At 39.4% G+C, this 266,376-nt stretch overlaps 3 protein-coding genes across 5 annotated transcripts; 1 reads left to right on the top strand and 2 right to left on the bottom strand.

The window, feature by feature from the left end:
* The first annotated feature begins 35,595 nt into the window (after window positions 1-35,595).
* Window positions 35,596-168,845, top strand: REV3L (REV3 like, DNA directed polymerase zeta catalytic subunit). Of its 3 annotated transcripts, XM_086745892.1 has the most exons (32): window positions 35,596-35,866; window positions 86,896-87,085; window positions 89,581-89,655; window positions 91,101-91,261; window positions 94,993-95,089; window positions 105,269-105,363; window positions 105,920-106,024; window positions 107,003-107,087; window positions 107,173-107,321; window positions 107,618-107,743; window positions 110,357-110,594; window positions 114,376-114,515; window positions 117,487-121,693; window positions 122,072-123,042; window positions 123,614-123,696; window positions 124,727-124,852; window positions 126,416-126,608; window positions 128,983-129,094; window positions 139,336-139,451; window positions 145,331-145,449; window positions 146,067-146,185; window positions 147,331-147,472; window positions 150,578-150,822; window positions 151,824-151,932; window positions 152,817-153,023; window positions 153,682-153,791; window positions 154,856-154,970; window positions 157,221-157,358; window positions 158,936-159,126; window positions 159,875-160,121; window positions 160,637-160,846; window positions 164,982-168,845. In XM_086745892.1, the coding sequence occupies exons 1-32, from the start codon at window positions 35,728-35,730 to the stop codon at window positions 165,120-165,122; spliced, it is 9,501 nt and encodes a 3,166-aa protein (XP_086602018.1). In that variant the 5' UTR covers window positions 35,596-35,727; the 3' UTR covers window positions 165,123-168,845. The 3 variants fall into 3 exon arrangements, with proteins under 3 accessions (XP_086602018.1, XP_086602020.1, XP_086602019.1); XM_086745894.1 differs by lacking the exons at window positions 35,596-35,866; window positions 86,896-87,085; window positions 89,581-89,655; window positions 91,101-91,261; window positions 94,993-95,089 and having other exon boundaries at window positions 105,271-105,363; window positions 107,190-107,321; XM_086745893.1 differs by lacking the exons at window positions 35,596-35,866; window positions 86,896-87,085; window positions 89,581-89,655; ... (1 more) ...; window positions 94,993-95,089; window positions 105,269-105,363 and having other exon boundaries at window positions 105,780-106,024; window positions 107,190-107,321.
* Window positions 166,383-176,965, bottom strand: SLC60A2 (solute carrier family 60 member 2). Its single transcript, XM_086745895.1, has 5 exons — window positions 176,756-176,965; window positions 176,459-176,627; window positions 173,685-173,801; window positions 170,239-171,483; window positions 166,383-167,576 (listed from the first exon to the last, which is right to left on the bottom strand). Exons 1-4 carry the CDS (start codon window positions 176,963-176,965, stop codon window positions 170,240-170,242), a joined length of 1,740 nt encoding a protein of 579 aa, XP_086602021.1. The 3' UTR covers window positions 166,383-167,576; window position 170,239.
* Window positions 176,966-183,107: 6,142 nt separating this feature from the next.
* On the bottom strand, window positions 183,108-250,810 carry SLC16A10 (solute carrier family 16 member 10). Its single transcript, XM_086745901.1, has 6 exons — window positions 250,303-250,810; window positions 211,076-211,220; window positions 209,254-209,692; window positions 189,062-189,205; window positions 186,154-186,382; window positions 183,108-184,903 (listed from the first exon to the last, which is right to left on the bottom strand). The coding sequence occupies exons 1-6, from the start codon at window positions 250,682-250,684 to the stop codon at window positions 184,668-184,670; spliced, it is 1,575 nt and encodes a 524-aa protein (XP_086602027.1). The 5' UTR covers window positions 250,685-250,810; the 3' UTR covers window positions 183,108-184,667.
* Window positions 250,811-266,376: the final 15,566 nt, after the last annotated feature.

Genomic DNA, 266,376 nt, shown 5'->3' with positions numbered 1-266,376 from the left:
GAGTCCAAAAAGTGAATTAGCTCAGAAGTTGACACTCCCTTTACATCACCCAAATTATTTAAATAGCTTTCCATGAAGGTGGTGCCAGTGTGTTGTGCTGATACAGGACGTGCTTTGTGGTGCTCATGAGAAACAACATATACTCAGAGATATACTCAGATTTTCCTCTAGCAGGCCTTTGCATAAAGAGCTGCAGCCATTTAAGAAAACTCCGAGACGGGTGTATTCAGTGTTGTCAACTCTTATAATTTTGATTGTGGTATTTCCTGTGCTTCTGACAACTCCGGTTTCTAAAGGGAAGCTCAACAACCGAAACAGGCTAATACCTGCCATGCCGGCAGCTTCCTGACAAGGCGCAATAAAATTGTGTTAGGTAGCGGTACTTCTTGTTACCTACTTGCGTGTGGGGAGGGGAGGTCCATTTCCCATGTGGCAAAATGAAAAACTAGCTTCCAACTAAGAAAATAACTTTCTAGTGTATGGTGACAAACCTACAATCACGTCAGAAAGCTGCCTTAAAAGGTCAACAAAGTGAAGACAAGAGAGGTGGGATCTGGGTACCTAAACATTGACATTTAGGGTCACTTGGAGTGCCCCACAGCATTGAGCCCAGCCTCCAGGTTGTGCAAGTGTCCCCAAATGCTGTGATGTACCTGCCGACTCAATATGGCCGTCTCTGGTATTTTAAGATACCTGAAGTGTTTTAACACTGGGAGCTAGTCTGTCTCAAATCGCTTCTGAGCCCCTTGGCCGATTTCTACCACATTTAACAGGGAGAAGCTCAAAGACGTGAAGTGCCTACGAGTTTCATGGAAATAATTACCTGAGCAAAGAGCTAGCACCAAACCTGCCTGCTGCGGAGGGAGAGGCAGCGGGGAGGTTCAGGCCCGCGGAGGTCTCTTCCCAGAGGTGGGCAGCTGGCCAGCCAGCACTCACAGGAGTCACAGCTGGCCACCCTGCCCCTGGTCAGGGCTGGCAGGGGGCTGGGAGGCCTTTCGGGGTGCACAGTTTGGATAAAGCTGGAGGAGAGAAATCTGTAGGGAATGAGGCTGTCTCGATTATGCTCATTGCAAAGCAGCATACTAGGGAATGCAGTTAAGCATTCAAAATTATTAGCAAGGCTGGGTAGCAAATTCCTTTCATCATTTTGGCTGTCATCCTAAAATATGTGCTCTACATTTACCACAGATTTGCTTGGTTTGGGCCAGGGAATTTCATTAAGTAATTCCTGCACCATGTGATACACAAGGTTGCATTAAATGGTCCAGTGATCATTTTTATTCTCCTGTTTCAGCAATCCTTTTCTGAAAAACAATGCTAGCAGAGTGAGGAAGAAAAACTAAACATTGGTGTTTAGGAACTACAAAGAGCCCAATCTACTTAACTGCTGGGGCATTATTTTTTTTTTTTTAATTGAATAACAATTCCCAGGATTCATTGATCTTTACACTAGTTAGAGCATCCTACAAGGACAGAAACCATGATGGGGAGAGTGTGAGTAATGAGCTAGCAGCCTAGTGAATCATTTCCCCTAAAGCTTTGTATTTGTAGAGAGACAGATGGTGGGAGCTGTGAAGAGGGAGAGGGAGGAGAAAAGCTGGTTTTTTTGCAAACAACAAAAGTAGGGATAGAGGGCAGTGAAAAAAAAGAAATAATCAGCAGGTAAGGGAGAAGAAGAGGCTGAAAACACATAGGCTGTTTCAAAATTAACACGTTAATGTTAAAATGGATTAGAGTTACAGGAAAATATAGGAAGGAAATTACAGAAAACAAGAGCTTTGTGGCCGAGAGGGGAAAAATACACCAAGAGCAGCCCTAAAAACTGTATTTGTAGATTAACTGTTGAGTCAGTTATTAACTTTATGTGTAAATAATGGAGAAGTATCTGAAAGTATGCAAGCCCCCCTCCCACAGGCTGGCAGACACACACAGAGGCAAAAGACGGCGACAGTAGCACCGGGGGTTTCTCTCACAGCGCCTGTACCTTTGCAGGGAGTATGTGGGAGAGGCAACACACTGTCTCTAATGTGGAAAATAAGAAGCAAAGGAAGAGAGTTACTTACTTAATGCTGGGATGAATGTGGCATTAAGACAGAGATAGAGATCACTGAGAAAGAGCCTACTTTGTGGGCCCGCCAGAGCTCAGATGACACTAATGCATGTAAAGATTTTTTTATGCAAGTCACCGATGTGACAAAAATATGGTTGTAAAGTTTTTATCCCACAGTTAAGCTAGATCGGACTCTCCAGTGAGGAAAGGGTACGGCGGTTCTAGTACAAAGTTAATCCAATAAAACCTTGCAAGCAAGACATGAAATGCTGCCCTAAGAGCTCATTTTCTCCTGGTAGGTTCTTAACTGCCATAATTTGGTGCCATTTAAGAAAACAAAGCAGCGGACATCCCTACAGCCTCTCTGGGACCAGCAGCAAGGCAGGTAAGGAAGCTGGCTCATTAGAGCAGCCCCACCGAAGGGCACCTTGCTAGGAGTGTGCCCTTCCCTCGTCTCCAGTCCGTGACCGGGCTGCAGGTACTGGAGACTCAGGCATCTTCATAACAGTCTGGGCAGCAGACTTTGGTGGTGTGCTCAGGGAAGCTCCACGACAAGAGGTACTGATGGAGGAAAAGGAGCAATTGTCACCATTTTGTCACGCTTCTGGGCTGTCGGATTGGAGTTGCTAGTAAAGCTGAGGAAGATACCTGGTCTTAAAAGGTAATGGAGGGGGAGAAGGGGGAGCTATGTGGCCTCACAGTGCAAAAGGTCTACCGTGGTAATAAAGGAAAACACGTCACAGAGAGTTTCCTCACCCTCAGCGTGCAGAACAGGTGCACGTTATCTTCCAAAGCAAACATCTTTCTTGTTATGCTTTGGCTTTAATTTAACAGGTTCCCCCATGCGCACACCTGCAGTAGTCGGCCACTGTTTAACACGCGTTTGGGAAACAGATCCTGCCTGGACGGTCACGGCTTTCAGCAGCTCCCCCTCCACCACCCTTTATCATGACGTTGCTGCAGCCAAGCGCTCCCTTAATATCGGTTGTGCAGTACTGATGGGCTGGAGCTGCTTCTTCTCCCCAGTCCCTGATGGGTCTTCTGAAGTTCAAGGCTGGCACACAGCAAATCGGTATCATTAAGAAATCTCCACTGTGTCATTCCTGCTTGAGCTGTGCCAACAGCCGCTCAGGCGGGTCGCCGCAGCCAGCACAAACCGCACGGACATCTCACAAAAGAGACGCCATCCCGCAGGAGGAGGCAGCGGAGTAGCAGCCTCTCCAATGCCAGCCCTAAATTAAGCCAAGAGTAAGCTGGAAGAGCTCGGCCCCTCTCCAGCCTCCGCAGGCTCGGAGCCCTGCCTCAGCCTGATCACGAAGCCATATACAGACCACCAGCTGTGTGTCCCTGTCTGAGGCCAAGATCACGTGTAAACAAACAAAAAAAACATCCACAACTAAGTTTCCCAGCCTGACCAGATCTGACAGCTAGGCTACATTTCAAGGGCTTGCTGGTGTAGATGGGACCAGACAAATATCCTCCATCATGGCTCTGGGCACTGCACACCATTGCGCAGATCTGTTAATGGACGGATCCAGGGAATCTCAGGTGAAATATGGATACACCCAGTAGGTGTAAATCTCTGCAGGACTGGTTGTTGTGGAGGAGGGAAAGGGGTGGCCCAAATCCTGCTGGGGAGCAGGTGACTCCCCAGCACCTAGTTTGCAGGCTGGGCAGATGAAGTCCTCTCTAAGGGGAGGGGAAATGCCTGCTGTGGGAAAACTCCAGAGAACCACAGAAGTGTGGGTTTTCTGGGGCTGCAGAAAAAGGTACTGTAATAGTAGACATCGGACAAAACCCAATGATTAAAATAGTTCATAATTAAAATTGATTTTAAACAATCATGACCAGCAGCACTGGCAGTGACGTCATTCTGGCTGAATTTCATTCTTTGGATTTTCCATTTTTTTTTTCTAAAGGAATGTATCCTGGAAATACTATCTTGGAGGCTTTCTTCAAAGCCACCTTCCTTTACTCGGGCTGACAGTCCTTACAACATGTCTGTTCTGGTTTTCATCAGCTACCTCCAGTGAAAATCTGCTAAATGTGATGCTTTGTGACTGGCACATTCGGCACTGCAATGCTCTTGTGTGCCGGCCTCGGGATTTCCAGCAAGCAGCAGGTGCTGCCGTCTGCTCTCAAAAAGCCTGCAGTCTTCAAAGGAAGCAGTTTAGTGAGAAAGACTTTCAAACAGATTACACTATTGGGGATTGAGCTGAACGGCTCAGGAGCAGCGAGTGCACTAAAGAGTCTTTCATCCCTAGGCATGGACAGAGAGTCGGGCCCGGCTTGGCACTGACCAAACCCAGTCAGGTTCATGTCCTGTAGCATCACTTCAGTTCTCAGCAGGCGTTGTGTGCATCTCACTCGCATGTGTGAATGCACGCAGCCAGATGCACACAACACCCAGCACAGTCTTCCCGGCACAGGTTGCTCAGAGAGGTGGTGGATGTCCCATCCCTGGAAACACTGAAGGCCAGGTTGGACAGAGCAACCTGATCTCGTTGGAGATGTCCCTGCTCCTGCAGGGGGGTTGGACTAGATGACCTTTAAAGGTCCCTTCCAACCCAGACTATTCTATGATTCTATTCTATGATTCCTCCCAGATCTTCCCTCCAAGCAGGTCATGCAGAGACACTGAGATCCAGCCTCAGCATTGGCACGGACACTGGCGGTTCCCGAACACCAAATTAACAGCACGCAACGGACAACTGACCATTTCTCTTCACTGCAGACTAAAGATATCCCTACCAACAATGATTTCAGATGCTCAGTACTGGCTTTCCCCATATACAGGGCCGTGGGTCCCCATATACAGGGCACTGAAAAGCCATTTGTAAAATAGAAGTTTTATTCTCCACTTTACTACTGCATTGCTGCAGACAGCATAAAGTTATCAACTCACTCTGCTCCAGTTTCCTTACCTAAGGAGCTGAGATGGTAGCAAACTGGCCACTTAGGTAAAGTTTTTGGACACTTACTGATTAAAGTGCTACGTGCATACAAACAATATTTATTTTTATGGGCCCATTCTCCTCCCAGCCTTACAAGACAGGCACTTTTTTTTCTGGAAGTACCAGCTGTGCAGAAGCTGAAACAGCAGAAAGTCAGCAGTAAGACTATCCCAAAAGAGAGATGAAGAAGCACAATAGAAATCGAGCAGACAGACATGGAATACGATAAAGAAGTGAGAAAGAGCAAAGGAACTATACTGTAATAGAACGGAATGAAGCAGCAAAACTAATAAGAGAGCATAGATTCATCTTTTTTGGCTTCATGTTTTACTTTAAAATAGGTAAAATAATTTAGCATTTACTATTTTTTAAAATGAAGAGGGAAAAGGCAGCAAACCAGTATTTTCCTCCAGGCTTTTGTGTCCTGTTTTAACTTATTAGTTGGAAACCAACCTTCTAAAGCAGCACAGTCCTTCCTGAGGGCACAGCCATACCGATGCCGATTTGGTGTATCAATGTATCAAAAGGCAGTCAAGAGACTGACAACTGCATCAAGACAAGACAGCCAGGTACAAATTACATGGAAAACAAAGAGGTTTTCTCTAACACAATGAATGAAAACTGCACATCTCAAGCCCTCACATCTGTTGATTGATGCAGTCCAGACTCCTTGCTCACTCCAGGCTGGAGTTAATTACTCCCAGGAGTAATTAACAGGTTGAATTTTAAAGCTCTGGGCTGGATGGACTTCAGCATTGGAGAGATAGGTTTCACCATCCCCTCAAAGCGTTTTTTTTTTTAATTTTGCTTGCCCTCATTTCTCAGTTTGTACACTTCCCTGTTTTTGATGTCTTACAGAGTAGCTTGTCTTGAACTGCCCAATGCTTCTTGTCCCAGTGGCAGTTTGCAGTACAAAAAAGGTACATCTGGAGACCCACATCAGGCTTAGCCTGTGCGTCGCTACACAAAATCAACGTTCGGTTTGGTGTGACCCTGTACTGCCTTCTCACGAGCCTGGGAGGTGAAAGAAGAGATGTACCCGAGCAGCACTACCATATGGAGACAGAGTGGTGCTTGGGAAAACTATCCAGGGCATTTGTACATTAAGGTTTCTCCAAGTCTGCATCTATGGCGGTACCCAAACTGGTCTTTAGCAGATAGCAAGAAGAAGGCAAGCCTTTACAGGATACCGCCTGGGAAACAGCATCAGTGAGAAAATCCAGTCAGTGCCAGAAAATCTGGCGTCACATTACTTGCGACAGAAGCTCAGTGAAACGAATGCCTTCAAGGAGGCAGAGCAGCCCTGCTCCCTACAACCAGAACAGTTCCCAGGTACATCACAGGGAAACGGATTTTATCCTACCAGACGTACAGTGTATAAACACAGGCTGCAAACAGCACGTCTGCGAGCTCCCAGCTTGTCAGACAAGTCTCAGTATCTCAAAGCCTAGCACATGCTGGGATTTAGCAGGCTTTCAAGGCATTTTGCATCAGCTCAGACAGCGGCTCTGCTACTATTATGCAGTATCTGTGCTATCACCCAGATAAAAGCAGGGTTTCAGGTCTGATTTCTCTTTTTTTCCACATGCTTCCATTAGTTAACCTCTAATCAAAAGAAGCAAACAATTTCTCCCCCGTCGTCTGTATTTTACAACACTAGAAGCAGCCATGTAGATAGCTGCTCTCCGCCTAACGCGGAAACCCAGAAGCCTGTTTTATGAGGAGCTTAGAGCCTGACTCTAGCTGGGATTTGAGCAGCTAACTAAAACCCTTTGCAAATTATCTGTCGCTTCTTTGTAAGCCCTGCTTCCTTTCTTTACGTCTGAATTCGGACTGGGGATAATGAACTTCCTGTATCACAGACCGAGACACAAGGAAACTCATTGTGCGTTCAGCAAAGAAGAGTATATCAGTAAGTAGCTTATAAGGCAGCTCTGAAGGGTCTTGTTAGAATGACTTATTCTCTGAGTTTCAGTGGTTTGATTAAGTGGACCATGTGATAAACACTTATAATGAACTTCTTCAGATGCTGCCAGGGGAAACCCAGCAGATAAAATGCTGAATCCCACGGCATTGCTCTCTGCATAACAAACTTATTAGAAAGATGGAAAAATCATGCAATTCACTGGCTCCTTCTCATACTAAGGACAGCACAACAGTGTTATACAATTTTCTCTCTGCTGCCCCAAATTAAAATATCCCTGCTACTAAATCCAGTTCAAACTAGTGCAATTTTCCTCCTACAGCTCACCAGGCAGATTACAGCTAAGTGTAACCACTGGCAAGCAAGTCTAGTCATGCTTCTGAGTAATTTCTTTCTTATTAAACAAAATAAAACAAAACAAAAAAAACTGCAACCAAAATAAACCTGGGCACAAACTCACCAGTAACATATGCTAGTTTGATTTGTTTAAAAAATAAAAATCTAAGTCAACCTGAACCACCACAAGGTAAGCCTCATTTCATTGGCAACAGTGAGAGAGGTCAAAGAGCAGGCCATGTTCAGGAGCATCCCTTGCAATTTTGGCCAACACGTGTAGGACCAGGGTAAGATGTCAGCATCTGCTATGCTCTCTCTTCACCCCCACTTAGCGGTTTGCTGTTTCTCCTTCTCAGCAGCACAGCCCTTCATCTTTATCCCCCAAGTTGTCCCCACAAAACAAGCTACAGTGCTCCTGCAAAAGGCGTCCTGGCTCAGGGACGAAGCAGGGGATGTACCTGTTCCTGCCCCATCAGTCGGCATAAACTACAGCGCTGCTTCTCTAAGGTCAGTGCTGGATCCCTGATTCATGTGTCAGCTGTAGCACATGTGACGGACGAGATGCCTTTAAGAAAGCCTTCTTCAGATCCTGGGACTGAAATGAGGGAAAGACCTCAATGGCCTCTGCTCCCTGAGCAGCAATACTCACGTGCTCCTGCTACGATGGGCAACAGCTGTTTGCACCAGGACACGCGTGTTGGGCTGGTCCAATACCTGATTAAAATACCTGTGAAGGCTCTGTTACGCAGAAAAGGGCTAGGAGCTCCGCTGGCACTTTCAGGTGTCGGGGTAGAGGGGGCAACCATTTCAGCTGGGTATGGTACTGCCGTCAGTGAGCATGTGGAGAGATACACAAGTGCTGGGCTCTAACTGGGGTAATTGGTTTTACTTGGAACTCCTAATTCAGCAAAGGGTTAGGGGGACATGGATGATGCCTCTCTTTTCAGCTACTTACTGACACTGGGTTTCCCTCAGTCCAGATCTCAGACCTTACAAAGCCGTAGCTGAACTGGCAGAAGCTGCAAAGCCAGCTCCCAGTAATGCTTGTCCTCAGGCTACCTCACTCCATATCATCCTACTGAGTAATCAGCTCTTCAGGGTCACAGGGTGAATCACCTTAAAGGAACTGCTTTGGGAGTCCGGATGTCAGGAGAAACAAGTAGGTAAAGGGTGGTACACAGCAAGTCACCTCAGCAGTTCTGTCCGGCACATCACCAGCAGGTCTGACATCTGTCAGTGATGTGCAGTGGAACCAAGCTGGCAGTGCTAATTCCTCCACCACACTTACAGCCCTTGCACTTCCAGCCTGCTCTGCAGCCATACTACGCAAAGCCTGGTACAGAAGAAGGGCAGTCACTTGTGCACCATCACTAGAAAGCCTGCATGGCCACAAGGCTGCTTTTGCCCAGCACTTTGGAGAACGATTGTGGTTACGGCTGGCATCTCACTGTGCTCCCCACTCCGTCTGCTTCTTGTGCACACGAGCAGCCCCACATTGCCTGTCTGTTGTACTGAGCAATGTGTTATACAATCTCAGCAACTACCAACCTCTTAAACCACTGCACAGATATGCAGACAACTTTGCAAGTGAGACCCTGTGCTTCCAGTTTGCGTGGACACTAGGGCTGGCCCAGAGGCAAGCCTAGGAGCATCCCTGAAGTACAGTACCAACACAGGAACAGGCTACACGGGCTGACAGGCTCATCACACCTAGCACAGCTGTTAAGAGACACCTAGCACCTGACAGGCTCATCACACCTAGCACAGCTGTAAAGAGACCTAGGGATGAAATATTTGCCAGATGAAGAACATATACATAAATATCAAAGGAATCGGAGCATTGGGGGGTGGGAGGGACATCCTGCTCCCTGGCTTGACCCATCAGAATGTTTACCCATCAGTTCTGATTTGAGGAACGGTCCAGTGGTTACGGCATCTCAGGGAAGCCTTAGGGGATGGTAAAAACTGTTTGTGTTTTTTTTCAAGCAGCCAACCTGTAAATACAACTGCAGTTTAAAATGTACACCAAGCTTTGTATATCAGCTTCCCTATGCACCATTACTAGCCATTCAGTTTCCCCAGGTCATGTTATTTTTCAATTAATGGGATTGCACAGGTGTAATCGAAGGTATAATAGGATACCAATAAGCTCTCATCAGTTGTGATGGCATGTGAGAAAGAGGGCCTTATTTTGATTTATTTTACAGCCAAAAGGAATTCATGCATCTAATAGTGAGGAAAAAGGTATCTTTAAAACATATTTTCTATGCAATCAGTAAGAATCAATAACTGCAAAATTGCAATCCTGCTATTAGATCAGTCATCAGAGAAAAATGGAATTTTAATTCTGTAAATCAAATGAAAATTTGCTATTTAAATTATTTTGTTTCCACTTGACAAGGAAGACTCCTGGAAACATTGGCCCATTGTCCTTAAGCACATTTTGATATTTTGAACTAAATATACTCCCCAAAAGCGTTCCCTTCAATTCTACTTACAAGTTTGGTATTTCAGATTAGGTATGGATGTTGGACATGAAAGGATCTTTCTCCCCCACTTCACACTTAAAACAACTCCGGTAAAAATCATTTAATTCTAGGAAGCAACTAAAAAAGAAAAAAGGTAGTATGGTTTTTATGTTAAATCTATGTGTCCCAAGCTCTGTGTGCCCAGTTTTAAGAAACTGAACCCCTCGAATTCCCCAAGAACTAAAGGAGACTTTTGAAAATGTGAGGCATGCTGAGGCTAGGTATTCCAAACAGAAAATCAGGCTATGGTACTTCATTTTTCACTCACCTACCACCACATAATCCTATTACAAAGGCCTATTGTAAGACTTTAATATTTAAATATTTAGCAGATAAAGAGCATCAGTGAGCATCAAGTAACATTTCTTTACGACTTACTAATCTTTACCATGTCTCTTCCTTCTATATGACAAAACGGATAAAGGTATTTGCGGTTTGAACCACGGATGCTAATCTAGCCATGATCTAGTCTGAAATTTCAAGTTAGATCAATTTGGAGTAATGTTCAGTAGCTGCTTTTTTACTACTCTCATACTCGTATGTATTAAATATTGTCCACAGATTTCCTGTGTAGGCCTGTCCCCAGGGACTGAAAACCTGGTGTACACAACTCATAAAGTTAGTGAGACATGAGCAAGAAAAAGCATAGCATACTTCTGGGAATCACTCCAGGAAAATAAATATGCAAGATGGCACATCACCCTACACAAAGCTGGCAAAGGTAAAATAACATTTGGGTTTGATCATTAAGGAAAATAAAATAATTCAGTGTTCATATGTACATGCTGGTCCTCCACTGAAACAAAAGGGCAAAGGTAAGACTGGAGTTTGACTCACAAGAAAACAAACCTGCTGGTAGCAGTTGTAGCTTATTTAACTAAATTGGGGGATCAAGTCTGAATTTGACCCCTGGCTTTCAGAAGGCCCATGAATTCTCTAGAAATGACCACTATTGTTTATTTCCTGTCTCTGCATTTCACAATTCTCTCTATGGCATAGGCTTGCTTTTAACAGCCTATTTACATTCTAGGTACACCTTTCCCTCAACAGTCCCAATGCATGACTCCATATAGGAGTAGTATTAAAACACAGTGAAGAACAGAAAAGGAACAATTGTCTTGCTTTCTTATAATGGGTTTGGATGAACACGCCCTCCTGTTTCCATCTGTGCTTTACTCTTTTTTTTTTCCCTTGAGAGTAGGATATTATATTTATTGGCATTGACTCTTTCCTCAGAGCTTATTCTTTCACTCCCCTTCTGCTCTGCTCTCATTTTCCCAGTCTTTTCTACTTTTTTATATAGTCTCCTGAATCCTTGTTTTCTTAACAGGCTTTGCAGTATTTAGTCCCCAGCTTTGTTTACTGTTGTTATTTATGAGACACTGAATAAGCTCAAGCCACTGGATATAAGGAATGACAACAAAATGATTGCACAGAAAGTACTTTTATTTAAGGGATGAATTGGCCGAAGAGATATCCTGCGACTATGCAGATTGTAGGCAGATGTCTACCTGTGTTTTGCTTGGCTGTTAATTTGGAAATGTACAGAATTCTTTGAGAACAAATGTGATGTTTTCTTGCCAATTCTTATTTTGTCGTGGATTGGTCCATATTTTTGCTTTTAGGGATGAAGGCTTACTATCATCTTATTACTGTTTGTCTGTTGATGTGTGTTATTAATTTTGCTTGGATTCTTAAATAATGTACATGACAGTAGAACTGCACACTTCCTGAGCAGATACAGCTTGAAAACAAGCTATTTATTAGGAATTAATTAGAAAGTTTTAAAATTTGGAGTTTAAGAATAATACCTGAAAAGTAGTAACTTACATTATTCCTAATGTGGTTTGTTCAGGTACTCTTACTGCTGCTTTGTGTGTGGGTTTTAAAACTGCCTTATCCTTTGTATGACTGAACATCCTTATGCTACCAGTTATCACCACACAAAGAACCTGCAGGAGAGCTTTTCATGCTTCTGATGAAAGGTTACTTATGATACAGCAACAGGAGTTCGATGAGAGGTACACACGCCTATCTGCTTGTGCTGCACATTTGCTTACGGGACTGTGGGGCCTGATGTACCTATACAGAACACTTAAGTCTTGAGGCCTCTTGAGACTTTAATTCTGGGCAATGGCACACTCAGTGCACCTTATGTGTATGAGAATCCCAAGTGCGCAGGAGTATAATGAAAAGAGAATGGGGGCTCTGTGGGATATGCACACATCTAGCATTGATCAGTTACTGAACTCATTTTCCGTTCTCCTCCTGGCAGTTATCTGTATGCAAGATACATCCGTATTTCCACCTCAGTGTGCTCAATAGCAATCATTAGTTTCTTCCACGGCATACTCAGATTCTTGGGAGATTGTGGCTGGAACAATGCTTTATATCGTATCGCATCAAGAGTTGTTCATATACTCCACATAACATCTGTTGAATTGGGAAGACAGACCTTCAGGTTGCTGCTCTGTAGATGTCTAAGATAAATAATTTTCTTGGTGAAATTGCCAGCACAGATGCTGCTCTGACAGTATATGATCTAACGGTTTACCTGGAATTGCCATAACAATCTTAAAACAGACTTGCAGTCTGGAATATAGCTAGGTAGGAAAAGTCAAGTGAATATCTTAAAACACTTCACTTTTTGTAGTTAACAGGGTACCTGTTACATTCCAAGTGTGGAGACATTACTCTGTCTCCAGGAGCATGTGGTTTGAGGGAAGAATACAGCAAGATGAATTTTCTAGTTCAGACAGAGCTCTGTAACATCACCGGCAGAAACTGGAGGATGCTGTGTAGCCCTTCAGAGGAGAGAGGTCAGCTGTACTTCTCCCTCACTCTTGTCACTGAAGTGACGGCTTCCAGGAGGTCATCCTAGCTGACAAAGGTCATCAAGGGCACAAAATAGGGACTCCTGGGAGCTGATAGATCCAGACACAGGTTCCAGTCTGATATGAGAGAACTTAGATCTTTACCTTGGCTGGACCCTTCAAGAACCACAATTCAGTGAGGTGGGAGAAGCCACTGAATATAGACTGCTGCAAGTTCAGCTTCTTTCAGCCATTCAGGAAAGGCCACTGCTCTAAAGCCAGAAGATAATTTAAAAAGTAATGTGGCAATTCCTCAAATGTATTCAAGATATTTTGTAGCTCTAGTAGGAAAATCTCATTTCCTTGGCCAATTAAATTTGCCTCAAAGAGGTCTTCTTACCATTGATCATGACTGAGTTAAAAGCAGCACTTCCTACTCTTAACAGTTATGCAGCATCCAGGCTAAGAGAGGGAACAACATTAAGTACAGATATCAAAACAATCCTTTGTACAGTGGCTTCCAATGCAGGAAAAGCCCATAAGTTCTGCAGATACGCTATTCAGGATACCTGGAAACCAGGACTCTTTTGGCAAGTGGAGATTAAAAAGGTTAATTTTGCTGAGTCTTACTTGATTTTGCCAAGTAATCTGGGAATTATAAGGACTGACAGGTAAGTACAAAAGGAAACAGCTTTCCTTGGAACATGGAAATCATCATCTTGTTGACTCGTGCTATGAGTTATCCATTCAGGATAACTCTATTTTGAGAAGACGCCTTCAAATGTTTTTGATTTCCCGTCTGTGCTTTGAAGGGAGTATCTGCTGCAGTCTTTTACCCAGCTAATCTGCAGACTAAGCACAACACAAAAAAAGAAGATTTTATGCAAGTGCCATAATTTAATTTCTTCCTGTCACAGAGAGTAATGCCACATTTTCACACTATTGACGTGAAGCCATATAAGATCGCTAACAATCCTGACGGCTTTTCTGGTTTAGATACTTGTCCACTGGAAACCAGTTTAAGAGTCTGACTTAACTGTAAAAGGTAATCCACAATCAGATGACAGTAACTTTCTGTCATGACTTGCGTAGTGTCAAGATCTAACCTATATCCTGTGAGTTACCCTACCGAATTTCCTACAGGAAATTAATCTTTGCTACTATCATACCACAGAACAGCAACCACCTATTCTGCACTAAAATATCTGTCTGCTTTCTAGTATTTCAGATTAGCAAGCATAATTTCCCTGAACTGATGGTATTTTTAGAGTAAAATGAGAGGTAAGGGTGTGTGGTTTGAGGAAGTCAAAGGGAAGTTCAATGTCTGATTCAAAAGCAAATTTCTCTGTGACAATGAGCAAATCGATGGGTTTCTGTAGCTCACTCTCTCCAACAAGAAAAAAATATTGAGGGATGAATTGATTTGTATTTGTGAAATACTCAGCTAATTTCTTGCTTGACTTATAAGAAACTGAGTGATATATTTCAGGTTTGTTTTTCAATCCTCAGTATTTGGAAACTCCTTCTCCCTGGGTAAATGAGACCACCATAGCTATGCCTACACTGTAATGGAACAAAAACTCTTCCAGACCAGAAGTAGGCACGGCATATTCTGTACCCCTTCTCCCCAGGCCCTATCCACTCCAGACACATTATGGCAGCAAGGACCACCAGCAGACTGCTTGTGAGCATTAGTACGTTAGTGCTACCCACCAAGTTCGCTCCGGTACCCAGATGCCAACATCCTCTGAAGAAAAGGCAATGTGCCCGTATCTGAGGTCAGTCCTGTATGCTTGCAGCATAAAATGTGGGTAAGTGTGATTTTCAGCAAGGTTGCAGGTCTGCTTTCGTTGGAGTACAGACGAAGGTCTTAAGTGATTATGTAAATGTAGTAATTATGTAAATCTAGAAGACTTGTGACAGTTGGAATTAAGGCTGAGAATGTAAATGTGGACCTTGCTATCTTGCATTTAGTGAGAGAAGTTTTATTTTTCTGAACAATGTAACACATGAAAATCTCAATTCCAAAACAAATCTTCTCTAACAAATCAGGTTGATGGGCAGTAGGATAAAGGTTAAGCATAATTTGTTATTTACAGTTTTCAAAGTAATATAAAAATCCCTGCGTTACGAATGCTAAACTCTTACGCCCCATACATATGTTGTTTGTTTTATTAGGCTACATGTGAACGAAAAGAACAGCTGTGACCTCCCCTTGTACTTTGAAAGGGCTCTGACAAAAAAGCAAACAAATCCTCTTTAAGAAAAAAAAATATTAATTTGAATTAATTCATTCTGCATGTGTAAGGACCCACAGAATTATTCCATGTTTTCATCAAATTAAAAGGCAGCTAAGGTAGAACTGCACATCTCTTCCTATTCAGTTTTGGAGTTATCTCCTAACATTTCAGTTACACTGCATAGTCCACCACCACTGTTTCCTAATCTAGGACCAGACTAATTGTAAACTGACGTGACGCTCATACAAGCCTCTGCCTGGGCTGAAACTGTGAGTTCAATGCCATTTCCTCTTTGTACAACCTCTGGTTACCCAAAATGTGTTATTAAAATGATTCTTCTCCTTCCATATATAATTTTAACAATTCTTTGTTGGATTGGGTGTGATTTTTTAAGCATAATGATTTACCTGAAACAAGTATTTAGTTTATTTTTAAAAATTCACCACAATTACTGTATCTGCGCTGCAGACTTACGTTTCTTTTCTTACACCAAATTATTTGTTTCAAATAGCTAAAGCTGTACAAAAACTGGGCTTGCATAGCCCATAGTGAAACTAATGCAAAGCCCTATATAGTCTTACAAAGATTTAGCGTAAGTCAGTAGATGAAATAATTAATCAGTGTAAGTTTTGAATGTGGCCAAAACATAATGATACACATATTTCACTGTTCAGCACTCACAGCAATTATCGATCACCATCCCTTCCCTATGCCTCCTGGGCCACATGCACTCCTTTTTTCCCCACAAACCACAGATCTTCAAATACAAGCACAAGCAATGAGAATACAACAACAACAGCAACAAAAGAAAAGTAAAAGGCCTCTGAACTCAGCTGGAGATGAAGGCTGCTGCCTCCTCATCAACAAGATGGTGTTGATCAGCTTGCCTTTCTATGAGGCAGCTGCCTGCAACTTCTGCTAAGCTGCGCGCTCAGTACGGGACGCTGGAAGAGAGGAGACACAGGTCCTGGGATAGGAGCCTGGAAACAGGGAATATTGTAGTTCATATTATAGTGGGGAGGGAGGTAAGGAAGGAAAATGCAACCAAACAATTGATATTGTCAATATTCACTGACACTGTATATTTTATTTGCCTTGTTCTTGGCCTGTGCAAGTTTGATGATCTGCCTTTTGGTTTTCTTCCACATACTCCCACTGCTGTCTAAGCTTTCCCATGTGTCAAATGACCCAAATGTTTCTCCTCCACTGACTGTCTTCCCATTTGACTGAGCTACTCCTGTAATTAATAGGCAAGAGGAACACTAACAGTGTGCATTTTCAGTAACAAATTCGGCAGCTCACTGAAAACTAAATATTAATAAAAATATTGTCAACATTTAGGCAGTAGAAGAGATTGATTTGGTGTCTACTAATTTTGTTAATTTTCATATCTAAATAAATTGAAATTATATGATGAATTATTGAAGCCTGTTACAGAATCTCTCATTTTAAAGACTGGAGTAACAGAGAATTTGTTCATGCTTGCTGTATTACTGCCGGAAGGGATACAGGAACAGGCAAAGAAAGCAAACAGAACATGGCCATAGCTGGCTGTGCTCATGTAATCCAAATATTTAATAGCCAAATGTTCCTAACAATAAATAAGCAATAATAATCTATTCTGTATCAAAGGACATATCTGAACTCCCTGCACAAGTTTTGGCTTATGCTTATGAGGCATGTGGTAGTTAAAAGGAAATATACAAACAAAAGATAAACATTTTCTGAATTATTTTACCAACAAAGGGGAGGGGAGGAGGCAGGAATGACCAACGCTGTTACGTACTTTGTTCCTGAAACAAGCAGAGCAACTTCCCTCCAAGCACACACTGTGTACCACACAGTCCATGACAAGCTACCAGCTATCAGCTCAGTGTGCCCACTTGCAGTCCCGTAATGTCAGCCGGCACATCAGCTTAGCGCTCAAAGGGGTGATAAGAATGTATTTATCCAGACATGAGGAAAGTGCAGTAAATCTCCGTGTCATTTTCCTCCATGTTCTTCAAATACAGTTACATAAACCGAACCCACATGTCCCTCTTACTGTGTGGCAAATATAATCCTCTCCCTAATGAAAAAAAAAAAAATCCAAATCCGAAATAACATGTTAAATAATTTGCAGGCATGATTAATAGTTCTGCTGTCTGGTAAAAATCTGGTTAGAGCAGCTAGGGTATGGTGGCTTTTTACTAGCAGGACAAAGTTTATTTGATTCTCTGTAACTGGGTGTCCTCAGTTGAACCTACCAGCCCTTTGCTGTGCGAGGATTATAACTCACGCTGCAGTTGGATCAGCCTCCATTTCTATTTTTAGTGCAGATCTTGCTCCTTATTTAGTCCTGATTGCATAGCCAGAACTGCATTCTCAGCAGCTCAGTGAAAAGCCTGCCTATTCCATTTTATAACTTTTCCAGACAAAAAGATGGGAAGCCCGTAGCTTTCCAAACAATCTTATTTTAGGAGCTTGCAATACGATAAAATCCAAAACCCAAAGGCCACATGAATCTCTGCTGAAATACTACTGACTTTCCTGGAGTTTTACACAGCAAGAATCTGCTTATAAGTTAACCAGGATATTTAAAAAAAAAAAAAAAATCCCCTCTAAAAAAACCAAAAAACCTTCCTTCAGCCTAAATACTTAAAATATATTTATTGAAACTGTAATATACATCTGGATCAAATTCTCCAGAAACCCTTTTATCCTCCTTAGATTCATAGTTTGTAATTTCAATTCATGGAGGCAAATAAAAAGTCAAAAAAGCCAAAAAAGAAACAAACAAGAAAAAATGGAAAATGTTGGTTTAAAAGAATCTCTTAGCAGGGATGACCACACAGAAGCAATTTTCTGCCACTCAATTAAAACCATAAGAACATTTCTGGTTTTGAACAGTTTTCCCACTACAGCAACGAGTTGCTGCAATTCTGTCAGAATCAGCTACGATGCTTCACCTTCACTTCTAGGATTTGTTTCTGGAATATCTCCTTAGTCATATATACTCAGTAAGTTGTATTTCCATATGTCGCATGTAAGTGCATGACTGAATACCAGGAGTTAGATGATGAAGGCCATTGTGAGGCTGTAAACACACAAAAGGTAACAAACCTACACTGATAATACATGTAAAACACATTTTTATCCACATGTACTGAAATACATAGTCAGTAATGGATCTTATTTCTATGCGTGAAGACACTTTGCATCTTACTACACATTGAAACTACACATAGCTCCTACACATAGGTCTTTTATTCCTAACCCAGGACAGAGAATCACACCCTCACATGCACAGGTCTCTTCTTTGATGTAATCCTAAACTCGTGCTCTCCCAATCTGCCATAAATTGCTAAGGAATTGTTATGCTGGTCAGGCAGTGATCACTGAATTCAGCCATCGTGATTGTATATATAAGGATACCCACCACTCCTCCTGCAGCAGGGAGATTGATTGCAGACGGAAATTTCCCTCGACTGCCTCTGTATTCAGGCCACTGACTACTTATGCCACACTGAGAACACAAAGGCAGATTTAAAAGAAAATTAACTGGAGCAGTAAAATAAATCAGTGAAGGAAAGGATGGACTAATATATTCTCATTGTAAATTCAGTAATTTAATTAGCCCTCAGTCAAACACCGGACAAATTACCAAGCCTATACAAAACAGAAGGGCCATAAAAATTATGTATTCAGCAGGTCTGAATTTGCATATTCTGTGTTCCCCAAATATCCTATTAATTCTGTGAAAATGGAGGGTATTCCAAATACATGAAGTCAAGTTCCATATCTTGATTTAAATGACACAGGCTTGAGAGACAGAATTTGAATGCCACAAGAACTACTCAAGATCACTATCTCAAAGGCAGGTTAGAAACTGAAGGGACTGGAAGTTATTAACTGAAAACAAAAGACTCAGCTACTTGAAAGCCTGTTCATCCTAGCTGCTAGGAGGAATATTATATCCCTTGTATCCTAAACGGAGACTACCGAAATTCGGGTATTTGGCATATGGAGTGTCTTGGCTGTGCTTCTTAACGTGGCACATAAAATTGAAATTCTAACACATTTAGAAAAATATAATAAAAAAAAACTTGCGCCGAGGTGCCAAAGCTTAAATCAGGGCAATGGAATCATGACGTGTGTGCCTATATAATAGGAACAAAAATTTAAGCATGACCATTCTGACACAAAGGTATTTAATAACAGAGCTTTATTCTTGAAGTGTCATGAAGGCCACAGATTTTTTTCAAAATTTCACTAAAAGGCACTGAATGGCACATGAAATCCTTCAGAAAATGCCTAAAAATGTAACAGAGCCAGAGACTATGGTAACTTCTTCTAAGCCCTTTTTAAGAAGGGGCTGAAGAAGGGGCAGAGGAGCCCAAGAAGCTGATTTTAAGCTGCAAAGGGCCAAGACGTAGTGTGGAAGACTCCATACCTTTAAAAGAATATGCCGTGTTCCAGGAAGGTTTGGAGAAATCTTCTACAAGCAGACTCTTCATCTAAGAATAAAACTTAGAGGAAACACCTTAAGGAATCATGACAAGATTTTCTCTGGCAAGCCCCTGGCATGGACTTTCTTACGAAACACCATAGTATAGTGCAAAAAGTATCAATTTGCCCACAACTACATTCTGGACATAATTTTTACTAATAAAAGTGACTGCTGAATCCATTTGGAAGAAATATTGATCTAAGTGTATATAGCTTTGTTTGTAATTCAACACTATAAAAAGCACCCTAACAAATGATGAGTATTTTGTGTCTGATGTAATAACTATTTTTGTATTTTCAGTTAGGAGTGACCAGTTCTCTGTTTTGAGTTAGGAAATGTGCACAACATTAAAATAAAATGATTCAAGTGCCATTTAAAATCAAGATGAAGTAGGTCACTTTGAAGTCAGCTTTGATGGACAGTTTTGTTGTTGGTTTTGGTTTTTTTTTTTTTTTTGAATGAGAGCATGAGTCTGTTCCCTCAGCAGCACTTAATCACTGGTAACTTTCATGAAGAGCAAACAAAAGGCCTCTTTTATTTATCCATTATGTTCCTAAGAGGTGAGAACAGCTTGATGCAAATGAAAATCATTAAAGCATCCTGCACTACCATTAACTGTCTGGATATCTGTCTATGCAAATACAGCACATAACACAGTGAAACTGCAGCCTCATGACCTTCTGCATTGAAAATCTAGGCCTTATGACTCTCTTAACAGTTAAAATACTCTCTATGACGTTCCTTTCTCTAAGTGCCTGGTTTGGACAGGCATGGAAATAGAGTGCAAGCCATTACACAGAAACATACTCCATTTCAGATACCCCTTCACCCTGCCTGGGCAAGGGGTAACATCACAGATGTCTGATTTGTAACAGTGCTACAGTATGAATAATAAGCTAAAATGTGATTGCCCAGATCTGATCTTGCATGCAATTACATCCATAACTTCACTCAAATGAGTAGTTCCGTTTAAGACACAATGAACATATAATAATGCAAAACCATAAGTGGTTTGTGGGATTCGAGGCCTAATTAGATATAAAACCTACTGACCTAATTCTTTAGAACTTTGTCCTTTGTGCAGCCATTTATGCCTATGCGAACGGTGTACAGAACACTGCTATTCTCACTAAGTAGCATTCTACCCAGCCGGAGAAGATGGGTGACTATGGAGCTAGAGAGTTCAGTCCTCCAACAGCAGTACCTAGCAACAGAAATGCACCAGAACTCCTGCGTTCTTAACAGTTTTAACCAGAGACAGACTTAGGGTAACTCAGACAGCAGGTTACAGAATGACATTTATTGCTGCTCCGTTTGTCTCTCTCTTTGGTGAAATTTAGGCCAGTCATCAGGCACAAATTTACATCTGCTGACTAAGAGCTCTTCTAGAACTACGTCTTGGCAGAGGTTAAGGATATCCTTTGGGACACAAACCTTTGTCACATACTCTTATGTAGCAGTGGAGTGGTTAGGACACTGCATTATCCAACAGCAGCTGAAGAGGCAACAGTAGATTGGATTCTAGGCTTTCCATTTCTTGAAGGACACCAAATCAGCCTCTCTTGTCTCCTACACCTATCAGCAGGTCGTTGCATGTGAAGTATTTCTTACCTCCAGCTTGGGTTTTTGCCAATCAGTGTTGAGGGATGGAAGACATGGAGACCACAAAGAAAACAAAAGCTTTAATCTCCAAGGTCTGCTTATGTTTTTCATTAATTATATGGCTTGCACACACAGTACTGAGTGCAGGGACTAAGGATTCTTAAGCAGGGGCCCTTATTACTCATTCATTTGGATGTCATGAAAAGTAGTTAACGTATTTGAAGCACTTAGAAAAGAAAGAAATCAGTGGAACTTAATATCCCTAAAGGTCTTGTTCTGAATTTGGCAAATTCGCACATTTTTAAAACCTTAACTGAGACACTGCTGCTCTGCCTACACTGTTTAGTAAAATGGTACCAAGGAACAAGCTTGAACACCAGGCTGCTGACCACCCACGCTGTTAAGCTGCCAGCGTGCTGTGTGGCAGTTTAGGCCCGTAACAACCAGTGCTACCTGAAACAGTGCTCCCACACTGCTCAGAGGACAGCATTTGGAGGCAGAGGGACACAGTGGTCTCTGTAGTCCTTTTTTATTTCACAGTATAGATGTAATATATATGATAAAGAATAATACAAAGAAGCAAACGAGGGAATTATGAATTCTACTGTCAGAGTACAATTCAGGCCAAATGATTTTTAATTTTTAAACGTTTGAAGTAGCAGTGCCAGTATTTTATATACAATTAAATTAAAATAAGCTTTTAAAGGTTTGGTTTTATTAGGGACATATGAATTAATTATGCTAACAACAATACAATATTTACAGAAACATTGTGCTTCTAACTTGCTCAGAGAAAGAGCAAGTAAGAAATAAAGGATGTTTCCAGGTAGTGCACTTTATCCCTTTAGGCAACTACTGCTGTATTTTCTCTTTATCTGAGCAAAATTTACTCCTAAACAGAAGTATTTAATTTTAAAAATGTTAATACTTTCAAAGTGTGATAAAAGATAAAGCTACTCTGGATAAGCCTGGAAAACATGGATGCTGCTGATTTCTTTTGTTTAAAATAAGCAATTTCTGAAGTACTCCAGGCAGAAAGCAGTTCTGTGCCAGTCAGGTAAAGAAGAAGAAATTAGGGAACCGACTAGTAATCTCATGCTGGAGCAATAGTGAGAAACTCAGGTTACTGGTAGTGAAATCTTTATCACAAAACAGGTTTTAGAAGTTGCAGCTAGAATATGTGGTCTTTAAATGTGTATTTTTTTCTCCAGTAACAACTAAGAAAACATGGAGATTTTTTGGTAAGAAATTCAATTTCCTTTTTAAACAAATAGATATTAAAAAAACCTCAAAACTTACAGTAATTTTAAAAGCTTATTGTTTACAGTACAAAAATACTGTCTGATTTTTAATGTGTACCTAGAGATTCACCAAGAATAGCCACCATAACAGCTAACTTCAGACAATGATGAAGAAAAACAATCAGAGGCTGCAGGAAAGGTATTGTTTAATTAAAGACATACCCATTTTTCTCAAAGTACAAGAGGTCCTGGCACTGACAATTCTTGTTTCAGACGTCCAGTCCTAATGCCTTATTTAAGAACGATATGGTTTTGCAGACAAGCCCACAACTACATTTGATTTACAGACTGATTCTCTTCTGTTTCCTTTTAAAGATAAAGAATGTGTTTAAAGCTGAATGTGAGAATGTGCTGACTTCTTGGAAGGCTCTCTTCCCTCTCTGAACAATCTGAGACTCTTTCAAAGTTACTTTTACAGCATAATCATTTCCTATTTCCCCTGTGAATTAGTACTTTCACTCAACAATCAATTTATTTGAAAAAAAAAATGGTCCTAATGCAAACACATTATTTAATTATTAGAAAGTAAAAAAAAAGGTCAAAACCCTAAGCCGTGTCCTCAGAAAAAAAGCTACACAAAATACTGTCTCCACAAAATAGCTTAAAAAGTAGCATAGGAAAAGGAAGGCGGAGGTGCAGTGCATGGGGAGACTGGAATATGGCACAGTACTTAATACTTTACAGATTTTGGGGGCAGTGTTATTTAATCTTATTAGCCAAGTCATCAAGTTCCTGCTTTTGGACGAAAACAAGTATCACTGATTTTCTAACTAAAGCAGCTGCAAGATTACTCAAGAGACAGCAGAAAACATGCACCATATTATACACAGAATCCAGTCTCAGTCACATAACCGCACAGCTTCCAGAGAGAATGTATTTGATTTCTGTACTTGACTAGGAGTCTATAAAGCAACACTCACAATTTTCCTCCCAAGAATCTGGAAACAGAACCATGGAGTCTTTTCTTCCAATCCTTCCTAATGTCAATTAACATATCACATTAGATTAGCAGATCTAATCTATAAATTTGTTTTCTTCCCAAATTTGTATCTCCAGTTGTACCTATCTCATGCTTTGAGATATAGAATGATCAATATACTTTATCAATAAAATAGCAATATATTTTCATACCATATATACAGTATGAAAATTAATTTCCTTTGCAAGACTCCAAAATCTTTGAGGTACATCTGTGTGCCGATGGTACCTGCATTTTCAGTGCCATCCTTTAGTAAGTACTACTAGAATTGGTGGGTAAGAAATAAGAATAATATTAACAATATAATCTCAATTAATAATAATAACATAATAATATCATCCCCTCAATGTGAGTACTGAGCAAAAAAGAACACTTGCAAAAAGTGCTCAGTAAGTGAACATTTTTGAAACAAGGGTTCAGCAGTCATAAAATTAGATTTTTAAACCTCTAAATAAGAGCACTGCCTTTGAAATTCTAAACCACACTAAACTTAATTTCAGGCCAAGCAAGTCTGAAAATGCTAGCCTTAAAGGACAACAGAATACTAGGCAATATTTGGAATCATAGAATCTTAAGGTTGGAAGAGACCTCCAAGATGATAAAGTCCAACCATCAACCTAACACCACCACCATGCCTACTAAATCATGTCCTGAAGTGCCACATCTACATGTTCTTTGAACACCTCCAGGGATGGTGACTCCACCACTTCCTTGGGCAGCCTGTTCCAGTGTCTGATCACTCTTTCAGTAAAGAAGTGTTTCCCAATATCCAACCTAAGCCTCTCCTTTAGCTTACAATAAAACAAACAGCAGCACTTTCCTCAAAAACTAGAACAAAATACAGTGTCCAAAGGAAATCTTTAGATATAATGTAATTCAATTTTAGGAAAGCATTCGGTACTCTCATGAAACCTCAAAAAACACTCAGAATATGTTGGACAGATTATAATGCTGAATGAGAGGTACAAAGACACAAGGACTGTTTAAAAATTATGAAGCTTAAGGAAAACACTGAATACTGTAGGGCTCAAGATAAAACTGTGAAAGCTGACAGCAAATAAAAGAATCCTAGGATAAAGGACAAGTAGCAATCTATCTACATGTGTGGTGCCACAGGAACTGTTGTGAGGCTCTGTTTTACTTGACATCTTCCTTAATCCCTGAGAGGCCACAACGTGGACAACTCTGAGGACATGGAGATACCTCAAAGTAACTTAGTGTGGCTAAAATGCAGTTAGGAAACAGTAAAACGAGACTGAGTACAAGAAAAAGCAAGCTACTACTATGGAAAAGACCGAGAGAAACATTCTGGAACAGATTCTGGAATAAATTCAATAGGATGGAAATACCCCAAAGGCATAATATTTGTAAAGGATCTAGGGATAACAAGCAAGCAGAAACTACAAATAAATTCGTAACAGAGTATCTGTAACTTGCATACTTGGAAGCACTGTGTCCCCGAACAGGAAGGTAACAGTTTCTCTGTACATAGCTGTAGGGCAAAGGGTAGAACACTTTATTTGTGGACAACCAATAAAGCCCCTCAAGCCTGTTGGTTGACCAAACATTAATACCCTCAAGTAATTAATTCCATCCTACACATGGAGGTCATATGAATGCTTGAATCAAAGCAAAGAAACTATCTATCTGGACAAAAAACACAAATTCTTCATCCATGCTCTTTACAACCATGCCTGGAATTCACCAATGAGTTCTAGGCATATTACGAGAAAGATCTTTGCAAATTGTATGGAATTCACATTAAAATAACATAAATTCTTTGGGAGCTGGAAAGACTCAAAACGAAATGTTACAAACCTAAACAAGTGTTACCTTACTTGCTCAAGCTAAGGAAAGAAGTCAAAAACGTTTTTTTTTCTTAAAATTCAGTTTGTTCTGGAAAATTATTTCAAAGGAACAAACCTCACTAAGAAAAAATAATTGTCTGAGGTGATAAAAGGTTATATATACATACTTAATAAGGAACAGAAACATTTAGACAATACAGGAAACATATAGTGAGTTTTCAACTATAGGTAATTGTCCTAATAGAAAAAAAATAGTAGGCATTTGAAACTGCAGCATAATATATACATTCATGTAACACAGGGACCAATACTGACAGAGATGGACAAAGTATTTAATGGAGTTCTGCTATCTCTAATCTAATCTTAAAAACATTTTAAGTTTATTCTTATGGCAACACTCCTCTCTCCTTTTGGATAACAGATGGCTGTTTGTGATCTCCACATTGGACTGAAGCTTCTTTCATTTTGTCTGATGCATGAATGAGGAATGCCTCCCATAAGTCAGACTACATGGCAGAAAAAAATATAGCATCTAAAATTAAATGGATCTCACCACTTACCATCCAGCTCTGTTCCTGTGATTCATTCACAGAAACACATTTCACATTTTAAAACAACAAAAATTCAAATAATAACCACATACTCATGTATATTTGGCTACAGAAGTTATAGGAGACTGATATAGCTTTCGGCAGTTATAGTACTTGAAAATTTTCCATTACAACATCTTTCTAATTACTTACTATTTGAACCATTTGGGCTAATTCTCTTCACACCAGACGTATTTCTCAATGGAGAGTTTCAACTAAATGCTTCAGCTGTTTATCAGAACTAGAATTATGTTTTGCTTGCCTGTTTAAAAACAATTCTTACAACCATTTACCTAAGCTGCATTGTATGCAATAGAAATTTCAGAGTTTGGTAGAGAAATCTACACACATAGATATGTGTACACATAAATTAAACACACTTTTAAAGTTAATAAACCCCACCCAGTCACATATGCTTTTGCCTGGGAAGATGATGGAAGGCTCAACCACATGCAGCTTCAACTGGCAGCTCTGTTGTAAAAATAAACCAACTACTTTTATTTTTACAACAAAAGCTATTTAAATGCTCAACCATTTTTCCCTTTATACTCCACTACTTGCCAGTAACTCTCACTATCGAACACACCATTGCCACAAACAGTACTAATGTTTAAACGTTATATGTCATTACACACAATGTCTTCTTTCAAGTCCATACTCAACTTTTATAGTTATTAGACCCAAGCACTAGACAGCAGTTTTTTAAATTGAGCTGATTCAGCAATGTCACTCATAAAAACAGCTTGAGCAGTATTCCTCAATTATCTAAGACTTAATCAGTTCATCTTAATCAAACTTCATCTACAAAATTCTCACTCATACATACAATTACTCAACTTCACTTATTGCTATATTGTTAACTGTTACTCAACAATGTGTGTGTGGTTGACACACTGGAGGGAAGGGATGCTCCAGAGGGACCTTGACAGGCTGGAGAGGTGGGTCCATGAGAACCCCATGAAGTTCAACAAGGCCAAGTGCAAGGTCCTGCACGTGGGTCAGAGCAAGCCCTGGTATCAATACAGGCTGGGTGGGGAATGGATCGAGAGCAGCCCAGAGGAGAAGGACTTGGAGGTGCTGGTTGATGAGAAGCTCAACATGAGCCAGCAATGTGTGCCTGCAGCCCAGAAAGCCAACTGCATCCCGGGCTGCATCAAAAGAAGCGTGGCCAGCAGGTCGAGGGAGGTGATTCTCCCCCTCTACTCTGCTCTCGTGAGACCCTACCTGGAGTACAGAATCTCACCTACTTATTTTGTAACAAGTGTTTTGACCCAGATCCACAGTCCACTAACTATCCAAGCTTAATTAATAACTTCTATAAGTTTGTTCAGACAAGAAGCCGAGCAAACTGTAGGCACATGAGTTTTCTTAGTAAAAGAAAAAGCTGTTTTGGAAAAAAGGCAAAACAGAGCAGATTCACTACTTCAAAGTACAAAAAAAAAAAGTAGATAAACAAATCAATTAGAAATTAAAATACACACACGCAAACAGATGAACCACATAAGAAAGGTTTCCAGTTAGCTCTCCCTCTTTTCTTTTGCTTAAGTATTTCCACAAATAAGACACAATTAATTCTCTACATCCATTTCGGGGTGTTAGTGGACAAGAAGCTCAACATGAGCCAGCAATGTGCGCCTGCAGCCCAAAAAGCCAACCGCATCCTGGACTGCCTCAAAAGAAGCGTGGCCAGCAGGTCGAGGGAGGTGATTCTGCCCCTCTACTCTGCCCTGGTAAGACACTGCCTGGAGTACTGTGTCCAGCTCTGGAGCCCCCAACATAAGGAGGACGTGGACCTGTCGGAGCAAGTCCAGAGGGGGGCCAAGAAGATGATCAGAGGGCTGGAGCACCTCTCCTATGAGGACAGGCTGAGACAGACTGAGTTGGGGCTGTTCAGCCTGGAGAAGAGAAGGCTCCAGGGAGACCTGATAGCAGCCTTCCAGTACCTAAAGGTGGCTTATAAGAAAGATGAGGACAAACTTTTTACCAGGACCTGTTGTGACGGGACAAGGGGTAACGGCTTTAAACTAAAACAGGGTAGATTCAGACTAGATGTAAGGAAGAAATTTTTTTACAATGAGAGTGCTGGAACACTGGAACAGGTTGCCCAGAGAGGTGGTGGATGTCCCATCCCTGGAAACATTCAAGGCCAGGCTGGATGGGGGCTCTGCGCATCCTGATCTAGTCAGGGATGTCCCTGCTCCTTGCAGCGGGGTTGGACTAGATGGCCTTTGAAGGTCCCTTCCAACCCAAACCATTCTATGATTCTATTTTTTTTTAATACTAAACTTAATTTCTTATGCAATCATAAATATTTTGCTCTTGACAACAGGTCATTCTCCAAGCACGGGAGGGAATCTCTATCTCTTCTTGACATGTAGAATTCTGTTAGCAAAGAACAGATCAGGAATCTCATCTTTAGAATTAAAATTATATGTTTACTGACTATTTTCTTACATTATGCATATGCTGCATCTCAATGAAATACACTTTCTCAATGTTTTTTAAAAGTGGTATAGTTCTACATTGTTACATGTGTAATTCTTTATTAATTTTCACATTTCAGTTTATATAATTTTCTTGAATATTTATGCATTTTCCTGTACACACATTCACTGATAGGTTTTTCTGATATGTGGCAATGGCAAGCCTGAAAACATTGGAAAAAATGTCTTACTTTCAAAACAAACAAAAAATTGAGTAACTTTCAATCAAAATCTCGGTTTGAAATGTAAGTTGCCAAATGCAAATAAAACCTCAGAAACAAAAATGGTCAGAGACAGCTCAGCATTTTCATACAAACATTATGTATGTGAATTTGTATACACAACTCACTCACAGCTATGAACATATACATAAGGCCACAATACATGTTCTAACAGGATTTCATTCTGTGCTACAGTCAAGGTTTTCTGACACAGAAAGCTATACCATGTCCATGGTATACAATGTGTTTTGTACAAAGATGATGAAAACTCATTTATCCTAATAGCAAAATTGTCTGCATTGATTAGAGGAACCCACTATTGAAATGTTTGGGGAACTACATGCAGTTCTTGTAGAATTTTGATCATCAGGTGCAGCCACATGCGATAACCAGCAAACATCATAAAACCCTTTTCATAATCTCATCAATCTCCATATTAAAATGTGCTAAAATGCTTGCTACTTTAACTGAGAAGTTCATTCCTCCATTGGTTAGAAACCTTCTTTTATGATAAGTTAACTTCCAGTTTATATCTAACCTTTCTGCACCAACACTGTTCTTTGGCTTAAATATTTTCTCTTCTTGCTTACTCCAAAGTTACAGATATACTTATGAAGTTCATTTACATTGTCTCGTCTTTTGTTTTTCTAGAGGAAGCCAATTGATTTTATCTTCTTGATAGAACAGGCTTTTAACATCTATGATCATTTTCAGAACCTCGCTCTGCACCTCTTCTGGTTTAAATCCACTCCTCCTGATGACTTAAAAAATAGTCCAAATAAGGTATGACGGAGATCTTGTATAATCACATTGATATATCTCTCGTTTTGACAGAAATGACTCACTTCATGCACTTCAGGATTGTACTTATCTTTTGGGATACATCATGGGTGTAGATTCATACTACTCTGACTCCCAGATCTTTTATTCTGTCATTTCTGACGTTCTAGTTCAGAGTAGAAAATTCTTAGCAATTTTGAAGTGCAAAATCTTGCCGTTCATATGCAAGATGTTATGACACTTCTATTATTCCAATCCAAACCACACAATTATTCCTATATGATATGTCTGTTCTCCTCCAAACTTAAGGCTACCAGTAACTTTTATTTATATGCTAAATAGGACTACGCTGAACACATTGAACAGGCAGACTCTAAGTGTAGCCAACTTCCAGTTTTATAGTCCTTCTTTCAACACAATCCACTGTCATTTCCCATTAGCAATTCTTTATGCTATATATTCTACTTAATTTCTCATATGGCATTATACTGAATCTTTTTATGAAGTACAGATTAAATCTACTTTACTTCCTTTGTCAATAAATTAATTATTTTATTAAAAAAAAAACCGAAACAGTTACCTGAACAAAATCTACCTTTACACCAAAGATTTTTTTTTTTTCGTTCTATGTCTTTGCTTATCCTATGATTTGTTTCCTATGTCCCATATACTGCAGCAGTTGCACATAACACTTCCTTGGTCTCTCTTCAAACACATTTCTTACTTTCCAATCACATGGCACCATTCTTGACCGGTTAGGTTTATTAAGAGCCTTTGCTAAAAGACTACTTTAATACTTTCAATATTTTCATAATTGAGATCTAGGTTAGTTTTCCTGTGAGGTTCCTAGTGGCAAGACATTGTTGGTATAAGGCCATTGATTAAATGTGTCACTGCCCTGGTTCTTACAGAACCTGACTGCATTACACTCCAGAGCCTATTGCGTAGTCTGTACCTGTTTGGTATCCACAAGTTTCTCAATTCCTTGCTGTTCACATGCTGTCCTTAGATTTTTATCTGGTAATATCCAGACAGTACTTGACTTTCCACTGGTATGATGGGCATGCACAATGCTGCCTCAAATTCTGGCACAAGTGGGCCTAACTACCTGGAGCATAAGCAAGGCCTGTCAGGACTCTCATATAAGGAATCCTACTGTGTACCTTGCCAATGATGTCCAGTCTAATAAGCATTGTTAAAACATAAAAGACCACCAGAAATTAGTGTTTCCTAATACTTTGCATAGGTGCACTAGTGCATCTATTAACCTATTGTTAAGGCACTCAGGCATGAAACGTAGATCTGTTTTAAAATCCTAGATCTGCTTGACTTGGAAGAAAGCTATCTTTCCCTGTTATTTTATCTCCCAAATAAGATAAAGGTTGTAATCACTTAGGTACCTAACTCTAGGAGAGGACTTCAAACCGAGAATCTTAAGAGAAGACTTCAGCCTTACTCCTCTGGGTATGGGAATATTCCGTTTGCACTTTCTCAGCATTTCTGATCAGCTTCTCATCCAGTGTACTCCCTTTTGTGAACTAAAAGGACTACTTCTTGCACTCAGTGTTTAGGGAGCCTTAGAGCCTAAAATGACTATGGATTCTCTGATGCAGTAAAGTAGGTACAGCTTTGGCAGTCCGAAATTACACAGCGTAGCACCAAATATTTTAATCTGAAAATTTAGACTTTCTTCATTCACCTAGACTGTGGGGCACATCGGGAAATAAACTTCCTGTGTAACGTAGATATTCTGACTGTCTCGGTCAGGACACCAACTGGGTGGGCCACATATTACTCCTGATTCATGTGCCTAGGTTCTCTCCCTGCAGAAATTACGTTTCTGTCACTTGAAATATCAACACATGAGAATATGTGGGCCACACTCAGCCCTCGTTCTGAAATACAGTTTGGATAAATACAGGGCATCCCCAGACTGAGAGAGCACTCCAAGACTTCAGACCATAGACCTCAGGAATACTGAACATCTCAGAAATCAATAGGAACTCAAACACAGATACGTCAGTCAGTTTTGAAATTAAGATGTACTGTTTGAAATTTCACCTTTGTGTTATAGTCTACATTTTTATTATCAAATTCTGTTGCATTCTGCTACTATAATTACATATTTGAAAAATGGGGCTTTTCCCTCGCCCCATCATATTTAGCCACTAGATGATTCCATGTCTGCTCATATTTGCATTTATAATTTTTTTGTGAACCGCAGATAGAATTTTGTCATCAGGTTTTTAAAGTCGGTACATAGTAAGGATTAAGAAAAAAAAAAACTGATGTGCCTTTTGTTAAAAAAAAACAACTATATTGATTTTACTCTGTAGAGAAATTCTAACTTTTAATACAGTCATCAGTTATGGTGATAACTAATACTACTAATACTCACATTTTTATTTTACAGCTGTTTAACCGTGCACGATTAGAAGCAGTTACATACTCAAGCTTAATTCTTTTCATGCAAATACATGGCTGGCTAATGGGGAGAACAGCTGCTGCTTAGCAACTGGAGGAACAGAGAAAAGGGGTGACTTGCTTTATAACAGAAAACTGGATGAAACCTTAGAGAGAGTACATACAGCGTTCTGAGATACCAGGGAAAACGGGTGGTAGTGACCTCTAACCGGGATGTTTCCTTTTGCAATTATTGACATCCTAGGATGGCAGCATTTTCAGGTAATAAACTACAAGAAAATTTATAAATAGTATATGCATACACACATGTGCATGAACAACAAATAAAACAAGTGCTAAAGGCAAACCCTGACACACAAGCCGAAATGTAGGCAATCCCAAAATAGGCTTTGTGTCCGTCATCTACTGTAAGGGTTAAACTGACTTTCAGACTTCAGCAACTTAAACTAGTGATCAGCCTAAGCTACCGTAAACCAAGAATGCCAGAAGAAGTGGTCTCCTTTTCTTCCCACTCCTCAAACTCAACTCCTGCACTAGCTCCTCCACTGTGCAAGCACACGTTTTCACACATCCGCATAATGAGGCAGATCATGGGCCTGATCTAGGTTAAAACAAACCCATATTTTTCAGTTGGACCACTTTTCCCTGGATCAGTTTCCAAACCTAGTTTGTTATGCAACTATTCAAATGCTTGCACTGACATAAGGAGGAGGGCAGGGGACCTCCTGTGACAGTGCTGACTCAGATCTTTTCTGAAAATATCTTCTTACCTACGTGTGACCCTGCAGACTAACTTCTTGATTTGACTGCAAGAAGAATATGAAAGCAGAAGTGTGCTCTAAGAAATGAAGGGGAACTGAAAGGGTACAGCTCAGAAAGCATGTGAGTTCCATACAAATGTCTGCATGGCTCTAAGACTACCACTTGGATCAAGCTATTTGCATCAAAAAAGGAATGTAACTTTTTTTTTTTTTCCTGAGAGTAACATTCAGTATTTTCAGAAATCAAATTAACACCTCATATAAACAGGAAACTGGCTCTAGCTTAGGTATCAGCTGTTCTTGTCTCAGTCCTGCTGTCTTGTGTTTGCGACAGTTATTCCTAATTCATAGCATGGTTCTCTCTGATTTCATAAATAACATAAAAAATTTTGTAATGAAATAGAAGTCTCTGAATGATCTGCTTCAGTGAATCCTGCTTCATGCTTCTAAAAAGTTAGTTATTCCAGCTACCTACACTATTCTGTTGCGGGCAATTGCTTTCTCTTCAGCAGGACGACCAGATATGAACTTGTGCCTACACCACATGCACCACACTCATTTAGAAGAAGAAAGAATCCTCCAGTAGCTTAAACGGAGGATTTATATACCAACCCAGCTGAGGTGTAGATACACATGTATACAAAAACAGAGTATAGTAGTGGATTGGTATCCCCTAGCACACAAGTGGACTGCTAATGTTGTGGTATCTTAAACTCATGCAGAAGGGGCACCAGAGCACATCTGCCAGCGTTCAAAGACATTAAGCCGTCAGTGAAATCAACAGCGGTGGGAAGATACAATGCTCAGGAAGCTAAGACGATCATGTGAACAGAAAGACAAGAGAGCACGGAATGCAGTAACACAAGAACAGAGCAGTGTCCCTACCAAAGTCCTATGGAAAATGAGGGAAATGTATTAGTTAAGTAGCAGTACGAAACATACTCAAATAACAAGAGTTAGAGGTGCTGTTTGTTAACATGCTTCACTAGTAACCTCCTAGTGATTTATTAGCCTTTGCGAAATTTAAGTATTCATGAGTATTCTTGCAGATCCAAAGGTTTTCCAAACATTAGCCTTGCAAATGTAAATAACCGTCAAAAATTTAAAGTTGTAGCTCGGTTATTCTTTAGATAAAATGACAATAGTTTGGGTTTCAACTCTATTTCAACTACTTACTTCTGTGACGCAAGATTTCTTGATGACTAGGTAGTTTGACTTTTTTTCTGTTTGCATAAAAATGAGTTTAAGGAGGAAAACAGATGTGAGCTAGAGAAAACAAACAGCTTACAAAGAAAGAGTAGGAAACCAGTTGCTCTCAAGCAGACAGGCAAGCTTCCTGCTCATTACAATGAAAAAATGAAGGGTAGCAACTGCCTGACCTGTCTTTTGTTCAAATCTAAAACCAAAACATATGTAAGCAAAATGTGAAACATATGTTTTACATATTGGACTTTTGTCAGATTTTATAGATTTGTACGTTTGCCTCATATCATCCAGTCTTGCACGCACATGTAACAATATCATTCTAAGTATATGTAAGAATACTTGGCCTTTTTATAGGCTTATCTTCCACATTGCCAACTCTTTCGGTATTTGGCGTGATTTTTTCCCCCAAATCTGCAGCTCTGAGACAAAGAGACTGCAACAGGAATCCCAGCTCAAGGTTTTTGTTATCATTTTAAATGAAAAGCTGCACGAGAGAGCTGGAAAACGCAAAATAAGCTTCCCTAAAGGACCAAATAGGAGAAACCTAAATCCTCGTAAATTTTACCCGAAGTATGGGTAGTAGGGAAGTATGCAGGCACCTAGCTCTCAGGACTCGCTTCCTCCCGATTAACGCAGGTCTCTCGCCCACTTCTGCTGGGGTTCAAGAAGCGGGGAGCCCGGCCTCAGCCTCGGGGCGCCCCTCCCCAGCCGGAGAGGGTCGGAGGCTTCGGCCTCAGTGCCGCGGGGCGAGAGGAGGCCGCTCCCTCAGCCCCGCCGGGTATCAGCGGGGGCAGCTCCCAGCCCGACCTTTATTCCCGGGTCGTAGGAGGATAACGGGCAACCATGGAGAGACGGGGCGGGGGAAAGAAATAAATGCGGCTGCCGTCAGGAGAGCCGGGGGGGGGAGGAGCGCGATGGCGGAGCACGCTGCGAAGAAGAGGGAGAGTGAGCGGCCGCGAGGAGCGGCGGGGAGCCTGCCAACAGGCCGCGGCCCAGCCCCCGCCGCTCCGCCGCAGCGCGCCCAGCCCGGCCCCGGCCCCGGCCCCGCCCCGCCGCCACCCGCGCGCTCGGCAACGGCACCAACCGCCGCCGCCCTTCTACAAGCCTCGCCCCTCCCCCGCAAGCCGCGCGCAGGGGCCGTTACAACCAAAGGGGGCGCCGGCTTCAGCGGCAACGCTACCTGAGCGGGGCCGCCACGCCCCCGCTCCCCCACCCACCCCGCGGCGCCGTGAGTAACGGCGGCTGGAGGCTTCCCCATCTTCCTCCTCAGCCCCGTTTTGTTTATTTTTTTAATTTTTTAATTTTTTTTAGCCCCCGCAGCGTGCGGAGACTCACCTTCCCGCAGCGAGGCGGCTTGGCATCCAAAATGGCGGCCGACCCAGCTTAACCCCATCGTGTCCCAGCAGCGCTCCCTCCCCGCCCCATCTGCGACTCGGGATTCCGCAGCCTCGCCCCAGCCCGCGCTGCCGATCGCCGAATCACCGAGGTCCCCCACCTCCGCCGCCACCGAGGGGAGGAGGAGAAGCATTGGAAAGCTTTCCCCTAGTTCCACGCACGCTCGCGCCCCGCCTGCTGAGCGCACCCGAAAAGACGGGAGGACGGGCGGGGTGGGGGTGGGGGTGTGTGTGTTGAGGACTGACACCTCCCCCGCTCCTTGTGTCCCCGCTGTGTCGTCCGTCCTTGTGTCTCCCCCCCCCCCCCGCAACACACGGCCCGTCCACCTCCCCGTTCCACTCTCCCCAATGGTTGCGTCCGTGACATCATCATCATGGCAACAACAGCTGCAGCCTGCAGCCGGGGAGCTGCCGCCGCCGCCGTGTCCGTGGTGCTGCGGGGGGACGGGCCCGCGCTCGCGCCGCCCGTGAGGCGCTCGCGGCCGGCCGGGCTCTAGGAGCCCGCGGGGCGCCCCGGTCGAGCGCGCGCCGCCGCGCACGCGCCCGGAGGAGTAGGAGGAGGAGGAGGAGGCGGCGGCGGCGGCAGGCGCAGAGCGCGAGCGAGCAGCGACAGACAGAGAAGGCGCGTGCGGGGGCGCGCGCACACACACACACACACACACACACACACACACACACACACACACACACACACACGCACGCACAGGCGCGCGCCGGCGGGCGGGCGAGGAGAGGCAGGCGGGGGGCTGCGCTCGCTGCGGCGGGGGGAGCCGTGCGGGCTCCGCGCTCGCTCGCTCCCTCCCCTCCCTCAGTGCGTGCCTCGGCGGCGGCGGCGGCGAACAACATGTTCTCAGTGCGGATCGTGACTGCCGACTACTACATGGGCAGCCCGCTGCCCGGCCTGGACCCCTGCCAGTCCCACTTCCGAGAGGCCCCGACCAGGCGGGTGCCCGTCGTCAGAGTCTTCGGCGCCACCCCTGCAGGTAAGGGACCCCCGCCGCCGCCCCTCGCAGCCGACGGCCGAGCGGGGACGGCCCCGCCGCCGGCCCCCCGCGGCACAGGCAGCGGCGGCTCCTGCTCTTTGTGGCTGGGTCGCGCCCCCCCACCCCCCCGCCGCTGCGGCGCGTCTCACCTGCCAGCGGCGGCTGCGACGGAGCGCGCCGGGCCCAGCCGGCCCCCGGCGAGGAGGGTACCGGTCACGGGTGTCCCCACGGGGGAGCCCAGCAGCCGCCGCCGCGGGCGGAGGTGTCGCGTCGCGTTTTGTCGCGCACCCCGCCCGTCCCACTCCCCACCCCCACCCCCCCCTCCGCCGCCCCAACCTCGGCCGGTGGCGGTGGGGAGCCGCGGGGCCGGGCCGCAGGTGCGGGCCGGGACGGAGGGAGGGCCCGCGGCCGCCGGGGCTTTGTGCGCGGCGCGGGGGCAGCTCCGCGCCCCCCTAAGGGGCAGGGTGACCGGGTGCGGGTGCGAGGGGTCAGGGCGGCACGGCGGGTAGCGAAAGGGTGCGCGTACAGGGGGGAAACCGCTGGACGTAGTCACGAGTGAGACTTCTGCAGCACTTACGGAGTGGGGGGTTTATGTTGATCTTACGCTAGCGTGGTACACATCGCGTAAAGCGGTGGGCATTGGTGCTGCACTGCAGAAGGGAACGTCCTAACCGCTGGCCACATGTTGCCCCCTGAGACTTCCTCTTGTCACATCCCGCTTCTTCATTGCCTCTTCCCTGTGGACTCGTGGTTGTAGTCTTCCCACATCTCTAGTGTGTTTCTGACCGTCAGAACAAATTTCTAACGCATTTAATATTTAGGAAAACTAATTTAATATTTATTGAAGTTTACCCATACATTAAAGATTAAGTTGGAAAAAAAAAACCCTGTTCTTTGAGGTGTTAGACATATTAAGTATTGTTGCTTGTGATCCCTTTATACTTATGTTGTATAACGCTGACCTTGGGAATTAAGATATTTCTGCATATTTTATTGATTTATACATGTTGAAAATTAGGTATTGGTATATACATTAAATGTTAGGAAAGACAAAAAGCACGTCATAAAAAAAGCACAGTAACAGTATCTTTCCCTTCGCCCAGTTATTATAGTTGAACAGATTGTTGGGTTTTTTTGGTTGGTGGTGGGTTTTTTTAATTATTTAAAATTATCTGTCTGCTCTCTCTTTAGGCACAGAGGAATGTGAGATATTAAAGCTGTTGTGATCTGATGCATCTACAGTTCCAAATTATTAAGTGGATGAGTGGGATTAATAGATACAATATTGAAATAGTGGGACCTATTTTATTGTAGCTCTAGTTTTGCATACAAAGGAGATATTATGTAATAATATTTATGTAATGGCATGAGTAAGTATTTCATTATTAAAAAATGTAGAGCCTGAGGTTGTCTGGCAGGTAGCAGGCTTTCTGTGCGTGCATGTGGTTAACTCATTAAGGCTTATTTTCTTTTAAGAAAATGTTTTGGCTATGCCATATCATGAATGTGGCATCCTAAAGTAAACAGTGAAGTAGTTTAGTTGTCCACCTATTAGGAACACAGTAGGAAATCCCTGGCTTCCCAAACCATAAACTTTAATGTTAGTTTGCATAATAGAAGCATTTCTAATTCGTCTTGGTTAGAGAAGATGCTTCATTCCAGTCTGCAAAGGAAGTGTGACTTGGCTATCTCCTGTTTAGTTCCTTGTTAAACTTTTTAATGGCTTTTTTCCTTTCTATACCTGTAGTAATGTTTGCTAATAAGCTTCAAGAACTACTTATTGCATCTCTGTGTTTTGTTTTGTTTTCAAAAAGGAGATAAATGTAATTCTGTCTCTCTTCAGAGGTGTTGGACCTGAGCAGTCATTGTCAGAAGTAATGCATGTGACTTCAGAGAGAGGGCTGTCCAACTTGAGAGTTGAAATATGAACTGAAATTAAGTATAATCACTTACATCTACATTGACATTTTCCTTGAGGAAGAAGAAATAGTAAACCCAACTTCTAATACACTATGTAAGACAATGGGGTGTACTTCTTGTTTGGCTTACAGGCAGTGTGAAGCTTATCTTCACTTGAGTTGGTCTGGATAGGAATAACCCTTTCTCACTGGGTTTAGTGTGTGTGTGTCTTGCCAGCGGGAATGGTGCTCAGTTGCCATGCTGCCTACGTGACAGCAAACCACGATGTCTGTGTAGGCTGCTTCACCTCCAGCATGATTAGCTCTGCATGGATCTTGGTATGTTTAAAGCTGTGTGTCCATGCTGTGCAGCTAATTGGGAGTCAGGTTCAGAACACACTCCAAATTTCACCTGCTGAGTGAAGGGGAATTGATCGGTATGTGGAAGAGGCTAATGCAGATGTTCAGAAAGTCAAACATCTAGCAGCACTGTATCTTGTGTCTAGTATCAGCTGTGGACGTTGGTTCTGAAGGCACCTACCTACTTTTTCTGTCTCTTCTTCTGGAGGTATTGTGCTCAGTGAGGTAAATGAATGACAAGGATTGCCAGTGTTCTTAGCTTTGAGGTCTTTTGTGTAATGTTATACTCAACAATTGATTTGTAAAGGTTTGCTGGTACAATCCGTAAAATTAAAATGGCTTGTGATATGGTGGTTAGGAGATGTGAAAAACAGACTTTTAATTAAAAATAATGGAAGGATGAACTCCTAGAGTGGACTGTGTTGGCAAAAATGTTTGACAACTTGTTTAGGTCTTTTGAAGAAGAGGAAATCTCATTGTATTTGCAAGATAATGTGAGTCATCTCTTGATGTCCTACGTCTTTGCGTAATAAAAGCTTGAAAGGCAAGGAGTCGAATTTTTTTTTTAAGCCCAAAGATCCACCTACTATTTTCTGTTCTTTTGTGAAATACAAAGAATGAAATTCTGATTACAATAGCAAAAGGTGAAGTAAAGCACTACTAGAATTTATATTTGAATGCACCTTAGCTGGTTGAGCCATTTTGTTCCATTTTAGCTATTTGGTGCTTGAAGCAGACTGGCATGCCTGTTGACATAGTGACTTGGACAAAAGTATAACTTCTGAAATGCTGCAGCACTGCCTTGATGGTAATACAGTGAAAAGCAGTGTTAAATCCATGCTTTGTTGTATAAGATCATAGATACTGTTTAATACAGTAGTCTTTGTATCCCTGAAGGAGTCTTGTAATATTGCTGTTTATATTTAAAAACAATAGACTAGGTAATGCTCAACTATGAAACAAAATTTCATTGTCTTAGGCAGTATTTCTTTTCTACGAGGTAGCAGTTTTTGTAAATGCTCTTTATAAAAAAAAAAAAAAAAAAGAAAAAACCTTTGAGAAATTGCAAGGCCTGTTTCTTAGAGTGAAATCATAATGAAAATTTAATTTTCTATTTACATATGGTCTTTTGTTTAGTTGATAATTCTTGAATTGTCAGTCTTGCTGCTAGGTTGTGGTGTATGGAGATATCAAAGTTTTTATTTATTCCTACTAGCTTTTGGCCACTTCAAGCTCTTCAGGTCTTTCCTCAAGTTTTCACTGACCGTTTCAAAATAAGTATGTGAATGCTTAGTTGGGTGTTTCTGTCAGGTGCTTATTCAACTGCAGGAAGACTGAACCAAACTGTAAATCCATCCATAAAGAAATTGGGGTGAGACTAGATGTCATGTTAGGAGAGACATTAGCAAACAAGCTGAGGCTGCTAAATTATCACTTTAATTAACAAGACTGAGTGCAAGTAGCTGGGGACACTAATAGTAAACTGCTTACAAGATACCTGTTGGTGTATGATAAAAAAATATTGTAAACCAGATAGTTGAAATATCTTTAAAAATCAGAATTCAGATTTCAGCTTGATTTGAGGCTCAAATGATGATAAATTTTACAGAAATAGGTACACATTTTAAACTTTCTCTTGAAGGGTGTTCAGCTGAGAAATATCTGTTCAATTGACAGGAGGGCCTTTGGAAAAGGCAGATTATGAATTTACCTAAGAAAAAACGATCTGTAATTTGAGGAATAATGTAACTCCGCTGTCCTCAACTGCCACTTTATGTATTTGTCTCTTTTTGAAGGTTTTATATTTTACATTATAAAATCACTGATCCAAGAATTAATCTTACGTCAGAGCAGCACAAAAACTCAACCAAAGAAGAATGTTTTTAAGTTACTCTTGCATGCTTTTGATGCCAAGTTTTTCTGAGGCTAGAGGTAATTTAGAGTAGGGGTTTACAGTCAGCAGAATCTGAATGCAGTTCAGGTAGACATCTAAATTTGGTGGCTTCACTTCTCCTTGCTTTTCTGAGAGGGGAAGAAAAATAGAGGGAAATGTTCCAGCTTCTATCTGGCTCCCTTCCAGCAGCAGTAGCTCTGGTATGACTCAGTGAAGGGGCCTGCTTATCTTCCTTCTTCTGTTCTTCCCTCCCCTTTCTCCCTTCTCTGACCTGGCTAGGCTGTATATCTGATCCCATACCAGTGTCTTTCTCTCCTCTGCTGCTCACTGTAGAAGGAGTGAGCTCATTGCAGGAATCTACTGCTTTCTACACTCAGCTTGTGTTTAACTTTTTTTCCTCCCCTCATTTTCACCACCATTTCAGACACTGTGTCGTGCATGGTCATTCACTGTAGCCGCCTTGGTTTGTTATCCCAACGTTCGCAGCCAAACATCATTCCAGTTCCTGCTACTTCCCATATTCCGTTTCTCAGAAGTGAGCGCTTCTCGTTAACAGTCTTCCAGGCCCTTCTGTGGCTTCATAGTGAGGGTATGAGGATGCAAAACAGGATACAGCCATTGTGGTGAGGCTGTGCCTCTGCCTTATATTTTCACACTCTCTCCCAAAATATATCAGTGTACAGCTCTTGATAGCAGGTTATCCTGTGGACTGCAGCATGGCCTAGAAGATTTTCAGCATCTCACAGTGTAGCTCCACTTCCAGCATACCATTTCTGCATCTTGCACTGGCTGGCTTCTCATACTTCTGAAGAGCTATTGGAAAAATAGCATTATGTCCATTTGTTTCTCTTTTCTCCAGAGGTTTATAGCTTCTGTGAGATGTGAACAAGGCTGGAGTAGGAATGAGGAATATGATATAATGTATTTATTCTGAGATTTTTTTCAATGCTTGAGTTTTGTCAATGATATGATTTGAAATCATTAACCAGTAACTTACCTGGTTCTTAAAAGGATGTATTTTCTAGGGTGTTGTGGGGTTTTGTGTTGAGTTTTTTTTTTTGTTTTGTTTTGTTTTTTTTAACCTTCTTTTTTTCGAGGCATTTGTTACATACTTTGTATAGATTGCCTGCTGAGTTGTTTGAGCAATGAGAGGCTGCCTGAATAAACTGTGAGATTCGGCTCCGCTGGCACGAAATTTGTTAAGTAGCAAATTTAGTACCCATGTATATATGGCTTGCTTTCATTCTGCTTCTTAAATAAACTTTAAAATTCTGTGACAAAATTGGTGTTCTAACTTGAATCCAGATATTGGTTTCTTAACCATTCTGTTTGCTGCTGTAGAGTACCTCTTGGTTAAGTCACTGAATATATTTGTGTTTTTGTAATTCAATCAAAAAAGCGCAATGTATAACTGACACTATGTGCTTAGAACTCCATCAGCTGCAAACTTCAAAGTGTTTCACAAGATAACTGCATCTATATTGGATCTAACATATAATTTGGGACCGGTTTTTAAGATCAATACCCCTGGAAGTAGACTAACAGCTTATATATCTCAGCTACAACTTCCAGTTCTGTTGCATACTTCTTAAGGGTGCTTTTTGGCTGCTTGTTGAGATATATTCTTTTTCAGTGTGTAAAATGAACCTCCTCAAAATAACACACTGGCCTGAAAATAGTTCTCTTATTTTTACCAGAGTAGTACATGCATATCACAGCTGAGGTTGGCAAGATTAGACAATGTGTAGACACTCAGTGGGAAACAGCTCCTGCTTAGTAATTTTTGCAGTCTGAGTAGACAAGATAAATCTATGGAAGAAGGAAACAGGTGCAGTAGCACCATGCTATCCATTTCTTCGTTCTTTCATTTCAGAGTTTTGGTATTGATCATTTAATACCGTGTTTTGCTAACTGTTGTCATTACCTTGTTTTTGTCCTTTATCCTTGATTGACTTGATTGACCTCTGTATGCAGTGGGCCTCTGAGAAGGATGATGATAGTGCAAATGTAACTGCTTGGAAAGAGGCAGCATTAACACTCACAGTAAAAGATTTACAGTGGATGTTTGTTCTCACAGGTGAAGCGCTTGAAATTTTTCAGAATGATTGGACAAGGTCACTGGAGATTCAGTCTCTTGATAAGGGAGATCTGCTGATCAAAATCTCAGGTCAATTAGCAGCCAACGGGGGTTTTTTTTTGTTGTTGTTTGTTTTGTTTTTTTTTAATTAAGTATTCTGTATCTCCAGCTATTCTAAAGCCAGCTTCTGAAAAGCCAGCATCTCATCCTCCTCCATCTGTCATCACTGGATGTTGACTTGACAACTGATGATCTTGCTTCTTCCTCTCTGTCCACCATGTCATATGTATTGTCCCCATGTGTTACAGTTGTATGTGTGTTTTAAGTTCCTGTATATGTCTCTTCCATATTACTGTTATTCTGTAAGGGAACACGGTGTCACTGTTGAATTGCTGTCTCACATTTCAGGAACGTGTTCGTGACAGACAGCAAGGTATACCTGGGTAAAGAAAAGAATGGATTTGCTTAGGAACTCACATAACATCAATAGCAGAACTGATAGTACAATGAAGAAGCTACTGTCTGCAAGCACTGTTATTTCTATGCTACTATCCTGCCCAATAATAAATTAATGTAAACAATAAAATAATGTTCCTTTATATGTTGACCAAAGCTGTAGTTGCGGTAACAGTTATAACATTAAGGCCTAGGCTTGATTAACAAGGTCTAGGGAGTGATTGCAAACATCTGCCATGAAATCTGTATAGTTAGATTGTAATTGCACTGTTGTTCTTGATACCTATATGTATTCTGGTGAAAACAATAATTTTGAGGAATGCAGTGGAATAATCACCTATATGAGCTTGCAAACGGGCAGTATTTTTCTACCTATGATACAGTTACTTTAAGACTGAGGATAGAGCCCAAAATATAAAAGAATCTAAACAAATACCAGAAAAGTTTGTACTAGATGTAGGGACTGACTGAAATGCCAGTTTTTGCATAGGCTTCATTCATGTGTGTTTGTTAGGGTTCTTTTCTTTCAAGAGCTGCTTTTTATTACAGAGAAGTTATAAGGAGTGTAGAAGTTTGTGGGTTTTTTGGCAGGGCGTTTAAATCAAACTTCACACTTGCTGGCTGGGGCGGGCCATATGGCTTATTAGGGAACCATTTGATGTCTGTATGCTCCAGCTTTTCTGTGATCAGCATGCAGACATCCATTTCGGATAACTTCTTCCTCCACTCGTCTATATGCAGTCTGTCATGTTGACTGGATGTTTATGAGTACATGTTATGTGACCTTGGTATACATGTGCGTGCCTTCTCAGATTCTCAGGTTGTGGAGTCATCATCCTTGGAGACATTCAAAAGCCATCTGGAGATGGTCCTGGGCAGCTGTGTCTAGGTGGCCCAGCTTGAGCAGTGGCTTTGGGCCAGGTGACCTCCAGAGATCCCTTCCAACCTCAACCATTCTGTGATTACTAAGATTACTCTTGTCAGCAGTGTGCCCAGGTTAACACAGTTGTATCCAAATGGTGTTGAAAGGTTGCCAGGTAGCTATCTTTGAGTTGATTATCCTACAGCTGTAAAAGTTACTGGAAGGTTTTGGTGGTGTTAGTGAAAACTGATTTGTATTTGGAAAGAAGAAGAAAAGAAAGAATATCCACTACAGAGACCATTACTAGGTTGGGTTTGTCCCTCAGTGACAAGTTCTTTTCCTAAGAAAAGTAGGAGCAGCCACTGCTTATTTACATTCAAGTTGTACCTCTGTACTGTTTGCTGACTAAACCAGTGTTTACTACAGCGAGGCTGTATGTCCTATTTTGGGTGCAATATCAACATGCGGTACTCAGGGCGAATATTGAAAGCGCTGCGGAATGTTGCACCTAATCTGTAATACTTGGCATTACTCCTCAGGGGAGGTTTACAACACAAGTTTTCTGAGTTTTGTATAATGAGTCTTTCATTTTGTGCTTCAAACTACCTAGATTGGTTTCTGTATAGTATAGATCTTATTAAACAGTGGGAATGGGAAACTGATTCAGCCGTCAATGCTGCAGATACTGCCTTCAGATCAGTAACGAACACATTTTTATTGCTGCCACCCCTGTTTATATTTATTATCCAAATGAGGAGGTTTTTTTCTGGAGTTCTGAATATAGCAGATTTTATATTTACCTATTTACCTATTTAACCTTAGCTAAAATGTTACAAAAGTCTTTCATTACAGATGAATCTTCCTTCATATTCTTTTAGGTTTTTATCCATTGGCCATTAAGCAAAATTATTTGAGGCATTCACGCTTGTAAGCAGTGAAACCTATTTTACTGTCTGTAGTTTCTTCTAATTTCCTACAGACAGTTTCTTACGTTGAGGTAAAATGAATCTATTCTTATAAATACTTAGTATCAAATATTTAAATTTTTCGGCTGTTTGAATTAGCTTTGTAGAACTGAGGCTTAACCATCTTTACTGTTAGACCTAAATAGTAGCAGTAAAACCAACCCTGTTCTGCTGTATTATCTTTTTGGCAATTTCCTACAGTAGAAGTGTATTTTTACCCTCAGATCAATGTTCAGCTTGGAAGGGAACTCTGGAGATGATCTAGTTAGTCCAAGCGCCCTGCCCAGAGCAGGGTTACCTAGACCAGCTCCAAGGATGGAAATGCCACAGCCTGTCTGGGTAAATTCCAGTGTTCAATCACCCTCACAGTAAAATAAAACAAACAACGAGGTGGGAGGGGTGGAACAACTAACAACAAAAAACACCAAAACCCACCCCAAATTTTAAGTTTCTTGTGTTTCAATTTGTGCCTATTGCTGTTCACGGAGCACCATTGAAGAGAGTAAGAGTTGCTCTTCTTTACTGCTTCCTGTCAGATATTTATACACATTGATAACATCCTTCCCCCCTGGCCCCCCAATCCTTCTCTTGAGGCTACAAAATTGTAGCTCATGCAGCCTTCCCTTGTATGTCTGATGCTCCAGGCATCTTCATGGCCTGGCTGCAGTGTGTCCATGTCTGTCTTGTACTGGAGAACTCAGACCTGGACCCCGCGCTCACCAGTGCATCTCACCAGTGCTGAGTAGAGGGAAAGGATCACACCCGTCAACCTGCTGGTGATATTCTTCTTCATGCAGCTCGGGACACTGTTGGACTTCTTTTTGGCTGAGGCACATTGCTGGCTTGTGTTCATCCAGGACCCCTGGGTCGTTTCTGCAAAGCTGTTTTCCAAACAGTCTACCTCCAGCCCATAGTGATGTATGGAGTTATTCCTCCCAGGTGAGGACTTTGCATTTCCCCGTGTAGGGCTTCATGAGATTCCTCTCTGCCCATTTATCCAGTCTGACAAGGTCCTGCTGAATGTCAGCACAACCCTCTGGTGTATAAGGCACTCCTCCAAATTGGATCATCTACAAACTTGCTGAGGGTGCACCTGTTCAATGTCCAGGTCATTAATGAAGATATTAAAGAATATTGGCCTCAATATTGAGTACACCCCAAATGACTGGCCTCCATGTTCCATTATTGCAAGGCTGCTTCTCTCCAGTGTGTGTGGTGGTGTTACCTCTTCCTTTTTCTGATGTGCCATCCTCTGAGGTGAAAGTATGCGTACTTCATTTCATTTATGATTACAGGAAGGTCTGTAGCATTTATAAAACTTCTATGTAGATATCTCAGGTATGGTAAGACTCTGTAAAAGTAACAAATGCTAGGTCTATATTTTCTGGGTTTTGGTGGTATATTTTACCTGAACAGAAAACGTAGGAAGAATGTGAAATAACTGAAAATAAGTCATGATTTGACTAAAAAAGATGTTCTGTATCAGAAATACAGCTTTAAATTCTCCCATGTTTTCCTTACTTCAGAAAAGTAGCGTATGTTTGCATAAAGTAATTTAACTTGCCATGGTAATTCAGGTCATTCTTTATTCTGTGGGGTTTTTTTATGTATGGTTTTTAAGGAATTTGTGCATTCACGTCTATGTTTGTAAACTTGTATTTCCCAAGGAGAGATGAATTCAGTATCTTTGCAGTCTAGATTCTTGTTTTGAGTCTGATGCATAAAACCTCCCCCCCCCCCCCCAACCCACTAACAAAACCCTGCACTTCAGGATAGATGGGAAGAATAGAAGAAAGTTCTGGTAAGCATTTACAGATTGTGCCAGCATGTCAGGTTTTGGTGAGCTTGTGTTCTTATGCCAGCAGTTGGAAACCTGATCAAGGAAATAAATAGTCATTTTTAACCACTGCAATATTAAAGATTAAAGACTTAAGAACAGAAACCAGTTGTTTCAGGCAGTGTGCAGATAATGGTGGGTAATCCTCACTCCAAAAAGAAATTATGTTCCCTATAAACGGAGCGTTAAAAGGTGTAGAAAGAGTGATACGTTATGAAAACAGATGGCATGGCAATATTGTTAGTCATTATTTTGAAGTGGAATTTTGTAGGAGGGATTGCCTGAATGGAAAAACAGGAGGAGGGGAGGAAGTGTTGAAAGGAAGGCTGGGAGTGGAAAGGAATATGTAGAGCATGTGAGGTGAGCTGGGGAGGAGGGGGAGCTGGAGAAAGGAGAGTGCTGAGAGCCAGGCCTGTGGAAAATATTGATGTTGGAGTTGCAACAACAGGGACCAGTTACCTAAGGCTGCTCCCTTTTGGTTTCACTTGCTTTGGCTCCTGGGGCTGATTCATCCCCTGGAATTTCTTATCTTCAGACTTGTGGCTGGAAGTAGATGAGGTGTTACATTGAGGTTTATTGCTCTGTGCAGTGGGAGAAGAGAGAAAGAAAACAAAGTCCCTCAACTGAGAACTGTCCAAGAGGTGTAGAACATAGCAGAGAACTACAATATTCTCATGACCTCTGTGCAGTTTGTGAGCGTGTCTTGTGTTGCCTGCTTCATGAAAACTTATATTATTGTTTTTAGATTAAGGGATGTGAAAATGTAAATCAAACAAATTCCAAATATTAGATGTTCATCTTTCCAGTGTATCAGTAGAAATAAACTAAAATTAGCCAAACTTCAAGCCTGACTCTGCGGTGTGATGCATGCACAAGAAAATACATCTTTTGCTGGGGGAGGAAGATAGGTGGGCCTGCATAATGTAGGTGTGTATGTGGCAGATTTAAAAAAAAAAACAGAACAATAACCAAACACAGTGAGAAACAGGTCACTCCATCAACTGATCATCTCTTCTTTAGTGTAAATGGGCTTTCTGTAGCCTGTTCGTTTGTCATGTTCTTCAGTTCCTTCCGTAAAAATCTTACTGATTTTGTGTAAGCTTGATTTGTTGAAAATTAGCAACATCTCATTTTTTCAAAGTTAGTCTTTGGCTTTTTCAGAATGTCATTCTCTTATGGAAACCACTAGCAATGCAATGTTTTAATTTTATTAATTTGGCTTCTGTAGCCATCTGACTCATAGTAAGCCATTTAATTTCACTGAATGTTTGAACTCTGTAGTTTTCAAAACATGATTTTTTACTTGTAGTACCCTCATGAACAGGGACTTAGTATTTTGATAGCAGAACACTGATGGTGAGAGGCTGAGGCTTACGCAGTTGACAAAGTTGTGGAGATAAAATGGTGATGGAAAAGTAACAGTAGATTAAAGTAGAATTGGTCAGAGAACATTTAGTAAGAAGTTGGTTTAGAAGAGAACCTAAGATGGCAGTGTAATGCTTTTACTATCTGAAGATACATAATTTGGTATGCAGAGGTCAGGAGAAGCACAAGTAATGTTTGAAACTGAGTAGTACAAAACTGGCTGTTTTTACAGCTGCTCTGCAGCCGTCAGTTGAAACTTAAAGCTTGATCATACAGTTAAATCTCTGCACATGCCTCTAAGATAGATTGATGAGTTTTCCAATCCAGTAGCTTGCATTTTTTTTCTTTTATATTTAGTTAGTGATTTTTAATGTTTTATGGTGTGCAGTATCGAGCAGGAGTTTCTTAGTCCAAGAGTTTGATGCGGTAAGTGTCAAATTGCATAAAGGTTGCTTTCTGAAGCCATGTCATTTTATTTGGTTTGTGTTTGGACACGTGGACAGTATGGTTATTTGTTAGTGCTTTTACACTAGGAAGTCACTTATAATTGCGAGGAAGAGGATGGGAAGGACTGATGCAATATATTTGCTGAGCTGAGGAGGCTTGGGGATGGGGTGTTTTTTTTTTTTTTTTATGGAGGTACGCTCTGTTATCCTCAAATAATTAGATTCTTCGTTAGCACAGTGTAATTGAGGTTTCAACTGTTCTAGAGCTGAAAAAACTTACTGTTTCAGAATATTTTGTGAGCTGCTTATTGATGCTGTAATGAATAACTAAAGAAGAGTAGATTATTTCATGCCAGTTGTGTGTTCTGAAATATTGTGCACGCTGAAACTCTGCAGAAGAATTCTGCTGTTTCAGTTCATTGAAACAGTAAAACAAGATACTGCTAGTGCTAGAGGCAATATGTTCATGTGAGGATTACAGGAAGAGATATATATGAAAAGAAGAAGAAAATAAAACTTGGGGAATTAGAAGTCCGTTCCATGTGCGTTCAGGAAGGAGTCTCAACGTTGTTCCATCTAAACATTATTAAAATGGTTTCTTAATTTCTTCAGATATGTAGTTATCTGTTATAGATACCAGCCATTCCTTGATGTAACTAGGCATGATGGAGTTAAATATGTTCTGCTGTTCTGAATGTAAGCCTGGCTCTTCAATATCTGTAAATTGTATATTTAAACATTTACCCAGAACCATAGTCTTTTTGACAGAATAGGAACTAGTATAGATGTTACAAATCTTATGATACAGTTTTCAACAAAATTTTCATAGAACGGTTAGGGTTGGAAGGGACCTTCAAAGGTCATCTAGTCCGACCCCACTGCAAGGAGCAGGGACATCCCGGACTAGATCAGGTTGCTCATTTTGGATGTTAAAATTTAATATAACTCTAATTTTTCACCCTTTTTTTTTTTTTTTTGCAATTGTCATAATTAGAAAATTCTGCAACTGTAGTATTGATGTTCTTTGTTTTATTTTAGTTTTTAAGAGAGGAGGAGTATGTGATAGGGAAAGATAGCCACTGAATCTTTGTCTCTGTCAATACCTGAATGACTGGGTATGCGTGCAGTCTCTTGTCATTATACTTTGAAGTCTATATTTCATTTGTTGGTATGGATTTGTTAGGGGAAAATAAAAGTGTTTGGGAAAATATTGTTTAAAAATCAGTTGATGGTGATTCACTATAATATGAAACTAGTAATTAAAGGTGACAGTGTTATCTATACAAAAGAAATGACTTCTAGCAAACATCTATAGAAGTGATGCCAGGTTTTTTTTTTGTGGTGTTTTTTGTTTTGTTTTGGTTTTTTTTTTTTTTCCAGTGTGAGTTTTCTAAATATTCTTTAAGATAGGTTATTGTCACTGGTGCCAGCCAGAATCTCTGTGTTGCTTTGTTACTTCTTGGGTGGATTTTTTCTATGAAACTTACAGTGCTGGTGAAGGGGATGGCACAATGTGGCTGTAATAGGGATAGTGAACTGGACCTTAATTGTAACTCCACAGATTCTTTAGAGTGTTCCACAAAGGAATAAACCATGAAATCCTAGTTGTGATTACTGTTAGAATACTAATAAATTATTTTTTAAAGTACGATTTTTTTTTTCTTTTCCCCTTGTTGTGTTTGTATTCTCTCCATTGTAAAAGAAATGTGAGAACTAAATGTAGTTCTATGTAATGTCTTTAAAAATCCCTTTATGAAAGAAAACAAGGTTACATTTCCTGAAGTACAGCAGCTGTTTTACAGCATCTGATTACAAGGATTGTTTTTTCCAAGGCACTGTATTTTATGTAGTCTATAATTTGAGTTTTTAATATATTATTAATACATAATATAAAGGAACTTTATATTCTGATATTGTTGTTTGCAAGCTAGGATCGGAATTGAAAGGAAAGAATACAAGTTTTTTGCATGTACGGAAGCATTTTCTTTTTTAACCTGTTGGGTTGGGTTTTTTTCTATTTTTGATTACTTTTTAGTTAACCAACAGAATTAATCACCATGATACATTACATACTTTACAAGGAGAAAAGCATTTTCTCATCAACCTGTGTTCTAGTAGCTACCAGCATTGAGAACAAGGAAATCTCCAAGTTGATATTGGAAGCTAGCCATGTAAAAGGATAAGGCGCCAACTGCATGAAGTGTTATTTTTCTGGCAAATAGCTTCTGTGTACACTCATCTCTAATTCAGAAGTAAATCTGATCTGAGGTAGTTTCTGCTTTTGTGAGTTAGTTTTAGCTCTGAATTCATGAAGCACAGGTCACATCTGTAGTGAAAGTTGTTGCTCTTTAACTGTTTTTATAGTTGCACAGTGAGGTCGAGAGCTCTTTTTTCCATTCAGGAACTTCAGTCACATTTTTAAAATAAGCTCAGCTGCAACTGGACGTTATTGTCTCTCATTGCCAAGCTGTATGTTGAACTATTTAGCTTTAAAAAGGCCTCTAAAAATCCTGTCTCATGAGGCTTAGTGGTATTTCTGCATAGGCCCAATCATAGACAAAAGGTTTTGTTCCAAGGAGAGTTTGTAATGGTTGGAATTGTTGTAGTGTTGTATTAAAATTTGCTTCAGTACTTAAGAATTTTGTTTAAAATAAAAATCAGGCATTTTCTACTGTTAGTAAAGAATGTGATGAAAATGGAGCAATCTTTTCCAAAAGTGAGAAATAAACTGATACAAAAGGAATTGTGGATACAATTAAAACTCATAATTTCCATTAAGTGAAAGGTGAAAAAAAGTGAGAAATGCAGTAGATGATGATTATTGTAATTAGTATTTGTTTGAAAATAGGTTGCACTTTTTCCAGTGGGGAGACAAATATTTTATATTCTGTAATTGTCTGTTAACAGAGATCTTGGTCCCTAGCTATTGAACAGTAGCAGCCACAATAACAGGATTAATGTGTCAAAAAATGTCACATTTAAAGATTTTTGTTAACTCGCTGTGGTTGTAGGAAATCATGTGTTAGATCTGTCTTTGTTTTAAGACAGTTTCTTAATATTTGAGACATTAATAAAATTTCAAGGGACAATTCTTTAGTTGGGTGGAAGGAAGTTTGTCAGTAGATGATCTGGCTAATGTGGTTCCACAACATCAAGGCTTGATAAAAGTATATAATATTCACAATTCCAATAAAATAAATGTATTTCTGGCTGCCTCCAGGAGTTCCACCGTTATAATAATTTTTTTAATAGAAGTGTGCTACAAATGTTTTTATTTAGAAACTATAATTGGAGTCCTGTGCTTTTTCTAATGCATAACTGTAAAGAGTAATTACTTATTTGTATGAGAGAATAAGCAGAACTCACAGTCCCATTTGTAATTTGCATATGAGGTTAAGTTTTTAGTTCTTTATTACTGTAATTTTAAAGTGATTAGTATTTTTCATGCAGTCATAAATTAAGGTTTTTGTCTCCCCCACAACTCCCCAGTTCGTATCCTAAATGGAATTTTATACATCAAGACCTGAAAACCTGATAATAGCAAGATAAATCAAAAGACTTGCCATATCAAACCACTGCCCTTTTAAGCGATATCTCTGTTGTTTGGTCATTACTTTATAACAAAACCACAACACTAATTAATTATTTTAAGTTGGATTAAACTCTTGTAAGAGAACGATTCGTTCAGGTTGACTTTTCAAGATTATGTTCAGATTGAAAAATGAGACTTAAGTGTGGAACCTTTGTGAAGACGTTTGACTTTTCTTTCTTTTAATTCTACTCTTGCAAATATTTTTTTGAGTGTTTATTTCATATATAGACTGCATGACTGCATCTCTGTTTGAATCCTATGTAGGCAGTTAGCAAATGATTTTGTGCTTTAAAATACTTAAGTAATTCTTAATTCAGTGTTATAGATGTAGAATCAAGACTGAGGGATTGAATGACATGTACAAGGTCATGAGGGGTCATCCTCTTTTTCTTGCCTTTAGGTATCTTAATCACAAGACCATCATTTAAGACAATGATCTGCACCAGTGCTTCTAAGAATTCCTCACAAGATATGTGCCTTTATGCTGTAATATGGAGTGCAGATTTGTACAGCTAAACTAATGGGCAATAGACTGGAAATAGAATCATAGAATGGTTAGAGTTGGAAGGGACCTTCAAAGGTCATCTAGTCCAACCCCCTTGCAAAGAGCAAGGACATCCCCAACCAGATCAGGTTGCTCAGAGCCTCATCCAGCCTGGCCTTGAATGTTTCCAGGGATGGGGCATCCACCACCTCTCTGGGCAACCTGTTCCAGTGTTCTACAACTCGCATTGTAAAAAATTTTTTCCTAATATCCAATCTAAATCTACCTTCCTCTGTTTTAAAATTGTTACCCCTAGTCCTGTCACAACAGGCCCTACTGAACAGTCTCTCCTCATCTTTCTTGTAGGCCCCCTTGAGGTACTGGAAGACCGCTGTAAGGTCTCCCTGGAGCCTCCTCTGCCTCAGGCTGAACAGCCCCAACTCTCTCAGCCTGTCCTCACAGGAAAGCTGCTCCAGCCCTCTTATCTTTGTGGCCTCCTCTGGACACTCTCCACTTGTCCATGTCCTTCTTACTATGTTGGGAGCTCCAGAACTGGATGCAGTACTCCAGGTGGGGTCTCACCAAAGCAGAGTAGAGGGGCAGAATCACCTCCGTCGACCTGCTTGTCACGTTCCTCTTGGTGCAGCCCAGGGATGTGGTCGGCCTTCTGGGCCAGACAGTGTAGAATAAGTACTGAAAAGTTATAAAACAAAAGGTGTTACTAAAAGTCGTATTTTGAGAGGAACTAAGATGGCTGTATTCATCAATTTCAGTTTATTTCATTAAATTTTATGCTTTTTTTTTCATCAGATGTTAAGAAAGATTTTGCATGTTCTGCACTGATAAATTATTTCAATGGCTCACAGCATAGCATTTTGTTTTCTGAAGATTAAAGTTTTGACTGTGCTATGTCTTCTAATGTTTTTGAACCATATTCAAATACAAGTCTGTGTATGTGCTAGTGCACTTCAACTTTCTGAAAGAATTGTTTGAAGGCTAGTCCCTGACATAGTTTGGCTCACACAGTTCCTTTCTTTAAAACAACCAACCAAAAAAACCCCGAACACAATCAACCAAAAAAAAAACCCCAAACAAAACCCAAACCTGCACAAGGAAACTTGGCAGACAGTCATATTGGAAAATAATAAACATACCTCTGCCAGAAGTGTTCGAATTTGTTACAGTCATCTGGTCTGGACTAGTAGCCGCTTAAGAGATCTATGAATAGCAACAGTAGAGGCAGAGGAGCAATTTTTCTACAGGCATATGGTTGAAATGACTATTATTTGGAAGTCTGCCTTTGTCATCAAAGAGTTAGAAACGTTGCGGGGGGTTGTCTCTCAAAGTTTTTTCTGAATAAATTAATAATGTGTAGTGATAAACAATTTAAAATTTGTTAGGACATTCATTTTAGAACAGGATGGTGTAGAAACACCCTGGTTACACTGATGAAGGATTTTTCTGACCAAAGCCAAGACAAAACTAAATAGCCTTACCTGTGTTTTTAGATCTCAAGGTCTTTTGGTGGTTTTGATGGCAATTTCTTTTTTGCTTTTCCTGGAAATAAAGGAATTCTTTGTCTCTTAAAGGGCTAGAGCCCTAGAGGTTTTAATAGTCAGCTTCTCTTTAGAGTTGCACAATATTTACTATTACTTTCTCTCAATACGAGGTTTTCAAGTTGTTTTCCCAGTCCACAGCTGTCACTATTAATACTATGATGTGGTCACCACATGTGTGAGAAGTTCCTGTTGGTCTGTGCTTTGCTCTCGATGCACTTTGTATTTATTTTACTTTTGAGATATTCAAGTTCATTGCCTAGGATTTGAAATAATCAGTTAACTGTTGGTCTTAACTATACAAAATACTTTTTAAGTACAGGTAGAATCATAGAATGGTTAGAGTTGGAAGGGACCTTCAAAGGTCATCTAGTCCAACCCCCCTGCAAGAAGCAAGGACATCCCTGACTAGATCAGGTTGCTCAGGGCCTCATCCAGCCTGGCCTTGAATGTTTCCAGGGATGGGGTTTCCATCACCTCTCTGAGCAACCTGTTCCAGTGTTCTACAACTCGCATTGTTAAAATTTTTTTCCTAATATCCAATCTAAATCTACCTCCCTCTATTTTAAAACCATTACCCCATGTCCTGTCACAACAGGCCCTACTGAACAGTCTCTCCTCATCTTTCTTGTAGGCCCCCTTGAGGTACTGGGAGACTGCTATCAGGTCTCCCCGGAGCCTCCTGTTCTCCAGGCTGAACAGCCCCAACTCTCTCAGCCTGTCCTCACAGGAAAGCTGCTCCAGCCCTCTGATCATCTTTGTGGCCCTCCTCTGGACCTTCTCCAGCTGGTCCATGTCCTTCTTGTGTTGGGGGCTCCAGAACTGGACACAGTACTCCAGGTGGGGTCTCACCAGGGCAGAGTAGAGGGGCAGAATCACCTCCCTCGACCTGCTGGCCACGTTCCTCTTGATGCAACTCAGGATGCGGTTGGCCTTCTGGGCCACAAGGGCGCATTGCCGGCTCATGTTAAGCTTCTCGTCCACCAGCACTCCCAAGTTCTTCTCCTCAGGGCTGCTCTCAATCCATTCTCCACCCAGCCTGTATTTGTGCCTGGGATTGCCATGACCCAGGTGCAGGACCTTGCACTTGGCCTGGTTGAACTTCATGAGGTTGGCACGGGCCCACCTCTCCAGCCTGTCAAGGTCCCTCTGGATGGCATCCCTCCCTTCCAGCGTGTCGATGGCACCACACAGCTTGGTGTCATCAGCAAACTTGCTGAGGGTGCACTCTATCCCACTGTCCATGTTGCCGACAAAGATATTGAACAGGACCGGGCCCAAAACGGACCCCTGAGGGACGCCACTCATGACCGGTCTCCACATGGACATTGAGCCGTTGACCACCACTCTCTGAGTGCGGCCATCCAGCCAACTCCTTATCCACCGAGTGGTCCGTCCATCAAACCCATGTCTCTCTAGTTTAGAGAGAAGGATGTTGTGTGGGACAGTGTCAAAAGCTTTGCACAATTCCAGGTTGATGATATCCGTTGCTCGTCCCTTGTCCACCGATGCCGTAACCCTGTCATAGAAGGCCACCAAATTGGTCAGGCATGATCTGCCCTTGGTGAAGCCATGTTGGCTGTCACCAACCACCTCCTTGCTCTCCATGTGCCTTAGCATGGTTTCCAGGAGAATCTGCTCCGTGACCTTGCCAGGCACAGAGGTGAGGCTGACCGGCCTGTAGTTGCTCGGGTCCTCCTTGTTCCCCTTTTTAAAAACTGGGGTTATGTTCCCTCTCTTCCAGTCATCGGGGACCTCACCAGACCACCATGACTTCTCAAATACAATGGCCAGCGGCTTGGCAACTTCATCCACCAGTTCCCTGAGGACCCACAGATGGATCTCATCAGGTCCCATGGACTTGTGCACCTTTAGGTTCCTCAGATGATCCCGAACCTGCTCTTCGAGTATGGTGGGCAGTTCTTCATCCTCGCAGTCCCTGCTTGCACCTTCCACAGCTTGAGTGGCAGGACAAGAGCCCTTATTGGTGAAGACTGAGGCAAAAAAAGTCATTGAGTACCTCAGCCTTCTCCATGTCCTGTGTAACCAGGACACCAGTTTCCTTCTGGAGGGGGCCTACATTTTCCCTGGACTTTCTTTTGTCGCCTACATACCTATAGAAGCTTTTCTTGTTGCTTTTTATATCCCTGGCCAGATTCAATTCCGTCAGGGCTTTGGCCTTCCTCACCCGATCCCTGGCCACTCGCACAGACTCTTTGTAGTCCTCCCAGGCTACCTGTCTCCGCTTCCACCCTCTATAGGGTATAGATATTTATTCCTGTTTATGGTCTGTTTCCTCCAGTTGGGCAAGTATTTGAATGTCCACTGGAAGAGTAAGTGTTGAAAAAAAACCTATGATTAGGGTATTAGGGTTCAGATTTTGTTTTTTCCATCAATTTCCTGTGAGGTTTTGGAAAATGCTTCTAGTATCTATAAAAATATAAAATAAAGTACAAGAAAAGTCTTAATTTATAAATTGGCGCATGTCGTGGTTTTGTTTAGTGGGGGGGGGGGCCTAAGGTGGTAGCTTCTGTAGGAAACTGCTAGAAGTTGCTCCCCTTTGTTCAGGGGACTTGGCCAGGCCTAGGGCGGACCCACTGCTGGCCAAGGCCAAGCCGATTGGTAGCAGAATGTCCCGTGATAACGCCTCTGCGATAACGTATTTAAGAAGGGGAAAACAGAAGAAAAAAAAAGACAGAGGAGAGAAGATATGAAGAAGCTGAGTAGGGGCAGAGGCGCAGAGGGGGAGGCGCAGGCCTCATGGGCCTTGCAGGCCTCACCCTCTGGCCTCTCGCCGCGCAGCCGACTGGGCCCGACTCGGTCCAGCCCAGCTGCAAGAAGTGGAGAGGAGATGAGAAGTGAATAAGATGTAAAAAAGATCCTGAGAGACATCTACCAGCCTGTTGTGAGGAATGGCTGCAGACGCCAAGGTCAGTTCAGAAGTGAGGGGGAGGAGTAACGCGGCTCCTGGCCAAGATTCCCCTGCAGCCTGTGGTGAAGACCATGGTGGAGCCTGTATTTGTGCCTGGGATTGCCATGACCCAGGTGCAGGACCTTGCACTTGGCCTGGTTGAACTTCATGAGGTTGGCACGGGCCCACCTCTCCAGCCTGTCAAGGTCCCTCTGGATGGCATCCCTCCCTTCCAGCGTGTCGACGGCACCACACAGCTTGGTGTCATCGGCGAACTTGCTGAGGGTGCACTCTATCCCACTGTGCTTCATTGTCACGGGAAGAACTCGTCACAGTCCTCCCCTGCTCCATCGTGGGGTCCCTCCCACGGGCCACAGTCCTTTGTGAAACTGCTCTGGTGTGGGTCATCTCTTCCACGGGGTGCAGTCCCTCCAGAACAGCTGCCCCAGCAGGACCTCCATGGGCCACAGCCTTCTTCAGGCCTCCACCTGCCCTGGTGTGGGGTCCTCCACGGGCTGCAGGTGGATCTCTGCTCCTCCATGGACCTCCCTGGGCTGCAGGGAGACAACCTGCTCCACCATGGTCTTCACCACAGGCTGCAGGGGAATCTTGGCCAGGAGCCGCATTACTCCTCCCCCTCCTTCTGAACTGACCTTGGTGTCTGCAGCCGTTCCTCTCACAAGAAAAATTCTTCACAACAGGCTGGCAGGTGCCTCTCAGGATCTTTTCACATCTCATCTCCTCTCTACTTCTTGCAGCTGGGCCGGGCCGAGTTGGGCCCAGTTGGCCGCCTGGTGGAAGGCCAGAGGGTGAGGGGTGCAAGGCCCATGAGGCTTGCACCTCCCCCTCTCTGCTTTCACTTCAGCTTCACATCTTCTCTTCCTTTTTTCCATTTTTTTTTTTTTTTCTCTGTTATCCCCTTCTTAAATACGTTATTGCAGAGGTGTTACCACAGAACATTCTGCTACCAGTTGGCCTTGGCCAGCAGCGGGTCCACCCTCGGCCTGGCCGAGTCCGCTGAACAAAGGGGAGCGACTTCTAGCAGTGTCCTACAGAAGCTACCACCTTAGGCCCCCCCTCACTAAAAGCAACCAGAACAGATGATTAGCGTGAAGTTGTTGCATGGCTTCATAAAGACAAGCCTTTCTTTTCAACTCTTGGAAATGTAAATAATTGCTTCTGATGAAGACTGTAAGTGCTCTTTTAAGGTGTATCTTCACTAAGCAATTAGCAGTAGTGCTTTTGCCCAAAAGTGTCTCGTACCATTTACATTAACAACCTGCAAGTGCTTTCAGATTTGGTCAAGTTTATTGGCTTTAGGGAAAGTCATAGTTTGGAATTCAAGCACATTTCTTACTCAAGCTTGCTATGATGAAGCAGGTAAAATTATTTGAGGGCCTGGAGTCCTGTTGTTCTCAAAGGGTGTGTAAACTGACATAATGTGCTGGTAAAAGCTTTTAGAGGATCTCAGTGTGAAAAGTAGATTATGCCACTAGAGGTACACGGATGAACAAAAACAGTATTGAAGATGCAGAATCACTGAATCATGTTTTACAAGGTTAACCTAGGTCTTCAGATTTGGTTGCTAATCTTTGAGTTCTCCATGGGGTAACCAGCTGCAAGAGTATCTAAAACCACATGTGAGTAAAGTAAGAGCTTTTTTCAAAGAGGTGCAGACAATCGCTTCTCTGATAATGAAAAGAAAAATATGTTCAGTAGCTTCTAGTTCTCTCTCTTTTTTTTTTTTTTTTTTTTTTTTTTTTTTTTTTGTGCTGGCTTCTACTATTCCAGTAGCTGGAGCATGGGAACACAATCGTTTGGGAAGATTACCATATGTGTATTCTGCCATCAGCTGTAAAAAAAGTACCTAATAAATGCTTGTTTCTGTAAGCCCTTCCTTGAGTAAAAAGCAATAAAGCCACTACAGAAAGCCAAATAGTGTGGAATAAACTGGTTTCAAATGTTTACTTTATAATAGTTTCATCAAAAGTTATATTCAGAATGCATAGTTACCTTTCATAGTTAATCTGTAATGTTATCCCCAAGTTTTACCTGTTACTTTGATAAGGAGACTTCATCCTGTTTACTTACAAAGTGTACAGTGTCCTGGGAGTTAAATGGATTATATTTTGTCCCCTCCCCATTGCTCCCTCTTTTAGCTAATATTAATCCTAAAACTCTCCAGCATGCTTTTTGGTTTTTTTTTTGGTTTTTTTTTTTTTTTCAGATCTGTACTACCTCCGCTTTTGTGCAGACATCCCTTAGTGCACATGGACCTTTGATTAATGCAGTGAGATGTCTGTATTTTGTTTGGATGTTGTTATTTCAGCTATCAGCTTGTAGTAAGGAGCTTAATGAAGTCCTGTGGGTATCTTAAATGTGGGATGTCCTCTATCCTGTTACTAAAATATGTAGCTTTTAAACAGATTACGACTTACTTTGATCCAACTAGATGATGATTATTATTATTTTCTCAGTGCATTGGAAATGCAAGTTCTCTTGCATTCTTCAAGCATTCCAGTTGCTTTCGATGATCCATTCATCTCAAAGGCTTAACAAAGTAGGATTTGAAGTAATTGTATTAAACTCGTACAGGTATTTGATTCCTTTTTCTAAACATGATAATCAGTAGACATAAATTTTCAAAACCTCAATCAGTAAAGTTCTGTTAGTGGAACTTTGTGTGCAGGCTTGTATAATATATGCTATTCCTTGCCATCTTCAGTTTAAGCAGGATTTTGTGAGAAGCTGAACTTAGAGTAATAGCAGCATCCCAGGGGACATAAAAGAAAGCATCTTGGGAACACAGGTAGACTTGTATTTTTTGATTTGTCATCTTAACTTTGTTTTCAAACGAGAACCAGTTCTGCAGTTGTTGTTGCAGGGAAACAGTCAACACCAAAACCAAGTCAATCCAATAAAATACTGCCTGCTTGAGGTGTCAGAAAACTTGAAACAATAGCTCTGAGCTATGAACTAACCCCTTCTTAAAACTATGCCAATCTGAGTGCCAGTAGTTACGTTCTGAAGTGTCAGAGTACTTTACTGTTTCACTATTCATTGAAGTCTAGAAAGTAGTACCATATTTATAAGCATCTTAATCACATTCTGAAAAATATAGAGCCCAAACAGGCTGATAGAGTCAATAAAATCAGTAAAAGAACATACGTACATGGATATTAAATTAAACAGTGGAAAACTCTTAGATTTGGAATTGCTTTTCTGAAATAAATACTGTAAGACTTTAGGCTTACTGATAAAATTACTATCAATTCAGGATGCTTTAGTCCTAGGGCATATGCATGTTAATTAGTGAAGTTTAATGATATTTATTTCCTTGAAGAACTACTATGTTCACTGCTTTCTCTTTTTTTTTCTCTTTATTGTTTGACTTAAGGTTAACTGTGTTTGGATGGCTTAAACATTTGTCAAAATACATTTGTGTAGAAACTGGAGTCAAATTAGAAAACCGAATGTCATAGTGTAGCCCCACTCGGGACCAAGCTACGCTCTCCCCCCCTCCCCGAGGGAATGGGGAGAGATAATATAACAAAAAGGCTTGAGGTTTGAGATAAGGACAGGGAGGTATCCTTAAAGTTACCGTTATGGGCAAAACAGACACGACCTGGGGAAAACTATTTATTTATTATTAAAACCAAAGCAGGATAATGTGTAATGAACAAAACAACTTTTCCCCACCCCTCCCTCTTCCTGGGCTTAACTTCATTTGAATTATCGCTACCTCCTTCCCCCCACCCCGAGCGGCACAGGGCGGAAGAGGGAATGGGGGTTACAGTCAGTTCATTACTTGTCGCTTTCTGCTTCTCCTTCCTCCTTGGCGGAAGAACTCCTCATGTTCCTCCCCTGCTCCATCGTGGGGTCCCTCCCACGGGCCACAGGCCTTCATTAACTGCTCTGATGTGGGTCATCTCTTCCACGGGCTGCAGTCCTTCCAGAACGGCTGCCGCAGCACAGGCCTTCCATGGGCCACAGCCGCCTTCAGGCCTCCACCTGCCCTGGTGTGGGGTCCTTCACAGGCTGCAGGTGGATCTCTGCCCCTCCGTGGACCTCCATGGGCTGCAGGGAGACAACCTGCTCCACCATGGGCTGAACCACGGGCTGCAGGGGAGTCTTGGCCAGGAGCCGCGTTTCTCCTCCCCCTCCTTCTGAACTGACCTTGGTGTCTGCAGCCGTTCCTCTCACAAGAAATTCTTCACAATCGGCAGGCAGACGCCTCTCCGGATTGTTTCACATCTCATTCACATCTCATCTCCTCTCTACTTCTTGCAGCCAGTGTGGGCCGAGTCGGGCCCAGCCGACCACCCGGCGGAAGGCCAGAGGGTGAGAGGGTCACAAGGCTCCCGCCTCCATCTCTCTGCTACCGCTCCAGCTTCTTCGTATTTTAATTGGGTTTTTTTAAATTATTTTTTCCCTTCTTAAATACGTTATCGCAGAGGCGTTATCACAGAACATTCTGCTACCAATTGGCTCAGCCTTGGCCGGCAGTGAGTCTGCCCTAGGCCCGGGCGAGTTCACTGGACAAAGGGGAAACTTCTAGCAGCTTTGTGCAAAAGCTGCAACTGTAGCCGTGCCCCTAAACAAAACCAACACACCAAATAAAATACTAAATGAGGTCACAGGCAACCTGCTTTAGGTGACCCTGCTTTGAGCGGGGAGGTTGGAGTAGGTGGCCTCCAGAGGTTCCTCACAACCTCAACTGTTCTGTCAATCTGTTATGTGACAGAAGAATTGCATTTAATGTACCTGCATTAAAATAGGTTTATCCAGGTAGTTTGTATTTCAGATTATTTTGTTCTTTGTTTTGTTTAAGAATTTTAATTCATTCTATTGTCTTCAATTAAAGGAAAGAATACCTAAGGAAGTTCTTTGTAGTATTTATTACTGGAATTTAAACTAAAAACAAGTTTTCAGCTCTTTCTCAGTTTTGAATGGGTATCATTGATCATTTTGAGAAAACTGAAGTGAAGATACTTGTTCTGCACCTGCTTGAGAGAGATGGTCTCTTTCACAAACTGGATTTAGAAAAACTATTTCTAGGTCACTTGCTTCTCCATTTCCCTGGTTTGATTTTCTTTTAAAATGTTTATGTTGGATATGGTTACTTTAACTTTTAAAAGCATTTAATTGAAATTATGTTAATAGCTTACAGCAAACATAAACCTCAGTATAAGCTGTTACACTTTCAAACTTAATCCTTCAAAGGTTTACTTTAAAAGGAAAGAGTTTGTTTGAAAGTTACCTAAATGGAAACAATTTGGGTTTATGAGTATCTCCTCCTAATATGACCCTATCAAAAAGTTTTAGTAGTTTTGTGGTATTTAGTTGCTGAGGGTTTTTTTTTGGTATCCATTTTGTGAGTCAAATGGTACTGCCCACCACTTATTTCAGTGATTTAAGGCCCAGGGCTGAGTTGATTGTATTTTAGTTTATATTTATCCATCTTTTCAGAAATGTGATTAATGAATAGCACTGACACATAATTTGTGACTCCCTAAAAATATAAGGGTGATAGTTAAAATTGTGGTCCTTTATCCAAATAGTTAACCAGGTAAAATTAAGGGAGAAATTCAGTACAGCTAACAGATGCGCTCTAGTTGCTTGTGCTGACATAACTGCAGCTGTCACACTCAAACATTACAGACTTCCAAGAACTATCTGATTTTGAGGAGAGACATAGTATTAAGTCAGTAAGTGATTAAATCTTCAATCATGGAACAAAGGCAAACAGCAAACACTTAGTAAAATTTGCATAGTTCAGATTAAGTTACATTTGATTGTTGGCATTTAACAGCTCGCTTAGTATGCATAATATCCCTTCTGCAGATTTACATTTGTCAGTTTTGGTGATTGCAATGACTACCAAAGAATTTTAAACTAGGAATACTTCAACAGAAGTGAAAAAGAAAATTAAAAAAAAAAAAAAGGAAGAAAAAAAAAATATCTGAGTTTGACAGTGCAAGTCAAAAAGTCTTTTAGTCCTGCAAGTAAAATTTTAGAATGCCGAGATCTGGAGTGCTCCTTATTTGAATGAACACACCCACATGCTGTAACGACTGTATAAATAGATAAAATGTACATAGCTGGAAATGTTATGGTTTTTAGTATGCAATGTATGTAGTCTTCAATTGGACTGCTTTTGAGCTCTGTGATAAAAATATTAATTCTTGCATTCTTTTGCACATATGTTTTTGGTATTATTATTGATGCGTTTTTTTTTTACATTTTTATTCTTTTACTGTTTGTTTTATTGCAGCTTTATTGTTCTTTAGCCACGTGCTGTGACGTATAAGCTCACTGGCCCGTTTTGGCCTGGTTAACAACAATATTCATTCTAACTGTAATAAAACTAATGAAAGTAATTTATTGAGAGTAGAGAACACCGAAGAGCTACTTGGAGTTGTTGTTGTTTCTGTTGGTGTTTTGGTTTGATTATTGGTTTTTGGTTTTTTTTGTACACTCACTGCAATGTACAGAATTCAAGGTAGAAGTTTTCTGGTAACTCAGAGCACGTCACCTGATACTGTATGCTTTCATTTGTTTTGAATTATTATATGTGGTTGCAGAGTAAGAGCTGGAGTTCAATTTTTAGAGAAGTTTAATAACTTTGGGGTTTTCGTCCCTTTAAGGGAGCATAAATACTTCACATGGGAAACCATTGGGTATATTTATTTATAATAAACTATTTTAGTGCAATTTTACTGTGTGATTAGTTTGTATCAATAATGTATAATGTCAATAGAATACAAGGAAGGCAAAGAATTGCAGGAAGTTAAATAGTGCAGCAGTCATAAATAGTTATGTAATTCACTTGATAGGGTGTTCAAAGAAAGTGGGATGCTGTATGTAAGAACAAAGAATGTAAGTGGTGTCTGTGGTACAGAAAACTGAAAAGAATTTCAGGTCATTGCAGACAAGCAGCTGAATGAATATCAGTGTGATGCTGAAAGAGCTAATATCATTTTTGGTTACGGTAATAACAGGAGAATGCCGAGAAGGTTGAATGCAGCATTTGTGAAACAGATGTGAGAAGCTGTGTGTCCAACTCCTGTGCCAGTGTATTTTAAATTATGTTGAAAAAATGTATAAGGCTCAGAAGAGAGCTCAAACATGTTTTTTCCTCCTCTAGAGGATATTAACATATATTTTTGTTAGATTGTATCAGAAGCTTGTGAAGAAATGATGAGAAGTTCTAGTCTAGTGAAGAAAAACCATGGAAACAACAAATATCTGAAATTTAAGCTAGGCAAATTCAAACAACAGCTCAAACAAATATTTAAGTGAGGAGTTTTAGAGAGGGGAGTTCAAGGGATTTTGAACTGCCTGTTAAAGGAGAGTGGTAGCCTCCTCTTCTCCTAAACCTAGACATGGATTTTTCTAGAATGACTGCTCTTGTCATGTGAGCTGCTGAACAACCAGGTTAATTTCTAGGGCTGTAATATCCTGGAAGGCAGATAAATTGACCAAATCTTCCCCTAAAACTTAAAAAAAAAAAACCCAAAAAAACCAAACATTAAATACCCATTCACTGCATCAATATGATTTAGACCTGTCACTGCAGACTTGTGTCTACGTGGGAAGTACTGCTTCTAGCTCAGCAGTGTGGAGTACTAACCATATGCTTGTGAAGTAGAAAGATTGAAGTACCAGTTCCCCGTTAGGCTCCTTGTGTTATGTCAGAGCTTACCTCAGCTGCATGTAAACAGCTGACCCCAGGTATTGGGCATTTAGATAAAATCTTTGGGTAGAATTGTGCTTTCTCTATCTTGGAGCTCATGAGAGAGCTCACTGCCTTTGCGGGACCTCTTGCTGTCTTACCCTGTAGTAACAGCTATGCAAACTATCATGGCAGGAGCAGCTGATACATTGTAAATTTATGTGCTAGTTCAACCTGCTGTAGCCTGTGCATGTGCTAATGCTTCCAGGGATGACAGGCAAAACATCACGCCTGTACTTTCAAAGCATTTGAGCAATCAGTTGTAGTGTCTCCACTATGGGCACTGTCACAGTGGAATCAGAATTTGAAGCTAAATGTATCTTTTCTATGAAATGTGTCCTTGAGTAATCAGGGTCTCTCTTTCTGCTATTATCTTACTATGAGGGAGGGAGGTTAGTGTGATAACAGCAGGGAAGCCTGTGTTGTCTTCCAAAGCGGCTGTTAAATGCACGATTTGAGTAAACTTTAGCTTGGTAAACCAATTTTTGAGATTGGCTTGTCCTTAGAAATGCGTCTGATTAATAATTCAGCATGTACAGGACTGGATTCTTCTGTCTGCTTGTAACCTAAGAGAAGAAGCCAGTGCTGTGAGTACTCTCACAACTTATAGCTCAGGGCATAAAGGGTAAGTGGTATCAACCCGCTGTCTGTTCTTTCTGGTTATAAGAGAGAATCCTACGATGAACGCATACCTTACTCTTAGTAAATAACTAATTCAGTTCTTAGCTTATAAAATAGATGTAACATGGATAGAATTTACTTGCCTCTTGATTCTTTTTCCCTTTCAGATAAGATAAGCAGTGTTTCCTTATGTGTAGTAGCATTTTGGCCAGGTGCAAAGCCAGAAATGTTTGGGTTGAATCATTCAGCTTTATTATGTATCCATTATTGCTAAATATTTCTGATGCTTATTGCATTTTGGCAGATATTATCTTTGTATCCTTTGTCTGAGGAAACCCTTATCCAAAAGCGTGTAAAAGACACGATATACCTTTTCAGGGAGTGTTTGATGTAGTTATATTTACAGAAAGATCAGACAAGTGTGTCAGCCTAATAAAGCCAGTATTTTAGTAAACAGAAATGCAGTTTGGCATATCCAGTCTATTTTTTTTTTCAAACCTCTTTTTGTTATATAAAAAAGTAACACTGTAAAAAGCAGCTTCAGGAGAGCACAGCATCAAGCCAGACTTGGTTTGATTCTGTGCTGTGTAAAATAGAAAGCCTCTGCTGTTCTTTTCTAAAGCAAGTGTGTGCTTGTTCCTGTTAATGTTGAGCAGTTCAGCATCAAGTGTACTAATCCAAAGTACAGCATCACAATATTCTTTGAAAATTACCTTTATTTCTAGACAGATTGATTTATTTACAGCAATACAACTGTTTCACTAATATTGCTCTGATTTGTGGCACTGAGACACCTTCCTGGCACTATCACTGCCCTTGCCTCTTTCTGGAAGTGTGAGGGGTCATTGCAAAATACTGGTCAGTACTGTTTTGGAAACGGATGTTTCCAAATAGTCAGGCCCATGTACTGAGAGAAGCTCACCCTTTGCCGTCAGAGACTTCTTACTCAGTCATACTTACACACCCCATGTTGATGAAATAAAAGTCAGAATGAATCACTGGAGAAATCTCAAGTGGAATGGAAAGATAATTGTGGTTATACAAGGAGTGGCTGACACAATCATGTTTACTCCAGTACCCACACCAATCGCAGGAGGACTGAGCCTCTTCTAGACAATTGGCTTCATTTATTGTCTCTAAAGTTACATGTCCTTCATTGAATATTCACTGAATTCAGTGTTACTCATTTATGTCCTTCATGGAGTATACACTCCAGCCTGAGTGAGTATTGTTCCTGGCTGAAACCCAACTCTTAAACACGGGAAGCTGATAAAGGAAGAAATTGTTTGCCAGAAGATCACTGCTTTCTGGCCAGTCCAGCCAGCAAAAATTTGCCTGTTGTTTTCCTTCTGACAGCAGTCTTCATCTGTCGATTTGAGGGTTCAGGCAACAGAAACTCTTAAGCTACAAAGCTATGCCAGATCTTCCTTTCTGAGGGAAAAAGGGAGGTCTGAAAAATGTGCTTAGTTTAGAGGACTTTATACTCTTTAGTGGCAAGCTATCAAGCTTTCTTCACAGTGTTCCTCGTAAAGCTTCACAGCATAGAATGACTATGATTTGCTTGGCAGTCTTTAAGTTGCATTTGATGTTTCTGATTAAACATTGCTGTGGCTTTGATTCTTTAAGCAGAATGTGCTCCTAAGAGGACTTTAAGAAGGCAGTGACCATTGATTATTGGTCTGCTTAAGGAAGACAGTGAAACTTCTAATTTAATTTAAAACTTCACAAAATCAGAGAATTTACTCTCTTTGTGCTTATGAAAACATCATTTTGAATGTTTTTTCTCCCCCCTCAGCTTCAAAGGGGGAGATGACAAAAAGTAGTGCTCAGTTTCTGGTTCCTGTAATATATTGGTTTCTGTTTCCTGTAATATATTGGTGTAAAGTTTTAGCTTGGGTGGTAATAGGAAGAAACCTGGTTTAGTATCATCTGTTAACTACAACACAGAGGTGGAAAGTAAGGCAACTTTAGAACATGGTGGAAAGTATTGGAAGTTTTTTAGAAAATGCATCTGGTGGAGACAACTTAAAATTTCACCCAGCTCCTCCAAATCCTTATGCATGTAAAATGTGGTTCCAAATTTACATGACAGGGAATCACTTTTCCATCTTCTATTGCTATTCTGCTTTCTAGCTATTTCTAGATATAACTGATCATGCCCCTGAAACACTGGAGAGGTGTTGTCTGTTCAATCACTGTCTTAAAGTGGGATGAATTACCTGTTGAAGGGGTCCATCTGCCCCTACTCCTCTTTGAATTAGAAGCAGCATAATGCTTAATTCACTAGACTGGATGAACCTCATGCTTAAAAGGAAAGGTAGGCCTCTGGACTAAGAAGAAAGCAACTTGATAGAGGTGCTGGTGCTATTCCTTCTAGTTTTTTTATGGTACTTCTCAACACTTTCCTTTTTCCCTGCAGGTCAAACTTCAGTGGTAGGAGTCCTTAGGCTTGTTTCAGTATTAGGTTAGTGTAAACAGTACAGTTCTGTTGACAATTAGACATGAAAATAAATGTACTCTTTTTTTTTTTTTTCTTCTTTTTTTTTTTCCCCCCAGGGGACAAGAGTAGAATCATAGAATAGTTAGAGTTGGAAGGGACCTTCAAAGGTCATCTCGTCCAAGCCTCCTGCAAGAAGCAGGGACATCCCCAACTAGATCAAGTTGCTCAGAGCCTCATCCAGCCTGGCCTTGAACGTTTCCAGGGATGGGGCTTCCACCACCTTTCTGGGCAACCTGTTCCAGTGTTCTACAACTTGCATTGTTAAAATTTTTTTCCTAATATCCAATCTAAATCTACTCGCCACTATTTTAAAACCTCTCGTCCTATTGCAACAGGCCCTACTGAACAGCCTCTCCCCATCTTTCTTGCAGGCCCCCTTGAGGTACTGGAAGGCCGCTATCAAGTCTCCCCAGAGCCTCCTCTTCTCCAGGCTGAACAGCCCCAACTCTCTCAGCCTGTCCTCATAGGAGAGGTGCTCCAGCCCTTTTATCATCTTTGTGGCCCTCCTCTGGACCTTCTCCAGCTGGTCCATGTCCTTCTTGTGTTGGGGACTCCAGAACTGGACACAGTACTCCAGGTGGGGTCTCACGAGGGCAGAGTAGAGGGGCAGAATCACCTCCCTTGACCTGCTGGCCACGCTTCTCTTGATGCAGCCCAGGATGCGGTTGGCCTTCTGGGCCGCAAGGGCGCATTGCTGGCTCATGTTAAGCTTCTCATCCACCAGCACTCCCAAGTCCTTCTCCTCAGGGCTGCTCTCAATCCATTCTCCACCCAGCCTGTATTTGTGCCTGGGATTGCCATGACCCAGGTGCAGGACCTTGCACTTGGCCTGGTTGGACTTCATGAGGTTGGCATGGGCCCACCTCTCCAGCCTGTCAAGGTCCCTCTGGATGGCATCCCTCCCTTCCAGCGTGTCGACGGCACCACACAGCTTGGTGTCATCGGCAAACTTGCTGAAGGTGCACTCTATCCCACTGTCCATGTCGCCAACAAAGATGTTGAACGGGGCCGGGCCCAGCACGGACCCCTGAGGGACACCGCTCATGACCGGTCTCCACTTGGACATTGAGCTGTTGACCACCACTCTCTGAGTGCGGCCATCCAGCCAACTCCTTATCCACCGAGTGGTCCGTCCATCAAACCCATGTCTCTCTAGTTTAGAGAGAAGGATGTCGTGCAGGACAGTGTCAAAAGCTTTGCACAAGTCCAGGTAGATGATATCTGTTGCTTGTCCCTTGTCCACCAATGCTGTCACCCCGTCATAGAAGGCCACCAAATTGGTCAGGCACGATCTGCCCTTGGTGAAGCCATGTTGGCTGTCACCAACCACCTCCTTGCTCTCCATGTGCCTTAGCATGGTTTCCAGGAGAATCTGCTCCATGACCTTGCCAGGCACAGAGGTGAGGCTGACCGGCCTGTAGTTGCTCGGGTCCTCCTTGTTCCCCTTTTTAAAAATTGGGGTTATGTTCCCTCTCTTCCAGTCATTGGGGACCTCACCAGACCGCCATAATTTCTCAAATATGATGGCCAGTGGCTTGGCAACTTCATCTGCCAGTTCCCTCAGGACCCGCGGATGGATCTTATCAGGTCCCATGGACTTGTGCACCTTTAGGTTCCTCAGATGATCCCGAACCTGCTCTTCGAGTACAATGGGCGGTTCTTCATCCTCGAGTACAGAAACATCTTTATGGAGTGAACAGTAGCACAAAATATGTGATACCAGTTTTGGATTCAAGTACACATAGTGAAATGAGCCAACATAGGGAATTGCAAATAAAGAGCCTCACACATGTAGAAAGGATGCATGGCCTCTAAAAGTGCAGGCAGGTAACTAGAGAGATCATGTCATTTATACATGGTGTGATAACTACATGAAGAGTAATTTTTTCAGTATATTGTCTTGTGTCTACTTATTTTTGCAGTGATTCCGCTTTTGCTGCATAATTGACTTCAAACTAGGAAAGTTTTTAAAAATATTTTGGCCAAATTATCTCCATTTGAAGTTAGACAATCCTTTATTAGATGTGTTCCCATTAGAAAAAGGAAAGTTATATTTATGCATGTTTATCATGTACACTGGGGGCTTGTCTGCACATTTTTTTATAAGCAATGAGCTGCAAATTAGACTTAAGCATTTTTTTTTTAACCTAGAATAAAGAGACTTTAGAAAATAGTGTGTTTTGTAATACACATCCCTAGAGCTATATGTCTTCCAGTTGAGTGCAGATGTTAATTACTAGTTGGTTAACCTCAAATTTCTCTAGAGGAAAAATGTAAGCCTGGTCACATGGCAGGCCACAATGTTGATTTCTATCATCAGTACTTCTTTAAAGTTTTCTTAACAATTGTCTTACTTTTTTTCTGAATGTTTAAGTAAATTGACATTCTTTTGCATGCCTAGCTACAGATTGTGGTGGGTGTGTCTTGAATTCTCTATTGGGGGTATTACAATTAGATTACTTTTGTTTCACTTTTAAAAAGTTATTTGATAAATCATAATTCTGACACAGTAACTAAAAAGTGTGCTGTACTATCCGTGAGGAGGCATTGCTTAATTTGTGCAGATATATTTGAATCTCCAGTGCTGAACCAATTTCTTGTGCTGTGGTTTCTTTGAGAACTTTAATGCATGTTTGTTCTCGTTGTATAGATCTTTCTTTATTAAAGACATTCCTAAAACTGGCATTGGTTCATTTTGGCCGGGGGGGGGGGGGGGGGCGGGGAACTTACTGTATGACATTTTTGTCATGTTTGTGTTCTTTTTAATTGTTTTAATCCGTTTGGGAGTCATAGCTGATTTCTGACCATTAGGTGTTCAGTAAATGTCTTAAAGCGGTGCACTTGAAGCTGTACTGGTTTTGTTCATTTCTGGTGTATTGTGATCCCGTGGCCTTAAAGTGCAAATACATGACTTTGCATTGGTTATTTATTCTGTCCGTTTATGTTGTCCAGTAAATAACTACTGAGTATATAAAGCTTTACTGGTACATTTCTTGATTATGAATAAAACCTCTTTTTAAAAATAAGGCAGAAATGTGAGTTTCCCCATTCAATAGCCACTGTCCTAACTCTGATTCAGTTATATTAGTATTGATATAATTGCTCTGCTTTTAGAAAGACTTAATTTGCTTTACAGTCTAGATTAATTAGTTCTTTTTCTCCACGTGAAACTGAAGTCTTGCTACATTGTTTACAAGTGATAAGAATAATAGGCTTTGTGTCTTGAAAATGTAGAATGAGTCCTTTTTTGTTTTATTAGTCTTTGGAAGTTACTTTTTTGTCAACCTAGTTTGCAAAAACTATTTTAAAATACTGGCTGGCCAGATTGCTTTAAAAGTAAGAAACATTTAGAGATCATTACTGTTTTTAAAACCACTTACAATACTTGTAAGAGTTTTCTGTTAGTAGCTAATGAAAGGCTGACCTCAAAAAAGACTGTTTGCTCAAATATTTTATAGCAGTTAGTTAACTGGCGTTCTAGTATTTCCTTGTATTTGCAGAAAATACTACTTCTTATCTCTCTTTAGTAAAATCGTGGACTGGGCCCAGCATAAAAGCTATATGGGTGTACATACTGTCTAACCATTCCTTCCGACTTTGAAGAATGTGGTAGTACAGAATTGTTTTCGTTTGCTTTTAAAGTAGGTAACATTTAGAATATAGTTTTGAATGCTGCTTATGCTATTAGCTGACATTGATACTGTACGAAGCGAGAACTGTACAGAACTACCTTGTGCAGCTTTGCCTCTGTGTGTCCTGGCACAGTTATGGTGAACTTGGGGAACTGATATATGTTAAAAGGGTAATATTTTTTGCAGGATGAATTTTTAGCCAGATCAGTGTTCGAGCTCGGTTCCTAGTGCAGGTGTCTGAGGTTTTGTATAGTCTCAACAGAGAAATGGAGAATAGGAGCAAGAGCAGAAGATTTAGGCAGCTTAGTTTTCATCTGATTTTGTCTCTACTGTACAGCCGAATTGCTTTTTCTAAAGAACAATCTTTCTATGTTATGTCTTCTCTCTGTGTGAACACCTGGAGTATATTTTTGTATTGAAACACTTGCAGCACAAAGTTGGGTTTGGGCTTGTGGTGGGTTTTTTCTTTCCTTATACTATATTTTACTTTTTTTTCCTTTTTAAAAGAAACTGAGGAGCATATATAGCAGATATAATACTTTGGTTTTGTATAGCTGTGTGTCGTTTCACTTCTTCTAAGTCATGTTAGTGTTAAAAGTGGATGGGGGGAAAGGAGAGGTAGTATCTTGAAATTGAGGTGTTTTCCATTCAATTCACTTTAATCTGAAAACTCAAATAGCAAACTGTTCGTGGAGATATATGCTAGGTTCAAATGATGCTTTAATCTCTTTTAAAAATATACTTTAAAAGGTAAAAACTTTAAACATGCTTATATTTCAGCAATAAGTCATGGGTCATATTTAAATGAATTTGATATTTTAATTTGGAAAAAAACAACCAGTAAGCAAGTACTTTACCTCTAACTCAAATGATTCTATATACCTTTATAACGTTGTCGTAGTTCAGCCCTGATCGGGACCAGACTGCACAGTCAGTCTCTCACTCCCCCCACCCTCCAAGAGAATAGGGAGAGATGATATAAGAAAAACAGCTCAAGGTTTGAGATAAGGACAGGGAGAAAATCCTTAAAGTTACCGTTACGGGCAAAACAGACTCGACTTGGGGAAAACTATTCGTTTATTACTACAAACAGCAGGATAATGAGACAGAGAACAAGATAAGCTTGGGAAGAGGGAGGGGTGGAGGGAGGTTAACATTATCTCTACTACCTTCTCCCCCCTGAGGGGCACAGGGGGGAAGAGGGAATAGGGGTTGTGGTCAGTTCATCACGTGTTGTTTCACGCCGCTGCTTCATGGTCGGGGGAAGAACTCCTCACATTCCTCCCCTGCTCTGTTGTGGGGTCCCACCCATACGCCACAGTCCTTCGTGGAACTGCTGTGGCGTGGGTCATCTCTTCCATGGGCTGCAGGGGGACAACCTGCTCCACCATGATCGTCACCACAGGCTGCAGGGGAATCTTGGCCAGGAGCCGCATTACTCCTCCCCCTCCTTCTGAACTGACCTTGGTGTCTGTAGCTGTTCCTCTCACAAGAAAAATTCTTCACAATTGGCAGGCAGACGCCTCTCAGGATGTCTTCACATCATCCAGCTCATCTCCTCTCCACTTCTTGCAGCCAGGCTGGGCCCAGTTGGCCCCCTGGCAAAAGGCCAGAGGGTGAGGCCTACAAGGCCCATGAGGCCTGCGCCTCCCCCTCTGCGCCTCTGCCCCCACTCAGCTTCTTCACATCTTCTTTTCTCTCTTCTTTTTCTGTTTTCCCCTTCTTAAATACGTTATCACAGAGGCGTTATCACGGGACATTCTGCTACCAATCGGCTCGGCCTTGGCCAGCAGCAGGTCTGCCCTAGGCCCAGCTGAGTCCACTGAACAAGGGGGAGCAACTTCTAGCAGTTTCCTACAGAAGCTACCACCTTAGGCCCCCTCTCACTAAACAAAACCACAACAAACGTGTAGCTTCTGATGTGCTGGTATAAGAAGTAAATCTTTAGCAATTCAGCTGTAGTATTTGCAACCAACTGCATTAATTGTTTCACCTTTTGATATGCTTGCTGAAATTGATGTGTGCAGATGGCTGAACACACAGTACTAAACTGGTTTTAGATTAAAGTTCATAAGAAATCTAGTAAATTATTCATTCCAGCCACAAGGTGACTCATGCTATTATGTTGCTCTTACAGGGCTGGAATTGTGTGAGAAAGTATAGGTTCATAATAAAGGACAACATACAGAAATAGCTGAACCAAATGCAGTTTGTAATATACCAGGTTCCCTCTTTTTGGCCTGGCCTGATCTCGATTGAGAAGATTAAATAGTGTGACAGATGTCAGTTGTTCTGAGGTTGAACTTAGTGTTGGTCAGTTTGCATTTGGTAGAAGTCTCAGAAGTGACTTGTAAGAGATGATGTCATTCTTACATTAGCAAAGTACATGTGTCATGATATCATTCGTGATTGCTTAGTTCTGTATGTTCTGGTAATATATTGCTGTTTCCTGTAGAAATTTTATGACTTGCCAGCAACCTTGGACATCAGTAAATTGATGCTTTCAGCTTGAACACATCTAGCTTTTGCCTGTCTCACTCTACCATTATTCAGAGTCTTACTGTTAATTAGCTTGCTTCTTTATACTGTTTATCAAAACATAGTCAATGATCAGAAGCTTAACCTGCAATACCAGTTACACCAGGTGATGAAGGAGAAATACAGGATTATGGACCCTTGGAAATACCAACAGAAATTTTTATGATAAAGACTTTAAGTCCTTTTGTGTCCTGAGGGAAGGAGCAAATTACTTTAGCTACTGATCTAGCTCAGCAAGGTCTGTCAAGTGACATCTACTGGCCAATTCAAATTGGTTTTGCACCTTCATAAAATCGTAGAATGCTTAGGGTTGGCAGGGACCTTTAAAGGTCATCTAGTCCAACCCCCCTGTAAGGAGCAGGGACATCTTCAGTCTTCAGAGTTGCCAAATTTTACCTGGCTCCCCTCCCATCTCATCTTTTCTTCATCTTCAGTAGGAGTTCTGCAGTCCCTGTTTATCAGTGTTGCATATAAATTCCTTGTTAAAAGAACGCCAGGGCTGCAGTAACTAAGAAGTGTGAAGGTATGCCAGAAATCTTTTCCCCTGTGTAAAAGCATCAGGATAATTTTCAATAATGTGATCAAATGCTATTTTTTCCACATTCTCTTTAGCAATTAGCACATGGTGCTTAGTGACTTTTTATCCAATTACTCAGCTGGTAGGCATAATCTTATTTATCATCCACAGTCAAAAACTTAACCCAAGTAAAAACATTCACTTTGAGAGTATTTTTTTTCCTGTACCATTGATGTATTTATATTTTTTGTGAAGTTATTTGCAAGTCAGAGCTGAGGCAATGATGTTACCTATATGAAAAATTGAGATTCAAAAATTAAGATGGGAGATTTTATATTTTTTGAACTTTTATGGAGTCTCAACCTGAAACTATTAGGGTTTAAGTTTTTATAACGTTACAGTGCTTAATTATTTAATTAAGCATAGAAATAGTTATCAGTTTTATAAATCATTTTTAGCTGTCTCTGTAAAAAAAGACTCCCTCTGCCTTTTTTATGTATGACTTAGCATCACAATAAAAATTCCAAGAGAAAGATGGAAATGATAATTCTGTTAGTTAGAATTATTCTTCTGCCTCGATGATTCATCTTTCTGCATGTGTTGATGTCTGCTTTGTTAGCACAAATTTCTAACTACTGTGACAAATGAGATTTGCATTATGCAGGTTACTCATTTGGCGTGTAGTTCTGATTTACTTGCAGATTCCAGGTCTTTCCTGTGTTTCGGGTGAAGCTAAGGTTCTATGAAAGAATCACTGTCAGTTGCACAGTTACACTTTTAGTACATACACCTGAGGACTTAATGGCTTAACTCGTACACTTAGGTCTGACACCTGTGAAGAGTTCTGTCAATAGATAGGCTGTTTGAGTTGCAAGTTGAATTCGGGTTGTTATCAGTGGTTATCTACCAGACTGCGCCATCTATTTTTTTTTTTCTGTCATTCTCAGATTCCTGCTTCCTGTTTTCTCCCTGCATTTCTTTATCTCTCTGTTTATCTTTTCACTTCTCTTCTGCATGGGTGGTTTGTTTTTTTTGGGTTGGGCTCTTTGGTTTTGGGGTTTTGGTGGGTTGGGTTTTTTTCTTCCATTTTTCTTTTTGTGCTTGCTCTGGATACCAGCAGTAGGGCTACTGAGAACCTAGGGAGGAGGAGGAGTCTTTGTGTTTGATTGCAGTTAGTCTGCTCTAGCTACACGCTTTATTAATGCTCTTAGACAAAACCACAGAAGAAATCCCCATTATTGCTCTGATTTTATTTTTATTTTTAATGAAAACTTGTGTGGTGTAGTATATCATTTAGTCACAAAGTATTAACTTCTCTTTTTTACTGGTTGGTCCTACAGTTATCCAGGCTTTTTCCTGTTAATTTTTCTCTGAACAAGGTGCTACATTAAAGAAAAATTAAATACCTGAAGAGTTTCCATATACAGACTACTTTAAAGTACCATGATCATCCACATAGTTTTTATTGTAAATATGTGGATACAGTTGACTGTCAATGATAACAGCAATAATAAGAATCTTTCAGTAGGTGTAGGTTGCATCTGTGCTATTAAGATTTGAGGATAGTTCTTAGTGAGCTGCCAGAGTAGTGAGTTAATTCCGCAGTGACTTTTCAAGAACATGAGCAATGCTGGTTATACCCAAAGTATGTATACTCATATCTTCTCTGCCTCTCTGACTTCGCTCTGCCATAGGCCAGTCAAAACACAGGATGAAGAGGGCTTTTAGAGCATAGTATCCTGACTCTTTAAAGAACAGGAAATCTGTTAAAGCATTAACATTCTTCTACATTTTAGAAAAAGCTGGGGACTGGTAGTGAAAATTAAACATCCTTTTTACAGCGCATTGGTGCAGGAAGGAGTTTGTCACATTTCTGTCACTTTTTGTAATGTTCTAGTCTTGATCTTAGAATTTTAAGGTCAAATGTGAGGAATAAATTTTTGAGAAGGCTGGTTAAAAAGTGTTAAAACATACTGCTTATGTATCACTGCTGTCATTGGTTTGGGAAAATGGGTAAATGAGGGGAGAGAGGATTCAGATTTGAACAGAGCAGGGGAGCGACTGGTATTAAGTACTCCCTCCAAGCATTTGTTGGATTAACTTAAAATATGAAGCTAGACTGGTAGCTGGTTTTTCTCCCTCGGTTCTTTTTAATGATATATGAGGGAGAGCTTTTGTTTTCAATGCAGCACAGAATTTCAACAACTTAAAATTTAATAACCAGTGAGATGACCTTGTAAAGTAGGAATATCTAGACTGGGTGATATTACATCAGTGGTAGATATTTCTGAGTGACACTTAAAAACATTTGTTAAAGAATGCAGACATTGCTATAAATACCTTGTCTTGGCAAGTAGAACATCCAGTCTATGCAGTCTTTACAGTCACTCTGAAGGTTATTGAGTAAATATGGGACAACCACGTGAAATGATCTGTACAAGGCAAGCAGTTTTGGATACATGCTTTCTGTAAAGAGCTCAAATGTTTGCTGCAGCTCGATTTTTTTGAGCACTGAGACAGAAAAAGATCTTGCAGTTCTAACTACGTGAAGAACTAAAACAGTGTGTATGTTATCAATTAATGACTGTGACAAGCCTCAGATAAGAGTGCTATGAAGTCTGGGCATTATTTGCAGAAAGAAAGGCTAGAGCAGGCAAAAAGCCATGAAAGCCTTCAAGTGCTGCCAAGAGACAGCAGACTTCACAGAAGATGAAAGAGGGGGATGGGTGCCTAATTCAAGATGAGGAAGTGAAGTAGCATGTCACGAAAGAAACCAAAATAGGAAGAAAGATACTTAATAGTATTGCAAAATGTGTAGAATACAATAGTAACACCAGCTGTGTTACTGCAAGAGCATTCACTTACATATTTTCTAATATATAAAAAAAAAAAACAGAAGAAGGCATTAAAAAGTCACACTTGAAGAGTGACAGGTGTTGTGCTTGGATTTAGCACCTATTGACTTTGTTTACCTGCGGGGGGGGGGGGGGGGGGGAACCCTGCTTGTTAGTAGGGTGTGGCAGAGATCTGAGGACTATATTCAGAGTAGAAGACAAAGCTAAAATATAGATTATTTTGAAAAAAAAAAAGTAGATGCATCTGTGGGAAAAGAAAAAGCCTAAAAAGAGGTAGTTTCAGTTACTTTTGGTTTCAAGGACTTTTTTTCCTGTATGAGACTCTTACCCTCCCTTTTGACAAGCAAGTAGGCTATCTAATATTTTGGCAAGCAAAACAAAAATAGATAAATGCTATTACTGTAGTATGATTTGTAGCTATTGTACTGTAAAGGAGGAGAAGATCTTTCATCAGAATAAAAAAAATTACTGAAAAATACTATAATCTGAATTTAATTTTTCTAATGCTGCTATTGTTTCTACTGTTTAAAACAGCTATTTTTGCACTCACACAGTACCTCTCAAGAGTTAATCCTGAATAGCTGTTGAAGATAATTATTGAACAACTCTTATACTGGAGTGAAGAGGTTAAAAATGATCTGAGGGAAAAGGAGGTGGTAAGATTCTTTTTGTGTGTGTGTTTGTGTTCATGTGTGATACAAACTATAGTATTGCTCAGGATTTACAATCTGTTAGATAATTCAAGATTCAGACCACCGGCCTTCAAGAAAAGCTTCTGTAAATCATCTGTGGAACTGCTCCCTCTTTAACAGCTCTATAGAATTGAATTTGGCTGGGGATCGGTTCATAGCAAACCAAAAGCTGCTACATCAGCTGAAAATCACTTCCCCTGTGTAGCTAGCTGAAAAGTCCTGTCATGAGAATCCTTAGGAAAAACTTTGAATAAGGGTTTGAGGTATGTGCAATCTCAATTTATAGCATTTTTTAAAAAACTTCAGTGGATTAGAGCATTTTATCACCCTGTCTAATTGCTATAGCTTCTTTTTCCCCTACTTAGAAATGTCTTGAACATTCTGGACCTTCATGTGTAGCCTTTATTGGAAGACTCATAAACAGGCATATCTTTCACTAATATATTCTCAAATAGGTTTCTTGTAAAGGATAATACTTTCTCCTACATTATTTAATTATTATATTAGTACAACAAACGGACAATGTTTATACCATTACATTATTTAATGTAAGTTATGGTAATTTGACTAATTTATGGAAAGTTTGTGGTTAAATATGTTAACATTGCGTTGAAAGATTTTATTACTTTGGGAATTGGGGCTGTGTGTTGTTTTTTATGAAGTTAATAGAGGTAGGCTGAAAATTCTACTCTGAGTAAAGGTTTGAAGCAGAGACTTGCAGCTGTAGCACCCTCTGAAATCTTCTAGGGAAGTTACAGATCACAAGATAGCAGATGTAAGCAGGTGTAAGTCTACTAAGACTTGCTTTACTTTGTTACCTTTTTCAAACCTTCTGAAATGGTTTGTAGGCTCTAGAGGTCAACATTCAGGGGATGATTTCTGTTAACCAGTGTGTGCCAGGTGAGACTTGGCTGACAGACAAATTCCCACTCAGCTGCTTGCTTGCACCACCCACCACCCCACACCCCTTAAATTTAAAATAGGAAAAACAGAAACAGTAAAACAATAGGTTGAGATAACAGCAGGGAAATTGCTTCCCAATTATGACTGCAGGCAAAACAGGCTCTACTTGGGAAAAATTAACTAATTTATCACCAATTAAAATCGATTCAGGTAGTGAGAAACAAACTGAAAGATTAAAACAGCACGTTTCCTCCCCCTCTCCCAGGCTCAGCTTCGTTCTTTCACTCCAGGTGCTCCAAACCATGTACCCTAGCGCTGCCCTGTAAGCTCACATGGAGGATGGCAGGGGGCTTGCAGTCAGTACATAGTGGTATCTCTCTGCCATTCCTTTCTCCTTCCATCTTTCCTGTGCTCTGGTGTGGGCTCTCCACAGGCTGCAGTTCCTTCAGGAATATCCTTGTGCTCTGCTGTGGGGGCCCTCCATGGGCTGCAGGGGATATCTGCTCTGATGTGGGCTCTTCCATGAGCTGCAGGGGATATCTGCTCTGCCGTGGAGCTGTTCCTCCTCCTCTTTTCTCTGACTTTGGTGTTTCCTTTCTTAAACGTGTTTTCCCAGAGGTGCCCTCAGCTTTGCTGAGAGGCTCAGCTGTGCTCTGCGGTGGGTCTGCTGGAGCTGGCTGTGTCCCACACGGGGCAGCCCCTGGCCTCTTCCCACAGTGGCCACCCCTGCAGCCCCCCCACCCCCAACAGCTTGCTACATAACCCCCTGAACACAGTTAGTAAGATATTAAGAACACAGTTTATCTTCTGGGTTGTGAAGTTTTGATCCCTGCTGTGGCTGTTGCACACCACATAGCCCTTTCAAAAGCTTATAGAGGAATTTAAAAGGTGTCTAAAGTAAGGAAGTACTCCCTACGTAACCTGTTGCTTGTCAAAAAATGGTAAGCTTAGAACATGCAAAAGATGTTAAGAACTTCTTAAATGAAATAAGGATATGTGTGATAAGGGGGTATCAAGTGTCACAAATTTGCCTATGGATATCCTAAGAACAGTGTTTGTTCCTGTGGAGCATGTCTTATGGCTTTCATCAGAGAGGAACAGCTGGCATGACAGTTACCTGTGAGTGGGAGATCATAATGCAAATACAAAAGAAAAGATAAATTCCAAGAAATATTAATAGAATTAGTCAGCACTGTTTGAAAAATAGAGGAAGAGAAAACAAACAGAATGTGGTGTCATTTACTTGTTAATGTAAGCTAATAGAGATATTTCTAATTTTAAATTACAGATTGAAAACTCAGCCCTTCTTCCTTTCTAAGGATCTCTACATCAAGGGTGAGGCACAATCTAGTTGTAACGAGTCACAGGCCCTCATTTTCCTAGTGGACAAGCTTTCTTTTCTTTTTTTCTCTTTTCATAAGAGTAGAGGTATTACATGTTACAAGAAACAGTTCCTGACTAAAGAGTTATAAATAACCAAATGCTCCATTTGGATTCCAGAAAATCTAATTAAAAATTTTCTTTTTTTCTGTCCTGTTTACAAATGTTCCTGAAATAAGTGTTTTCTCTCATCCCAGGGAAAAATTGAAAGCCTTGGCACAAATAATGTTATATATGAGATATGATCTTTGAGCTCTGCTCTTTGTTATGTTTTGAGGATATCTTGCTTCTGCAAGACCTTATTTTATTATTATTGTTTGTCTGGTATCCAGTATTTAACACTACAATGTGTGTAGTCCTCTCTTTTTTGCTTGCCCCATGGGGAAAAGCTGAGTTGATTCAGGACTCTGGGAGAAGGTTAGACAGTTTCAGTTAATCACTGAAGAAGTTACTTTAATGTAATATACTAATAAAGAACTCTTTGACATTAAAAGATTAAACTCTTTTATGTTTTTGGGTGATGCAGCAAACACTTCAAGAGGGAAAGGCTTTCCCGAGATTTGCTAAGGAAGGGATTTGTCTTCATCAAAGTATTACCTTACTTGTATCAGTCCATGTATGTGATTCATTTGCTTTCTGTGAGAGGTAAAGAATGGTAACTTGAATTTCACAGGCCATATTGACATTTTTGCTAATTGAGTCACGTCCACTTTCAGTAGCTCCATTCTGAGTGATGTTCAGTGACCAATATCTTGACAAGCCCACTCCAGTGAGTGACATAGTGCTTTAAATTTAACTATCTAAACTGTGCAGAAGATGCTCGTGTTGTGTCTACTTAGCAGGGTAGAGTAAGTACTCCTGTTACAAATTGATGTTGCTCGCTGAAGCCTATTCCTGGAGAAAGGGTGAGATTGCCGATGGTACGGTAACTATTGTGGGAAAGAAATTGGGTTTGAATTTGAAATTGGGTTCTGATATTTATCCCATTTACAAATTTTCTTCTTTAGAATTGTTTTACTAACAGGATTGTTACTTTTCCCACTCTCTGTAGTCATCGTTGTTCAGTTTGTTTTTCAAAATTTTAAAAATCTAGATGCTTCAACAGTTATTTGAAAGTACCTATTATATTTTAAAGATGGTAGTGTCATGTCTTTTTGTTTCTAATGACTTTGTGTTACTATTGCTGTTAAAGGAAGGAAATCCCTTATGACTGTCTAGCCTTTTCTGCATCCTACAGTGACATGCTTGATATGTTTGTGTGCATTCTTGTGCTAATACTGTCTTTAATTAGTCCTGCCACTTTACAAAACTTCACTTAAAGTACTTTTAATAGATGGCAAGTGTATAAAAAGCCTTTTGCCTTCCATCTTCTGGATCTTTTCTTTTAATCTCCAGCCAGAATTTCCCTAAAATCTTGGGATTTTGCCATGTGTGTAAGTGCTGCTGCATTCTCCTTTTTCTCCTACCCCATTGTATTTTACAGTGGTCTGAGAGAAATGGATCATAGTCCAGCAATTAAAATAATAGTTTCAGGGAGAGCTTCAACAAAACTGGTTGTTCATTTACATATAGGAGTGAGTTCCATGTAGTTGTTTCCCACAGCTCTGCTTAGCTTCTTATAACAGGATCAGCTTGTTGTGTCGCAGAAATGTCACCAAAAAAAAATGTTTGCATGTAGGCCAACATTGAACTCTTTTCTGAAGTAATATTTACCTAGATTTAGTTTTTGTTTTCTAAATACTAAATGAGATTGTTTATTCAAAATGTTTCCAGTATTTACTTCTGTTTTTGAGGATTCCGTAGTCAGTTCCTAAATTAAGAATTACAGGATAGGAGCTAAATGGCTTTGAGTATAGTTTATAAAAAGTTAGTGAAATTGTATCACAACTGTAGGACATGCTCTCATTCATTATTAGAAATCCCAGATGCAGGAGTTTTGTACTTTAAAATTGTCCTATCTAATGCATAAACAGTACTGCGACTGAAACACCCCTGAGCTGCGGTGTCAGGCTCTCATTCTTACTTAGAAATCTTGCATTCCTGTCTATGGTGGTACAAATTCAAGTCTGTAGGGCTTTGCCTGTAGCTTTGTCATTAGGTCAGTCTGATGTGAAAACATTTGATTTGACTGTTCATAGGCAGAAAAGATCCTAGAACCTAGTGTGTGGTTTCTTTGGCGTTCCTTGACCTCGGTATTGACTTAAAGGCTCAGTAGATTCCAGTGTACTTTAATATTCTAGGCTGTAAACTACATTGGTTTAAGATCATCTGCATGCTCTGTTCAGACAGTCCTCCAGTTAAAGTGGAAGTCTTCCAGAGGAGATAATTGGAGGCAATATCTGCATGAGCTCTCCTTTTGCTGGAATATGAGCCAGCAGGTAGTCGTGTATGTGTGGAATTACATCCAGAACAGATGGACTTCTGTCTTCTTCTCCTCAAATACATACACAGATTTTCTTGTGCTGTGCTGAATCCTTAGATGCTTCTTGTCTAACCTGTTTGCAAACTTTATTCTGAACTGGACAATACAGTAAGGTCCATTATTAATAATTTCACACTTTTCTTTTGTACAGAAATTTGTCCAATCTCAGCAGAAAGACATTTTTAGAAGTTTCAAGCAAAATCAAATCTTTCAAATGGTGAAAAGGCACTTCTCTGAGGACACTTGAATAATAAACCTCAGATTGTCTAGCTTGTTGTGCTGTGAAATTAGGTGTTCATATGCTTGGGCAGGCGGTGCCAGATGACCTCCAGATGTCCCTTCCAACCTCAACCATTCTGTGATTCTGTATAGATTGCATCTCGGTTTTATCCATACCAGATCATCCTGTATGGCTGAGCGTTCTGGTGGTCAGAAGACGTCAGTTCTTGCATCTTCTTGAGTACTTGTTGAGCAACTTTGTATTCCTTTGTTGTACTGGTTTCAGTTCTCTTCTAATGATATTGAAGTTTTCTGTCTTAGGGTTGCTACAGATTTTTCTTCTAATATTTTAAATAATACAGTAGCTCAAGGATTATGCTTGGTACGTGTTCCTAATAGTAATGCATATTGACAACCATCTTCAAAAGAAATAGGAGGCTGGCTTTCTTCATCTCTCTCTTGTGGGTTTCAAGTATGCAAAAGGCTGTATTTGGTTTTAAAACTTGAGTAACACTTATGCCACTTGCTTTTGCAAATGTGGGTTTGGGAGATGGGCTCACTTTATTTACTGCCTGAAAATATTGCATTTCTATTATTTTTGAAGTATTGATTCATTGTTATTCTGACTCTTCATCTGTATTGACATTTGGTTTGTAGTTTCTACTTTTCAGAGAAAATAGCTAGTTTGCTAGTTGAGTATCTCTATAATAACTCAAGGCTTTGTGTATTGCATCTTTTCTAGCAGCACTTTTTGTGTTCCTTCATTCACTGTTTCGTTCAGTGCCTGAAGAAGACTTGTGAGTAAGCCTCAGCTTTACTTCTAGTTTTCTATATGTTTACTAAGCAGCCCTCTTGAGTCATACACCGGGATGCTTGATCTGTGACCTGGAGATAATTCAACCAGTGCAGATCCCATTCTTTAAGAGAGCATGGGCCAGAGAAACTGTTGGGACAGCAGCCGTTTCCAGCCAATCAGCGAGGTAACCCACGATCACCACCAGTCCTAGCATTTAAGTACACATTTTGTTCATTTGTTAATAGAGATGTCATATGTACCACTTGTGTACAGAATCGTTGTGATGCACATGCACAGTAGGTCCATGATGAGGCCACACTATGGAAAATTGTAGTGGTCTGTCCATTCTGAAAACCGGAAGTCACTTCCAGGTGTCCAGTTTTGCATTGGAAAATTCTGAGGAGAGTGATTGTATACACTGTGTGACTTTTCTGCAGAATCTACTGTTGAGCACCACTTCCATTGATTCTACAAATCTAAAGAAACTGATGAATAGATGTGAAAATAACATATACTGGTCACTGTAAGGCATCGCTGTAGCAGTCGCTGCTGTTCTAGTGGGAAAAATGTACAAATTTGCTTCTGTTTGTATCTCTGAAAAGAAACAGAAACATAAGATTGACACATTTAAAGCATAAAACTTAACCTAATCCCAAACTATGTTTTTAATTTATGTTAATTGATGAGTCTGTGTGGCCTGAGATCCTCAGTGAGTAGATCTGTTTTCTCCTTGTGGCTCTATTGGAAAGAATCCACTAGGATTTGTAATGGCTTAGTGCAAACCGTGATTGCTATTAGTGGAATCTGGGCTTCAGACTCAACAACATGACATTGGTGCAATTTGTTGCTTTTACTTAAAATGATGGAAGCAAACGACTCTGTTCTTAACAGTAGCAGGGTAAGACTTGCAGTAATATGGATTGTAAATAAAAATAGCAGTATAACCAAATATCATGGTAAATGAGTCCATACTAACAAAGATCAAAGTGAGTAGCTGTATAAACCCATGTAACTTGACAGCTGCTGGCCTAATAGGAGTCTTAGATCAGCAGCAGCTTGTTTGCTTTCTTGGCAGAATCAAAAATGAGAAGCAGCTCAGTGTATATGTTTTATGAGATTTCCTTGGAGTGAGGTGGTAATTTGACTCTGGTCACTTGAAAGCTATAGTGTTTTTCATGGGGGTTTTTTGTACATAGAGGGAAGGGGACAGAAGGAAATAAAAGGAAGCTTTCTCCATACATGTTGTTTTTTAATTCAACAATAAAATGGCATTCCAGTTCAGCAAGAACTGTAAAATAACTGCAGTAGAAATTGGTGTATTATTTTTTAAATATAATTAATTTGAGTAATCAGGTGCTAGCTATAAAAGCAGCATTAATTGTCTTGCATAACTTGAAAGGAACCTGAATTTAAGTACAGTAAGTTTAGACTGCCTCCTTGTTCTGTTTATTCTGATGCTTTGCAATTTTGTTTTCTAGGGAAACATAAATTAACCTTAACTCAGAATCGTTGGGCAATCATGAAAACAGAGGTATTTTTTTAAGTGTTATCAAAGAAACGAACAAAGAGTTCACCCCTGTTAGTGTAGGGGGCGGGGGGAAATGTGCAGAACTGATTTTGACTGATCAAAGTGGTAGGTAGCAAACACCTGAATTCATAAATTTAATCAGGGGGACAGACCTATATATTTGCCAGAAATTCTCAATGTGTAGCTCCAATATCAAATTTAGTTTAAGGTGGATTGGTTTGTTCACCTGTTTTTTAAAAGCTTTGGTAGGCATTTGGACAAATAATATGTGTGAATGAATTTGAATTTCTCCCTGAATGTGATCTGGGCATACATTTTAAAAAAAACCACCCTCTTCCACCCCCTCTCTCTCCCCCTCAAAATCCCAAACACCTGCCCCAAAACAAACAAACAAGCAAAATTGAATGGAGGAACTGGAGAGGTTTAAACAACTATTAGTTTTTCTGTTAATTATGTCGGGGGAGTGGAAATCCCTTGTTTCAGAATCAGTCTTCAGTACAGCCATGAGTAAACGAGTAAACACTCAGGTTTGTTGGTGACTCAGTACAGCAAAAAAAAAGGTCTGCTACCACTGCACAGACCAATACTCTCTCGGCTCACATGCTGCTAATAAATGACTTCTCCCATGTTAGAGGGGAGTGTTTTCCTTGAACACTTCCAGGGAGGGAGCATCCAAACTTCTCTGGGCAACCTGTTCCAGTGCCTCACCACGCTCGTCATGAAGAATTTCTTCCTTAAGACTAATCTGAATTAGACTGGGGTTGATACTGGGACCAGCCCTGTTTAACATCTTTGTTGGCGACATGGACAGTGGGATAGAGTACACCCTCAGCAAGTTCGCCGACGACACGAAGCTGCAGTCAACACATGAGAGGGAAGGGATGCCATCCAGAGGGACCTTGACAGGCTGGAGAGGTGGGCCCATGCAAACCTCGTGAAGTTCAACCAGGCCAAGTGCAGGGTCCTGCACCTGGGTCATGGCAATCCCAGGCACAAATACAGGCTGAGCAGAGAATGGATTGAGAGCAGCCCCAGGAAGGATTTGGGTATGCTGGTGGACGAGAAACTCAACATGAGCCGGCACTGTGTGTGTGCCACCCAGAAAGCCAACCGCATCCTGGGCTGCATCAAGAGGAGCGTGGCCAGCAGGTCGAGGGAGGTGATTCTGCCCCTCTATTCCACTCTCGTGAGACCCCACCTGGAGTACTGCTCCAGAGCCCCCAACATAAGGAGGATGTGGACCAGTTGGAGCGAGTCCAGAGGAAGCCACGAAGATAATGGGGCTAGAGCACCTCTCCTGTGAGGACAGGCTGAGAGAGTTGGGGCTGTTCAGCCTGGAGAAGAGGAGGCTCTGGGGAGACCTTATGGGGGGGAGAATCACCTCCCCTGTGAATGCTAATACTGAGAAGTAAGCATATTGTTAGAAGGTTAGAGATCTGCATGTGCAGTAGAGACTTCTCGGATATCCATGGATTTAAAAAGTTGAAAATGACCTGTTTTTTTTTCTGTATCACGACTTATGCCTTAATCATTAGACTGTTGAATGGTCTTGTAGATGCTCTGGTCATTCTTTTTAATTTCTGAGAGGTGGTGTGCTCATCTCAGTGAGGAATGGGAAGAACTTTGATACTGCAAATTTTGCAAAGACTGAGCAACGATTAAGCATCCAACACTGAGTCAGTATGCAAAATTATTCTCAGAGAGGTGTTGTGTTATTACTGCAAAGAAAATAGTGGCAAATTCTGCTGTTATACAAGCATAATTCTGTGTATGTCATGTAACCACATCTGTTCTGTATTTCTTTTGTCAATTAGTCTAATGTTATAACTGCTCTAATTTGGTACCTTTTGTTACACCTGAACCTGTTTCATCAGTTTATCCTGTCTGCAGAACCTGAAAATAACCTGAAAAAATACATACTTAGGGACTACTTAAAAGAAAAAATATATATATTCATTAGAAAATAAATGCTTACCTTCTCTTTTTAGGTCAGAAGACTTGTCTGCACTTACATGGTATCTTTCCTTACCTCTATGTACCGTATGATGGTTTTGGACAGCATCCGGAATACTATCTTCGTCAAGTGGCATTCAGCATTGATAGAGCACTTAATATGGCTTTAGGCAATCCATCTTCTAATATTCAACATGTTTTCAAAGTGTCGTTAGTATCTGGAATGTAAGTATGACTTGTTAGAATTTTTGGTTATTTATTTTGAAATGGTTTTGCAGTTGTACTACATAGAAGGACTTACTATGGACCTGGGTGACTTCCGTGCTTTTCCTTTTTCTTTTCCCCAGTATGTGTCATCATAGAGGCCTGTACGACTACCAAATAACTCTTCTCACATGCTTTGACTTTAACATAATCAAAAGGTTTTCCCTGACTTGACACAACCATTTTTTCCTCAACTTGGATCTTAATGTCTATCATTTTTCCAAAACTGTTCTGTTTAGCTTTTTCTGTCTCTGCTATTACAGCAGTACTTTCCAGCAGCATTTTCTACCCGTCTGGGTTATTCTCGGTTCCCTGTGACCAGGTGTGTCTTGCAGGAGCCTGACTCTAGGTCTTCTTTTCTGTGTTCATCTAAGATGACCCCTTTAGGAAGCACATCACAGAGACTGTCAGGTCATATTTATCCATCTGATTGTGCCAGCAGCACAGGCCGGGAAGTGGAGGCTCTTAAACATTAATTTACTTACCTGTCAAGCTGACTGTTGTGTTTCCTTTGGTGTAGCTTTCTACTACTGCGGGAACTATATGCTATTATTGAATGTTAATGTTTTAAGGATTCTCTTAATCAATTTTTATTTAACTTGCATAACCAGGGACTGAAAAATATGTCAGATCATAGTGAATAATAGGGAGCTGTCCTGGAGGAGCACAGTTAGTCTATACATGCATTGAATTTTTCATCTTCAAAACAATGTAAACGCTGATTTTCAGTGTGCAGCACTATCTTTTACTTTTTTTTTTTCATGCACTTCTGAAATATGTTCTTTCTAACTGTTAAGTTTAGGAAGATAATATTTCTATTCCCAGATAGTTTTAGGAATATCTTCTGCATATTGCTAGTAAAGTGGCTGCAATATCTTATTTTCATTTTTTAGTCAGAACTTTCTGATGTGTTTTTGCAGTAACAAGGACTGTAACCCACCAGATTTCTTATTTTTATTCTCTTTGTGAGAACTCTGTAAATTGTAATACAGCTGTTCGTCTCAGCAGTGAAAGCTGGGCAGAGTAAACTGTAAAGAGGTCCAGGCATAAAAAGGCAGAATATGCTGTCCTTGTGCGTTGTGAAGTTAAAGTAGGCATTCATAGCTAACCTTGGAAGTGTTGTAAATCTTGTTCTCCATGCTGCTGTCTCAATGTGAGTATGGATCACTTGCCATGCAAGTACTGACTTTTTTTTCTTTTGTAAAGTAGCTTTTCATTTACATGCCTACAGCACATTGAATCTTTATAACTCAATGTTTATAACCTGTCATTAGGTTTATTCTATTTTTCTCTAAGAAAGAGATTGATTCATTATACATTATTTCCTCCTTTTCAGCTTAACAGCTTTAAATTTGTTTGTTTTTTTTTTTTTCAATTTGTTTTAACATCATAAACATTTTTTTAAACAGTTCAGTCTAGCTTTTGGAGATATTAAATGTGTGCATACTTTACCATATTAAGGATAGCAGTTTTAATGCTCTAGTTGTGCAGTTCTGCTGAGTTTGCATTTAATTTAGGACTGAAATCCCCCTTACTACTGAACTTCATTTTTTTGACTTAGCAGGTAAGCATCCCAGTTGCATGTTTTATAGTACTTTTGATAAAGAGATTTTATTTTATTTTGTAGAGGTAACATTTAAATGTTTGTTTTCCTGAATTTCTGTTGACTTTGGTTGTGGTTACTGCAAACTGTAGACTTCATACATTCACCCATGTGTTGAATTATGGTCTGTTTCCTTAACATACTGTTTTACAAGCATGTTAGATTAGATTAGAATTCTAGATGCTGAAAGTCAGTAATTCAGTCCAGTAATCCTAGAATTAATGCTGCCTGTTCAACCTCAGTTTAGTCTTGACATATTCATTGTGCTATATATACCTTAATTGCATTCTCAAATCCTATTTTCTTCAGGATTCATGCCTAATTTAGTGCACGAGATTATTAGTAATCACTGAAAAGGGGCAGCTGTTCACTTTTAAGCTGTTCTCATTGTTCAGTTATTTATATTACGCAGCCAGTATTTACTCATTTACACCTGATCTGCAGAATTAATGTCCTTATAAGACTTCGTTACAGTATTTATCAGACAGCCTGAATGCTGGTTTTGAAGTAGTCTGGTACTAATATGTTTATTAAAAATACTGTTATGATGGTGTGCCATCAGTGTGTTTACACATGGGGAATGTGAGAAACAATGTTAAGCCAGACATGCCTTTTAATTATTTTTTTTCTTAAATACTTTGACATGCATAGGGCCTATTCTTTTTGTCTTTATATAGTAACATAGTGCTCCCCTTTGGCCTGACACGTGGGAATTTTCATTCTCGTAGACATGCGGTTTATCTTCTAATTTTTTTTTTCTCTGGATTTTAATACTCTTTACACAGTAAAATGCAGTTACATAAATGCCTCAGCATAACTGGCTAGCTTCCTGCTTTTACTTTTTCCTCTCCAGGCCTTTTTATGGTTACCATGAAAAGGAGAGACAGTTTATGAAGATCTATCTTTACAATCCTGCAATGGTAAAAAGGTAAGGATGTAGTGATATGACGTTCTGGCTGATTTCCTTATATCTTTAATTAAAAAGTCAATTTTGCAGCAAGATTCACCTATGTCTTAATAAAATAAAAGCAACAAAATTATTGTCCAGATTTTTCAAACACATAAGAAAGTTGCTGATTTTAACCGCACCAATGATCTTTTTAAAGCACAAGCATGATAGGAAAGTAAGACCAAAATGTACTTGCCTTTAGTTATCTTGTATTAACTGTAATTCTTGACCACTTGAACAAATTTGCATCAGGTTACTTTTCCTGTAACTCTTAAGGAGAACAATGTAGTACTCTTTCGTATGTTAATGAAGTAGATTTTGTTAATTTTTAAGTTTTTTTTAATTCCTGCACCCATTACTAAGTTTTAAATATACTTGAAAAACTGGATAGTTTTTGTTATTATACACTTTCTGTATTTCTCAGTGGGGTAATGTTCTGTTAAATGAAAGCACACTTGATCTCAATGTTACTGTCACAGTAGTTGCAGTAAATTTAGGAATAAATAAGGAGGAATTATTTCTCAAGAATAAACTGAAATACCTTGAGTGTGTAGTATGACTTGTGTGTAGTAACTTGATTTTTTTTTTTTTTAAGATCTAATACATGATCGTGAGATAGGATTGTCTGGTTTTTTTTCTAGGCTAGTAAAATTTTGCATTATTTTAGATTTCTATCTTAATGTAATCTGTACACATGTATGATATGACAGTTGTTTTGAACTTTGGAGCTTCTCATGTTTGAATTACTCCTGTCCAAATAAGGACTCACACTTCACTTAAATTATTCCTTTAATTTTTCTGTATGAAACTTTATTTTTTTTAACCCAGTTTGCTGCATTTAGAAATGATTAGTGCTTTTATTTGATTTATACATGTATTCTGTTACTTTGAGATAAATCTATGGCACCAATTTATAATTATCCAAGTACCCGCAGTTATTTTTTAATGTGCAGGTGTTTAAAAGAGCAGATCTGTCATGCTTCTAGGAAGCTGTTAAAATACTGCTTCTGTGTACACAGTATGTAACTTTTAAAACTATGCAGGACAGGAGAACTAGAGAGACTGTCAAAGTGATTACTGGTGTGTAGGCATACAGCTGCCACAGTTATTCTGTAGAAAGATTTCCGTGGGCTGTAGTGGCTTTGGATCACTTGCAAGAATGGTACATGGTAGGATGTTCTTTCAGAGATATTTTTTTTTCTTTTAAGCTGGAGGATTCACAACTCCTTTGTAATTAATGCCTAAATATTGAATCATTATTAGCAGAGATCATTTTTGTGAGTCTGTTGTGAAAACAAAATTCTTATGTTAAAAATGCAACTAAAGCAAAAGTTTAAGTATCTTTTATTTCCATAAAATCAGATATCAGTATTATTATACTGGGATAATTTTTTGTTTCTGTCCTACTTTGTGTTTAATTTTAGAGTATGTGAGCTTCTGCAAGGTGGAGCCATAATGAACAAATCTTACCAGCCTCATGAAGCCCATATTCCCTACCTCCTTCAACTCTTTATAGACTACAACCTATATGGAATGAATTTAATAAACCTGGCTGCTGTCAAATTCAGAAAGGCAAGGAGAAAAAGTAAGATGTTTATTTCTTAACATGAAATAATTGTTTTGAAGGCTAAAAACTACCATTTTGAACAAAATGTCACAAGCTGTCAGACCTTTGCCATAGTTTGCTGCTGAATGGGTATTGTGTTGTTTCCCTGTAGTTTGCTTTCTGTGTCAAAACAAAGTCTGTGTGTAGCTTTCTATAATTTTTCCTTTCTGTGGCTATGTTTTGGGACTGAGGAAGAGTCTGCTTCCTGAAATGAGATGCTGTATATCAAGAAACACATGTTCTGTCAGCAGTGCAGCTGTGGCCATTTTCACAAGCTGATCACACCTCTTTTCAAGTTAGAAAATTAAAAATAGTTGACATTTAGGTGAAGAATTTACATGAGAGATAGCATACTAATACTGTTGCTTTAATTTTTGATGTTTGTTTTTGATCCCTGTATCAATTATAATTCTTTTTTTTTTGCTTGCAGTAGTGTCGTTACGGAATTATGGCTAATAATTATGCTCTGCTGACAGATAATATTTTTAATTAAAATGCTTGTGTTTGTACTAAGGTCATTTGTCCTAAAGGTAAAATTTGAAATAAATGTCTGAGCAAAGGAGATATTTTAAATTTTCATTAAAAAAAAATCAGTTTGGCATTTTGAATGTACACACCTACATAAAAATGAAGTTTGGCAAGAACATCCATAATGTTATCTAAATATTTCAGTATAAAGGGGAGATAACAATAGGAAAACTATAGTGTCTTTGGTACTTAACATTTAGAAAAATAAGTATTGTTTACTTAAATCATAATTGTTCCTACAGCTAATGCAAGAGTTGAAAAGAATGGTAAAGTATCTTTCTGTAAAAACAGCAAGTAAGAATCATGCTGACTTTAATTTTATCCAATTATTTTTATGCATGTATATTCAGATAACAATAGATTAGTCTATGGGGTTTCATAACTGATTCTCATCTAAAGAAAAATAATCTTTTCATACTAAGCAATAGGCTACATTTTTTGCTGATGTTAAAACTGTAGGAAGACAAAAGCTCAGCCACGGACAGAGAATCCTGAGGATCTTCAGTTCTGAGGAAGTATAGTCACGCACCTTCAGTCTTCCAAACATCCAAAGTGGCCTTCTGGAGAAATGCAATGTGATTGTGTCAAATAGTTGCTCCCAAGAGCAACTCCCAATGCAGTCAAGAGGCCGGTCCTTGCAGAGCAGCCCTGAGAAGCGCCATCCTTTCTAAGCTCAGACCTATTGGAGTGGTGTAGAAGGCACAGCCTGTGCTTATGACTGACACACTTACCTGCTTGTTCCACAGCTTCTGTGTCTTGGGTGTGTGCATTCGTTTTAGTCAAGTGTAGTTTTTACCATGCAGGTCAGGCTGAACATGGTTTCTTGGAAGGCGGTAAAAGCCTTTGCCTGAAGACATGCAGCAAACACTAATTTTTCTTCCGTTGCGGATGATGATATAAAAATTGGTCTGGCAAGGAACAGAAAATTCAATAATAGATCCTAAACATAAGTAAGCAGCCTCAGGAGCCTGTTTCCAGTAGTATTTTTTTCACTGAGATAAGTAGACTGTTTTGAAGGCTGAGAGAGGTCAGCAGGCAAGTTTCTAGTAGCAAGAATACTCTGCCTTCATCAGCCTATATCCAGAAGATGCAGGAGTTCTTTTTTTTCAAGTTCTTCTCTTTACGGATAGTGAGGAAGAAGGCTGCAAATTTATTCATGTACTGCGTGCCACTAAAACTATTACAAATTATTTTCGGTAGTTGAATCTTGTTTTGTAATATGACTCTGAAAGACCTTGATGTGTCACTGCTACTGTCTTTAAAGATCTTCATGTCAAGAAAAGGAGAATATTGAGTGTCCTTAAATCTCTCTCTCTATGAGTAACTTCACTGAAGAAAAAAAACAGATACAGGAATTTGAGCCTCAGTCTTTAGAAGTATTTGAAGGTAGCGTTCATAGGGAATAAGAAAGAGGGTAATGTACTGAAACTGCTCTGGTGTGGTATTTGAAATGGATATGATTTTTTAAAATAATAGTATTTATTTACCAGTTGGCCTAAAATCTTTGATAGCTGCTGTGATTTATTTTCCTTTAAAATGTACAACTATTCAGTCCCTTTTCGTCAACTCAGAATAATCAAGTTGCAGGTGAAAAACGACAAGAGATGTTTCCATGCATAGTCAGATTGCATTTTAATACAGGGAATTAGCTGATATGCCACATACTAAAAACATGGCAGTACTTCTTCTTCCTGGACCAACTCTGCCCAGGGGCAAGTCATCACCTTTGAGCAGGAGAGACACTAAGCTATGCTAGATTTGAGCTGGATCTGTCAAAACAGGATCAGATATTTTGTGTTGTCTTTCTGGAGTCACCTGCTTAGGCATTGCAGTGCATAGACCATCTTAGTGAGGGCTGAATGTGAGCTAGCTCCTGCACAAACACAAGCATGTCTTTTCACCAGACTTGAGTACCACATTTCCCATGTGAGTTTAGTGTCCGTCTGCCATGTCAGTGCACGTAGGAGTCTGATGTAGGGGCAGGGTTTGCAGAAACTAGTCTGAGTGCAGTAAGGTTGGTCTGGAACATATTTAATTAAGCCTGCTGGATTTCAGTTGCTTCTATTTGTAGCTTCTAAGGCACTTCTGGCATAGTGTTTCTCAGTTGCTTCTGTAGTAACTATATTATTCAGGGCTTCTTGCTACATGAGATATCCTTCTTCCTGCTATTGCAAGTAGTGGAATTCACATTGGCAAGACTCTATTATGAAATGTACTTTATTAGAACAGGTATTTTTATTCTATAATTTTAAATATTTATTTACTGAAGGCCTCAGTTATTGTATCTTTAACAAATGCGAAAGTGTTTGCTGTCGCTGAAATGTAAATTTAAGACGAAAAAAAAAAAACCCTGTTAATGTGTGACACCAACATAGCTGAGGAAATTCAAGGTTGAAGCTGGTCTTTCACAAAGAAGCAGAAGACTGAGTAATTTTCAAGGTCTCCCATTTCATCTCCCCCCTAGCTCTATTCCTGGGCTTTTTTCTTTCTTTTGCCATATCCTGTGTATGTTGTCTTTCCTTCCTCTGAAGAATGAAGGTTCAGGAGGAGACCACAAGGGAGGTAGTGAATCTTCGGAGAGGACTTCTCTAGCATGACTTTGGAGCATGCTTCCTTACACTGAGACCTCTGAGCAAACTTCGATGGTGTTTTCTTTATTTGTAGGTCAGAAAACATCTGCCTTCATAGCAGGTTTCTACTTACTGCTACTATCACTGCATCTAGAATATATTGTGTATTCTCTTTCAATTTACATATTAGAGGAAAAGTGTGAAGTAGAATTTAGTGTTTTCTTTGGCTTCTGTTTTCCATTGGGATCTTACCTGAGGACCCAGACACTTGGGAATTCTGTTGTTTACATCAGATTCTGCATAGTTTACTTTGAAACTGTGCAAATAGGAAAAGATTGAACTTAGTTTAATATATGATTAGAACACAGCAAATGTAATTCTAGTAATGTCAGTGTGTTGAGAATATACTTATATATGTCTACATGTTAGAAAGAAAGTTAAGTAATTTAAGATAGCATAGTTACTTTTTGAACATGGTATCATGCAGTGCTGTTTGTTCTTTAGGAGCGTTTGGACTGGTAGTATTAAATAATAAACACAGTTATATAATGAAATATGCAAAAAATATTGCCACATAAGTGAATGCTTTTCTCATTCTAATTTTCTTTCTAGGTGATACATCAGGTATAATTAAGCATCATAGAATTCATTTGCCAGAAAATTCAAGTAACGCATCTTTCATTGAATGGGAAGAAGATGAAATACCAAGGTTAGCATGCCAGATTTTTTCATGTATGCTGTATTTTCTTAAACATATCAGCTTGTACATACTACAGGGTTCCAGTCTCTCATTTAAAGGATCCTTATATATTTTATATGTTTAAAAAAAAAAAAAGTCTTACTAGTGTGACACAGATGATCATTATTTCGTTTTGGTCATCTGACACTTTCTGGTGTATGATTGTAAAAATCTAACTGGGAGATAACAGTGGGAATATATGTGGCAAATTCAACTTTCTGGTTTTTGGAAGATATGTTTCTAGCTAATGACTTCTGATTAAAAGCTAGGCAAGTTCAATACTTACAAAGAATACTTACATCAGTTCACAGATTCTGTTTTTGTAATCACCCTTAACTAACATGAGTAATGCTGTCAGAGTTTTCCAATTTGTCCTTTTCAGACAGTAGCTACATAAGAATCTCAGCTTAGAATTTTCATGTCCACCTCCCATAGTCTTCCTTTTTTTCTAGACATTTCCTAGTCTATAGCTTGTAATTTGTAATAGCTTTACTTCTGTAAGAAAAGGAATGTATTTGACGTGTTGGGGTTTTTGGGGGCAGGGGGCGGAGAGGAGAAAGAGACAGTATCTGGTGTTGCCTCAATTTGTGTAGTTCGTCTTTAGCAAGTTCATTCTTTAAGCTACTTTACAATGTTTGACAGGTCCTGTAAATACTCTATCATCTAGTATTCTTCTAGATAGAATTTGCATAGTTCTTGTCATTCTTCTCTGAGTAGCTTATCAGGCTCAGTATGCCGCACTGCTTACTAGCGTTACGTACTGGGAGCATCCGCAGTAGAGAGTAAGTGCCTTAAACCATACTTAAGATTTTTCTTGTGTGCAAAACCTTGAGCTTGTGCAAGGTAGCATCTATTTCTTTGATTCTACTACACCTACCTTAAGGAGATTTTGAAACGACATTCATTTAATGGTTGTCTTGTGATTTTTAACTTGTGGTCAATTGTTGTTCTTGGGCTATTTCTTATCCTTTTTTGCTGCATACTTCATTCATAGTCCCTTTCAGCCTTTATTTGGCTTGGTTACCTTAAGCCAAGTTACTTAAGCTTTGGGGGACTGGGTATAAATTAGACTAGGATTATCTGATGTTACTTTATACAGATCTGGGGAAGGCAAATAAGAAAGCAAAGTAGCACTTCCTGGCTATCAAACACAGTGAGGGATGAGCCCAGCATAGTAGGAGCCAAGAGTATCTTGTCTGCAGGCACTCATCCTCATGGCTGTATTCACAAGCCTTCTTTCCTCCTCTTTCCACACTTTTAATATATACAGCCAGAGGCAGAGCACCTACCTTGTGCCATTCCTTCAGCTCTCACACACGTTCCAGCAGTGGGATGTTAGCAATAATGGGGCTAATACCAAGCCTGTCCATTCATTCTCTGTACTTTTGCCAGCAGAAATTTATTTCTTGAATGTAAAGCCTGGATACTACATAGTATACCAAACAAATTCTCTCTAGCGCTGTATGCAACGATACTGGTAGTTCTCTTCCTGATATGCTTTACAGTCTCATTTACCATATCACTTTGGCTTATAAACATTTTAAGATTTATTAGTACAAGATATTTCTCCTCTTCCTTTTTTTCCAAGTGATAATCTTCTGTAAGGAATTCCTTATAAATTCATATAGGGTCTTGTATTCCATTTTAAAATTTCATCCTGTTTCTATTATGCTACTTCTAAGTTATCCTGCTTTCATTTTATGATACTATGATCTGGTTATGTATCCAATATGTCTACCAGCTTGCCTTATCAGTATATTTCGTTAGTAGACTCCTGCATTTCCCGACAACAGTATTAATGAGATGTGAGGTAAACTCAGTCCTAGAAACTGGTCTATATTCAGTTCTATTAATTTTGTGTCAACCCTCAGCCTTTTTGTATAACCGATAGGAATTTCACCTTTAGCTAGCTCTTAAAATGCTTTAATAATTTAGGAACTCTTTTATGTCTCCTCCAACTGAAATTGTTTCCCAATTGATACTGTGTTAAACTTTTCTTTGTCTAGAAAATGAATTATTTTATTAAAGATATTCTAGCATGGCTGTCTTACACATTCTCTAGGATGTACATGCCACTGCAAAGTAACAAACCTAAAATCTTTTCCATTCCTGACTTTACTCTGTTCTGTCTCTTCACAAAATTAATTGCCTGTTATAATTTCTCCTGGATTATTTATGGGAGGCATTAACATAAAACAGCATTCTTGTAATCAAACCCATATTGCAGCTTGTCCCACTTTCAGATTACCTTCCTACTTTATTTCCTATAAAATTCCTAAAATTTGCATCTAGATTAGCTTAATGGACCAATAATTGTCATGTTCGACCTTGCAGAGGGTAAATCTGACCCAGATAGTATATGAGATATCAATCCGAGGAAACCCTTGTAACTGTTTCCTAAAATGATTGTGACTCAGATTTTTTACATACTGTTTTTATTCTTGCAGTCTACAGCATTTCTTGATATCTGTAAAGCTACCCTCCTTCCTTTGTTTCTCTTTCCTTAACTGTAGTCCAGACATTTTATTTCTGTGTATAGTTGTATCAACAGCTATATTGTTTTTCAGTTTGATATGCAATACCAGCACAGTCACCTCACTTTATTATCCACTCTTCTTGAGTTCAAGTTGAGATATTTAACTGTTTTGTGAATTGTTTACCAAAAAAAATTTATTTACTGTATTTCACCATTTGACTGCTATTTCCATCAGCATTTGGAGTTTCCCCTATGTGTCAGTACTGAACTTCTAAGTCTTTGCTTGTCCTTTATATCAGATACTAAGATCTCGTAAATCTTTCCCTGCCTTTCACCTGTACACTTAAGTTGTTAGTTGTTCTTTCAAGAACAATCAAAAGGGGAAAAGACAGTCAAATGTTGTTTAAGACTGCAAAATTTTTAGGACTGCCTTGTATTCTTAGTGATTGGGATGTCTGTTGAGACTCATTATCCTTAGTTTTGTGAACATAAAGAATACATTTTAGAGATAGTCCAATGTGTATCTGCCAAGTCCTTGCTGAAAGTGACAGTTGCCAAGTTCTCTGGTTTAACAAAGCAGTGCCAGTGATGTGTCATTTCTTGATTTTGGAGTACAGTATATCAAAGGGTTGAAATCCAATCCTGGATGCCAGGTAGATAATATGCAAGATATTATTTAAGTCTTATGTATGTAACATCAGCAGTATTTGCATGAGTAAATGCCAGTGGTGGTTCCTTATTTCAGAAAACATTTGAAAACTATGCAGAGTTTCTTAATGACTGAAGTAATTCTTCAGTACTAGGTAGCATGTCGCTACTCAGTCACTTCTCCAGAACAGTGTTTAAACCAGCCATGTCCTGTCTTGCTCCTGGCAAATCTCTGAATTACTAACTTGCTGCTATAATTAACATATTGTATTAACCCAGGGGGCAGTTCTTTTAATCTAATTCTAGAGTGATTCTGTTACGAAGTAGACAAATGTCCAAAGCCACTAGTGCCCAGGAATGCCTGATATTGTAAGGCTTTTAGGTGCAATACTTGCCAGCATAACCAGATGGGAACCTACAAAGCCCACCTTAAAATAGGCAGTAGTCACCTGAGCCTGGCAGTGCTATCCAGCAGTTTTGACAAGGGTTCTTCACCTGAGACACGCTTATGTAGTTCCTCAGGTAGCTGATAATAAATGATGAACCACTTCTATGAGTTCCAGTGAGAACTTTCTGGTAAAAACATCAGGCTTGAGGTAATCTGCTGGTCAATTCTACCACTTGGACATGATGTGTTAAAAACAGAATGACTGGTAGAATGCTTTTGAGAAACACTTTTGTTTTTAAATCCTATATTTGCTATTGAACACTAGTTTATATGGAAGTGGAGAGGTCTGACAAGTAACACAGTCTAGCAGTTATGTAACGTTACAGATTTCTACTAGTTTTGTGGCTGTCATAATTGATTTTCTCACTTGTCAGGCTGTCTGTGTTTTTATTTAGCCATTTGATTCTTAATAAAATGTGCGCGTTATTCAAGTCACTGGAACTTCCTGCAAACAAAGACATTTTTTCTTGCACAAACAGAATATCGAAAACTATTATGTCAAAGTTTAGAGTCCTTATCAGTGTAGTTGAGTGACACATTTCAGATTCTCTAGGGGGTTAATTTTTTATCTACTATCCTCAGTTTAACCTTACAAATACCTGAGATGTGGTCATCACAGAACTTGTTTCACTAGACTGTCATCAATCTTGGTGAATTAAGATACTGACCCTGATGTTCATTCTTTAGGGTTTTTGAGGCCTTTGATCTAGATAACTGTATGTAGTGGTCACTTTTTTAACTGTGTGTCCACTGTTGCTTTTAATTCATTGCCTCAGCATCTGAGGAACCAAACCTTGGTACTTTCTTTGAGCACAAGTTTCATCCTACATCATCATCATCATTATTGTTATTACACCAGTGAATAGTGCCAGTAAACTTATTTTCTTCAAAAATAGGGACCATTCTTTCTCGTCTGTTCTCAAAATAAATTATTTGGAGCTTTTTCTGCAAAGGCATGGTTGTTCTGTATTGCAGTTTTTCAGCATAGTGTGCAGATATAAAAAGTAATCTTAAATGAATTGGTTTGAGTATCTCAAGTAGCTTAGACATAGCAGCTCAATGTTGTGCAACTCTGATTTATGTTGCTTCTTAGGAGAGTAAAGTTTTGTTCTCTGGCAGCTGGATTGCTTCCATTCCTATGCCACCTCACTTAAACTTGCCTTTCATATATTTATATTACAACTTGTACCTTTGGAACAATTCTATCTATGTTTTCTTTTACAGAATGAAACCTAGATGCTATGAAAAGCTTGGCTGAGACTTGCTAAGTCTTCTTTTCTAACCTTGTTCTAATACAGATATTCTCAAGTCATGCTTTTGACATTACATAAAATTATCTTTTTCTTTGCAAAACTGATGCATGTGATGTGAGGCAGGTGTTTAGTCCATTGTACAGGGCAATCTGTGTCAAACAGATCACTTCTGAGTATCTTCCAAGGCGTAACAACTGTTAATGACCCGAAGTACTTCATATTTTCAACTGACTACAGATAGGAGACTGGACACATTCTGACTTCTTCATGCTGTCTTCTCACCTGCTAATTGCAGCACTGTAGCTGCTCAGGAAATGTAGCTTGATCTGGGAGAGTGGAAGATATAGTTTTGTGTATTTTCCTGATGTGTTGTGCATGTTTGTTTTAGGTGAGTAAAACCAGCAAACCTAACAGCTGACCAAGCTATTGACGGTACTCAGATGAAATAGTTGTCAAAGAAGCACATAATCATATTAAATAACTGTACTTCAGGACAGTTTGTACTCCTCCCTATCCTCCTGATATTTTTGTTTTAATTGGAGTACATCAAAATGTTAGAAGGGCCAATCAAAGCTGCTCTGCTTTCATATGCCCTTTGAGGTTTTTCCTAAGGTGGGAACAAATGACTCCTTGGCCTTTATGGCTTACCTGGGTGTTTCAGAAGCCTGTAGTGCTACTGCCCTGAATTTTGGTAGTGGAAGTGTCTAGCGACTCGCCTTGACAAGGACATTAAAATGCCAAATGAATGACCCAGATGTATTGAGAAGACATCTTTCAAGTCTGATGAAAGTCTTGCTGTATGTGTCAGTTGTCTTTATTAGCCTCCACATCAGTCTTTGAAACATGCAGATTGGGCTGCCAGCCCTGCCTTAATCCTGAAAACATTGATAAGAATTACGGTGATAAATGCTAAATTTGTTTTTAAAAAGGGCTCTTGTTAGCTCAGTGTTTTTAATTTTAATAATATGCCATGTTAATTGGAATACTGTAGTTTTTTGACAGAAAGATTCCTTATATCTGTTTGATTTAGAGCTTGGGCAAAATGAGTTTTTCTTTTTCTAATCGTCCAAATAATTTGATTCTCAGTGAGTTGCAGACAAAGAACATTATTATGGAAGAAGATTTAAGTTACGATGACAGCTACCAGTTTCTTTTGAATTCAACAATGTTGAATTTAGTGTTATTTTTGCAGGATAACTACATATTAGAATTTCTTATTTATAAGAAATTTGATTATTTAGAAAGCTCTTGGGCCGATTCTGTCTGTGGTATTGATCAGTTCCCAAGACAAATCACTGGACATACTCTTGATGGGGATGTGGAAAACCAAGATGTGGGGTTTTTTGACAAAATGTCCTAACTAGTTAAAGAGAAAAGAGTAGAAAGCTATCTTTTTGTCAGAGGAAAAGGAAATGTTTCAGTTAATGGTTTTAGTCATCAAACTCTTCAGAAATAGGTCACTAACACTAAAAATATTTTTTTTGTCTCAAACTTTTCAAGAATTTTCTTTCCTTCACTTTCTGTCTCCCTCCTCTTTTTTTTTTTTTTTAAGTTTATTTCTTTTTAAAGCGGAAAGTAGTGAAAGTAGAAAGCTCAGAGCTTTGCTGTTCTATCTACCCAACAAATCAAAGACTGATCTTGACCAGATTTATGGTAATTTACATGTGTCATTAAGCAAAGGAAAGTTTTAAAATCAGAAACTCTTCTCATATCAATGACCACTGTGTAAGGTAGTCCCTTTTCACTTGTTCCCAGAAACGCTTTGATTTCATGAAGGAAGCAGACAAAATTTTTGCAGCCTCCTCTCTCATTCTTGTTTCCCAGTGATCTTGCAGTTCTTTCTTATTATGCGATCAAAATGCAAGTTTCAGCTTGCCTGCAGTTCCTGTCGCCCACTGTGCAGGCAGGCTCTGTTAGAATGCTTTGATGAATACAAGCACCCAAAGTGCATGACGTGAAAAGTATGCATTTTGATCCTATTATGGACTTATTTCTCAGCTGACGGCAAAGCTGGGAATGGAGGGAAGTGATGGCGGGTTGTCCTTAAAGTGTGCATTAGGGCATTGTCGTAGTTCAGCCCTGATCAGGACCAGACTACGCAGTCTCTCTCTCACTCCCCCCACCCTCCAAGACAATAGGGAGAGATAATATAAGGAGAAACGGCTCGAGGTTTGAGATAAGGACAGGGAGAAATCCTTAAAGTTACCGTCACAGGCAAAACAAACTCGACTTGGGGAAAACTATTCATTTATTTCTAAAACTAGCAGGATAATGAGACAGAGAACAAGATAACCTCCCCCCACCCCTCCCTCTTCCCAACCTTAACGTTATCTCTACTACCCTCTGATAGAGACTGAAAAGGTTAATTAATGTCTCAACATCGCTAGACGATGGAAAGATATGAGATTTCGTTTGTTTGTTTGTTTGTTTTCTGGTTTTTGTTTTTGTTGGGTTTTTTTTCTTTGTTTTTTGGAACCTCCATGGGTCCACGGGATAATATAAAATTGACAGGAAATTTATAGTGTCATTGTTTATTGACTGTGCTCTGAGTTGGAGGCAGGGAAATCCATTTTCCTGCTGCGTATACAGACCCCAGTTCTGGTGGACCAGGATTGCACAGCCACAAGGTCCACGAGGACTTGGTCGCCAGCCTCACCAGAAAGCAAAAACTGAACTGTTTTGCCAAAGAAAGAAAAATGGTTGCAAAAATGAACAAAATGCTTAATATTTTCATGGTGCTTTATCTTGGGGCATTTATGATGATGTGCATTGCTATAGTTTTGTTGGTTTATCTTTGTTTACCTTGTGATTGTCCTTGTAAACAATTACTTGCTTCTTCTGATCCCCCAGAGCCATAAGCCTCAAACTTGGCCTGGGACAAATTTTCAGTTGTGTAAGAAAAATGTTGATATGTTAATTTTCTGGTTTTGTCATTTACTTAGATAAGATATTGTTAATTAAATTGAAGTATCTAGCATTTATATCTCTTTGTACACTAACTGATAAACAATAATGTTCAGAATTGTATATATCTTTTTTTTTCTTTCATTCTTCTTCTCTTTTTTATTATTTTCTTTCTCCTCTCCTCTATCATTTATGCCACCACGGAACTCCGTCCCTGAGACAACAATGTTGAGCCACGGGGTGGTGTAAAAGACTGTGTCAAAAATTTGTCTCAACATTGTTGAAACAACGGGATCCTCCCCTGCTCCATTGTGGGGTCCCACCCATAGGCCACAGCCCTTTGTGAAACTGCTCTGGTGTGGGTCATCTCTTCCATGGGGTGCAATCCCTCCAGAACAGCTGTCCCAGCGGGCCCTCCACGGGCCACAGCCTCCTTCAGGCCTCCACCTGCTCCGGTGTGGGGTCCTCCTTGGGCTGCAGGTGAATCTCTGCTCCTCCATGGGCCTCCATGGGCTGCAGGGGGACAACCTGCTTCACCATGGTCTTCACCACGGGCTGCAGGGGAATCTTGGCCAGGAGCTGTATTACTCCTCCCCCTCCTTCTGAACTGACGTTGGCGTCTGCAGCCATTCCTCACAACAGGCTGGCAGACGCCTCTCAGGATCTTTTTTACATCTTATTCACTTCTCATCTCCTCTCCACTTCTTGCGGCCGGGCTGGGCCGAGTTGGGCCCAGTCGGCTGCCCGGCGGGAGGCCGGAGGGTGAGGCCTGCAAGGCCCACAAGGCTCGCGCCTCCCCCTCTCTGCCCCCCGCTCAGCTTCTTCACATCTTCTCTTCGCTTTTTTTTTTTTTTCTGTTTTCCCCTTCTTAAATACGTTATCGCAGAGGCGTTATCACGGGACACTCTGCTACCAATTGGCTTGGCCTTGGCCAGCAGCGGGACCGCCCTAGGCCCGGCCGAGTCCACTGAACAAAGGGGAGCGACTTCTAGCAGTTTCCTACAGAAGCTGCCACCTTAGGGCCCCCCCTCACCTAGCAAAACCAGAACAGGCATGAGCAGTCTATTTCTGCTAAAAGGCTGAGCTGCATTGGTTAAGGAGTTCTGTGATCTATTCTCTTATTTCTCACAGTAACTCCAAAACAGTACTGCTGACTGGAGGATTAGTAATCATATATTAATGTATAGCATCTTACAGTCATTAATTAATTCTGTATTATAAGTGCTTCACAACTGCCAGACTACTTTTGGATGTTTAGAATAAAGAAATACCCTGCTCTATCTTCTTTTCCTGTAACCAAGTGAAACATACATTTGCGTACAGAGTGAAGAATACATTTAGTCTATTAATGCAGCCACAATGTGACATCACAAATTTTAAAAATATGACTGTCAAGAAATTATTCTGGAAACTTTGTTTTCTCTGCTTTTAAACTATGTGCTTTCAAAATGCTAGATGTCAGGCGGTTTCTAAAATGGACTTTCAGGATGCCTATTCCTTTTCTCTTATACTTCACTCCACTAAAAATCGAATTGTTGAGATTTCTAGTTAGTTAACCTAGACAAAGGGTCCTGAAGAATAGCATTATTGTGACCATGAGGAGCTTTGAGATTTTCTGTGTTTCCGTAAAATTTTTCAAAGGGTGAACAGACTTCCACATAAACTTGGGAGGTTTCTCTTTCTTAGCTTCCTCCATGGACTACTTAAAATTGGTTCACTGACAGCAACAGGTGGAAGGCCACTGACCTTAGCAGATCTGAAAAGGCACAGCAGGAAGATGATCAGATCATTATACAACAAGCTTGAATCTGTTTCTAGTATTTTAAATCTTTAGTAAGCCAGTTATCCTTAGTTCTGCTTGTGTTTGGGATGCTAATACTCTGTTTATATGTATCAGGCTACCCCTAAGCCTCTAAACAAATTTTTAAAATCTGAAAAATAAAACATTTTTTGTTTCACTTCCCTTAGTTGGAAATGTTAAACTGTTTTGCATTTCTCTAAGCTGTAAATGAGAGAGAAAAATTCTTGCCACTGTGTTTTCTAGGCTCAAGATCATACGAACACAGATGGTCCTATTGGCTGAGAGTTCTATAGGAATTTAATCTTGTATTTGAGGAGAACATTATTGTTAATTGCTGCAGTATTTAGAGTTGTTTACCACTTCTTTCTCTTCTCCCCGCAAAAGAAAAAGCTAATCCTTTAATTTGAAGAAAGAAATTTCTCATCCAATTAGATTTGAATACGACCATTAATTTAAGGACTTGCAGGTGAGGATGAGAATTGGTAATTCTGTATTCAGGTACTCACCGTCATTCCCCTTGAAATATTTTAGATGTCAGTCCAGTTAGAAAACAGTGATGAGGCATGTTTCAAAATAAAAATATTGATAAAATTAACCTGTGGTATTTATGTTGTGACAGCTCTTTAATGTTGAAAGGTGTTGAGCCACAAAGTACCTGTGAATTGGAGGTGGATGCTGTAGCTGCTGACATTTTAAATCAACTGGATATTGAAGGTAAAGTGTAAAATGTAAATCTTTTAGGACAGGAACTGTATTGTAATCTTTTTTTTTTTTAAGGCTCATCTTAGTTAAGCCACAATCCAGATCTCAGTGTTAGTGGAATGTTGATCTAAACATTTATAAAGTTTTGTTATGTTTTTTTTTTTTTAAAAAAGTGAACTCTGAAAGAAAACAGATTGTAAGAATAGCCTATTGTCAGAGCAATAGAAGGAGATTTTTTTGTTAATGCGTAACAAGTTTCAGACCTATAAGGAAAGTAAGTGAAGTATCAACATCCAGTATGTGTGTATGTGTGCATACATCTATACATACATATACACACTTATTTGGTGAGAAGACAAACAAAAGCCAAAGATATAGATAACAAATATGAGATCTAGAAAATAAATAAAGTTACACTTGAACTTTTACTAACACTGAATCCTAGAGTAAGGCAAGAACTGCAATTAAAAAATAACAGGTTGGAATGACAAAAGAGATGGAAAGTGTGAGAATCTAATCTGGGGGAAGAATGCTTCATCACGCTGACAGACTTCATGTGTTATTTCAGCCCAGATTGGCAGGAACCCTGGTTTACAAGCTATATGGGAAGATGAAAAGCAGCGGCGGAGACAGAAATGTGAATCTTCTCAGATTAAGCCACCTGAGTCACAAGGTAAAGAAAAAATGAAAAAAAAATATTTAGAAAGTGCAGCTATTTATCAAAAACTTTGAATGAGAAGCAAGCAGGAGGTAGAAGTTAAATTGATGCATCAAGTTTGAGAGCTTTTTAGATGTACTGTTTTTTTCTGTTCCAAGTTTACTGATTGCCCAGTATGTATATTCCAAATTTAAAATCAAGATACATAATCTTGCCTGAAAACATCATGATTCAGCTAGCTGCAAAGCATTCTAGGCAGAATGAATGGTAACAACGGTTAAGATTGCATGCTTTATGATGGAAAACATTTAAATCTTTAAATACTGGCAAAATTAGATCTCTTATCCTGAAGCTTTCCATGGTAGTTTATGCACAAGAGCAGTTCCTTTTGAATTTCTGTGGAATTATGGCTAAGGTGATGTTAGATGAAAATTCTAAAAGGATGGACAAATCCCTGTATTTTTATGTAAAAATCATAGCAAAGGGAAGACTCTGCTCTGCAAATTAATTGCATAATGAACAGAGCTATTCTCTGCAGAACCTAGACCATATTTCTTTTGAAATATGAATGATATTTGGCAAGTAAGCCAGAGGATTGTTAGAAGGAAAGAGGCAGGTTTCTGGCTAAGGCAGTGTGTTTTCTGACTGTGGTTTTTTTCCTGTGTTTCTGTGTAGTGTTATTCAGGTTGCATAAACCAGACTTTTCAAAATTGTGCACTGCTTGTTCTTTGCCTGGATGCTCACCTTGGTGTAATTGCAACATGATTTGTAAATGCTGTTGATGCTTGCAGTTGCAAATGAGATCAATGAGAGTTTGTGAAGTATTTTAAAGTATTTAAATGCATTTGAAAAATCAGCCCTCAAATTTGGCACTTAAAATTAGCAGACACTTAAACTTCAAGCCATCTCCTAATAGAGTGAGTAGTTTTAGCTGCTCTCTGTGTTGAGAGGTCAAAGAAAAACTCAATAACAAATATTTTTCAAATTTTAAAGACCGTGGATTTGTGCCAGCAACAGAGAGTGAAAAATTTTTTCAGAAGAGAATTAAAGAAATCCTCAAGCAAAATGACTTCTCTGTGTAAGTGTTTAGCCATTTGCCATAAAGTCTAATATTCTTTCCAAACTTTAAATATGCATTTAAAAATTGGTTTTCAATTAACTAGAACGTTGTCAGGATCAGTGGACTACAGTAATGGATCAGAGGAGTTCTCTGCTGAGCTAACACTACATTCTGAGGTACTTTCTCCTGAAGCCTATCCATGTACACCAGCTAATATGGTAGAGGTGCATAAAGATAAAAAGGTGAACAAAGGTGAGTATTTTTAATAGCATAATTGTTTAGGCATAAATTTGTGTCATATTTTGGCTGTTTATACTATTAGCAGAAGTAAGCCAAGGAAGATCTGATTCTCAGTTACGAAAGAATGAGGAGTAGTTTTGCTTTTATTTTCATCATTGTTAAAGTAAGCCTTTTTAAAATTACCATAGCAAATAATGGAAACATACTTGAATAGTAAAATCCATTTTAAAGTGGCTTGTTTTCATAGTGTATTGGTGTCTGTGACTCTTTGAAGTTTTATCCTTTCTCTTTTTGTTTTTCTTTTGAAGAATCCTATAGGATGAATGCTGCTAAAGAAGAAGCACTTATTAATGAAGAAGCAATTTTAAACATTGTGGAGAATAGTCAGAACTTTCAGCCTTTGTCTCAAAGACTGAATCAGACTGCAGTTTTTAGTGAGTATGACTGGAATGTCTTTTTTTTCCAGGCTGTTTTATTGTTCCACAGTCTTTGTAGTGTTCACTTATGTTACCAGTCATGAAAGAAAGTAAGTAGTTTAACTCAGGGAGTTTGTAAAGCAGATTGAGACTTCACACACAAACACACCCTACCACCACCACCACCAAAAAAACACCTTCTCTTTTCTAAAACTGTCACCAGGACTGTGTATTTGTAGAGGCTACTTACTGTGCTTTACTGGTTCACTAAGCCTGTCCTCTTGCCAGGTCAGTTCAATGCAGTCTCTTATGGGTCTCGCTCTTCCTTATGCTTCTAGGGTTATAGGACTAAAACTATCAGAATAAAAAGGATTTTGCCTCTTTATCCGTGATATTCTTGCATGTTTATTACAGTTTTGGTAGAGAACAGGCTCATGAACTATCTTCAGAAGCTCAGCTATCTGGATATATTGGGGATAGTAGGCTGATGATGACAGGCAAGTTGCAGCAGAGCATTTTCCAAAATTTATGAATACAAAAGAGTCGTCAAAGGCAAAGAAACAAAAAGTAAAACATTAAAGAGGGGGAAAAAAACCATGACAGCAAACAAATGTGAATGGCATGAGGGGGAAACAACAATAAAATAACACAACAAAGGACCTTGTATGAAAGCTAATTCAGGTGAAAATAGTTCAAATACTACAGAGAAGAGAAGCACATAGTGCATGCTATCTCTATATATACATTCTTATGTAAACATAAGGTATAATGTTAATATGCACTCAAGTTGATACTACAGAGTGCAAGGGAGGAAGGAAAATATCTAAAACCCGTAGCCTCCAGTGGTTTTGGTAGATATAGGGTGTGAGTATGTGTATGGGCAACAATATATGTCTATGAGTAATGTAATGTACAGTCTTTTCTTGCAAAGAAAGGAGGGGTGGATGGAGTGAGAATAAGAGTATTTCTTGTTACTGTATTATTTTGCAGAAAGTAGGGAAGATTTTGGTTATGGAAGTTTTATAGGCAAGGACTTGGGTTTACAGAGACAACTATAAGTAAAGGAGTTATTGGCAGCTGGTAAACGTGAGCATTGGGGTTTTTTGGTTGTGTTTTTTTTTTTTTTTCCTTTGGAGTGAGAAAGTTGTGCTGAGAGGATGAGAAATGGCTAAAATAGTATATAGGATACATCTTCTGACTGTGTTTGAATTGCTCGGTGAAATAGCAGTGTTGAAATGGTCTGTTTTTTCTAGTGGCTAAGGAATGAAATGGAGATTTTATGACTTTTTCTTCCTTTTTTTAACCTTTTTGTTGTTTTTTTTTGTTTTCTTCTTATTGTGGGAGCTACTCGTTGCTTGTGAGTAGCATGCTACATCTTTGGGTCTCTTACGCTCTTTTGTAGCATGTACTAGTCTTTACTATGACTTTCAGGAGTCATAGTGTCACAGGGGCTGTGAAGTGCACTACGTCTACTGCTGCTGGTGTGAAGTACACAAGGTTTATATTAATGGGAAGTAAAAGTTGGACTTTAATGATGTACCTCACAAAGAGCAAAGGAGTCAAGAACAGAAAATACAAATGAAAGAGGGTTAATTCAGAGCTCTGGCAAAGGGGATGGTTTCCATTCTAAGTGGTTGCATGGTGTCTTTTGAAGTCTTTGTAAAACATGGAAAATGCCTTCCTCACCAATGTTGAGACCTATTTTATATGATTCTCAGGATGATTGTAAATCATATGATATTTCCTGAGGAAGGAAAGTAGAGATTGTAGTTCTTCAGCCAGAGGAGAAGGAGAGAAGTAACAAAGATGCCTGGTAGACTGGAGATCATAAATTGGTTATGAGGTCAGATGAAAGGTAAGCAGGAGGAGAGTGAGAAAAAATTGTGACTTGAAAGGATGTTTAAGAAATTAAAGAATGAGAAGGCAAGTGCATGAGTTAGTGTAAGCTTGGGTGAAATAAAAAAGAAAAAATTTAAGGGAGGAATGAAATCAGGTAAACTTTCAGTGTTTAGAGGAACATAGGAAGATAACAGGTTATAGTGTAAAGAAGAGGGAGATGAAGTTAAGCATTATAGTAAAGGACAGAAGGAAAGAAGAACGGTTTGGACAAAATCAGTATCACCTTTCATGAGATGCAGTGACTGAAAGTCTTCCAAGTGATACAGAGAGAAGTGCCCACAAAGTTACTGCAGCTATTGAGATGGTGCAAGCAAGAGAAGGCAGTGATGCTTTAGAAGCTGATGCTCATGCTGAAATGAAAGGGGAGAGTGAGGCTTTACTAAATGTGAGGAGGTAATAGGAGGATGGAGAGAAAGAGAGAGAGAAATGCTTCCTCTAAATCTACTACAATCAGAAGAGGAATGCAGAAATTAAAAAAATAAGGTTGTCAAGATTCTAGATAAAGAGCTAGAAAAGATAACAAATCATAAAACTTGAAAAAAACAAGATAAGCAAAGAGCTTTGTTTCTGTAGCTTGCCTTGCTTTAGACAGTTACAAACTAGTAGATTTTCAAATGTTGAGAGGTTTTTCGGTTTTGTTTAGTTGATTTTGTTTTTTGCTGGTAGACTATTAACTAGTCATTTACAAGTAGAACAAAATATAGATTCTACTTGTATGGGCTTTTTCTGCAGTGGACAGTAGTGCTGATGAGGCCATGATTGATCTGTTGGCTGGATTGGAGAATGATGGATATCAGATGGGACATCACAAAACACACTCTCACCATCGTTCTCTTGGAAGCTGTCGAAATTCTCAGAACAGTGATGATGAAGAAAATGAGCCACAGTGCGAGAAAGAAGAAATGGAACTTAGCTTGTTAATGTCCCAAAGGTGGGACAGTAGCATTGAAGAGCCTGGGCCAAAAAGAAGGTATATATGTGATTTTCTTTTCTTAACCTGTTCTTTTCTGCCAGATCCTTCCTCCCTCCCAACCTGATTTCAAGTGTGCTATGAGCCCATTGAGCTGTAGAAAGGTCTCTGATGACAGCATTAGAAAAATCTGTGCAGGTCTTGGGATAGAATGCAGTTGTTCAGATAATGCTGTGAATTTTCAGTTTTATAGGGAAATAAAGAGTAAATGTTTTGGTTTGGCTAGACCTAAGCTTCTAATTTGCTGTTTGAAGAAAAATTGAGTAGATTTTTTTTGTCGTATGAGTCCAAATACAAAAAACTGTAGTTGTAACCTGCTTTTAAGGTCACACCTTGGATGTAGTACAAATGTCAATGTGTATCTTGTACATCTCATGTGCCTGTAACTTTTACTGAAGTAAATATATAAGAAGCATTCTTGTGAAGACTGACCCAGAAGCCTGAGAAAAACAGTCATTTGTTTCCATGCTCAAAGATTAAATCAAAACGTGAATGTTGCTCACTGTGCTGGACTGCTAAAGGTCAACAACTTGGATATTTTTAAGGCCAAGATTCTTGGAACACTTTCTCAGGTTGTAATGACCTTTATACACTCTGCACTGACAGACATTGGGAGAAGCTATATCAGTTTCTCTTTACTCTTGCTTTGGGCAGACCTTCTGGTATTTATAATTATATTTGAAAAATGAGAGACTTCATGTAACATTTTGATATTTGGTTTTTTTTTTTTTTTTACATCAAAAAGCATAATTATACTGTGATTCAGAGAGCAAGAGAGACATAGACATATTTTCTTTCCTGAAGATGTACAGGAAAGTTTAACAGAATCAGCAGTGTCCTAGTTCTAGAGATAGTTCATCTCTAAAGCTACTTTTCCTATCTGACCTTTGATTTTCTTGGGTTTTTTCCCCCTCACAGTAGTCTGAAAAGTTGAAATTTCCATCTAAAATACTTAAAGTTAATCTTCAGTTTAGTGGTAGTTTCTGTGCAAAACCAGCCTGTATCTTGCAGAATTTATTAGCTCAGGCACAGCCCTGTATAGGCATGATGGTTCAACTTCTGGTGTCAGGTAGGATCCTGAAGCATTTACCTGCTTTTATGCATTAGAATCCTATTTAAAAACTAATCAGACTTGATGAGCTGGCTCATGCTCATGTATGCCTACATCTTAATCCCAGACAGAAAGTACTGCTGAGAATGTAGATACCAGGTGCCTCCATCGGGAGTCAGCTCATGTTCAGAGGGACTTATAAGCTTTATTTCAGTCTGATCTCTGCAGAATTTGGACTGACTTCAGAAGAGAGCTTGGATATCTCTGCCCCTGTGTGATTTTGCTCATGCATAAAGAGCCAGTTTGAGTCTGACAATGGATCTAGCCTTATTCTGCTCAGACTCGTTCTATCTGTATGGCTTCCTAATGCATCCTACTGTATTTGTACTAACACTTTTCTGCTATTGAGTATTCACCAGTCTTCCATTATCTCAAAAAATTTATTGAGATAATGAGGAGTCACGACACTATATTGGCTGAATTAAATGGCTTTGATTTCTGCTGAACTGAAGAAAAAAGCCCATCAAGACCTAGACTGGTTAATGTATGGTGGTATCATGCTGTGTTACACAAATTTTCCAGGAATCTAAACTGATGGGCTTGAATGTGGAGAGATCCAAGTTATTAGATCTGCAGAAATTGTCTCCAGCCTGACTGGGTTTACTAAAGTTGACAAAGATTTGCTTCATGCACAGGATTATAGCATAATTCAGGTTGGAAGAAACATCTAAATGCTATGTACTCCAGTGCCCTGGTCAAAGTAGTTTTGGATAGATCAGTTGCTTGGGGCCTTGTCTGGTCAGGGTTTGAGTGTCTCCAAAGACAGGGATTGCATAGCGTATATGGGCAACGTGTTTCAGTGTTTAAACACCCTCATAACAGAGAATGTTTTCCTTGTCTATAACATTCCCTGAGACAGTCCTGTGCCCATTGCCCTTTCCATATTACCACACATCTCTGAATCTGGTTTCATCTTTTTTATACCCACCCATCGGAAACTTGACAAGTGCAATAGGATCTCCTTTTATTTTTTTCTCAAGACTGAATAAATGCTGTTCCCTTAGCCTCTCCTTATACATCACATGCTCTAGCCCCCAGTCACTCTGGTGCTGCTTAGCGGGATTTGCTCCAGTTTGTCAGTGTCTGTCTTGTAGTGGAATGCCCAAAACTGAGCACAATGCTCCAGATGCAGTGTCACAGCTATTGGAATTGGCTACAGTCTTGCAGTCATAGCCCAAGATGCAGCTGGCTTTCTTTACTGCAAAGGCACACTGTACACTGTCAGGTTCAACTAGTTGTCCACCAGAGGTTTTGCATCCTTTTCCACAAAGCCACTTCCTAGCCGGTTCTCTCCCTGCCTGTAGCAGTGCATGGAGTTATTTCATCCCATTTGTGGGACATTTGAATTTGTCTTTTTTGAAGTCCGTGAGGCTTCTGTCAGCTCATTCCACAGCCTACTGAGATCCTTCAGAAGAGCAGCCCTACTCTCCAGAGTATTGATTGCTCTCCCCAGTTTGATATTCATTTGACTATAGAGCTGAACATCTTTGCAATGGTTTGGGAACACAGAAGAGCAAACTAAGCTCACTTCGATCATGGCCACTGTATACCTAGCTGTGCTTGTTAGTTAGGTCTCTCTTCCAAGTCGTGCTGCTTCTAGTCTTGAGTTAGTCTGGAAATTATATAGCTATGTTTTAGCCTATTGTTCCTTGACTAATAAGCATGGCTTGATCTTAGTTGGCTCAGTGCTGAACACATTCAGCTGTCTGTGGTGTTAAGATACATACAATTCATGTTCTGGTCAAACTTCACAGATAAGAGTTCTTCAAAAGTAGACTATATTTAGGTTATTGTGGATTTTTCTTCCTGTAACTTCAAAACCTTTGTATTTATACCTTTAAGGTACTACACAATAATGTTTTGATATATCAAGCTGCTAGGGTAGATTATTATTGTCTTAAAAACAAAAAGCAAACAAACAAAAAACCAAAACAACCCGAACCTCAGTTCCTTAATATTTATCTGGGTTTCTCTCTTGTAGCCACAGAATAGCTTATTTCTGTGAAGAATTATGTCCATTTTGTGCTTTATTTTAAGAAGAAGAAATCAAATTCCTAAGTGCTTCTAGAGTTGTAATATACCAGAGGATTTTTTGGGAGGTTTTCTGTATTTTTTTTTCCTTTTTTTTTGGAGGATAAGGAGGGATGGAAACAAACATTGGTTTGGTGATTGTGCTTTATTTAAGCCTGCCAAGAGAGAGAATAGTTATAATACAGTAAGATTCCTTTTATTTTTTTTATTTTTTATTTTTTTTTTTACAAAAAGGCAAACATCTGTTTACTAAGAGCTAAAGTGAAATAATTTTGCATGGTTGGTTTAGTCATCAAATTTCAAGCACTTTCAAGCAATGAAATTAAATTCCAGTAAAATTGAAATAAAATTAAGCATCTAAATGCCTTCTCTTCAACTTCTTAAGCTAGTGAATCCTGCTGGTTTTGTCTGTAATTTTAAAATAGTTGGCTACCACTGTTGCCTCTTAAAATGGTAACATTGAATAATATTTTGAGTTTCTCAGTGAGAAATATAACAATTTTTTTGTTTGTTTCCCTTTGCTCCTCCAAATTACACAACCATATAGCACCACACCCCTTTGATTTTGAGGTTACTTGTGGCTATTGGTATTTTCTACAAGAAGTATTGCACATTAATTAGTTCCTTCATTTTCTCTAGGTCAGTTGGCAAAAGTGTGCATCGAAGTTCAACAGAAGAGGATTCATCTTCAGAGGAAGAAATGGAGTGGAGTGGTAACAATATGCTCCTAAGTAATCTCTCTATACCTCAGTTAGATGGGACTGCAGACGAAAATGGTGGTAAGTAAATAGAAAAACAGCTTTGAAAGTTGGATTATTACCTGGCTCATAATTTGTTTTTGGATCAACTTGCTACTTCACAAAATTACTAAGTGTTTTCAATTCTTGTTTCAATTGGAAGGAAATGCTCTCAACAGGTTGCAGAAGGAAGCCCATTACATCTTTCTTATAATTCAACAATATTTTAATCTAGCCACAATATTTTAATCCCAATGCCCTCTACAAATTACCAGAATTTGCTTTTCCTATTGTATTAGTGGTCCAAAAAAAGACATTGTTTATTTTTGTAGGAAAGATAGTTACTTTGTTGCAAGGGGTATTTTTCTATTATAATTTTTTACACAAATATGGTGTTAAAGTTAATGAATCTGTAGGATCATTTATCCTGCTAGGATTTCATTGTAAATACTAAATGTATTATTCAGTAAACTTTGATGGTTCTTTGCTTTGCAAATATTTTACCACACGTGCAAGTATTTTGCCTCACATGCGGTGAGCCTTTGCTTGAGCCTGTGTTACATTCAGCAAGTTGCGTGTTCACATCTTGGGATTGCATGAGTTAAAACTATGCAGTGGCAAAGCTGATGCAGAAGAAACTGTCTTTCAAAATCTGTAAAAAATTAAATTAATCTGTAGAGATATTTCTTGCCCTCTCTTTATAACCTGCTGTCTTTGACTAAATAAACTTGTTAATAGAATACACAGTTTGCGGTTAGGCAAATAGATAAATATTATTATGTGTTTTATTATACAATCTACATATTTTCACATTTATAAAATTCTATTGAGCAAGACAACGTAAAATGTATGGATCTTGTGGGGAGAATATATCTGTATCCAGGGTTTTCTCAGTATTAGGTTCACTTTTTTTCTTGATCTAATCAACAGTAGTTGTTCTTTGTTTAGAAATGTTGTATTAGTCATACTTCATTGCCTTTAAAATTTGAAATTTGTACAAAAGCTGCTTTCTTAACTCATAGTACAAACTGGTTAAGGTAAAAGCTTGTTTGTGCTCATGCATGTACGTAATTTCCTGTGACTGGATTTGCTCTTCAGAGCAATTTACAAAATTTCTGTATTAGTTCATGTCTCTTGAAGCTACTTGACAAAAATAACAAATATCGTATATTAGTATATAAAATACATATGTCTTGATATATCTATTAGCAATTCTGTATTAGAGGAAGTGAGCTATATGATCTTATTACATAGACAAGCACAGTTGTTCTTTTGTGTTCACTGTTTAAAGCATAGTTTACTTTTTCTTTTGCTTTTATACGTATAATGGTAGAGTTAATACACAACTTGATGTACTACTAGTATATTTTGGTTTTGCAAAATACAGAATTCTAATTTCCTTACTTGCAATACTTTGTAATTTAATGTAAAAAGGGATACTTCTGGCTAATGAGACTGTATCTTAAATCGTTGTTTACATTTTATAATATTTTAAGTATATGAAATATCACAAGCAGAAGAAAAATGTCAGCTTAGAATTAATGTATTGCTGTGAACTTTTACATCAGCTTGTTACAATAGGAGACACGGTAAATTCAGAACAGATCTCAGTCCAGTTCCTCTAAATTAGAAAATGCTTATCCACACATGAATCTGTGTCCATAACATCTGACTGATTGACAAGTACTTTTGTAATTTTTGTATCTGAATAGTCAGGTATCTTGCAAGTGTTTGTTGACACTTCACTAAACTCCCGTTTTCTCCGCTTTCAGTTAATCATTCTCATTCTTTGTGTGGACTCCTACCCTCAAAGAATCATAGGCAACCCCACCCAACTGTGTTTCACGGCTCAGGGACTCTGTGTGTGCATTAGAAAATGTTATTAGAAACAGATTGAGACTTCCTTTTATTTTTCTCACCTGGCAACAAATAAATTGCTAAGCTAAAGGCAACATGAAGCTAAGATAATCCCCAAATTAGTTGCGACTTATAGTAAAGGCCCAAAGGATCTCCCGTCTAATATAACAGTGTGCAGCACGCACTTCCAGGTTATACAGCATGTTTCATAACTCCTATCCCCCTTCAACATTTTAGCTGAATGTGTGGACACATGAAGAAATTGCTGTGTGCCAGGAGCTCTGTGGTAGCTGCCTCTTTGTAGAGGAATTCCTTCAAATTCCTTGGTGTTCATTGTGGTTATGAGCAAGCACACAGTTGCTGCAAAGCAGTTGTTGATTTGTTACTCACCACCTGGTGGTCCACACTTATTCTGCAGTAAATGTGGTGAAAGTATCAGCAAAAGAGAGAGATATCATACCGGGTATCATGTGATGAGTCTGCACAGGACAGTTGCCACAGCACATGCTGGTCGCAGGTCTGTGTGGAAATGTTAACGCGTGGATATGGATTCATGATCTGACTAAATGGTGCAAGCTCCTTGCATAAACACCTGAATGAGTGGTGGATTGCTCTGCTTTACAAAAGCACGGCAATCTACCTATGCTTAGCGCACAGGACAGTTAATGCAAAGCCTTTGCCGTGTTGTAATATAGTACTTTAGTTTTCTGTGCAATGGCTTTTCTATATGGGGAAAGTCGTCTAAGCAAGTTCTTTGTTTTTCAGAGCCAATGAGTATGCATACTTCTCAGGGTCAAAACAAGATATAAGCTTTTCTAGAAATCAATCCATTTGTATTTAGTTATCTGAAAGTGATTTTAGAAGCCTTCCTTCAGAAAACCAGCACGAAATCTTTGGCAGTTGTATGCAAGCCTACCATTTAGGAGTAACTGACAGAATGTCTGAGACACAAATGTACTGACAATGTGATTTTGATAAAGCAATTCATGTTCTCGGGGTCTGTAGCTGTCATGATCATAAATGCAATGTGATTTAGAAGAGTTTTGTTTCTTCTTTGAATGGAAGGGCTTTCATGAAAGTGTCATTAAAATGGTTAATGCCTTAGGTTATTTTCTAACAGGAAAACTAGAGTAAAATTGCTTGTCTTCCATTTCAGACAATCCTTTGAATAATGAAAGTTCTCGAACTCACTCCTCCGTCATTGCAACAAGCAAAATGTCTGTAAAGACCTCAATCTTTCACAAAGATGCTGCTACACTAGAACCCCCATCTTCTGCTAAAATTACTTTTCAGTGTAAACACACAAGTGCCCTTTCTAACCATGTTTTGAATAATGAAGATTTAGTAGAAGACCTCTCACAACCAAACGCAGAAACAAGACCTGAACTTTCAGTCCATTCACTTACGAAAGAAAGCACTTACTCAGCAAAGTACCCAACTCCATTCACCAATAGTACCCATGCAGAAAACTCTCACAAAGAGAGTAACAAGAAGGATACCATCCCAGTTCCCTCATGTGAAAATAATATTTTTGAGTATGAAGATGATATTTCATCAGTGAGCAGGCAGATACCTAGTAGGAAGTATACTAGCATCAGAAAAGCTGAAAAGGATGTCTCTTTTATGCATGTGGGCCGCCACATTGGTGACAGCATATTGAATAAAAACTTATTTAACTTTTCCGATTTGAGCCACTCCAGCCACTCCAAAGGTAAAATGTCCTCTGAAGTAAATGAAAAATCCAGCAGTGCAAGTATAAATAGTTTTTTTCCAGCAACAGTTACAGAAAATTGTGAATTGGTATCTTGTTCAGGAGGCAGTCGAACTGTGGTACATTCACTTGAAAATAACACTGATGAAGGTGGCCTTAATAAGCTTAAAATTAGGTATGAAGAATTTCAGGAGCATAAGGCAGAAAAGCCAAGCCTCAGTCAACAAGCAGCACATTATATGTTCTTTCCTAGTGTTGTTCTTTCTAATTGTCTCAGTCGACCACAGAAGTTAGCTCCCGTGACATATAAGCTACAGCAAGGCAACAAACAATCCAGGTTGAAGCTGAATAAAAAGAAACACAGTTTTATCAATCATCAGGAGCCTGCAAGTGTAAATGATGCTGCATCAGTGAAGGAAAGCTGCTATACACAAGGTAATGCTTGTAGTAACATTCCTGATAAGGACAGTGCTTTACCTAGTGACTTAGTTCAAGTTCCTCTTGAGGCATTTGAAAACAAAATGCCTACAAGTACTGCTAATTATACTGACTGCCAATTTGCAGATGGATCTCTTGAAACTGAGCAGTCATTTGGATTATGTGGGAATAAGTATACGCTCCGAACGAAACGGAAGGTAAATTATGAGACGGAAGACAGTGAATCAAGCTTTGTCGCACACAACTCAAAAATTAATCTACCTCAACCAGTAGAAAGTGTTGAAAGTTTGGATGGGTCTCAGAAGTCTCGAAAGCGTAGAAAACTTTCTAAAAAATTGCCACCTGTTATTATTAAATATATTATCATCAATAGATTTAGAGGGAGAAAAAACATGCTTGTTAAACTAGGGAAAGTAGATTCTAGTGAGGAAAGAGTAGTACTCACAGAGGAAAAGATGAACTTATATAAAAAGCTTGCACCTTTAAAGGACTTTTGGCCAAAAGTTCCTGACTCTCCTGCAACCAAATATCCTATTTATCCACTAACACCAAAGAAAAGTCACAAAAGGAAAGCAAAACATAAGTCAACCAAGAAAAAAGCTGGAAAGCCACAAAAAGCAGGTAGTAAAAATATGAAAAGAACTTTATCTTTCAGAAAAAGAACTCATACAATTCTTTCTCCTCCTTCACCATCCTACAATGCTGAAGCTGAAGACTGTGACTATAACTATAGTGATGTTATGTCCAAATTAGGTTTTCTTTCTGAGAGAAGCACAAGCCCAGTAAACACATCTCCACCTCGCTGCTGGTCTCCCACTGATCCAAAAGCAGAAGAAATTTTGACCAACCTGGACAGAGAAGCTTTATTTAGTAGGGGCCCCAATATGTACAACAGCAAGACTGTGAGTTCTAGTGTAGGAAAAAATAGTCGAGCAAAAACTCAGGTTAAGAAATGTAAAAAGAAATTTGCTAGCCCCACTGTGTCTACCAAGAAAAAAAAAAAGATTAATCAGGCTGATAAAACAGTGGATGGTGGAAAGAAGAAACGTAGAACAAAACAAAGACAAAAAACAACTGAAAAAGCATCCTCAAGAAAGCGCGTTGTATTTAAAGATGAGAAAGGAAATACGTGCTCCACTGCAGAAGTGAAGTTTGTGCTGAAACGTCAAGATCTGCCTGAGATTTCTTACAATTCTGTCAACTCGCAGGCACTCCATAACCGGAAAGACAGTCCTCTTCCTGGCTATTCAGCAGGATATCTACCATCAGCACAGCTCCCTTCAGCAGCTGATGCACAAGGTAATTCATCAGGCTGTTTTCATTCATCGATGGAAGTTGATAAGCCTGTAGATGTACAGTGTTCACCTGCTTCACGAGAAGACCCTCATTCATCTCTCTCATCTACTCCTGTGGCATCTGGAAGGGAAGTACCAAAAATGACCTCTCAAAGGCCCAGGACTCAAAGTGCTATATTTAGAATGAAGGATTCTGTTCTCATTCAAAACATATTTGATCCATCTAATCACTCAACTCAGGTAACACAGAATGTGCACATCTCTAAAGATAAGACTTCTGCAAAAGCAGAAGAGATAAAAAATTTGCAAAACAGATATTTACCACCAGCTGGGAAATTAAATGAAGCTCGTGAGTCTTTGGACACAGCAAAGATGGATCAGTTACATACCACTAACTATTTGCATTGTAAGGACAATAATCAACAGCAGATTTTTTGTTTACCAGAGGCATCCAAGCATTCTGATCCTTGTTCTTCTATTCTTAAGTCATCTGAGGAAAGCCCTGGGCCACTTCAGTTGCCTAAGAATTGTTTTGTAACATCTTTGAAGAGTCCAGTGAAACAGTTAAATTGGGATCAAAGCCAGAGAGGATTTATTTTTGATATGTCACATTTTAAACCTGAAACAGTAAAACAAAGGTCTCTGTCAGAAACAACCGTGCAACCAAAACCCATCTCCCAGTATAAAAACAGGAATATAGTGGCCCCATCAGCGTTCAGTGAAGGACAGTCTAGCCTAGCTGTTTTGAAAGAGCTGCTCCAGAAGAGACAGCAGAAAGCTCAGAATGCAAATGTTACGCAGGAACAATTACCGGCTAAAACACAGCTGAGCATGAATATACCATGCCCTGTTGAACAGAATAAAGCGATCAAAAGGTCACGGTCAGTCACATCGCCAAGAAAATCTCGTGCTCCCAGGAATACAAAACCTAAAGAAAAAACACGGAAACTTTCAAAAATTGAGTCTTTAAGCCAGCAGATCACTAGTCGCGTTGATCACTCTGTGTCTGACAGCCCCACTTTTTTTTCAGACCCTGGTTTTGAAAGTTGCTACTCTCTTGAAGACAGCTTGTCTCCAGACCACAATTACAACTTTGATATTAATACTATAGGTCAAACTGGATTTTGCAGTTTTTATTCTGCAAGCCAGTTTGTCCCAGCAGATCAAAATTTGCCCCAGAAATTCTTGAGTGATGCAGTTCAGGATCTTGGTTCTGGACAAACAACAGAAAATGACTTTCTGTGTCATAATGACCAAAAATCTGAGGAAGAAAAGCAGCATTCTTCAAGCACAAATAAATGGAAAAGGCCTGGTTCCCTGAGCCCTGAACTTTTTGAGAAAACCTCACTGGATAACAGTGAGAACCACTGCCATAGCCAATGGAGGAAAAATGTTCATCCTTCAACTTCTAGATCTAGTTCTGTCGATACCTCTTGTACGCAAGAGACTGAGGTCTGTTTAAATGAAAAATTCAAATTGAATAGAAGTACAGTAAATAAAGACATACTTCTTAACCTTCCTCAGCCAACCAGCACAGACTGGATTCAAAGCCACATTAGAAAAGAAACCACTTTTGAACCCTGTCAACCACTTGATTCAGTTAATACCTCTTTTACATCCATACTGTCTTCTCCTGATGGTGAACTTATAGATGCAGCTTCTGAGGATTTAGAATTATATGTTTCAAGAAACAATGAGGCATTAACTCCAACTCCAGATAGTTCACCAAGATCAACCAATTCTCCCTCACAATCAAAGAATGGAAGCTTTACACCTCGTACTGCTCACATTCTTAAGCCTCTCATGTCCCCACCTAGTCGTGAAGAAATCATGGCAACGTTGCTGGATCATGATCTCGCAGAAACAATTTATCAGGAGCCATTTTGCAGCAATCCTTCAGATGCTCCAGAAAAGCCAAGGTACTGTGTTAAATGCATTTCTGTTTACATATGCTTGTGATTATATTAAATTTAATTTATTCCTGTAAACAATTTTACGCTGTTAAGTGGCACAGATGCATGAAAGATCTCATCTGATATACATACGTACAACTTGAAGTTGAAAATTACCATAGTTCCAGTGTGAATACCCGTTGTCATTCATGACACTTTGGTTTTTTTATTGCTTGATATTATTGTAACAAGTGGGAATGTGCCTGTTTGGTTTCTAAAAGATATTATTCACAGGAATTGCATAGTGAGAAAACTAATTAGCAGGACTCTGCTTTTATATAATCTTGAGGACTTCCTGCAGTGCAGTTTAGAATAAAACAATAATTCAAACTATTTTCTTAACAGGGAAATTGGAGGACGGCTTCTCACAGTGGAAACTAGACTTCCAAATGACCTGCTTGAGTTTGAGGGGGACTTCTCATTAGAAGGTCTACGACTCTGGAAGACCGCGTTTTCAGCAATGACAGAAAGTCCTAGACCAGGGTCTCCTCCCCGTTGTGGTCATTCTACTGTTAATAAAAGAGAAAGTAATAGCCATAAAACTAATGAAGACAAAAAAATAGTCATAATGCCATGCAAGTGTGCTCCAAGCCAACAGCAAGTTCAGATATGGCTTCATGCCAAAGAAGAGTATGAACATTTCAAGAAATTGCCTAAGAATCATCCTGCTGAGCTGGCAAAGGCAACTGAGAATTTCAGCTCTGCAATATTGTCTGAAGAGAAATCTATAGAACTAGTAAAATCAGCTAAAGATTTAAATTTATCTAACCTCGAAGATGAAAGACGTGTTGTGCCTGCAAAGAATTCTCCTCCTTCTGTGGCAGAAACTACAAAAGCACAAACCAAGGAAACCTGTGATAAGTCTATAAGCACTATAGGAACTTCTGTAAATAATAAAAATGACATAGACTCTAAAAAAAATCCCTCTGAAAGCAGGACACCTACTGCTTCAATACTAGAACATGATAAGGAGGAGGAGGAGGAGGAAGATTATTATGTCAATTACAGTTCACCAGATTCTCCAGTACTTCCTCCTTGGCAGCAAGTAGTATCTCCAGATCCCAAGCAGTCCAATGTGGAAGATACAGAGTGGAAAAGTCAGGATATTGTTTTGTCTTCTGTTGAAGGAAATGATGTAGGAAGTGCACAAAACTCTCCATCCACCCAAGAGGACGTTAATACATCCTTTGACACGTCTCCATTTCCAGTGAATGAAGATCCTGGAAATTCTGAATCTGTTTGCCTACATAGTACACCCATTGTGCAGAGAAAAGATGGAGTACCTGAAGTTCTTGGTTTTACTCCTTTATCCACAGGTAAATCCATTAAGTGACTCTAATGATATGCAAAAAAAAATTCTGAATATGATAATATATTATATTTCTTTTGACATAATGAGAAAAGAATTGCATCGCCACAAAAATGCATTTAAAACTAGTTTTGGAAAGGAAAAGGCCTGTACATTATTGTTTAAGTAACTATTGAATTATGAAAAAAGTCTAGAAGCAGAACACCCTTTCACTTCCTGATTGTCTCTAGTATCTGAAGTGCTGGTTAAAAACTTAATTTAGAAGTATAGCTTATTTGGGGGATTTTGGAATCTTGTTGGTTATACTGCTTGTATTTTTCCAAACATAATCTAAATGTAGGGTTGGGTAACTTACTGGCCTTGTACTATACGTTCTTAAATGTCCATAAATACCAGATTGTAGTAGTTGCGCTTTGGATTGGACAGAGAATAAAGTTGCATTTGGTTTTATTTATATATATATATAATATGTTTGTTTATAATGTTAAGCAAATGGGTCTGGTTGTTTCCAGCATGTTGTTTAATACCTAGACAATATTACTGAGGCTAAGCAGTTTTGCACTCCTATATGTTTACAGAAACAAAAGCCCAGAAACTGAGCCACAAGAGAGGAAATAATACTGATGGTCTTCGAAGAGTACTTCTAACCACACAAATGAAGGTAAATTCAGATTTTATGTACAGATGTATTTTTATTACACCACACATACACATTTCCATTCTCTTTCTTCTGTGTTGTTTTTTTCTTTTGCTCTTAAGATCTTGAAATTACGTTTGAAATGATAGGGTACAATTGCTGTAGAATCAGTGTACACTCAAAGTTAGGAAGAAGAAATCGGTTTAGTTTGCTGAAGGGAAATAATTGGATATTGAGAGTATTTTCTATGTTTTAGGGTAGTGAGGTGCTAATGTAACACTAGAGACACCGTGTAAGGATGTTGTTTTGCTCTTTACTTACAACATTCTTTTTGAATTCTATTGCGATTTCCTTTCCCTTTTATATATATATATATATATTTCTATGTGTCTATATATATACACAGAGATGTGTATGAGTTTTCAGACAGTGTTCTAAGCATTTTCTGAAAACAGTGTAGCCAGCAAATGGCACTGGTATGCTGACAGAGTAAAAAGGGAATGGTTCACATAAAATGATCAAACTTGCGTGTTTTCCCTAAACAATGTTTTTGTTCCCCATGTTGGAAACAGAATGGTGTGTTTGAACGATATGGACCAATAGTCTTTTCTTTTGTACTTAAGTGTATGCTTAATTCAATGCCTTAAAAAGTGGTGACTGAAGCAGAGGGTTTTGATGAATTGTTACTCAAGAGAGAATAGAGATTTGCTGATTCTACTGTCATCAGGCTTCTAAGAAAGACAATACCTGTAGTTTTAGGGGGAGTTGTGTTTGGTTGGTTGTTTTTTGGGTTTGTTTTTTTTTTTTTTTTTACTTATTTCAAACTGCTTCTTGCTTTAATTTCATTAAAATTAATCTTACAAGTAGAAAGATACAACTGTTGTTTCCATGTTGAAAAATGACATGAGGAGATAGTGAAAGCTTTTTTTAGTAGTTGTAGTGTAGCATTTGCATTTTCATTGATGAATTTGTATTTAGTATTGCATATGCATTTAGCAACCTGTAGTTTTTTCAGTATTATACTGTGCTTTTTTTCTCCCCACCCCGCAATAAGAATCAATTTGCTGCCCTCGGTGCTCCAAAGAAAGAAACTTCTCAGATTGAAGGACCATCTTTAAATAACACTTACGGTTTTAAAGTCAGTGTGGAAAACCTGCAGGAAGCAAAATCTTTACATGAGGTAACTTACTGTTACATGTTATTTTATAATTTTTTTTTTTTTCCAGACCAGTTTTATAATGGCACAATTTAAAAATCTTTTCCTCCTTCATCCCTGCCTGACTTAAAATTAATCAGTGTGTGATGTCTGCAGCTTTAAGAAGTTGCTCTACTAGTTTCAACTTGATCTCCAAGTGCTTTTATTTAATAGTATTGAACTAAATGTCACAGTATTTTTGTTAAAGGAAGGTTTATCACTTTCTCAAAAAATAAAAATAAATAAAGGATCAGAAGGAAGAAACAGTAAGTTCTGTATAAAAACAGTACTGGAAAAACTAGTTGACTGTAACTTTTCATGGATTATTTGCTTAAGAAACAAGGCATCTGGCATCACTGAGTCAGGCCCTTCTAGTATCTACATTACCTTCTGAACCCGTTGAACAGTTTCTGCTATATTTAACAAAATGGTACATGTTTCAAAGAGTGCCTGTACATATTTCATGTACATCAGTGGTTGCTCTGGGAAGAGAGATCAAAATGGGTGCTGGAGAAAGGGATGCAATGTGAATACAGTACTACTGTGGCTGCTAACTGACCAGCCGGCATTTGTGTGCTCCCAGTCAGTCACCACTTTCGTGTCATGGAATAGCTGTTGACCAATGTACAGATAACATGGAGAAATAAAAGTTTTATGCACTGAGTAGATGACATAGGAGAAGCCACAAGAAGCTAATGATGTTGCAGGAAATGGAGATAGAGCTTGATAGTAAAATTTCATTTCAGTGGTGACTGTAGTGACTTAGGATGCAAATCTAGAGGAAATCGGCCTGCCCCAAGGGCAGCTTACATACTCAGAAATATTTGGAACTTTTCCCTTGTAATCTGTCCAACTTCCCTATTAGTCCACGCTAGCAGCTATATTGTGCAAGACAAAGCAACAACATAGCATTGAAACAGTATTAAATGCTACAGTATTTATTGTAGAGTCAAAACTGTACAGTATGTAAGGATTAGCATTCTCTTAATGCAGACCATTCTGCAAAAAGCTGTAGCAACATCATGTGGAAGTTCCATTAATGCAAGTGAAGGGAAAGTTAGGTATTCTCCATATCTTCTTTTAAGTGACTTAGTCTTCATGCTTGTTTGCGCTTCCTGGATGAGGGAGGGAAAGGAAAATAAAAGACCAACAGTGATTCTTTGTTCTTGATCAGTCTGGAAATTTAATTCAGTTCAATATGCAAAGCTGTTTGAAAACATTAGAGGAACTTACAGTTGTTGAAGTTGAGCATTTCTATTTGTTTGTATTTTCTGCTTTTGGTAGAAGATGATAGTACTCAGAAACAAATACTGAATTTTAATAATTTAGTATACAAATATATTACATGATTAATCTTTTTTTTGTGCAAAAAAAAAAGTGAGATCCAGAGATGCATGTTTAATCACTTCTGTTAATTTTGAGGTGTGACCTCTTAGTTACAATATAATATGACCGTGGAAATGTCTGCAGTGAGTTAATTTGCACTAATAATCTCCTCTTAAATTTTTTTAAGAAAGTTGCTAACTTACTGTATTTATTTGTTGGTAGGTCCAACACCTTACCCTCATCAGCATGGAGTTACATGCTCGAACCAGACGAGATTTGGAACCAGACCCAGAGTTTGATCCAATCTGTGCTTTATTCTATTGCATCTCATCAGACACAGCGCTGCCAAATACTGATAACAAAGAAATCACTGGTGCTGTAGTGATTGATAGAGACAGGACACTCTCAAGCCAAGGTTCCTATTTCTTTTTTCTTAATGTATTTTACAAAAATGCTTGTTTCATAGTAATCAAACAGTAGCAAACAAGATATAATCAAGTATCTGTATTAATATTTAGCTCATTTAATTTTGTCATGTTGACTGTTGGATGAATGGCCATATTAAACATGGAGAGTTTTCCTGCTTATATCTTCCAAAGAACTATTGCATGGGCTGTAAACCACAAATAGCATACACATGTGCAAAATATCTATGTTTGCGTACTTGTGGACAAGCTCCTGCAGTGTTCTAAAAGTATAAAGAGGAAAACCTGCCTTTAGTTTCCTACTTGAGTTGCTGGCTAGCTACAAGTAGAAAATGTTAAAAGCAAGACAGTATGTTTTATATTTTACTTAAGGGTAATTTTTGTGGTTTTATCTGATCCTTTTAGGATCTAAACAGGGGCCCTTATTCTATTGTACCTTTTTGGCTTTGTTTAGACCAGTGATACTCAACCTGTGGCTCTAGAGCCGGATGTGGCTCTTCATGGCCCTACAGGCGGCTCTCGCAATGTAGGCATCTGATCGGCGCTCCACTCTATCAGGCAGCGCGGGGAGCACTGAGCAAATGGACCAGCAGTGTGGGAGTCGCTGAAGTTCCCCCTCCCATAGGGGGAAAGAAAAGGAGCTGCTGGGATCCCCCCACAGGTAAGAGTAGAGATCACCTCCCACCCAGCAGCTGTGGGGCAGAATGGGGAAAAACTTGCCCTTTTGCCCCTTCCACCCCTCTACCCCACTCCTTCCTAGCAGTCAGAAGGAGTTGAAGACAGAATGCTGCTGGGAGAGAGGATACTGATGTGTCATGTCGTGATGTATCAATATGTGATGATGTTGAGGCAGCAGCATCACACATTGAAGTGTCATGATGGCAAAAAAAAAAAAAAAAAATCACACTGTTGATACTTGATTTTTATGGTGCTCTACAACTCCATTTAATAAAGAAGTGGCTCTCCAGCTGTTAAAGGTTGAGTACCACTGGTTTAGGCTAGTAAAAAAAAAAAACCCCAAACAAACAAAGTCCTCTTTCTTTCAGGGTTTCTTTGGCATTGTGAATGTATATTAAACCACAAAATACTGTCTAAAATTTAAGTGTGGACAAAAACCTACCAAAAATAAATTTAGCATTAAGGCAACAGCTCCTTCTTTTACCAGTTTATTTTTCGAAGTATTGTAGATATTATATCATGTTAAGCTAAGTTATTATTCTCAGTGAGGTTTAGTTTGGTATTATATGCTTGTTACTATCTTTAAAAAAAATGATCTCCATTACCTTACTAAGTGAGATTTTCCACAGTGTAGCCACTGCGGCTCCTTACGTGTGTGCCACTGATAAATTACCAAGAAAAAATTCTCTGTAAAGAAGTCCAATAATATTTTGAAAAAACAAAGATTCTGATCTAGTTTTGTTAGTGAAATACAATTACATGTTTAAATGTTATCGTGACATCCCTTTCTTTAACTGATGTGTGCTGTTAATATTTTCTTGGTTAGAACTTTCTGAGTTCCCTGTGGACTTGACATTGAGATACACCTTTTTTTCCCCCTTTTTGTATTACTATTGCTTTGCAAGTTAAAGTACTCATTTTAACATTTGTTTCTGAAAGCACACTTTTTAATTCTCGTGTTTCAAAGAATACCGTTTAAAAACTCCAGATTGTTGACTTAATCAGAGATATCACTATCTGTTCTATAGAGAAAATTAAAAGACAGAGTATGTGTTGCATATTATTCATTTAGAGGTTTTTTATATAGAAGGCATGTGCTAAGTTCCTGCATGCATTAGCTATTATTCACACATTATCAGTGTAGACACTCTTAACGTGCACTAAGTGAGCAGTTGCTCGTGTTTTTCTATTAGTAACTTAACAGTGTTTTTTAAGTGTACTGAAAAAAAAGCCATACTATGCTATGTAGCATTTTTGTTCTTCAGAGCATTTTGCAAAGCACTACTCTAAGCTAGCAATTAAAATACATATTTTGCATGAAAACACTGTGTGAATTGTCATTGTGCTTTAACATTTCTTATTCCAAAATAATTTTCTAATAGCTGGACTCTTGTACATGTAAAATGGGGAAATTTCTCTTCAATCAAATTATTTATATCTGAGAATTTATGCAAGATTATCACTATGGTAGAATTTTACAAATCTAAAAGAACAAACTTTTCTACTCAAGAGAAACAAAATATGTTAATGGAATTAATTGTGATAATAATTAGTGTTAAAGATAAAAACAGATTATATTCCACACTGCTTTTCAGTTGTATGTTCTATTTTAAAGCAATTTTGTTGACTGAAGTAACAGAATTTTTTCTAAATTGTAATTTTTTTTTTTTTTACTTTATTTTCTAGGGAGCAGAGACCAAGCCCCCTTGCTCACAAGATCTGGAGTTACAGGACTAGAAGTCAGTTATGCTACTGATGAAAGAACTCTTTTCCAGGAAGTAGTGAATATTGTAAAAAGGTAGCATATCTGTACGTTCTGCTTTTATTTTTCAGGCTTGGTACAGCACATTTAGTTCCTTCAGCCCTTGCCAGTCTCTCAAATACTGATTTTTGTTGTTATTGTTTCCCTCAAAGGCTTATTTCTAGAGTGGACAAGCATGGTGGTCTTTCAAATAAAAATACTTTTTGCTTTTCCTTTTTTCTGACAGCAGGAACGTTCAGATCCTCTTAAGCAGCTGAGTTGCAGTCTTGAAACTAATCAGCCATATAAGTAGTCTTCTTTAACATACAAACCTTCCTGTTAATCCCAGAATTCATTACACATCTCTCTGAAACTCTCAGAATAATAGATATTAACAGTGCTGAAACCTATAGAAAGGCAAGAATTTTTCTAGGGACTCTGAGGCAAGATGGAAAAATACCTACATGATACTGAACCTGTTATGGACAGATTCAAATAACTGGTAGTTGAAAAATCAGTTTCCTTCATTCATTTTGTCTTCTCTGAATGGAAATCCCCTGCTCCATCAGACTTGGAAAACTGCTGGTTTTCCCTGTCTCCACCAGGGCTGGGAAGCCTTTTTGGTAGCCCTCTCAGCTGGTGAGTAGGTGGAACCACAGATGTCTTTCCAAGCCCTACTGACAGAGGTGCAAAACTGTAAAACTGCAAGGAAAAATAAACAGATTTAAACTGTGAGTCACCCTGCTGGAATAGAGGCACAAGAAAAAAATGTGTACTAGGCAGAGTACATTTGCAATTCTTTCTCTCTCCAACCAGAAAACCTCTGATGAGAAACACATTGACCAACCCCATGAAGCCAGAATACAAAAAGAGTTGCTGAATGCAACCAACACAGGGTGGGTCCTGACAGATCAGCATATCCCTGTTCAGAGAAGACAAAATTCAGGTAAGGAACATAATTTTATTTTTCTCTTTCTTGGAAATCTAGTGCTCCATCAAACTTAGGAAAATTACTGAGAATGAGAAGCTGCCAGTAAATGAAGAGTTCTCCACCAGTCATGTGGAGGTTTAGAAAGTGATAGTACATAAAGAGTATAGGAGAGAGAACTCAGCAGTTACCGTATGTATTTATCACTGAAGAACAGAAGTCATCTACATCTTGAAGGCGTTACAGAATGAAAAGAAATTTGCAATTTGTGTAGCACTTCAAGATGGAATGTACCAATCACCAGATTGCTGACTGAGAAATCTCTTCTTGAGAGATCTTCTCTTTCAACACTATGCTAGCCTGCCTTTTTGACTCAACAACTTTATCTTCAAAGATTGGGTTAGTTAACTTATATTCCTGGAAGATAAAAGATTTTATCTTTTAATGGAGAGGCAGACTGCTTCCCCCCTCTATGCAGTATCACCTAAGGAATCAGACATCTGCTGAACTCTCGACAAATACATTTTTTAAACTTGGACCACATCTTCAGTTTGCAGCTCTTTTCCTCCTTTATTTTCTGTAGCCTAGGCAAAAGAGAATAAGAAATTTTCCTGGAGTAAATCTTTTATATTTCTTAAGCACAAAACAAGTGTCTAGGCCCAAGGTAGCTTTAACTGAAGGGAAAAGTATGGTAAAACTACTTGATTAAAAAGTAGTGGACTGCAGAAATCTTCCTCAATGGGAGGTGAACAAGCAAGCAGCTTTAAATGAAAACTTTCAGCATCAGGAATTATTTTTGAAACAATCTTCTGTTCCTGTTACTAGTGTTGTTTTTTCCAACACAATCTAGGTACTCTCATTGTTTTGGTAGGTGCACTTAATAAAAGATCTGATAGGTCAGAGAAAGAAAACAATCATGCCATGTTTAAGAAGCATTGCCATTTGGGGTTCATGGAACAAAACTCAAAATCATCTTAATTTATCAGCAGAGGACCATATCAGGATCTTATATGCTGATGTATATGCATCAGGCTAGAGGATAAGTTCTTGTGACCAAATAGCAGGCCCAGCATGACTGCAGCTTGCTTTTGGTTCATGTTCTCGGCCTCTTTGGCTGTTGGAGGCAAAGGTGGAAGAGGGAAATTCCAGATTTCTGGCACAGTGAATGGCAGAATATCTATTCAATCTTAATTGTCAATACCAGGAACAGATTTTATCAACTTGTTCATGCAGTGAACAGAGGGCCCCTCAGCTGTGGAAGGAGTTGTCTTATGCAGTCCAGTTGAAGAATTCTTGTTCTCATTTCTCATCATTCTTTTTAGTAGTTGGCCTAATTCTTGCTTTTATTTCATATATATGAAATTTTGGAACATACTCATTTGTTTCAAGTTCCAGCCTTCTTCTTCTCTGTTTAGGCCTTTTGTTTTTGTTCTGTTCTGGTTATTGAAAATAAAAAATGGTTGATCCTGTCACTTCTTGTCAATAGATGTAAACTCTAGGAGAGCACGGTAGAGAATTCTTGACTAGTGTTCCCAGCACACAGGTGAGGGAAAGGTGATTCTTGGGAAATGTATCACTTCCTGCAATACTCTCAGCTCATCAGTCTCTTTTTGCATCAGAAATCTGCAGCTGTTCTGTCTTCGAACAAATGACCCAGAGTATCTACACAAATAGTCTTTATAATGTGCCAGCTGATACTGAGAGACACAGATGCTGAAGCAAAGAGTGATAAATTAGTGAGGTTTTAGTACTTGCTGGAGTTTTATTCTTAGGCTGCACCACTAGCCTTTTGTCATTGAAGAGTGGTTCCTAAATCTGACTTTTTATAGCAGAGCTAAAGTTTCTCTGTTACATGTTCACTGAAGATGAATATTGCTCCAGAAAGTTCAATGTAATTGATGAGCTGAAGTTGGATTCAGTTATACCTTCACTGTGAAGTTGTTCAGTGTGTGCTAGATCTGAATGACCACAGTAAGATTAACATATATTTCCACCTAGACATCTGTAAATACCAGGTTAAATGTTCTTCTGTGAAATTTGTAGATGTTGTCTGATTAACACAGGGCAGTTGGCAAATGAAAATAAGTCATCTTGAGGCCTGTAGACCAGAAAAAGACTTGGTTGTTTCTATGGAATTGTGATTTGTGATTTCATCTATGCTGAAAACTAGCAGATTTGTCCAAATATTGAGGGGAATCAAGCACCTTTTTTTCTAGGAGATTATTACTGAGAGTGATTCAGCTGTGACATGGGAGTACTTAAAAGTGTGAGTACCAAAATCTATAGAGAAACAGCTAAAAGAAAGCACATCATTATAAAGGGAATTTGAGAATTCTCTTTAATTCTAAAAGGTATTGAAATCCTGAGCTGCTTGAGGATTGAGAGGCAAGGAACAGATTGAAAAGAAGAGCCATAGAGATGAGTCTGAAAGAGGGAGGGAAGAATAAACAGCATGGATTTGCAACAAAAAAAAACATAATTAAAGTGGTTCTTGGTACCCTAACAACCGTTCTAAAGTTTGAGAGGAAGCTTCACCTACATAGGTCCAATTTTTCCTTCTTTGGTAAGCTCTTCTCTGGCTGTAAACAAAAAAAAAAATAGAACTTCAGCTTAAAACTGGCATAAAGCAGTTGATAAACAACCTCCTTTCTATCCTGTGCAGCCAGTGTGGATGATCTACAAGCACAGAGAGCCAAGTTGTAGCCTCTTTGGAGTTGTCACAGGGGAAATTAATTTTTTTTCTTTAAATGGAGCATGTACCTGTATTGCTGTCCTAAAGGATTCTGTCATGCTGCCTGAACAGCCTTCTTGAATAGACCCTCTTTTTATCGTAAGGTGTCAGTTGCAGTGCGTTGGGAGAAAATTGGAAGACTCTGTCTGCTTGAAAAAGTAAAACAGAACCACTTCTCTGAACCTAAAGGCAGAAAAAAGAGTAAACACATTCACATAGCTCCATAAACCAGTCAGTACAAAATTCAGGAAAGGTGACTGACTGAGGAGGAGGAGGAAGAAGGGAATGCTATCAGAATGTTTGAGGTTTAAAAAATGCAGGAAAACTAGAGATGTCCAAGGCTGATGGAGCAGTGGATTCCCATGAAAGAGAAATGAAATGTCTGGGCCTCTCCTACACTTTTAAAGCAAATTGTGCTACTCTTCTCTAAATGCAGATATGACCAGATAGCAGAAAAGGGCCTGGTCCTGCAGACATGAGAGGAGCAAAATTTGGGGAGTTCATGTGGGAATGCACAGTCCCCATCTCTGTGACATGCAGAGGATGTGGAAACAGGATGGGCTTCAAAAAGAGCTACTTGAGACTCACCAGCCACCTATGGCTCTTTGTCCCCGTGGAAATAGTTTCTGATAAAAGTACAAAACCAGAGTATAAAGTTATAAGGTTTTTCTTAAGATTTGGGGGATGAAACATTTGTAAATTAATTAGTTGTTAATACTTAACATTTAAATATTTTGTATGTTTTTATTGTAAAGTATGTTGCTAATCCATTTTTTATATTGGATATAATGCATTATATTTTTTCATCTGTAAATGCTCTAGCAACATTTTCTTTTTAAAATAGAGATGTGTTAATCTAACCTTCTTTTCCCAGGCCAGTATCTTCTTCTGGGGCATTTTCCTGTTCTTACTTAGTGTCCTGTATCAACCTTACAGATTTTTATTGTCCAAAGCAAACTGGAAAAATGTTTTCACATGTTTTAGTTATGTATTTGAGTCATGAAATATTCTGCTGCCATGCACAGTTACTGCTTTTGTCTGTATCATAGGTCTGGCCTGATTTCCCCCCCCCCCTTATTCTCTTAATTTTAGCTGGAAGAAAAATAACAGTCAGGAAAACCAGACATGTAATAGAAGGGGAGGCATAACTGGGAGCTTTAGTGTTCATTCACAAAATTATCAAATGAGAAAGAGGAAGAGATGGCATAACAGCACATACAACTTAGCTAGAAAGGAAAATAATTGCATTTCTTCTCTCTGCAGCATGTATGAGTTGAATGCTAATGCTGTCGTATTTAAATCCTGACAGTATAAATGCTGCTTTTCATCTTTGGGGAGAGACTGGCAACAGCATGCAAAGCAGTATCAGTGCCCATCCTTTTAACAAGAGAGCACTATGTTGGCAGGCACACCTCTTATTCCTGTCATGTTAGTCCGAGCCAGCAGCTTTCAAATATCAGCATTACATTTTACTAGTTTTTTGCAGGTGTAAAAGCTGATCTCATTACAATTTATTTTAATAAAATAGCTTAAACTGATGATGAAGACCAACTAGATAGTGCACTGTAAAAATTGTGAGAGGGGAAGATGAAAAATATAAAACTTGTCCTCTCCTTAGCTCACAGGCTGTTGTATTATAGAGTGCACCCTCAGCAAGTTCGCCGATGACACCAAGCTGTGTGGTGCCGTCGACTTGCTGGAAGGGAGGGATGCTATCCAGAGGGACCTGGACAGGCTGGAGAGGTGGGCCCGTACCAACCTCATGAAGTTCAACCAGGCCAAGTGCAAGGTCCTGCATCTGGGTCGTGGCAATCCCAAGCACAAATACAGGCTGGGCGGGGATTGGATCGAGAGCAGCCCTGAGGAGAAAGACCTGGGAGTGTTGGTAGACGAGAGGTTCAACATGAGTGGGCAATGCGCCCTTGTGGCCCAGAAGGCCAACCGCATCCTGGGCTGCATCAAGAGGAGCGTGGCCAGCAGGTCGAGGGAGGTGATTCTCCCCCTCTACTCTGCCCTGGTGAGACCCCACCTGGAGTACTGTGTCCAGTTCTGGAGTCCCCAACACAAGAAGGACATGGACCAGTTGGAAAGGGTCCAGAGGAGGGCCACGAAGATGATCAGAGGGCTGGAGCACCTCTCCTATGAGGACAGGCTGAGAGAGTTGGGGCTGTTCAGCCTGGAGAAGAGGACACTCCAGGGAGACCTGATAGCGGTCTTCCAGTACCTCAAGGGGGCCTACAGGAAAGAGGGGGAGAGGCTGTTCAGTAGGGCCTGTTGTGATAGAACAAGGGGTAATGGGTTTAAATTAGAAGGAGGTAGGTTTAGATTAGATATTAGAAAAAAATTTTTTACAATGCGAGTTGTAGAGCACTGGAACAGGTTGCCCAGAAAGGTGGTGGATGCCCCATCCCTGGAATCGTTCAAGGCCAGGCTGGATGAAGCTCTGAACAACCTGATCTAGTCAGGGATGTCCCTGCTCCTTGCAGGGGGGTTGGGCTAGATGACCGTTGAAGGTCCCTTCCAACTCTAACTATTCTATGATTCTATGATTTGTGGTACCAGATGAAAAGTGGAGAGAGGAAGCAAGAGACAGACTTCAGTTGAGCTCCCATCAGCTAAACCTTGAGTTTACCTGTTCATTTTCCCATTTGGAACAATGTCACCTTTTAGCTCCAGGCATCTCTTCTTCTCTAATAGCAAAAAGAATACTAGAGGAGGTCTCAACAAATGACACACTGGTCCCTTGGTATAGCTGGCACATGGGATTGGGCTGCTGGAGAGGGCACTTCTGCTGCATAAATTGAGATGGAGTTGATCAGCAAGGAAATAAGAGGCAAAATACGGCAGTGCCTCATATTAAGTGCAAGAAATCCGATAGGTTTGTTAAACCTGTTGCATAAAGTAGACCTGGTGCCTGCTGTAGTACAGGAGTTTGGAGTCCCAAGTGTTGTTCAGTAGAAAGGAGTTCTACTTGAATATAATCTTACTTTGTTTTTTCCTTCAAAGATAATTCAGAGATACACTTAACCAAAAATTATTTTTATTGTAAAGTTAAGGAAATAACTAAGCATCCATAAATTTGTTAATACTAATTACAGTCCTTTGTGCATATACATTGTGAATGCATACAGATGTACATACAAAATACATATACCTGTAACGTACTGCAGTACCTGAGCAACTCAAATCCTGGTAGTGTTTATCATTTTTCATGCTTTCAGAAGGATACCACTTGGATCCAAATTTTAAAGATAGGAAACTCAGATTAAGGGACTGTGTTTACAGGGAATTTACAGTAGGGTTTGAATTCACCATTTAGCTACTCCACCTTGATTTTCCGTATAGATAGCTTTGTATGAGTCATCTGACTGAAACTTAAGCATCTATATTTCATTGTCAGTGTTTAAGTAGCTACTCTTATCGCCATATATGTTAAACAGAAAGAACAGGATCTCATTTTGCAAGAGGTGGCAAAAATACAAAGAATAGTTCACCCAAAGAGGCTCTTTTTCTTCAATGACAATAAAGAGACCAGCTTAGAAAAGTTGAGATGCCAAAATTAGTTTAAATTAGACCCTCCCCTTAACGGATGTGCAGTATCTAGCTGGGAAGGAAAATCAGAGTAAGTAATGCACTGTGAAGTGATACCCTATGGCTCAGTAATGTGCCATTATCGACAATCCCTAATGGCCTGAGTTCAAAACTAACATGCTATTTTTTTTTTAATCTTTTGAGTGATAAACTTTCCAGTCTACATGTGGATTTACATAAAGTCCTGTTAAAATATGTCATATTTAAGTTAGATAAAATTTATTTATATAAGAAAATATGTGTATCTGAAAACATCATAAACTGAAGTAGTTTTATGTCTTGTCCTGTAAAACATCTTCCCATTTGCAGGATACTAGAGAAACAATTCTTGACATTTACATGCAGATGGTTTACAGAGGTAATTTTATTTATTAGCTTAAAAAAAGAATAGTAAGATAAACTCACGAATTGATGAAATGTTGTATTCAGTTGCAATACAAATAGGAGTATTTGCATCAATAATGTAATAGCCGACTAAAATTTGGTTAAATAGGAAGTGAGGGAGATAATGCACTACTTGGGCAAGGAAAAACACAGAGCAAGTGTCTTTCATCACAGGTTGTAGCTGCTAATACAGTTACAGCAACTTGCTGCTTCCAGACAGTATGCCTGTTTCTGTTCAGAACAGGCTTAAAAGAGCAAGGAAATTCCTGGCGTAACAAATACTGTTTTATGTACCACGTAAGCAGTTCTTCACAAGTTTCTCATTCACATTTGCATCTGTCATGGAATCCATCTGCATAACATCTTGCCCTGCATAAAATCTAGAGGTAGTTTCCATTTTGAATTATGAGAAACCAGTTTTCAAATATGAATGTAAATTACTACTTCCTTCATTTTAAAGAATCAATAGTGATTTGCAATATGCAAGGACCATGATAGTTTAGCTACAAGAACTAGTGTGAAAATATATTAATTTTTTAAACATTTATTCTATGACTGTATAAACCATTACATAATTCCTTTTTATTTCAAAGCTTAGATGGAGTTACTCATAATTTTGGAACTTCAGTTGGCAATCGTTGTATGTTGTGCAGAGCAGCAAGTGGTCATAACTCTTTTAGACTCTGATTCTGCTGCTGGAAGGAACTGCAGCTTCATTTATTTATCCATAAATTGATCCAAGTAGCTTTGAGTTTGTACCACTGGTAGAATAGGCTTCCAAAATGACTAAATTTACTACTTCCATTCCTAATGATAATTTCCTGACTCCAAAAACAAAGAATCATTCATTCGACATTAACAGCAGATAGCAAAATATAACCCCCAAATGCAAAGTGCTAGTTCTTTTACTTTCCGTAGAATGCTAGAAATTAAAAACTTACTTTAGAATCTTCTGCTTTAGCCAAAAATTGTATCAAAACCATTCCTTCACAGGTAAAAGTAGGTGGTAAAAGGGATTTTTGCAACATTTACAGGCTGGTGCAAAAGCCCAAATTGTAATAAAGAGATAGCTCTGATGAGTAAGAAAATTCAAATACTTTTCCTTTTTTTTTTTTTTTTTTTTTCCCCCACAGAAAGTTAAGTGTCTGTGGCAGAAGTGTAGAGAAGCTCTTTTCTGGAGCTATTCTCAGAGTAGTTAGTTGCTTCAAAGTGAGTTGTCATCTGCCTTTGGCTGGGACACACAAGCAAGGAAGACACTTTCACAGTGAAGTCTGAAGCTTCATTTGTAATGTCTGAAATACAACTTTAACTTAGGATTTGGGGAAGAGGTATCCTCCTGTATGCAACAGTCAGGAAATGTTGGCAATTTTTTATGTGTTTAAGGATGCAAAAAGTACAGAGAAGCTGTTCGTAAGCCAAGGCCCCTGCCTACTTATCCCATAAACTAAGGTCTACAAGCCTGCATCCTGTTGTGGGGTTGGGCATAGACTGTGGTACAGGACCCTCAGCCTGTTGTCCAGTCCTCTACCTCCTGACAGCTGCCCTTTTGTCGTTCGCTTGTATTGAATGTTCCCTGCTGCAACTCAAAACCCCTTGACTGAGCTGCATTGAAAGAAACAACTAGTCTTCCCGGTGAAGCTTCTGTTCCTTTTTTGCTATAAAAATAACAGGTATTGGATGTTACTTTGGTTAGTTCTTTTTCTGCCCAGACCAAGAAAATAATTTTTAAGGTATTCAGCAAGTGACCAGATCATGACTTCTGGTTTTAATAGTGCCTACTCAAAAGGCAGGTGATACAGGCTCCTCTAAGCTAACTCCTACCTGTACTTTGATTTTGAAGCCACCTTGTTTGTCCTTCTCTCTAGTCAATGCTTCTCTGAGGCTGAATGGAAGATGGGCAATGACTGTGAGAGAAGACAGTTCTGCCTGTCCTTTTTGCCAGTCAAATCTTCCACCTGTCATGAGATACAGCATAAAATTATTTTTCTTGTGTATCTTATAGAAAGAGGATTATCTTAAAGGAAGTGTTCAAATAGAACTGGTAGATACAGTTGCTTTTCTCCATGTTTCAGTTTTGACAGCTCTCACTCAACTGCCAATTGTAACTTTCCCAGTAAAGAGTCAGCGTTTAAGACCAGAACTGTCCTCTGCTTATTATAAGCTACACTGCAGTATGTGTGACATATTGTTATTTGCAAAACATTCAAGTAGCCTAGCAGCAAATTCTGTTTTGTTTCATAAAGGAAAATAGTACAAGTTTGAGGACAGGACTGTATTTCATTGCACATCTGTCTTGTACTGGTAGCTAGGTTTCAGTTTATGCTCGATAACAGCCTGATTCCATTGATAAAAACCTGATTAGACCTACATTTTGTTCCTTATTTATAAAGAGTGAAATAATGCAAGTATGTTGGAAAAAAAGGATTTCCCAGTTAAAATATTCCTTCTAATTTTTTTTTCCACTTGAATGTTATTGTAAATCTTACAAGATTGTCTGTTTTAAATATTGTCTCCTAGTCTAGATGCTGCTTTCATAGAAACCCATTGTGGCTGCTTCTTTTTTAAACTCAACGTGATTGGTATGAAATCCTGTTTATACTCTGTTCATGGAAAATATTATCTTAAATAATTTGAAGCTCATTTTCCTTTTTCCCTCCTCTCTAGATATGACCCAGACATTTTGTTAGGCTATGAAGTCCAGATGCATTCCTGGGGTTATCTCTTACAGAGGGCTGCCACACTGAATGTTGATTTATGCCAGATGATTTCTCGTGTGCCAGGTAAGTTACCGTACAGGGTTTCAGTCCAGTTCCAATAGAAACAAGTTGAAAGCTATGAAAAAAATAAATAAATAAATAAATAAATGCAGAGTATTTCTTCAGATGAACCTCTCTTTTGTTGTCATAGGTATTAACACACACATACACAAAATTTGAAATAGTAATGAGATTCTGGTTTTCATTGTTTTCTGAATTTTAAAATTCTTTGTGTATTCCACTTCTGAGTGGGTCCTGTATCCATGAACCTAGACTCATTTTCAGTTGTCATGTGTGTTAATTTTTCAGTTCTTGGAGGTGCCTTTGCTACCAAACCTTCTCTTGCTTCAAACTAGCTTTGGTCATATGTATATGTCATTCAGGGTACCTACCATAATCATTATTCATTGTTTCTCTGGCTGGGATACAAGGACATAAAGATGCTCCTGAGCAGCACTCATCCTGGTCAGCAGCTCTGTAATAAAATCCTTGCTTTCAGTAGCCATTCTTGTACTGTGGGCAAATTTTACTGCCTCAAGTGCTGATGCTTTCCTCCAGCATTCAGGAAAACATCTGTTTGGGTTTGTTGTTTTTTTTTTTTTCTTGAAAACCTGGGGAAGTTATCCAGGAGAGTGGTAGGCCTGGTGTCAATGCTTAGCCAATCAACAGAAGCTATCATTCTGAAGAATGCAGTTAGTGAACAGCTAAATAAATGTGTTGCACTTGAGAAGAGTCAAGATGGCTTTGTAAAATTAAAAACTGCCTCAAAAATTTGTTGTAGCTTTTTCCAGTCATCAAGATTATGTGGATAAGGGAGAAATTATTTTAAAAATCAAAACAATTGAAAAAGCTGGTTTTGTCGGGGCTTTTGCCAAAGATCTGTACAGAAATTAAATAGCCATGAAATGAGTGCTTTCCTGGGATTGTCCTATTAAAAACTTGACCCTGTTACTCTGTAATGGTTGAAAAAGCGAATCAAATGTTAGGCATTGTGGAGCAAGGAAAACATAAAACAATTAAGGTAAATGCAACAATCTGTAGTGTGCTTGCACCTCAAATACTGCGGTTCTAGCCTCTTCATAACCTTTCCCCCGTCAAAATGGCTATAGGAGAACTGGTAAAAATGAGAAGGGTAATCCAAATATGTCTAGTAATTTAGTAAGTTAGGATTCCAGAAGAGACAAAACTGGGTAAGGAAGATAAAAGCCTATGAAATCTTGAGAGATATAAAGGGAAATGTGGATTGATTGTTCATGGTCTCTTCCAATGCAAGAACCAGAAATCATCAAATGAAGCTAACAAATAGCAGCTACAGAATAGGAGTTGATTTCTCACCCATGGGTTGTTTAACTGTTGAATTCCTTGCCTCAAGATAGTACAAGTACTTAAAGTTTATGTTGTTTTAAGACAAGATAAATTATTGGAAGAAAAATCCACTGGGAACTATTATATATGTGAAAGTAACATCTGACCCAGGAAGCTGCAAATGACTAGAAGCTGGGAGAGTTCTAGAGAGATGATCAATAGCTGGTTCCCCTGTTCTTGAAGCATGATACTGGGCTAGTTGCATCTTTGGGTTTACCCAGTGTAGCAATACCATGTTTTATGTTGGCCAGGAGAACATGATGTTTTAGAAGAGCTATGTTCACATACTCCTTCCTTCCTTGATGTTTCGATATTGGTACACTGATTTAATGCCTTCAAAATCTTCTGATGCTTTTGATACCTGTGACCTGTTTAGAAAAGGTCTGAGTTACAGAGACCTCTCAGGAACAAGAAAACATAAGAACAAATTTGCTTCTTCAGTTGAAAGTTTTTCACAACTGGACCTTGGTGAATTTTTAAATACTTAATATATTAAAACAGGAACACATGACAATTTAAATACTAATTGGCCATCAAAGGTCACAAGTTTCCTTCTTTAGCAGAAAGGTCTCTAATTTGTTCTTCAGGAGTAATAACTGATTGCATGAACCTTATTATTAAATTCCCCTGATGGATCAAGTGAAATGATATGCTGGTTGCAATAATAATGCCTCTGGGTACAGTCTTCAGAGGTATTGAAGGATGTTCAGAAAAACTTTTGACCCCTTACACTTCAAGATTAGCAATGTCTTTAGTAAGAGGAATGGTAAGTGCTGCAGTCAAATCTTAAATCTCCAAAGATCACAAGGTTTACTGCTCTACTGTAGAAGTATGACTGAACAATCTCTTCAGTTTGGGGCAAATAACTAATGTATGTCTGCCTTTGTCTCAAAGGCTGAGTCACAGCTCATGTCTTGCAAGACAGGTATGTCTTGACTGTAATGACGCAGAGTCAACAATAGTACCCTCGACAGTACGCGTCTTAATGACATAAGCTGTTCAAGTTACTGGAGTTAGGATACACACGAAGAATTCCTCAAAGAAGAAAGGTTACTTCTTTGGGAACTTTATGGTTCTTCATGGTGATGTCCCTATGTATTTCACAGCTGGGCCACAACTATGAAGTCCCACAGAACATGGGTTCAGTTCTAGTGAAGGAAACCAGGGTTGTAACCCTTAACCTCTTTGGACATAAAGTTCAGGTGGGCATGCAGGATACAGCATGATCTCCACAGCACTGGTATTCATAGTACAGATGTTTTTGTGCCAGGTGGTAGATGCACACCTAGAAGTGGAGTACATAACGCTTAAAATGTTTCTAAGAACTAGTGTTATTGTAAGTTAAGTAATTATTCTTTTTTGACTGAACTGCAGGAGAAGGATAAGGAAATGTTCTCTGAGCTCCTTCCAGAAATGTCATGCCATAAGTGTAGGCTTGCATGCGTGACCATAGACGTTGTGCATGACCATAGACAAGTGTTGCGTTCTCTGTTGCTTTGTGGCCTCCTTGACGTGGTTTTGACCCCATCGCTTCTTCACATGCTCTATTTTCAGAACAGGAAGTGCTACTTCAAGCAGTATGCTCCTCTTTCCTCCTATTGAAATAAAGATGGAAAGTACTTTTCCTTTCCTTTCCTTTCCTATGATTTCAACTTAACAAAAAGAAAGCTGGACTTCCCTCTGGTTTTGCTTTATTGGCTGAGTCTGGTGCTGCCTCTGCCATTTACAAGTGAACTATTCATAAGTTATTAGGGCACCCCACAAGAGAAGTGAGTGCTGTGCCTGTATGTAGTGGCATTCTGTGTGTGTGCTCTGCGGCCTCCTGTTTCCTCCTTTGCATTACAGCTCAGAGTTAGGGAGTGGGTGACAGAGGATGAGAGGAAACTTTTTTATTTCATCTCATGCACTTGAAGGATAGGAAGAATGTCCAGTTCTACTTCTTAACAACTTTATTTCCAAAGAGGCTTACATGGTTCTGGTGATCTATTCCCTACACCAGTTGTAGAGCACTACAAGTTTTTGTAATTTTGCGATCCTCGTCATGTGCAGAGTCTCTTGTTCATCAGGGCAGTGGGTCTCTTTTGTGACCACAGTATATTTAGTCGCCTGTCTTTGCCAGCAAGACATGAAGCAAACTTAAGAAACATAGGGAATCTCCTAAACAAATCAAAAGAGAACTAGGATGACAGTGCAGAAAATAGAACTAACTGATAGTTTCTGCTTCTAATTAAAAAGGACAGGCTGGAGAGGTGGGCCCGTGCCAACCTCATGAAGTTCAACCAGGCCAAGTGCAAGGTCCTGCACCTGGGTCAGGGCAGTCCCAGGCACAAATACAGGCTGGGCGGAGAATGGATTGAGAGCAGCCCTGAGGAGAAGGACTTGGGAGTGCTGGTGGACAAGAAGCTCAACATGAGCAGGCAATGCGTCCTTGCGGCCCAGAAGGCCAACCGCATCCTGGGCTGCATCAAGAGGAGCGTGGCCAGCAGGTCGAGGGAGGTGATTCTCCCCCTCTACTCTGCCCTGGTGAGACCCCACCTGGAGTACTGTGTCCAGTTCTGGAGCCCCCAACATAAGAAGGACATGGACCAGCTGGACAGGGTCCAGAGGAGGGCCACGAAGATGATAAGAGGGCTGGAGCACCTCTCCTATGAGGCCAGGCTGAGAGAGTTGGGGCTGTTCAGCCTGGAGAAGAGGAGGCTCCGGGGAGACCTGATAGCGGTCTTCCAGTACCTCAAGGGGGCCTGCAAGAAAGATGGGGAGAGGCTGTTCAGTAGGGCCTGTTGTGACAGGACGAGGGGTAATGGTTTTAAAATAGAGGGGGGTAGATTTAGATTGGATATTAGGAAAAATTTTTTTACGATGCGAGTTATAGAACACTGGAACAGGTTGCCCAGAAAGGTGGTGGATGCCCCATCCCTGGAAACGTTCAAGGCCAGGCTGGATGAGGCTCTGAGCAACCTGATGTAGTCGGGGATGTCCCTGCTCCTTGCAGGGGGCTTGGACGAGATGACCTTTGAAGGTCCCTTCCAACTCTAACCATTCTATGATTCTAAAGAAAAAAAAAAAAATAATTGGGGGAGGGGGGAAGTAAGTTCCTTACTTTCACAGGAGATTTAGCATGTGGAAATGAAGAAAAGCAGAAGAAAAAAATGTTGCTGCTTGTGGAGCATTTTTTTTCATCCAAACATGAAAAAAAGAAATTGCTATTTTTCCTCCTTAAAAATCTGAACCAATAAGGAGGTTAAAAAGATGGTATGCATTTTGATAAAGTGTGAAAGGTCTGCTAAACTTTGTCGAGGCTCTGTGATTTATTGATAAGGTCAGTAAATGACAAATATGTTTTCTGAACCATATTTTGGTTGATATGATACACCTTTGAAAGATCAACATACAAAGTTAGTCTGTATTATGTTGTTTCACAGCAGTTCTGCAGAATTTCAGGCCATTTTTCCTTCTGTCTTCAAGAGTAAATGTCCTTCGTCTGAGGAACTAATTGCTCAGTTCAGATCATTGTTGCAAAGCGTTGTGTATCCACATTTCTATATGCTCTGTCCAAAATGTTCTGCTTTTTATCAGTAGGGTACTGTATAGGGATATCTGATAAATGAGTAGTGGCAGAGTACACAACCAACAGTTGAAAAATTAATACGGATTTAGAATGGTGAGAAAATTGCCTCAAAGTATTTTGTCTTCCATTAAACTAATAAGAAGGAACAAGACTTCGAGGATCAAATAATATGGTGTGTTTTCATACTGAATTTTAAACTGTGTTGTACATTTTAAAAAACATTATGTAAATTCAAGAAAGAGCACTAACACTGTAGCCTTAGGTTGACTGAAAAAAAAAGACAGTTTCAAGAAACTCATACCAAAAAGACTGTCTTCTCTTGTGCTGTAGTATTTCAAAGCATGAAAAAACCCAAGGATTGTGAAAGAGGACATCTTTCCTGTACTGCAGTCACTGCTGTTTTACAGAAAGATTGAGTGCTACTTCTGCCTCTGCATTTGTTCCTTCCTATTTCCTTCTCTCTCCATTTCTGCTATCCAAAACTCATGTCTTCCTGCTCCCACTGTGGTGGATTTGCTTTTACTGTATGAAAGGCACTGAGTTTTCTCTCCCATGACCTGATTCCAACTGTGTAACATCATTACAAGTAAAGCCTTGAGTTATAAACTCTTAGGGCAGAAATGACTTTGTTGTTATGTTGGGCGCTAATGTGTGTGCAGGTAGCTTTCAAGTCACATTCAGCATTGCTTAACCAGTACGTTCACTATGGAGAATATATTGCCATGGACACCATTTAAACAAAACCACAAGTAAAATTTACCTTCAGAGGGATGTGCAAGAGCAAGAAAACCTGGAGTAGTTTTATTTAGAGATTGTGTGGAAGACTGGTAAATACATAATCTTGCACAATCAGTAACAGTCTTTAGGAATTCTTATTTTTCCAGAGAGCTCAGATTGGAAGAGAGATAGCTTGATCTGGTGTTGACTGTCCTATAATTTGTCTAAATATATTCTCTTTTAATGTCTTTAGATGAAAAGAAAGAGAACAGATTTGCAGCTGAGCTGGATGAATATGGATCAGATACAATGAGTGAAATACATGTTGTTGGGCGAATTGTCTTAAATATTTGGAGAATGATGAGACATGAGGTAAAGCTTTTAAAAGGTTAATGTATTTGGCTTAGTGGGTTTTTGTAATTATTGTAGACTTTGTTGAAAACTTCATGTAACTTATGTAACTTTTTGTTCTTTATTTGTACACCTTTTCAAACAGCTGTCTGACGCTTTGTGAGAATGGATTTTGCGTATCACTAAAATGTAACATACTGAAGCCCTTATCTTTCAGTAATTTTCTTAATGTTATTCCTTTTCACTTCGTGGGTTTTGAGAACAACTTACCTGTTTTAGCAATTTGTCTACTATGGTGCTTTTACTAAATTAAATATTTGAACTTATTTTAAGCTGTCAGACTTATTGTTTTGCAGTTTATGACCTTACATTTAATACTCAAATGGTTCAGTCTTTATAAATCTTGTTCTGACCAAATTCAGACCTGATCTATTCAATTCCACACATTTTCAGTTGATGAAGGATGTTCTTTCCTGATGTGTAAGTAGTTAGAGATTTCTAAATACAAATGTTTACCTTTTAACAAAGAATACTAAAAAAAAAGTAAATCAATTACTTGCTACAGTTTTCAAAAAGTAGATATTTCTTTGACTGTGAAAGACATTGTGCATGTTATCACATCCTCTGTGTTTTTCTAGGTGAATCTAATGAATTACACTTTTGAAAACGTGGGCTTTCATGTTCTTCATCAACGTTTTCCTTTATTTACTTTCCGAGTTCTGTCTGATTGGTTTGATAATAAGGCAGATGTCTACAGGTAATGATCTATTAATCCTTTTTGTTTGTTCTTTTTAAGACCAGATTGTTAACATTGGATAGATACAACCTAAAGTCAGCATAGGAAGAAATAATCAATTTAATTCAGGTACTAGAACGGTCTGTCTGTATGCAGCAACATGAGCTTATTTACTCTTCTAGTCCACTGTGTTCTGTTGTGCAGTTATACCCTCAGTATTTCATCTTTGTGTATTTTTCTATTTAAAGTACACAAAAACAAAGCCATTTTTAGTTACAGTTTCAACATACCTGAATATATGTATTATTCTGAAGTTTTGCAAGGTCTTTATTTTGTATATACGATTCATCAGAAGAACTTTTAATGAACTGTCTGTTTTACTTCACAGTGCATGTCAACCAAGGTAGGCTTAAAAACAGTACAAATCTGTGTGTAAGGTGTTAAGACGGTAACTATAGCTGCTTTAAAATACCTTTATATGACAAATATCACCCTAGGCTTCACTCTTCCTTGGAGTGATTTGGTATTGTGTGATAGGAACAATGCGTAAAACTAAGTACTGATCTGAACATCATTCGTGACAAAAATGTAATTTCTGTAAAAGTTGAATACTTTTCAACTAGATGGAGTTGAATTAGTACTGGAATTATAAATTTTTGTTCGACTGAGGGAGATATTTTTAATACAGAAGGATGTTTCCACAAAAGTCCGCTCGGTTGAAAAAGAAACGTGTAAACAGATGAAGAGAAACTCAAGTTTTTGTTTCAGTAATCCTTTAAGGCAGTAAGGAAAACAGTATGTAGTATGTCATTGAGAAACGTTCAAGGCCAGGCTGGATGGGGCTCTGAGCAACCTGATCTAGTCAGGGATGTCCGTGCTCCTTGCAGGGGGGTTGGACTAGATGACCTTTGAAGGTCCCTTCCAACCCAAACCATTCTATGATTCTATGTGCCTTAACAGTAGTTTGCTGTAACACGTTTTATGTATATCTTTAGAATATATAAATATATGTTTATGTGTGCCACATTTTTGAAATAGCTTTATGAAAGTGTCGTAGGGGAAATTCTATTTGCTGGTTTGGAACAAGCTATCATAAAAATACATTTTTCTTAGTAGAAAGAGCAGCACTGTCCTGATTGTTTATAATGAGACATTCACTTTCACAGGTGGAAAATGGTTGATCATTATGTTAGCCGGGTCCGTGGGAATCTCCAGTTGTTAGACAAACTGGATTTGATTGACAGAACAAGTGAAATGGCAAGACTTTTTGGCATTCAGTTCTTACATGTATTAACAAGAGGCTCCCAGGTAAGATTTAGTTTTCTGTACACTTTATAAAAGCAAAATAGTCTTTATGAAGTGTTTTAGTTCTTCAGTATCTTTTCAGTCAGTATATGTATTTTCCATAAGGTCACAGAAGACTGTTTTGCGTAACATTAAATTGAAGTGTAAAGAAAGGCAATTCAAAAGTAGTAATGATGGATTGAATGCTTAGTCTCAGAGATTAAAAATAGCTGTTAAAAATAAGAGTTCCCAAAATGTAATCACACCAGTTGAGTCTATTCTACTGACTTTGGGAGCACTAAGTTCCCTTTGAGTTGGTATTTTTCACAAGATGAGTCTGAAAATGAATGCTTTTAAAATGCTTTCTAAAACATTAAGAAATATAATTGAGCATTTTTACTGTAAGAGTAGTGAGGCACTGGAACAGGTTGCCCAGAGAAGCTGTGGATGCCCCATCCTGGGAAGTGTTCAGGGCCAGGTTGGATGGGGCTTTGAGCAACCAGTGGAAGGTGTCCCTGCCCAGGGCAGGGGGGTTGGAACTATCTTTAAGGTTCCTTCCAACCCAAACCATTCTGTGTTTCTATGATTCTGTGATGTAGAAAGATGAGATTATTTTCTTCCAGGGCAGACAAAGCTGCATTAAATATGTTCTAAGTGACATTTCCTGTGAAGCAGACCTCTGGGTGAGATTTGATTATAAGACAAGAAGGGCTCTGGCTTTATTAAGTACATGTGTTATGCAAGATGTGTGTGGTTCTGTTATTTTGATACTAGCATCAGAGGGAAGGGCAGCAGGACGGAGTGAGATGTACACTACTTTTAATTTGAGACCACAGCAGTCTCCAGTAATACCAAAGGCTTTCCTTGCCCAGGTTCTGAGTGGCTAGACTAACCTAGACTATTTTAATGGCTTCACATCAGCCATGAACAGCACCTGAAACAAGAGACAACTACTCTCACTCAAATGTGTCTGCTCTTCTGTTGTCTTCTTTCCTACTGTCTTTCTGCTTTCTGTTTTAATAGACAGTTAGCTGAGCTGATTAGGATTGATTACTTTCCCAACTTCTGTGGACAGAAAGACAACTTAAAAATTAATGTCCTGAGCAGACCAGCATTGTTTTAAGCCAGCCACAAATAGGAGTGTCTGAAGCTGCAGTTCCTTAACAATTCAACCCAATTTAAAAATGTTGCCACCTTTTTTCTTTTGACTGCAGTTGCCTGTGTCATCTCTTGACCCAGTCAGTGCATGTTCTTGTTGGTCTTGCTGGTACTGGCCCTCTGGTGGGGTTGGGTTTTTTTGCAGGGAGGTGCGGGAGGACACCAGCAACAGAACCATGGCTGGAGTAAGGGAAGAGAAGTGCACAGTTAAGGACAGGGAGGGTGGGACTGGCATACTGCCAATGTAGATATGCTTAAACTGTCGTGATTGCAGCCCACAAAGACTATTCTGCCTGTCATTTTCTCAAATGACAGTGAGTGGGAGTGAGCAACAGAAACATGCTGCATTTTCTGTCCTGACTGTTCTTTTCTCTTTGCTTCTGTACACATATGTTTTGCTTCCATTGAAACTTTGGATCACAAAAATGGCAGTTGCAGCAATTCCCACCTCAAGTAGTTTGGGTTTTTTTCACCCAGAAGAATCATTGCTACCTTTTATGAAGATATTCCTTTTCTCCTTAGGTGAAAATTATATTAAAATGAAGTAGTACTAAGAGCAGATTTCAGATTTTTTTTTCCATGTTTTTGTATCTCTTAAGTTTTACAAGACCTTTTTCAAAGGTGATTTTTATCTTTTCTTTTATTAATCTATCATAAATATTCCATAGAAGACTAAACAAATCTAACAGGAGATGGTCACAGGCATATGGATTTTTAGTCAGATGATTAAAGAACTTGCTGAAAGCTAGAAAAAAAACCAACTAGCTTTTGCCAGATTGAGTCCTGACCATCTCATCACATGTCTGATCTCATCACTGGACACAAATTAGTGCAAGGCAACTACACTTTCAAGCCCCCAACCTATTTGTCAGGTGACAGAGTGTTGTTAAAGCTGTTGGTTCTGTAGGTTCTTTGTAACATCCAAGTTAAATAAGTTATACCTAACCAGTACAATGTATACCTAATCAGTACAATGACTGAATATGTAGTGTGTCAGGCAGAGGGCTTTTGAATAGTGATTTGGTTGTTTACAAAGCACATAATCTTAGGATTATATAGACTTGTTCTTTGATATTTTGTTATTTTCAGTCTTTTGCCACCCATGTATGTAATTCTCAGCTATTTTGGTTTTTATTGTGAGTGGACACAGTGAATATGTGGCTAGTAGTGCTTTTAAAGTCTTACTAAAGCATAGAATAATAAATAAATAACTAGGGCTGTTTTTTTCTCATGTTACTACCTCCACATATGACATTTTGTGATGTCTTGAACAAGGTGAAAGTACTTAAACATTTTCTTATTTTATGCTTCCTGTACTACTCATGACATCGTCGGGGAGAAAGCATGATACCCAGTGCAAAGCAGCAGACTTTTGAAATGGACTGACTTAGATTCTTCCCTTGGTTCTCTTGCTGCCAAGTACATTCTAGTTACTTCTCATGGTCAAAAGCTTGGAGGCACAATTATCACCTTTGCGAGTTGTATATCACTTCTCAGTTTTCCCAAATGTTGAAATAAAATTGCTGTGCGAATTCCTATGGAAAATGGTCATCAACTGCGTATTATACTTTTCCTTCAGTGTTCTGCTAGTCTAAGAAAAACAAAGTTTAGTAAATGCTCATTCACTGACTGTAGCATGGCCATCCATGAGACATCTGTATATATTATTACAGCCTGTTGGATGTTTATTTTTTTTAACCTGAGCCGGATGTTTATTTTTTCCATAGTTAAATATTAGAAGTACTTGATTTTCAGTGATTAGGGCTAAATGATGAGGAAACACATGGAAAAGTTCCACTATATGTGATAAAAATAGACATTAAAAATAAGACTATGGCTATTTATTTTGGAAAATTAATTGTCCGTACATTAAATTCAGGATATGTAAGTGCATATTTGCATAGTTTTAATACACCCATATTTATTCTGCATTCTTTAAATTATAATTATTATATCCAAACTGTTTTGCAGTATCGTGTGGAGTCTATGATGTTGCGTGTTGCAAAGCCAATGAATTATATTCCTGTGACACCCAGTGTCCAGCAGCGAGCTCAAATGAAAGCCTTACAATGTGTTCCCTTAATAATGGAGCCAGAATCCCGCTTCTACAGCAATGCTGTTCTTGTATTAGATTTCCAGTCGTTATATCCTTCCATTGTGATAGCATACAACTACTGTTTTTCAACCTGCCTGGGACATGTTGAAAACTTAGGAAAGTAAGTTGTTACTCTTTTCTCACAAACTTTGATTCCGTAGGGACTTCAGCATCTTTTCTGAGGTACTGAGAACTGCTGGTTGTCATTGGAAACAACGGGCATTTATGAATAGCAGCATTTTCTGCTGCATAATAGAGATTATAAAGATCTACCATGTGGGTGTGTGCATGTGTGTATACACATACACACACATATCAATATGTATTTTTCATTAAATACAGAATTAGACTCCTTTCTGTTAAAAAAAAATAAAATAAACTCTGTATTTGCATGTGTGTACATCTATTCCATTATTGTGGTGAAGCTAGTTTTTAATATTGATTCAAAATAAGTTAAAATGTTATATAAAGCCACTACCTATTTTCAAAACTGGACTAGTATTATTCCTCTGTATGTTAATAAATTGTTGTTCTTTTTTAACAGTTGTAGTTCACTCTAGTCTTTACTGTTCAAAATGAAAAGATACAATGAGTTATTCTGTGTAGCATCTCTTATTGAGCTTAACAGTAATTCTGTTAACTGGAAGAAAAATCTCATTGCTCATTATCATTACCTCTTATAAAACAATATTTGGAAGAATGGGAAGATGCATGCAATGCTTGTTAGGTGTCACCATCAGCTTTTCAAGTGTCTGATTTGAAATTCTGAATTTGTAGGAAGAAAAGATATGCAATGTGTTACTTGGTAAACATGCATGGTTTCCATATGGGATTACAGTATGAGTACGTGCCTCCACTAACATTTGGAAAGAATGCATTAATGTAGAACAGACTTGATAAATTACGGATGTGTTGGAATTTAGCCATTTATTACTACTTTATTCCTAGAGTCTTTTGCGTGTAGCTGAGAAATTTTAAATGATGGTATATTTGTTTATACCTGAGATTATAATTGTGATTTCATCCTTGCTGACGTTATCAGTATTCTGATGTGAGTTGATGCTTTTGCTTGATCAGGCTATAAATCATTTATAAATCGTATTTAATTTTTCTCTTCATTAGATGTGATTCATTCAAATTTGGCTGTACATCTCTCAGAGTACCTCCTGACTTACTTTACCAGATCAGGCATGATATCACAGTGTCACCCAGTGGAGTTGCTTTTGTCAAGGTAATGATATTAGTGCTCTGTGACAGGCATTTTCCCTTCCTGTTGGCTGACTAGCTTAAGATCAAATTGATACAGTAGTTTATATTTTGCTGCATTAAGATCAGAGAGAAGAGAGGGGAGGTTCAGTCTCTCGTTTGCCAGTGGTTTATTATATTTGTCAGAGTGCTGAACTTCTGGCAGTTCAGGAAATAAAATGTCATCTTTATGCTTTCATTTATACTGACGGCTTATTTTGTCTACAATTAAACTGAATTTTACTTGTGGAGTTCGGGGATCAAACAGTAACTATTGTGTGGAACACTTCATTCTTCTTCTGCCTGTATAGCAGAATGCTTTCCTAGAAAAAGAGTCATGGTTTGGGGGATGAAACTCACTGACTTGCTTTCTGTTGTTCTCATTTTATGTTATGTGTACTGCTGGCTGGTTTGTACTGAATTAATAAATATGGCCTGGAGCTCTTACAAATAATGAGCTAATCAGCAGCATACATACATTTAATGTAAAACAAAAACTTTAAGTAAAGAATATTTGCAGAATTTTTAAAATATAATATTCCTTTAGCATGTAACACTTTGAGAATTAACAGTTAAATATTGAAGTCCTATTTTAGTTAATAAGGTTATCTAAACATTGCATTAGCAAGGCTGATGAGAACAAAGAACAAAAAGCTATTTACCCTGCCCTTAAGAGCTTTGCCTGTATTCTCTGTATATCTATGCTTGTAATATTTGTGGGATGAGCCAAACCGTTGGTGCCTAGGGCATCTTGCTAATTAATTTGTCATCTTTACAGTCATTATGTAACAGTTACGGGTTTTGCTTTTACTCGTAACTGTTTAGGTTGGACTTCTTAACATAATTTTTTCTTTGTTCCCTTTATGGCAGCCTTCAGTAAGAAAGGGTGTGCTGCCAAGAATGCTAGAAGAAATCTTGAAGACTAGAATAATGGTGAAACAGTCAATGAAGGCTTATAAGCATGACAAGGCTATAACTCGAATGCTTGAAGCTCGTCAGTTGGGTCTTAAATATATAGCTAATTTTACGTTTGGTTATACTGCTGCTAATTTTTCTGGAAGAATGCCATGTGTTGAGGTAAGGGTTGCAGATAAAAATGCAGAAAAACTGTGAAAAATATACTATTAATATAGTTAGATAACAAGTATTATTATTTGAAACATATTTAATCTAAATACTTTCATAAAAGATGTTTTTATTTGTAGTACTGAAAATAAAAAACCTGGGATTTATTTATCATCGCTTTAAAAAAAAAAAGTAAACCTTATTTTTCTTCTTCCCATAAAACAGCATTTGGAGTTGGCACTTCTGTAGAACTGTCTCCAAAGGCAGATTAGATTACAATTCTAATAGTGGAAGTATAATAAAACATTGTAGCTATTTCATAGTTTTCATAAAAGGAGGAATCAGCAGAATCCAAAAACTAGAGAAAATGATCCTAAGCAATCTTGTCTTGTTCCATACACTTTTAATATACCTAAAGAAGTTTAAAATAATTTTCCTTTGTTTTAATTCTTCATAATTTTTGATCACTCTTCCTCTAATTCTTGCTATTTTGGAGAGTAACGTAAGCAACCCTTTTATCTATTATATGCATTTAAATAATGAAATAAAATATATTCTCAGAATATATAAGTTTTCATAAACAGATCAAGCAAGGTTAGACATTGTTTACCAAGAGAGTATTGGGTTTAGCAGTAGAATAAAGATTTTCTGTTTATACTTAACTTTGCAGGTTGGGGATAGCATTGTCCACAAAGCCAGAGAAACATTGGAGCGTGCTATAAAACTAGTGAATGATACAAAAAAATGGGGTGCTCATGTTGTGTATGGTGACACTGACAGGTAATTAATGGTCTGCTTCTTACAATATTTTAAAATCCTAGTAGTTCTTCATAGATACATTTTTCTTTTGTCTCAACATGGGGAATTTATGATACTGAAAAGAGTATGTGGACCCTCTTTGGGATGTTGCTTACTGTCTTGCAGAATATGCAAAGTAAATAATACTTATTTTCCTGGAGTTTCTTTTAGGACTATTAGAAAGCACTTTGAAGGTTTCCTTTCTTTGGAAAATTATGTGGAACAGAAAGGGCGGAAAAAATATTTTTTTTCAAGTGTGAATTAATATGTCTTGTTTATCGAATGAGTATTATTGTGCCTGTTTCTGATGCCATTTTTATTTTGGAAAAGAGAGTATTTATAACATAGTAGACATTGCATGTTGATACTTAAGAGGAAGGCACTATTTTAAGCTTCAAAAGTTGGTACAATTCAGATGCAGCTACCAGAGCATATGAAGATAAGATTAGGCTCCCTGAAATACGTCATATAAATATCTCCCCTTTCTTAGACAATCTTTCAGCTAAATAATAGCCATGCTCCAGGTGTATCCATCTCTGGTGCTAGACTTGGATAATTTTTCAGCCGTGGGAAACAGAGCTTGTCTGGCTGTCCTTCCTTAATGACTTGTGAATCCAATGACTGATTTCAGCCAGATTTGACGAAAGACTTGAAATTTCATAGATACTAAATTCATAGTATCTTCACAAAAAAATATATAATAATTGTTCAAGAAAGGAAGTAAAATGCTGTTGCTGCCCATAGTGGAAGTAAAAGGGCATGCCCAGAGCCCCAGAGATCTTCACAGTTCTCTCCTGGGAACTCAAGTTTTACAGTGCCTGGAAGCAGTCACGTTCCCAGCTTCACCAGAGTCACAGCATTTGTCCTGCTTTTGGCACTTCTGATCTCATACGGAACAGTGAAATTTCTCAGGTTTTGCCTTTTGTAAATGAAGGAAGGGAACAGAATGCATAACAGCATCTGTGTCTTGACACCAGGAAACTATAGCTTATAAGTTTCAGGGACTATGTTGAACTAGGTTATTTACTATGTTTGATTTCTCGTAGCATGTTTGTACTCTTGAAAGGAGCCACCAAGGAGCAGTCTTTTAAGATTGGTCAAGAAATTGCTGAAGCTGTAACAGCAACAAACCCCAAACCTGTTAAACTGAAGTTTGAAAAGGTAAAAGGAAAATATTTTACTTCCAATGTGTTGGGTGAAAACATTGTTATGCTAAAAAATAAAAAGTGAAGATAAAATATTTTTGTGGACCCTAACGTAGCGTAAGGATATTACAACAGTTGTGTGCTCTACTGTTTCTGCGGGTATATTGCAAGCCCCTTAATGCTTCAGTGACCTTGTCAGAGGAGCACTGCAAGATGAACAACAAAAAGAATATTCCTAGAGTACTGCGTTCGGCTCTGGGGCCCCCAACATAAGAAGGACATGGAGGAGGACCATGAAGGTGATCAGAGGACTGGAGCACCTCTCCTATGAGGACAGGCTGAGAGAGTTGGAGCTGTTCAGCCTGGAGAAGAGAGGGCTTCAGGGAGACCTTATGGTGGTCTTCCAGTACCTTAAGGGGACCTACAAGAAAGCTAGAGAGGGACTTCTGACAGGAGCATGTAGTGATAGGACAAGGAGTAATGACTTTAAACTGGAAGAGGATAGGTTAGCTATAAGGAAGAAATTATTCACTATGAGGGTGGTGAAGCACTGGAACAGGTTGCCCAGGAAGTTGTGGATGCCCCATCCGTGGAAGTGTTCATGAACAGGTTGGACAGGGCTTTGAGTGACCTGGTCTAGTGGAAGGTGTCCCTGCCAATGGCAGGGGAGCTGGAACTAGGTGATCTTCAAGATCCCGTCCAACCCAAACCATTATATTATATTCTACTTTCACATCAGGATGCCTGATGGCCTATTGAACTGGCAGCATCAAGCAATTTGAAATTCCTGTCTCATCGGTTTTTGTAAATGTCTCCCTCGGTTTTGTATTAGATACATACAACCAAACCAATGTGTGCAACTTGGTAGAGAAAATGTACACCATCCCTTGAAATTATTCCAGTGCATATCCATACAAGCCTGATATTTATTCTTCAGCCAGCTTTAGCACGCTTCAGGGTATGTCCATGTGATACATACACCTATAAAATGAAAAATAATAAAATCCATTCAGTAGGCTTTTGAAAGAAGTATTAATGACAATAAGGTTTTTATAGAAAAGCAAGGCAATGTGATACTAATTTTGGTGGAGGTTTATCATGGGAAAGTCATTAGCAATCAGTTCAGGTGCTCTAATTTCAAAGTACATATGTGACTCAACAGATTCAATCAGAATTTGTAAGCAAATGGACATTTGTCACGGAAAATACAGTAGAAAAATACTAACAAGAAAAGTAAGGATACTTGTGGAAGGCACAGAAACTTTTCCTCAGTAATGTACAGGGACCTTTCCCACTTTGAGACAATTCTGTTTCATTAAGCTGAAGGAGTAATTTGCTAGAAAAAGTAGACTAAGTGCAAGGATATACTTGAGAAGATGCCCAAGTGCTTCACTTCGAGTGCCCTTATTCACCCATGAGTCAAAATACTGAGTAGGGTAGCTTTCTAGCACAAGAAGAGGAAAATGCCTCAAAGCTGCAGCATCTGTTCAAGAAGTGAGGCACCTATGTGCAGGACCTTTTTCAGCCTGACACAATCTAAATTTGCTGCTCCCTCTTCCATTAGAGCCAGGCAGATGTGGTATTACTGTAGTAATACTGGGAGGAAATTGTTCCCTGTTCTTCCTTTTAAAACTGGTCAAGGAATACTGATGCAGTCAAGAATGAAATAGAGGTTGGAGAAAACAAGCAAAAGAGACCATGACCCCAAAAATCCATTCATGAGGAAAATGTTCTTCAAGCATAGGCATTTAAAAAGCATGTTTTTCACACATCAAGATATTAACTGATTTTAGGTATCTCACAATTAGATGAAGTTTGAAAATAGAAAGTTCGAAGCCACTACTTTTGCTGAGAAAGTTTTCTTTCCTGATGCTTAAAAAGAAGTTGCTGTATTTTTAAGAAAGAGAGATAATATAGTTACATTAAAAATGCTGACATATGCAATCCAGAAAAGTAAAGGTACTCAAAACAAATTGTACTATGTGTCTCTTTTCATCTGAGCTTCAGGTTGCTTAGCTTTTACGGCTGGATGAAATATAAAGTGATTTAAGACTGAAACATCACTGAATCCCAACTTCCTCAGCTGTCATTTCACAGTCCTTTGATCTAGTTTATTGTGTTTAATGATTAAAAAAAAAAACCATAAAAAAACCAACCAAAACACAACAACAAGGCAAAGTATTTCTTAGGAATCCCGCTATGTTCAGAGCCATCTTGTATTCCTAACACATGCCAGATGGGGCTATCCTCTTTCTGAATATTCCAGGTCTACTTGCCATGTGTCCTGCAAACTAAAAAGAGGTACGTGGGTTACATGTATGAAACACTGGACCAGAAGGACCCAGTATTTGATGCAAAAGGCATAGAGACAGTCAGAAGGGACTCCTGCCCTGCTGTTTCCAAGGTAAAATACTTAAGTATTTCTTTCTGAATGAAATGATAGTATCCTCTTATTTCATCGTTTATTGAATATATATTAATATAGTTTATATACAAGGGATCTGGGAGTGCTGATTGACAGCAACCTCACTATGAGTCAGCAGTGTGCCCTGACAGCCAAAGAGGGCAAACTGCAAACTGGAGTGCATCAAACACGCTATAACCAGCTGGTCAAAAGAGGTGATTATCCCGCTGTATTCAGCATTGGTGCAGCCTCACTTTGAGTACTGCGTGCAGTTCTGGGCCCTACAGTTTAAGAAGGATGTGGAGGTCCGTGCAGGTGTCCAGAGAAGGCCAACAATGCTGGTGAAAGGGCTGGAAGGAATGTCCTGTGAGGAGCAGCTGAGGACTTTGGGTTTGGCTAGTTTGGAGAAAAGGAGACTGAGGAATGACCTCATTGCTCTCTACAGCTTCCTTGGGAGGGGAAGTGGAGAGGGAAGTGCTGATCTCTTCTCCCTAATATCCAGTGATAGGATGTGGGAATGGTTCAAAGCTGCACCAGGGGAGGTTTAGACTGGACATTAGGAAGCATTTCTTCACCAAGAGGATGGTCAGACACTGGAACAGGCTTCCTAGAGAGGTGGTTGATGCTTCAAGCCTGTCAGTGTTCAAGAGGCATTTGAACAATGCCCTTAATAACATGCTTTAACTTTTGGTCAGCCCTGAAGTGGTCAGGCAGTTGGACTAGATGATTGTAAGTCCCTTCCGACTGAAATAGTCTATTCTATTCAGAGTCCTTTCTCAGAGTTTCTACTCCTTGTGAGCTGTCTGAGGCTTTGTTTTTCTGGTATGAACCATTTGAAAGAGAAATTTAAGATCTTGCACAGCATTACAGGGACTTGCACTTTCTATCCTAACTACTATCTTTCAGCCCCTAAAAACCCCATAAAAAGCCCTCAGCCCCATGTAAGTTCTCTGGAAGATCATTCTTCATCCACTTCACTTTAACTGGAAGTAAGTATTACTCCAAAATAAGTGAGGCACACTGATGTGTCTGCTAAATAGCTCACTTAATATGAATATAGTTTAGCTAAGAATTCATTTAAAATAAACTTCCTTGCCTGTTTATTTTAAGCTATGTATTGTGGGATTAAAAAGAAAAGACTCTTGTTCTTAATCACATCAAAACAAATTTATCCCAGAAAGAAATGTAACCATTTAGGAGGATTTACTTCCATTTTTCTTTTTAATCCTAATTCTTTTGCTGAGGTCGTCAGAAAGTCATGGCAAAACATTTTAGATGACAGGGAAAAAACGTCTTCTCATACCCTGGAAAACCTCTGTAATTGTTGAAACAGTCGTAGTGCAGGAATATAGATAATGTCTTGAAAGATCTGTCAAGCTGAGAAAAAGCTGTCCAGTAATGTCTTTATGAATGTCTTTGAGTGGAGGAGAATGCAACCGTTTGTCATATTGGGTTCACAACTGATACTTTTCTAAGCAGTGTATTAGTATTTCCATATTATTAATTATTTGGAATCAATTATTTTTTTTTTAGTTAAACATACATGGTTTTCTCACCTTTCTCCTTTGTTTGTAAAGATACTTGAGCGTTCTATCAAGCTGCTATTTGAAACACGGGACATAAGTCAGATCAAACAGTACGTTCAGAATCAATGCATGAAGTTACTGGAAGGAAAAGCCAGCATGCAAGATTTCATCTTTGCAAAAGAGTACAGAGGGAGCTCATCTTACAGACCTGGATCCTGTGTACCAGCCCTGGAAATCACCAGGTAATGAGATTAAGAAGTGCCAATCATAGATATTTTTTCTCTTGACCTTTGTAATGCTAAGTTACAGGTAGCAGTGAGATGTCTCCTTCAGATACTGTTGCAACAGCTGGCTCTGACTTTTTTCTGTGTGTGAAGAGAGATTAGACATCAGATAGTCCTAGAAAGCCATTTTGTAGTCTTGGAAAGAGCCACACATCTCCAAGAGTAAGGTCTCTTGTCAGGACACTCTTAACGGTGTGTTCACTGCTGTTACTTATGCTTTGGTTTTTGTACAAGGGCTTGACATATTAGATATGTTAAAAACTGTAATAGCGATGTCTCAGTGGTGTGAAATACATCACTAGGCACAATTTTTCATTTTTTAAAAAGTGTCATACTTAATATTTCATCCTGTTGATACTGTTTATCAGTAATAGATAACGTGAGCTGGCACATTTTGCTTCCTTGCAAATTAAACTGTGCTTTTTAAACAAAATTAAATTCAAGTCCTGGACTGATACCTGCTTCAAACTGTGACTAGTCCTTTGCTTTCTGGGTGCTGCTTTCTGGCTCGTGTTCCGGGTTCTAAAATTTAAGTCTGATCTTGAGGCAAATTAAAAATGAAACAGCTGGGTCCTGTGCTTCGTAATAGACACTTAATTTCAGTCGTCTGGAGAGCTACGAATATAATCAAATGGGGAACTTTACAAGCAAATAAAATAAGTATGAATTTGTCTCTGGATACATTATAAAGGCTATTTTTAAACAGGAGAATGCTTGCCTATGACCGTCGCTCTGAACCGCGAGTTGGGGAGCGAGTACCCTACGTCATTGTGTACGGCATGCCCGGACTGCCCTTGATACAGCTTGTGAGGCGGCCCATCGAAGTCTTGCAGGATCCCAACCTGAGGCTGAACGCTACCTACTATATTACCAAACAAATCCTGCCGCCGCTGGCGAGAGTGTTCTCGCTTATTGGCATTGACGTCTTCAGCTGGTACCATGAGTTGCCACGCGTAAGTGTTTGAAAACAGACAGACCACAAATGCAGTGCATCTCTACAGTGCTTTGTTTTATCATGACTTTTAATGGAATGAGGTTTATATGAGGCAAGAGCAAATTTTACAAGGCAGTGTTTGATGTCCAAAGAGGCAGGTTCTTAGATCTTCTCTTTGGCACATTTGGATGGGAAGTAGATCACCACCTACAAAGGAACAACTGCAGCAAGCAGAGTTTCATATGAATCAGGAATTTAGCATGTAACTGAGGATTTCTTTGGTTACTCTTTCTCTTTTCTGGTGAGATTCCCTGTGGAATAGGAGTGGCGGGCTCTGTTCAGTGTATTGTTTCAGGGCAAGCGCTACGCTCTTCAGAGTGATGTGATCCATGTTAATAATTTGTGTATGAAGCCATTCCCTGCAGGCTGCGTTGCACTTTCATACTCTTTTAAAAAAAAATAGGCTATGTAATCTAGGAGTAAGGTGAGCTGCTCTTGAAAGTTAGTTACCTGTTTGGTTTTTTTTTTTTACAGATTCAAAAAACTGCCTCGACTGCCCACAGTGAGCTAGAAGGACGCAAAGGCACAATTTCCCAGTATTTCACGACCTTACACTGTCCTGTGTGTGATGAACTGACCCAGTATGGGATCTGTAATAAATGCAGAAGTCAGCCACAGCACGTGGCAGTGATTCTCAACCAAGAAATCCGAGAGTTGGAGCGTAAGCAAGAACAGTTGGTCAAGGTATGATTAAAGCATTGTCAGATGTCTGTCAGCCAAAGACGGGCTGAAATTTCAAAGCAGCCTGCTACTGAACGCGCCCAACAGAAATGGGGAGTACGATCTGGGTGTTAAACATGTTCTAGCTTGTTTGCTTTTCCCATTGCTGTTGAAGGAAGCATAGCAGCTGTTACTCTACTTAGCTTTGCATAAAACTGAAGGCAAAGGAGGGGATCAGAACAGAAGATGCTTTTCTCCTCCTCTTCTTTTTTTTAAGAGTATCTTACATGGCTTGTAGGTGCCTTTTTATAATGACAGTGATAGAGAGTTGTAAAGGTATGAAAGGTTCATCCTTTTTGCATTAAGATGTTCTAGTAAGAAAAACATTTGTCCCAGAAAATTTATTTATTTATATGTATAACATGGATTGTTTTAGCTTGGAGGTGTTTCTTGTTACCTTTCTTCTCAACAGAAATACTCCAAGCTGGTTTTTTTCCCTTGAGCTAGAAGCCAATTAAGAGGGTAGCTGACTGTGCTCACAAATATATTATAGCAAAGCACAGTGCCTCCCCTTGCAGAAACATATGCATATCCTCAAATAATTTTTGTACTGCCGTATGTTATAATTAATAAGTGGTTTTGTTAAAATTGATTTTTAGCACTAGCACGTGAACCATTTTTAAAGACTTGTCTGAACTGCAGGGATATAAATGTTTCTGCAGTCTAGGCATTGGTTTGATAGGTTCCCATGGGGCTCTGTTGCTAGAAAACCATTACAATTCACTATTCATAAATATTGCATTACTAAGGTGTGGGCTTCTGTTTTTTGCTGTATTTTGTAATATTTTCTCTGATCTGCATTGTAAATGGCAGTAAAGGAAGGTAATGCATGTTCTGCACTTTTCCCATGGTACTCTGAACCTTTTACATCACTTTCTCTAGAATAAATCAGAACTTGGCAGATTGGTCCAGCCTCACAGAAGGATCAGTGGGTTTCATGGAATCATAGAATGGTTTGGGCTGGAAGGGACCTTTACAGGCCATCTAGTCCAACCCCCCTGCAAGGAGCAGGGACATCTCCAACCAGATCAGGTTGCTCAGAGCCCCATCCAACCTGGCCTTGAATGTTTCCAGGGATGGGGCTTCCACCACCTCTCTGGGCAACCTGTTCCAGTGTTTTACAACCCTCATTGTAAAAATTTTTTTCCTTATGTCCAGTCTGAATCTGCCCTTTTTTAGTTTAGCTCAGGTTGAGCTTCTCATCCACCAGCACCCCCAAGTCCTTCTCCTCACAACTGCTCGATCCATTCCCCACTCAGCCTGTATTTGTGCTTGGGATTGCCCCGACTCATTTGCAGGACCTTGCACTTGACCTTTAATCAGAACATTCTCTTGTCCCTGCAACGTGCAACAGGTTAGCAAGGCCTGGGATCCCATTCTAGTCAGCGTTTGATGACTCAACCTCTCTGTAAGAGCATCTGTTTTATTTTGGTCCCTTGTGTTCAAACCAGCCACAGCCTTTCTTATTTATTACTTATTATATAATAAGTCTTAATAGACTTATTTCTGATGTTCTTCTGATGATTACAAACCTGGAACAAAGCATTTAAATCCTGTGTTGGTTGCGGTTGCAGGTCAGAGGACTGGAATCCTCTGAGGTGCCATATGTGGGACTTGGCCGAGAGGAGCTGCTCCTTTCCAGCTACTGTCAGTTTGGGTTTTTGGTCTGCAGGGATTCAGTGCTGATACAGGTCTGGCTGAGAGGGCGGCTGGTGCCCAAATAATTTTAACATGGAAAGAAGGAAAAGAACTAATTTTAAAAGCAAAGGATACGATTCTGATTTGTCAAACTATGCAAACAGAAGGAAAACTGAAGTTGCCAAGCTGCTGACCATCGTATTTGAGAAGTTGTGGCGGTCTGGTGAGGTCCCCAATGACTGGAAGAGAGGGAACATAACCCCAATTTTTAAAAAGGGGAATAAGGAAGACCCGGGTAACTACAGGCCGGTCAGCCTCACCTCTGTGCCTGGCAAGGTCATGGAGCAGATTCTCCTGGAAACCATGCTAAGGCACATGGAGAGCAAGGAGGTGGTTGGTGACAGCCAACATGGCTTCACCAAGGGCAGATCGTGCCTGACCAATTTGGTGGCCTTCTATGATGGGGTGACGGCATCGGTGGACAAGGGACGAGCAACGGATATCATCAACCTGGACTTGTGCAAAGCTTTTGACACTGTCCCGCACTACATCCGTCTCTCTAAACTAGCGAGACATGGGTTTGATGGACGGACCACTCGGTGGATAAGGAGTTGGCTGGATGGCCGCAGTCAGAGAGTGGTGGTCAACGGCTCAATGTCCATGTGGAGACTGGTCATGAGTGGCGTCCCTCAGGGGTCCGTGTTGGGCCAGGCCCTGTTCAGTATCTTTGTCAGCGACATGGACAGTGGGATACAGTGCACCCTCAGCAAGTTTGCCGATGACACCAAGCTGTGTGGTGCCCTTGACACACTGGAGGGAGGGATGCCATCCAGAGGGACCTTGACAGGCTGGAGGGGTGGGCCCATGCCAACCTCATGAAGTTCAACCAGGCCAAGTGCAAGGTCCTGCACCTGGGTCATGGCAATCCCAGCACAAATACAGGCTGGGCGGGGAATGGATTGAGAGCAGCCCTGAGGAGAAGGACTTGGGAGTGCTGGTGGACGAGAAGCTCAACATGAGCAGGCACTGTGCCCTTGCGGCCCAGAAGGCCAACCGCATCCTGGGCTGCATCAAGAGGAGCGTGGCCAGCAGGTCGACGGAGGTGATTCTGCCCCTCTACTCTGCCCTGGTGAGACCCCACCTGGAGTACTGTGTCCAGTTCTGGAGCCCCCAGCATAAGAAGGACACGGACCAGTTGGAGAAGGTCCAGAGGAGGCCACAAAGATGATCAGAGGGCTGGAGCAGCTTTGCAATGAGGACAAGCTGAGAGAGTTGGGGCTGTTCAGCCTGGAGAACAGGAGGCTCTGGGGAGACCTTATAGGGGTCTTCCAGTACCTCAAAGGGGCCTACAAGAAAGAGGGGGAGAGGCTGTTCAGTAGGGCCTGTTGTGACAGGACGAGGGGTAATGGTTTTAAAAGAGGGAGGTAGATTTAGATTGGATGTTAGGAAAAATTTTTTACAATGAGGGTTGTAGAACACTGGCACAGTTTCCCCAGAGAGGTGGTGGAGGCCTGGAAACGTTCCAGGCCAGGTTGGACAGGGGCTCTGAGCAACCTGATCTAGTCGGGGATGTCCCTGCTCCTTGCAGGGGGCTTGGACGAGATGACCTTTGAAGGTCCCTTCCAACCCTAACCATTCTGTGACTCTATGATAAAACATCATGTCACGTTTTGATGTTACAAAACACAAGTGTGGCTGGAAGCAAATTTCTGAGTTTTTCCGAAAGCTGTTGAGGGTGGCAGATACTGGAACAGATTAAAAATAAAAGAGCAAAACAGAGTTTAGTTTTCCCGAGGTAGCTCCCTTGGGAAAAACTGTGCCTGCTGCTATTTTATTCCATCGGGTATCTCATGTTACCATTAAGGAGCAGTTCCGTGAAGGAGGAGAGCAGCAGGACCTGCCTGCCTGTGTATTTCTGTCTTGGGATTGATTAACCTGCACTTGGAAAGTAAAACTCTAATTGAAGCTTGTCTTGAAACAGTAGTAGTTTAAGTCCCTTTCCTGTGTAGAGAATAACTGCAGAATAACAGTTTTGTCTTTTTTCACTAGGAAACTTTCATACAGGGTAAGTTTATCATGAGGATAACGCACTGCCCCACTTACATCCACTCAACTTACTTACCTTGTTTTTCCAAGTGCCACCACATACAAGTAAAACTTAATTAGCAACATGGAAACCTGAGCTGTGCAGTCAAGCTGGTGATCTGTGCCCAGTTCATGGTGGGTGCTGCCTCCTGGCAAGACACCAACAGCAGAATGAGCTGTCTGGCAGCGGCAGGGGTGGCTGCAGCAGAAAATGGAGCTGCTCTGGACCCCTCTGTGTTGGGGAAAAGCTGGGTGCTGGTAGGGCTGTGCCTGTTCTGCTGATACAATGTTGAGGACTGAGTAGTCCCAAGTGATTTGTGCCTTACTTGTGTTAAGTTTAAAACAATCTGCTTTGCTTTTTTTGTACGTACTCTAGATATGCAAGAACTGTACAGGCTGCTTTGACAGACAGATCCAGTGTGTCTCCCTCAACTGTCCAGTACTCTTCAAGCTGTCCAGAGTAAGCAGAGAACTGTCAAAGGCACCGTATCTTCGCCAGCTGCTTGACCAGTTTTAAATGATCTGTGTTACAGGATTCCAGGTGCTATTTTTTTTTTTTCAGTGTTTACCACACTAAGACTATTGTGCATGGTGCTTTTTCAATTCTCATCTAGTCCAGGATTTCCATTTTAACTGTCGGATTTATTATCTGAAGAATAATGAACACTTATCCTAACTAAATTAAAAAAAAAAATACATTTGTTGACCTATGAATAGCTCACTTTTTAAGATGTATAAATTTTTTCTTCCTTTCATGTTTCTAACATACTGTTTTATAATGCTGATGTTGAAATAGCTATGTGTAACATCTTGTAAATCCATTTCCAAGTAGAAGTCAAGTTTACTTCCTGGAGGAAGGAGCACTGAAAACCTCTTGAAACGACAAAACCATTAGTGTGTGTTCTTGAACTGTCAGTATCAAGACGTGTTACTTACTTATATATTATCCATTCACTTTATAATTTTGTCTGCGAAATATTTTGTAAATACACTTTTTTACTTTTCAAACAACTGAGTAAAATAATGTGCAATGACTTTTATACAGATAATTTTAAAGTTGGTTGGTATATCTCCTCCTAAGTTTTGCTTGATTCCAAGTAGATGGTTACTTTGATCAGACTGTGCAAGCAGTAGTATCATGTGTAGCATTTTGAAACATTATTTTCTAAAAATTGCTGTCTTGCTTTAGCTATTAATGGGGCATTGTGAGGAACTGTGCAAAGACATTTTTGTTACAAACCTGTGGGACTGTTGCAATACTTTAAATATAAAATTTTATTCCATTTTTGCTTGTTTTGTATAGACATTTCTATTGCTTCTAAATATGCTTAAAATATTTTCTTTCCTTATGTACTGTACAGTTAAATCTTATTTGCCACCATCTTGACAAAATGTGTATTTAGAATATTTGTATAACTGTATAAAATGGAAAAGGAATTATGTGGTCAGTGCATTGTTTTCTAAACTGGAAATCATTTTGTTTTAGAAGTTAATAATGGAAACCATATTAAAGTTGAATAAAATGATATGGTAAAAGTTACGTGCTTTTTTTTACATTTACCCTCCATTGCAGACACCTCTGCTTGCCTCGTTGGGTACACAATTAGTGATGTAAACAAGGCTGCTCAAATGAGAATTAAGAATCCACATTCAGTTTCCAGCTGAAGCTCTGGTATCTAAAACCCCGGTATCGATTCTTGGAGGCCTTCCCGAACCAGAAGAGGAAACACTTCCAGTAGTCAAAACAGGAGTACGTTTTGCATTTAGAAGCCCAGAGTAGCTTTGAAAAATAGAACAAAACTTTATTTACATCAAGGAACCTGAGTGCCTTCTCCAGTTAAGAATTTATTACATTCAAGATACAAGTCAGTCTATTAAATTTCACATTATACAGTACAATGTAAACCCACACCAAGCAGAATAAAAACTATTAAATATCTCATAGAACACCCACAGCTTGCAATGCGCTTTTACGCAAAGTAACTAAAGAAAAACCCATCAAGGCACAAAACTCTGCCTACTCCTGCATTCTGGCATTGGTCACGTACAGCATAAAAGTGCAAAGGCCAGGGCTGACGCGTTGGTGCCTGCGGTACCATCCAGCATCTGGCAGTGCTTGGGGAAAAACAAAAATAATAAATGACGCTTAACTGCAAGAGGTTACCTTTAACACCGGAGTAAATGGGCAAGTGCTCATCTTCAACTCATTCCTGGCTTTATGGACAAAAATAGGATTCTTATTAAATTCAGATTAATGGAATCCATGGATCACAGCTCTTGTCTCCAACACAGAGAAGACTTTTCTAGTAAAGCAAGGCGATGGTAAAGTAATACAGTTTACTTAAGTAACTTCAACCCAAAACAGGTAAGTTTAAAAGTGTTAAAGCCTTCTGGAGGATCTTTTAACTTAAAAGGCACCATAAATAGATCCATACTGTAAATAGATCCTCACTTTAACTAGGAAGCAATTTACTTTGGAAAGAAATTTAAACATGAAAACAAACATTCATTATCTAAAAACAAGCCTTAAGGAACACCAAAATCCAAGAATTAGGAAAGCTACAGCCTTGAACATCAAGGATGTCTAGAACTGCTGTGAGCCGGACTCATCGTTGGAAATATCCTAGATCTGTTTGACTCTTACATTGCTTTAAACATTTCAGTTTCATTAAAGGGCAGCCCCTGCTATTAAAAGCATGCTTTTTAGGGGAGCTGTATCTTCCATTTCAAGTTCGAGGCCAGAAGTAAGATGCCTCCATGGACACAGTTCTACACAGTACTGCTCAATACAACTACATGAGTTCCACTCTGCCTTCCTGCCGCTGCTTTTTGGAGCCTTCACCTGCTCTGAAAGGCTGCTCTTACCTTGGCATTCCTGGCTGGTGCACCATTCCTACTACTCAGGGCTCCTGCTTTTAAAGGGGAAAAGGGGTAGCAATTCAAGTGACTTGTGGAAGAATTAATACAGCCACTAAAAAAAGAAAAAAAAATATTTTTGCACAGTAGTTTTAGATTTGTTGGGAAGACAATCAGATAACAAATAATTTTGATAGTGTGTGCCTATATATATGTGTGTGTGTGTGTATATATATATAAAAGCAGTAAGTAGACAAGGTTCAAAGAAGTAAGAGCACATTTCCCAATGCAACTTTAATTTAATTTTCTGGAGGTTTGGGTTTTTTGTTTGTTTTTTTTTTTTTTAAGTATTTGATTATGCAAGATGTGGTAGCTATCCCTGAGAACAATCTTACATGCAGGACATTACAATTTGTAATTTCATTTTAAATTAGCATATGAATTGGGGAGGATATTTGAAGTGTCCTAGTTGCCAGGTGAGTTTCTTCTTAAACTAATTTTCTTCTGGCAACATGATCTCAGCCATAGTGAAATTTTTTTACATTGCTCAATTCAGGTAAAGCACCTGCAAAAGCAGCGCAGGAACTGTTATTGCTCCACCCCACTGCAACATCCACCAGTGGGATTTGCCCTTACCATCAGAAGACACCCTGACTTTCTACACACATGCACACACACACGAAACAGTTACTGGAGTGTGCAGGAGAAAAAAAAAGGGGAAAAGGAAAGTTGAAGCAATGCAAGCTTAATCTGCGCTCACCAGTCACCGCCTCTGCCGCACCGCTCCAGTGGTTATCGTGTGACGCTAACTAACCACACCAGGCTGTACAGACTCACCCCCTGCTGAATAAAGGCTGTCACGTGTACCTGGAACAGGATTTGGCCTGGTATTTAAAAGCATTTACCATGACTTTAAGCAAAGACGAGAACCCTTGTGCAGCAAGTGAAAAAATCTGTATTTTAAAGTGCAGTTTCATGCATGGCACTGGAAAAAAAAAAAATGCCACAGAAGTGCACAAACATACAGAGGGAAAAAAAACAACAAACAAAACAACACAAACACACAGAATTGGCCAAAACCACACTGGTATTAAAGTGCCAACAGGAGAGAGAGAGGGAGGCCCTTCAACATGGCAAGATGCAAAAAAAAATTCTGCAGTTGTCACTACAAGTTGACTCCAGCTTTTTAAAAACTTCTCAGAAGAAATGAAAAAGCCACAAAGTTCCAGGTTGCACTCAGAGGACAAGAGAAGGAACAGACCTGAAAATACACTGAACATCTAAAGTTCTGTGCTATGTTACGTCAAGAGCTCTTCTGTTAGTAAATTAAATTTCGTCGCAAGAAAAATACTAATTAAAAGTGCAAAGCAAAAAAAAAAAAAAACCCACACCACACAACAAAACCCAAACAAGCACATTTTGATCACACATCCTTTAAAAAAAAAACACAAACAACAGAAAAAAAAAAAAAATTCCACCTACAAGTTTGGAGTTTCAAGTAGGCAAACTGTTAGACTACTCCTTCAGAGTGAGATTTTCGTCATTAGCTGCTGCTTTTTTTGCTCTTACTGGGGAGGGCTCGCTGGCACGACCAGTCGGTCCTCCCCAGGTCTTGCTGCTTGGCAGCAATGACCCCACAAATACAAAAAAACAACACTGCCTCTCCACTGGGAAGAGTCTGCCTGTAAGTCACTGCCCAAAGGAAGAAAAAAACCCCCAAATGGCACCAGTCCACCTGGCAAGGGGCAAGTGGTCGTACAGGACACCCTGAAAGCATTGTCTCGTTGATAATGAGCTCTCATTCTCAAATTTTCATTTTAACACATCACGATGTCAAAAGTCTTGGCACAGGAAGCCAGAAAAGTTGTTACAACCTTAGTTTAAACAACTGGCTTAAAAATACCACAGCCCTATGTCAATACCACATATTAAGTAAGTAATCTGTTTATATATCACTTTTTATCTTCTTCAGACATTTCTTGATTTCAACAGTAGTGCAGCAATTAAAATCACAAGTAGAATCACGCGTACTTTAGACTATTCAGATTTATCACCACTGTTAACCAGTAAATCAGAGTTAAGCATTACAGCAGATTCATACAAATCAGTTTGTTCCCCTTCCCATACACTGCTTTTAAATGGCCCAAAGGCAAGGTTCCACTTTGAAAAATTAATTTTTAAGTTTTTCCTCATCTTAGTGACAGAACCAGGAAATTAGATAGTTTGCCAACAGGCTATCATCTGATATACAGCTGCTGGACATCACCTGAAATTTGACTTCACTTCCTGGTTTACGTCACACACAAACTTTCAATGCGGCAGAAACATTCTTCTTTCACGAGGTAAGAAAGTTCAGCATCACAGATAACAGATTTCTCTCCCGTCTCACAAAAACATTTTGTGATCAAGCACCTCGGAACTGCACCCTTCACCCACCTCAAAAAACATGAATGGTCTGAGCAGTCCCCTTCTTTCCCAGTCAGTTCTTATCACAGAATATATTACTTAAATGCATGCCTCACATTTAGAAAATGTCTCTTACGTTTTAACATTTTCGCTATAGTCTATACATTTTATCACCTTACCCCGTTCACGTCACGGTGGGCTCTCCCACTCCGAGTCACATCGCTGCAGACTGAAAACGAAAGGGAGGAAAGGGCTGGACAAACGCTGAGCTCTGCGCCACTACCAAAGGATTCTTGAACCACCTGACAAGAACGGCTCCAGTTCAATTGCATTTCCCTTTTTTTTTTAAAAAAAAGTCACCTTTGACTTACTTTAATCGTTCTTCTCCCGGTCAACATTCACACTTTTTCTCCCAGGGGAGCCAGCGCCAGCCACTGGAGAATTGCACAATACATCGTCCAGATGGGGCTGGAGCGAGACTTTGGCTGGAGAGTCCCCTGGTATCTTACGGGAGGTCTCAATCACAGAGTTCCTCAGCGTGTCATTCATTTCTATTACCTCAAAGTCTGCTTCGTTCCACTCTCCCGCATCCTCCTCTTCCTCTTCATCCTCATTAAGTCCTGAGTTTGACAATAAAGCCTTCCGGTCCTCGCTCTGACTCGTTTCTTTCAAGTCGCTCTCACCGGGACAGTTGGCCAATTTGTACATCAGAGGGAAGAGTACAACTGTCACCACAGATGTCACCAAGGCGGCGTACATGACCACAGGAACGTGGTGAAACCTGCCTTGAAGATACCCCACCACGGCGGGAATGCACATCTCGCCCAGCGCGGCGCCAATCACAAAGAGAGAAGCTGATTTTCCTTGCACGACCGTGTACTGCTCTATCCAGGAAATGCCGCTGGGAAAGATGGTAGCCATCGACGCTCCGTACACGGCGGTTCCGACCCACAGCGAAGCCGGGTACCTCGCAAAGAAGGCCAAGCAGGAAGAGGAGACGGACGAGCCTACGATACTGAGCAGGATCATGGTGCCAGGGTACAAGCAAGCGGCACAGAATATCGCCACTCCTCTGCAAGCGGCAAATGCGCCCCAGAAGACAGAATTCAAAGCGGCCGCTTCGCTGTCTTTCATCTCAGCAAAGACCTTTGCGTAAGTAAATATGTACGAGCCGTACGTGACCTCTGCTCCCACATAGCAGAAGAAGAAGATGAACAGGAGAGTGATAAGGGCATAGTGGTATTTGGCAAACATGCATCTCTGCAAAGAAGCCTTTGATTTGTCTCGAGCTGAGCTGCCCTTTGAATACAAAATAAAAAAGAAGAAAGAAACAAAGAGAAGATAGGTCCCTATGACAACATAGGACCACAAAAAATCTGCACCAAGGTGGTGTTTCAGCGCTGACACAGCTGATGCAGCTGATGCTGTCGGCAAGGACCTTAGGACAGACTGGTTTGTCTTTTCAGCTACTGGAAGATCTTTAAATTCAGAGCCTCCCAAGGCCATTTTAGCCAGGATCGGAGCCACAAACGCACCGGCAGCAAAACTGAAGTGTAAGGCCTGCATATGTGGCCCAGCCTCTGCTCCCCAGGTGTTCAGTGCCAGTACGTTGCCACCTGCAGATGGGAAAGAGGAGGATGCAGTCATTTTAGTCTGAAACCAGATATTGGTTAAAAAGGGGAAAAAAAAAAAAAAAAAAGACAAACCAAACCAAACCATAACCTGTCTTACTACTTCCATGTGCAATAATACCAGGTTTAGCACATACAATGTGCAAAATTGTAGTTAACTGCAATTCTGCCTGTAAGCACCTGAAACCCGCGTGACTCCTTGAGCCTTAGGAGAGCACTCACGGCAGGCAAAAAGAGGAGCCACACGCTGGCTTCATCCAGCAACAACAGCTGTTTCTCATTACCCTGCTTGACAACCTGCAGCATTTTTCAGCCTTTTTCCAAAAGAACAAATGTAACTGCTTCTCGTTTCTGTAAGTTTTAAAAGCAACAATGCACAACGCTAAGAACGAGAGGCCTCGTTAGACATCAAGAATCGCTTGCTTCTGATGGGCTGGGACTACCCCAGCTGCGCTCAAATGACTTTGCAGAAGCAGAAAGGCTGACAATAACACCGCTGCAGAGACCAACCTACAGCACCTCCAGATCAACGACAGTGCTAGAAAATAAGATCTGAGAGAGACATTTTTAAGTAGTCCCTGAGAAAAATGCAGGAAAATAAGAACAGTAACTAAATTCCTGTGCTACGGTACAGCAACCCTTGTCGCGCAGCACTAACGCTCTTCCAAATTAATTCAGTTGCACTCTACTGCCTTGCTCTTCTTAGTTTCACCTGCTGGGAGGCCTCCCAGCCTCAAAGGTCTGTGTTCCAAGCAGCACACCTGCCCACTGAAGGCATTTTTACAATAAGCCGACGGGATTTTCCCATATGAAGAATTTTTAAAGCAAGTGCCACGTATAATGATCCTACCAGAGGCAACAAACACACCTCTGCACTCAGGTTTAGCACAAACCTGTGCCATGCGAAATTGTCTTACTCACTACTGGATCCTGCATCACACTCTCTTCAGTGTTAACAGAGCTGACTCAAGCTCCGCAGAATTAGGGCAGATGGATCACACGTGCAGCCATCACTCCTCTGTGTCGCCTACCAGCCAAGCCACCGAAACCAGGCCCAGGCTGAGGTGCTTTCAGAGCTGTTTGGTAGCCAGGGTAACTAACTCATTAGCCAGCTCTTACTCAGAAATAAGCCGGCCCCAAAGCTGGTCAGCCAGATCCTTGCCGGCTAAGTAACAACAGGCTCCCTCCATAAGCCAGGAAATTCGGCACACTGCTGACAACCCCTTCTACAGCAATGCCACCGCTGACGTCTTTTTGGTTGTTTCCTGGTCCCTATTTGCAAGTATGCCAGTGTTACCCAGTCGGCTCTAAGCAGGCCTTAGATTTCTTGCCTCCTGATCCAAACTGCCTGCTACAGCCAGCCATCACTAACTGCTCCTTTCTAAGCCGTGCCCAATGAACTGATGTCTGTGGGAGTTTCTCCTTCATACCTCCGGTGTAACTGACCTCTCCAACCGCACCTGTAGACATTTGCTCTGCAACTTCACCGGTATATCTTCCTTCAGTAAGGAGGCCCTACTAAGAAATCGGTTTTCAACAGTTTTCCAGAAAAAGTGGGGTTTTTTTCCAGGCCATTTGCAGTAAGCATGCGCCACAGACTTACAAATTGGGGCACAGAATAAATTTGTATCCCCAAACACCTAAGCGAGGCTGGCCGAGGGCAGCAAGCATTCCCTAATTCAGGGAGATGGTTGCCGTGGTGCTGTACATGAGCTATGGCAGTAAATGTCTGCTGTGGCTCCCCAAGTGCCACCTGGCCAGGTTTAAGTGGCCAACTCTCCAACACAGCAACCGTGGGAATCTCCCTCTCAAACACCAGGGCTTGCTCAAGCCTAACTTAGCCCCAGCTGGACCTAACGAACAGTAACCCAGCCAGCTTCCTGTAGGTGAGTAATTTAAAGACAACATTGTTTAAAGAGCACGTGACACTTTCTTTACCTCTGTAATTGCCCACTGAAAAATTCCCCAGGAAGCAAGAGACAGCCAGCTCCCCCAGCCCCTTAAGGAAGGCCCAGTTACAGAGGCACAGACACTGGCAGTCTCAGGATCAGAATAATCCAAGAATCCCAGCCAGGTAAAACAGTTCCCTTCTTTTAACTCAAGAGGTGTCACGTGAAATACCAGCAACAGTTTTGAAGGCTCCAATTAGTTCAGTGAAGGAACTACCGGACCACGTGGTCCCTTACCTGTGTCCAGAATTCCCATGGAAGCTCCAATAACTGACATCAAGACAGTTAACAGCAGGGATTTCTTACACCAGGGTATCCCGTAAAGACCAACCGTTGTTCCAAACATGGATAATGCTGGAAAGGTTAAAAACAAAACAAACAAAAAATCCAGATACTACAGCTTCCATTTAAACTACAAAACATACAGAAGACCAAGAAATAGAAATGCTTTCGTCATTATGATAGGAGGCCCTAACAGCTGATGTAACCTAACTACCCCGATTCATGATTAGCAGAAACAGCTAGAAAGTTCAACGGAATCATTTTTCACATGGAAAAAAGGAATTTCATCAGAATATAAACGGTACATGAAAAACCTGGTTTGCTACAGCTTTGTTTGCAAAGGGAGTCGCATCTGCTGCTAGAACACTAAGAATCCTTCTTCTGCAAACTTCTGCTTTAGAAGTGCTGTTTCAGTGCAAGCTTCTGATGGAGAAATGTTACTTTACCACAAAAGAAGTAAAAGGTGGTTTTGAAGGGTATGAAGTTTTCCCTCTGAGAACTACACAGCATTAAATTTGGCTCCCTTTTAAAAGAACCTAAATCACTAAACTCTTAAAATCCTATAAAGTGATTGCACCTTGGCCTACAAGCGACCTCCTTATAAAAATGCCAACTTTCATTTATATTCTGTTCCCACAGGAGGGATGTATTCCAAGGGATTTCTGGAGTTTGAAGAGGCAGAACTACAAAACTTCTCATGGTAAATTTAGCAGCTATTCATTAACTGTTAGTTTTGCTATTACTGGCCACACTTACAACGTGCCATTTCAAAAAATCTTTTTTAGCAGAGGGAAATTATTTTTATTACAATTTGAGAGGAAGTTCAGCAGTTAAAGTCTATGCTTATAATCACCTTCATAATAAAATAATCTGCAATTAATATCTTGAATATACAGTATTAGGTTTCTAGAAAGCCTGTATCAGGTCAGACCTCTCTATTATTTTTCAGATCAATGCTTGATCATAGGTGGGGCTGATACTTAAAGATCAATGGGGATTGATGCAATTAAAAATTCAGGTTAACTCCAAACAAAAACAATAAAAACAACAACAAAGGAAAAAAAAATATCCAGAACACTAGAGCCCTAGCAAAACACTTCGAATACATGCCTGAAAACACTTTTGAAGGCTAGCATGCATAAAGAAAAAGCTAAAGATGGGGTGTATGAAGTACAGCTTCTCGGACGCCCCACTCAGAGCTGAAAAGTAACTTCTCAGTAAGTTCTCAGTTCTCCACTTCAGCTCTTTGCCTAAAGACTGGTACTTAAAGCTTCCCTGACAAAGACAGATCATGCCTTCAATTTTTTTTTTCTGTACGCTAACAGTTTCAGCAGCTGAAAGACAGGAGGTAAAACCACACAAATCAAAATCTCTTACAGGCAGCCTTCAGATGACAGAAATGAGAGAAGATTCAGTAGTTCAAACTGTGCTTCTGCCATAAGTGCTACCAAATTGGAAATGATGAGGAGATAAATCATTTTCCAAGCATTGTTGACAGACAGCTATCTGGTCTGATACTTCAGGAAAAGCAGCAAATACTAAACTATTTCAAGTTAACACTCACTTCCACAGGTGTATTAATTCAATTATGGAAGATAAAGTCTCAAAAGTCAGACACAGCCAACTCTGACCTTGTCAGATGTAGAAGGAGGCTAAAGGAAACCCGCTTTACAGGTGTTCTGGAGGAGAGGAATAAAGAACAGGGAGGAGACCAAACAAAGACATCTTAAACAAGAGCAAATAAGAACTCATCCAGGAAGACAAAGACAAGAGGAAGGAAAAAGAGAGAAGAGACAGACAAGACATTGTATGATAATGACTACCCCTGACAGCAGGAGACAGGCACAGAGGGATAAGAAGAGACTTAGCGCAAACACTAGCAATGGAAAATGGATCTCCTCGTATTCTCTGAACTGACCCTGTGATTACAGCACGGTTCTCAGGGGAGGCACAGTTCTTTCCGAATCTCCCTGAGTAAAAGCATGTGAAGGAAAGGAGCGAGCCTCGCTATCTGCTTTAGTCCCTAACTTACAGCACGAAGGCACAAACTGCCATTACTGCACCTGAAATAAAAAATAAAAAAAAAAAAGACAGAGCTTCCACTATTTCAGGTGTGCTCTGAGAATCTCCACCTGAATGAGCCACTAATGCGACTCTGAAAGGAGTGCCTTCTTTCTGGATGCTGAGTGCGGCTCTTGGCGACTGACAGCCGAGCAGCCCCGCTCTGCCAGGACGAAGCCAGTCCCTGCGCTCCTAAGGGAGAGAGTTTCCACGCGTCCAGAAAACTGTTAAGAACATAAACTGTGGCTCCTATAAACGTTTTCATACCTAGGCAGCAACCGAGCAGCAAGTTTCTGCCATCACAGGTGGTATTTAATGTTTTTCCACTTTAAATAAGTTCTAATTTAATTGAGACCCCCCCCCCCCCCCCCCCAGTCAAGATCTCAGTACTTTTGTCCAGTACACGAAGATGATCACTTCTGCTGAGCTTTTAAGAAAGGGAAGGGTTTTACGGAGCTCTCCCCAGAGAGGTGTACCTCAGCGTGACCTCGCTGCGTGCAAATGAGAGCCAAACCAGCTTTTCGGGGGAACCGCACCGCTGACCGCCGGGGCCCCCGTTTCCACGCCTCGGCCTCGGCCCCGCCGCAGCCACGCGGCCACCGCCGCCCCCCGAGGGAGCCGTTTCCCGCAGGAAGGGCGGCGGCGGTGCCCCCCGGCGCGGCCCTCACCGAGGAGGAGGTGGGCGTTCATGCAGTCGAAGAGCAGCCCGCCGGCCACCGACCCGCCCAGGTAGCCCAGGGAGCGGCCCACGAAGATGTAGTAGATGTCGCTGACGTTCTTGTGGACGTTAGCGGCCAGGTTCGGGAAGGTGGGGCCCAGCACCGCGATGCTCATCCCCTGCAAGGACATTTGACAGGGGGTAACCCGGCGCGCCGCCGCCTCCCTCCGCCCGCGGCCCCCCCCCCCCCAGGAGCCGGCGGGGAAGGGGCAGCAGGCGCGGTAAAGCCCCCGCCCCCCGCGCTCACCAGCCCCAGGAAGGCCGCGCACAGCGCCCCAGAGATGCACCACCGCAGCGCGGCTCCCCCGCCGCCCCGGCCGCATCGCCAGCCGCCGCCGCCGCCGACCACGGCCACCTCGGCGGGGAAGTGCGGACCTCCCCCTGCCGCCGCCGCCGCCGCCGCCGCCTCCCCCGGGCCGGCGAACCGGACGTGCTTCTTCCGCTCGGTGCCGGCCATGGCTGCTGGCGGCGCAGGCACCAGCGGCCGCTGCGGCCCGCGGGGGAGCGCGGGACCGGCGGCCCCGCCCCCTCGCAGGCTACGGGGGGGTCGGGGGGGCGCGGAGAACTACAGTTCCCGGCGTGCTCCGCGCCGCCAAACCCGGGCGGGGCGCTGGTGGCAGCGGCGCCTGCGAGGCCCCAGCCGTTGCCGGAAAATGGCGGCGCCTGCGGGTACGCGTGGGTGAGTTTCATATTTTTTTGCAACGGTTTTCCACCGCCTGCGGCCGGGTTCGTTTCATGAGGCAAGGAATACCTGAGCGTGCATGCTGCAAACAGCTACAGGCTTAGGCCATGCGCCTTTCGTTAATCAATTAAAAGTGCCCTTATAAACCAGATTTTTTTTTTTTAAATCTCTACTGGACCTTTCAGACAACTTAGCATACAAGGCCTTTGTCTTCTTCAGTCCCTGTGTCACGGCACACTCGCAAAGCTTGCCAAGACACATAGCTTACATCAAACCACTCTGACAAAATTTCTGGTACTGGCCAAGAGCGGCGCACAGGCTTTTCAAAAGGTTTTTCGTTATTGCTGTTTGGCACGGAGCTGCTGCTGTCTATAGGAGAGGCTTTAACTTTCAGCACACTTGTTCTTTTTAAGCCTAGAACAGGCATTGCATGTAGATTGCAGCAACCCAGTGCTGTTTCTCCTGGCACGGGTTCGCATGCTGCAGGTACAGCTCTGCTTCAGGAGATCCTGAGGGAATAGATATATACTTTTTTTTTTTAAATCTGACTAAAACAAATAACCACACAAGATAACATTTAAATCTGATTGTTCATAACCACGTTACTATAGACTCATAGAATAGTTTGGATTGGAAGGGACCTTTAAAGGCCATCTAGTCCAACGCCCGTGCAAGAAGCAGGGACATCTCCAACCAGATCAGGTTGCTCAGAGCCCCGTCCAGCCTGGCCTGGAATGTTTCCAGGGATGGGGCATCAGCCACCTCTCTGGGCAACCTGTTCCAGTGCCTCACCACCTTCACTGTAAAAGAAAAAAATATTCCTTATATCAAGTCTGAATCTACCTCCTTCTATTTTAAAACAATTACCACTCATCCTATCACAACAGGCTGTACTGAAGAGTTTCTCCCCTTCTTTCCTGTAGGCCCTCTTTCAGTAGTGGAAGAGCCTTCTCCAGGCTGAACAGCCCCAGCTCTCTGAGCCTGTCCTCACAGGAGAGGTGCTCCAACCCTCTTATCTTTGTGGCCTTCTCTGGACCTTCTCCAACTGGTCCATGTCCTTCTTATGTTGGGGGCTCCAGAACTGAACACAGTACTCCAGGTAGGGTCTCACCAGAGCAGAGAAGAGGTGGAGAATCACCTCCCTGGACCTGCTGGCCACGCTTCTTTTGATGCAGCCCAGGATGCCGCTGGCTTTCTGGGCTGCATGTACACATTGTTGGCTCATGTTAAGCTTCTCATCCACCAGCACTCCCCCGTCCTTCTCCTCAGGGCTGCTCTTGATCCATTCCCCGCCCAGCCTGTATTTGTGCCTGGGACAGATATCTTTGCAAGGAGAGCAAAGTCCTGCTATCAGCTATCCGCAGAATGCTGCTGAGCCTGGTTATAGGCCCATCGGTAGAGAGTATTTCAAGTAAAATAATTTCAAGTAAAAAAATAACAGCAATTCTTTTCTGAAAGTCATATACAGGTCAAACTGCATTTCTACATGTTAATATTTTGCCTTGTTCATTGGCTTTCATGACAAATGCTGGTATAAAAATAGCTTCCTGAAAAGGGTACAAAAGTAGTTTGAAATGTATTCCATGGTTTTCTCCTCATTTTTGTTTTACAAAGAGGTTTTGTACCTTGAGACTCTATAATGGCAACAGCCCTCAGGCTCTTATAAAGATTGGAGCATCTTTTTCAAATTTTAATTTGAAATACAAGCAGATAATTCCAGCAGGAATAGGAATATTTCCTCCTTACCAGATATGTTTACTAAAGAAAAGGACATATTTGGCCCTGCTACAAAGGAAAGACTAATGAACTCTTGTGATTTACTGAAGCTGTCAATGAGGAAACATTTCATACTTCATATTGCCAAGGTAAGTCAAGGTGAGATTGGTAGTAGGCCAGTAAATGATCAAAGGTCCACTGAATTACAGTGGCAGCTCATGAAGCAAAAAAAAAAAAAAAAAAAAAAAAAAAAATACAGAATTCTCTTAAAGCACCATTCAAGTTTATTCTACTACAGGTTCCCTCCCTCCCTTAATTTCACTTCTGCCTTTTGTGAATGCAACTGTTCTGTAAGTTTGATATGAAACCTCAGAAAGGAAAACAGAGTAAAATTTTAAGAAGCATGTAACTCGAAGTCAGTAGTTTAGGTTTATAAACCAGTGGTCTTAAAACAAATTGCAGTGCAATCATATGGTAGTTTAGGAGCAAATGTAATGGGAACATTCCAACCAGAGCATAGTGGTAATAAAAGCTGTAAAGACTTTTAGACAAAAGTCTGTACACAAGTTTGATAATTATCAGAATGTAACACAATTACGTTTTAAAAAATGACAAGGTTTACAGGAGAACAAGACTAAAAATGATGCATGCAGTAAGAAATAGGGCACTTAACTACCATCTTTATTCTGAATAATTTCAGACTGATCACAGTTACTTTAGCACCATGAAAAACATTAGACATTCATTTCTTACCCTCCTAACAAAGCAGAAATTTAAACAATGGAGTTAAGGTTAGCAAAACTTATATCCTTTAATATTAAAAAACAACATACAAAATATGATGTCTATAAAGATACTTAAACATGTCAGTGTTATCAACATTAGCACACATTTTAGTATAAAATCACTCTAATCTTAGCATACATAGTTCTGAAACATTAAAAGTGTTGACACAATATATATATATAAAAAAGACTGAAAGGCATACTTGTGCTTGTCAACAGTGAAACACACAAATGAAAGCCATTACTTTTTCCTCAGCTGTCTCCCAGGTTCCAGTGCTACAGCTCCTGTCATTAAACACAGAATGTTTGTGTATGCCCTGGTCAAAATACATTGTATTTATAATATGTACACACACACTCTCTCACTATCAGAGGGTCAGTTCCAACAGAAGAGTTAAGATGCCTGAAAGTCAGCTTCCCTGCCTGGAGAGGGATCTGGGCCCCCAAAAAAGGCAGCACCTCTGCTCCCTGCTCAAAGAGGAGGGCTGTGTCCCCTGCATGGGCTCCCACCCAGCAAGCAGCAAAGCAGGGAGCTGCCCTGTGCCAGCACAGTGAGAACCCAACTGCTTAAGCTAACCCTTAAGGATGATCCTGAGGATCATAGGATTGATTGCCTTTGGGGCTGCATTGCCTTTGGGGCTGCAAGGAAGCATCTCCTATCCCTTTGGCACATGCTACCTGATGCAAATAACTGAGCAGGGCATTCTTGGTTTAAAAAGGCAGTGTCCGTTTTTTTTTAAATCATAAGCAGGTGATCCAAGCGTTCATTGACTAAGAGAACTGCCTTCAGCACTCTTGCAAGTTGGTTCAGCCTCACATCTCCCACTTCGTAAAAGCTTGCCTGGTCTGTCAGGCTATGGCTATTCAAAGGTTTCGTGCAGGGAGGAAGTTTGAGAAAGGAAGGCTGGAAAGTACTGTCCATACCATATGATGGTGCACATCAGCTTTCACAATCCAGTGTCTCCAAAGGGAAAGGGGGAAGTGTATATGCATAGACATCGTGCATGAAGAGCCAAAGGAGGAAAAAGATCAGTTGTCTACCTCATCTGATACTGAATATACCCTGAAGGACAGCCACAGGGTGGCTATGTCATCTTGACTCCAGTAATCAGTTTAGGAAGGTCCATAAATGGTCACTGAAAGCAAATTTAGTAAAAAAGGTAAATGTTAATGCTGAATAGACAAAAATCTGGATGAAAGAAATTCTAATTAACAGTATGTTAATTTGAAGTCTTGGTTTGAGATTTGCACAGGTGCTTTAACATCTAGCCAGAATAAATCCAACAATACTTTTTATTAATTATACATTGCATATTGTTGCATAGCTTAGACATAAATAAGAACCAGAAGCATTTCCATTATTTCAGACTCTTTGCTGAACAGAATATATCTCATATCTACTGAAAAGACACATCAGACAACCTCTTCCTCAAAATTAGTCTTGGTTTCAAAATCTGGTGTATTAAATTACAGCATAGAGTAGGACTGGAAATTTCACACTGCCGTTTTAAGTGAACTTCTTTCTACCCAATTTCTTCTGAAGCTTACCCTGAAAACATTTAATGGAAAAAAGGAAGACGATTACTCTGTTCATAGGATGGGAGAGCGAGGTATATTAAAAGTATTCTACGAACCCTCCTCAAAGAGGGATACATCTGAATGATTTAAGGGTTTTCTTGAATTAAGCTAGTATTTTAATTTTAGAATTTACCTCCAACAAGATTAAATCTGGCATGAATTAGGTCATCAAAACATGAGTTTAGCATGTTTCCTATGAACAGGATTTCACACTTAAAATTAAATTTTGTTACAAAAATGTATTTCCATTTACTCAGTCAAAATAAAATTGAAAAATCAGTGCTTTTCTCTCCCAGTTTTCAGAATAGCAACCATTTCTACATTATGCTTTTTTTTTTTTTTAACATAGATGTACTAAATACTTGCTATTTGTGTTGAGTTTTTTTGTGTTTTGGTATGGGCTGGGTTTTGGGGCATTTTGTTTGTTTGGGTTTTTTTTGTTGTTGGTGGTGGTGGTTTTTTTCAAGGGAAACAGCTAACATAATTTTTAAAACCACAGAGCATATAAAATCCAGTATCTCTCTAAGTAAGTTTCTCAGTGGTTAGTTGACCTCACTGCTAACAATCTGAACTTTACTTTCATTTCAACTGCATCTTACCTAGCTTTAGGACACAGTTTCCTATGTTCTATTGGACACTTCCCCCATAGATATAAGCTAACAGTAAAGATGCTAACAGAATAATTCTCATGCCTTTTTTTTAATCCTTCTCTAAAATATGGGGTCTTTTTGAAGCCTCAATTTTAGCACTGTTGTAAGACAAGTACTGGCACCAGAAATAGGTTCATTATCCCATCATCATCACACCAGCATAGCTTCCCTCTTGTCTGACATCCCATTCACTAGCTGTTTTTAACATAGTAATCACTCCTAAACAATTAATTATTCACTCATCGTATCCTCTTCCTGGAGTCTCTAGGTGATTTTGTTTGTTGGTTTTTTTTTTAAATACTGTCCTTCATATTTGTGAGCGTAATTTACATTTTTAGTCACTCAAATATGACAGTTTGGATTTTTATCTACAAATGCATTTTTAAGGGTATGGCAATAATTAATCCACATTATGGTTTTACTATTTCTGTATCCTTTCTAAAACTTAACAACAATTATTTTACTTTCTTTCCCAGATAATTTATATAGATATAGAGCAGCAAGTCAGGAAGATGCCACAATTACATCAAGATGTCTGGTCACAATGATTCTAAATTGCATCAGTACTAAAAACAGCTTTGTTTTTTGGTTAAAAACTCAAAGCCAAAACACATGAAATGTAAGATCTGTGATGAATACTAGTTTTTCATAACAAAGCAATAGGAAACAAGCAGCTTCCACCACACTTACTCAACACCTTTTGCATTGCCCAAATAGAAGATAATACTGAATAACATCTTCTACACAAGTAATCCAGACAAGAACAACATAAGCTGTTAACATCATTTTTGTAATAAAGGCAGCATTTTGTAATCATTTTAATTAACAATACTATTAATATTTTAATGACATTTTTAGAAGCACTTATGAGGTGCAGAAGCACAAGTCCCAGTGAACCTAAAAGAACCTGTGTTTTACAGATTGTTTTTTTTCATCTCCAAGTCCCTCCCATACACCTCTAACATTGTAATATTCAATTCTTTTAAACCTCACTCATGTAAAAGCAGGGATTGAAATTCTACAATATAAAAAAGGTATGAGCTTTGGTCTCCAGTAATTAGGATGCTTTGCATTATTATATTTAAAGGACTTTTATAAGTTGATAGACGTAAACATTCTAAGCAATAGTATTGCTAACAATGTGTTATATCACAAGTGTGCATGGGCTGAGCCATTTACTACAACTCTGAGGAAGAAAAATAATTAAAACAGAAAAGACAATAAAGGTTAGAATTCTAAACCAGCATGTCTCTGTGGTTTATGTAAAGAGCAGGTATTGTTACTAATTAAGATAATGCACTTGAATGTGCATTTTGTCTTCAGACCACATTTAGTTTAGTTTTTGCTACAACACTTCGAAACAAAAAAATTATTAGTATTGAATGGACCCGAAATAAAAAATGATTAAGTATTCCACTGCATTGCTGATCCATATCCACAAATAAACAGTGTACTTGGAAGTGTTTTATAATAAACTGAAAAGCAGTGTTTTCATCTCAAAGTATTATGCTTTCAAATATTTTTCAAAGAGGTTTTCAGAAATATCTGCTTGACAAACAGTGTATAATACCTAGGAAGCAGTAGGGCCATGATTAGTATGTTAAGCAAGAAATAGGACATGCAAAGACATTTCTTTATATTTGAAAAAAATATGAAGCTATATCCTACACGCAATTGAACACAGCTATAAAGACCTATAATAAACCTGCATGTTTGCTTAGTGCAAAAATCTTTATTTGTTGAATGTAATTTTAATAGCTCATGTATATTTCCACATTAAAAACTTAATATTGCACTTACAATGTATTCTTTAAAGCTGTCTTGTTTTCAAGAATAAAAAAGAACCCAAGTATAACAGAGTAATTTGAAATTTAGTCACAATACTGCTCCAAAGTATTACTGTTAGTACAATTTCAAAACTATCAGCTATTCTCAGATTTATCTAAAAAAAAAAACAACACACAAAACAAAAAATAAAAACCCACACACATATGCCTTAATAGCATTGACTTCAACAAATAAAAAAAAGTCTATCATTCAGCAGCTTTACTTCTGAATATGTTTGCACTCAGAGCTTAGTTTGTGCATATTCAAAACTTGTGCCCATCAAAAATTTCATCCTTAATGTTCTTTGTTTGGGCTACTGCGAAAAGATGAATCGATGCAAAAACAGGCGAATGTTTAAGCAAACTGAACAGGCTCAGGTATTTAGTGGAAATAAACCAGATGTTTAATAATTTAGCTTTTAACAATTTCAGCAAGAGTTAAGGGAAAAGATGCATATTCATGTTCATGATATTGAAATGTAAAATACTGTAAAACAGCATGAGAAACTTCAAAAAACAAATCCGTCACAAGAGCTGCTACATTTTCCAGCATAAACACCCATGGATGTGCCTGCATTGGATGGAACATAAGTTATTGAGGAATCCTGGGTCAGTGAACGAAAAACTACTTTCACACTTCCGGAAATAGTTTCTGATGAATTAAAAAAATATTCTCTTCACACACAGAATCACTACACACATACACACTAATGATACAAAACTCCAGATACCTTGAAAATGCTGCTTGAAATCAAACTCAACAACTCATTTTAAAAAGTTCAATCGTATAAAAGATTTTTATAGCAGTTTTGCAATTTCAGCAATAGTTCCAAACTTCTTTAGTATCTTATAGTGTCTTCAGCCAAAAAGTACAAATCTAGCTTCCGTAGTAGTCGTCAGGCTGGTACAAGAAAAGAAAGCATCAAAAACCAGATTCCATTTCTTTGACTGGCTTTTCTGTAGCGTGCAACACCAAAGTGCTTTCATTTTCCAGCATTTTCTCAGTAGTTTCTCCATCAACAGGTTTTGATCTTTCTTTTAACTTCTGCCGTTCGTGGACCCAGGGGATGAAACATAATATAGCTCCACCAATAAGGGGAGGGACTCCGGCCAGGTAGAATGCTACATCATAGGTGCCGAGGTGATCATGCAGCAAACCTGGAAAGACAAAGTTACCGCTGATAAATAATGAGGCCTCAGAATCTACAAAAAGCATGTCTTTTTTTTTGATTCAGAAACTTCAGAGCTGTCACAGGTTATTATAACCACTGATCAGACTACTTGATGGCCAGATATAGGTGTATATACAGGTAGAAAGATACTTCAGAGCTAATTTAAAGACTCCAAGTAACAAAAAACTCAGTATGTCACTACTTGACCGCTTAATTACCACCCATCATTAAAAAAAACACATTGTCCATATTTGTTATTTGACAGTTGCTAATTTCAGCTTCTCCAACACTTGAATCTTGCAATGATTTGGAGAAATTCTTCCTCTTGATACATATATATATATTTTTTTATTTTTTTAATATTCCTCTTTGGAAATTCTCCCTCCCACCTTTGATCCATCTTATTCTAGATATACTGCACATATTGCATTCCCAGTAACCTCTTATTAAAAAGTATGCTTTCCAACAATTCATTCTAATTGCCCTCTCAAAACTCCTCCTATTAATCAATTTCTGTGAAGTGTTCATAGCTGTGATAGTGTAGCCAGATCAGGAATTGCCTAGTCTATGCTGTTCTGGCTTTAAGATTTTGTTCTTTATAGTGCCGCATAGTTAATTAAGTCTTACTAAGTATCTTTCAGTAGCACTCACAACACTTTAGGGTAAATTATGATTGAAAATCATAAGTGTTAAGGATTATAGTTTAAACTATTTTCACCTCCTAAAGAACTCCCAGTTTTCATCTTTAAAACCTGTATTTCATCAAACACTCTCCCATCAAAGAATGAAAAAGACCAGTGTTCCTACTTATAAGAAGCAATTAAGGTGACTGGAGCTTTTATCATCACAATTGTTTTTACATGAGCAAATTTCGGACTCCAATTAATTTCCAGATTCTAATCTGAAGTCCTTCTGGAATACAATCAGCGTAGGCTGTCGCCTCAGCACCATGGAAAGTGTCAGGTCCTCAATCCAACTGGAAAGCTATCTTTCTTTTGAGGAATGTTTACATCTGCATAACTTAATAAAAAAGATTGAAAGCAAACTTTAGAGTACAGTAAATTAATACCCCATGGGCAGCAGTTAAATTCATTGTATGTTCTGGAGCACGTACAGAGAAAACTTCCAAAGTAAGTGCATTACATGTGATAAAAGAACAGAAAATACAGCAGGAAAAAAAAAAATAATGCAACCATAGAAATGTTGCAGAGAGCTACAGACCATATGTGTGCTTACCTGCAATGGGTGGACCAACTGTCATAGGTACTGACATGAGTCCTAGTAGAAATCCTATGGCCTGGGAGACATCCTGAGCCCCAACAAGCTCAAAGGCAATAGGAGCCATAATGCAAATGAAGCACCCATCAAACAAGCCCATGAAGAGACAGACAGCAATGAGACCTCCAAAGACATGGCACAGTGGAATCATCATAGACATCAGGCCAATAAAGAAGAATGAGGCCACCTAAAGATGACCAAGGGGAAAAAAAAAAAACCAAACATATTGCATCAAATCAGCAAAGATAAAGGGAATAGATGAGCTTTCGTGCATTTGTAGTGAATTAAACTGCCAGGATATGCAGTCTTCATGGATTACCGCCATCAGAAGTTACATACCAAGATAAAACAAACGTGTATAACTAATAACAGGCAAAGAAATTCCACTATGCATTTCACAAGTTTTTTAAATGCATTTGTAATCAACTATCCTGCAGTGATTATGTAAGGTCATTTCTCATGCGCCAACATTTTTTAAAAATTTACTCCCTGCTCTTCTCACAAATGAAAGCCACAAAAATACCAAAAGCTTAATATAGCTAAAACACTGTAATTAGACTCCTCGCTATTGGAGTTTAAGTAAAAAGATCAGTATTATGAGTGATCACTTCAGGGTGCTTATATTCAAACAGAGGTGGTATTTGAAAGTCTCATTTCCGTTTTTCCACAAAAAGGTATCTTGCTATATTCTGTAGCCATGCATACTTACAAAGATTTTATGTTATAGCTTTCGATTAAGATTATTATTTGTTTGTTATAGATTAAAGGAATAAAACTCTGTCTTGCAGCAAAACAAAGCTGAATTTAAAGGAAAAAATTTCATGAGTTTTGCTTGTGCACCATCCATATGTCAGCATAGGAAACCCATATCCTACCTAACTGCACAAACACATTTTCCAAACAAGACATATATGCATTATACATTGGTCACTTGCAGACCATTAAAGAAAATCAAGGTCACTTAAAAACTACTAGATATCACAATTTTTTTATGGATAAGTGACATGAAATAAATTACCTCATTAGGAAAAGTCTTTAAGCAGACAGCTAGATAAAACTTAATTTTCAGGGCAGCGTAACAATTCTTTTAGGTAATGTACTTTATTTAGCATACTAAAGAATCTTTGTGAAGCATCTAAAGTATGGTATAGAAATTGAAACACTGAAGAACTGGGCTTCTTATAGGAACTTAAGGATGGAGGTGAAGAAATTATCAGTTCTGTGTATTCCGATACAGAAAAGACAAGATATTATTTGAGATTAGTTTATACCTAAGCAGTAATGTGGTTATCTGTAGACAAAGTCTGAAGAAGATATTGTTGACCAGATTCTTAGTATTACTGTATTATGGTAAAAGCAGCACTAAAACCAGAATCACTAAACTTTGTATCTAGAAGAGACAGAATGCATCATTCTGTTACTAAAGATAGAATTTATAAGGCAAAATCCAGCAAAACAGCTCTGTAAGAGTATAGAAATGGAAAGATGGAGGTCGAAGTTGCTGGGTAGAACTCTTGTGAGTTGTTCAGTTATGAGACAGCAAAGTTCTAAGGGGAAACAGGTTTCATTTGCACTTGTCAAAATTAATTCTTAAATAATTTTGACAGGAGATAGGATGATAGTATGAACTGTTGGACAATCCAGAATAATACTTGAGGTGAATATTCACTTTCCCTCAAAAATGCTTGTTTGAAACAGGATATCTGAAAATGTTGGGGCATGGCTTAGCAAAAGTTAACATGTTTTTCCTGCTTAGAACTAGGTGATACCAATAGTACTTAGAATCATCCTAGTTCACACCCTAAACAAGAGTCCATGGTCTTCAGTTCTAGCTATTCAAGGAAAAGGATAAAAAAGCTTGTTGTTTTAGTGCAAGTTTAGTATTTGTTCTTTGTAAGTCACATATAACATCTCAATGCTGCCTTTTCGCTTTTTATCTTGACATTTCCTGGAAGTGTAACAAGAGGAATTAAATGAATGCAAATTAATGAGATACAGTCCCCAGTCTCTATCATCAGCAAATCTAAATTTATGTAACTATGGCAACAAATACTCCGTCTTCAGAAAGGTAGTTTGTTCTTAAGAATTTTTGTTTTCAATAATGTCATACAGATAATAGCCATTAGATGTCTCCCTTGTAATTAATTTTAAAAGAACAAAACAAGAATACCCAGTGGTCAATAACATGCAAGTTATTAACTAAAGCTTTTCCAAAAATCTACACTAACACTGGTACTTTCTTAAGAAAAATAGCATTTATAGGTGTGGAGGGAAAAAAAAGTGTATGTCCTCCTTCATCCTCAAGCTTCAGCATTTCTTAAAGCTGTGACTCTTTCTGCAAGTAACCCACTTCATTCAGCAAAATGTTCTCAACTAAGCACCTCACAGTCCCATGGCTTTGCCAGCTTGCAGTATGCACGGAACATACTTGACATCAAATTATCACCCATTAAAGATCAAGAAAAGTGACCCAAAATCCTTATCAGAGGAACAGAGGGGAAAAAAAAAAAATTATACTTCTGCAACCATTATGAAATCATGGGATAAAGCAGGGAAAGCAGAATCGAGGGAATCCTCAAAGGTTTTCTCACTCACATGCTAATAATTAGTAATTTCTTTCATTCCCAGGTGAAAACAGCCAGCAGGCAGTAGACATGTTTCCTTCACATTAAAAAGAGGAAAAAAAAAAACCCGGAGATTCACGAACTTTGCACCAAAGGCTCCTAGTATCAAAAACCATACATTGAGTTTCCTAAAGTTTTGAAATTTCTCAAAAGTTAATCTCCAGTCAGTTAATTCAGCTTACTTAATAGTACCTGCAACCAAAGCCTTCAGAATATTCCGTCAGAACAGTGTGAAGACATACCTGTAAATAAACTTTTTTTGCACCAGGAATATAATCTGCAACTCTGCCAAAGATCAATCTGCCAACTCCTGAAGTAATGCCCAGACACAGCAGAAGCACTTCTTCTGGCACGCTGTCACCAAATCTGTCTTTTACATGCTTCATCTGTTTAAAAAGAGGGTTGAGAAAATAAACTGGCTTTAGATCTAAAAGAAAGATAAACCTAAGAAAACTTGAGTTAAATAGAAGCAATTCGTGAATCTCAAACTTACAAATACGGCTACAAATGGTCAACTAACTTACTCTGCTTTCACAGATTTTAGAATAAGTTTTGCACACTGCCTTATCAGTATTAAGTGCAATACAACAAAAACCATGTTGTTGCTTTATTCACAATTTAGGAACTTAATTCAAGGAAACAACAAGGCTGCATCTAAAACAACAACAACAAAAAAATAGAAGAGAACCCAGAAATGTTCTCCCCAACCACACTTACATTTAACATAACACAGAATCCACAGAGGATGCCTAGAACTGGTTGCTTCACTGGCCAGGCATGCTCTCAGGTCTGAATGTACTGAGTGATTAATGAGTATGAGCGCAGTACTGCTCTGTGCATTAAGACAGAGATAGATGCTAACAAACTTAGGAGCAAGAAGCAGAGGGGCAGAGAGCTGGAGGCCAGTGCAAACAGCAGGGGCTCTTCCAGACTGCCTCACCCTGACATCCAGGGGCAAGGAGGAAGAGGAGCCGGAACCACCAGCAGTGTCAAACACAACAGCAAGCACTTCCAGGAGAGGGTGCAGCTGCAGCAGCAATGAACATGGAAAACTGGAAGAATGATTTATCAGCCACTTTAGCCTAAGGAACTGAAGTAACTCACTGACTGTCCTGACAGTAGACCATCAGCTACAATGTGATGAACTACCAGTGTCAGTAATTCTAACCTTTCAAACTGAGTTCTAAAAAAATGGTAAGACTGGTTTGATGGCTTTGGATTTTTTTTATACTCTGTCTGGTTCAACAGTGTTTTCTGTTTATTTGTGGGTTTGGTTTTTTTTGTCTGGTGGGGTTTTTTTGTTTATTTGCTGTTTGTGTTTTGTTTTGGCTTTTTTTTTTTTTTAAATCAACCATGAAGACCAGAAATTATACATAAGAAAGATCTTTTTGCTTTTTGAAACATGCTTGGCAATATCAAATATGCTGAAGTGGGCATTGGAAGATGCAGAAATAATTTGCATCATCCTGCAATCTCTGCTCATAACTAGTTCCAAACAAGAAACTATAAAGACTCAGAGGTGCAAACAAGCAAACAGAAGAAACTGATTTTAAGGAAAGATGTTGTAAAAACATTTGAGAGACAAGGTGATCACAGGCTGACAGACCTGGATAGCAAAAGCTGCACCATTTTTTTTCATGAATTCGGATTACGTGATACCACTTCAAACTAGAGAACCCTTGGTTTTCCTATCTATAAAATTGAAGAGTTCGGGTTTAGTAAACACTTCTAGAGCAAAATAGTCAAGATTCTTCCCTGACCAGAGTGTTAATACACAAGTAGAGGCTTTTTTTTTTCCCCAACATAAGCAGCATTTGCTGAGTGATGGTGATTTTCTTAAGTAAAAGAATCAGTGTCACAAAGTCTATTAAATCTAATATTAATTTGTCCAGTACAATTGATTTTGTCAGAAAGGAAATAAATAATAAGGATTAGTGGGTTTGGTTTGTTTTTAAAGAATAACTTCTAATTTCAATTGAAGACAGATGCTTGCTCTTTCTATTTTTGAAGACTTTTTTTTCCTTATCTTAAGACACATTTGGGAACATAATCTGATGAATTTTTTCACTGGAGTGATACTTAAACATAAAAGATAAGTTGTTCTATTTATTCTTTTCTGGCAAAGGTGAGAAAAGAAAAAGCTGACAGCTTTCCCACCCCTACCTTTATGTGACTGTCAACACCTGCTGGCACAGCCAGCAAGAGAAGCCAAGGTATTTTCCACCATTCTTGTCACCTGTTCCACTTCCATGTTTCTGCCGCCTCTAGCTTGTTTAATTAGCAGACCTGATTCATCCACTCTCCACAGAGGTTTACGAAGTGGTAAGCAAAAGCCTTACATCTAGATAACTATTAACCCTGCATCCGCAACTTGAATAACTGCATTTCTCAAAGCAGCACTCTGAGGGTGAAATGCTGTCCTCTTAGCTCAGTGGGGGAAAATACTGGATTAAAGCAACTCTCTAACTAGGAAAATAACCATTGCTCATCTTTTACCTTCAAATATTAAATTTGTATTTATTTTTTTAGCTTTCACTCCTCTAAAGCACATCATAATCTTAAAGAGAGCTTCCAACTAGATGTATGGAGAAACTTTTACCCCAGGAGGGCAGTGGGCAATGGCACAGGCTGCCCAGAGAGCTTGTCAGTCGCCTTCCTTGGAGGTTTTCCAGACCCAAGTGCGCAAAGCCCTGAGCAACCTAGTCTGATCTCAGAGTTGACCTTCTGATTCTTAATAGCATATTCAATCTTCAGTGATATATTTACTATGCAAGCTGTAAGTAACAGCACCATTATTATCTGAATGTCTGAAAATACAGCAATTAACAATTAATTCAGTACTGTAAGTGCTAACTCATTATGGACTTAGAGACATTTCCTGTAACTATAGGTTAAATAAATTCATTTATTTATGATGAAATAGCTTTAACAACATTCAGATTTCTACAGGTTTTTACCTGATAGAACTACTCAAAAATCCCATGACGGGCAGCTACTTGTGAACCTTCTCAGGCAGCACCTCATGCATTAACACTCTTGTCATTGCAGAACAGTATAGGCTGTAATTATAGGACTCCCTAGGCATTACCTACACTAGTTAAATGGGGATCCAGGCACATAGCAGACAAAGGCCAAAGCATTTTCCTATGAATTTTGCCTATTCTCAGTAATGTAACTAGCTCTTTACTCAATTAGAGCTTTGTGCATGCTGAGTTGCAGGTCTGATTTTTCCAAATGCATAAAGGGCCTGTAATTTTGGCTGAGCCAACCAGTACAAGACTTTCCAGCCTAGCACGGCTTCTTTACTATTTTAAGATAAGTTCTCTTTGTAAAATCCAATTGTCCAAATCAAGACGTAGACAGTGGATAATATAACTGAATGCATCCCTGGCACCAGCATTTACCTTATACCCTTGATCTCTGTTATCAGTGCATACAAACACAGATCTCATCTCAAATTCTCATTACCATTAGGATAAGACTAGAAGAAGGATTAGCCACTTGGTAGTGACTGGAATGCTTTCAGATATACCATCTTGGCTAACCTCTCTCCATCCAACCAAGACCCAGATTTTGCCAAGATCTTCCATTCAGTGCACACACATTTCAGCTATATTCATGTACTGAATCAAAGACAGCAATCTGAGCATAGCTGTAGTTCCTTTTTCCAAACACAAAGAACCTGAAAGAAGTGGTAATGAACTAGTAAAAAAAACAATTCTACCTCTGTCAACTGCTTTCCTCCTGTGTATATTCCATTTTGGGAATTTCCAATCAAGTAAAGCTTTAGTAGGCTAAATGCAATGCAATCTCTTTCTCACTGAAAGAGATGGCCAACAGCAGTATATAACCTAGAAAAGTCTGAGCACATAAAAAAAAAAAAGTATTTTATTCAAATCCTGATGTCTGACACTATCCTTACACTGGTTCTGAATGAAAAAGGAAATGTTTACAGAGTACTGCTGGTACCATCTATAAATTGGAGATACTATTCCTAACTGCTCCAAACTAACGGTTTTCTGAAAGAGTTGAGAGGGGTTCTTTTGGTTTTGATTTTTCTTTCCCAGACATGAAAAAGGGTTGCCCACACAAACTTTTCATTCCATTCTATGATTCTATGCTTTCCAGAAATGCATGAGTTCTGTAGAAGTCCAGGCAAAACTGTGCTTCCTTGGAATGCAAAGTGCTGAGCTGTGCCTGTAAGTAACAAAGAGGAAGTTTTGCAGGTGGTGCCAGATGAGTCTAAAACATAACCTTACAGGGAAGAACTATGATCAGATACTGAATGGTATGGAATCTGCCCTGAGGTATAAGCACTTGTAATATCTAGAACTGCTTTAATAACATTGTTTTTTTCAGTACTAATTGTCCCTCTTATCCAAGCAACAATTTTAAATCCAGACACCCAAAATAATTCTAGACTTGTATGAAACTTAGCCATCGATCTAGGCATGGCAATACCTCCATAATGTATTGATTTTATTATTACTACCACGGCCTTCAAAAACCCATTCAGTATTATTAGAAGATATGATGGCTTTGTCATTCCATCACTTTTTTTTTTCTCCCCAAGCTGTAAGTGCAAGAAAGACAAAAGATAAAAATAAACTAAGTTCATATCCAAGGGTATTGGCAACTGACAGGACACAAATGGAGTGGGTACATGTAGAAAAATTATACTAATGCTCATCTTCAAGACTACAATTAGATCTTAAAAATTTTGGAAAACTAAGAGTTTAGGCTTATTTCATACACATCTCCTGAGAAAAGAACAGCCTTACTGACAATGTACAGATCTTTCCATGCTGTTAGTGCCATTACACAGCAGCCTTCCTTCAGTGAACAAGCCAACTCCTTCAAAAGTCTAGAGAATCAACTGTTGCCTTGATAAAGATACATCAATAACTTTGCAGTGAACTGTCCAGGAAGACTGAAAGTTTCAGGATGTGCTGAAAAACAGAGCATAAGGTAACTCTGGACAAATCACTATTCTCTAACATAAGGACTCACCACAAAAATGAGGGAGGAGGAAATCAGAGAAAAAACTTAACCAGTTCTCAGATCTCAAGAATGAATGCCAATTGGTAGGCCTGAAAGATATTCAGGGAATAGTGCAAAAAACACACTGGAGACTGAGAAAAGCCTGAAGCATGGGGGACAATCCCAACACTGCAGCTCAAGACAGTCCGTGACTTCTGCTCTTTCCCTCTTCCACTCCACTTCATCTCTCAGGATATTCTCAAGTCTTGTTTTCCACTAGTAGCTCCTGGAAGTGCAAAAGGAGACTCGATCCCATTAGAGCCTCAAGAGATAGCATAAAGAAATGGGCACAGGGATATTGGTGAATTGGTGTGGCTTAGGTGGCAGCAGCAAGACAGGTAAGGCACACATGTCTGGGGGAGCTCACAGTGACCAAGAGCAAGGATAAGGAATAAAGCCAGGTATATTAAGAACCATAGTGTTACATATGCACAAGGACTGAGAGTTAAATTATCAAATAACTTACCCTTTTAACATAATGTTTAAATTGATTCTCATATGTGACTACAATCCACAACTTCCAGTCTTAGTTCTATCCATCCCTTGTGGCCCTAAAGCAGTGTTTCCTGGGCCTTATCTTACTCTCAAAACTGAACTAGCCACTATGTCAAAAATGAGCTACTATCAGCAAGTCCTGGAGGATCTGAATTTCCAGAACAACAGCAAAACAAGAACTATTTATAAACATCTAACAGGTAACATCATAAGCTAAGGATCAATATAGATTCGTGAGAAGACAACCAACCCTAATTTCTCTCTTATGTGGCAGGGAGCAAGCCTTGACAACAGAGGGAAGGACAGATGTAACAAATCTTGACCTTGGCCAGAGTTTTGAAGTTCTCTGAGCCAGTTAAGAATACATGACTTAAATATAACAACTGTAAAGATGGATGTTCAAATGTTTGGAAGAGCTATTTTTAATTAGTGATTCATTGCAAAATTGAACATGCCAAAGAAGGCTCCACAAAAACCTGCCTAAATCTACCATTATTTAACAGTTTAATTAATGATAGGGACAGTGAAATGGAGAATATACATATTAAATTTACACATTACATCCAATGATGAGTATTTGCAGGCCCTGTAAAGAAAGACTGGAATTCAAAGTCATCTTGGCAACCTGGCATCTCAGTCAATAGCATGAAATAAGTATGATTAATTTCCCTAAAAACATTATTAAGTAAATACTATTGAAAAACACTACATGAGGTAAGAATCAGATGCATGAATACAAGATGGAAGAATGATCTGGCAACAGCTCTTTATAAAGGGATTGAAGGTTTAGCAGATTAAACTTCAGCATGTTCTAATATCATCATCATATTGCAAAAATAATATAACGTATCGATTCATGATGCGATGAGACCTTCACATACTGCTCATTACTAGTAAGGCCTCAGCTGAATTATGTCTTGTTTTGGTCATTACTCATTATTAAAGACATGGACCATGTGTACAGAATCCAAAATAATGATCTGGCAATAAGCAGAAATTTGATAAGCATGACTTATGAAAAAATATTTTTAAAATAAGTATTTTAAGAGGTCCTTGACCAAAGTAAATCCATACTCAAAACCCTGGGTAAATTGGATAAAGTACTGGGATACCTCCAGTCTCATTTTCTGTGATTCCTGAAGTGATTTGATGGTGCCTTAGTATAGCCACAAATACATACTTATTGTTATACTTGAAAACTTTTTTTAGCTCTAGCTTGGTAAAACTCCACTGCACATTTGATTAAAAGTAACCTTATGACTGAAGGAAGAAATTTCCTGACATCACCACTTAAATTTCAGAAGCAGGATGTAAGTAAATTCTTTTCAAATCATTGTGACTAATTTACTTGATCACATTTACTAATGTGATCAAGTGTTATCAGGTTACAACATACGTAATTAACACTGAACATATTTTATGATATGCTATGATTAAGAAATTATGGAATATCAAAACAATAGATTAAGCTACCCTGTAAACATACCCAAAGTAACAAGAAAATACTTCATTAGCCACTGATGATCAGCATTGTCTGCACAAGTCTTACTAAAAACACTTTGGCTAATTGTTGTAAACACAATTTAGGATGGATTCTCAAAGCAGCTAATAGAAGCAAAGCGACTAAAACCGAATATAGTAAGTTCACTCTCTTTATAATATTAATTTAAAAGTGTATAGTATGGATTAACTTTATTTAGCATATGTAAGTAAAAATTTAATACAAGTCTGCTGCTGTACATACAGTTTAGAATTCCTCAACTTTAAAAATATATCTATTGTACTACTCTGTCTAGTGATAAGCAAGTCCAGAGGAGGCCACAAAGATGATCAGAGGGCTGGAGCACCTCTCCTATGAGGACAGGCTGAGAGAGTTGGGGCTGTTCAGCCTGGAGAAGAGAAGGCTCTGGGGAGACCTTACAGCGGTCTTCCAGTACCTAAAGGGGGCCTACAGGAAAGATGGGGAGAGACTGTTCAGCAGGGCCTGTTGTGATAGGACGAAGTGTAATGGTTTTAAAGTGGGAAATAGATTTAGACTAGATATAAGGAATACATTTTTTACACCAAGAGTGGTAAGACACTGGCACAGGTTGCCCAGAGAGGTGATGGATGCCCCATCCCTGGAAACATTCAAGGCCAGGTTGGACAGGGCTCTGAGCAACCTGAGCTGGTTGTAGATGTCCCTGCTCCTTGCAGGGGGGTTGGACTAGATGACCTTTGAAGGTCCCTTCCAACTCTAACCATTCTATGATTCTATGACTGTGTATTAACCAATTAAGTGAAGTAGTAAGTGGAAAAAGGGAAGTGCTAACACCATTATAAGACAACAAGTAAAACCTTTATTAGAATATTGTGTTAGCTATGACTTTTACATGTCACAAAAGGATGGCTTCTCACTGCTGAACTTAAGATGTCTGCCTTAGCCAGCTAGCCTTAACTAATTAAATTTAAAAAAAAAACAGATTATCTGAGAGGCAGTTCAGAACCCTGACCCTGATACTCCAAGTTGCTCTCTGGAGAAGCTTCCTATTCTTTGGACTGTAAGGACTAGTTAGTCAAGCTAAAGGTCTTCAAGTCAAGTGAGGTGAGTACACCTCAGCTTGAAAAGTTTTGAAAGACAGCTGTGAGACTGATTCAAGGTCTTGGAATCTGCCATAGTGAAAAACTTACCAGGAGAGAGCTCATATTCTGTAACCACTCAGACAAGAAGATGACAAAGGCAAAGAGAAATACTGGAAGCTGGACAAAGGTTAGAAAGAATCTATGCTTATTTGTATCAGTGAAAGTAATTAGGAATAAAAATCTTTTACAAAAGAATGTGTTTCCTTTTTACAAAATAATGCTGTTGCCTGAAGTACATTTTTCAACTCTCCACCAGAATTAGCAGTAAGATTACCGGACAAGATTGTATGACTCATTTGTGTGAAAAGAAAGCAAGTTATTACAGTAGCTCCTTCCAAAGTTTACAAAGATAAAGATTGTATTTCTTATCTATCTTGAAGAACAATACAGTAAGCAACTAACTTGGAGTTAACTGGTTAGTAAAATAGAGATTAATTCATCTACCTACATGTTACAATGCTACTGTTATCTTCAAAGGTTGGTTGACTTCCTTATTCCACAACGGAATTTGTGCTACTTCTATCGAGTCTCTCAGGACTAGACTCCTTAGGACTTTGGCAAGTAAAATCAAAACAGTTTCTAAAAGCTTTATTTACCCACCACATAATTTTAAGGGGAACCATAACACTTTAATATTAGAGAGCTACTTGTGGACATTGTCATAATCACCTCAGCTTTCACAGAGCTGAGTGAAATGCCTGTCTCGTTCTACTGGGAAACACAGAAGAAAGCTCTCACAAGAGTCTCAATTCTAGATAGAAGTACTGCCAAATACACTGCCAAATATCTATCAGATCAGAGTCCAGAGAAATTTAATCAAGTAGTCATATTTTCATTTAAAACACAACAAAAATATTATAATTATATTCTCCACTCCTCATACACAAATATAGCCCTTACTCAGGATACTAACATTTATGTTCAGTTTTCTTTCCTACTTGGAGCAATCCAAACCCACCTCTCTCTTTCCCTAGGAAATATTCTGCTCAGTAATAGTAGCAAATTTTAACTCAATCATCAGAAAAGAACCTGAAAAATAGCTCACAGCTTGACAATTACTGGAAATCAAATGGAAAGAGCTAGGATCAAGGATTTCCTCAAAGGAAAATTCAAAATACATAGAAAGAAATTCACAATTCTGATCAAGATTTCAAAAGAAAGGGGGTTTCTATGCAGCTCTTATTGGAGCAGAAACTGGACATAAAAACTGGTCTATATATGAGCAAAGGAAGGTTATTCACTTAATTTTGGTGATTAGTTTTCTTTACTCTGTATAAAAAACAGGAAAAAACGCCAACTGTGATCTCAGGCTTCTGGGCACTTGTGGAGCTTGAAGAATTCGGTTCAGGTGAAGATGCTTAGAGCATCCAAAGACAGGATTGTTGAGTTTACTATTAAAATAGTAGCTTAAAAAAAAAAAAAAAGCCCAAACAAAAAAGGAGAATACACCTTACAGTTTAATTTTACTTTTAACTATATCCTCTGGTTGTTATTAAATTAGTTTGTATTATGCAAAAGCACATTAACTAGTGTGCTGTTAGAGACTGATACAAGGGAAACCATACTGTTACTCAGACCTTTCAATCTGCCAGTATTGCATAGCCCTGAGCAAGACTGCTTTGCTTTTATCCTTCAGTATTGTCTTATTGCTTGTACCTGAGTATTCCTGCTACCTAAAATATTTTTTGTAAGCTTTCATTTACCTTTACTGCTAAGAAACCTGAAAACTTTTGGTTTATTCTTTCCAGTTTCTATTCTTTCTGTATTGATAATTTTTATTCTTCTCCAGTATTTATTTAGAAAACAGTTTAAATGTGCTTTCATAACAATTACAAGTATAAAGTAGGAAATAATTTATTTTTTTTCCCACCTCACCCCTCCCAGTGTCAGAAGCAGACAATCTAGCCAGGAATAAATATTGCCAGATCAACATTGAGGAATACCGGGAAAGAAATGGTTGCACAAGATAATAACAGAAGCGGATAAAGGGGGAAAGTTTCACTAACCTGGGCAGTCAAACTGCAGCAGATGTTGAGATCTGAAGGGAGATAAATGCAAAGATTAGAAAAGCAAGTAAAGCATGGGAAGCCACTGAAGATTTGGGGTCTTGGAGATATCTGCTTAGTAATTACATTGAACCTTTACAAAACCAGTGCCTTGTTAGTCTTCCATTGGAGACAGAAACATGGTAGATTAAGTGGATGAGAAAGGTAACAGTGCTAAAATTGACAGCTATACCTACAGTATTATCTTTTTTAGATTATCTGCAGTATAGGGAAATATCTGTTTGACACACAGTTATCTGCTAGCTCTAGACATATTTAAAAGACACTATCCTATCATTACAAAACAGACTAACATCAGATTTTGGGAAATGAAAGATGTAGTAGACAAATGACTGATGTAGGAGATCTGAAGAAATGAACAGATTTCTTGAACAGCAGCCCATAAATGTAGCTGAATGTGGTGATGGAGGCCAATTTTTTTTCCAGTTTGAATAAAAAAAAAATCCAGACATACCAACTAGATATTAAGCATTAGTTTATGCAATATTGTAAAAGTAGCAAGTTTATGACATAATACAAGCAGTTCACAAAATAGAGGCGGTACTTACCTTACAAAAACTTAATTTCTTCAAGATGTGCTAGGTGTATGTACTTTACTGTGAACATGCATGTATTTTATATGTTCAAATAGAGATTTTTCATTATTAGAGTCCATACAGTATACATAATATTTTCATCACACTTTGCACTCAGACATAAAATATGTCATTTATATGTATGCTTCTGTTTGTCTCCACTGTGGAATCCAGGGGCATAGGACTTAAAGGGAGGAGAGAGGTACAGGATTAGGACTATGCACACAGAGTGCACAACCAGAAGAGCCTCATTTATTGCAAGGTATGTAACTCCTTTCCACCATTGCTCCTTGAGCAGATGCACATCCCACTGCAGAGAACACAAAGCAACTGCCACTGTCTATGTGAAGATAACCACTCTTGCAAGGAAAGCAACTGAAACACTGTATTTTCAAATGAGGAGTCAATCTAGAGATGTCACACCTGACAATATTTAGGGAAGACAACATCAGTAGGCAGAGCTTGAAGAGTTACAGAAATTTGTAAGCAATATTATGGATGATGACTAGGGTCTTGTTAGGCAGAATGTCAGCTACTGCAGTGACATTCATCCTAGAGCTTGTCCCAGTATGGCAGTTCAGATCTGCTTGGAGAATCTTGGGTGATTTCTATACCCTTCATATTTTCCAGTATATTTCTTCTTAATGACCCAAAGCTTTCGCCAGGGGAGGGTGCAGTTTACATGTGGAAAATGACTTTTTCTGAATTGGCAGAATAGAGAGACTGTTTTGTCCTGAATAAATAAGGCCCTTCAGAAACTGAGTATATGGAAGTGAATACAGTTTTCAAAGTACATAGCAAGAATTTCAAGTAAGTTCCTAGAAAAACTGTGGGTACAGAGGATCTCATGAGAGTTTGGCTCTTTACTTCTCCAAGTTGATTGCACAGGAAGGCAGTTTTTATTGGCACACGTTGTAGGGGACAAAGGTTCAAACATTGAATTTGCACAGCAGAATCTGACCTCTTACTAAGAAAAACAAGGCACATCACTGATATAGAGTAAGAAATGGGTAGAGACAAGCCAAAATAACTGTCTAGTAAAGAACAGAGCTGAAGGACAAGTCATCCTGGTTCAATTTAAGAAGGCCGTCCAAGGTGATAAAACAGTCGTAGAATATTTAAATGACATGAGGGCAATCTTGCACTACAGAGGGGAAAGGGAGGACATGACATCTGGCAACAAAAATCCACATTGTATCAGCAAGTCCTCCTGTTCACTATATTGTTTCTAAAACAAAACAGAAAAAAAACCCCAGACTTTTCTTAGCTAAAGAGCAGAACAAAATGGATGTTCCAGCAAAATATAGGAAGTACAGACCAGTAGACAGCACTATCTTTTTGTCCAAGGACAGACTACGTGGGCACAGCCCTAGACCCAGCAACTTCAAAGTCAACTAATATTTATCTGAGCTATCTGCTTTTGCAATGCAGCCTAGAAAATGAGTTTGTTTACATGCATTAAAAAGTTATTGTGACTAGCAGGTACTTTACAGAAATTCCAACCATCTCCATGGCCTTTCCAGGAATGTGTCTTGTTCAGATGAAGATCTTGAATGCAGTTCAGCTTCCATCTGAGAAGCTGATGGCCTAAATGATTTAGCCTTTAAGTGCCCATCATCTCTTCTGATGAGATGTATCTGAAATATATTGCTTTAAAGCTTGCCTATACAGCAGAAGGACCATGACCTTTTCCTCCGACAACAAAAAAAACAAAACTGCAATATCATCCATAGCTATCTTTTTAAACCCAGAAATTATCTAGAGAACAGATTCATGAGTTCTGAAAGACAGTTTACGTTTTGAGGGCACTGTATCTGTCACCAAAACCAATGAGCTTCCTTCAGTGAACTAGTTGCCCTGGATATCAGAAGGAGATCCCTCACAAACACACACTGAACTCTTCTCTAGAATTTCAAGAGGGCAAAAGCATATGTAAAATACCTGCCTGTGGAACAAGCCAACCTTCAACAGACCGTACATCATCACAGATGTAGCCTGGCATGTGGCACAATGTACATTTTCACTGTTGTATTTTGATCTGCAAGACTGAACATGCTCTAGAACTTACTGCAAGAGAAGTATGCCCTTGCAAATGTGGAAAACAAAGAGGCCACCATAACCTTAACTATGTCAAGGGAAAAGGTCTGACTTCCAAGGCTTTAAAAACCCTATTGAGTTCTTTGATCGGGTCTCTAAATATTTTACCATTAAATATTTTCTTAGAGAAGATCTGTCTGTATTAGTCAGCTGCCTCCAAGACCTGGGTTAAAATCCTCAAAGCTGTCAATAATTCAAATGACAGGGGCTCTGGTATCATTAATGGTTTTGACCTACACAAGCTAAGGAACATCACACGTGGTAACGTAATGGAAATGTTGAATTCTGAAAGACGTAAGAACCAGTCTCTCAATTACATTTAACTGCAGTTTGCAGATGAACAGGTTTCCCCAAACCTATTATTTTTTGGAGATGAAAGTGATGAATTCCCTATTGTAAAAGATATCATTGGAAGGACAGCTAAAAGACCATGTGAGGTAACCAATAGGAAACAAACTGAACTGAAAGGATTATCCAGATGAAAGAGTCCAACATGGCGTGCTGGATAATGCTGACTCAAATGCTCAAAATGGGCCAAGTGGTCTCCAAAGGATAGCACAGCAAGGCACTCAATCTGTTTGTTGACTGAGCAGACCAGGGGATCACTGGCACTTCTTCCCACTCATTCCAAAGGTCTATAAGAAGAGGACGTGGCTAAATTGATTACCTTCATGCAACATATAATACTGTGGGGAGCAAGGAATCTCCTCTGAATTCTTCCAGGGATAGCGTATTCCTAGTTTTCACACAGCAAAGCACAGCACCTCAGAGAACAGATACACTATCATATATTTTTATTCACAATTAAAAAACAGATATACAGTGTCTGTTGCTGGCAGTCAGGCTTATCTAGAGGCTAAATCTTCACTTCATTGTTACAAAGTTTCCCCAAGAATCTGAAAAAACAGTTTACCAGCACAGCCAGCGAATCTCATATTTTCAAGTAAAATGTCAACAGAGCCTCAGAGTATCTAACAATGGTCCTATGGCTGCTATATCTTTTTGGAATACCTTTTAGCTGTCCAGCTGCTTGGATGCCTCTCTACTTTTCATTCTGAGATGCATTTTCTTTTCCAATGCAATTGATTAAAATCTTAGAGTCCAAAATGATGCTTTGTTTCTCAGTGGCAGTTTCTAGAATCTGAGGCAGTATCTACCTATTAAGTCTGTAGTCTCACTTCTCTGTTCCTTGGAGGTCCAGCCAAACCTATTCCTGGCATGTGCAGATTCAGAAAAGCAAGGAGACACTGAATCTTCACTATCTATGGATGAGAATAAATCCAGTATTAAAATCTGTCTCCCAAGACAGATTCTCCCAAGGAAGTTGCTGGAAGAAATGGCTAGACACACACCCGTTTTTCATATCTTAAACATGAAGCATGCAGACACAGAACACATGCTTTCCACATAGCTACTGCTAACCGAAAATCTTGACATATGCAAGTATGTACCCACCGTGGATATCCAAGTGTGGATAAGCATCACAAGGAAAAGTCAGATTTACACAGTAAATCAAGAAATAAGTAGCAAACCAGGATGAGAGATATTGAAATATCTTTTTCCTGAGCTATTCTGAAGTTTGAAGGGTACAGTCAGTGTTACGGTAACTTTCACATTGCTTATCAATTAATGGGTAGCTTTGTATACAAGCCTATAAACATATTTAAAAAATAAGCCTATTTTTCAAATAGATGTGGCCATTATTTAAGAGTATGTATTTTCTTTATAAAAAGAGATTTAGATTTAGAAAGGTAAACTTGTCTATCATTCAGTTTTGTTTGTTTGATTTTTTAAGTAACACATATAATACATACTTGCACTATTTTATTCAACTATTAAGTTGTTCAATTCAGGTTTTCATCCTGCAAGGTGTCAAACACTATAAATAAGACAGGACCTATCATTAGCAAGGGGTATTTAATAGAAGTAACCACTAAGCCAAACCATGTCTTTGTTTGAAACTGAATTAATGGAGACACTGTAAATATCCCAAGACAAATTACTACAGGACTGAAACATTGCACAGAAAGTATTAAGATTATATTCTCAGTCCTACCAGTATTCCTCACAGTGGCTGAATATTGCTATATCAATATTCAACAACACACTAGGCCACTTTTTTGTAAGTGTGTAATAATTTATATAGTCTTAAACTCATATTGACCCTTAAGTGACCTTAGTCACTGCTTAGAAAAGCCTAAGCAGTGACAACATCCATTTTGAGCTGTATTTCTTTTCACTTTGCTAAATAAAGCACAAAAAGCAACAACGTAACTTTCGAACTACTTAACATGTGACCTTATATCAAATTTTAACAGAATTGATCTAACAAGCTCATAAGAATTAAGGATGTATGATCCTTTTTTAAAGGGTAAGAGAGAATAGCAGTAAACACTTAACATTAGACTGTGATTCCTGAAAAACACAGGAAAATCCCTGTTTATTAGCAAACAAGCACAGGACAAGGAGAAGCACAGAGACTAGGTATACTTTCTTCAAACATTCAAATGTACTTAATCATTCCCTTGTGAGATCGTCCTCATTAAAAACAAATTGGAAAGAGTGTTTTGCATTAATCTGACAGATTCATGTTGTGGACTTACAATTTAAACCTGAATGGACTAAACTAGGTTTTTATTTGGCTGTTTGCCTATTTTGGAGACATCAAAAGAAAATACTCTCAGTCACTGCAGTTTAGACTGGATTTAAAGTTGAGAGGAATAACAACCATTTGGTTTAGTAATCCTATGAATTACCGGTTTGCTATTCGCTCTGAATTAATGCTAAAAGTATATAATAAAATTAAGTCAAAACCTATTTATAGTATTTCTCCCAACCCAATTCCCCAAAAAAATCACATGGAATGGAAGACCTGCTAATGGCATTTGACATGAATTAAACTGGGATAAGAAAAGCTCTCCCTTTTTGGTTCTCCCCTGCCTATGATGCCTATTTTGAATGCAGCTGGTATCTACCAGTCAGGGACTGGTAATTCTTGACAGCTCTTTGATTATGAATCCTGTGTAGCATGCCATATAATTAATTTGTTGATTTGTTTAATTTTAGTTATAGCCTAGTGCATTACCAGGTTATTTTCTCTGGTTTTAACAGCTTTTATTCTATCTAGCAAATATGGTGCAGCTGGTTAAAATTGCAAAGACCTAGCTAATTCTATTATTCCAAAGCCCAAAATGAGCTTTTCTTTCTGACTACAAGTTTCACAACATGCATTCTCCTTTCCAATATGCTTCAGAAAACACAAGAGAAACAACACTGAAATTGGGCCAGGCCTCAGAAGTACTCAGAGACCCTGCCTGGGACTTCAGGGGCTCCTCTGCTGTGCCAAGCCAGTGGATAGCAGCTGGTGTGCAGTAACAGGAGCACACCAAGCCTGCAACCTTCAGTTACCATGAACCCAAGGGGTGACACACAGCAACCCTAAACAGTAAAGCCTGTGGCACTTGTGTCTCATCACATGGTCAAGAGCACCCAACACTGGCAGAAACTGCCTTTCCAGGTGGGAAAAATGGGACTTGATAAAGTACAGAAACCAGGTCTGAGGGTGAAGTGAATAGTTGTGGGCGTAAGGCTCCATGTATAAGTGTTTTTTCCTTAGGGCACTTGCAACCAGCATCCCATTCTACCAGTCTGGCTGTTGTCAGCCATCTTTAACAGTGGGAAAATGTCAAGAGTTTTAGCATAACAAAAGCTGTCACTTATCCAAGTATCATATCCCTTTTACAGTATTGCTACAATTTTTAAAATGCAGTAAACAATGTAACAACAGTAACTTTCCTTTTCAAAAGCTGAGGAAAGTAATCTCTGATTTGGTAGACACACCACTAAAGTTAAAAGTTTGTTCTCTTATAGCTTTTGACTTATCTGGAATTACATACTGTTATATACTACTGGAAGTACATAAAGATGTTTTTATCAAAAGCAGACAAAACTAGGATAAAAAAGTCGAGAGCTGTCTACTGGAGTTAAGTATCTGTGTTGAAGGGCAGAATCCATGCTGCTCCTTCATAAACACTGATCTATTAAATTTTCTCAAATACAGATCCACAGAGACTTTCCAAGGTTTTAAATAGTCTCCCCCAACATACATTGTTGCCCACCAGCAATTAATGCAATGGTTCTTCACTTATTCACACTTTAATAAAAATAAATATCCCTTTCACTTTGAAATATTTTCCCCTCTTTTGGGAATTATGAAATTTTATTTAGAGGGATGAGTGTTTGCTTAGTTTTAAAAGCAGACCTGAATTCTTGAATGAGTTTAGATTTATGTGGAAGTAGCCACAGAAATGGTAGGTTTAGCTGCGAGAACACTTCATTCTTTAAGCCCCAAACAGCAAGTTTATTATTAGTCCAACAACTACATCCTCCAACCCAGCGATTCAAACTCCTGCTTTCTGTCACAAAGATTTCTGCTACTGAGGATATATCCATCCTTGGTAATCACATACAATATAATTATAAAATAATCTTAAATATATGAGCGGCAGGTATTAAACTTTTTTCATCCTGCTCACTTATCCAAGACTGAAGTTTAGAAAAAAAACCTCCTATGTTCTGGAAGTTGAAATACTGCTATTTATGAAATCTGAGTTTTAATTTTCCACTTCAACATCAGTAAAGCTAGGGATTATTTTATTAAACTATTTGTATTTCAAGCTTTCTGAAAGATTAGCAAGCATTTACATAGTACTTAACAGACCATATACATAAGCAAACAGAAATCTGACATTGATGGTACCTACTTAGTTTCTTATCAGTCTAAATAAACATATGAAATTTTATTCCAATTCTTATTGTTTCTTACTATCCCTATCGTACTCAGTGATCAAAGTTTGGTTTAGGCTTTAAATATTTCAGAGTATGGTCAAGATTCCTAGGTACACAGTACAAGTTAAGTAGTACCCCAATCCTCCATGGATTTTTTTGTGTATATCCAAAATTCAGTTTAGGTACTTTCAATAGAAACCTGAATCATAATCAGATGTTTTAAAAGAGTAAAGGAAAAAAAAAATCAAGCTATTTTCCATTTAATAATGCTACCTGCAAAGCCAAGAATGAAAGCTAGGCTTCTTGTTTAGAATGGTTTTATTTAAAAGTAGCGGGAGCTTACTGTACATTAAGAAGTTTTTCCCCTCTGGTTTACAGAAGGACCAGAGAATTATACAGTAAAATGGAATATATAAAGACAAGTAAATTAAAGCAAAAACTTGTGGGTTTCAGGAGGGGGTTCTGAGAATAAAACTTAGAAGTGAAAAGTTCCTAAGAGGTGGTGAAGCTTCCTCTCTCAAAAGTGGCATACAAAGCAAACTGACTACCATTGAAGATTTTATGTTATAAATAGTTAAGCTTCATGGTTCCTCTGAAACTCAGGAAAAAAAAAAAAAAAGTGCTGGAATTGAAATATCTTACTATAATTTTGAGGTAATCTTTTAAATATTGGATTCTAACCTGTACTTTAGAATAGTTTTACAGTGTTATCAAACATTATATTAGACACAGCCTTGATCAAGTTGTCTTAATGTACTGGAGCTATATTTTGCAATCAGAATTTGGGCCAATCTGATATAGGGGGGAGAGGAAAGGACTCAACAGGAGTGAAAGCACACTAAGAAAAAAAAATGTATAATATAGAAGAGATGTAAAGGACAAATCCCATTTTAAGTTGACTAGCTTTAGTTCAATCTAGAAACAAGAAGCATTCATACAATCATCTTTGTAAAAAAGATACAAGCTTTTTGTTAAATAAATGTATTTTAGAGGTTCTGTGCGACTGCATGTATAGCCTTACTCTTTGGTTCTCTGCATGCGTGAATGATCATGTATGACCTATCCAATAGCTTTATCTACACCGCTTCCCTTCTACTCCTCTGACCACTGTTCTCTTTCAAAACATTTCTACAAAACTTACGTGGAAATAGCGTTAAGATCTCACAACAACCTACTCATCCGATTGTACAGTCATAGAATCATAGAATGGTTAGGGTTGGAAAGGACATTCAAAGATCATCTAGTCCAACCCCCCTGCAAGGAGCAGGGACATCTCCAAACAGATCAGGTTGCTCAGAGCCCTGTCCAACCTGGCCTGGAATGTTTCCAGGAATGGGGCATCCACCACCTCTCTGGGCAACTTGTTAGTGTTCCACCACTCTCATTGTAAAAATGTTTTTCCTAATATTATTTGAAATAGTCTAATTTTAAGTGTTACAGAATAAGACCTATACAATTAAAAACTAAGTAACAAAAACTAGCCATGAATAAAAGTCAGTTTACAGCTGCTCACAAACAAACCAGCCCCACTCTAAGGTAATTTTTAAAATAAATATCTGATGCAGAATCACTAATCTAACCAATGTATTACCAGAAGGCAATGACACCACTTGCTACATTGCATAAAAACCCAAGGGCTTTTAAGGAATTGAAATTTTTTAATAGGATTCAAGACATTTATTATCATGAATCTTACTGTTCTGTCACAGATGAGTAACAAACATTAACGTGATCTTTCTGTTTTCATAGCGGGTACTTGTTCTAGTAGTCCATGCTCTTTATAAAATACCCTTGAATATGGGGATGTGTAATGGTCCAAATAGAGCATCCCATTGCAGGCTGTGGGTTTGTTCCGCCCGCCCCCCTTTCCCTTTTAAGCCTTTTAATTTGCACCACTTCAATTTAGAGAGCACCACCAGGAAGCTGTTCAAAAATAATTGCACTATTTACATAAGCAGTGCAATGAATGCCAGCCAGCTACATTTCACATAATGCATCTCCCAGTTGCATCAAAATTTCTAGATTAACAGTGTACTGTAAAGAAAAGTTCTGCTAGGGAGACAAATTAACTGTAGTATATGTATAAGGAACCACTGATTGACAGCTTTCCCAGCATCAGAAGCTAAAGCTGTATCAGTTACTGTAGACAGCAGTAAAAACACACATGAACTAGTAACTAGAAGCACTGGATAACAAGATCAGTTATATTAGTGCTATAGTGGTAAACCACAAAGCTGAAGTTTGAGAGAGAGAAAAATTCAAGTATTTTGCTTTTAATAAACCTGGAAAATGGTCAATAAAATATATTCTAAAAATGCACTTTGTAACAAACATACCTCAATTTAAAGGAACAGAAATTAGAAGTTTTACCTATTTTCTGTTATTTACTTCTTCCATTATTCCTCTGAAATGCACAAGTGTTATTGGCAATGTATGCAGCTGAGTACCAAAATAAAGAATTCTCTTTGGAATAGTACAGAACACTATTCAAATGTCTCTCTTCATGGTTAAAGTGTTTTAAACTTTAGATTGAGAACAAGGAACTAAAATTTTAAGTGGCTAAACTAATAGTTCTGATTAGAGCCCTGGAATGTATTTAATCACAGACAACATCAAAATTAATTCTGTGTTTCTCCAACACAACTTGCAATTATACTGTTTCTTATCACCAATCATTTTCTTTGTCCATAACACAAAGGGATACAGCTGCAGTTTTAAATACATCATACGTAGGAAGAAACATGCACTTACCAAGTGAACATAAGGCACAAAGTATCCAAAAAGGGCAGCTGGGATCCCAAAAGCCCAGATTCGGTAACTGAGAACTTTGAAAACTGAGAAGTTGCAAATCTTTTTACCAGGAGGAAATCTGAACTTTCCTTTCTTTCTTCCCTCCTTGTCTTTGGCATTGGAAATGAGGGGTTTGTATGTAAAGCCAGCCAGGAACAGAACAAACATAAGGATGCACAGGACTCGCAAGGTGTTGTACAGGCCAACAGAATCAATCAAAACTCTTAAAAGGAAGGGCAGTGACACAGTGAACAAGCTGCTGCCTGCAGTGACGATGCCATTCACTAGTCCAAGGCGCTTCTTGAAATAGTGCCCAAGAATGACCAAGGATGGCTGGTATGCAAATGAGCAGCCGCAGGCAAATAAGATTCCATAGGTGAAATATAGAGGTTCAATGGTGCTATGTGAAAAGAAAAAAAAAGAAAAAAATCATTAGTGTTGTGTACAACACTGTATGCTCACATTCACCCATGATATGAAAGATTTTTTTCAATGAGTAAACACATTTACAGAACTGAGTTAAGAGTTGGTATGTACTTATAGTTGAAATACACTGTCAGCTTAATTCAGCAATTACTCTATTTTTTTTCCACTGAAAATTTCATAGAATTCACTGAACAGATAAAAAAAGCAAAACTGCATTTAAGTGTAATTACACCAAATAGACTAAATCAAAGTTTTTAAAGTCATTGTCAGGGTGAATTAGCCAAAGATAAGTTCAGCCATTGCTGACGGGGTGGGGGTGGGTGTGTGGGGGGGGGTGTGGGTGGGTCTCCCGACAATAATATTGTTTTGATTTACACCCAGAGAGGTGGTGGATGCCCCATCCCTGGAAACGTTCAAGGCCAGCTTGGACAGGGCTCTGAGCAACCTCATCTGGTTGGAGGTGTCCCTGCTCCTTGCAGGGGGGTTGGACTAGATGACCCTTAAAGGTCCCTTCCAACCCAAACTATTCTATGATTCTAAGAATATTTTTACAACTTTTACAAAAGAACTTCCTTTTCCTTCTTCTGCACCCTTGTTACATTGGATATCAGGGAAACAAAAAGATGACAGCATTTTATTCTAAGAAAGAAAATATCTTTCCTTAATCAAGAGGTTTAATTTATAATAACAACAAGAATCTTTCTGTATTCATCGCCTTACACAATAATGGGAAGCAAGAAGGAAGAAAGACTTTTCCAAGATGCATTCTTTCAGCTTTTACCTCACAAGTGGTAACAAGCCTCTTAAAACATATCGGAAAGTGGGGTTTTTTTTTGTTTCCTTGCTTTAATAAAATGAATTAAGCAAAATATTTGCACTTGGATTAACCAAAAAATAACATGTAAATCAGAAACTTGCTCAAATAACAAGAAAACAAAGCTTTCTTTTTCCCACAAATGTAAGTTATTCCAACAAGAAATATAAACACTAGTCTGAGTACCTAAGATATAACTATTTGTCTTCTGTTCCTGTAAATTTGTAGATGCATTTTCACAATACTGTTGATCTTACAGCATTAGCCTTGCTGTTGATACATTTATACATAGTAGTTCCTGTTAAATAAAGAGTGCTGTTATGAGGTTATAATATATTTTTATAAAATTACTTTTGAAGTTGAAAGTACTACTTGGAGGTTCCACAAGTCTTAGTTTGTAAGACAAAAATGAAAACAAATAGAACAAGGTTTCTACTCTAACAGATAATATTAAGTAGCACTGCTTACTCCTTCATATTTTGTTGATTGGACCACATAAAAATTGATAAAATAATTAAAATATAAAGAAAATAATTTTCTTACCTTACAAAAGAACTTGAAAGGAGTCCAACAAATCCTACTGCAGCTCCAATAACAGCTACTTTTCGACAACCAAACAGGTCTGTGAATATGCTGACTATTGGAGAACAGAAGAAGACCATTCCCATAGAAAGAGAGCTCACCCATGCTGCAGAATAGAAAAAAAAAAACCAGCATTTTAGAAAACCAAGAGATTTCAGCTAGTATTTATTTTAGTTCAGTAACAAAATCATAGATAGAAGTCAAATAATTGGGTAACTATTTAAGAAATATTTAAATACATTTTAAAATATTTACCTAGCGTGGTAAAAATTAAAAGCCTGAGCAATTTACATCATCAGCTAATTTAGCCTTTAACATCTCAAGGAATGCAAATAGGTACAGAAGTTATTACTTAATGGCATTTACTTTACATTACTTAAAGGCAAAATTTGAAGAAGAGTGAGGTACTTTTATAGGTATTCACTCCATTTCCTAGGCATGACTAACCCAGACAAGACAGCCCTTGCAGACTTGCACCTCTGCAGCAGAAACATGAGCTGTATGAAGGGAGAGAAGGAAGGACTAGGAAGAACAAGGTCCCCATGACACTGATTGAAAGGCAAAGACTAAATTCGTGAAAGGTCTGTCCTTTCTCTTCCTCTGCAGTCAAGGAAGGCTCAAATACACCTTGGATGTGGCAAGAGATAACTTAGACCTCTCCCATGTTATAGCCCAGACAACTCCTGATGTTGCCAAGTGTACCAACTAGTTTGTAAGCAGAAGTCAGAGGCAGCAAATGCTCTCACGCAGCCTAGAGATCAGCCAATTGCAAAGCTTCTAAGAAGTCCAGCTTCTGCAAGACTCCATTTCTTTACTTCTCTTTTCCAGAGTGAGCTATCTAGAGACCCTGCAGTTCTGCTACCCAGAGCAAACTGCAAACACTAGGAGGTAGAATGTCCATGGCCCCCCAAATAAATGGTAGCTCCACCACCATCAACAGTCCCCAGCACCTCTGCATGTCCTGCAGGGCAGCACTAAGAATCACAGAGCACCTGTGCCACCTGCCACCAAGAGAAAAAGCAGCTAAAACTTGAGAAGTGGGAATAACCAGACTTACTGTCATCAGATTCACAGTGGTATGAAGGTACCAAGGAATGGCTGAACCTCCTGCCAGCCTTCCTGCCTAGATATGAGAAGACACAAAGGCAACTGTGGCACTAGACAAGCCCAGAGATGACTGGTTACAGGAATCCAATCTCACCTGTACTGGTACATGCAGTCATGGAGACAAACAGGTAAAGAAACTGGGCAACTGAAATAGAATTTAAGTAGCCTGCATAAAGTCAGACTAAATTTCATCAGAACCACAAATAGAGTCCAGCAGTCCCAATTTCCAGTTAGCACAGGCCATAATTCAAGTAGCACTCTCCTTAGTGTGATAAAATAGTTTAGTTTACTTTTATTAGCTCTATAAGCTAATAAAATATTTATTATATAAAAGCCTGAAGTTAAAACATCCAGTTCAAATTGCACTCATTTAACAACATGTGGACTTTGTCTCTTGATGTTTCCAGGTACTAATGAAAGAAATAGGCCTTTCTTATAACTTGATTCTCTCCTTGCTACAACAATGACAGACAAAGCCTGAAGGAGAAGAAAGATTCCCACTGATTTTCAATGCAACAGACAGTTAAGAGAAAGGACAATGGCCTTATCTGAGGCATTTCAGAACAACACTGTGATTAACTGCAGAAGTGGGAGCCTGTGCTTTATCACTTATCTACCTAAAGGAAACTAACTTACAACTTGAAGTTAATACAAGGCTCTTGAGTCCTACAGAAATGTAACTTCATATGAGACATGCCAACAACATCTCTTGAACAGCTTTATGAAATGAAAAGAACATTCTTAAAGTTTAACTTCAAATGCATGCATAGTTCAATAAAATTCATCCTCTGTGAAGAAATCTAGCACCAAAATTAAGATATAAACAGAACAGCATGTTTAAATCATTAATTTCCTTAAGGCAAATAATTCTTGCAATATGTTGATACTATGAAGAAATTGATAGATATAAAAATGTATTCAATAGATCCAAGTATTTTTTTTTGCTTTGCTCACATAAGTTTTCAAACATTCTTATAGTTTTTCACTCAGTATGAAAAAGGTACAATGAATTGTCTTCCGAAAATTTTTAAATAGAAATTACAACTATCCCAAATAAGTAATATGAAAAATTACAAATGCAGCTTGCAAGGATAATGAGAGCTCTCTAGAGCAGTTATTACATATTAATTAAAAATTTTCTCCTCCAGGTTATTGGCTGCTTTCCTGGCCACAAGCTGGCAATATTCCAGAGCTGCTAATTCAGGTGTTAACAGAGCACCTAATTGCTACATATTACCGCATTCATATTCATACACAAAACATTTTGACTGCCATAAAAGAAAAGGTAATCCTACTTTAAGGACTTAAGCCTTCCTTAAGGCACTGGAAGTTAAGAATTAGTTCCTCAAAACCTGTAATTGCAGAATAACAAATTCCCGAGCTTCCCTAGAAGATGTAACAGAGTTATCCTTAAGATAAAAATACCAGACCAGAGAGCCTATTGGTAGCATCTGTACTGAAAAGTCTGTTCCTATGCCACTGAAACAACATATTACAAAGAGTATAATATTGTTCCAAAATGAAAAGTCTGTATGTTCTCTTCTTATCAGTTCACTACAAACGTATGCAGTTCAGCTATAATCTGAGTATATGTTCTATTTCTTTATTTCTCTGTTCAACTATGAGACTATACCACACCTACTACACAAATATGCTGCCATTTTACTTTTGAAAGTCAGCCATATTTTTAATAGTGTCTTTTGTCTTCATTAATAAATATAGTATCTGAGCATTTACAAGATCATTCCCATTGTCACAGCTAGATTACATAAACACACATTTCTCTACCAAACTATGAACAAAGCCATTAAATGTTTTAGTTCATTCTTTAGACTCAAGCACTAAGACTTGAGACAACAGAATAAAGCATTAATACCATAACACATTGGAAAGCTTTATTATGCATAAATTTAAATAAAGGCTTCTCATCCATAGCATTCTTCTCTACAATCAAAATTTTTCTATGCATTACAGTAAAAATCTTATCACTTTTATCCTCACAAGAGTCTTTCAAGTGGTTGGCTTAACACAGTAATAACACCCTTCATTCTTTAACGAACGTCAAATTTTTTTAATATCTTCCCCAGAGAATTTTCTAGTTGAGGTAGGGAACAAAAAGCTACTGTCTGGAAGACAAGTCATATGAGGCAAGTGAAGAGAAGAATATTTAAATTGAGGATTCAAAATCAACTAAAAAATACTTTGTTTCCCCACATTAAAAAAAAAAAAAAAAAATCAGATATGTGTGTTTGCGTAGCTCATGCAGCAGACCAAGACAGCAGTATAATTACAGTTCACTGGATAGCTTGCAGAACAGTCTGTTTGGCACATGCTAAGATGGAACCACAGACTGTGGAAAGTGAGAGTAAACTTTCTACATTTAACCTAACAGATTTTCATATGCAAAGACCTACAGCTACACTGCTTTTAAGCACTCACAAAATAGACTGGCCAACCATCCCATAAAGCAGTACCTCTGCTCACTGTCAAACATTCTTCCTAAAAATCAGTTCTCTCACCATCTCGTTATGTAACCAGTACAGGCCATACTACACTCCTAATACTTTTTAAATACAAGCACTAATGATGCTGGATAATGAGAAACTCTTGCATTAACTCATAATGAACAGAAAATACAGAATCAGAAACAAATTGCTTCAGAGTCGATTTCTTGATTTATAAGACGGAAGTAACAGTTCTCATACTTCCACAAAGCATGTGGAAGTCTTGTTGTTTTGTGAAAAGTAGTCTACAAAGCAAATTTCTAAGAAATAAGTTATTTTTAAATGATCGTGTAAAATAAACAATATAGGAGAAGTTATGTGAATGGCAGATATTTTTAAATGTTTCAGTCTCAAACTGAAAAGGTTTACGCAGAAGTAGCCTATTACAGTAAAATCATAATGCAGAGTTAATATAACTGCTTAAATAATAACACTTAGTAACTTCTGAAAACTGTAATGATATTTAGGAGGACCTTCCTTGTGTTTTATTAAAATACTTGACAATATTTACAATATGAAAACCTTCATGCTTCCATTAAATTATGATTTATGCAAGAATAAGGGAGCCTGTATGTTCTCTCAGCCTCAAACCATTAACAACCGAGGGACTTCCTAAGCTAAATTTTTTTTTTTCCCCCTACTAAACAAATTTGGTCATTACTTTTTCCAGTGTATTTATCAATATTCTGTTGACTTCTCCTCCGTGTACTGTCCTGGAACACTTACACTGCAACGTCTTACAGCAAACTACTCCATAACTCAACTATGGGCTGTGCGAAAGACCTCCACTTCTATTATGGCCATTTACATACAAGGATATTCTCTTCAGGAAAGCAGAAGACTGGCTTCCATAAGATTTGTTATGAGTACAGCTCAGAAATTTGAGAGATCCTGTTTTGTAAGAAATGGAAGTGGTTGTTCAAAGTTATTTCTGGAGATAATTTGCTCATCTCCAGCTAGTACTAATAACTCCTTGCCTGCATAATGACATTTACATGGCATTTATTTTTAAGAACAAAAGAATTGCTATACTGTTTAAATCAAAGACTGATTTAGCCCAATATCCCATTTCTGACCACCATAAAATACTTAGAAAAAGACCATGTGAAAAGCTACTAGCATCCTGCAGTACTTTTCCCCTCGTTTGTCCTCCCAACATCCAGCAATGAGCTTAGAAACCTCCTAAGCAGAACATTGCATCTAACCATTCTTCAAGAACATTTAGCTCCATCAATATTACTTTGTCTTCACTGCATTTTATTGTAATCAGTTACAGAACATGCTCAGGCAGCAGCACCACACACACAAAAATGTACTCCCCTTTGTTTTGAACCTGCTCATACTTTAATTCCTCTGCTGTAAGAAATATGAACTAACCATCTCTGCTAAACTTTCCTCACATATGAGAAAAGGCTACAAAGATTGAATTTGTTCAGCCTGCAAATGAGAAGATCAGCAGCTCGAAAGGAATCTAATTAGTGCCTCCAGATATCTAATGGATGATTATTACAAAATATAGAGCTAGTCTATTTTCAGTGGCGCACACTGACTGGACAAAAAACAACTGAAACTGCAATAAAGGATATTCCTATTAAATGTTATGAAATAATTTTTCACCATGAAGGTAGCCAAAAACCAGAACGTGGTCCAGAAAAGCTGTGGCACTTCCATCGTTGGAGATGTCGAAAACTTGACTCAGCAAGACCGTGAACAACCTGATCTAACTCAGAAGTTCAATGTATTTTTTAACTTGGCCCTGCTTTAAGTGAGAGGTGTCGGACCAGATAACCAGAGTCTCTTCCAACTAAAGTTATTCTAAGATGCAAATTTATGGAAGAATACTGTTCTAAACCTCTGCTTCTTGAAAAACTGGATTCTGAAGATCATGTTAAACGTTAGCAGTTCTTCAGAAAAAAAAATATATATATATAGTTTGGCAATATTAGGTCAACTACCAATCCCTTGTTTGTGAATCTTAAAGACATAAAAATTCGTTCAGGTAAGAAAAAAAAAAAGTAGAGCTGAGGCATAAGATTAGAACTTTTTTTTTCCTCTTAGGAAATGAAAAGGACTTGAAGGTATTCTTGAATTCTAAGCCAAATAAACCCTTACAAGTAGCTCTCATTAAATCCATTCCATGATTGATTTCATTACAGATATAAGCTTCATTGCTTTAACCTACTGTATCTCCCTCCTACTGATGCCCTTTTTCCATCAACTATGTTTTATTCTGGTTGTCTGCACCCAGAAGCACACCTTTACCAAAGGCAGTTCAGATATACCCTCTTTTATTCATTATTTATTTTTGTTTCTCCAAGGAAAATATAGTAATTTCCAAAAGAGAGAATTATTCAACAGATATTAAGTGAGCAACAGAACCAGCAAGTATCAGAATATCCTCTCATGTCCATAGAGAGCCTCTGTAGGTCAGCTTCCTGGAAACTACCAATCCTATTTTTATACAACCTATTACTACCCAAAAAACAATGTCAAATGCCTTGCTTACATATGCCTGTCAAAATTGTTTCAGAGACTGCTCAGTAGCTTCTCATGAATTCCAAGGAATTCCATCAGTTGTGGGTGCAAAAGGGAGAGAAACTGCATTTCCACATAGCTATTCCCATTCCTGAGCAATCCACAGGTCACAGAACAGTATGTCAGTAGAAAAGAAAAGCGGATGTTGAAATGCATGTATTGACACATTCAGAGTTCCTACTGTCAAAGAAGTTCACTGCTTGTTCTATTCAAGAGAGATCTGCTGATTCCATTAGATAAAGTATGTGTTCAAGGACTAAAAATAAATTTATGACATAATGCTGCCACAGGAAGTATTCTATATTCTGAACTCAGGTTGCATTACCACAGCTTTCAGTTTGCTTACTTTCAAGTGTATAGTTCACAGATGTCTGAGCTAGGCTCTCCCTTAAAGCAATACTATCAAAAAAAAAAAAAAAAAAAAAAAAAAGACAACCCACACACACCACAAAATTAAATCCCAATTTAAATGAAAATTCTAAAATATCTTGGCCAAAGAGAACTTAGCACAAAGAAATACCATCTCTTTTGGACACCAAAGCTATCTTGAATAGACTTTAAAAATAAGAATTGTCTATAAAGCATCTTAAAATAAAAAAAAATAAAATAAAAAAAAATAATAAAAAAAAAAGGATTTCCACAACATACTCAAAGACATCATGGCCAATACACAAAGGTTTATGAACCAGGGACTAGTGGAAGTCTGACAGGAATACATTGTTTTTCCCCCTACTCTTTTTTCCTTCTCCCTGAGGAATAAGTCTTTTATTGAATAATCTTATTGCTGAAAGATACTGCTAGTTACAATGAGTCAGAAATCAAAAACTGTATATGGCCTGCTGGATCCCAGTAAAGATATCTTTGAACAGACATTCTGTATCTATATCACAAGCATGAAAGCAAAACCTCTGTTTTCAGCAGACATTAAGTCACTATCAGTCTGAATTAGTTCATTCTGAATGAAAAGACTGAACTCAGATTTTACAAATAGCTGTAAGCTTTCCTGTGCTTATGCATAGCATCTCTTCAGTACACATGCCTTGTGACCAAAATGCTACTTCAGGTTTGTATGTGCCATTTTGATCTTGATGCAACAAGGTGGAAAGAAGCATAAACTTGCCAATGTGTTGTAAAATTAGCAAAATAAGCTCATATAGTAGGAGCACGAAACAAAACCAAACATTATATCAAGTCAGAACATACAATGATTTCTTCCAAAGCTTTATACACTGTAAGTGTTCTCTGACATGATGTCTGACAGAGAGGAAAGACCAAGTGCCTGAAGAAATTGATGTGTATCCTTAATACAGTGACCCTCCCCAAGCTTGTCATTTACAAATATAGGACTAGGCTAGCTTCACGCTCTGCCTCTATAAGTAATGGCAACACAAGATCAGAACCTCTACTGAGATCAAGTCCTTATGAGCATAAGCAGTAGAAAAACAGAAAAGTCAGAAAAATGGGTATTCATGCACTGACAAAACAACCCATATCACTGCAACTAGCTGATTACTTAACTAGCATCCAATTTACACTCTGTATAATAACACAAGCTTAGGCACAGTTTTGGGGCCTTTTTTGCTTGTTGGTTCTCCCTGTAACAAATCAACAAAAGAGATCCTGATGGTGAATCCAAAGCAAGTATCATGGGAAACTGATCATGACTTTCTTTTTAACTATAAAGCACAAGTTACTTATATTAGTAAAGTTGCTTACATTAGTAAAAGCTAAAACAAAAGCTCAGAAGTAGAGAGTGCACTGTTAGGCAAAATATGCTGGTAGAGATTATAAATATTAAGCCTTCAGGAACCTTTAAAGGAAGGCTGAAGTCAATCATTAACAGAAAAAACACATGCACTTGGATTTCATGCCAAACTGAGCTTGACCTTTGACACTTAATAAAGTCTGAAAATGCTGTGGTAGGAAGAATAAACAAGGAACAAATTGATAAGAAATGGCTGTAACCACTTGTTTTTCCTTTTAGAAGTCATACAAGAATGTTTTCTGCTGACTGTCTGAGTTTTTAAAGCACAATGTAATCACATTTTTAACTAATGCCTTAAAAAAAAAATTGAATTCTAGAACTAATTTCCAGGTACATTTTTCTCTTTCCTTCCTCTCCCCCACTCCCAAATTAGTACTGGTTTATTTACCCATTTTTTTTTAAATACCAAACAGCTGAACACCAAGGATCATGTTCTGTTTTGATTTAGGAACAGTAACGTTCTCTGTAAGAAAGTATTAGCTATTAACTTCAAAGATGACAGCCTGAACTACCAGAAAGATTTAATCCTAACCGCTCTCACAACCAACAGTTACATACATATTCTGAACATACCCGCAACCAAACATATCATGCTATGATCTCGTGTTTAGAGCTGTAGCATAGATTATACCTCAAGACCCAAATACCTAAGTTCTTAATGGAGCTCCTAGTCTTCTTCCTTTCCCCTGCCTCACTTGCACTGGGGCAAGACCTGCAAATCAAGGCTACCTTTTAAATGGCACAAACATACATTTCAGTTCTACAGCAGCAGAAGTCCTTCGGAGACCATAATGAAGATAAAAAATAGACAAGATAAGGAAATCTTACTTCACAAGTAAGTTTGGCGCTATTTGAAGTTCAGGAGAGTAGTTTGCCATCAGGCAACTCACAAACTAACGCTAACTTTTGACATGCAGAGATCCTTCTGAATCTGCTAAAAGACCCCATCACATCTCAGTAACTTTGTGAGGATCCTCAGGATGGATTACAACAGCACATATTCTCTGGTTACATCAACATATATTCCCCTTATGTTCTCTAGGTCCCTACAGAATAATCAAACTTAAGTCTTAAATCCATATCTTCAAGGCTCAAACTGTTACCTAAAAGATCTCCTAGTGTTACAAATCACGATTCCCCACTATCCACCCTGAAACAGTCGTTAAGAGCATCACATTTAGGGCTTTATAGGCAAACAAGTCCCCATTTTCTGCAAGGGACAGACTATTTACCAAGAAATATTTGGTCTTCTATCAAGAAAAATTTAAAGAAAAAAGTACATTAACCAAACCCAAAATACTATTACACAGAGCAAATAAAACAGAACAAGTGATTTTAAGACAAATCATTTAGATGCTGTAACATGTAAATATTTTTCAAGGTGATCTGATTGTTGAAATAGCATCTGCTTCAGAGGGGAAGAATCTGCTTTCCTATAAAACAGAAGTGGCCAGCAGTACAAGGGAGGTGATTCTGCCCCTCTATTCCACTCTGGTGAGACCCTGCTGCATCCAGCTCTGGAGCCCCCAACATAAGAAGGACATGGACCAGTTGGAGAGGGTCCACAGGAGAGCCAAGAAGATGATCAGAGGGCTGGAGCACCTCTCCTATGAGGACAGGCTGGGAGAGTTGGGGCTGTTCAGCCTGGAGAAGAGGACACTCCAGGGAGACCTTATAGCAGCCTTCCAGTAGCTAAAGGGGGCTTCTAGAAAGATCAGGAGAAACTTTTTATCAGGGCCTGTTGTGATAGGACATGGGCTAACGGTTTTAAGATAGAGGGAGGTAGATTTAGACCAGATATAAGGAAGAAATTTTTCTTTTACAGTGACGATGGTGAGGCACTGTAACAGGTTGCCCAGAGAGGTGGTGGAAGCCCCGTCCCTGGAAACATTCAAGGTTGGATGAGGCTCTGAGCAACCTGATCTGGTTGGAGATGTCCCTGCTCCTTGCAGGGGGGTTGGACTAGATGACCTTTGAAGGTCACTTCCAACCCAAACCATTCTATGATTCTATGATTTTGAAACAAAATGGAAATAAAAAATAATCCAGTTTTGGACATGTAAGCGACACTAAGAATTAAATGTTTTCACAGGCTGAGGGGAAAAAAGGAAATACAAGCATCATTTTCTTTCATCCATACCTCTCATTCTCTTCCCTTCAAATACTGAAAACTTAAAATGACAGGGGTACCATAAATTTTTGCACAGCAAACATGGATTAAAGCCTTGTCCCTTTCAGAGGATTAACATGAAAAAGGGAATAATTTTCATGGAAAGCTGGATAAGAGCAAATACAAGAAAAAGCATATATGACAGGGTAATTCTCTATGTCATCATGTGCCCTTTATATCAGTTACACACACATGACTCAGCTTATACACTCTGTAACCCTTGTAACCAAGTGAACCAGACACTGTAACCCTTGACCTTGTTCTTCTACGTCATCCCCATACAAAATTTTCAAGTCTGCCAATATCACTCACAGGAACAATAAACTATTTCTCATTAATTCAGCGCCCAGCTACTCAGGCAGTGTCATAGTTTAGCCCCACTCAGGGCCAAGCTACACATTCTCTCACTCACTCCCCCCACCCTTCAGTGGAAGGAAGAGGAGAATTGGTAAATAAAAGGCAGCAAAACTCATGCGTTGAGATGAAACAAAAATAATTTAAGAGAAATAAAAGAAGAAAACAAAGCAGATGGAAAACAAATCTAGTACAGTAGCTCACAGCAAATGCTGATGCCCAGTTTCCTTCCAAGTCACAGGAGACTCCTTTCAGCACCCTCCTCACCTACACACTGAGCATGATGTCACAGAGATGGAAGAGCCCTTTGGCTAATTTGGGTAAACTTAGCCCAACTGTTGGCTAATTAGTAAACTATCCCAGCTGTGTGCCCCAGCCACAGGGGCCACCAGCTCCAGTTCTCCTCCCAGCTCAGGTGAAAATTAACTCCATCCTAGCCAGAACCAAACCAGTTATCTATCCAATTTCCAGCAATCCAAATGCCCAGGCTGCCATACACCTAGAAAACCTGAACAAATTGCTACTCTGGACACACAAAGTAATTTTATCTGAGATATGCAGCAAGTCATATTCATGAGAGTTTCAGTTGTATATGTAATATTTCACATATGCAACTAAATCAGTCTGATATTGGACATACGAACTACAGCTTGTACTTCTTAGCAGATTAGCAGTTCACATCCATCCCACCTGTCTAATACACAGATTGAAAAAAAAATAAAAACCCACAAAAAAACCAAACCATTCATAACACCAACAAGATTTTTACTAGAGTCTCTAGACACTGCAAATACTTACCACAGGTAACAGTTATAATTTAGATTATATTTACAGTTAGTAAAGCACAAAAAAATTTTAAACAAAAAGCTTCCTCTTAAGCTGTTGAATCACAGGCCCCCCTCTCCCAATCATTAAAGTACTTTTTTTTCTTAGGAAACACTACTGAGTCAAACATGAAACAAACACTTCCCTCAAAACTATTTTAAAGGAGTACCATATTTATTTTAGGTTCACACACTACAGCTGAGAATTTACATTTGTAGTGGGTTGGCTCTGACTGGACACCAGGTGCCCACCAAGCCATTCTATCACACCTCTCCTTAGCTAGACAGGGGAAAGAAATATAATGAAAGGCTTATGAGTCAAGACAGGACAAAGAGACATCACTCACCAGTTACCATCAAAGGTAAAACAGACTCGACTAGGGGAAATTAATTTATTACCAATCAAATCAGGGTAGGGTAACGAGAAAGAAAACCAAATCCTAAAACACCTTCCTAAAACATTCAAGGTCAGGTTGGATGGGGCTCTGAGCAACCTCATCTGGTTGAAGATGTCCTTGCTCATTGTGGGAGGGTTGGACTAGATGACCTTTAAAGGTCCCTTCCAACCCAAACTAGTCTATGATTTCCCTCACCTTTCCTCAGGCTCAACTTCACTCCTGAATTGTCTACCTCCTCCTCACCAGCAGCATGGGAAAAGGAAGAGCAATGGAGGCTGCAGTCAGTTCATCACACACTGTTTTTGCCGCTCCTTCCTTCTCAGGGGGAGGACTCTTCACGCTATTCCCCTGCTCCAGCGTGGGGTCCCTCCCATGGGAGACAGCGCTCCACAAACTTTTCCAATGTGAGTCTTTTCCATTGGCTGCAGTCCATCACACACTGCTTCAGCTTGGGTCCTCTATGGGGTCACAAGTCCTGCAAGGAAACCTGCTCCAGCATGGGCTCCTTTCTCCACGTGGTCACAAGTTTGTCTAGGTCACCGAGTTTATCCAACAAAAAACAATTTAAACTCAGTTCTTCATAGCCATTTTCACACAATTTCCATATTTCACACTCAGCACCAGGTACTTTCACAGCAAAACAGCAATTTCACTCTAAAATACAAATAAATGGACAAGTAATTGAGCTACCTGAACATTGTTTTATAGTTTTAAAACTACAATATTTCTTTGAGCTAAAATTCTATTTACTTGAGATAGGGCATAGATTTTATGCTGCAACATTTGTCACATATATAGGTAGTCTTTAGCATTAGAAGTGGTCTCCTTTATCATACCATCTTACTCTGCAAAATTATTTTGTTACACTTAAGACATCCAATTTGTTCTCAAAATACTAAGTATACTTCTAAACAAAATATTTATGGGCTTTTTTTTAAAGTTTTACATAGGTAAAATGTACCCAAAAAATAAGGGAGAAGTAAAGAATATATATATCATATATAGAAAATAAAAACCATATAGAAACAATCATCTCTGGAATAAATTTATTTAGCTCAAGAAACACATCTTTCTATTTCAATAATATTCCTGCTGCATTAGTTGTTCTTTTACTTCGGATTCACCTATCAGTGATTCTTACCAAAATTAAGGTATCTTCTCCCACAAAAACCCAAATATTAAAGTTCCTTTAGCAGATGGAACTTTCTGAAGATTTTTTAAAAGAAATAGTAGTTTTGCTTGATAAAGATCCCACTATCTTAAAAACAAAACCTATGGTTTTACTGAATATTTTGCTGTAATCTGAAAAACATGTTAAGTCCAAAGCTCTTATTTATAAAATAAATAGGTACCAACAGCACAAAACTCCAAGCCAATCGTACTGCTTGTTCACTTCCTCCCCTGTTTTTCACCAATGTCTTTAGCTCTTCAGGCTTCTGGGTGGCTATATTAAAAAGATTCTTTGTACCCACCATGAGCAAACAGACACAGGCACATGTTGTCTAGTATAAATTTTTTCTCCAAAGTCCTGGATTAAAACATGGTTTATTACTTCCTTAAACTATGCCAGTCTTTCTTTTAAGAGAAACTGCAAATTTAGTCAAGAAAACTGCTGGAATTAGTTATCTCCTTCAAATATCTGATGAGGATTGTAAGACCTTAGGGAGTTTTAATGCCTTACTCCTTAATCGTTCACTAGAGAATCTTTATATTGTTGAAAAGAAGCCTAAATCCACCACTCTGACTTGCAATTGCTGTAGTCTTGCTTACACTGGGCAAATGTGAATTCCTGCAGTGACTTGGCCATTTTTGTTGTGTCAATGGCAAGAAATGGTATATAATCAGTACAGAGATTTTTTTTTCCAATTATATTGCATAATTGCACATTATAGAATAGTATAACAGTTGTTATCAAAAAAAAAAAAGCACTCAAGTCTTTATGCTGAAGGATCCATCTCCATTCATTAACTCTAATTTCTTAGAAGAGTCTGAGCATTTTAAATATGTTTTTATTTTATCAGCTTGCAATCAAAACACTTGGCTACTAGCATTTCTACAACCATGTTTACTTTAATGGTATTCCCAGAACAGTAATCCCACTAGATCAATTAAGGAATTACACCAACAATTTGCCATCTTTGCAGTCAGATCTTGACTCCAAATGAATAAGTGAACTGTTATTCCCTATTTCTAATTTTAAGGGGAAGGAAGAGAAGGAATAAAAAATATTAAACCTAACAAAATGCCATTACATGATAAACACTGTCACTAGATAACATGAATAATAATTATATTAACATTATTAATAATAAATGTGCATGTAATACATATTCACACTTGACAGAAAATAGCCATTTACACATACAGGGATTTTTAGTCTTCTAGAATATAAAGAAAGCTCCAAGTTTTTTTTGATCATTATAAGAGCTAACAACACAGGGCTATTTCCACTGACAAATAAATTACGACTTCTGAGAGAAGAAAATGCAGAAAAAGCAACAGAACAAGGTAAATTGCTGTTACATGTATTGCATGCAATGTCCTTAACAAAAATCTTTGAGTTCTATTGCTCATTGAGCACATCACTACTGACCTTAAGTATCAGACTGTGTCTTCTATCAAGCTCAAGTGTTGGGTTGTACAATACCAGATCATCTGCACACCCACGAAGGGGCACAGAGAGGCAACAGCAGGAGGGGGAGCCCAAGTAACATCCTGCCTTGGCTCCTCCCAGGCCCACAGCAGAGCCATCAGCCCTGATCCCACCAGCCCCTCTCTATATGACCCGAGAACAGGGGCTAAGGTAGGGGCGAACCCAAGCTGCAGACTCAGAGGAGGGAATGCCCTGTCCCGTGCCTCCCCGGGCTGTCCCAGGAGAGCCTCAGCCCCTGTGTCCATGTGTGACACCCATCAGGACGAGTCAATGCCAGGGCACTTTCAGAGCTGAGGGGGATTAGTGCCTCGGGGCATGGGAGACATGGAGGATGTCAGGGAAGAGCATGTCAGGATCACACAGGACTTACGGGATGTTCAGGACATAAATCAAAGAGGGATTTAAGTGATCTGGGGAGAAGCAAGGGAGGGGTGGGGGGAAGAGGGATAAAAGGATAAAAAGGATTGGTCAAATGTAAATAGTTTGCTGGTCAGTACACTCACCTGGCCATGTCCTGTGCCTGATCAGTACAGTCTGTCCTGTCTGCTTGCTACATCCCCCTCTACCACAAGGAATTCTCCATTTGTCTGCATATCTGAGTGTATTCTGAGTCTAGCACCTAGAGGGATCCACATTGCAAACACGTATACATATATTATAGATAGCCACGGACACATATACACACACACACACATATTCTCACTAGCAGACCTCCACTCTGTTCAGCTAAAGAGGGGAATAGGATAAGGCCACAAGTGCTGTGTTCATATGAGTGTTGTTATTTGAGTGTCTGTCAGCTCATCTGTGTGGCCAGCCATGTATGTGGTGTACACGTGCACTCTGTGTGAGTGTGCCTACCGGAAACACACATTTTCTACATTTGCTACTGGCTAGACCAGGGGCACAAAGCTGCAGCAGCCTCACTTCTCTCAGGCTGTCAGGTCTGGCCTCACACTTAGAACTTAAAAAAAAACCACACAAAAAAACCCTATAGTCCTATTTAAAATACACTAGTCCTTCCCTTCTGGTCCAAGCTTGTATTTGCAGGGAGTTGCACCTGTCATAAAAGAATTAGTTCTTTCTTCCACTAGGTCTAGTGAAACAGCCAACGAAAAACGAGTGACACAGTGAAGCTTAGTAGAGCTGTCTAGACAAGACAATTCCAATTTTGAAAGGAGTTCATGTATAGTGTTCCTTCAAAAACAAGCTTATCTTCCTCAAGAGGAAGATACTGTAGCACTTACTCCCAGCTACTCCAGAGCTAACTGATGTGGTATCAGAAGTGCTAAACTGTATTGGGGGGAATGAGAGCATCTCAGTTGCACTAAAATAATGCCCTTCCCCCAGAGGTCTCCCTGTCAGTTAAATTCGCAAGTAGTTTTTATATTGATAAAAAGAGTATTTACTGGTATTACTCTCTCAAAGAGAAACTCTGGGGAGCTCTGCACTTTCTCCCAAGGGCTCTGACAGTGTAAGAAGAATTTCTAGGACAAAATACTCTCCTTGCAGCAAGTGGAATACAAGTTAGGGAACTCTGCAGCTGTTCTAAACTACACCAGCCAAAGCATTCAAGAAGCAAAGTCCAAAGCATCCAAAGGCTAGCAAAGTTCAAACATCTTTATAGATTAAATAAAAGACTTCTGTGCACTGATCCCTAATCAGAAATATTAAAATTTACCAAACATAACTTTACCTTGATGGCATAACATGGTTTAAACCAGCATTAGGTACAAGTTACTGGAAAGATTCTCTCAAAGAAGATACCAGCAGGTGCAATCAAAAAGCAAAATCAAAAAACATTAATTAATAGTATGCCTGCCCATGAGTACAGTCTGGAAGAACTTTCAAGTAAGACCACAAATAAAAATTTTAATCCAATAGACTGCACAAGTAATTAACTACTAAGAATGTGGACAGCAAAAGAGTCTAATTATTCTGAAATTATTAAAAATCAAACCATACTGCAAGTGTTCTTTTAGCTGAAGTGCTTCAAAGAAAAACTGTTAACAGCAGAGCCCTGCTTTTCTTTTGCCACCAGCAAGGCAGAAAAGCAAGAAAAGTAGGAAAAGGAAGGCTACAGAGATTTCTTGGATGATAGGATAGAAACAAAAAGATTCCAGCAAACAAACTAGAGCCACATATAAGAATGGGTAGCAAAAGTTACATCAAGAAACAAGGAACAAGTAATATTAACAAGTCAGAGGTAGTAGCAGATTAAGAGCTTCTAGCATTAAAGAGAGACAGGTGTTCCCTTTTTGTATAAATGTAGAGACATTAAGGCTGATATGACTGGACAACGAATGGGAATGCCTGGGTGTGGAAATACCAGAAAGAATGGCAGAAGAAAGGCCTTAAGAAAGGCGTGTGTTGATGACACCTAAATAAGCAGATCAAAGATCACAGTACAACTACATATCAGCTTCTCAAAATATTCAAGTCAGTAAAAGAAAGACTACATTTACACTAAAACAAGGGACAAACTATAGACTTAAGTCATTGAGAGGTAATGGTGGGAAGACGCATAACAGGACTGAAGCTGTAAAACAGCCGAGATAAGGAGACAAAAGACTGAGTAAATCCTAATGAAGGATGGAACAGGATTAAGATATTCTCATCACTTTCAGCTCCTATAGGGTACAAAAGTCACATCCAAATTCAGCACACAGCTGCTGACCCAAGAAGAACTCAGAAGACATGAGGATTTGGTAGCAGGAATCTGTCATCCCTCATTTCATTGGAAGGATTTCTAGCAAGACCACTTTGACACATTGATCTGCGGTCTGGTAACTCAGACTATGTGGATACATGTGTCTCAATGATCATGAATATGTGGGTATGACTGCATGAGTGTATGAAAGTGTGTATGTTGGGAGGTGTTTGGTTGGTTTTTAGGTGTAGGTTTTTGTGTTGGTTTGTTTCAATTAAAAAACACTTCCCCATCCTCTGAGGGCTCACAATGAGCTTTGCTGCAATGTTACTCATTATGGAAATGGAGGGGGATGAATGGGACAGGTAAGAAGGAAAAAAAAGTTATACTACCGCAATCAAGGGAACAGTTCATAACATCCATCCACGTATAGATCAGGCATGAAGGAATCACACTTAGTATAGACTATTTTATGTCTGACTCAACATTTCCCACTATTTGACTGGTTGCAAGAGAAATTCTCTCTTTCCTAAGTAGTATGTAACACTAGCTTATTGTGAAAAAAAACCTGATACAGTAATTTAAAAGCCAGACCACTCCAAATCTTTTATAGATCAAATTTAATTAAATCTCTCCCTGGATATTCCTGGCTTATGAACCTCACGATTTAAAGACCAATTCAGGCAATTCCATACATCAATACAATGATGTTGCATTTTAATACAGGCAGTACCTTACATGTGGTGCCTTCCATTTAAGCTTAACAATGCAACATCACATTACTTGCATCCTTTGGTCATTTCTTAGGATTACCTACTCGACCCAATGAAATTGGCAAAAAGACTTCTTAGAAAACAAACAAAAACAAAACCAAAGTAAAGCTTGTTAAAAAAAAACAAAGGGAAACTAATTAGGATAGGAACTTGATCTAATAAATTATTCTGCATGAATAATGATCAGCTTGTCAAAATTCAGTGTTTGTTCATGAAGCTCACAGCTGGAAGCAGTGGGGATATTTCAGGTCAAGAATTAGGTTCTTTGGCAGAAACTACATAACGAAGTCTGCATAGCTCCTGCCAGCACCATGCTTAGCTTGAGGCAATGTTTTTACTTGAGGCAATGCTTTTACTTTCAGGAGCTCTGAAGTGACTCAGTTAAAAAAAAAAAAGAAAAAAAAATCCTTACTAACATATCCAACAGTGAAAACAAAGGATTCTGGTAGTTCTACAACCAGCTTACTCTTCAGAATATTACAGACTTCATATGAGAAGTTACAGAAGCTTGAAAATAAGAAGATTCAAAACAGCAACGTTTATAAGTATTTATCTTCTTTTAGTAATTGCAACTGCGGACAGCCCCTTAGAATACAGACGTCAAATTAACTGAAGTTTCTCATACTCAAGGATAGCTACTGTCAAATAGAGTCATTCCTGCTCTTAAAAAGCCTGCAAGGAAGAAAACATGAGAGTATCTTTCTCCCTCACCCCCAGTCAAATAATATCTTCACATAATCCTGCTCAGGCAAATAGATGAAGCCATATACTTCAATATTGGTAACCATAAATAAAAGTTTTCCTGACAATCAGAACTAAGTATCCTTCTAGATGCAGGCTGGTAAGAGCTTCATGAAGAACACTTATGTTGTTCATAGCTTTAATATAGCCAGACACAATAAAGGTATTAAAAAAAAATTTTAAAAGATGTGGATAGGAAAAAAGTTTTTATTCTTGTTTGAGAAAAAAAAAACTCGTGGTATTTCTGCACAGTAGAGATACAATTAGGTATTGTTTTAAAAACTAATCCTCTAGATGGACAAAGGCACATCAGTAAATAATTTGAGAAATAGTATTTTTAAGTATGTTTTCTGCATTTGAAGAAACTAGAATAAAACTTAAAAGTGAAAGTTATTATTTTACAAGGTGTTCTCTTTTTTTCCAGCAGGATTATTTTCCCCCCTCATCTAAGTTTCCTTCTAGAAAGCACTAAAACAAAATTATTTCTTCAATATAATGAAAAGGTCACCTCCTCTGATGCAAGGCCTCATCAAAACAGCTGAATATCATGAGCTTTTGGATACCTAAAGGCAGCTTTAAATACTTATCATTCATCAAGCAATCATGAATCATGTGATTAAACATCTTTTGAACAAAAAGTTTTTTTAAAAAACAATGTTTAGATATAATCACTTATTGAGAATTATCTGGATATGCTAAAGTAAACACGCTATTTAAAGTAAGTCTAACATTAATTGCTGAGAACTTCTTACAGCTTTCAATAAAAGGTTCATCCATCACAAAAGATTCTTAGAAAAACAAAGTTTCCATTGGACAATAGTAAAAAGCCCTCAGAGGTATGAATAAACCCGCTAAAAGAAACAAGAAGAGGTCAGATTAGCATAGAGAGGGCAGTTACCAGCAACACCCAGAAAGAATTCATGTTGAGTCCCCTTGTTTGATAATATTAACAAGTCACCTGGAAAAGGGAGAAGGGCTGAAGTGACAAAATTCCTCATCTTATAACAGAACTCAGGTGACTGCAGCTGAAGGGGTTGGTTTGGTTGGTTTTTGAGGGTGGGTTTGTTTTGGTTTTTTTTGTGTTTTGGTTTGTTTTTAGAAAGAGAATATATATGGAAGATACAAGAAGGAGAGGGTGTTGGTTTGGTTTTTTTTTAATTCTCATAAAACAAAAACAGGATGAGACCTCCGAAGTTATAAGAAAGCATACTTAGAACACAATGAAGTGTGAATTATGTTAAGAAATTTAATTGAACGATGTATCCTCTACAACTGATCGTTCTCAAGTCCACAGGTGTTAAGTGACTTTGAAAAAGTAAATTGATACAGAACAGGCTTCTCTGTACCTCCAAGTCAAAAAACCACCGACTGGCCAAAGGGAAGAAGGTATATAGCAGGAAGACTACTTTTTAAGCATCAGTAACGAGTACTGAATACAGAGCACTGCTTAGATCAATTTTAAGTGTGACCTAGTAATTTTGTTTGCTTATGCATGATACACAGTCATGCAATATGTAGTGTTATAGACTCTTTCATTAAGCATTCAAGCCATACTCCTGGTTTGACAAAAGGCAATATAGGTGTAAAAAAAGACTTCACATGCACCAAGTCTGGGCAATACCACACTGGAAGAAGTAACTGATATGCTGAAGGACAAGGCTGCTATGTGCAGGGACCTCAACAGACTGAGAAATGGGCCAACAGGAACCAGAAGGAATTCAGCAGAGGCAAGCGTAAAGTCCTGCACCTGGGATGAAAAAAACAACGGAAGCCAGTACAGGCTGCAGATCAATTGTTTAGAAAGCAGATTTGCAGGGACATGGGGGACTTCATGGCCACAAACTGAATCCGAGTCAGCAGTGTGCCCTTCAGCCAGCAGTGTGCCCTTCAACAAAAACTGACTGTGTTCCAGGTTGCATTGGCAGAAGCGTTGCCAGCAAGCTCAGGGACATGGGCATTCCACTTTCATAAGGCTGTATCTGAAGTTCCAGTGAGTTTTCTGCTCCCCAGAACAAGAGACAGACATTGACATATTGAAGTGAGTGCAGAAGGCCACCGAGGTGATTGAGGGCTAGGACACCTAATATCAGAGGAAAATACTGGGAGAATTGGGTTTGTTCAGCCTTAAGAAAATGCTTGGGAGGCAGGAGCAGTGCAGATCTTATTGCTGTCTACAACTACCTAAAAAACACAGAGGAAAGAACCACACCTCTCAAAGGTGCACAGCTATAGCATAAGAGGCAGAAGACAAGATGGAACATGGGATTTTTCAGCATGATGGTCATCAAACATTGGAATGTGTTACCTAGAGCAATAGCAGACTCTATCCACTCGACTGGACCCAAGTAATCTGATCTGACTGAACTTACTCTGAACAGGGAGTTGAACAAGATAGTCTCTAGAGATCCTATCCAGCCTTAATTATTCTATGATTCTATGAATACAGACACCACAATTAGAAGAGTTTTGCAAGCAGGGCTATTTCCTTTAAAATCTACTACCAGGACACTTGAAAGGTCATTAATTAATACAATTAATAGGATGGTCCATGCAAGCACAGCATTATAAATTGAGGTTTTCGAATGTTTTTATACAATGAGATTCTCTTCTCCATAGCTACCAAATACAAAGATACAACTGAAATATCAAAAAAATATGGTTATTGTTGTTAAGTGAAACATTCATTAGTTTATCCTAGAGGTTTATTCCAAAGTGGCTCAAACTGATAATTGTAAATAAAATATCAATTATAATAATCAAATTTCTGCCAGAAGATTACAGAGTTGATTTACATACTTCTGTCAGGAGCTCCTGATTCCCCTTGGAAGAGTTAAAGTAGCATGTTCAGTGGTATGATAAAAAGACAAAAAGTTGAACTAAATCATTCAAAAATCTTTATGATCAGGTTTAACATCAAGATTGTTTGTTTTCTCAAGAGTCATGCCAGTGAGCACTGTGACACAATTTAACCACTCATTGGTCACAACAATTCAAATCCCATACAAAAAAAAAAGCAGTAAATCACATGGTCAGAGATGTATGCAACCATTTCTGTATAAAATAAAAGTTACTACTGCTTCTTATGATGCAACGTTCTCAGTTCAAAAGTTCAATTCTGGATAAGAACAAATTTTGTCTCAAGTATTTTAACAGCTAAGGACTTGGAAGCCTGAGAGAATGTGAATGGAAGTTCTTAGGAATCCAACTTCTGTCTTGCACAGTAATCCAAAACAGTTATGGAATTAGTATCAATTTATTAATAATATTAACAGCTATGTATAAGAAGTTATTGATTTTTAAATTTAATAGAATTCCTTATCCTGAAGTTACGCAGAAAAAAAAAAATCTAGGACACGGTAATAGTCAAGACAAAACATCTGTCTGATAGATACACCACTGAAAAGTTAAGAAAAGCATAGTAAAGATGAACCAAAATAAACTGTTCATCAAAAAGTATTGAAACCAAATAAAACTTTACCTTACTAGCTAGAAAAATAACTTGGAAAGTGAAGCCCAGCATGAGCAAGGATAGCAGTCATTTATACTGTGCATCATGCTTGCAGTCTCATTTGGAAACCTTTGTGCAATCTGACAATTTAAGTAGCTGGTTTATATCAAAATTTGTAATTTCAGGACCTACATCTACATTTATACTATGGTGCTGAACAAACACTCTAGTCTACCACAAAAGCATTTTGTTTTATTAAACTAAAAGACGCCAAAAGCTTTTTTTTTTCTTCCGCGTATGCTAACTTCTTCATAAAATTCAGAAGTGGAACCATCTGGGTTTAGGTCAAATTTTCAAATGTTCAAGAAAGGTATAAAGCAATTCTAATTAACTTCAAATTAGCAGTAGAAAGACATTCAGAAATACCAAATCAAGGAAGTTCCTACTAGCAGTACTTCAGGAAAGCAAAACACTAATTCAAGTACATACAAACTCAAGGACATTGGGGAAAAAAGTAACAGTTCCATTTATTCTGCTTCTGATAAGCTACACACAGTGTGACACCTCTAACTACAGAAAAATTACAAGAATAAGCGGTTTTCTGGATTGCATATGACAACTGCATGTGCATGGTAAAGGAAACGCATGAATTTGAAGTCACTGCATTTTACAGCCTATTCAAATAAGTTCTGAATAAGTTTAATTTTTATTACTCTAATCAATATTAATATCAAAACTCAGACCTGTAATAACAAATACATATGACAATATTGAGCTCTCCTTTCATTAACTTATTTCCACTGTGTACAGGTTTTATGAACAAAACACTGGAGCTGTGTCATGGCAGAAACAAATCTGAAAACAGCAGGCTGCGTTTGATTCTGCTTTTATACTTTCCTAAAAGTGGGTATGTGTGTGCATTCAGAAACAGAAGTTCCTGCGTGCAAAAGGAAATGTCGTTTCTGTTTGTGTGTTAAGAATAAAACGTTATGTACTTGCAGCAAGTACCTGTGACACTACATACCTTTTACCTCTACTGTTACCAGCCTGTGGATGTCTGAACGTTTGACTGTTGAGGAGTGCTCCGAAGCCCCCATGCCCACTCTCCTCCTGCTCCCCCTGCTCGCCGCAAGCATTCTCAGCAGCCTTTGGGAGTTATGCAAAGCCGTTAGCACCCTCTCCTCCCGGGGTGGGGGGAGTACAAGTGCTTGCTGTAACTTGTCTTTGAAGAGGGACAGAAATATGCATACACACTCCCTCTCTTTCTTAGTGTGGTAAGAACAGGAGGGTCCAACCTTAGACCTCTTACAAGTATAATGAAAAGTGGTTTCAAAAGCGTAGTTAGACCTACCTCTGACACTAATAGTATATATGTAACTAGAATGTATTTAAGATTGTGGAGGATACTGCTTTAGTCCTAAGCTGTATAGAAGCCTTTGACGTCTTGATGAAGAAAGATGAAGTCTGAAGATTCAGCATGTTTTTTTCCCCTATTATTTAAAATGGCACTTTGAAGACAAATTTACGGCAAGATTAACATGAAATTCTGTGACAACTCTAAATGTAAGTCAAGCATACCTTACTGAGATCACTTTGTCCTTACAGAATACTAATAACAGTGTCCTATGTGGCAAGTCTGTTATATCCTGATATTTTGACAGTAACTAAAAGAGAAAGAAGTTCAGTTCTCATTGACAGGCAGGAAAATACGGTATGGAACAATTATTTCCAATCAGAGTATTTAATCTCAGTTAATCAGGATATTGCTATCCCTTTGCCAGAATCCCTGTGGAATTTTGATCAAATATGTAATGTAATAAACATTGTAATATACAGTGTAAGAGAATGAGAAGGAATATGTCCTGTTATTTGTCAAATTCTTATTCTGTAGTTGGTCTTTACAGAGGCAAATACAGATATTTATAGCCTGGAAAAAAAAAAAAAATGCATAAACTGCCCGTAGCAACGATCTACAGATACAGAAAGTACTCATGAGGTCAGAAAGATCCAGGAGCCACTTAAATTACTCCTTAGTTATCCTGCAAATACAAGATGTTGAGAATACTTTAACAGGCATTGTATTCAGATAGAGTTAAATATTTAGGAGGATTTGAGGTTTGCTTATCTAGTTATTTTGGGCCCCTAAATGTTCCCAGGTGATGGGGGGGAGGACGTCTGCTCCTAGACAAAGTAAAATATGCCGGTGAGGTCAAAGCATTAAGGGTGGCCTAAGGCTACTGATTAGGAGCTATGCATAATGACTCCTTACACTCTCTTTCAGGCTGCACTCCAAAGCAAAGGAGTAATCACCACCAGTGACAAGGGGCCTGACTTTCGAATACCAATATGCTAAAGACATAAATCTCAAGTCCACCCAGTTATCAAGAGCAAGAAGAATTTTGAAGGCTAACCTGCCTAAGTTATGTTAAATAAAGGAGAATCGGGAAAATTATATGCATGATGTACTGTCACAGGGTAGGCTGCCTTGAGCTAAAAAGCACATGCCTTCCTCCATGTCCGAATTAGAAGACCAACTAAAAATGAGTAAGAGTTACTTCAAACCCAAAATGCTTTGGTGATTCAAAACATGGATACATACCGTATCTTATTCCACTTATGTCCTAACTCTGTACTGCCAGAAACATTGACACAAATTTCAGTCTTCAGCTTAAACATTGTTTGATAATGTTTAAAGATAGTATCTATGTCCACATACTATGTATACTGCAAGGTTCAACTGCAACAGTTATTACTAAAAGCTCTGAAAGCTCACCTTCTGTTCATTTATGGTTAACCTTTTTAAATAGTTCACTAGTTCTGACAGTTCTATAAACTTACAAAACTAATTTCTTTAAGAGCTAAGATCTCCTGCTCAGTGAGCAATTATCCAAAGATTAGTGACTGGTAATTCATTTATTCCCTTCAATGAGCAGAAATAATGGGGATTGGGTTTCTGTGACTTTAAGCAGCTCATGCTCAGTTACTACCAGATGCTCAAAGTCATTATAATGAATCAGAGCAGGAAAATATATTAATTGGATTAAGTGTTACTTTCACATTTCCTTCTTTCCGATTGAAAATTGAGAACATTTTACGTCGTTTAATATGAGGAATGTAAAAGTAAATCTAGTAAGGAAAATAGCAAAACTAGTAAAATAACAGAAGAGTCATTCCATTTTCCTGAATTTCATCTCTGATTTGAGAGCTTGTAAAGGCAAACTATTGCAAACAACTCAGTTACGGAAACTGTAGAAAGCAGTGCTTCATATTGGCAGTTTGCATCAGTAAAGTATTGAAAGTTGATGCATACAGGAAGTCAGAGACCTTACATCTTGCTGCTGAAGATCAACAAGAACAAAGCAAAATCTTGAAATGAATTGTCTAGATAGTATTTTTACTGAAGAGGAAGAGGGAATAATTTCAGAAAGAAAAAAAACTAAAATACTCTTCAAGCCATTTTCTAACATGGCAGCACTGATGTTGCCCATATACAGACAATAAATGTTAAGAAAAGAAAGAAGCAGCCTTTCGTTTGCATGCAGAACTTTGGGAGTGCCACTGGCTACCTACACACTGGTTTAAGCCAAACCCAGGCAGCATGCTATCCCAACAGTCTATTTTCATAGTAACTGGTCTGTTTTCAGAGAAACTGAAAGCATTACAGAACAAAATAAAGTCAAGTTAAATAAATGACAAAAACAAAATAGAAATGCTTTAATATACAATATATATTCTGCATATGTAAAAGCAAGTACCAATGTGAACATAATCAGGATTTTTTACATCAAGAGATCAGCATACATAATGTCCAAGTTCTCAAATTCAGTTTTTCAATTGTTGTTTTCTCTAACCTGTAATACCAACACAACTCAAAGGTATCTACAAGATCTATGTTACAGCTGAATACTTTTGAGTTACATTTGCTATACAATGTTTTCTTAAGTGTTTTCCTCAGAATAAGAAAACATCATCCGAATGTTTCCAGTTACATTTGCTTACATCCAGCTAAATCCTAGTCACCTAATTAATTTATACTCTTTCCTCCTAAAACACCTCCAAACTTCATTTACAAGTATTTTATCATGTTCATGAGATATAATAAACACATGAGCAAAAGTCTCAAATAGCCTATTAGCCCAGCCAACACTTAAAAAAAAAAGTTGACTGGCAGGTACCAACTGGCATCTCCGAGATACTTTGGCAAAGAATCACACCCTGCCATGACAATTTTCAGACAAGCAACACACTGCTTCAGAGAGGAAGTAATTTTCAGTTTCCAGGTCCTACCAAATGTGGAGCTCAGCATGAATTCCCTCTCTCAAAGGCAGGACATAATTGACTGGCACTGTCTTATGTCGGTGTATGCCTCGGCCTCTGTAACCCTGTCAAAATCAAAACTGTAAAGAGAAAGGTTACAGAGGCAAAAAATCAAATTGAGCAGCTACATCTTGCCTCTGAGAACTGCAGAAATGTTTGGGTTGGAAGGGACATTTAAAGGCCATCTAAGTCCAACACCCCTTCCACCAGATCAGGTTGCTCAGAGCCCTGTCCAACCTGGCCTTGAATGTTTCCAGGGATGGGGCATCCACCACCTCTCTGGGTGAGGCCAATGCCTCACCACCCTCATTGTAAAAAATTTCTTCCTTGTATCTGGTCTAAATCTACCTTCTTCTATTTAAAAACCGTTAGCCCTCATCCTATCACAATAGGTCCTGCTGAAGAGTTTCTCCCCATCTGTCTTATAAGCCCCCTTTAGGTACTGGAAGGCTGCTATCAGGTCTCCCTGGAGCCTCCTCTTCTCCAGGCTGAACAGCCCCAACTCTTCCAGCCTGTCCTCATAGGAGAGGTGCTCCAGCCCTCTGATCATCTTCGTGGCCCTCCTCAGGACACACTCCAATATGCTTTAAAAGTATACTGGTGTTGGCTGGTAAACTACTTCATCTTTCTTGATGTATTCACATGGATTTTTTTTTCTCTCCCGTGTAGCTTAATTTGCACATCAACAAACCACTGTCCACAATCATTCCTGGAAAAGCTGCCTATGACTGCTTCATATTTGGAAAGGTCTAAAAATAATGCAGCACCTACAATTATAGTTTAACTGTTGGGAGCTATATAAATTAATTTAAGCATTCCATCTACAATATTAATTTACCTTTACTTCTGAGAAACAGAATAATGCAAAAGCATTGGCCACAAACTCAGCATCAGCCTGTTTTCCATATGCACATGAACTGAATTCTAGAGCAATTAGAGGCTGAAGTGCATAGAACATCACATGGAAGAGAGTTCAGCAAATACAGCCGAATTAGTAACTACATCCAACATCAGAGCATCAAATAGTTATATGGGGCATTGTTTGCTGTACCAATGTTCTCAGGCTCTGATAAACCTTCAAAAGGGAAGATAAGTTTAATAAAACCGCTACAGATCTAACTAACTGGATTTGTAAATGTGATCTCTAACTAGCAGGCATTGGTGTGCATGTTGGAGTGTGGATACTGTTAGACAGGAGGAAAGACAGTACAGACACAGCATGTACTCACAAGTGTATGATAGTATTTTTTTTGTTGTGCCCACCAACAAAAATTAAATGCTCAGAGTCAATACAGGACATCTGGAGTTGGATTCAGCTTCATGTTAAAGCACCAGGTCTGTGCGAGTGAGGACTCAGAGCTCCCACTGGAGTCAGCGGAGATCTAGTCAGCACAACAAGGTAAATTGTGGAGTTTCAGCCTATCCTAACCTTGAAGCCTACATCTGCCCAGCTGAATAACTCTCCAAATTCCACTGAATATATGGACTAGGTCTCCAGCTACTATACTTTGCAAGTTGAATCACATAGCTTGCCAGTTCTCTCCTGGTGTAACATGACTCCTGCATATTTTGCATCACTGCCTGAAAACACCCATATCACCCAACATTCTAGTACAGAAAAACAGACAAGCAGAGGAAAAAAAAAAAAACAACAACAACAAACCAAACCACCCACAACAAACAACCAATAAAAGCAAAATGCACATTAGTGGCCTAGCATGATGCCAAGCATCAGTGAATCATTGGCACCAGCACCACTTAGGAAGGGCTGTATTGCACCTTAGTACATATCGTGCCTTTCAGAACACAAAAAAAACCCTCCAACCATCACATTTACTTCAACAGTTCCATAATGACCCAGATAAAAACAGGAAAAAAAGGCAAGGAAGAGAATAACTATATATAGTTTACCTATTTATGATTATAGCATATGCCAAAAATAACTACTGAGGGCAAAAATGCAACTGTAATACTTCTAAACTGATACTCCTTAAATTGGAGACAAGCATATGAGCAGACTTGCTCTAAAATCCTATAGTAGTCTTTTCCATCAAAAAACATTTGTGATATCCTTGTCTTACTAAACTGAAATTCACTACTTACAGAATTTCCAAGGACCTGTGCTTGTCTATGCTAAACCAATTGCACATAGAAAAAGGCATTACAACTGTGAAATTATTCATTTTTTAAAATTGAGAGAGTAGCTAAAGACAAAAAGTAACTGCTAAAACAAATGACGATGCCAACAGCAAAGCATAGCTGCCATCAGAAGCATGACAAGTCAATTTGGAAGATAAGAGCTTATAATCAAGTAAATCTGTATGGATGCAGCATTTTCACTAGAGGTAGGCTTAACAAGACATATCTTACCTTTACAATAAGCAGATTGATTTCACCTTTGATCTCTTCTTCACTAGCCCTAACAATTGGTGGAGGCTCCTTCTTCCTTCCTCTCTATTTACCCTAGTTACAAACTCCCCTCATTTAAAATTAATTATGCAGTAACACACTTAGGGGCAAGATTACCTCAAAAACTAATTGATCACACTCCCAGGCTCTGAGTTGTAGATAAAGAGAGGGGGTAATGGCATGGGAAACCTGAGAGAAAACCAGTTAATATACAGCCTTTATCATTCTTCTATCAGAAAATTTGAAGTTAAGAGAAGGTAGAGCTTGCAAACTGATGGAGGACCCTACATTATAGAGCAGATGCACTGTCTTTGCTAGAAGTAAAGAGCAGGCAGTGAGGGTCTATAGCTTGTTAGTAAACAGGTAAGGTATATACAACATACAGTGATTGTTAGAGGGCAACCTCTCCCCCTTCTTTAGTTGAAAGGTTTATGAGCTTTTATGTTATATAGGTCATGTGTGTATAAAATTAACAACATGTTACTTATCTATTAAGCAGGATGCAGAGCAAAAGTCAAAGATGAATCTTAAGCTCCAGAATGGGAAATATTACCAGGATTGATTTTAAGTAAATTAAGATATATTTGATCAGAGCCATCATTGGTTTACAATGCAGGAATGTTGTGGCTTTGTTTACTGAGGGGGGCCCTAAGGTGGTAGCTTCTGTAGGAAACTGCTAGAAGTCGCTCCCCTTTGTTCAGTGGACTCGGCCGGGCCTAGGGCGGTCCCACTGCTGGCCAAGGCCAAGCCGATTGGTAGCAGAATGTCCCGTGATAACGCCTCTGCAATAACGTATTTAAGAAGGGGAAAATAGGAAAAAAAAAAGCGAAGAGAAGATGTGAAGAAGCTGAGTGGGGGCAGAGGCACAGAGGAGGAGGCGCAGGCCTCATGGGCCTTGCAGGCCTCACCCTCTGGCCTCTCGCCAAGCAGCCGACTGGGCCCTACTCAGCCCAGCCCGACTGCAAGAAGTGGAGAGGAAATGAGCTGGATGATGTAAAAAGATCCTAAGAGGCATCTGCTAGCCTGTTGTGAAGAACTTTTCTTGTGAGAGGAACGGCTGCAGATGCCAAGGTCAGTTCAGAAGGAGGGGGAGGAGTAATGCGGCTCCTGGCCAAGATTCCTCTGCAACTAATGGTGAAGACCATGGTGAAGCAGGTTGTCCCCCTGCAGCCCATGGAGGTCCATGAAGGAGCAGAGATCCACCTGGAGCCCGTGAAGGACCCCACATTGGGGGAGATGGAGGCCTGAAGGCGGCTGTAGCCCGTGGAGGGCCTGCTGGGGCAGCTGTTCTGGAGGGACTGCACCCCGTGGAAGAGATGACCCACGCCGGAGCAGTTTCACAAAGGACTGTGGCCCGTGGGAGGGACCCCACGCTGGAGCAGGGGAGGAATGTGAGGAGTTCTTCCCCCGACCATGAAGCAGCATAAAACAATGTGTGATGAACTGACCACAACCCCCATTCCCTCTTCCCCGTTGTGCCGCTCGGGGGCAGAGGGAAGGTAGTAGAGATAATGTTAAGCTTGGGAAGAGGGAAGGGTGGAGGGAGGTTATCTTGTTCTCTGTCTCATTATCCTGTTCTTTGTAGTAATAAATGAATAGGTTTTCCCCAAGTTGAGTCTGCTTTGCCCGTGACGGTAACTTTAAGGATTTCTCCCTGTCCTTATCTCAAACCTCAAGCAGTTTTTCTTATATTATCTCTCCCTATTGTCTTGGAGGGTGGGGGGAGTGAGAGAGAGACTGTGTAGTCTGGTCCGGATCAGGGCTGAACTACAACAAGGAAATAGTGCTAAAAACTGTGTGGACAAAAATCTAGCATTCAATATCTTAAAATAATTTTTTAAAACCCACATTATTTACTTAATTTTTGAGAAGATCCAATAAATCTGCTAATCAGCTACAGTCATACTAGCCGGAGATTTGCAAACTAATCACCTTGTCCACAGTAGAGCTCTAACCTTGTTTCTAAAGGAATGCCTTGATAAAAAACAATGAAAGCCTTTCCATTCTAAGAATACTCTTTGTAATACCAACATCTTCTGCATAGTAAACACTGAGCAGCAGTCTCTCACACTGCTTATAAACAAAAAGCAGTGAGAAATGCTAAGATCTATCACCTGCAGAAGGCAATGTAAGACTTGCAGGAAATTTGCATCTTGAGATTAAGTTTGAATCCTTTTCATTCTGATACTTAATTTGAAACCTACAGGAATGCTCGCACATTAAGAATCTACGTCCTTTTTCTTTTAAACTCCAGAACAAGCACATACGTCCAGTTGTAGGCAGTCTTAAAAGACATGATACGATTTTTCGCCTGGCTTTTAAATTTACTGTTTAGAAGCACCACGCTTACCTACCCTAATCAGAAAAATATGCACCTAGAAGACTGGTAGGTAAGATACCTCATAAAACAGGAAAGAAATCTCAGTTGCTCAGAGACAGCCATGACTGTCCCAAAGAACAAGCAGCAGAGTAGTTTGTAGGGTATCTACCTGTCCATGCCTGTATTTTCCCAATAGAATTATCTTTAATAAATACAGTTAGATTATTTACAAAATATTTTAAAGTATTTTGACCAATTGCTGAAATACATGTTCAGCTACAAAAAGCTATTAATACAGTATACAGTTGCTTTGTCAGACATTGATACAGAGACTGAACTTGTATCATATAACATACATTAATAGTCAAGTAAATGTATTATACCACCTGTACAAAAGATTAACACTGTTTGAAAAATAAATGCACTGAGCAGTGTTAACTTCAGGATTAACACTATTTCAAATTAGAAGCTTACAAAAGCATTTTGTCACATTTCATGAAAATATTCTCACATGCAAATCAGTTTTACGACTCTGAGGTAGCATGCAACATACTGTTTTATTTGTTTGATATTAGAAAAAGCAATAAAAATCCAGAATATCAGAGCTGGGTCATGGTGACTAAACTTCTGAATGCGCATAAAGACTAACATTGTCTGTATTGATTTTGCGAAGTTCTACTCCAGCCTTCCCACTAAGCTACCCAGTTCTGTCCCTGTGTCCCTACACAGACCTTCAAGGGTCAGTGATTTCACTGCATGAAACTAAATGTTCATTAAACTGCTGCACTATGAACAAAGACTTTGATATGTACAGAGATCTAAAAAGCTGTTAATGCTCCATGCTTCAATTTGTAAAAAATCAGGTTACTCCAATAGGATTAGAAAATACAGCTCGAGCTTGCACATTTTATTTAAGCTTCCAGAAAATTTCCTGTGTTGATTTAATTTTCTAGATCACTGCCTGTACCCAGTAGTGTCAGAAATTATAAATTGAGAGTTCTAATTTCTTTCAAGTTTGAAATGCAGTGTTGGGTTTTGAAGAGCCTAAGCTACGTAAATATTTCAAAGGTAGGAAATGACTTGAAGGTATGAAAGAACAAAGGGCAATTTCAAATTTGCTTTTATGTGCCAAAACCATAAAGGCTTTCTTTAAAGTACATACCTTCAGTTTTGTCACACACATGACAACTTAAACCAATGAATTCAAGGGGCCACAGGCAGTATTTTTGCAAATGAATTGAAGGTGCACCTGAAAATCATCACAAATTGTACACTCAAGATCTGAAAAAATGTTATCTAGCGACAGTACACCAACCTTCTGCAAAGGTTGTTACTCTGAACCACAACACGTACCACTGACACGTCCAAAATACGCACCATAGTTGAGGTTCTCAATTTCAGTCTCACTTGCTTTGAGGTTAACAGCATCTTTAGGTAAAGCACCATTACCATACCTTCTTTCCTCTCAAAAAAATAAGCAGCATTATATAGCAACTGATGTCATCAACCAGTTCAAACCACTCTGAAACTACTATAGCACGTGCTAAACATAGAGCAAACTGACAGTAAGTAGGCTTTCAGTCTCACCTACATAACCCATTGAGATTATTCCAATCCCAGCATGTTCAATTATAACACAGGATCAGGTTACTGTCCAAGTAAGCCCTGGCTGTGTGGCCCAAGAGCACTCAGTACTTCTGATTCTTTCGACAGGAGATACAGGCCTCCTTGGGGAAACCAAACCGGTTTCTGTTTTACACCACTGTGTGCGCCTCGTTCAGCTATTTGTTCTGTATACTGCTTAGCTGCCACCCAGACTCTAGTCTACAGCAATCTAAGCAGCTCCTTAAGAGACATGCAGATAGTACATGTCTGGATACAGAAAGTAAACAGGACAGAGTCACAACAGTCAGTCCAAGAACAACAGGGGGTTCTGGAGTACCAATATCAGAGACAGCACTGACAAAAGCCTCCAAAGGTAAGGCCCATCTCAGCATTCAGTAAGAATGTGTTCATTAAGAACACTGCTCCTGGTCATCATATAATATACTTGCAACTATCAAAGTTGTGTTTTGTTCCAAAAGAAAGAACTGTTCAGTCGTTCCAGACTGCAAAAGCAGAAAGCTTAAAGATCAGTATATTTAGAACATTCTACCATAGTGTTTCATCCTTGTTCAGAGATACAGTATTGATAAAATAGTTAGAACTAAAATATTTTTTAAATCTGTGGTATCAACATACTTTTTACAATGCATTAGAAAGATTTTTTTGGGTACTTACTCAATTCATTTTCTATTTGGAACCTTATTATTGAAGCATCTTGAAAAAATGGCTAAAACTCTGACCATGAGCCAGAAGACAATCTTTAGTGCCCCTTCTTACAAGTCATTTTCAAGAGGACAATAGTTAGAGATTAAGGAAATTAATAGCTAGCATGTTTAAAATTACTTACTATTCCTCATATATATGTATGTTCTTAAAAATGCAAAAACAAGAAAAAAGTATTCTGATGTACTTGCAACATTATATGTAAAGTACAGCTCTACTGAATAAAGCACACTGCAGAAGATAGTCAAAGAATTAACTATTTCTGCTTATTACAGCAAAAAGGCAAAAGGAAAGTTGCTTTACAGCTTGCAGTCCAAGTGCAACCCCACCACCTAAGGGAGACTGTGTTCTGTGGGTTAATAGACATGCTTCTGGTACAGCAAGAAGCTGGGCTCAACATCCCAGTAATCCCTTCCTGTGTGTGGGAACTAACACTGATGATTTTTAAATTGGTCCCATCCTTGCTAAAGGGATGTGACTCTATCTTAGCTATTAGAACAAGTCATTCCTAGCCAGTTCCCATGAAAATTAATGGCAAGATAGAAAACAGAGCTGCTATTATTGTAATAAATTAGATTTCTGGAAGTAAAACAGATAACGTAAGATCACAAGGGAATGTTTTCTCATAGAATTATCCTTTCTGTACATATTTACTGAAGGTTAAACTGCAGTAGTCTAAGGCTGCATTAACTGTGTGTTCACAAAAGAAAAGGTTAAAAAAATGTGGAAGATACAAGAGTACAAAAATACAACTGCATCTGAATAAAATGAATTGTTACTTTTAGATCAGGTTAGTTTTCAGCCAATCCATTCCTGTTGCTGGTTCCCTGCACTGGTTTCAAAGGCCACACAAACATGGGAAGGAAGACAGACTATTGCAGCACTGATACCCATCAGTCCAAGTTTTTGTGGAACTACATCCTTCATTGCAATGTAATCCTTATTGACTTAACTGCTACACGGTAGCGTGGTTTCTTGTACCTCACACATATTACAGTTGTGTGCTCTAGTAACTTCTATGTTCCAAATTAGCTGTATCTCTTCTTAAAAAGAGAGAGAAAAAGTAGTCAACTGCTCTCTCATGAGCCATGTGACATAGTTCCAGCTTGCCAAGCTTCCCAATTTCCCAGAAACCACATCCCATAGAATTAGAGATCAAAGTGTGGTTCTGAAGGACAGCTAGAGAACAAGGTCTTGAATGATAACAAAACTGCTGATAGTATTTTTATCTCTGAAGCAAAGCTCAGGAAGATAGCAAAAGACTCCAGAAAAGAATAAAGGAAAAACATCTCAACTTCTAAATCTGTTAAATTGAAAAGCCAGTCTTGCTCAGCAAAATTAAGTTATTGTATATGGTAGTGGTACATTTGTTCTCACTCAAAGATCTCTGTAGTCACCCAACATCATTCTTGCAGTATCTGAGTTATGGCCTGCGTACCATAGCAAAGTCAGAATTCTCCCCCCTGCCCTATCGGACACGCAGCAATCCAGCTCCAGGAGCCCCAGTGGTGCTGATGGTGTTAAGCCAGCTCAATGAACCACCAATCATTCCGAAATCCAGATACATCACCAAAGGCTGCACCTTAAAGTCAAACCAAGACAGATACGCACAAACACACAGATAACCAGTTCAGGTTATCACTGTCTTCTGATAACACTTGCTAACACAAAACAAAGATGAGGATGCAGAACGCTAGTAACAGTATATACTCACTGTGCTAGGCTCTTTGTACAATCGAAGATGAACAAACATACAGAGAATACTTTTGTATTGTTACAAAATCAGCATTATAAATCATAGAGGAGTAATTTAACTAGTAGAACTACTGCTTTTATCTACCCTTTTTTTTTTAATAAAACCCAGAATTTTTCTCTTTTGCCACCAGTATCTCAGTATTTATTTGCCTTCTGAAAACAGGTATGTGTACATACACACACAAACCCGTATAGTATCTATCAAGAGAGCACAACACAGGACTAGATGGGGCTCACACACCAGATGTCTCTCACAGAGATAACACAGGGGCTGTCAGTGCTCCACATCCCTCTGTGCCAATGCCAACGGGGAGAGGAAACAAAAGCTCTTCCTGCCAGAATCTGGACTGGCCCCAGGGCCCGATCCTTTCCTTTCAAGGACGATCAGACTACAGTTGTGTTTGAACACTGGAGGCCTACTAGATCTGCCCTATTTTGAAGGAGTAAGAGCCTCCCATATCTGATCACCGTCGGTTTTTTTCCACCCAACTTGCTCCTCAAACACAATGAACTATAAACAATGTATAGATTCATTCCCTGAGACCTCAGGCACATCTTGCAAGATGTTTTATACTTATACTTACTTTGGGGGCTCTTCTTCTTCTGTAGTTGCGTATTAATTAGCTTTTGTACAAAAAAAATGGCTACACAAGGAAACAATGGAAATGTTTATATAGTACAATATATCAGCAAAGAAATGAGCTTTTTACTAATATGAATAACGAAATATTGTATACTACTTATGTTCAAAATTTTTCGTGGAAAATACTAATTATACTTAGATACACCTTGAAGAAATTTGTGAACCCTCTATGAGCCTCAGCACAAGTTCTTCCATTAACGCTCCTAAATCTTGCAACAATGTTGATTATAGTTACTCATCTTACTTATCCAGTGCTGATGCTGCATTCTGGAGACAGCCTTCCCTGTACTTTTGGTTCCTTCTACTCCTTATCTGCAAGGCAGAGTCACTTCTTGACTACATTCTGCCTCCTCCCATTTTCTCTTACATACTGATAAATATCCATCCATCTACTAAAAATAACAAAAACAGGACATACTGATTACTTAATACCTTTTCATTTTGCCTTACATAGAGATAGGCATCCATCCATTTATTAAGAGATAACAAAAGTAGCACGTACTATAGTCTACTTAATTTTTTTTTTTTTTTAATCTTCCTTTGAGGAAAACATCAGGCAAGAAACAACTACTGGCTAGTCCCAAAAAAGCAGGCACAGAAAAACCTCTAGCAACACATATGCTTTTGGCAAAAGCTAAGTAATCTTGTAGTTAAACAAAGTTGAATTCTGTGGTAGTCCGGATCAACTGCCAGATTCCAGATGCCTAGGGTCCCAGGAGAGATTAACTAGAATATTCATACCTCTCAAAAATCAGTGTTTCAGATTGAAAATAAGCATTTTTTTCAGAAGGATTAGAATATTAGACTTGGTATTCTAAAGAAAAAAAAAAAAAAAAAAACAACACCACTTTCATTACAAATCCCAGTTTTCAAAATTCATTAAATTTGACTCCTAAGATCAGTTTCCACTGCCAGTTTTGAGTCACAATCAGTCCAAATACAAGAGACTAACTAGATTAAGTATTATAATCAATACCATGGGAATGATCAGGCTAGAGTCTTCTCTAACACTAAAATTCTACTGACTTTATCCCATTAATCATCCTTTCTCTTTCTACAGCACGCCAGCTAACGCATCAGTGTTCAGTAAGAGATACACTAAGTGCAATTTGCCATTTTTGATCATAGCTCCCTTTTATGGTACACTAAATGTTGTATCAGAATTTGTTTAGTTCAGTTGACTCCTGGTCCTATCTACAAGGAGACAAAAAATAGCAGACAAAGTTTCTAGGCAACAAAGTTCAACATTAAGGAACAAAACGTCCTGTTTGACAGCTGCTGCTTAGCTCTTAGAGTACCCAGACTCATTAGGATACTTTCAGGTATTAAAAGGAGGGACACCTTTTTATCTGTTGTTCTGCTATTTACAGGAGGCACTTTTGTATTTGCAGTCCTCCTCCTTCACACACACACAAGTCATCTAGGCAAGGCAGCTACCTCATGCTATTTCCCCCTTAAACCCATTTGGATTTTAAAAAAGCAAAATTAGTGTCTTCTGCATTACTCAAACCAGAGAACATCCGATAGAGCAAAACAAAATGCAGCTGTAGTTTCTTTAAATAAATAAGTGATGCAGGAGGTGGTGGCTGCATCCAGGACTCTGAACTCTTCCTGCTCTAAGCAGGATGCAAAACAACCAGGCTACAAAGACACATTCCTTTTTTTTCTAGTTGTAGTTTTTTCTGCAGTTGGGCAAATTAAAAAAAAAAAAAAAAAAAAAAAAAAAGCCGTGGGTGGAGCATACCCATAATCTCACCTCACTTAAACACCAGTGGTACAATTACTCTTCTGGAAGACAAGAGATAATTTCAGTCTTGCTCTTGTGGATTATTTTGACTGCTGCACTGTTAGCTGAAAGCCACCTTTTTTAAAGTACAAGAAGACTATTTTGAAAGATCCTTACTAGAGAACCAGATCCTCAGAAAAAGCAATTACACCTCTCTACCACGAACAGACAGCACATCAAGCACCTATGTGTTTCTGCGTTTCTGACTGACCAGAGGCTCCCAGCTCGGTACGCAAGTGCTCACAGCACCTCCTCTGAACAACCTCATTCTTCTCATGTACAGGCTAAGGAGCCTAGGCACCTACTTCTGGAAGTGTGTTTCCCTTCTGTGAAGCAGGCACTGCCACACCTAATGTGCAGACATACACAGCTCTCCAAGTTTCTAGCTCAAGAACACTGAGCAGCACATACCTTACACATTACCGCAAATAGCTCAAACGCTGGAGAGCACATCGGTGCTTACCACCACAGCTTTCTTACTCGCTTCAGTCTAAATATTTGCCTTAGTTTCCTACTTCAGATGTAAATACTGTTATTAGACCAGGGGAGGAAAATTAGGTTCTCCGTTTCATACATCTCAACTTTAGGCCCATTTATCCTGATATTAAGGAAGACATAATTTTCAAAACTCTTTTAAAGATCTGTAACACCATGCTGTGCTGAGAAAGTTTCTTAGAAGGATTAGACTGCTGCAGAGCTAAGCAGCTGGAACACTTTTTTTAGTAAGAAACAAAAACATAAAAGACAATGTTTGTTCTTTTAATATTTCATTTTAATATTTTAATATGTAAGCTACCTTTTAAATAAGCCAAACTCATTAGCCACTATCATAAACTATTATAATTATTAATTCGTTATTATTGTAAAAACCAAAAAACTGTATATTCTCAAATCTACAAAGTCAAAGCACAAGACACTTTTCAAAGAAAGCTTACATAAAAAAAATATAGTATGTGCTCATCTTTGAATTAATTGATACTTATGCGTCTAGAATGATTTAGATTAGTAACGGCAGAGTGGACATTTGATCACGATAGCACTGTTATGTCTTCAGAGTTTAGTAAACATCGTTACCTTTACCGGGTGAGTTTGGGGATATTGGTTACAGCAGGAAAGCTGCACATCGAAACGCCGGTTTTGTCAACTGTAAAGCCCGTTATTGACATTTTAAGTGCCACTATAACCCGCTGTTAATTAATCGTGGATACTTATCATCGGGCTAATGGGGGCGGGAGGGAATAAAACTTTCTGGGACCCAGAGCATGCATTTTTTCCCCATCGTGCACGATGACAGATACCGAAAAACACCGCCGTGGAAGGAGTCAAAGCACACCTGCTTCTCTCCCTTGCAGCTTCCCCCCTCCACGTCCCAGCAGCTGGCGGCCCCAAGCTCTGCCTCCGGGGCACGGCTGTGAGCGCAAACCCTCGCAGGGGAAGAGAGAGGAGCTTCTCTTCGCCTCGATGAAGCCGCGGCTTCCGAGTCCCTCAGCCCAGCCCCACGTGTCTCCCGCCGGCCCCGAAGGGGTCTCGCTGCCCGAGGACAGAGAGGCGGGACCGGCCACGCCGCGGGCCGGCCCCGAGAGCCACGCGGGGCACGGACACCGACACCCGGAGCGGCTGCACCGCTGGCAGCGAGAGCCAGCGGGCGGGGAAGGCCCGAGGCGGAAAGGGCCGGCAGCCACCCCGACCCCGTTCCCTCGCCGCCCCTCACCTGTTTTGAACGCCAGCTGCTTGTCCTCGCCGCCGCCGAAGAGCTGGAGCATGGAGACGAAGAGGACGCCGCACGAGTTCTGGATGCCGAAGACGGCGCCGTTGCACCACATGGCGGCCAGCATCACCACCCAGCCCCAGCCGCCCTCGGGGGGCTCCGGTCCCGCGCTCCCGGGGGCCTCCACCGCCGCTCCCGGCTGGGCCCCGCTCTCGCCGCCCGCCGAGGCCGGGCTGCCATTCCCCGGGCACTGCTCGCCGCCGTTCTCCCGCCGCGGCTCCGGCTCCACCACCACTGCCGGCGGCGGCGGCGGGCCGGGCAGGGGGAGCGCGGCCGCGGTGTCCCCCGCGCCCTGCGGCGCCAGCTGCTCGCTCACCGGCGCCATCCTCAGCCGCGCCGCTCCCGCCTTGCTCCTCGCGACCTCAGCCCCTCGCCGCGGGAGCTGCGGGCATCCTGCGGCGCCCTGTCTGTCTGTCTGTCTGTCCGTCTGTCTGTCCGTCCGTCCGTCCGTGTGCGCGCGCGCCCGAGGCCGCCCCGCCGCTCGCGCCCCTCTGCCCTACACACAAGCGCAGGCAGGCAGGCGCGCGCGCGCGCCTCGCCCCCTCCTCTTCCCGCCGCGCCGCGCGCCGAAGGGGCGACCCGCTGCCGCCGCTTTATTTTAAAAAGGCGGGGGGGGGGTCCCGTGGGGGCGTCAACGGCACGAGGGCTTTGCCCCGCGCAGATTGGCTGAGGGAAGGGAGGCGGAGGGGGGCAAAGCCACGCTCCTCTCTCCGCTCCCCCCCCCCCCCCCGCCCTTACTCCAGCAGAGGGGGCGGGGGAAGGCCGCGGCGCGGCGTGGCGGCGGCGACAAGAGCTCGTGCCGCCGGGCGGAGAGGGGGGTGGATGTCAACAGTTAACGGCCGCCGCTCGCGCTGGCCGGGAGGAGGGCGCCTCAGGTCTCCCCGCACAGATACCGCACGCCGCCCGCGCCAGCCTCGGCGGGGAGAGACGGCGGTAAACAAGCCCCCGGCCCCGCTCCCGGGCCGAGTTAGTTCCCCGTGAGGCCGGGCGGTTACCCCCAGCCCTGTTCTGCTGCGGCCACCCTGCCTGGGCAGCCGTGAACTGAGGGGAAAGTCTGAAACTTCCCTCCCGGGCGGTTTGCTCACAACAACCACCCCAGAACGCTGAGTGACAGCCGTTGCCCTCCCTTCACCGCCGTTGCTCGCCGCTGGCTGGCCCCCGGGGCGCTCCCTGTCGCCCACCTTCACTCTCGAGGGGAGGCCCTGGGCTCTGGGCTGCCAGACCCGGCACGGAGGGGGCCTGCTGCAGGGCCCCCTGGGCATCCGCCGTCCTCAGGGAGCTGCTCTCCGGGACAGCTTGTGCCCTGGCCACCCCTTGCATTTTGCAAGTGAAACTGCTGCCCGCCGGTTGTCATTTTTTGTTTGTTTTTTTTTTTTTTTCCCCCACAAAGGAAGATAAAATACTGCACTTGCACAACTCATTAAGTGTTTCTCGCTTGCACAGAGGCGTCAACTCTTGACCTTTCCTCCCCACAGCCAGCAAAGTGAGAGGATAGGGAAAGCTGAGGTCATGAGGGTTAAGTGACAAGATTTTCAACCGGTGATCCTGCTTCCAAACTCTCAACCACACATCTCTTTATCTGTTTGGCAGATAAAGAGTTGTCTTACACTTTAAGCAGTTTGGGTCTGATGACGAAGAGGAGCTTCTTGAAAGAAAGTCAGCAGATTAAACCTGGATACATCATATGGAGGGCTCAAAGCAACCTCTTGCGTTCGTACGCCATCTCCATTTCTTCCTGGGCTGCTACTGTTATATCTGTTGTGCCATCGAACTCCAGTGCTGGCCTGTTAAACCCTCTTCCTCCTTTTTTGACCCTGAATCATCTTCTCTGGCCCACTTACCAGTGGCCACACCAGGAAACAAAACTTAGTCCAAAATAAAGCACAGATTCCTAAGACCATGCCTTCTTCAGCACAAATTACTCAGTCACTGTCCACATGAAAAGTAGTAGCTAAAGAAACAAAACCATACCGTGTTGTAACAAAGGCCTGTGTAATAATGCACACTGAATGGGTGTCAGCTTTAAGAATGCCTGGCTTTTAAAATTAATTGACCTTTGGGTTTTTAATTTTGCATGTTTAGTGCCCTCAAATTTTTTTAAATAAGTTATTTAAAAAAAATGTTTACTAATACATTTATGATAATAACAAAGTGCATTTTATAGATGCGCTAATCTTGCTGCATGCTCCCTTTGTCTTGTTAACCACGCCTGTCTAAGTTAAACATAAAAACATTACACATACACATACATCAGCAGTAGAACAGGGAAAAAAAATAAAAGCCCATAACAAAACACAGTATAGTTGCATGAAATACGTAATAATTGTCAAAGCAATGAGAGAACTTTTGGCTGACCACTGAAAAACACATCTGTTTCCCCCAAGGAACAAGTTTTAATGCTTATGAAAAACCCCAAGCCTATCATAAGCTTAAATATGCTCAGAATAGTTCATAAGTGCGAAAGTTAACGCTTCACATTCTCCAGCAAGCCTTTGTCCAGGGGCTGTTCTCCAAATCTATTGAGCATTCTTGCAATAAATCAAGCTTCGCACACCACAATATAACAGCTTTGAACAATCATGACAGAGCGAGCCTTTTTTGGAACCAGATTCAATCTTCCTTATGTTTGCCAGCAATGATTAACTTAATTAAACTTTTGGTTGCATAGGAATAAACCAGGGCAAAATCCAAGACTGGACCTTAATGTGACTGCTCAGTAGGGGCCTAGTCCTGCAAACGCTTAGATATGCTCCTAACTTTTAGTTAGACTCCTCGGACTACTTCAACTACCTTCCCGCATGAGGGGCTGTGAACTGTATGATAGATAGTCAAGTCAGCTTGAGGGAAGAACCGTGTATTTTTTCTGTTTTGGACAGCATTCTGTTAAGCACAAGACTAATTCCTTCTCCGCATGTTTTTTCATATAATATTTATGTACTGCAGTTTCATTTCCATATTTCCCATAAACACTGTAATAACTCCCTCTCCTTTCCAAGATAAAGGATTTATTAAAAAAAAAAAATTGTTAACGTATTGTGTTCATCCTCTACTTCTGGACATTTTTTAAAATAGATTCTTTTTTCAGTTGTTAAGTGTTTCTTTTCCCCTGATTAGTTTGAAATAAATATTTTACCTTTCTCCTCACATTGTTCTGAGTCACAAAACCTGATTCTCCAGCACATAAAACTTTTATAAATTTTTATAAATTTGATGGCCCTAAGTATTCTGTGTGTTCCTTCAGTATTCCGTAACTTATTGTCCTATTTCTATTTATCTAAATTAAAAAAAAAAAGAAGTTTATATTATAAAAAAAAAACTAGGACACTTAGGGTCTTCCTTTACAGGCTCTTTCTAGAAGCCTTAAGTAGACATTGAGGGAAACTTTGTATCTCTTTGCTGTTTGGTACACTCTGCTCCTGTCAAGAACTAAGTCTCTTCCCTTTCAAGAGAGGTCTCTTGAGATCCCAGCTATTTCCCTAATAGTTCTCAAGAACAAGAACAACAAAGGCTCACTCTTCGTAGTCAGGCAATTTTCAATCTCCACCTTCCATAGAAAATGTACTTTGCGAACAGAATACGGGCAGCTTTGACTTCAGTTTGATTTTTAAAGTTTTTGTAACTCCAATAATTCACAATAAAAGCATTGGCATTTGAAGTTTTGCTGTCAAAGAATTAAAAAAAAAAAAAGACTATTTGAAATTTAAAAAAAATGCAAACTCTGGAAAGATATGTAAATTGAAAGCCATCCTTGTTGCTCTGTTATTTGAGCCCTGCAAGATCACAAGAAAAAACAGTTTAAAAAGAAGGAGAAAAAGAAGGAGGATGGACATGAGAGAATTGTCTCAAAAATAGTGAAAATAACGAGATTATAGACTTGTATACAGGCAGCTGTATTTGTTTCAGCTAAACTGTTGTTAGGAGCAAGGGAAAAAAATCATAAAACCAACATCAAAACAGAGAGGAAAGTGAAAAAAATAAGCTGAGGAATGTGGTGTGAGAAACACCTTGATTTTGTTTAATATTTGTTCCTGTTGATAGTAATTTGCTTATTTTACATGTTTTATTAGTACTCTACAGCTGATAAAACAAAGGAATAGCAATTGTGCATGCTAAAGACGTAATGCTCGTGACAGACATCTGCTATGGTGGTACTTGGGTTATGCCTACTTCAGGATTAATACCTAAAATGCCAGTGCCAAAGGAGGAATTTGCCCTGCCATTTGCGAGTTCTCAAAAGCCACAGGCCAGGAAATGGCGTTTTCTGCAACCGTAGCTGAAATTCTAGCCAGCTGCCTATTAAACATTCAGTCGCTTTCTCACAAGGTGTTGAAAATAGATCAATACCTCCAGAGCTCTCACATGCACCATTTTCTCTGACCATAAGGAACGTTTTGATTGCCAACTACTTAAAAAAAAAAAAAAAAAATTACCTCTATAGTTAAAGTGTGCTGTTAGTGGCATACCAAGACAGCTTTTTCCATAAATCGTTTTATTTATAGAACATTTCAAAATGATGTAGTGGTCTGCAAAGGTAAAGTGGACAGGATGCCAAACCTGAAGAGTGCACGTTCAGGGAGTTTAATTCTTCCTTCTCCTGTTGTTCTGATTAGAATTTGTACTGTAATAAAAGAAAAGAGTATGTCTACATCATCCAGGAAAAAAAAAATAAAAGATCATGAGTAAAATGCCTAACTTTGTCACAAATCTGCAACAAGCAGTACAATAGATGCAAAACAAAGAAAGCTACGTGCTACAGAGAGGACATGAGGCTAACACAAAATTATGTGACCGCTTAGACTAATGCGCGCTCTTAACGATTAAGCCTTTTTGTTGTTTAATATTCAGCCAGCATTAATAATGCACCTATTCAACAGAAGGATTTGGCCTTAAGTCAGAAAGATGAGATAAACAGGATAACCATTAAAACACAAAACCATATGGTATCACCAACTGCGTGAAGATCAACATCAGATTAAATCCCATTCAGTGAGCAGTGTTTACGCGTCTCTCAGCCAGACAGGATGTTCTACTGATGTTTCAGACCGGGCTCCAGCTGAGGAGTGTGAAGTGCAGGGACTGTGTCTCACTGCTGAAGTAAATGAGTCACCTTCTGGAAGATAAAAAGCACAGATTTTTCTTATTTACTGTGGGGAGCGTTGGGAGTGTCTAACCTGAGTTTCAGCACTTGATAATCCCTACGGTAAAAGTTGCCTGAAGTGCTATTATTTGTCAAGATATAGGTTCCCTCCTCCTTCATCAATAGCTAGAGAATTTTCTTTTTTTTTTTTTGTCCTTTCAAAAGAGAGGGAGCAGAATGAGAGAGGGAAACAGCTTAAATATCTAACTAGTGAAGCTGAGGGTAAGAAACAGGTCTGATTCTCACTCCTATGTTTATCTAAAACAACAGTCCCAAACTTAACATTTTACTCTTTTAGGTTCATCTAAAGCATGGGTTATCGCTCAGGTCTGTCTTCTTTACAAATCAAATCCTTTTGTTTTCGGGGTTTTTTTTTGTGGTTTTTTTTTTTTTAATTCAACGAAGAATGGGACTTGACAGGCTGTTACCTGGGACATATTTAACATATAACTGCTGTTACTAAAGGTAGGCAAGTGAAAGAAAGTGATAGTCACTAGCTGTAAAAGCCCTCTGCCCCCTGCAAATCTCCAGTTGCACAAAGCCAAGTTTTTGATGTCAAACTTAGTGTAGGATTCCTCTAGCCTACCTCGTCACTGTCTCTGCTGTGAACATCTGAGCTGGTCATCAACATAGTTCTAGTAGGAGAGAATAGGGGAACATCAACATTTATGATGAGATAAGTGATATTAGAGGAGCCCAGATGACTAGCTTAGATGTAGATCCGAGAACTCAAGGCACCTAAAATGTGATGAAATTAATCTCACTCCCAGATATAAAGTTGAAGAACATCTTAACATAATTTTTATTCAGACCCCAAACATGGAATTTGTTTTGATCCCATTGCTAAATGAGGAAGCGTGAAGAATATGTTGTCCTGGCATGATCATTCACCTCTTTTCCTGGCAGTGAAATAACTAACACTGTGGGCAACATTCTCACTCAGCTTCAAAGTTAACATCTCTTTCAAATGAGCAGGAACTGCTTCAAGCCATTGTTTTAGGCTGTCTTCAGGCTTGGTTTGATACCACTATCCAGGTCAAGTATTTCGTATTGCATCCATTATCATGCAATCTAAGCACCTCAAAGTTCCTTCCTTTGTTTACATAGATTTAGTATCTTCCAGACCACCTTTGCAATCTCAAGAACTCAATTTTGTTTTCAACAAAAGTTCAGAGCACCAGAGAAGGCAATGTTTTACCAAATAAACCCAATCTGATTGTTGTCTAGAAGCAGATTTTGGTTGTCTGCTCAGTTGCTATTCAATTGACTTTTCAGGTTGCAAAAAGTCCAAAAAGCAGAGAGCTACGACCTCCACCAATACTACAGAGGTAATAAACCACAAGGAACAGAAGTGACACTAATCTTGCTTGCTTGCTTTTTAAGAACACTAATTTCTATTCAAATGAAATTAACTTTGTCTCTCACCGTTTTCTTTTTGTCACTTTGAAAGTGCTTCTACATTAAAGGCTTCAGCAAGGGTTAGCAGGTGTTAGTGGCCCCATTTCAAGATACGATTTACGACACTGTCAGCATTTTACTTACTAGGTAAGCAAAACTGTGTATCTAAGTGGGTCAATTAAAAAATATTAAGGCATATGAAAACTGTTAACAAGGTCTTCCATGTAGAAAGTCTACTTGCCTCTGCAAATTGAATGGATTTGTATCGAGAAATACAAACATTTTAAAAATCTGACATTTTAAGAGTAGTACAAGGATACTAAATACATCAAAGAATATTTTCAGGCTGTACATATTTGCATGGAAATACTTAAACTATACAGGACATATTAAATATATGATAAATCACTTCATACAGCCTATTACCTTGCAGCTGGCACAGAAGACCTTAATTTCATTCTACTTTCCTATTCACAAAGAACTGCTTTGCTATGTGCAAGCGCAACAGAAAGGCAATCTTTTTCAATTATTTTTTTGAAATTATTGTGCTAGGTGTACATCTGTTTCTATTTCTTAACTCTTATCTGAAATCCTGAATTTACAGTTGGGTATCCCACAGCAAAAAATCCAGTCTGTTGCAGGTTAGTTTAGAACAAAATTTACATACTCCCTCTGGTTCAGTTTTCTCCAGTTGACAGATTATTTAACCCACAATTCATCCCATACCTGGTAATATGTGTAAACCAGATATTTTAAAAAGGCATATGGAAATGCCTCATTCAGTTTGCAACATCTGTATTTTGTGAAATAAACATAACAATTTTTGTTAGTGCCATCAAATATCTCCTCTCTCTCAAAAACAGGACTAAATTAATCCTTGAATTGACAGGGATTATTTTTTTTTAAATTAAATAAATCCTCTATCAATGCCCTTCCCCTAAATATGTATTTACTCAGTGGCTAAGCAAAAGTATACCACTTGCTCAAAAGTAAGCACACACACAGGCCCTGCCCGCTCTATTTATACTCTGATAAAAATCCATCCCCACCAGATAAATGGGATAACCCTTACTTCAGCTATAGATACAGAAATAAAATAAATAAATACAGAAAAATAAATCTACAGTATAGCATATATTCACACTAGTCAACTTTGTAAAAGAATCATAAATTTAACCATTATTGCCTCCCCTATTGCTTAGACCAAGAAAGACAACGCATTGCCTCCAGCTGGCCTCACTCACAAGGCTACCAGGGTACCAAAGAGCTGAGCATGGATAGCGCAGCATTTACTCGCAAGCCAGATGTATATCACCCAGATCAGTAGCTCCCAAGTGCTTGTTGCACTCCCTCTGAAATAGCATTTTTGGCAACTCAAGGGACGCAAATAGACTAAGATTCCTCTCTGGAAAACGTAGATTGAATTCCCCAAGAGGGATAAAATTAATAATCCATTTGCTTTATCATCATAATGATCTTTTCAATTATTTAAAAGAAAGACTATGAGAAGATGCTGCATTACAGCAGCATGTGATCACAGAGCTGTGACACAACAGATGCAGTATCAGCTTTCACGAAGAACTTTTCGGTATATAAAATGTCTAACTGTTTAGGTGGCCGTCTGTGTCTTACATTTTAGTTACAAACACTTTAAAACAAAGAAAAACGTGAGTCTTCCCTCCTTCTCTCACCAGGGTGAAATCAAGGTCATCTTATTTAAGAATTAATTCTCCCTGAGGCAGTAATATTTAAAATTAAGTGACACTCTATCTAAAGTGTTTTACTAAAAGCCTTCAACTCCTCTAAGCTTTCTAAGTAGCATCTTCTAAGCCTTTAAGAAGTTGCCAACTTTGAATAATATAGTACACAGAGTACCGCCCTTTAAGGGAAAGATCATGTGTGCATATTGGGCCAAATAAACAATAAGATTATATAAACCCAAGACACCTAAACCACATGAAAACGTGATTTATAACCATATGCAAGCAGCAGTATCATAGTTTCAAAATTCACTTTGCTGGAATTTACTGCAGGGTACTACAGTGTACTCACGGGTTACATTAATAAGACCTATAAGGCTGCTGACTAGGCATGAAAACTGTGCTAAATTATGTACAGTTCTTTTATTTGAGGTAAATTTGCTATGAAGAACACCATTATTAATCATTAGGTCATCTCAGAATTCTGTATCACCACCAAAACATGTGTAGTGTTCTCACTATAAAGTCACCACCGACATATGGAGGCAATCTTAAAAAAACCCCGGGACCCTTATTTTTACAGGAGGAGTGGTTTTTGACCTTTTATGACCCACTTTGTTCACAGACATTGTAATTCTGTAGTTCCTTTGAACTCAAGGCGTTTTGCTAACTGTACTTCTGCAGGATACCTGATGTTCTGCCACCAGTCAGTAGAAAAGCGGAAGCTAAAGGACTACCAGCCCTTTCTTATACATACTGATGTATATCCACATATAGGAGAGGGTTTATTTTTTCATGAATTAGCTTAATATGTCATAGACATGTGGGAGATGTTGAACCAGAAGGAAAAAAATATTCTAAGACTGTTCACATATGAACTACAGAGCTTTAATCTGTCTTTGCGCATAACTATTGTGGAGTAACTACAGAGCTCTGACTTCAGACCATCTTTTACTTTACACAGTGTAATAACTTGCAGCAGCCTAATGAATGGGTATAGATAGAGTGGTGTTAAATCTTAGTGTGGAAATACTTGTTGAAAATCTGCTCACCTGAATACAGAAATGATCACCTGAATCCAGTCTCCTATCCGCTTTTCTCCTTGGGAAAAAAAATAAAGTTGTTCTTTATTCAGTGTTAGAAAGGTTGATTCACTCAAATTTAAATACAATTAGCAAATCGTTACGCAAGCTGCAGTTGCCAGATCTTTATGGCTGGTAATACCTCAGCCAAAGTACACACAGTTTTCTGTTTCCAGTACGACTTTGCAAGGCTATCAGTTGGAAAAAGCAGTTTTCTGGTTGTGCAATGAATCCAATTGTAGACAGGAGTTAAAGACACAAACGTAACACCCCAATCTTGTGTTAGACTTCAGCTTTCACAGTAGCACTGGTATGTCAGGGTAACCTACAAGGGGATTTGAGAGCCATTTTTTCTCTTTTTTTGCTATTCCTGATATGCAGGAACAATGTAAGAGAGCTAGATTTCTGACTTTTTTTTCTAGCCCAGATGCATACTTCTTATAAAGATGAGATGTCAGGCACATTTTGGGGAACAAGATATGTATGAGATACTAACTGGAAGCACTACTTGTCTTGAATGGGTTGGTTTCTATTCCCTAGTTAGACATCGATTTGCTGTGATGGTGTCCAACCCCCTTCTCCTGCGTTTCAAAGGCTCACTGATGCAGACAGACCCTGTGTTCCTAACTCTGGATTTCTCAAGAAAATTGCCAGGTACAGATCCCATGCTTAACTCTATTCTTGCCACCATGGGTCTCTTCTCTTACCCCCAAACCAACCCTCCTAATTATTTGGATTAAGGCATTCAGAGTCTACCTTGCCATTTCCTAATAACACGGTTTCCTAACAACAGTTTTCGGAAAAAAACTTTGGTGTTAAAGCAAGGGGCACAGGCTTAGTACAGGAATTTCTTCCCCATGAACATGTAAGAGTTACAGGTTTGTTTGTTTTTAAACAAACTTTTGAACATAGTCCCTGTGGTCTGCTTTAACTATTCACCACCAGCAAATCCTGGGCTTCCTTTGAAGCCCAAGGCCAGACAGCCCCTCCAGACTTCCGCTTCCACTGGCTTGTTTCTGGTGGTGCAGACTCTCTCTTGCTCAAGGAAGCACTTTCTTTTTTTTTTGACGAGAGGGTTTCTCACTCAGGGTTTCACAGGGCACTGGCCACTAACAACAGAAATACAAGGGTGGAGGTCGCACACTTCTGGTCTGTCTGCAAGAGCTCAGGAAAGGACCTTGAGCTAAAAACTGTTAATCACACTCTCAGTCTAGGAATTCCTTCTCTCATTACAGGTTGATCATATCAGTATGACTGGAAAGTAAACCATAGTATTTCTGTCAGTTGGAAACATTGAGTGTTTAAAAGTAAACCAGCCTTTTTGGCAGGACCTCGAGTTCCTCTTCCCATTAATTTTCCTTCTTTGCTCCCTTCAACCTTCAGTCTTACATAAGGGCAACTAAACTTTGAGCCATGCAACACTAGATAAAGCTTGCTTCATATCCTATTTATGCTTCTCAAGGTAAAAAGGTCACCAGAGAATTATTTAAGAAGTGTTTTTCCCCACACTTACTCAGGACTTCTCCACTCCTTTCTGGCCCAGTCAGCAGGAGAGCCAGGAATCAAATCATAATGCCAGCTTGAACGGCCTTCTTAACCCTTCCTCCTCCTCACATTGGGAGTTACCACTCCTGAGCCATAACAGTTCACAGCATTCCCTAAGTAAGACATTGTATTTAGCTCTACAGAGCCACTTTACTGTGAAAAGAAAAGAGGAATTAAGGATAGTGTCGGTATATTTGTCCACTAACCACAGTTCCAACTTGCTGTCTTGCTGGCTTTTTACGTCATCCCTGAAACAGTCTCCTTATTCAGCAAAGTTCCTAACCCAAGTTTACGTAACTTTCCTGCAACAGCCTTCTCTGCTAGCCTGTTCCAGAAGTTTGTCATTTATGACATACTATCCTTACTTGCATGCTTTGCTTTTTTTTTTCTTCTGAAACTAAACAACTCATTTCCTCTACATCTGTTACAATAGGAAATGCACATGTATATGAAATTATTCTTGAATTTCAATTCTCTGTGTTGACCAGGACCCTTTGATATGACAGGAAGCATCCCAGAAACAACATAGATTTTACGATACCTTTTAAAAGGGACCAAAAGTTGCTGTAACAGAGGGTGAACGGCTGAGTGAACGACACAGAACAACACTAAGTGCTTTTCTTCTTAATGTCTAGCAATACTTATTTCACAGACCAAGAAGCTCTGATATCTGATCTGTTAATAGATGACAGGAAAGCTGAACTCGATTTCCAGAGGTGTTTTTGTGCTCAATGTAGTGTTACGGAGACTCACCTACTGCAAACTCCTGTTTCTGTAGGCTTCAAAGGCCACCCAAAGATCCCTTAGAGAGCAGTAATTGCCATCTGCCGGCCAAGCCAGGAAAGGGCTTTGTCCACGATTGATTTCTTCCTTTAGCTGGCTAAATTTGGAAATGGATTTGAGCAAAGGAGACAGTGCAAAGTGAGAGCGGGCCAGTGCCACCAGCAGCTGAGACTGCGCACTGGGACTGACATGTGCTTGTGCTTCTCACACTGGAAAAGGAGAAGAAAAACCGTGGAGGAGGAGATGAGTTTGGGGGATCCGTGATATTACTATGGTTTGTTGAGGTGTTGCTTTAAAAATAGATAGCCAGCAAAATTATTGTTATCTTCTCATCTGGAAATTAAACTTTAAATTTTATACTTTTGAGTGATAAAAAGAGAATGGAGGGGAGACAAAACCCTTGCTGCTGGGAGAGGAAGGCCAGGTCTCTGCAAATTTCTGTCTCCAGATCCGAGCTCTTTAGAGGCAGCAAGGAGACACCACAGTAATCCCTGCCCATTCTCACCCCAAATCCTGTGTAGCACAGCATGCTCATCCCCTGCGTGAGCACAGGGGACTCTCCCCTCCCGTCTGCTTTTTTCCCGGCTCTGACTTTTTGAGTCTCCAAACTCATTTTACAACCTGCCCCAGCTCTCAGACTCAAACTGTTTCTCCTCATCCTTTCAATTCAGAACCTCCAACATTTTCCAAGTCCTGATGACCCTCCCCAGTTTGTAAACACCCCTTTTGCTCTGGGATGTTCCAAACCAAACACAGTACTCCAGACATGATCCTGTAAGTCTCAAATACAGGGGAATAATCACTTCCCTCAACCTGCTGGCCATGCTTTTGCTAATACAGACCAGTAAGTGGCTAGTTCTCATTGCTGCACGTGACATTGCAGATGCCTATTCAGCTGGTTGCTCCCTAGCACCTTTCTGCAAAGCTATTTTTCACCCTGTGTATACCCGTCCTGCACTGGTGCAGGACCATGACATCCTGGATGCAGGATTTTGCATGTGATTGACTACTTTCTCCAATTTGGAGTCATCCATGAGCTTCATAAGGGTGCAGACCATTCCACTGCACAGGTGGTTGGAAAAGAAGCAAAGCAGCAGCTTCCTCTCAGTATTCCCTGACCTTAGTGGAATTATGATACATGGACTTGTTCTATCATTCAGAATTTTCTGGTAGGAGTTCCATAGCTTACCTGCATATGTGAAAAAAAACACATCCTTTTGTGCATCAACTATTTCCTGTAAGCTTCATAGAATAGTCCCAAATTAAGTGTCACTTCCCGTATAAGAACAACATTTTTCTATTAACTGTCTCCATATCATCCATGAATTTATTTATCTTTGCTATATTCCCCTTCAATTATATCTTTCCCAGGCAGAAAAGCTGATTCAGTCATTCTTCCTATAGAAGACATTCCATATCTTTTGATAACCTTTGGCTTCCTCTGAGCTAGAATAATAGAATCACAGAACATCTCGAGCTGGGAAGGACCCATGAGGATCATTGAGTCCAACTCCCTGCTCCTCACAGGACTACCTAAAACTAAACCCTATGACTAAGAGCATCGCTCAGATACTCCTTGAACTCTGACAGGCTTGGTGTTGAGACAACTTCCCTGGGGAGCCTGTTCCAGTGACCAGCCACCTTCTCAGTGAAGAACCTTTTTCTCGTGTCCAATCTGAACTTCCCCTGGCACAGCTTTGTTCCATTCCCTCACGTGCTATCGTTGGTCACCAGAGAGAGGAGATCAGCACTTTCACTTCCCCTGCCTGCCTTGAGGAAGTTGTAGACTGCAATGAGAGTACCCTGCAGCCTTCTCTTCCCCAAGCTGAACAAGCCAAGGGACCTCAGCCGCTCCTCATAAGTCTTGCCCTTGAGGCCTTTCACCATCTTGGTTGCCCTCCTCTGAACACACTCCAATAGCCAGATGTCCTTCTGGTAGTGAGGTGCCCAAAACTGCTCACAGTGCTCGAGGTGGGGCCACACCAGTGCAGTGTTGAAGTGGACAATCACCTCCCTTGACCAGCTGGCCACGCTGTGCTTGATGCACCCCAGGACATGGTTGGCCCTGTTGGCTGCCGGGGCACGCTGTTCACTCACATTCAACTTGCCACCAACCCAAACCCCCAGATCTCTTTCTGCAGGGCTGCTCTCCAGTCTCTCGTCCCCCAGTTTGTACGTATAACCAGGATTACCTCGTCCCAGGTAGAGAAACTGGCACTTGCTCTTGTTGAATTTCATATGGTTGGCGATTGCCCAGCTCTCTAGTCCATCCAAATCTCTGAAACTAGTTCTGTTAGAGCTCTTTTCAACATGGGGAAGGGACAGCTGAGGATATGGGCACACTTCGAATTTTTACAACAGCAAATGTTTGTACTCTATTTCATTTTCCCCCTCCCATACTAATTCTTAACATTTTATTTGTTCTTTTTACTGTATTAGAGTGACTTATTCTTTCTCTAATATAATCACAAGATCTCATTCCCAAATAGCCATGGTTAGCTCAGAATGCATCTTTTTTTTTAAGCTGATGTCAGGTTTGTTCATCACTTGCACCTACCAACACTGAAATTAATTTGACTGGCATTAAAATGGCTTTCACAGAAGAGTCTTCTCTATTTCTTTGTGAGAGGCACTCACCTTTACAACACCAACTTATCCAACGTCATCAGGAAACTTTGTCTTATCATTGTGTTATAAAACTACAAGCTGTGGAAGAATTTTAATATAGCCAGTAACTGGGAAGCCAAGTAGCAGGTTAAGTTCAATACTGAGAAACATAAATGTGAAAAAAAAAAACTTCTTAGGTACATAAACTAATGGTCTCTAGTATGTTATTATAATTAGAAAGTTAATTAGAGAAGAGAGATCTTGGACTTATTTTGGCTCCTTCTCTGGCAGCAATAGCTCCCTAAACAATAGTATCTAACAGGAACATAAAACATTAATCGATTAAGAAGGGAAAATAAAAAAGAAAGTGTTGCCCGCATCAGAATTAGTCATGCAACAATACCTTTGATACTACATATACATTTGTTCTCAGAAAGAATACAACAGAACTAGATAAAGTGGAGAGAGGGCAAATTAGCAACATGACAGAGCTTCCGCATGAAAAGCATTTAAATTGATCAGGACTCTTCAACTTGGGAAAGAAATCAGTAAGGAAACTGAGGCCTTGAAAATCATGACTGGGATGAAACAGATGAAGGGAAATGTTTGTCTGCTAATTCTCAAATTAAAGATCTAAGGGAGATCCAAGAATATCAGGTCCCAAGTTTAACTCAATAATTACTATTTCACTCAACAAAACTGAATTATGGAACTAATCAATACAAAGTGTTTAAGATGCCAGAATTATGTACTTACCAAACCAATAGGAAAAGTCATGAGAGAAAGATGAATTAATAACCAAACACAACAAACTGGAGATTATCTCCAGCTCAAAAACTTTATAAACTGCAGATATCCTTATAGGGGAAACAATGAGAGAGGTATTGAAATAAAGCTCTGTTGAGCTTCTCCCTGTTCTCATGCACTTTCCCAAAGCACCTGGAACAGGACACTTACACTGATTTTAAACTTCCAAGGTGAAGAACAGATGCAGTTCCCTGCTACCACAGATGTCACAATTTATTTTCCCATATTTTGGGAAATTACACGGACAACCCATCCAGCTCTTAAGGAGTGAGGCTTACCTTTGGAAAAGTCACTCTCTGATCATGTCCCCTCAGATGAAAAGAACTCTTGATACGAATTAAGTGTGGTTGTTCTTTTGGTCTTGCGACATGGTTGAAAATTTGAAATGGGTAGAAGGAAAAATGTCAAAGTAAAGCACTGTGCTTCCAATTAAGTGCATTTCTTTTTCTTCAACTTACAAAATGTTAGCATTGATGTTTGCATTATCAGCGTGTTATACTGAATATAAAGGTATGAAATCCTTCCATGGTCATGTATCAGCTTTCTCCTCTCCCCAGAATTTTCATTCAATGGGAAGCTTTGGCTTTTCATTCTGATTTGGAACAACACAAGGTTTGCAAATGTTGCAATTCCCAGAAATTTTGTTTTCCTAACAGCTCATTTCTCATCACAGCCTGACTACGAAATGCCAGTGTGTTTGTCTGGAAAGGGAAGGACTTACAAACCTTAATCTCATAGATATCTTTATTCATACAACTGCTAATCCTTAGTGATCCCACTGAGATCTCTCCCTCAGCAGGAAGCTAGAGCGGCAGTGAGATCACTGAGATTTTCTGGTCCCTGGAAGCTGGATCCAGCAATTCTCATATCCCACACCCAAACTATCGATCTAAAACAACAAACCACTTTAATCACACAAGTGCTTCTTGGCAAGCACGAAATACAAAAGAGGAATAAC

The sequence above is a fragment of the Chlamydotis macqueenii genome, chromosome 3, assembly GCF_036417535.1.
Source record: "Chlamydotis macqueenii isolate bChlMac1 chromosome 3, bChlMac1.mat, whole genome shotgun sequence".
Taxonomy (NCBI): Eukaryota; Metazoa; Chordata; class Aves; order Otidiformes; family Otididae; genus Chlamydotis; species Chlamydotis macqueenii.
This window is presented reverse-complemented; position numbering and strand designations above follow the sequence as displayed.

Excerpts from the sequence above, each read along its gene's own strand:
- SLC16A10 (XM_086745901.1), bottom strand. The coding sequence starts at position 250,684 with ATGGCGCCGGTGAGCGAGCAGCTGGCGCCGCAGGGCGCGGGGGACACC. Across the intron at positions 211,221-250,302 it reads GCAGCTGGCGTTCAAAACAG|CATGGGTGAGCTCTCTTTCT; the intron begins GTGAGGGGCGGC and ends TCTATTCTGCAG. Across the intron at positions 189,206-209,253 it reads TTGTGCCTTATGTTCACTTG|ATGAAGCATGTAAAAGACAG; the intron begins GTAAGTGCATGT and ends CTTTTTAAACAG.
- REV3L (XM_086745892.1), top strand. The coding sequence starts at position 35,728 with ATGTTCTCAGTGCGGATCGTGACTGCCGACTACTACATGGGCAGCCCG. Across the intron at positions 151,933-152,816 it reads GTGGAGTTGCTTTTGTCAAG|CCTTCAGTAAGAAAGGGTGT; the intron begins GTAATGATATTA and ends CCTTTATGGCAG. Across the intron at positions 159,127-159,874 it reads CCAGCCCTGGAAATCACCAG|GAGAATGCTTGCCTATGACC; the intron begins GTAATGAGATTA and ends ATTTTTAAACAG.
- SLC60A2 (XM_086745895.1), bottom strand. The coding sequence starts at position 176,965 with ATGGCCGGCACCGAGCGGAAGAAGCACGTCCGGTTCGCCGGCCCGGGG. Across the intron at positions 173,802-176,458 it reads GAACGCCCACCTCCTCCTCG|CATTATCCATGTTTGGAACA; the intron begins GTGAGGGCCGCG and ends TAACCTTTCCAG. Across the intron at positions 171,484-173,684 it reads CATGGGAATTCTGGACACAG|GTGGCAACGTACTGGCACTG; the intron begins GTAAGGGACCAC and ends TCCCATCTGCAG.